The sequence below is a fragment of the Peromyscus leucopus genome, chromosome 7, assembly GCF_004664715.2.
Source record: "Peromyscus leucopus breed LL Stock chromosome 7, UCI_PerLeu_2.1, whole genome shotgun sequence".
NCBI lineage: Eukaryota > Metazoa > Chordata > Mammalia > Rodentia > Cricetidae > Peromyscus > Peromyscus leucopus.
The window spans coordinates 114,632,471-114,909,907 of record NC_051069.1 but is presented as its reverse complement, the minus strand read 5'-3'; the positions used below and the strand labels follow the sequence as shown (position 1 = coordinate 114,909,907).

The 277,437-nt window shown below is 47.5% G+C and overlaps 5 protein-coding genes, 1 long non-coding RNA gene and 1 other non-coding gene across 17 annotated transcripts; 4 read left to right on the top strand and 3 right to left on the bottom strand.

Moving 5' to 3' along the window:
- The first annotated feature begins 16,341 nt into the window (after positions 1-16,341).
- LOC114694120 lies at positions 16,342-16,445 on the top strand. Its single transcript, XR_003734651.1, has one exon. It is a non-coding gene; the product is annotated as a U6 spliceosomal RNA (small nuclear RNA).
- Positions 16,446-43,715: 27,270 nt separating this feature from the next.
- Positions 43,716-92,541, top strand: Ascc2 (activating signal cointegrator 1 complex subunit 2). 4 transcript variants are annotated; one of them, XM_028870647.2, is made up of 20 exons: positions 43,716-43,802; positions 46,846-46,943; positions 52,564-52,722; positions 53,055-53,225; positions 55,752-55,881; positions 63,655-63,722; positions 66,300-66,410; positions 67,468-67,580; positions 72,975-73,049; positions 74,741-74,848; positions 75,038-75,103; positions 75,260-75,334; positions 76,578-76,764; positions 78,336-78,550; positions 79,496-79,615; positions 85,809-85,902; positions 85,989-86,110; positions 86,526-86,625; positions 87,784-87,863; positions 89,781-92,541. In XM_028870647.2, exons 2-20 carry the CDS (start codon positions 46,863-46,865, stop codon positions 89,950-89,952), a joined length of 2,247 nt encoding a protein of 748 aa, XP_028726480.1. In that variant the 5' UTR covers positions 43,716-43,802; positions 46,846-46,862; the 3' UTR covers positions 89,953-92,541. The 4 variants fall into 4 exon arrangements, with proteins under 4 accessions (XP_028726480.1, XP_028726479.1, XP_028726481.1 ...); XM_028870646.2 differs by having other exon boundaries at positions 75,035-75,103; XM_028870648.2 differs by lacking the exon at positions 52,564-52,722 and having other exon boundaries at positions 75,035-75,103.
- A 19,968-nt stretch (positions 92,542-112,509) lies between these two features.
- LOC114694100 (cytochrome b-c1 complex subunit 9) lies at positions 112,510-114,013 on the bottom strand. Its single transcript, XM_028870866.2, has 2 exons — positions 113,802-114,013; positions 112,510-112,763 (listed from the first exon to the last, which is right to left on the bottom strand). The coding sequence occupies exons 1-2, from the start codon at positions 113,946-113,948 to the stop codon at positions 112,719-112,721; spliced, it is 192 nt and encodes a 63-aa protein (XP_028726699.1). The 5' UTR covers positions 113,949-114,013; the 3' UTR covers positions 112,510-112,718.
- A 250-nt stretch (positions 114,014-114,263) lies between these two features.
- Positions 114,264-144,287, top strand: Zmat5 (zinc finger matrin-type 5). Of its 2 annotated transcripts, XM_028870644.2 has the most exons (6): positions 114,264-114,368; positions 128,998-129,151; positions 135,452-135,514; positions 137,057-137,137; positions 138,653-138,764; positions 143,946-144,287. In XM_028870644.2, exons 2-6 carry the CDS (start codon positions 129,025-129,027, stop codon positions 144,073-144,075), a joined length of 513 nt encoding a protein of 170 aa, XP_028726477.1. In that variant the 5' UTR covers positions 114,264-114,368; positions 128,998-129,024; the 3' UTR covers positions 144,076-144,287. The 2 variants fall into 2 exon arrangements, with proteins under 2 accessions (XP_028726477.1, XP_028726478.1); XM_028870645.2 differs by lacking the exon at positions 114,264-114,368 and having other exon boundaries at positions 128,998-129,129.
- A 115-nt stretch (positions 144,288-144,402) lies between these two features.
- On the bottom strand, positions 144,403-154,015 carry Cabp7 (calcium binding protein 7). The gene is given in 6 exon segments (XM_028870643.2): positions 144,403-145,559; positions 145,762-145,915; positions 146,183-146,295; positions 147,060-147,203; positions 153,580-153,600; positions 153,603-154,015. Coding segments are annotated over 6 exon segments (822 nt in total). The 5' UTR covers positions 153,865-154,015; the 3' UTR covers positions 144,403-145,431.
- A 171-nt stretch (positions 154,016-154,186) lies between these two features.
- Positions 154,187-168,880, top strand: LOC114694006. The gene is made up of 3 exons (XR_003734637.2): positions 154,187-154,742; positions 157,743-158,042; positions 166,767-168,880. It is a non-coding gene; the product is annotated as an uncharacterized LOC114694006 (long non-coding RNA).
- A 5,398-nt stretch (positions 168,881-174,278) lies between these two features.
- Nf2 (neurofibromin 2) lies at positions 174,279-260,039 on the bottom strand. 7 transcript variants are annotated; one of them, XM_028870640.2, is made up of 17 exons: positions 259,365-260,039; positions 227,454-227,579; positions 225,326-225,448; positions 223,195-223,278; positions 215,416-215,484; positions 213,500-213,582; positions 210,681-210,756; positions 206,397-206,531; positions 203,275-203,349; positions 202,013-202,126; positions 198,640-198,762; positions 197,285-197,502; positions 194,746-194,851; positions 192,506-192,633; positions 190,126-190,291; positions 188,555-188,614; positions 174,279-176,614 (listed from the first exon to the last, which is right to left on the bottom strand). In XM_028870640.2, exons 1-16 carry the CDS (start codon positions 259,476-259,478, stop codon positions 188,579-188,581), a joined length of 1,776 nt encoding a protein of 591 aa, XP_028726473.1. In that variant the 5' UTR covers positions 259,479-260,039; the 3' UTR covers positions 174,279-176,614; positions 188,555-188,578. The 7 variants fall into 7 exon arrangements, with proteins under 7 accessions (XP_028726473.1, XP_028726472.1, XP_028726471.1 ...); XM_028870639.2 differs by having other exon boundaries at positions 188,570-188,614; XM_028870638.2 differs by lacking the exon at positions 188,555-188,614 and having other exon boundaries at positions 259,365-259,925.
- Between the last annotated feature and the right edge of the window lie 17,398 nt (positions 260,040-277,437).

Here is a 277,437-nt window from a genome sequence, read left to right as displayed (position 1 = left end):
GGCCCTGGGTAGACAACTTAACCAGTAGGAAGTTGATAGCCACTCCATCAGTCCCACGGTCCCCACATGGAAAGAGCAAATGGGTTGATATGTCACTTTCATCTCTTTTTATCAAGAATAACAATTATAACAATTTGCTTTTGATCCGGTGTGAGGAAGGGAATCCTTGACTGGATCCTCAACCAGTATTTAAAACATTTGAAGGGATTTTCCTGTACCCGTGAATTCCCAGTATGCATTGAATCTTTCAGTGTGCATTAAACTATGTGAGCATTTTCTGTGTAAATCTAACACCAGATTCACCTCAACCTTATGACGTACCTGAGATATGACGGCTAGGGTTTGAACACAAGTAATCTGACTCTGAGGGACATCTGTGAACATCATGCTATGCTTCATTACCACTACTGCTATAACCTATAACTAACCTATAAGATGGATGTTGGTAACTTGTCTCTAAATACAAGAGTGCAAACGGCTGCATGGCCTTGAAAACTCACTTCACGGGGTTTGGGGATGTCAAGTGTGCACTCGGCATGCACCAGGCCCTAGAGTCAATTTCTCTCACCACAAAGCTAATTTCAAGGACAAGGGCCTATAAAAGACAAACCAAAGAGAGCTAGGCTGAGTGCAATGATTTAAATTTGATCCATTCTTCAGTTGACGGGCATCTAGGTTGTTTCCAGGTTCTGGCTATTACATATAGTGCTGCTCTGAACATAGCTGAGCATGTATCTTTGTGGTATGATTGAGCATTCCTTGGGTATATGCCCAAGAGTAGTATGGTTAGGTCTTGAGGTAGTTCAATTCCTAATTTTCTGAGAAACCGCCATACTGATTTCCACAGTGGTACAAGCTTGCATTCCCACCAACAGTGGAGGAGTGTTCCCTTTGCTCTACATCCTCTCCAACATTGACTGTCATTTGTGTTTTTGATCATAGCCATTCTGACAGGTGTAAGGTGGTATCTCAGAGTCATTTTGATTTGCATTTCTCTGATGATTAAGGATGTTGAGCATTTCCTTAAATGTCTTTCAGACATTTGTGATTCTTGTTTTGAGAATTCTCTGTTTAGCTCTTTAGCCCATTTTCTAATTGGATTGTTCAGTATTTTGATGTCTAGTTTCTTGAGTTCTTTATATACTGTGGAGATCAATCCTCTGTCAGATGTGGGGTTGGTGAAGGTCTTTTCCCATCCTGTAGGCTGTCTTTTTGTCTTATTGACTATGTCTTTTGTCCTGCAAAAGCTTCTCAGTTTCAAGAGGTCCCATTTATTAATCGTTGTGCTCAGTGTCTGTGCTGCTGGTGTTATATTTAGGAAGTGGTCTCCGGTGCCAATGCATTCAAGAGTGCTTCCTACTTTCTTTTCTATTAAGTTTAGTGTAACTGGATTTATGTTCAGGTCTTTGATCCACTTGGACTTGAGTTTTGTGCATGGTGACAGATATGGATCTATTTGTAATCTTTTACATATTGACATCCAGTTATGCCAGCACCATTTGTTGAAGATACTTTCTTTTTTCCATTGTATAGTTTTGGCTTCTTTGTCAAAAATCAGGTGTTCATATGTGCATGGATTAATGTCAATGATTTAAATTGGAATCCTGGTACTTCCATACACTTGTTTCTCATTTCCTTTTCCTGTGCTCCAGTTTCTTTGACAGCCATGAGGTCATTGTCATTACTGTGTTTATCAAACAGAGGTGTGTAACTGTTCTCTGATATAATGGTTTTTTAGATTTATTTATTTTACGTGTATGAATGTTTGCCTGTATGTAAATCTGTGCACCATGTATGTCTGGTGCCCATGGAAGTCAGATAGTGCAACAGATCCCCTGGAAATGGAGTTACAAACGCTTGTAAGACACTGTGTAGATACTGGGAACCAAACCCAGGTCCTCTGCAAGAGTAGCCAGTGCTCTTAACCACTGAGCCCTCTCTCTAGTCCCAAGATTAGAGGACATTTTATATCTTACAAACAAACTAAACCAGTAGATAAGGTCCCTGCAAGCAAAGACAAAACCCTCGGGAGAGAGTCACAGGAAAGGAGGAAAAACAAGCCAGCTCCGGAGGACTCTTCTCACTGCCCTGTTTTTCACATAAGGGGCTTCTTCTCCCCACCGGGCCTTCCTCTCCCCCTTCCTGCTATTCTCTTCAGTCTCCCCTGCTATATTCAAAGATGAAAAATGTTCTCCCAGCTTCTTAAAGACTCTTTGAAATAGTCCAAGATGGAAAGGCTGACTGAAGGAGAGTGGATGCTTCCCAGAGTCTCAAAGTGTCCCTGGACGTCCTTCAACCCCTAAAGATGTAGATTTCCCAACATTAGGTCCTTCTGCTTAATGATAAAATCTATTCATTTCTGTGAAGCTTTCCGTGGCTTAGCCTCCAGTCCTCGCAAACTTCAGGAGCATCCTCTTTACCTGCCAATCCGGCTCACCAACACAGTAATTAAGCTTGCAGCTGCTGAAAAACAGCTTGTCCAAAGCAGGCAGAAATTGAAATGAAGTCATGTTTCCTGATTCAAAATCTTTCAGATGTGAATTCAGGACAGACAGCAAAGTTTTAGGGCTCCTATCATAGCCAACTAATTTTACATAGCCCCCAGTCCAAGTTATGTGGTCACTCTTATCATAGTGCCATCGAAAGAGCTTAACAGTGCATTGAAATATCATTTATGATGGTTTGTTCCCAAGCCTTTAAGGTTTTTTTTTTTGAGATTATATATAGTTACATCATTTCTCCCTTCCCTTTTCTCCCTCTGAACCCTCCCAAATACCACCATTCTCCCTTTCAAATTCATGGTTTTCTTTTTCTTTAATTGTTGTGAGATAGATAGATAGATAGATAGATAGATAGATAGATAGATAGGTAGATAGATAGATAGATCAGGGCCTATTTTTAGCAAGCAAGAAAGGAACCTTTCTATATTCGAGAAAAGATTACAATGACATTAATGAGAATATAATTACTTTAACCAAAATCATGAAAGTGGTAACTTTTTAAAATAATATGAAGTATATGCCATTATTAGAATTGTTACTTTTATTCTGTATTTTATCCAGTGGTATGAATCTAAAACAAGGCAAGCAGAGCACTGTGTTTGAGCATAAATTAAAATTTCTAGTAAGTATAAAATGTCTCCCAGGATTTTTCAGACAGCACATGGTACCCCTACTGATTGAAGTGGATCAGTCCTAATTCATTGTAGAACAATGGGTTTCAAAATGTGGTCCACAGGTTCTTCAGGTAACCAGAAATTCTCAAGGGTGTATATGGGTTAAAACTCCTTTCAAGCCGGGCGGTGGTGGCGCATGCCTTTAATCCCAGCACTTGGGAAGCAGAGGCAGGCGGATCTCTGTGAGTTTGAGGCCAGCCTGGGCTACAGAGTGAGTTCCAGGAAAGGCGCAAAGCTACACAGAGAAACCCTGTCTCGAAAAACCAAAAAAAAAAAAAAAACTCCTTTCAAAATAGCACTACTTAATTACTTGTCTTTTTACCATGTTGATATATTTTTCTATGTTAATATTTATACCAATGGCACAAGAGGACTCCAGTTTAATTGCTGGTGCTTTGCCACCATCAAAGCAATGGTACACTGTGTTCTGTGTTCTAACAGGCATTGTATTTGTCTCAAAACGGGCTGGTGTTAAACAATATGTCAGTTTCACTTAAGAATGTCCTTTATGAAGCAGTTTAAAAAAAAAAAAAAGGTTAATGTCATTGGCTCGAGGCCTCTGATGACAAGCCTTTTGCTCTTCTGTATGATGAAATGGAAATTTCGTATAAAGCACTTTTTTCAAAGTTTATTGAGCTGAAATTCACAGAACAGTTAATTAATCATGCTAAAGCAAACAAATCACTGGCATTTAATACCATCAGTGTTATGCAACAACAGCCTTTATCCCATCCCAAAGCATTTCATCACTCTAAAATAAAATCCTATGTCCTATAAGTGGTTGCTCCCTGCATTATCTCAAGGAAAATCCTTCTGCCATTATCTGAGTTGCAGGTGAACTGGTTTCTCATATTAAACACTATTTTTACATAAAAGAATGGTTAACAGCCGGGCAGTGGTGGCGCATACCTTTAATCCCAGCGCTCGGGAGGCAGAGACAGGCGGATCTTTGTGAGTTCGAGGCCAGCCTGGTCTACACATCGAGATCCAGGAAAGGCACAAAGCTACACAGAGAAACCCTGTCTCGGGGAGAAAAAAAAAAAAAGGTTAACATGCAACCTCCAGTTTGTCATAGTTGGTTATTTGACTTAATTGTCTCAAAACATCTATGAAGTTTGTGACTTCATGTAAAACAGTTTAGTGTATTTGTTACAATAATAAAATTAATTGCTGGTGCTTTGTTACAAAAATAAAACAATAAATGATAAAGACTATGATTTTAGAAAACTTGAATCTCCTACGATAAGTCTGACTTTTCTCAAAAAAGACATAGAGTCTTTTCTACTGAAGGTCAGGCATTGTGGTGCACGCCTTTAATGTCAGCACTTGGGAGGCAGAGGCAGGCAGATTTCTAAATTCAAGGTCAGCTTGGTCTACAGAGCAAAATCCAGGAATCAGAGAAACCCTGTCTCAAAACAAAACAAAAGAATCTTCTCTACTAAGATGGGTGGTAATACCAGCAAAAGTGAACCTTTGATTACACACAATGAAATGGGCCAACAGAGCTCCTTAACCCAGTGAACTAATATTTTCCACAGGATCAACTCAGTATGTTACCAAATTGTACACATTCCAAGTGAAAGATAAATCCATGAATTTTAGTGCAGCAAAGTCCTAAAAGTTCATTGGTATAAATTACCCAACCAAACTTTAGACTCCGGCAAGTTTTAGTATATCAAGAAAAAAAATACACACAAGTATCTTATTTGTACGAGACAAGATTTTCTTCAGTACTTTCACCAGAGAAAATGGCCACAAATCAAATGCAAAGGCAAATGTAATGGTGCAGTTTCGCGTACAGACAAGCAGGTGTACACACATACACATAAACAAAAATAAGTTTAATTTTTTAATTTAATTTTTTTTAAGAAAGAGGAAGAAAGGAAGTTGGGAGAAGGATGTGTAGTGGGATTCAGGAGAAGCTGGAGGGGAAAATAGGGGTGAATAGTGATCATATTCCATTGCGTACAAGTATGAATTTTTCAAATAATAAAAAAGGAAAACAAAGAAATAAATCTAAAAGAAAACAAGCAACAACAACAAACACCACCAGAGAAACAAAACCATCGTAGCATTGATCTAAGCAGTGGATTTTTTTTTTATTGTATTTTATTTTATCTCTCTCTACAGAGCCCTGGCTGTCCTGGAACTCACTCTGTAGACCAGCTGGCCTCGAACTCAGAGATTCTCCTGCCTCTGCCTTCCAAGTTGTGAGATCAAAGACATTCATCACCACAGCCAGCCTGATTTTTTTTAAAATATGGCCCCCAAGCCAGGCTGTGGTGGTGCATATCTTTGATTCCCCACAGAGACAGGCAGATCTCTGGGTTCAAGGCCAGCCTGGTCTCTAGGATAGCCAGGGCTACACAAAGAAAGTCTGTTTTGGGAAAACAAAACAAAACCCAACTGAGAAATGAAGGTGTGGCCAGACTTTGGGTGCTCACCTCTAATCCCAGCACTTAAGAGGCAGAAGCAGACAGATCTCTATGTGTTCTAGGCTAGGCAAGATTACATAATGAAACACTGTCTCAAAACAAACAAAAAAAGACATACGTAAAAATGGCCAGCAGGTATATGAAAAAATCCAACTTTATTAATCATCCAGGAAATGAATATTAAAACAAAAGTGTACAGTCTGAGGAGACGGCTCGGCAGATAGAGTGCTCACCGCACAAGCATGAGGAACTGAAATTTGGACCCTAATAGCAATATAAAAAGCCAGACACGGCGGAGAATGACAGAGGCGGGAGGATCCCAGGGACCCCACCACGCAGTCTAGCCAATCAGTGTGCTCCAGGTTCAGTAAGAAACCCTGTCTCAAAAACTAAGGTGGTGCACAATAAAGACATCAAACATAGACCTCTGGCCTCCACATATACACACACACACACACACACACACACACACACACACACACACACACACACAGAGAGAGAGAGAGAGAGAGAGAGAGAGAGAGAGAGAGAGAGAGAGAGAGAGAGAAGAACCTACACAAAGAAGGGTTAAGGTGTAATGCTCAATGGTAAATGTATATTTGTATGCTTAACATGAGCAAGGCCCTAAATCAAACACCCAGCACCACTGCATGCCCAAAATAAACACACATTCGGAAAGAATACAAAGTCTTTTAGAATGACTATTATAAAAAAGACAGGCAAACAAATGCTGGTGAAAACAGAAAAAAGGGAACTTCACTGTTGGCTGGAGTGTCAATCAGTAAAGCCATTATGAAAGACAAATGAAAATACTTCAAAAAATAAATAAATAAATAAATAAATAAATAAAAGTAGGGCTGTGCTGCAGCCCAGTTATCAGAGTGCTGCCTGGCATACCTGAAACCCTGGGTATGACCCCCCACCCCATGACGACATAAACCTGGAGCAGTGGCACATGCCTGTAATTCCAGCACTTGGGAAGTGGAGAGAGCAAGATCAGAAGGTCAAGCTCATCCTCGGCTACAAAGTGAGTTTGAAGCCAGCCTGGTCAATGCAAGACCATGTCCAAAAAAACTAAAAATAGAAGCAGAATAAGACCTGCAGTCTGACTCCTGGGTACATAGCCAAAGGAAATGATGTCGTAGGTAGAGCAATTATCTACCATCTTGTATTCCTTGCGGCATCACTCACGGTAGCCAAGCAATGGAAGGAATCCAAGTGCCGATTCCAACAGCTGGTGAATGGATGAAGAAAATGTGGTCTATATGAGTTAGTGCACGTACAGAACCACAAGTGACTTCTACTGTCGTCTCAGGAGAGCTACCCGCATCCTAGCATCAGAGTAGACAGACAACCGTGGGAGGTGGAAAGCCTGGGTTACTGACTCAGCTGAGCCACTGACTCACTGACTGACCCAACCTCACCAGCAGAGCCTCAGTTTTCCCATCCAGAAAATGACAGGGTAGACTGTCGGGTCCTGTAGAACCTGCCAGGCCTTCCCACCATCCTCTGATTAAAGGATCTGCCTTACTTTGTAAGATGACTGCATCGGAGAATCACAGATCTGTGCCTGGAGAGGCCTCAAGAGCAAGATGTCTTCCTGGCACCCACATCCTACTACACAAATTAGTAAACTGAGGCATAGAGAAGTTTAAAAAAAATTGTTTAGCCATGTTACCAGGAGTGGGGATAAATTGGCAGGCCATTACTAGGACCCAGTGGGGAAATGGGAGGGTATCTTCTGTTCTTTGAGAAACGTCTCTGAGGTTGCAGTTTAGCTACCATATGCTTTCACAAACACTCTGCAGTTCCAACGGGGATACAAATCTCTCTTGAGCTGGAGAAAATCAATACTGTAGGGCCTCCACTAGGTTAACAAGCCTAATGGATGCTTCACGTTACTAACTAAACCCACCTTTAAAAGGCCAGGTGCCCCCTCTAAATTCTCCCAGGAAAGGTAGAGGAAATGAAATTGGCAAGAAGTTAGAAATGGGGGGAGGGGACTGATGGGGCGGGCTTCTCCCTCTCCTCCTCTCCCGCTTGTAACAAAACACACCCCTCTCAGCGTCCAGTTTACTCTGCCCGCAAGCTTCCCTGCAGCCTGGGCCAGCTCATCAGCTACAAATAGAACCAGAACCCACTGAAAATAGCTCCTGTTCCCTCCTGCCCAGGACTTGCAAGTGCTCATTAGGACTGCCCCACTGTGAAGGCCACAAGCCAGGAACTCAGATAGAGGGGCACCAAGTCCCCCAGGGTAATGGACCACCATCCCAGGAGCAGGAGCCCCAGAAATAGCTGACTCTTTAGGGCTGGCTCAGAGCCAGCATTATATTCTCCTCCTGGCTATAGTTCCCAGGAAGCCAAGAAGAAGGTCCCTAGCTGGGCATTGGTGGAACATACTTTTAATTCCAGCACTCTAAAGGCAGGGGCAGGAGGATTTCTGTGAGTTCAAGGCCAGCCTGGTCTACAAAGTGAGTTCCAGGATAGCCAGAGCTGTTACACAGAGAAACCCTTTCATAAAAAACCAAGGAAAAAAGAAAGAAGGAAGGAAGGAAGGAAAGAGGGAGAGAAAGAAAGAAAGAAAGAAAGAAAGAAAGAAAGAAAGAAAGAAAGAAAGAAAGGAAGGAAGGAAGGAAGGAAGGAAGGAAGGAAGGAAGGAAGGAAGGAAGGAAGGAATAAATCCAGGCTATTGGCTTGACTCAACAGTGCACTTGAAGCTCAGAGAGATGAGGAGCTTCCCCTAAAACCACACAACCAACAGGAGGTAGAGATGGAGTCTGAATCCTCTCCTTCGAATAAGTGAACCACTGTAATATATTCATCTCCTTGCAAGGCCAACTAGCTCCAGATCCTTGAGGCTGAAAATGTTATCATAATTAGTGTCAGGACCTGTGCCAGGCTAGACCACTCATCCTTGATAAGCAAATTTGAAATACCAAATCAATAATAAAAAGACTTATTCACTATGACCCCATTGGAAAGAGACAAAGAGATTCTGTGACCTCCAATCCAAGTTCATCTTCAGGGTCCTAACATGAGAGTCAGGTTAAGCTAAGGGCAAAATATATGAATATTTGACAGGCGGTGGTGGCGCACGCCTTTAATCCCCCAGTACTCGAGAGGCAGAGGCAGGTGGATCTCTGAGAGTTCGAGGCCAGTCTGGTCTACAGACTGAGTTCCAGGACAGAGGTACATCAGAGAACCCTGTCTCAAAAAACAAAACAAAACAAAAAAGAATATTTAAGTAGTCCTAGTCAAGGGGTGGCCCCACCCCTTCATTGTCCCAGGCTCCAAGTCTCCTGCAAGAAAGGTGTTCTGAAGTTGTGAGCACTTTAAGTCCCCCTTCTGGCTGGTACCAGGTTCAGCACCTTCCTTCTCCCAGAAGAAGGAAGGGAGAATTTCAATCCCTTAGGGTGTCTTGTTTCAATAGTCCAGATAGCCAGAGTGCCAGACACAGCACCAATTTAAGACACATTCCGGACATGACAGTTAGAAAGGGAGCTCAAACCATCCAGGCCAACCTTTGACAGCTGGAGAAACTGAGGCACACAGCAAGAGAAGACTCCTCTCAAAGCAGGCACTTAGTAAATCAAACACCCAGGTTTCTTGGTTCAGAGGCCAATTGTTTTCGCAGAGCTGAGGCGAACAGAATCTCCCTTGTTCCCTGTATGTGGAAACCCCGTGGGTATTTTTTTTTTTTTTCTAACTTTTGGGCCTCAACAGAGCAAAGAACTCAGAGCTCATACCGGCTTCCTCAGGCTCCCAGACACCAAGTCTGGCAGCCAGGCATCCTGAGATCACCTCTTCTTCCTGCTCTGCTCAGGGTGTTTAATGATCTAGGCAAAGAGAGCAAACAGCAGGACATAAATCACGGGGTAACACAGGCTGGCTTTCTCCTTTGCTGAATGTGAAGCAGACGGGACCCAGCAAGGGGAGAGAATCTGCAGGAATTTGCTGGCTCATTTAAATCCAAGGTCCAACTGCACACATTTCTCCTACTCCTGAGAGCTAGATATGTTTTTCTCTGCCCCGGGATCCCATCTGTTATAAAATAATTCTCTAAACAGTCTTATCCTCGGCAGTGATGAAAAGAGAGGAGAGAATGAGGCCAAGGGGGTTCTGCTGGGGAGGAATTAAGTTATTTAAGAAATGCTTTAGAGGTATGAAACAATTTTACAACTAGCGTGTCAGAGTCTCAACTGCATTTCCAGCCCAGCTATGCCTCTCTGGAGTCCGCCAGGCAGGCTGTTTCCCAGGACTTGGATTGAACTAAGGAGCCAGGTGAGACACACACGCTCCCTCAGTCTTCTCTTCCTTCCTTCCTTCTGTATTCCTCTTTGAAAATCGGTATTATTCTTGACAGGGGATTGACAGGTAATCTCAGTTGGCCTAGAGTCTACTACTCTGTTGACCAAGCTGGCTTTGCATTTGCCTTGAGTGTGTCTAATTTCCCGCCTTGAGGGAAATTAAAGGCATTAACAACCACAGCTGGTTCTCTCTCTCTCTTTCTCTCTTTGTTTTGCTTTTCCTATTTTTAGATGCAGTCTCATACAATCCAGGCTGGTCTCAAACCTGCTGCGCAATGAAGGATAACTTTGAACTTCTGATCCTTCTTATTCCACCTCCGAAGTGCTGGGATTACAGGCATGTGTCACGATACCCAATTTATGTGGCATTAGAGATCTAACCTAGGGTTTTGTCCTTGTAAGACAGGTACTCTGCTAACTGAGCTACATCCTCAAACTCCGTCTTTCTCTCCCCATTCCCTCGTCTCCAATGACGAGAGTTGAGCTTAGAGCTTCACGCTTGTTTGACTATACATCCAGCCTGCAGTCAATCTCTTTGGTTGAACATTCCCTTGACTGAGCATGGGGACAAGTTCTCCTCATGCAACAATGAAGAATACAAGCCCAGCCCCTGCTCTCCTGAGACTCACAGGAGAAAGCAAAGTCAGGAAAACAAAGAAACCCAGGTTAGTGCTCAGATGGAGAAACTGAGGATTCATGGCCGGGAAGATGTGGAAGAAGCCACCCTAGATGGGGCAAGGCCCAGATGACATTGATTTAGAGACTGAAAGGGGGACTAAACATTCACGACCAGTGAGGAATGGTGGTTTACATCTGCCACAGCAGGAGGATCAGGAGCTCAAGGTCATTCTCTGTTACACAGGAAGTCTGAGGACATTCTGGACTACATGAGATCCTGCCTCAAAATGAACAAAATCAAGCAAACAAAACAAATGTGCATTGGATAAAACTTGAGGGGAGAGAAAATGGTCACAGCACAAACAAAGATCCAGAGGCAAAGGATGGCTGATCTATTCATTGACCCACTGAAGCAATAAATTGAAATAGGTATTGCTTTATTTAAGCAACTTACTGTGGTCCTAAGAGGAGAATGATGCTGAAATTCTGTGATTTAATGTGGTGTTAGTCATAAAGTGCAGGCTGGCTTCCATAGAGCTACATTCTTTCACTATGACAAATGCTTCATCAGCACCTCTAGGAAGAGCCCTGTCCCAGCAAATCTTTGGATGATGATGGGTCCTTTTATTGTAATTTGTCCATCTGTCTTCCTATGTCCCACATTCCCAACATTTTAAAGTTGAGTTTCTGTAAATTGATGTACCCTGTCCTCACTTGTCAGGGTACATACAGCACAAAAGGGCAACTACTGTGATATGAACGCCTCTGGCTCTCCAGAAAAATCTCAGAATTACATTCAGCCAGAGTCATTTTTCACTCTCAGCCCAAAGACCTGGGAAATTGCCCATGAACACATCTATAGGAAATTAGGCTTTAAAGGCCCAAATCAGGAGATCCAACATGTATCTAGAAATTAGTCTCTCGTTTCCATCAAAGACTCAGAGAAACTGACTGACTCTGTCTTAGGCAAAGAGGTAGCCAATCCAGCCTTGTGACTTAGGAATTTCCCATGTTTGTGAGGCATGTTATACAGTTAGTCTTAAAACTAAAGAGAACGAGAAGCTATCATGGTGGCCACCATTTGCAGGACTTAGGAAGCAGAGGAAGCTAAATTTCTGTGAGTTTGAGGCCAACCTGGTCTACATAGTGAGTTCCAGGGCAGCCAGGGCTACATAATAAGACCTTGGAGAAAGAGGGGAGAAGGGAGAGAGAGAGAGAGAGAACAAGAAATGAGTTTCCCAGCCAAATGGTGACAGTGCATGCCTTTAATCCCAGTACTTGGGAGGCAGAAGCAGGCCGTTCTCTGTGAGTGTGAGGCCAGCCTGATCTACAGAGTGAGTTCCAGGACAGTTCCAGGCTCCAAAGCTACACAGAGAAACCCTGTCTCGAGAAAAAAAAAAAAAGGAAGAAAGAAAAAAGAAAAGAAAGAGAGAAAAGCAAAAGAGAGGAAGAAGTGAGTTTCTCAGCTGAGTAAGTTGAGACACTGCCTTTATCAGAATTGTTGCAGAACTTCTCAGAACCTTGATACACTAATGCATATCATGATCTCACAAAAGAAAGTTACAGCCGGGCATGGTGGCACAGTCCTGTAATCCCAGCACTTGTGCAATTAAGGCAAAAAGAGTGCCGCAAGTTTGATGCCAGACCTCATAGTGAGTTACATGGTGAGTTCTAGGCCAACCGGGGCTACAGAGTGAAAGCCCCTGTCTCAAACGACAAGAAAAAGGAAACTGTGGAGTTTGCAGAACAAATTCCTGGAACTTATAACCCACTTTGGAAATGTTGCATACTGTCCTCGTGATTTGGAAGCATATGTTCTTATGTACAGAGTGAGCTCAATCTGCGTTTTAGGTGAGTGAATGGGTGTCTATATCCTTATTGTGTGGCCTCCAGCCAGATAGCATTCTCCCCTTCTGTCTGTTAGGTTGGTTGGTGGGTCAGTCTGTTTTGACACAGGGTCTCACTATGTAGCCCTGACTGGCTTGGAGCTTGCAATGTAGTCCAGGCTGGCCTCAAACTCAGATCCATCTGCCTCTGCCTCCCCAGTGCTGGAACTAAAGAAATACGCCACCATACTTAGCTAGCTTCTGCTTTTGGAGCTTTGTGTTTATCTTCTACAACAAGGTACAGCAAACTATTTCTCTAAAGGACCAGACAATAAGTATTTTAGCCTCTGTAAGCCATCTACAGCTCTACAGCATGTCCTCCCCTCCCTTCCTTCCTTCCTTCCTTCCTTCCAACATTTCTTCCTTCCCTCCCTCTTCTCTCTGAAGCATAAAAACTATTCTTAGCTCTTAGGTCAAGAACACAGGCTAGTGTGGTAAGGGCAGAGCAGGATTTTGGCCTGAGCTATGGCTTGCTGACTCATGTTCAACCATGCTCACTACATCCATGAATGGTGTGCAGAAATTTACCAGGTTTTCTGCATTTTGTTTGCTGTTGGTCCTTTTAAACCACCCTAGATGGTGGCCACTAAGCTACTTCCCTTCCCTTCCCTTCCCTTCCCTTCCCTTCCCTTCCCTTCCCTTCCCTTCCCTTCCCTTCCCTTCCCTTCCCTTCCCTTCCCTTCCCTTCCCTTCCCTTCCCTTCCCTTCCCTTCCCTTCCCTTCCCTTCCCTTCCCTTCCCTTCCCTTCCCTTCCTTCCTTCCTTCCTTCCTTCCTTCCTTCCTTTCTTTCTTTTTTTCAAGACAGGGTTTCTCTGTGTAGCCCTGGCTGTCCTGGAACTCTCTTTGTAGACCAGGCTGGCCTTGAACTCAAAGAGAAACACCTGCTTCTACCTCCTGAGTGCTGGGATTAAAGACATGTGCCACTGCTGCCACCACCACCCGGCACTACTTCCCTTTTCTAAGAATACTTGATGTCCAATGAAAGACAAAGATGAATCTCATTTGCAGGGTCACTTAGTATCAAGAGAAAGCTGAAGTAGAGATTTTTAAAACACCAGGCTTGCAGAGAACTCACTAGACCTTAATACTTAGGCGAGAAGACACTGAACTACACTGTATAATTATAGCATCTCCGTTATTTCTATGAAACAAGGGGTCAAAGCAGTGGCTTTTGGGCTAACTCCATGGTAGAGCACCTGCTTAATAAATAAGGCCCCTCGTTCAATCCCCAGTTCTCCTACACACACAAGCACTGCCTTGTTGAAAGAATAACATACCCACTTGCAGATGCTCAAGAGGATGCTAACAGAGAATATGGGATAAAACTTCCAAATTGTCGGGTGGTATGGTGCATGCCTTTAATCTGCCATGCTGTGGCTACTATAGACACACTTAGTGTCAGGAGCTGGAACAATGGCTCAGTGGTTAAGAGCACTGGCTGTTCTTCCAGAGGACCTGGGTTAAGTTTCCAACACCCACAAGGTAGCTCACAAACACCTGTAACTCCTGTTCCAGGGAATTCAATGCCCTCCTCTGTCGTCCTTGGGCACTAGGCACACAGGTGATGCACAGGTATGGCTTCAAGAAAAACACCCATACACATTAAATAACTAGATATTAAAAAAAAACCAAAACACTTAATGTCAACCACTTTGTAGGTTCCCATATCACTGGGTCTCAAACTAATTCTATGAGGCAAGTTAATGTGATCTCCACTGATGCTCCAAGAGGCTAGTGAATGTGTTTACCTGCTCAGAGTCAGGTAATAAGTGCAGGACTCACGGCACAAAAGTGGGTCTCCCTGGCTGCAGTCAGAAACTGTTTCAGTATCTCCTGCTGATTTGAACCACTTCCCTGAGCTCATGATCAGGGTACTCACAGTCAATTTCTTACACTGTCATATTTAATTACATAGAACATTAGCTTGTTTGATAAATGTTTCTCATGTTAGCCTTCATTCAGTCTCTATACAGATTGATTTCTTGCATTCTGTCAACCCAAGTTCAATATTTGAGTTAAAATTCCATTGGGTTCTTGGCTCAGAAATAGATTTGTATAAATATACTCAATTGGTTTTTGACAGATGCCAAAGTAATCCAATAGAGGAAAAACATAGCTTTTTCAAAAATGGTATCTAAGTCATTGACTGTCCACAGGCAGATAAATAAACTTGGATCACATAAAAAATTGGATTTAGGGCTTAAATGTAAAATACATAACTATACAACTTTTAGGAAGAAAAGTAAGGGAGAACCTTTGAAACCTAGGACTAGGCAAAAAGTCTTTAGATCCAACACCAAAAATACAACTCACAAAAGGAAAAATGAGTAAGTTTATCAAACATCACAATGAAATACTCTATTGACATATCAAAATTAAAAATCGTATTGATAACTCTATAAAGGAGATGAAAAGGTTACAGACTGGAAGAAAATATCTGTAAACTACATACCCAGCAGAGAATTAATAAAACTCAAGAGTTAAAACTCAGTCATGCAAATATGGTGGCCCGTGCTTGTAACCCCACTCAGGAGCCTGAGCCAGGATTGTCAGTTCAAGGCCAGTTTCCAGTGTGTAGTAAGTTCTAGACCAGCCTGGGTTATATTGTGAGACCTTGTCTAAAAAAAAAAAAACAAAAAAAAAAAAAACCCAGCCAGGTGGTGGTAGTGTACACCTTTAATGCCAGAACTCAGGGAGGCAGAAGCAGGAGGGTCTCTATGAGTTTGAGGCCACCCTGGTCTACAGAGTGAGTTCCAGAACAGCCAGGGTGGTTACACAGAGAAATCCTGTCTTGAAAAAAACAAAAAATTAATTAATTAAAAATTAAAAAAAAACCACAAACACCAAACCAATTGGCAAAAGACATGAATAGACACTTTACTAAAAGTGATGCCCAAATGGTGAATAAACATGAAAGGCTACACAGCATTGCTGGCCGTTAGGGCAATGCAAAGTAGAACCAAAGGAAGACATCATCCATCAGAACTGCTCAAGTAAAAAGGAATGGCAGTGCTATGGCTGGCCAGGATGCAGAGCAACCAGATTGTCCATGCTTAGGCATGGTCAGTGTGGCCGCCACAAGCAAAGTCACCAGTGTTTTACACAACTCAACACTTAACCAATACTCAGGAATATGCCCTTGGGCATTTATCCTAGAGAAATAAACTCACTAATCAGACAAAAATTCCGCATGCTTGTTCATAGAGGCTTAATTTAAAATAGCCCCAAGTGGGAAAACGCCTCTCCTAGATGTCCTTTAGTGGATGTGTTTTAAGCACATTAGTAAATCTATACTATGGAATACTATTCAGCAGTAAAAAAGAGCTTTTACTACTTGTAGCATCTTTGTTGGTTTTCAAGAAAATCATATTGAACAGGAGAAGAGATCCAGGCTGGAGAGATGGCTCTGCAGGTGAATGCACTTGCTGTCAGCCTGACAATTTGAGTTTGATTCTTGGGACACATATCACGGAAGGAAGGAGCCATCTGTGAAAGCTATCCTCTGACCTCAACATGCAGGCACACACATACACACAAATATCACACACACACACACATACTACCACACACTCATACACCACTACTACCACATACACCCCACACACACACATACACACACACACACCATACATACACACAAAAAAATAAACTAATAAACAAACAAATGGCTGGAGAGATGGCTCAGAGGTTAAGAGCTCTTGATATTATTATTCCAAAGGACCTGAGTGCAGTTCCCAGCACCCACATTGGATGACTTGCTGTAACTCTGGCTCCAGATCTGATACCTTCCTCTAGCCTCCTCCGGCATTAGTGCACATGTGGCATGCATACACACAGACAGACAAACAGACAGACAGATAGACACACACACACACACATTTAAAAACTAAAAAAAAAAAATCTTTTTTAAGAATGAAAGTATGCTCACACCGACAGCAAATACACTAAAATTGGACCAATCCAGAGAAGATTGGCATAGACCCTGTGTAAGGATGCCACAATTCATGAAACATTCCATATTTAAATAATGATGAGCCGGGAGGTGGTGGCACACGCCTTTAATCCCAGCACTGAGGAGGCAGAGGAAGGCAGATCTCCGAGAATTTGAGGCCAGCCTGGTCTACAGAGTGAGTTCCAGGACAGCCAAGGTTACACAGAGAAACCCTGTCTTGAAAAAATCAATATTAATGAAACCAAAATATAAAAAATAAAAATAAAAGTACTATCTCAAAAACAAACATACCGTGTGGTTAATCTTGATTTTCAACTTTATAAGATCTCAAATCATCTAGTTTTTTGTTGTTGTTGTTGTTGTTTGTTTTTGTTTTTGTTTTTCAGGACAGGATTTCTCTATATAGCCCTGGCTGTCCTGGAACTCACTCTGTAGACCAGGCTGGCCTCGAACTCACAGAAATCCACCTGCTTCTGCCTCCCTAGTGCTGGGATTAAAGGTGTGCGATCACCGCCCAGCAGTGAGAGAGTTTCTGGGTTGAGTTAATGGAGGTGTGAAGACCTACCTACATGTAGACAACACCGTTTTATAGACTGGGGTACCGGGCTGAATTAACTGGGAATGAACTGAGACCAACATTCATTCACCTTTCTTGCTGACTGGCTACCGACTCATGGCCAGCTGCCTCATTCCCCTGCCACCACGATAAACTGTGTCCCGGAACTGGGGGCCAAAGTAAACCCATCCATCTCTGATTTGCTCTTGTCAGATATTTTGTTTGCAGCACTGAGAAAATAACCAACACACTGATTCTATTTATAAAACATTCTTTATGTGAGAAAACTGTAGAGGGGTAAATAGACTGGTGCCTATTAGTAAGCAGGGAGAAAAGAATGCTGTGGCTGTACAAGGGATGCACAAGGCATCCTCTCAGTGGAAATGTTCTGTAATCCAACTGTGGTGGGAGCCAAACAATTTTACATGTGTGAAAAATTGAATAGAAATAAGCATACAGATGCACAAAGATAAACACATAAGTGAATGCTGTAAACCTGCTAAAACCTGAAGAAGATGGATAAATTGTGTTACATGTTCTGTATTCATCCATCCATCCATCCATCCATTCATTCATTCTTTTTTGTTTTTCATTCATCTTTAAATTTTTATTTCTTTTTATGTGTTTGAGTGTTTTGCCTGCATGCCTGGGCTGGTGCCCATGGAAGTCAGAAATGGAAGGTGGTGTCAGGTCCCCTGGAACTGGAGTTAAGGATGCCTATATGTGGTGGTATTCTAATTGTACTGAAATGTGATTTTGATTGTATGTTAATAAATAAAGTTGCCCAAGGGTCAGAGCTATTAGAGCCATAGACAGAGTGTGGTGGTGGTGGCAGCGGCGGCGGCGGCGGCGGCGGCGGCGGCGGCGGCACACGCCTTTAACCCCATAGATCTCTGTGTGTTCAGGGATACAGCCAGCATTGGAGACATATGCCTTTAAGACCTGGGGGGCTGTACATACAGACAGTGACGAGGCAGTCACATGTTTGGGTTTACAACCAATGAGCAGGCAGAATGACTATGAAATGACTTACACACAGGGAAATAGCTCTCTTTCTGGAAGCTGGGACCACCACAGGAGGAAGGGTGAGATTTTAGCTCTGAGCTCTGACCTCTCGGCTTTCTCTTTTACATTGTTTCTTATTTAATAAGGCAGTTGGTTACATCTATACCTATGAGTCACCATGTGAGTGCTGGGAATCAAACTTGGTCCTCTGCAAGAGCAACAAGTGTTCTTAACCATGGAGCCATATATCCAGCTCTCTCATTCATTTTTTGAGACAGATATTTGCTACATAACCCTGGCTAGACTAGTACTTGTTATTTAGCCCAGTATGTACTCAAAATCACAAGCAACCTCCCAACAGCTTCCCAAACTCTGGGGTTACGGATGTGAGCCACCACACCTGGATGATAGGCCATAAAATTGTCAAGTTCCTAGTTGTGATAGTTACACACGGTATTACCATAAATGGGCATGGTGGTAATAATCCCTGTATTCCCGTGGTGCCTATAATCCCAATATTCTGGAGGCTGTGCAGGAGGATTATGGGTTTGAGGCCACCCTGGGATAAAAAGTGTGCTGGGTAGCTGTTTGTCAACTTGATACAAGCTAGGGTCATGTGGGAAGAGGGAACTTAATTGAAAAAAATACCTCCACCAGATTGGCCTGTAGACACAGCTGTAGGGCATCTTCTTGAATAATAGTTGATGTGAGAAGAGCCAGTTTACTGTGGGCAGTGCCACTCCTGGTCAAGTGGTCCTGAGTTCTAGAAGAAAACAGGCGGAGCAAGCCATGGGGAGCAAGCCAGTAAGCAGCATCCTCCATGGCCTTTACTTCTGTTCCTGTCTCCAGGGTCCTGCCTTGAGTTCCTGCCCTGGCTTTCCTCCATGATCGACTATAAACTATAAACTAGAATAAACCTTTTCCTCCATGATGGACTATAAACTCTAAGCTAAAATAAACCCTTTCCTCCCAAGTGGCTTTTGTTTATGATGTTTGTCACAGCATTAAGAAGCAAACGAACACACATAGCAAGACCCTATGCTTAAATTAATAAATGCTGATAAAGGTATTACCTATGTGGGAGTGAAAGGCTTAGGGGTCTCTTGGGGGGATTTCTTCCTTCTTTCCATCCTTCCTTCCTTCCTTCCTTCCTTCTTAACTTAAGGGTTTGTTTTGACTTATAGTTCAAAAAGAATAAGAGTCCACCGTGGTGAGTAGGGATGGCAGCAAGTGACAGGCAGAAGGAACAAGCTGAAAGATCACTTCCTCAGAGTGATTTCCTTTTTTTTTTTTTTTCTTCTCTGTGTAGTTTTGGTGCTTGTCCTGGATCTTGCTCTGTAGACCAGGCTGGCCTTGAACTCACAGAGATCTGCCTGGCTCTGCCTCCCGAGCGCTGGGATTAAAGGCATGCGCCCCCACCGCCTGGCCTTGGAATGATTTCTTATAACTGCATTGAAACCTATAGTTATCTCCGAAGGGTTTTGTTGTTCTTGACTTCCGGGATGCTTGCTTCGTGGCTCAAGGTGAGTTTGCCGTTTAGTCTGTCACTCAGCTTCTCCTCTAATAACCTGTGCCCTGCATCCATCATCTCTTTAACAGAGCCTGGGAAGATGTCTCCGCTGAAGAGAGGAGGGGTGGAAGCCCAGCATGTGAAGTCCTGCTCTAGTCCGCGCAGAGATAAAGAGTCAGGAGCAAAGAGGAGCCTCCACACCCACAACCTTGACACCACACCTCCTCTCTGTCAGAGGCCACGTCTTAGGTCTTTGGTGAAAGACTAGCCAGGGCTTTCCTTCCCTATACTCATTGAGATTCCCTTAGATCCTTCCTTCCCGCTCCCAAGACTCAGTGTCAATCCTTTGAGCATCACTCACTGTGTGTTGCCTCAGAGAGGTCACTTCTCTTTCAGCTTCAGTCAGAGCTTGAAATTCCAGCACTGTCAGTGGATCGGATGAAGTAATGCATTTCAAAGGGCTCGAGGCACACCAAAGGGGGCAGTTATTATTAATAACAGGGCACAATGAAGTAAAGTCTAAATATAGGCCACTCAGTCCTCTTTATCCTCTGGTTTGATGGGGAATGCTTTGAGGCTGAGTTTTTTAGACCTTTATTTTATCTTAATGCCTTCTAAATGTTCCCTAGAGAGGCAGGTTCCCAGAAGGTCTATGTTAACTACAATTCTGATAGAAATGTGATCAGAAAGTATAAAGAAAAGTAGAGTATTGATGATAAAATAAAATAAAAAGCCCTGTGCCTAATCAAATGTTTCTCGTAAACTGTGAAGAAGACAGAGAATGGTCTTAGCCAGAAATTGGCCCCTGGACTTCCTGTCTCATAACCCCAGGTAACTTCTTGTTTTCAATTTTGCAAGTGTGGGCTCTGTCTTTTCAGAAGTACACAAAAATGTGGAATTTGCAAAGTACTTTTAGGTACAACATGCCCTTACTATTTATACCACGCAGGACCCGTGGCTGGTTTCAGAACGAAGTTTTTCCACATAAAATCAACTCTTTTTGTGCTTTCCCAGCCATGACAGACAACCTGCAAATTCACAAACAAATTCCTCAGCTTTATTACCAGTGCCAGTAACATGGGCTTTTAAAAGAACCTTTCATCTCCACATCTTAAGCAACATTGCAAACAGTAATTAAAGCTCCCTGATGAGGGAGGAGGTACATATTATCCAACACATTTCCAAACAGGTGAACCCAGACTTACAAATTAAAGGCCTGGCCATAGGTCACTAGGGGTTGGAGCAGGGAGGAGAGTAGAAATAATTCTAGACTTAGAAGCCAGGCGTGGTGGCTCACGCCTGTAATTCCAACACTTGGAAAGTGGAGGCAGAAGGATTAGAGGTTCGCGCTCAGCTACCCATGAGGCCAGCCTGAGCTACATAAAACTCTGCCAAAAAAAATAAATAAATAAATAAATAAAATAAAAAATAAAAAAATTCTAGACTTCCCAGCTCTTGGATTCACCAAGGTGTTGGGTAGGAAAAGTCAAAGAAGCAAAATGGAAATGTTCCCTCAGAGCTGGCAGAGCATCCACAGTGATTACAGGGGCTGGAGAGAAGAAGGAGCCTCATACAATAGTACAAGATAAGGAAGGCAGGAAGAAAAGGAGGAAGGGGATGGGCATATGAGGAAAACGCAAGCCCCACCCACGCGCAAGCCCCACCCATGACCAAGCTCCACCCATGACCAAGCCCCACCCACGCACAAGTTCCACCCAGACAAACACACCCCCGCAACAGAGGAAGGCCAGGTGATCTCAACTCCAGCTGAAGAGCTATTAGCATTGGATAGCTGCTGGGAGAGGGAAGGTCATGGCTTGTAGCCCGACCATACACTGGAGCAGACCTGAATCCCAAGACTATCTGGGTAACACAAACTGGACTCAACAGGGAAAGAAAAAAAATAATCTCAAAGATGGGTGGGAAGAAATGGAAGGGTTGAGAGAGTAAAGGGAAGGAGTTGAGGGGTCTGAATTATGTTCAAAATGTATTGTATGAAACTCTCAAGGAATTAATAAGAACATATTTTCCTTTGATTGAACGTAGAAGGAGCTAAAAGAGTGCTATGTTTAGACCACCTGATTTTAAAATGTATACTAGGGAGTTTATTTCTAAGTTTTGAATTACGGACTCACAAGAAACTGCAAAAGAGAGAGAGAGAGAGAGAGAAAGGCTATGTATACCCATTACTCAAGGTGTGGTTCTCCCCTCCCCCATAGCAACTCCTCACACACCTCTATCGCATAATCAAGACCAGGAAGCTGCCAGAATATAATTAATAAGACTGTAGACGGTAATCAGATTGTACCAGTCTGGGAAGCATAAAATCTGTTCAAAACTTATTTCTTACACGAAGTGTACAGGTTTTGAACAACCTGCTGGAGTTTAGGGGCTAAATGTCCCCAAAAGCCCCACGTATAAAGGCTTACTGCCCAGAATGGTACTATTGAGAAACCATGGTATTTTTTTTTTAATTATTTATAAAATTATACTTACTGGGGCTGAAGAGATAGCTCAGCAGGTGAGAGCACTTCTTGCTCTTGCAGAGGAACCAAGTTCAGTCCCCGCACCCACATGGCTTCCCACAGCTATCTGTGACTCGAGTTCCATGGGATCCAACACTCTCTTCTGGCCTCCAAGGGCACTACACACACGGTGCACAGACTTACATGCAGACAAAGCACCCATACACATAAAATAAAGATAAATAAATAAAATTTTAAACTACATTTATTCATTCACTATTTGAGGGAAGGGCACACGGGGAGTGTGCGGAAGTCCAAAGACAACTTGCAGACGTCAGTTCTCTCCTTCTACCAAGTGAGTCCAAGGAATCTAACCCAGGTGGTCAGGCTTGGTGGCAAGGACCTTTACCTGCTGAGCCATCCCCTTGGCCTGGTGGTGACATAGTTAAGAGGTAGTGCCCCCTAGAAGGTGCCTAAGTCTTAATGAATATGCCGTTGAAGGAGACGATGGGACCCCATCTCTTTCCTTTTTCTCTCCCTTGCTTTCTGGCAGTGAGGCAAACAGTTTTGATCTGCCACGTGTTCCTGCCATGATATGCTACCTCACTGGACACCAAAACAGTGGAGCCAGGGTATCATGGATTGACACTTCCAAAATGTGAGCCAAAATCAACCCTTCCTCTTTATGAGTGAATGTGAGGTGTGTCTATATGCATAATCTATATACGTATCTACATACAAATGTATCTATACTATTTTCCTTTGTTTCAAATGCATCTTTCTATTTTAAAAAATTGTGTATGTTTTTGTTGGTCATTTGTTTTGTAGTGCAGGGGATGGAAGCCAGAGCCTTGCATATTTCAGAAAAATATTTTACCACTGAGCTATACTCCCAGCCCTAAAAGCAATAAAATAAAAAATAAAAATTAAGTGTTGTTTTTTACCAGGGGTGGTGGCACATTACTTCACTTCCAGATCTCTGGAGGCAAAGGAGGCTGATCTCTGTGAGTTCAAGGCCAGCTTAGTCTACAGAGTGAGTTCCAACCCGGGGATGGGCCACAGTGCGACTCTGTTTCCAGGTCCCTCATCCCCTCTTTTTTTTTTTTTTTGTTTTTTTTGAGACAGGGTTTCTCTGCGTAGTTTTGCGCCTTTCCTGGAGCTCACTTGGTAGCCCAGGCTGGCCTCGAACTCACAGATATCCGCCTGCCTCTGCCTCCCGAGTGCTGGGATTAAAGGCGTGCGCCACCACCGCCCGGCCCCTCATCCCCTCTTTAAGTGGGCATTCCCTCCTACAAGCACATTCTCTTTTGTTTTCATTTTGGTTGTCTAGTTGCAGGGGTTGGAACACAGGGGCTTGTGCATGCAGGGTGAACCCTCTGCCACTGGGCTGCAATGCCAGCTGACCAGTACTCTTCTATTGTTATCCTTGGCTCTATCTTGAACATTAAATAAATCAAGCCGTGTTCTTTCCTATACCTGGCTTCTTTTAGTCAACCGTGTGTTCATGGACCTGTGACTTGGCATGTAGCAGTGATTCATTGGTTTTCCTTGTGGTGCAGTATTTTTTAAATTAACCTTTAAAAAATTCTTTATTTCATTTTTTATGTGTTTTGTTTTGTTCTTCCTAGACAGGGTAGCTCTCTCTGTGTAGCTTAGTGCCTTTCCTGGAACTCGCTTTGTAGACCAGGCTGGCCTCGAACTCCTAGAGATCCGCCTGCCTCTGCCTCCCGAGTGCTGGGATTAAAGGCGTGTGCCACCACCGCCCGGCTTCATTTTTTATGTGTTATGGTGTGTTACCTGCATGTATGTATGTATATCACATGTGTGCCTGGTACCCCAGGAGGTTAGGAGAGAAGGTTGGATCCCCTGAAACTAGAATTACTAGTGATTGTGAGGCACCATGCGGGTGCCGGAAAGCAAACCTGGATCCTCTGGAAGAGCAGCCGGTTCTCTAAACTGCTCAGCCAGCTCTCCAGCCCCATGTAGCTGTTTATTGTTTTTTTATGAATAAACCAGAATTAGTTATAGATTTGCTGAGGGTGGATGCAGGGGTTGTATCCAATTTCTGGCACTATGAATGAGAAAGTTGTGAGTACTCGTGTACACATGTGATGTTTGCTCAACCTATGGACTCATCTCTTTTCCATTCATTTATGGAGAGTGACAGAGAGGCCATGTGGGGGAAGATGACCATTTGCATAAGTCAGTTTCCTCCTTCTACTATATGGACTCCAGGGGCTGAACCAGAGATTATAGATTCTAGGACAGATTTTTCTTTTTTAATTTTTCATCTTATTTTTTAACAAAGATTTATTTATTTATTACACATACAGTGTTCTGTCTACATGCCAGAAAAGGGCACCAGATCTCATTATAGATGGTTGTGAGCCACCATGTGGTTGCTGGGAATTGAACTCAGGACCTCTGGAAGAACAGTCAGTGTTCTTAACCTCTGAGCCACCTCTCCAGCCCTCAGCTTATTTTTATTTCATTCACATTGGTGTTTTGCTTGCATGTGTGTCTGTGTGAGGCTGTCGGAGCCTCTGGAACTGAAGTTACAGACAGTTGTGAGCTATCATGTGGGTGCTGGGAATTGAGCCAGGGCCTCTAGAAAGGAAGCCAGTGCTCTTAACTAGCCATCTCTCCAGTCCTAGAACAGATTTATTGTTGTTGTTTGTTGTTTGACACAGGGTTTCTCTGTGTAGCCCTGCCTGTCCTGGAACTTACTTTGTAGACCAGGCTGGCCTTGAACTTACACAGATCTACCTGCCTCTGCCTCCCAAGTGCTGGGATTAATGGCATGTGCCACCACCGCCCAGCTTCTAGAACAGTTTTTATTTTCCAAAGTAGTCATACTAATTTACCTCCTAGCCAGCAGTGTGTGGGACATCCATGGAACTATACAATTTTGCATCATTAAACTCTAATAAATGATTACACACAAGTCAAATTTTAATTGTTTTTGGTCTCAGAATCCTTGTTTCCAATTTCTTATTCAGAACCAGTAATTGAAAAAGCACCAAAGAGATCTCAAATGCTATGGGGCAGGAAGGTGACGCCATGGGTCAGAAAGTTAAGAAACTAGAGTTGTCGTTTCTATTGGGAGATTTGGGACCAGTCTCTGTATTAAACCTCAGTTTTTCTTATCTCTGACAATAAAACAGACAGATGTACCATTTCTAAAGCTCCTTTTCCAGAGGTCATCATTCCACTATGAAAAAATGTTGATGTTGTAATGCTAAGTGAAAGGATAGTAAAAGCATGTGCTGCTACTTAGAAAAATACCATTGCCCAAAGGCAAGGGCTAGCGAGAAACACACACTGCTTGTGTTTTCTGTTGCTGTGTGTTTATTTTCTGTCCACATTTAATAATAGGGTTTAATTTGTGCTTGTGTCACTTTTAAGATATTTGACCATGCAAGTATGTATTTAATATATTAACATAACTTGATAATACTAATATGCCATATTAACATCTGAATTATTTTCATTTTTAAAAATTATATGAGACCTGAAATTTCATTTCCTCTGAGTATACCCTCAACTAGACTTCTCAGATTTTTTTAAATTGTTTGTTTGTTTATTTGTTTATTTATTTATTTATGCAACAGGGTCTCACTATAGTATTGGCTGACCTGGAACTCATTATGCATATCAGACACTCACGTAGATCTTCATGCTGAAATTAAAGGTGTGTGCCACCACACCTGGTGTGTATATGCATAAATAGACATGTGTATATGCAAATTCACACATGGCACACACATACAGATGCCATAACACACATGTAATTTTTAAAATTTATATTTATTTATTTATTTATTTAAATCTATGGGGGGGTACACAGTTAGTATGTAGAGGTCAAAGGGCAACTTGCAGAAGTTGGTTCTTTCCTTCCACCATGTGGGGTCCAGAAATCAGACTCAGGTCATCAGATGGCAGGTGACTTCACCCCATTAATTCACCCTGACAGCTGAAATTCTTTGGGGCTAGTGGAGTGTGGGGGCAGCGCTAAGGGTTGAACCCAGGGTTTCACACATGCTAGGCAATTGCGCTATAACTGAGTTCCATTTACTCAACAAATATCTACCAAGTACCATCTCTACATGGCCCTGAGGGCCTGATGAATGAACTCAGAATGAGACCTGAACGTCTAGGAATTTATCACCTACTGCAGGAGACAGACACATAAGCAGATGGGCACAAGCAATGTGCTAGGGTTTATTTTAGGCAACCTGAGAACTTAGAGAAGGAACATTGCTCAGTTGGAGATGGCAAAGACTTCCTGGAGTACATAGCAATTAGCCGGGACCTGAAAGATGACTCAAAGCATGCCAGGAGAGCAGAAGTGGAAAGAACATCCTGCAGAGAGGCACCAGGCTGGTTTGATGGTGGGTGGGTGTTGGACAAGACAAGATATAGCTGAAGAACTTACACATGAGCCCTTAAACTGCCATGGGGAGCCCCTGGAAAACATCAACCTGGGATAATCAGGACCATTCAGCCTGGCCTCCATCACAAGCGGAAACTCCGTTAGATGCGTATAAAGTGGGCACTTGGATGGCTTGTAGACACTGCTGTGGTTTTCTGTGATGGAGAAAGGTAAGAAGCCTCTTTGGCTATCAGCGAGGAACAAGGAGAATTGTTATTCAGGCAAGTGGCCGGCAACCTTATCCCAAAGGAGGCACAGTAGATGGTGGGGAAAGGGCCAGACAGTTGGGAGAGTGGAGCATTTCTTCGAATAGTGTCAAGGATTATCAGCAGGTATCAGAAAAGGAACCAGAGTCCAGGGCAGCAAGAAGCAGAAATGCATTATAATATGTCTGTGGTCAGTGGAGAAGAGGATCTTGAAGACTAGGTGACAACCCATGCTTCAGTCCCACCTCAGGATCCCCACAAAGGATGTCTTCTGTCTTGTTTTGTTTTGAGACAGGGTTTCTCTGTGTAGCTTTGGAGCCTGTCCTGGAACTCACTCTGTAGCCCAGGCTAGCCTCAAACTCACAGAGATCTGCTTGCCTCTGCCTCCCGAGTGCTGGGATTAAAAAAGGTGTGTGCCACATTGCCTGGCCTATTTTCTGTCTTTGCTGGAAAGCTACCCTAGCGAGCACATCATGCTCAGGGACATGGTGGTGTCCTCAACATCTGAGTCATAGAAACTCAGCCGGAGGCGGAGCAACCTTCCCTGTTTGGCTAGTGACATCTTGATAAAGCCTTCAAGGCCAGAAGTTAGTCCTTGACAACTTATCTGGACAGCAGTTCTTTTGGGACACTTCTGTCACTTGTCTGATCTCCCAGATACAAGAGCTGGCAGGGTGCTGCCTCCTTCCAGGAAAGGCTGGGCCTCACTAGGATTCCAAACTTGACCTTCACATCAAAAGGCAGACACTGATTGAAGGTACAAAACCTACTTTTTATGTGTGTGCTAGGGATTGAATCAAGGATCTTAAGCATAATAGGTAGTCTCTCTACCATTTACCTACATCCTCAGACCCCCAAACATATTTATTTTATGTATGTTATCTATACATTTAAAGACAGTCCAGCCAGATGGTTGAGCAGGTAAAAATGTTTGCCACCAAGTCTAATTACCCATATTCGATCTTCAGAGGAAGAGAACCAAATCCCCGTAAGTTATTTTCTGATCGCCCGCCACATGTGTGCTGTAGCACATGCATGCAGGTACACACACACACACACACACACACACACACACACACAGACACACACACACTCAGAATACATAAATCTCAGAAAATCACACACACTCAGAATACATAAATCTCAGAAAATCTGAGTCCTGACTGTCATGGTTCCCCAGAATGTAGCTCTGATCTGAGGTTTCCCCGAGTGGACAGTTGTTATTAGGAAGTGACCCTACGGAGCAGAAGGACAGATTGCCAAAGAATAAAAGCAGGAGTAAGGAACTGGGTGCAGTAGCGCACACCTTTGATCCAGAACTCTGGAGGCAGAGGCAGGAGAATCTCTGTGAATTCTGCCAGCCTGGTCTATAAAGTGAGTTCCAGGACAGCCAGAACTACATAGTAAGACTCTGTCTCGAAACAAAAGAAAGCGAAACAAAAGGACAAGTATGGGAACAAGGAATGTGATTCAGTTGGTAGAGTGCTTGCCTAGTGGACACAAAGCCTGGGTTCAGTCTCTAGCACCACATTAACCAGCATAGTGGCACTTACCTATGATCCCAGCTCAGGGAGGTGGAGGGTGGAGGCAGGAGGATCTCTGTGAGTCAGAGGCCAGCCTGATCTACATGGTAAGTTCCAGGTCAGCCAAGGCTGAGACCCTATCTCAGCAAACAACAACAACAAAAATTTTAAAAAAAAAGGAAAGAAAAGAAAAAAGTTTAAGATCATTGTCAGACTGCATTGTAAATTTGAGGGAAATCTGTGATACATGAGACCCTGTATAAAATGAAATAAAATAATCCAGGGGGTTAAGGTGATAGTTCAGTCTATAAAGTGCTTGCTTTGCAAATGTGAGAACCCAAATTCTATCTGCAGCACCCAGGTAAAAAGCCAGGGCTGGGGCACACTTATAATCCCAGCTCTGGGAAGGCAGAAACGAGCCAATCCCTGGGGCCCCCTGCCAGCCAATCCAGCCTAATTGGTGAGCTTCGGGTCAGTGAGCAATCCTGTCTCAGAGGAGATGGGTGACATTCCTGAAGATGAAACTGGAGGCTGTCCCCTGGACACACACACACACACACACACACACACACACACACACATTCTTTTTTTTTTTTTTTAAGCTAGGATAAACAATGGTCCTAATATGGTAACTAATGGCTCAATCCTTGGAGACCTTCTGAACTGCCTCAGGAAACACATCTTGGAAACATTCCCTCTGAGTAATAAAGGGCAGCACATTTATTCATCAGTTCCTATCCTTGTTGAGCAAGGGTTGCTTCCCAGGGCACTAATTGACTATTGTCTAATCCTTCCTAGTTACATATGGATGAGCATTTAGCTTGTCGGGTGCTACACACACACACACACACACACACACACACACACACACACACACACACACGGCATAGGGTGAGAGAGGTGAGGTACTGTCAAATTGCACCTGAGAGCACCAGTTTCTGATCGGAATAAAGGACAGGGTAGAGTGGTATGCCCGAGGTACCCGATTCCTTCTATAGATAGCTTAGCCCCCGTCCTCAATGCCTTGCTCAGCCTCATGCACTGGACATCTACCCTTCATTCCGGCATATCCAGCATTCATTTCTCTGTTTTTGACAGCATCTCTATTTTAGGATAGGAAATCTGGCTCTTCCTAACTTCCAGTCCCTGCAGCTGGGTGAGGCAGGCTGACCTCCTAATTTTTGCATGCCCCAAACCCCAAGGTTAAGTCCCAAGTCCAGCCAATCAACATAGTCTGTTCCTCCCACTCCAGACATGATTGGTTTGGAAACAGTCAGTGGGCCCTGTTGGTGCTTAGACCTTCATTTGAGTATCTACAAAGCCATATGCATATAAGATACAATTTCATCCTAAATTCCAGGGGTGGAGCATGATGGAGTTAAACCAGTCTGCACATCCATTTTACTGAACATTCACACCAATTGTGAAATAGGCATGTGACCTATGTGGCTGACCCAGTGTGATGCTCAGGACTCTGACTTGGAATCTGAGAAAAAAAAATGTGTTCCTTCTGCCACTGAAGAGAGGAGGAAAGGCAACAGTTTCATCAGTACTAGAAGGCATTCTAAGATCCAAAGAGAACCAGTCATACCCCACACTGTCTGGGCCAGAGCAAAGAGGCAGAACTGGTCTTTGAGGATGAGTGACTTGTTGTATCAATCAAACCTGAAGCTCGACATAACTGCTTCTGGACCTCCAGCTAAGGGAAGCAACCAAGTCCCTTTCACTGTCCCAGGAATGTAAGGCAGAGATGCTTCTTCTTCTTCTTCTTCTTATTATTATTATTATTATTATTATTATTTGTTTGTTTTTGTTTTGTTTTCGAGACAGAGTTTCTCTGTGTAGTTTTGGTGCCTGTCCTGGATTTCGCTCTGTAGACCAGGCTGGCCTCAAACTCACGGAGATCCACCTGCCTTTGCCTCCCGAGTGCTGGGATCAAAGGCGTGCTTCACCACCACCTGTCTCAGGTGGATCTTCTTAACCAAAACCTAAAGTTAAACACTAAAAAGAACCATTACTTCATGCATTAAAAAAAAAAAAAATCCCAGGTATGATGGTACATGCCTGCAATCCCAACATATGGGCAGCTGAAATAGGAGGGTTGAAAGTTCAAGGCCAGCCTCTGCTTACAGGAGAACTGTTTGTTTGCTTTTGTGGAGGTGAAGGGTCCAAGACAGGGTCTGACTATGTAGCTCTGCATGCCCTGGAATTCACTCTGTAGACCAGGCTGGCCTCAAACTCACAGATCCTCCTGCTTCTGCCTCCTGAGTGCTGGGATTAAAGGCATGCACCACCACATCCGACTTTGCTTTTTATTAAAAAAAAAAAAAAAAAAAAAAAGGTGGGGGCGGAATGTTGGGAGATTGGCTCAGAGCTCTTCCTGAAGGCACAAGTTCAGTTCCCAGCAGCCACATCAGACATTTCACAACTTTCTATAACTCCAGCTCTAGGGAATCCAATGCATCAGGCAGCTACCCTCATACACACTCAAATCACACTCAAAATACATGCTTTTAAAAATCAGGAAAGCCGGCTGGGTGGTGGTGCATGCCTTTAATCCCAGCACTTGGGAGGCAGAGGCAGGTAGATCTCTGTGAGTTCAAGGCCAACCTGGTCTACAAAGTGAGATCCAGGACAGGCTCTAAAGCTACATAGAGAAACCCTGTCTCGAAAAAACAAACAAACAAACAAAATCAGGAAAAACAGGTGGGCATGATAGTACATGCCTTTAATTTCAGCACTTGGGAGACAGAGGCAGGCAGATCTCTGAGTTCGAGGCCAGCTTGGTCTACATAGTGAGTTTCAGGACACCCAGGGCTGTTATACAGAGAAAACTTGTCTCAAACAAACAAACAAATTATAAAAAGAAATTCAAGGGGCTGAATGTCAAGTCACTCTTTTATAATCCCAGGATTTAAGCAACAAGATCTTAAATCTGAGGTCACTTTGGGCCACATAGTGAGAGAGACCTTGTTTCAAAAAGGCCTGGGGAGATGGCTCAGTGGAGGAACACCTACTTACTGTTCCTCTAGAGGATTGGGTTTATTTCCCACAGGTGACTCACAGCTGCCGATAACCCCAGTTCCAGGAGATCTGACACCCTCTTCTGGTCCCAAGTGAGTGGGCACCTATGTAGTGTACAGATATGCATCAGGGAAAACACACTTGTACATAAAATAAAAATTAACTTAAAAAATTAAAAAAAAAATGACAGGTGGCAGTGGCACACACCTTTAATTCCAGCACTCGGGAGGCGGAGGCAGGCGGATCTCTGTGAGTTTGAGGCCAGCCTGGTCTACGGAGCAAAATCCAGGACACCCAGGGCTACACAGAGAAACTCTGTCTCAAAAAAAAAAAAAAAAAATTAAAGAAACAAAGAAAAAAAGATCAAACAAATGAAGGTGTTTACCCATTCTCAAAAGAAACCAATGTTCCCCCGCAGGAGACCAGAAACACTTGAGAATGTCTAGAGATATTTCTGATGGTTATAACTGGGGCAGGGAGTAGAGGGCTGTGCTCCCAGCATGCAGCAGGCAGAAGTCAGCCATGCTACTAACGACCAGCCGTGCACAAACCAGTGGCCAAGGAAGAGGAATGCGGGACTGAAGGACGGAACAGGTGCTCAGCAGGTAAGAGCACCGGCTGCTCTTCCAGAGGACCCGAGTTGGATTCCCAGAACCCATGTGGTAGCTCTCAACCATCTGTGACTCCAGTTCCAGGGCATCCAATGCCTTCTTCTGGCCTTCACAGACACCAAACACAATTGGCGAGGGAGACACACACGTGTAAACAAAACACCTACCCACATAAAATGGTAAAAATAAAATAATTTTAAAGTGGTTCCTATTAAAAAAGCTGAAGCTGCCGAAGCTGCTTGAGTAAGTCAGGGTCACCTAAGTCAGGTCTCTAATTTGAACCCTAAAGCGCTCCGACCTCTGCTGCTTGAGCCCAAGGAAGTGTGGTGCCTACCAGGGGCTTTGACTAAGACGCGGGAGAGGATGAGGCCTGAAAGACAGCAGACAATGGCGCTCGGCCGCCTCAGGAACACCCAAACCTTATGCCAACTTCATCCTCAGACGAGTGCATTCCAGGGTGCGCCCCTTGTAGATTCCTGAATAATTTTTTGGCACTGGTAGCCTGTGCTTCAGGGAACCCTGGGAGGTCTGTGGCTCCGAGCCCAGGGGCTCAGACTCCATTTCTACCTGTTGGCCTGGCATTTGCTGTACGAAATTGAAAATTAATAATTTATCTTGCAGGATGAATAATTCAACAGAGGGGACAAAGAGCTGCGGGTGACAGTTGATGTCACAAAACCAGCTCATTCCCCTCCCTACAATCCCGGCTCCCCGATCCAGGCAGAGAAAAAAAGAAGAAACTCAACCGCCAGGCTAATGAGAACGAGTCCAGTACTGACTGCTGTAAGCAGGCTCTCCTTTCAGGCAGCAGGATAGTCCATGAGGATAACAGGGCTGCTAGATACAGTCCTCCTACCACATCTGCGCTAAGCTCTGGGACGCTACCATCCATTGCAACCCAGCTTCGTGGCACCCTTTTCAGGATGTGCTTCTCCTGCGGCAGCTGAAAATGGATGTCTAATTCATGCCATGTGTGTTAGACCTTTGCCTCTCCCAACCTGTCTCAGGCCGAGCTGTCCGCCAGTAGAGATTCTCGGGGTTTTCGGCTTTTCTAGCTGAAAGGGAAGCGGACTTTCAGCAAAGTGCTATGAGCGTTTTTGTTTTGTTTTGTTTTGTTTTGTTTTTTTAGCATTGAGGGGGAACACTCTTCTTTCTTTTAGATTGGTTATCACTATGTAGCCCAGCCTGGTCTCCAACTCTCAAGCTTCCTTCCTCAGCCCCTAAGAACTAGGACTTTAGGGAGCATTCCTTTCAGGACCGGGTAAGAGTCTTGCAACCTTTCTACTAAAATGTGCTCCCCAGCACATTTATGTACAATTCATTAATATACATAGATCTCAGCTCTTTTTGTGAACCCAGGTTTAGAACCCCTGCTTCCTGAGGGGGGAGTCTTGCTGAGAAGGTGGACTACAGGCCACTGTGATTGTTGGTTTTAAATGCAGCAAGTGTTACCTTTCGAGAAAGGTCACAGGGCACAACAAAACCCGGTATCAGAACTTTGTTAGGAGAGGGGGTGGGGAGGGCAGAAGAGAGTGACCAGGCCTGTGAAAGACACGTGCAAGGAGAGAGAGAAGAGGTAGGAGGAGAGAGCAGAAGAGAAAGGAGAAGCGGCTGTGACCGGCTTTTAAGGATTCTTCTGCACATGTGCATGGGCTTAGGGAGCTATGCCACGCATGCGCAGATCGTGTGATCACGCAGCGCACTGATGACATAAGACCCCTTGCTTAGCTACTGAACTGCGCATGTGCTGTCATATAGCTGGAGGAGTGGCAGAGTCCTAAGAGTGATGGTTCAGAAGCAAGCGGATCTCTGAGTTCTAGGCCAGCCTGGTCTACAGAGTGAGTTCCAGGACAGCCAGAGCTACCCAGAGAGACCCTGCCTGGGAGGAAACAGCAACAACAACAGAACACCACAGAATGTCTGAGGCTCCACCCTCATGAATGGACTTTGATGGCCATAGAAAAGGGCTTAATGAAGGATTCCAGCCCTCCTGCCCTTCTGCCTCTTGCCAGGTGAGGACACAGATGAAGACACAACTCTTGGCTTCTGCAGAAGGTGTAGCACCAATGTATCATCTCAGAAGCAGGAAGAAGCCCTTACAAGACAAGCAAACCTGTCAGTGCCTTGGACTTTACAGATACTTGAGAATGGTGAAGGGAGCTGGGCAGATAATTCAGTCAATAAAGTACTTGCCATGCAAGCATCAGGAGCTGACTTCAGATCCCAGCATCTACCTAAAAGCCAGATGTAATAGCATGCATCGGTAATTCCAGTCCTGCGGCGGACAGAGACAAGTGGGACCCTGGAGCTTACTAGCCTAGCTCAGTCAGTGGGCTCAAGATTTAAGGTGAGGCACTGCCTCAAAAAAGGATGGAGGGCAGCTGAGGAAGCCATTGGAGGTCAACTTCTGATGTCTACATGCATATGCACATATATGAACATGTATACATACATATACACACATTCCCCACACCCTCCATACACAGTGAATAACAGTGAAAAGTAAATCTGTTCTTTATAAATTACCCACTCTCAGAAATTCTGTTCAATCTGCACCAATGGACTAAGACAGCTTCATCTCTGGGCCTTTTACAGTCCTTGACACGGCCTTGTCTCGGTTGGTGTATTTGAAGGACGTGACTAGCAAGGAGCTGTTAGATGCAGTTGTATGGCCCTGGGCAAGTTGCCCATCTCTGGGCCACGGTTTCTTGGTTTGGAATTGGGAAGTTTGGTATAAAAGATTATGCTGGTATTTTGCAGATTCACTCCTCCCGCCTGACCTCCAGACAAACAGCAGATGCCATGGCTCCTGTACTCCTGATTTGGTGTGCCTTTCCCCAAGCTCCTGGAACATCACTGCTGCAACCTGCCTTCTCAGCTCCCTCGAGGAACAGACGCCTGAGATCTCCCACTATCATGAGTGACTCCCGGCTTCCCCCTCCCCACTTCGCCCCTTGTCAGCAGGAAGCAGTCTTGAGAATGCAGCCCCCTTGTTCCCCCACTTGCTATCCATAACTCACCTTTTTATAAAAATCAAAATGGTCAGAATGTTACTATTCTGACCTGCTCCTTGGAAACATGTCTCTTGGAGACCTGCTCCTTGAGACCTGCCTTGTGTCCTGATGTAAAAGCCTGATTTAACAAAAACCCCTCCCTTTCCTCTCTCTCTCCTTCCATTCCCACGAGGTGCACACACCTCTGTTTCCTTCCCTTCTCTTTCTTCCTGTCTCCCTCCTTCCTATCTTTCTCTTCATCTCTCTATTATAATAAACTCTCTCTACATGGAAAAAAAAAAGATTATGCTGGGGTTGGGGATTTAGGCCAGTGGCAGATCACTTGTCTAGCAAGCACAAGTCCCTGGGTTTGGTTGTTGACTCTGAGAGAACAAATGAACAAACCAAACACAAGGAAATTTACTCATTCATCAAAGTTACTGGCCCTGGCAACACGTGGAGCGACTTGAGGAAGGCAGAATGCTGCAAGTTCAAGGCCAGTCTGGATTGCAGAGAAAGATCCTGACTCAAAAAGCCCAATTTCAAAAAGGGTTTACTTCTTTATTTACTTCTTACTTCTTCATTGCCACATGGGGATCAAACCCAAGGCCTTGTACAACCTGGACAAATGGTCTACCACTGAGCCACACCCCCAGTCCTCACTCAGCAAGCATCACTTGTGAAGTTTTAGGCGCCAGGTACCAAGGTAAGAACTGAAGATAAGGTTGGTGAATTAAGCAGATGAAGTCCTTGAGTGTCTGAACACATAACTAAAAAGGAGGCAGGGATGGAATCAGGACATCGTCAGTACAGAAGGATGAACCGCCCAGTGCCACACAGGAAGTGCAGAAAGTAGGAATGGGGACATCAGGGAGATGGTTGTGACCTGGATAAAATGAGGGGTCGAAGATGGGGTTTGGTGGTTCTTGCCTATGGTATTTGAGGTCCTGAGTGTGTAATCCAAGCAGTCCTCCAGGAAAAGGGGAGGACTGGACAGGAGAGTCCCACAGAGTTTGAGAGGCAGGTAGACTGATATACACATGGGAGAACAGCCAAGAGATCATGTCCCAAACAAGCAGAAGGCAAGGACCAACACCTGAAACTGTCTCTGAAGGCGCGCGCGCGCGCGCGCGCACACACACACACACACACACACACACACACACACACACGCACACGGAAAACATGAACACACAGACTATCAAGTTTCCCAACATCCTGTCTGTTGGAGATACCTTGAAAATCCTTCCTCTCAGCTCCTATGTAAAAAGTATAAGATGAAACCAATTTTAAAAAAGAGTTTAAATGTTTATCTTGATGTCTTCACATGGCTCTCCCTGCCCCAGGACCCTCTGTGCTTTAGCTGTCCAGCCCCGGAGGAACTGTTTCCACGTCTTGCTTCTGTGGCTCTGTCGTGCCACACTTGTGACTACAGCGAGAGCAGGATACATCAATTGCCACTCGGATGGGTGGTCTGAATAGAGCATGGAGCAGACCAGGAGCCCTGGCAGAGCTTTAGGCTGGAGCCTGTAGGAAGACTTCAGTGCTGGTGCCACTCAGCTGCCAGGCAACCCCGAGCAGGTCCCATCCTCTCCCTGGAGTTCAGTTCCCTCATCCATAAAGGAAAGGCTTGGATCTAACATTTATTAAAATTCCTCATTGCCTTGCACTGTGGCCCTCCGTTTTCTACAACAATGTGTTAACTCGACTGTCTGGATTTAACCTTGCTGTTGTTCACAGACTGGCGACAGGAGGCAAGACAAGGGCTATTTGTGGATTATAATGAGAGGATAACCAGCTGCCTTCAGATCAAACCTTCCACCGTCAAAGCCAGGAGGCCTGTCCTTCGTTATCATTGAACTCAGTTTTCTCACTAAAGCCAGGGGTCGGGAGAGCAGGGGAGAATGCGGAGTGGCTGCTTTGCTGTTGGAGGCCCAGTGCGCATTCTCTGGATTCTTCCAGAATCAGCAAAAGCTTTGATGGACTCAGCAGAGGGGAGGGGGGTGGGGTGGGGATGCTGAGCAGAGGCCTATTGAAAGGAAGCCTGGCTTCATGGAAAACGGCCGGGGACAACAGTTGCTGACGGGGGACAGAGAGGATTATGAAACCCTATATTTATGTAACACTTTGCAAAGACATTTTAACTGCTATCAGTTATTTCTCATGAGAGTGCTTCTTCACACATTGTCGGCTCTTCCACGAATCCTTCTCATTCAGTAGTCTCCCTGGCTTTGGTAGATTGCAAATGAAAACAGCCACCAAGCATCTATATAGAGAAAAAGAGATTGTACGAGGAAGAAGGGCTAATTCCTCTCTCCCTTGACTCGCAACTGGCCTTATGATGCTTGGGAAATAGCTTCATCAATATAGTGCTTGCTGTGAGGTCCTGGTATGAGAGGACCTGAGTTCGATCCTTAGTTCTCCTGTAAAAAGCTGGATGTGGGGCCAGTGAGATGGCTGGGAGGGTAACTGTATCTGCTCCCAAGCCTGAGAACCTGCATTCAATCCCTGGAACCCACATAATCAAAGAAAAGTTCTGTTTTGACCTGCATGAATGCCCGTATACACTACACACACACACACACACACACACACACACACACACACACACACACGTATATGTACATATATATGGGGGGAGGTGTGCAATAAATTGAAGGAAAACAAAAAGCCAAGCATGATGGTGTATACCTCTCAACCTGGTGCTAGATGACACCTGAGAATGACCTCGGGGCTCTACACATGAACACACACACACAAAACTGGCTTTATAACATATATGTATAAACATATATATGTAAAATGTTGTTCATAGACTAGTGAACAGGAAACAAGACAACTACTATTTGTAGAATACATACACACATATGTATTTATGTATGTATGTATTTTGAGACAAGGTCTTACTATTTAGCTCTAGCTGGTCTAGAACTTGCTATGTGAACCAGGTTTGTCTTGAACTTATGGCAATCCTCCTACATTCTGCCTCCCAGGTGCTGTGGCTACAGGCATGTACCATCACACCCTGCTTTAACTTGCTTCAATCTAAACCAAGGAAGAAGTGACACTGTGAGTTTCAGAGCCTACAGTTTGAAAAGTCTGGAAGCTCCCACTCTTACCCTTTTGGGGTCTCGTGGTTTGAATAGAAAAGCTCCCCACAGGCTCAAGTGTGGAATGCTTTGTCCCCGGCTGGTGAAGCTATTTGGGGATGTGATGGAAACTTTCATTGTTTTATATAAGATCTTGCTCTAATCAAGCCTTCTTGATGGCTAACCATTATGGTCAACTTAATACAATCTAGAGTTACTTGGCAAATCTCTGGGGTTTTTTTGTTTGTTTGTTTTGTTTTGTTTGATTTTTCGAGACAGGGTTTCTCTGTATAGCTTTGCTCCTTTCCTGGGACTTACTTGGTAGCCCAGGCTGGCCTCGAACTCACAGAGCTCCGCCTGCCTCTGCCTCTCGAGTGCTGGGATTAAAGGCGTGTGCCACCACCGCCCGGCTTGGCAAATCTCTTGAACTGAAGGCTCAATCAGATTGGCCTATGGCCATGTCTATGACTGATTGTCTTTATTAATGATTGGTGTGGAAGGGCCCAACCCACTGTAGATGGCACCATCCCTAGGCGAGTAGGCCTGGGTTGTATAAGAAAGGTAGACAAGCATGAGCCAGAGAGAAAGCCAGCAAGCAGCCTTCCTCCGTGGTTTCTGCTTCAGTTCCTGCTTGAATTCCTGACCTGACTTCACTCAGTGATAGCTTGTGACCTGGAAGTGCAAGCCAAATGAACTCTTTCCTCTCCAAGTTGTTTCTGGTCAGAGCGTTTTATCACAGCAACATAAATCAAATGAGGACAGCTTCAGATGACTGCATTCCCAGATGTCACCTGATGGCATCTTCCTGAAAGACCCTGAGCCAGAACCGTCTAACTACATCACCCTGGAACCCACTGATACCGTGTAAAATAACAAGTTATTGTTAGTGGTCAATGCCCTGTGTTTTATAATGACTTCTTTCCAGCACTAGATAACTAATACAATTCAAATACTTAAACTTGAAGTGTGATAGGTTTCCATTACGACGCAAAGTACAAATCTACTTATTAAGAGAAAGGGTTTGTTTCAACCCATAGTTTTGGGCCACAGCCAATTTACCCCTTGGCTTTGGGCCTGTGGTAACATATCTTGGCAGACGTGTGTGCAGAGCAAAAGGTCCTTATGGCTGTGAATCAAAGGAGGAGGGAGAGACCATGGCTCCATAATCCCCTTCAAAGATTCATTCTAAATGATCTCAAAGCCTCTTAGTAGACTTTTCCTCTTAGAGGTTCACCATCTCTTAATAGTGGCATAGGCTGGGCACAAAACCTGTAATGCTTGGCGGGGGTGGTGGGGTGGGGGAGGGGGGGCTTCCAGATCCAAAGGTCAGCACTGAGTAAGGAATCGAGTGGGGAGCTGGAGGGGTTATTCCATAGAGTAACCAAACTGGGACTATGGGAAGCGCTAAGAAAAGGAGTGGGCCCATCAACAGTGCTCCATGCAGACCTTCTGGAAGAATAAAGAACAAAGAAAAGCAAAACTGATTCACTGTGGTGACCCAGTCATCCAAGCCAGGCCGGATTCAGGCCCAGACACTGTGTCCTGCACTGATTTTCTCACTCCAGCTTGACAGCTCGCTCCCTAGTTACCCTTACCCTTGGTTGGCAGTAAGCATCATGGATGCTCCTCTCCTTTGCCAATCGAAATATTTACCCTTTAAGTTACGTTAGCTGCTGTTCTCATCTGGAAGAAAATACAGGCCAAGAAATTCCTCTGTGTTTGGGTGTAACTGGTGCCTGGTTTGAGACTTCATCTGTTTTGTTGTTGTTATTGTTTGTTTGCTTGTCTTATTTTTATTTATTTTGGTTTCTTATTTTTTGAGACAGGGTTTTTCTGTGTAGCCCCCAGGTGTCCTGGAATTCTCTCTATAGACCAAGCTGGCCTCGAACTTACAGAGTTTGGCCTGCCTTTGCCTCCAGGTGCTGGAATCAAAGGTGTGCACTACTACCACCGGGCCAGAGACTTCACCGGTTTAATTGGCTTTTTAATTTAATTTTAGTTGGATATGTGCTATCTCAGACGAAGATGCCTCCTTTGGAATCTCACGTTCTTTATTGTTCTGTTTTGGGACGGGAGAAAGATGAAAGGAACGTAAGGATAAGCACCCCAACAATAGTCTCACCACCCCTGCTTTCTTCCTTCCCGTCTCCCTCGTTCCCCTGCAGCCTTCCTTTCTCCTGCCCTCTCTTCCTCCCCCTTCCCCTTTCCTTCTTTTCCTTCTGTCTTTCACTACTTCCTTCCTCTCTGTTAAAATTTCCTGAGCGCCAGTGTGTTGGTCAAGTTTTCAGTCACCCTGACACGATGTCTGAGAATATCAGCTTACCATGTTCACTGGGTTCCATCGTTTCTGGGCCTGTGTTGAGCCTAAACTCAAAATGGGGTGCAGCTGGGGAACAGAGATAGTCACCTCATGGCAGCCAGGAGGGAGGGATGAAAGGAGGAAGAGAGAGAGAGAGAGAGAGAGGAGGGAGAGGGAGAGGGGGTAGGGGAGAGAGAGAGTGAGAGAGAGAGAGAGGAGGGGGAGGGAGAGGGAGAGGGGGTAGGGGAGAGAGAGAGAGAGAGAGAGAGAGAGAGAGAGAGAGAGAGAGAGAGAGAGAGAGAGAGAGAGAGAGAGAGAGAGAGAGAGAGAGAGAGAGAGAACAGAAGAGAGGAGGTCAAAGGGGAAAGAAGCCTTACCACTGGAAGCAAGATACATTCCTCCAGGACACACCCCAGTGACCTACTTCTGCCCACTAGGCCTCATGTCCTAAGCTTTCCACCACCTCCTACTGCGTCATCAGCTGGCATCCATACATTTAGCACATGGCCTTTGAGGGGGGTCATTTCAGATCCAAACCATAGCAACCTGGTATGTGTTGACATTTTCTATATTATCTTATGTAAGTCTTGTGGTGGTATTGTGTTCCCCAAAATATTGTGTACTCTAATAAATTTATCTGGGGTCAGAGAACAGACAGCCACTAGATACAGAGGCTAGAAAATGGTGGCACTCACACCTTTAATCCTAGCATTCCAGAGATAGAAATCCCTCTGGATCTCTGTGAGTTCAAGGCTACATTGGAAATAGCCAAGCATGGTGACACACGCCTTTAATCCCAGAAAGCCAGCCTTTAATCCCAGGGAGTGGTGGTAGAAAGCAGAAAGATATATAAGGCGTGAGGGCCAGAAACTAGAAGATTTTGGCTGGTTAAGCATTCAGGCTTTTGAGCAGTAATTCAGCTGAGACCCATTCCGAGTGAGGACTCAGAGGCCTCCAGTCTGAGGAGACAAGACCAGCTGAGGATCCGGCGAGGTGAGATAGCTGTGGCTTGTTCTGTCTCTCTGATCTACCAGCATTGACCCCAATACCTGGCTCCGGGTTTGATTTTATTAATAAGAACTTTTAAGATTCCTGCTACAAAGTCTTATAATGATGAGGTGAGAATTAGGGGACTTTGGGATCCTTTTTATTTTATTTTATTTTATTTTTTTCCGGAGCTGAGGACCGAACCCAGGGCCATACGCTGGCCAGGCAAGCACTCTACCACTGAGCTAAATTCCAAACCTCTCCTTTTTATTTTTATTTAAAATTTACTTAACATTTCTTGAGTGTGTGCATGCACACAACCCCACAACATGTGGTGTGGACAACTTGTTGGAGTCAGTTCTCTGGTTCGACCACTTGGGTTCTGGGGTTATCCCCTCCTACCAGGTGGGCTTGATATAAAGTGATTTTACCCACTGAGCTACCTCACAGGTCCCATAGTGATCCTTTTTAAAGATAGGCCATTTGCTACAGAAACAAGAGGGACCCTGCTTCAACAAGGTGAAAGGAGAGAACTGACTTTTAAAAGTTGTCTTCTGACCTCAGCACGCACACTGTAGCATTTCCCCTCCCCCCACCTCGCACACAGCAACAAACAAAATAAAAATAGTTTTTTAAAAAACACAGAAAGAAGCCGGGCGTGGTGGCGCACGCCTTTAATCCCAGCACTCGGGAGGCAGAGCCAGGCGGATCTTTGTGAGTTCGAGGCCAGCCTGGGCTACCAAGTGAGCTTCAGGAAAGGCGCAAAGCTACACAGAGAAACCCTGTCTCGAAAAAACCAAAAAAAAAAAAAAAAAAAAAAAAAAAAAAAACACAGAAAGAGTCAGGTGGTGGTGGTGCATGCCTTTAATCCCAGCACTTGGGAGGCAAAGGAAGGTGGATCTCTGAGTTCGAGGCCAGCCTGGTCTACAGATCAAGTTCCAGGACAGCCAGGACTGCACAAAGAAACCCTGTCTCAAAAAACCAAAACAAAAAACAAACAAACAGACAAAAAACAAAACAAAACAAAAAAGCACAGAAAGAAATCTGTTGGGTCATATACAGTGATCAAGCCTGTAATCCTAACATTTACTTGGCAGGAGGATTATGAATTCAAGTCCAGCCTAAACTGCATAAAAAGCATAATAAGACCCCCATCAAAAGAAAGAAAAGAAAGCCAGGTGGTGGTAGCACTCTGGAGGCAGAGGCAGGTGGATCTCTGAGTTTGAGACCAGCATGGTCTACAGAGTGAGTTCCATGACAGCTGGGGATATACAGAGAAACTCTGCAGAAAAGGAGGAGGAGGAGGAGGAGGAGGAGGAGGAGGAGGAGGAGGAGGAGGAGGAGAAGGAGGAGAAATGAAACTGAGCTATGTTTGGAGAAATTATTTCACCCCTGATTTTTGTTGTTGTGCTGGGACCTAGACCTTGAACTCCACCACTGAACCATACCTACAGTCCCAAGTTGGGTGTTTAATTGGATGTATTTGTCTGTCTTTCATTGTAGTATGTAGTTCCAAGACTTCAGTGATTTGAGCATCTTTGTACTCATAGGAAAAGATGAAAACAGCACATTAATTTCCCCCAGAAGTCCTAACTTAAATGTTCCTTGTACCAAAGGCTGCTACACATGATTCCTCCTAACCAATCACCAAAATACAGACCGGATTTCCTTTGTGCCAAACACGTTTGTTGACAAAGAAAAACAAGACAGTCCTTTCCATGACAATAGAAGATTAGAATGACTTAACAGGACAATGGTAAGGGAAGTACACATTATACTGACACAGTCTGTGGCACTTGGCCACAGTGTTTTTTACTAGACGTGAGATTCCTCTAAACTTAGCTCTTGAGCCTTAGGAAGGTTACAGGCCGCGCCACCAGCAGCAGCAGATGAGTATTATCAACTAGTTTTCTGTGATGATTCTTATCCAGGCTTGTAAGCTTTGGATCATCTGAGACATTTCCATGGAAAAATTGCATCCTGCTCTTTCCTGCCTTTCCGATTTAAACAACTCGTGGTGCTGATGGTAGACACGTGTAATTCCAGCACCTGGGAGGCTGAGGCAGGAGGATAACCACCAGTTCCAAGCTACACTGAGTTCCACAGTAAATTCTGTGTCAACCTGCCTACGGTGCACCCGTCTAAATAATTTTGTATTGCGTACATATAGAAAAGTGGAAAAATCTTCAGTTTACAATTTGCTAAGTTTTCCTAAGTAAATCCATGTGTCTATAGCCACCACCAAGATGAAGACCTCCATCTTCATTTGTGGGACCTTCTTCAACAACCTGAGAAATAACCACCATCAAAATCCTCTACCATTTGCTACCCTACTCTAGCTCGTCTACCTTCCTCCGCTCTTAAAAGCACGTTTGTGATTCTGACTCATTAAAACTTCTCTGGATTAAATTTGTAAAATGGTAACTGAGAAAGTGGGAGCCTGGGATTCTGAGAGCTTCCCAAACTGGAAAGAATGCCTTAACCCAAGGGTAGCCACGGAGAAGGAAGGAGGAAGAGTCAAGCCCGGGTACCTCCAGGGGGCGGGGTCGTATCGTAGGGGCGTGGCCCGGCATCCTCCGGGAATGTTGGCTCCGGGGGAGGGGCCGGGCAGAGGAGGGCAGGGCTTCCTGTCTGCGCCGGCGGTATCGCCGTTTGACCCCGGAAGTGTTGGTTCCGTGGAAGCTGTCACCGTGTACGGCGGCTGCACGTCGCGGGTGTGGAGCCGGGAGGTGAGTGCGTGCCCGGTCCCCACCGGTGGAGCTCGGCAGGAGCCAGGGCCGTGCTTCGGGCACCCTGGGCACCCCCAGCCCACGGGCTTCACGGCGGGGTCAGGCTTATATTGCCCCAGGGGCCGTGAGTCGCCGCCACGAGGCCAGGAGAGTCCGCACCTGGAGTCCCAGTTCGGTTTAAGGCTTGGTCCCAGAGTGGCCTGGGACCAACCCCAGTCCCCACCTCCTCCTCCCAAGCTTTAGTTTCCTCGGCATTCATTCGTTCAGCATGTGTTTGTTGACCGACTCCCGTGTGCCTGGTACAGAACTAGGCGCCGGGGGTACAAACAGCAGGACAGACAAGGCTCGTGTGCTGTGGAACTTACAGTCTAGAGGAAGGAGACGTCAACAAGTAAATGCATAAAGCAATTAAAGATATGACAGTGAGTAACAAGGAGAGAGAGAGTTCTTCAGGGAGGATCTGGAAAGGTTTCTAAGTAGAGTGATGTTGAACCAAGACCAGCAAAGTAATGGATGACAGTCAGAGAAACTGAGGCAATAGTAGCCCTGGAGATGCTCACTGGCCATATAACAGTTGTTAATTGTATCAAGCCCTGTCCCTTGAAAACACTTTAACTCTTGGCCTTTGCTGCCCTGCCCAGAAGAGGAGGTATAGTGGTGCACAGCTGTCCTGATTTTTTACAACTCAAAGTCTCGTCTTTGCTTTATTTTCTACCCATGCCTTAAGTGAAAACTGAACTCCTCTGTGATGCTCGCTCCTGTAGGTCATTTCTCTTGGTTAAATGCTTCTCGAAACTTGCATATTCGGCAAACATGGCACTGATCATTTTTTGTTTGGCAATTGGCTTTGTATCTGTTGTTCTCATGAAGACTAAGCTTTGTGAATGGCCCCAACAGGTCAGTTCTTTGTCCATGTTGGTATTTTCTGAACATCATTATCTGCCACATAGTAGGGGCCGAAGTATCTCGAGCCAGGTGTGGTAATCCCAGCACTCAGGAGGCTGAGACAGGAGAATTGGTTCAAAACCAGCTTAAACTATGTGAGACCCTATCTGCCCTGTCTCAAAATTTAAAAAAAATAAGATACCATAAAAAGAAAAGAGTGAACCAGAACAAATGTTTCATGTTGTGTATACCGGTACTCAGGAGACTGAAGCAGGAGATTGCTGGAGTTAAGAACCAGCCTATATCGCAAGACTTTGTCTCATAAATATTTTAGAAGGTAGATTAAAGTGCCAAGAAAAGCTCTTAGAAGAGCACTCCTTATCTAACAGGCATGTTGCTAGTGTCTTGTCAGTATGTCTCATCACCAGGGCTGGGCCAGATATCTGACGTATGGGGCACCAGGTAACAAATGGCTGATTATATCCTCAATTTTTATTTGTGAGGACGTGGTGATGTCCTTCTAGTCTTGATTTGTTTTCATGTTGTCGTTGGGACCTTTTACTGGCATGTCTTTTGAAAGGCTTAATTGACCTCCATTCCATGATTCAACCAATACATGGGTCCTTCCTGAGAATAAGGTCAAGTGGTGTTATAAAAAGGAAACACAGAAGATCTGGTCTGCTAATTTGGCTTAGTGAACTATGTTCACATATATGTGGGTACAAATGTATATATGTGGAGGTCAAAGAGCAACCTCAGGAGTTGGAATTGTTCCTCAGAAGTCATCTACTTTTTTTTTTTGAGACAGGGTCTCTCATTGGCCTGGAGTGTGCCTAATGGACTATGTGACTGCCAAGGAGGCTTTCACCTTCCGCTTTCTCAATGCTGAGATTAGAAGCATGTATCATCACATCCCACTTTTTTTTTTTTTTTTTTTGGTTTTTCGAGACAGGGTTTCTCTGTGTAGCTTTGCGCCTTTCCTGGGACTCACTTGGTAGCCGAGGCTGGCCTCGAACTCACAGAGATCCGCCTGGCTCTGCCTCCCGAGTGCTGGGATTAAAGGCGTGCGCCACCACCGCCCGGCTACATCCCACTTTTTTTTAACGTGGTTTTGGGAATTGAACTCAGATTCTCTTGCTTATACAGACAGTCTGAACAACAATGACTGAGCTATCTCCAAGTCCACTTTGTGACCATTTTATCATTTTTTTTTTGTTTGTTTTTTGTTTTGTTTTGTTCTGTTTTCCGACACAGGGTTTCTCTGTGTAGCTTTGTAGCCTGTTCTGGATCTCACTCTGTAACCCAGGCTGACCTCAAACTCACAGAGATCCGCCTGCCTCTGCCTCCCTGGGATTAAAGGCGTGCGCCACCACCGCCCAGCTGTTAGCATTTTATTTTTGTTTGAGATTGAGCCCAGGGGTTTGCATGTGATAAGCACATATTCTATCACTGAGCTGTGTGCAGCTGACCAACTCCTGGCTTTGAATCCAGCTTGGCCCCTCAGTGGAAGGATCATGTGTTGGCAGATTTCTGTGGATTTTCTCTTCTTTCCTCTGAAGCCTGGAGAAGTTGTTAAGTCTTAACATACTCTACAAATGAGGAAATGTCCACTGTTCCAACCTCTAAGAGATCTAAGAACACATAAGAATTGAGAAGAGTATTTTTGTTCTGAAGAATAGAGCTCAGAAGCAGAGTTAGCCTATCATTCATGACGGGTTCTAGCCCCATCACAGCAAAGAAAATCTCTCTTCATACTCATTCACCAAACATTTGGTGAGGCCTGTGCTGGCTATAAGAAAGACAGCAAGAAAAAGAACTGTGGGTAGTGTCTTCCCAGTGCTTACAGGCTGCTTGAGGTCCTGGGTTCCACCCCAGCACTATAAAAACAAAATATGAAAGACAGTCTGGGTACTTTAGCTAGGACTTCCTTCTTATAGTGGGTAGGGGTTATCTGGAAGGTATTTCCTTCAGAGGTGAGAACTAGTTTAAGCAAAAATCATCATTTTAGGTCAGCAGATGCATACCAGGTCTTGAAAGCCCACATTAGGATTTCACTGTGGCCAGGGGTTGATGCTGGTGCTGGGATCAGTCCCAGAGTAGGTCCTGCCCCTAGGGGTCTGTGTGTCTGCTCTCTTCTTCCTATCCATATTCCTTTCAGGAGGGTCACGCAGCACAATGCCAGCTCTGCCTTTGGATCAACTCCAGATCACCCACAAAGACCCGAAGACAGGAAAGCCGAGGACTTCACCAGCGCTGGTGAGCCCATGTTTTGATGATGTTTAGCCTGATGGGAATCAATATTGCAATTTCAGGAGCAAAAAGTAAAGTCCTTCCTTTTCTGTCCCAAGAATGACCCTAGGGCCAGTGGCTACTGTTGAGTAGTTGAGACACTGCTAGGCCCTTGCAAGCCTAGTATAGAACTTTGCTTCTAAGCAGCAGTGCAAATTTGAATAGTCAAGTCCCCTCCCCAAAGCATTTAATTTCCAGCCAATCTGAAGGCAGTTCTGAGCTGGACTGCAAATGGTTCCAAGTCCTGGTTTGGTGATTTGTGGGGGACTTAAGGTTTGATGTGTGTGTGTGTGTGTGTGTGTGTGTGTGTGTGTGTGTGTGTGTGTTTAAATCTGAACTGCTGCTCATACTTGGATCAATGATTTTCAGACATTGGGCCGGACTCTCTTATCTGGGACAAGAAATGAGACATTCAGAGACTCTGACAGGACCTGTGAGACCGAAAACTAAGGAGGCTGTGAACCTGCCAGTTCCCAGCATCAGAGAGAGATTAGAGCCATGGAGAGGTGCCAGACTGCTAAAGAAAGAGACAGGAGTGGGGATTTGAGTCCTTGTACCCTCTTGTAGATTTCCCAAGAATATGAGCTTACTTGTACAAGGTGGGAAGAAGTAGTTTCTGGAGGCCTGAGTAAAGTTGTGGGAAATGGGAGCTAAGTGTTTTATTTCCTGCAATTTGGTTGTCTTTTATTATTTCCTATTCATTCTCTAATAATAGAACTTGACAAGTACAGGGTACCTCATGTGGGCCAAGCCATTCTGAACAAGTCACCCAGATTAACTTTTCTTCTTCCTTTCCCCCCCTCATTTTAAACTAATTCTTTGAGAATTGTGTACAGATTCCTTGCCCAGCTAACTTTGTGTTCTCTTGTTTTGTGAAGCCTATCAAGTCTAGTTGGTGCTACCTGTATGCTTTTGGATGTGTGGCCTTTCTTGAAAGGTGCTCAACCCACCAGCGCCTGTGCCCTTAGAGAGAACTGACTTTACCTTCCCTCAGCTATCAGTTACCAGCAGTTCCATAGCTAGGGATGGGACTTGGTGCCCACCTCCCCAGGTTGTCTTATTTCAGCTGCATCACAGCCCTAGGAGTGGATGCTTTGACTGTCACTATTTTACAGAGTTCAAGGTCACAAAACCAGGAAACCTGGAGAGCCAGGCTAGTCCCAGAATATCCCAGTCTTAACCTTTCTGCTGCAAAGCTGCTTGCTTTCCTGTTCATATTTGTCAGGAAAGTAGAACTGTGCTGTGAAGTGCAGTAGCCATCTCTTAGGTAGCGTGTAACAGTTGTTATGTCTAGAGCTTGAAATGTAGACTCTGGAACGGGATTTTTTTTTTTTTTTTCTTTTTAGAGGGAAGGTTTCTCTGTGTAACCCTGGCTGTCCTGGAACTTGCTCTGTAGCCCAGGCTGACCTCGAACTGCCTCTGTCTCCCAAGGCTGGAACTGAAGGCATGCACCATTACTCCTGACTTGGAACAGGCATTTTAACTAATCAGAGTAAATGAGATGCCATCTGTGACGTGCCTGCAGTTGTTCAGGCAGATGACGCAGTCCCGCTGTCACAGACAGTTCTGTTGGAGTGCTGGTGGGGACCTGAGTGCTTAAGTCTGCTTTTCAACCTCAGTCCTTTCCCACGTGCTGAATGAACACCCGGATGGTCAGTTGTGGGGACTGGGAGCGCAGAGATCTGCTCCCTTTCTTTCCTGACTGGCTTCTCAGTGACAAGCACACAGTACACTCTCTGGAAACATTCCTTAAGTCAGAAAGCGCAGTCAGATCTAGCACTTGAAGTTAGAGCTACAAAGAGAAAATGTGTAGTCCTGTCCTTGTGGGGTCCACAGCATAAGCCCAGTAGCTTTAGCAGTGTGGTGACATGAAGGAGGAAGGCTAGGTTCTGACATGATTACAGAGTTGATTCAGAGCAGAGGCTTGGAGTGCAGAGACGGAAATAGGCAGGATATGCTCTAGCTAGACAAAGCAGGAGGAGAAGGAAGGCCCTGGTTGGAGAACTCGGGAATGCTTGAGGGAGCCTGACTCTGAGATCAAGCACAGATCCATCCCTGAGGGGGCACTATAGCAGAGCTAGTGAACACAGGCTTTGTACATATTGAGCAAGTTATTTAAGTCTCAGGATCCACAAAAGATGACAATGGGCCAGACGTGGTGGGGTGGCTGTGAGAATTAAATGAAACATCTGTGAATTAGTACTCTGCCTGGAACAGCAGGCACGCAATAGATTGCAGTTAGGATGGTGATGACAAGGGGCAGCTGGGAATTGAATAGGGCTAGGGTGGGGAGCGAGATTAGCTAGAGACAGTTGCCTAGTTGAAGACAGTCTTGTTGGTCATACTGAGGAGCATTAAGCTCCTGAAACACTGCCCTGAGATAAGTATAGGGTTTTGTTTTTGGAGTCTCAGCTTGGGACAAAAAGATCTCTGCCCTAGGAGCAGTCATTACAGTGCCTCTGCACAGTGATAGGTGGAGCTTATTGATGTTTACTGAGTCGTTACTATTCAAGGAGCATGCACTTGAAAACCTATAAGAGATAGGGTTGGACCCGTAGGCCATTCCTTGAAGGACAGTAAGAAAACCAGTTCCTCTCAAGATACATAGAGGCCGGAAGGGCAGTGAGTGTTTTCCTAGTTTTCCAGAGCAGGTAGGCCCTAAGCTAGTCTTATAGAAAGGTGGGATTAAATTTGGTAGGATAGACACACCTGGAGCCTGCCTCTCTCCTGCTCTGAAACCATCCATGGTTACTCATTATGGAGTAGAGTTCCCTCTTACAAAGCTTGCCATTTTAAGCCCTTCAGAGGCAGGATCTGGCCCTTCATTCCTTTGTCCAGCTAATGAATGTGTGGAGTGTCCTCTCAATTTCAAGCACTGTGGAAGTAGCATTGAAAGACAGTAAACTGCATATTTAAAGTCAACAATCTGATTGGGTTTTTTTATACTTTTTTATTTTATTTTTTTATACTTTTTTTATTTTTTCTGATTGTCTTTGACACCAGTAATACACCAATGAAACTATCACCAATGGTCAAGACAGTGGACATTTTTACCTTCCCTGAAAGTCCCCTGTGTCCTTCTATAATCCATTCCTTTTTTTCTCCTTGGTTTTTTTCTCCTTGTACCCAACAACTGATCCAAAAGTGACTTTGATGCAGTTTAGCAAGTGTGAGAGTCAGGTAAGCTCAATGCAGGTACCGGGCAGAGCTGTGGAAAACCCCTAGTCCAGGAGGCAGGAAGGTCAAAGGACAAGCACTGAGATCAAGGTAGCACATGTGTGCCGTAGGTCAGTTGGTCTACATCATAAGCTTTGCTTCAAATCCTGCCTCAGCACCTATTTAACCTCAAGGCCTGTAGGAAAGTTCCTGGACCTTACCGAGTCTTTGTTTTCTTCTCTGACAGCTAAATGTAGATGACAAAAAGAAATAGGGGGTTGACATACCTGCTCCGCAGCTGGCGCAGGGTGGATCCTCAGTAAGTGATAGATTTCTCGTCATCATTCTGCTACCCTCTGAACGCATTCCCCAGTGCCCAGTTCTGTCTGCACTTTGTGTGACTGCTTTTATGACTCTATAAGACCAACTTCTTCCACCAATTGTGGCACACAATTCAGTCCCAGAGGCAGGCACATCTTTATTAAGTCTGAGCCCAGCCTAGTCTAGTTCATAGCACATTCCTGGTCTGCCAGGGCTATATAGTAAGAACATGTGAGAAAGAAAGGGAGGGAGGGCAAGGTAACTTTCCCCCACCTAAAAATTCTTTTCCCCCTGGGCTCAGTTTAGGTATGGCCTCACTGGAGAAGCATCCCTTTTCCAGGAGCTGCTAAAATTGTCACTTCATCTGTTTAGGGCTCCCTTGGTGGCTTAGATGTACATCTTCTCCTGTGGAACATGAACCTTGTGACTTGGAGAAAATTTGAGACTGAGCTGAGACGTGCAGTACACAGATGCTTTTATTCATGTGCCCCAGCACCCAGCACAGTAGGGACCCTGTGAAGAGTGTCAGCAGGGCAAGGAGGAAGGAAGCTTGGAATGCAGGGAGATGAACTCTTTTCAACAGATTAGTGGCTGGAATGCTGCCACTAAATAAATGGGATTTAAATGGGAGAGGGTCCCACAGACCTACATGCTAAATGACTGTAGTGAATCATTATGGATCCTGTGTACTCCTGCAAAGGCCCACAAGGTTCTTAAGGAGCCTGATCCTTCAGTCTTGATTGTTCTAGAGCCGGCTCTGGAAGTGGGAGACTGTGCTTGATAACAGCTGAGGCCTGGCCCTCCTCCTATTACAGCTGGCCCCTGAGAAACCACTCTCACGTAGACTGGGGTGAAAACTGAGCCCCTGAGCCCATCAGCTCTTCATTATGGTGAACAAAGTGGGGTTTGTTCAGGGCTGGAAGAGAGAACTTGTGACTCTAAGCTGAGATCTGCAGCTACTTGATTAGAATCTTTAAAAAAAATTAGTAGAGGTTTTTTGTTTTGTTTTATTTTTTTCTGGTTATATAAAGGAAAGTAGTGATGTATAGAGAGTGATGCTGCTTATATCAGAAAGGAAAAACATACTCAAACAAATCCTTGATGTGCATACACTACATTCTAAAGTAAATACCTAGAGAGGTAGCCAGGAGAGCATATGGTCAGTGGTTTCCCCTGGGAGGTCATGGAGGCTAGGAATGTGCTTCCCTCTCCCTTCTCTCTCTCCTTTCCCTCCTTCTCACCTTTTCTTTTCTCCCTTCTCCCTTTTCTGCTCCCACCATGCTGAGGGCCTCGTTTATATTCTGCCACTGAGCCCACATAGTAAAAAGAGATGCTTGTGAGTTACTTGGATAATTAAATATTAACTTAAAAAATACATGTTCACTGTTTTAAAATGGGAAATAGGTCAAACATGGTAGTTATACCTTTATCCCAGCATTTGGGAGGTGGAGGCAGGCAGATCTCTAAGTTTGATGCCTGCTGGTTACAGAGTGAGCCCTTGTCTCAAGAAAAAATACTGAAAATATATTGAAATCATAATTCCCTAGCCCCAAGATAACCAGTGTAAATTTTAGGGCTTTAGGGATTGTCTCCTTTTTTTTTCCCCCATTGGTGTTTTGCTTGCATGTATGTCTGTGTGAAGATGCCAGATCCCCTGGAACTAGAGTTACAGACAGTTGTGAGCTGTCATGTGGTGCTGGGAATTGAACCCGGATCCTCTGGAAGAACAGCCAGTGCTCTTAACTGCTGAGCCATCTCTTGTCTCACCCCTCCCCCATACTTCTTTTTTAAAAATCTGTACCAATATGTGAATACATAGACTTTAAAAAACATTCCAAACCTGGTTGTATTAAAGTTTTGTGTCCTTTCTCTTCCCTTAATCTGTCCCCACACCACTAAAAATTCTCCAAAAACATGTTTTTTAACAACCACCTGTGTTCCCTGCGAACAACCATAACACCTCTGTTACATACACTGGGTTCTTTATACTTACAAGCTCCTTGGAGGGTCTCTGGTTGGAACAGTCAAGTACTGTCATTGCTGTGGGTTGGCAAATGGGCCCTTGCTGACTAACCTCTGCCACGTTAACACGTGGTTTTTGGATCCGTAGCACCCTGAGCAGAAGGCAGACCGGTATTTTGTGTTATACAAACCGCCCCCTAAAGACAACATTCCCGCCCTAGTGGAGGAGTACCTGGAACGCGCCACCTTCGTAGCCAATGACCTCGACTGGCTCCTGGCCTTGCCTCACGATAAATTCTGGTGCCAGGTAATATTCTATCAAAATTAACACTAAGAGAAAGCACATGACATGCCTTTGGTTGGTTGCTGTTTTTCTCTCCCCTAAGAGTTGCTTTTTTGTCTACTTTCCTTGGATCCTTAGCAGCAAATAGTGGTTTGGATTGCTGTCTCATATTGCAACCTTCCTAATGTTTACACACTGCCTGTCATCTTGAGAAACTTGTATTTAGCCCTGGGCTCATTCATACCTCCTTGGTCCCTTGGGTTGGAGTGTTTGCATTAAGTCAGGACTGATGGGCCGTGTGCACCTGTGTAGCCTACCTCAGGAATCCATCCTTGATCTCCTCTCTCCTGGCCTAGGTTGTTTTTGATGAGACCCTGCAGAAGTGCCTGGACTCCTACCTGCGCTATGTGCCCCGAAAGTTCGATGAGTGGGTGGCCCCGACCCCTGAGGTGGCCGACATGCAGAAGCACCTACACCGGAGCATTTTCCTCACCTTCCTCCGAATGTCCACTCACAAGGAGTCCAAAGTGAGCCCCGTCCTGTGACAAGTCTCCACTTGACACCCAGCACCTCTGCCAGGCTCTGCCCCGGGAGAGTGTCAGCTCTCCTCTTTGTCTCCCTCTTCATTCCCATCTTTGGGGAAAACCTGTGCCACTTACTTTCTTCATCCTCTAACGCACCAGTCTGACCACAGTACCCAGTGTTTTCCTCAGCAGGAGCCTGGGTCCTTGGCACAGTTGACAGTGCCCTATTCATGTGACAGAGGGTAAAGACATTGAGTCTGACTTTTCAAAGAACTCACAGTGTCCTTTTTTTTTTTTTTTTTAAAGATTTATTTATCTGGGTAGTGGTGCTGCAGGCCTTTATCCCAGCACAGAAGCAGTGGCAGGCAGAGCTCTGAGTTTGAGGCCAGCCTGGTCTACAGAGCAGGTTCCAGGACAGCCAGGACTGTTATCTAGAGAAACCTTGTCTCAGAAAAAAAAAAAGATTTATTTATTCATGTATTTTATGTATATGAGTGTCTTGTCTTCATTCGTACTAGAAGAAGAAATCAGATCCCATTACAGATGGTTGTGAGCCACCATGTGGTCACTGGGAATTGAACTCAGGACCTCTGGAAGAGCAGTTGAGTGCTCTTAACCACTGAGCCATCTCTCCAGCCCTCATATGTTTACGTTTAAAAATATTTATTTTATTTATATTATATTATATTTATTTTTAATTAATGTGTGTATTTCTCCATATACATATATGAACATGTATGTGGGTGCCAGGAAGGGCATAAGATTTCTTGGAGCTGTAGTTACAGGTAGTTGTGAGCCACCCATGTAGGTGCCGGGAACTCTAGGACTCTGTAAGAGCCATAATCACGCTTAACCACTGAATCATCTCTCTAGCCCCTCACTTAAAAAAAATCATTACTTGGGCTGGGAGATTGGCATAGTGGTAGAGCCTGGCATGATGGAAGATTCATCTCCAATACTGAAAAAACATCGTCAATGCTATCTTTAATCATCCAATGTTATAGAAATATTAGAAAGATAATGAGTGCCACTCACAAAAATCTCCTGTCTTAAAGTTATTACTGTTTTGTTTTTAATTTATTTCCTTACTTATTTGTGTATGTGTGTGTAGGGGCATTTGTCAGGGGACAGCTTGCAGGAATTGGTTCTCTGTTTTTACCGTGTGGGTCCAGAGGGTAGAATCCAGGTCATCAGATGTGGCTGCACGTGCCTTCTTCGCCCACTGAGACACCTTGTCAGCACTCAGTATCGCTATTGTTTGTACATGTTCCTTCAGGGACTTTTTGTCCATTGAGTGTATGTGCACAAGTGTGGAGGTCAGGGGACAAACTTGTGGGAGTGACTTCTACTTCTACCCTGTAGGTCCTGGGAATTGAACTCAGGTCATCAGACTTGTTGGCAGGTCCCTTTACATACTGAGCCATCACACCAGCCTTCGAAGTCACTACTGTCCCCCCCATCTCCCCCATCTCCCCCCACCCCCACCCCACCCCACCCCCCGCCCCAGACAGGGTTTCTCTGTGTAGCTTTGCGCCTTTCCTGGAGCTCACTTGGTAGACCAGACTGGAGTTGAACTCACAGAGATCTGCCTGCCTCTGCCTCCCACAGTGCTGGGATTAAAGGCATGCGCCACCACCACCCGGCTGAAGTCACTACTGTTAAGGTGCATGTTCCTTTGTGGAATCTAAAAATTTTTTAAATATTTGTTTTGTGAGGAATAATGGCAAACACCTTTAATCCCAGTAACTTAGGAAGCAGAGGCAGGCAGATTTCTGTGAGTTTAAGTCCAGCCTGGTCTACTTAGTGAAACTCTGTTTTAAAAAAAGATATATTTTTATTATTGTAACTATTATTATTTTGGTTTTTCGAGACTGGACTTCTCTATGTAGCCCTGGCTGTCCTTTTACTTACTCTGTAAACCAGGCTGGCCTCAAACTCACAGAGATCCTCCTGCCTCCGCCTCCCTAGTGCTGGGATTAAAGGCCTGCGTTATCATGCCAGGCTCTGAATACTGATTTTTATAGGCATTCACCAACAAACCCAATGGATCTTGATTTTTAAATCATATTTTCATTATAATTAAATTTCAAATATATGCATATACTTGAGTGAAAGTTTTGTGTCTATAGAACAATGAATCCCATGTTCCCTCCCACCACTTGTGTACTTACCAATTTTTGTTAGTCTTGTTTAATCTCTCTTGAGTTTGCTTATTTGTTGATATATAACCCAACACACTGCTGATTTACCCATAAATACTTAAAAACAAACCCCAGCTGACTGTTTCATGGTGTTTCTGTTTTTGTTTACATGAAAATGCAGAATCACTGTAATTCTGGGCCTTTTCATAAAGCGCGCGCGCGCGCGCGCGCGCACACACACACACACACACACACACACACACAGAGTGTAGGCATGCTGCCATCGGTTAGCCTGACCCCAGCTGATGTGCATCAAGGTGGTTTCTTAGGAATTTGCTATTGCAGTGTCTGCGCCCTCAGCCTCCATCCTCTCTGTACTTTCCCTTAGGATCACTTCATTTCTCCGTCTGCATTTGGAGAAATCCTCTACAATAACTTCCTCTTTGACATCCCAAAGATCCTGGACCTCTGTGTGCTCTTTGGAAAAGGCAACTCACCACTGCTCCAGAAAATGATAGGTACGTAGGATGTAGGACTCGGGGGTGCACAAAGATGGCCCCCATATGCCAAACCAGAGGTCACAAATGCTTGTGCTTCCATAGCACAGGAGTATTAGAGGTAGGTGATGCTGGGAAATTATTTCACAGATGTAATATATACATATGTACATAATACACCCATAGATGCGTCAACTCTGAAATAAATGCCTGGGGAATTGAAACAAAACCAAAACAGTGTGCCAGGCAGTGCCTCAAGAATCTGCAGGTCTTGCTGGGTGGTTCATAACCACCAGCACTCAGGAGGTTGTGAGTTTGAGGCCAGCTTGGGCTGCATGCCTCACTGGCTATTAAATTGGAACCTTGTCTTAAAACAACAGCCAAAACAAATTGTCTGGATTTCTTAGTGTTAGGACAGGTGTCAGTCAGTGGCAGGAATGAGAAATTTGCTTTGGCAATGAAAGTCAGATTGCAGTGATGTTAGCCTTCATTGGAATGTGGCCTGGACTCTGTCATGACATGCATGTCCTATTTGTTATCTCTACTGGATGCACATAGCTGTCTGAGATCAGTACTGTCATTGTCCCCATTTATAGATAAAAAGACTGAGGTTGAACTGAAAGCCTGTAGTATTCAAGTAGCCACACTGGAGTTATAGATAAGTGACCCTGGAACCCTTGCTCTGTTTGCTCCCTGCTTCAGGGTAATGGTGCCTCCAAAATGTGCAGCATTGCTGAGGGCAGATGAGGTCATAGTTTGGAGACTGTCTGTGATTGTGAAAAGAGCAAGCACTAAGTTGGATTCCTAACACAGAATTGGGCAGTAGGTTCACTTGAAGTGGAAGTGGTGGGGTTGCTGCAGAAGGTGTGTCTCAGTTGATCCCTTCTTGAATTGAAGTTCATAGTGTATTGGGCCTGGAACAGGGCAATGTTCATGGGAGCACTCCTGCCAGCCTTCCTCATCTTCAGACTGTCTTCTAAATATCTGATTGCAAAACTGGGTAGCACTTGGGGAGCCTGAAGTAAGAGCCTCATGAGTTCAAGTCCATACATACATATACATGTAGATAGTTATATATATATATAGCTACAAACTTTATATATAATTTTGTAAGTATATAAAGCAAATACAAATAGTTGTATATATATAAAGTTATATGTGAAAATCTGAATTTTACATATAACTATATAAATATGTAACTGTTTTTGTAGATATTTACAATAGTCTACTACTTATTTTCTTCATGTCATTTCTCTGTATATGGTTTTTTTTTTTAAGCTTCTGGAGGACCTGGGTCAATACCCAATGACTCAGAACTTTATTCAAAAGGACTTTTTATTTATTTATTTATATGCCGAATGCCGTTTATTGAAGAAGGGAGGAGGTCTTAAAAAGAGGCTTACAGCACAATGGGAGAACCCCAGAGGGCAGAAGTTCACTACGATGTTTTACAATCTTGCATCTAAGCTGTTAACGCCCATTATGCAGGATACACAGGCAAGGAACTTCCCTTAAGCATTCAGGAGGTTACCCGTCATGGAGATGCCTGCCTAGGCCACACAGGTGCTCTGTCTTAGGTTGGTGAGCGCCCCCCAGGTATTACCTGTCTCTGAATACTCATTATCATACAGGCTCAATCGAGTGTGAGCTAGAGTTAACTGCTGCCAAAGATTTCAAAGTGGCACTGGGCTTGCAATCTGTGTGTTCGACACACAGATTACTTATTTACTTCATGTCATTTCTCTGTATATAGTTTTTTTTAATAATTTTATTTAACTTTATTTTATGTGCATTGGTGTGAAGGTGTCAGATCTCCTAGAACTGAAGTAGCAGACAGTTGTGAGCTGCCATGTGGATGCTGGGACTTGAACCTGGTCCTCTGGAAGAGCAGCCAGTGCTCTTATCTGCTGAGCCATCTCTCCAGCCCCTGTGTATGTTTTTAATATATTAGATCATAATATATGTGAAATTTTACACCTGTCATTTTCATTGAAACACTCTCTGGTTTTTTGTTCGAGTCTAGTTATTACCTGAGTATGGGTTAATCTTGTTTATTTTCCAAGAGGGACACCCTTCCTAAATTCACTGTAGACTTAGAGGATGGGGTGAGTAAGCAACAGAAAGCAGAGTGAGTTAGGGAAATAGTTTCAGGCCAGTTTGGTTAGAGTGGAAGGATACGAGGAGCTTGGGAAAGGCACTGGAAGGGCTCTGTTCTGCTTTCTGAGGAGTGATGCTGCCCAGTGGTGGAGATAACAGGTCCTCCCCTGAACACCCCATCTCACATCCAGCTCTCTTTTTGGGTCTATCAGCTTCACCAAGTCAGTGAGCCTTTCTGAGTCTCAAGTGTAGAGGAAGGAAAGGCTGATGATCTGCCTTCTTTGAGTTGGTGTGGGATTGGATCGGAAAAAGTGAACAACACACATAACCCTGGGCCTGGCAGGACACATGCACTTGGCAAATGTAAGCTCTTCCTGTGATGAGGCTGTGGAGCCTCCAGGAGCTTGGAGCAGGAGGTTAATCTATTAAGGCAGCGTGCATGCGGGGACGGTGGAAACAGTGGGCAATTGGAAAGCTGGTACATCATCTGGCAATGAAGATGATTCCTGGTTGGCTACTGGAACAGAAGGGGACATTTGAGAGGCAGAGTAGAACCCAGAGAAATCTTAACAGTTCTGGGGAAAATGGGGAGAGAGAATGGTATGGAAAAAACAGGCTTCAGGACCTAGTGGTGTGGGTTGTTAGAAGCAAGGACATCTTTGAGTGTGTTGGTACAAGATTGCTGTGAGGAGTTGCTAGGAGAGGAAGTGGTAAGGACAGACCAAGAAAGCTCTGCCTGCTGCCCTAGGCTTTAATCATTTGAGCCACCGACTCCTTTAAGAATCATAGATTTTGAGAGTTGTTTCTTTTTTGTTTGAACTTTTAAATTACATTTCAAATTTTTACTTTGTGTGGGAGTAGGTTCTCTCCATCCTGGAGATCAAACTTAAACTAAGGTCACTAAGCATGATGAAAGGTGCATATACTTGTTGAGCCGTCTTGCTGACTATCTTAGTTAGATTTCTGTTGCTGTGATAAACACCACGACCAGAAGTAAGCTGGGGAGAGAAGGGTTTATTCATCTTACAGTTCCATACACAGTGTATCATTGAAGAAGTCAGGGCAGGAACTCAAGGCAGAAATGGAAGCAGAAGCCATGAAGGAATGCTGCTTACTGCTGTCCATGGCTTGCTCAGTTTGTTTTCTTACACCATTCAGGACCACCTGCCTGGAGGTGGTACCACATGCAATTGCCTGAACCCTCTTACATCAGTCATCAGCTAAGAAAACGTCCCACAAGCTTGGCCACAGGCCAGTCTGGTGGTGGCCTTTTCTGAATTGAGGTTCTCCCCAAATTACTCTAGCTTGTGTCTAGTTGACATTAAACTAGCCAGCATGCCATGCTTTCATTTGTTTGTATTTTTAATACGTTTGTTTATTTGTTTATTTTGGTTTTTAGAAGTAGGGTTTCTCTGCGCATCCCTGTCTGTCCTGGAACTGGTTCTGTAGACCAGGCTGGCCTTGAACTCAGAGATTTGCCTGCTTCTGCCTTCGGAGTGGTGGGATTAAAGTTCAGTGACACCACCACAAGATTTTTTTCTTTGCTTTTCTTTTTTTTTTTTTTTTGAGACAGGGTTTCTCTGTGTAGTTTTGGTGCCTGTCCTGGATCTCGCTCTGTAGACCAGGCTGGCCTCGAACTCAAAAGAGATCCACCTGGCTCTGCCTCCCAAGTGCTTGGATTGAAGGTGTGTACCACCACCACCCGGCCCGCAAGATTTTTGTTTTTTATTACTAATGATATGAAGCCCAGGTTGGAACTACTAACCTCTGCCTTACAATTATTGAGATTACAGATGTAGGCCACCATGCCCAGCTTTTTTCCCCCTTTTGTTTTTTGGGGTTGTTTCTTACTATGTAGCCCAGATCAGCCTGGAAGTTGCTACATAGCCCAGGCTGGCCTTGAAGACAGGCTCCTCCTGACTCTGCTTCCCTAATGCTGGGGTGTTGTTAGGTGTACATTATTGTGCCTGGCTCCGTGTTCTTTTAAACCACGAGATTGAGGATTCTAAACTGACTTATTAAGGAGAGTCTCATTTTTGGCTTCTAGAAGGTGGTTGATTCAAAAAAGGTTCACACCAGGTATCTGGAGCCTGTGTGTGTGTGTGTGTCTGTGTGTGTCTGTGTGTGTGTGTCTGTATGTATGCATGTGCATTCGTGAGTGTGTGTGGTGGCAGATGTAGAGAAGGAGCCTACAGAGGCACCCCCCACCTCAGAGCAGCTCTCTTTTTAATCCTTAAGGAGAAGGCACAAGGGCAGCCTTCACTTTCAATACACAGGTCTCTTGGGCAAAGCAATTACTTGTAAGAAGACTGATGAGGAAGCAGAGCTGAGATAGGATGAGCTGCCCTGTGGGCACAAACACAGCCCTTACTCTAGCCTTTTTAATAACCTGGCAAGGTTGGCGTTGAGTATCAGCCATCAGCTTTTGAAAGCAGGGCTCATCGGTCGGTCTCTCTTGAGCTCCTTTGCACGTCAGGAGAAAATGAAGTCATTGCTCCCTCGTAGGCTGATGATCTGTGTGGCAGTGTCTGCTGCTCACCGTGGGCTTGTCTGGGAAGAGGGAGCTCAGAGGACGCCACTGCTTGTTTCTTGCCTTTTAGTATTTCTTTTTTTTAGTTTTCGAGAGAGGGTTTCTCTGTGCAGTTTCGGTGCTTGTCCAAGATCTTGCTCTGTAGACCAGGCTGGCCTCGAACTCACAAAGATCCGCCTGGCTCTACCTCCCAAGTGCTGGGATTAAAGGCGTGCGCCACCACTGCCCAGTAAATTGGTTTATCTTAATAATCATTTTTCAAATTTTATTTATTTTTTATATGTATGAGTGCTTTGCCTGCGTGTATGTGTGCTCACGTGCATACAATGTCTGCAAGGGCCAGAAGAGGGCATTAGATGCCCTAGCACTGGAGTTATAAGTGGTTGTTAGACACCATATGGGTCCTGAGAATCTAACCCAGGTCCTCTGGAAGAGCAGCCAATGCTCTTAACCAATAAACTATCTCTCCAGCCCCAAGATGTGTCTATTTTAATTTTATATGTATAGGTGTTTTGCCTCCACATATATTTGTGCACTATGTGTATGCCAGACAACCATGTAGGCTGGAAGAGGGCATCTGGTCTCCTAGAACAGAGTTACAGATGGTTGTGAGTCATACCATTTGAGTCCTGGGAACTGAACCTGAATCCTCTGCAAGAGCAGCAAGTGCTTTTAACTGTTGAGCCATCTCTCTGGGCCTGCTTTGGTTTTGGTTTGGGGGGACTTTGTGTTTTTTTGTGTTTTGTTGGTGGTGGGTTTTTTTGGTTTTGTTTTTTTTAATCAAAAGCAAAGGAAATCTTTGTTGTCCCCCAAGGATAGATTGTGAAATTTGAATTATCTTTCTAGGCTTAGTGTTACACGCCTTTGTTGTTGTTGTTGTTTTGGGGCAGGGTTTCTCTGTGTCATTTTGGTGCCTGTCCTGGATCTCGCTCTGTAGACCAGGCTGGCCTCGAACTCACAGAGATCCGCCTGGCTCTGCCTCCTGAGTGCTGGGATCAAAGGCGTGCACCACCTGGCCTGGTACATGCCTTTAATCCTAGCACTTGGTAGGCAGAGGCAGGCAGATCTCTGAGTTTGAGGCCAGTCTGGTCTACAAAGAGAATTCTAGGACATCCAGGGCTTTTACACAGAGAAACCTTGTCTTGAAAAAAACAAAGAAAAAATTGACAAAATTTGAGTTTTCTTGATGCGAGAAAAAAAAAAAAAGTTTTCTGGCAAGCAATGAAGAAATGTTCTGGGTGGTCAAGGTGGCAGCAAGAGGAATATGCTAGGGCGCTGGGAGTGCCTATGTCAGAGTACTACCTGAGGAGGAGACACATGTCTTACGGTGCGGTGAGCTCTGGAACGTCATTTTAGGCAGAAGGAAGAGACAGGAGTTGTTATCTGAGGTTAAGGATGGTTCAGGGAGGGCTCCATTGCAGGGACTGGAAACAGGGTGACCTAGGATGCCAGCAGGGACTAGATGTCTCTTTTGGAATCAGGAGTTTAGACTGGCCCTAGAGGATCAGGACAAGAGGAACAAAGGTTGGTGGAGGGGCTGGCTCAGACATTCCTTGCCTATGTGGAGGAGGAGGATGTAGATAGTCCAGGCACACCTTCATAGATTATAGGGTCAGCACCTATGGGAGCTAGCAGCCCTGAGCTAAGGAGGCCAGGCTAGAAAAAAACAAAACAAACAAACAAAAAAACAAACAAACAAAAAAAAAAAACTCAGCGTTTTGGAATCAAGGAGTAAATGCCATCCTGGATTGTACTGATGGAAAGCCCAGCTACTTGCTTATTCATCAGCCTCACCTGGCATCTGATTTCCTTCCCGTTTAGATACACTGGAATTAGAGTAGGACTACAGAATTATCCATATTGTATGCTCTGGCCATTCTATACAGTGCAGGAGAGAGACAGGGAGAGGCAGAAAGAAAAACTTCTTTCTCCCTAGATGGTTTCTTTGTGCTGCTCTTGACCATGACCCTGTGAATTCACCCTTTGCCCTTCTCAAACAGTAGTAAGTTCTAAGCATTGTCTGCACTTACGTAAAAACCAGACCTCCACAGAAGTAGCTGGGCTCAAAGCTGACTACCAGCCTGAGGAGCAAAATTATAGTTCGCTGATATATCTCAGACTCTTCAGGGCGGTGGCCTTCCTCATCGTCATGTCCCCATGTTCCCTGGTCTTCCTCTATTGCTATAATTAACAAGGCAATTCCATGTAGTTTATCTGGTGATTAAAAGAGGTTTATTTCAGGGGTAACTTAATGACCAATAAGGGGTCGATTACAGGATCCAGGAGAGATGATGTACAATCCAGTGTAGTTCTCTGGAGAACTCTGACTTGATCTGCAAATCTAGCCTCCAGGACCATGAAGAGCTAAGAGAGTGAACACGTACGCATCTCGGGTCTTAAGAGGTCTCCTCTTGGCCACACCCCCGGGGCAGGTCATAGGCAGTGTGGCAGTGTTTCAAGGTCAAAGCTGGAACAGCTGCCCACTACATCCCTCCCTCGACATTTAGATGGAGAAACACTGGGTTCTGTCCCAGCTACCATATGCTCTGAGCACGCACATGTTGCAGCAGGTAGAGTGTAGTAAACATCGGAAATGGCTTCCATCTGAACAGAACAACTGCAGATGTGTGCCAAGTCCATCTCCGTGCGTCACTCCTGCCTCCTGTTCGCAGGAGGCCGAATTGATATGGTAGCACGCTCAAAAGCAGCGACTTCCAGACGTTTCTCCCTGGCGTCTTCTCACACTTTCTAAGGTGTGGCTTGGCGAGCATCCTGAGTTATTGTAGGTTTATTGAATAAAGGGATTATAGTTCCCAGTTTTCCAGGATAATGCAACTCCCAGTACCACAGTGCTGTCGTGAGAGGCATGGTGCCCAAGTTTCTTTCTCTGGGGACATCAGTGACCAGGGCTGCTCCTTGTTTTATATAATTCAGAGGTACTTAAAAGTTAAATTGTACTGAATAACTTCCTTGCGCAGCCCTGGGGAGGGTTCTCAGTGAGGACAAAGCTCAGTGCCAGCTGGGCCTGAGACAAGACTCCTCCTCCAGTCTCTCCACAGATGGCTTAGGGAACAGGAGAGGGTCACAGAACATGCTGATAATCAATTAATGTGTCCTCTCTACCCCTCTTGACCTCCCCCATTTCTGCCCTTTCTCTTCTCTTTTAGGAAACATATTTATCCAGCAGCCAAGTTATTATAGTGACCTGGATGAAACCATTCCCACCATACTTCAGGTACCATCTCTTAGCCCTGCCCAGGGGAAAGTAAGCTGAGTGGGAGGAGACAAGTCTCTGGACTTTTCTTAAAGAATCTGGAGAAATGTTTGCTTTCCATTCCTTTTCCAGACACATCTTGAAGTGGCACAGTGGTAGAACACTTACTTACCTAACATGCCAAGCCCCAGATTCCATCCTCAGCAGGAGAGAGGGGGGAAGAGGAGGGGGCAGAAAGAGCTCATCTCTCAGATTTTCTCTTTGTCCGACTCTTTTTTTTTTTTTTTTGAGACAGTGTTTCTCTGTGAAGTTTTAGTGCCTGTCCTGGGTCTCGCTCTGTAGACCAGGCTGGCCTGGACCTCACAGAGATCCGCCTGGCTCTTCCTCCCAAGTGCTGGGATTAAAGGCGCGTGCCACTACTGCCCAGCCCTTTATCCTACTCTTGGCTACAAGCCTTATAATTCAACCTTTGCCTTCTTGGACAAGATGAAGTCTAAAGAGTATCTGGCACTCACACAGAAGGATTTGGTTTGCATTTTATGTTGTTTTCTGACAGCCCTATACCTCCAAAAGTTACTCCCTTTAGAGACCTGCATTTCTCAAATAGGAACTGTGAAGGTTTATGAAAGCATTTCATGAAAGAATAACGTGTATTGTAGAAAATATGAGGAATAGGGGCTGGAGAAGAGCACTGGCTGTTCTTCCGGAAGACCTGGGTTCAATTCCCAGCACCCACATGGCGTCTGTACCTATACATACACGCAGGTAAAACACCAATGTACATAACATAAAAATAAATAAATTATTTTTAAAAAAGAAAACATGAGGAATGTTAGAAAGCTGAAAGGAGCTAGGCATGGTGACTCATGTCTGTAATCCCAGCTCTGGCGGGGCAAAGGCAGGAAATTGTCTTGGGTTCAAAGCTTGTCTAAGCTTTATAGTAAGTAAAACCCTGTCTCAAAAAAAAAAATGCAAAAAGTAAACAATAATGTTATTATTCCTCCATAATTTCACTATAAAGAGATCCCTGAACGTACATCTGTTTCAAGTAACTTTTGGAAAAGTTATATGGTAGTCTATTTAATGATAACATGGTAGCACTCAGAAGGCAGAGGCAGGAGGATCCCTGTGAGTTGGAGGCCAACCTGGTCTACATATTAAGTTCTAGGACAGCCAAGGCTATCTATATAGCAAGAATTTGTCTCAAAAAAAACAAAAATTTAGCCAGGCGGTGGTGGCACATGCCTTTAATCCCAGCACTCAGAAGGCAGAGGTGGGCTGATCTCTGTGAGTTCAAGGCCTGCCTGGTCTACAAAGCAAGTTCCAGAACAGACCCCAAAGCTACACAGAGAAACACTGTCTCAATAAAAAAAAAAACAAAAAACTTTTTTTTAAATTATAAAAATAAAGATAGCTGGGCGGTGGCACATGCCTTTAATCCCAGCACTCGGGAGGCAGAGCCAGGCGAATCTTTGTGAGTTCAAGGCCAGCCTGGTCTACAGAGTGAGTTCCAGGACAGGCTACAAAGCTATAGAGAAACCCTGTCTCGGAAAGTAAATAAATAAAATAAAAATAAATTAATTAATTTAAAAAATAAAGATAATATGCCCTGACAAGATGGCTTAGTAGGTAAAGGTACGTGCCACCAAGCCTGAGGACCTGATTTTGATCCCCAGAACCTTCATAGTAGAAGGAAATAATGGGCTTCCACAGTTGTCCCCTGACTTTCTCTCTCACTCACACACACACACACACACACACACACACACACACACACACACACACGAAAGACAGAACTACCAACTCAGTCTTGCTTGATTTTATGACAGGTTCTGTTTTCAACTCTGTTAATTTGTCTTTTGTTTTAATAAAACTCTGATCATCACTGAGTGTGATGTTACACATCTGTAATCCCTGCACTTGGGAAGTAGAGACAGGAGGATTAGGGGTTCGAGGTCATCATCCTTATCTACATATTGAGATCAAAGGCATCCTGGCCTACATGAGACCCTATTCAAAACAACAAACAAAACATACATATACGCACATATATACCATCATCTTATAAGTAGTCATCTACAAAGGAGTCTAAACATTTCTTAAATGTTGCTGAAAGCATTTCAGGTGTTCCATATTGTTGAGTCTATCCAGTCAAGTCATGGGTACAGGATTCTTGGGACTTTATATTTATATGCATGCTATATGTGTGTTACTAAAGGTAGAACTCAGGGTCCTGTTTGTTTTTTGAAGCAGAGTCTCACTCTATAGCCTTAGCTGGCCTAGAACTGGCTATGTAGACCAGGCTGGCTTTGAAGAAATCCACCTACCTCTGCCTTCTGAGAGCTGGGATTAAAGGTATGGAATACCACACCTGGCCTGGAGCCCAGGGTCTTCCATGTACTTAGCCTGCACACTGTCACCGAGTGACAGTATCAGCCCTGCACAGTTTTCATTTAGTCCTAGTCACCATCCCATTGGATGGCCCGTCCCTAGGCTCCAAGGCAGTTCGTGGGTCACCTGTCACTAGTTGTAGGGTGGGGATTCTAGGTGCTCGCTCGTTCAGGATGTGGAAGAGAGCCCTCTTTTTCCCTGTCTTAGGTCTTCAGCAATATCCTCCAGCACTGTGGCTTGCAAGGGGATGGGACCAGCACCACACCCCAGAAACTCGGGGAGAAGGGTCGGTTGACCCCCAGTGACATGCCTCTCTTGGTAAGGTTGCCCCTCAGCCTGGCTCCTCTAGGACTGAGAAGATGGCCAGTGCCGCAGGGCACAGCGGTTTCTCCCTGCCATTGACCTCTTCCTCTGATTTCATCCAGTTCCCACCTGCCCTGTGGGTCAGGCTTTGCAGCAGGCTTTGTTCCTCCGGGCACCTTTGGGGCGTCCCAGAAAGGACAAGGCACTAGGGTTTGAGACTGGGTCTACTCCTCAGTTAGTTTTGTTTGCTCAGCAGGCCGCTCTCTGAGCCCTTCATTGATTCCATGAGTCTATGCTGAGGGACTGTGTGCCAGGTCCTGGGTGGAGCCTGGGGGATAAAGCAGCAAGCAGAAGCAGACATGGTGCCCATCTCATGGCACTTAGAACTTCAGTGAGGATGCATACAGAAAGTGAAGTTTAGGAGCCTGGGTGCTGTGCTAAGTAAGCACTCCAGACAGCTGGGGTGTGGCAGCAGTGAGCTACCTTCGTGGCATCTGCCATGTGGTGGGAAAATATCCATTGAGCAAGTGTTTCAGGAGAGTCATGCTCGGAGCAGCGGGAGCAAATCATCTTAGCACTCTGAGCCTCAGTTTCCTTATCTGGAACATGAAGAGCCACCCAGCCTGCTCCTTTGAGTTGTCGTGAGAATCAGCAGAGCAGATGAGCAAGCATCCTGTGTTCTGTGTACCATCTTCAGAATGTGAGCAGAGGGAGGGCTTGCTACTCCTCACCAGGCCGGGTGACCTCTCTCAACAGTGTTCACTTTCCTGCAGCATAGGAGACAGACTTTCTCAGAGTTACAGGTGCGAGACTTAGCTGTCCTTGAGTGTAGGCCACTAATGGTGAACTCGGAGAAGGATGGCTAAGTGGCGAGGTTGCCCTCCAAGAGAGAGAGAGACAGAGACAGAGACAGACCGAGACCGTTCAGGCTGTCTCTAGGGCCTCTACTTCCCTGTTCCTCTCAAGCAACTTACTGCCTTCTGGGGACTCTGGCTTTGTCAGTTATGATTCAGACCTCTGCAGAGCTGTCCGTGGGGCTTAAAAATAATGCTGTGTCTTCTCTTGACAACAGGAATTAAAGGACATTGTTCTCTACCTATGTGATACCTGCACCACACTCTGGGCCTTTCTGGATATCTTCCCTTTGGCCTGCCAAACCTTCCAGAAACATGACTTTTGTTACAGGTACATTGGGACTTCTGGCAGTTAAAGTAGGGGCTCTGGTCCACGTATCACTGAAACGCATATTGACTCGGTCCTTAGAAGATACCAGTCCAGGAGCATGATGACCGAGCACTAGCCCGAGTTCAATTCCCAGCACCCACATGACAGTTCACAGCTGTCTGTAATTCCAACTCTAGGGTTTCTGACATCCTTACACAAACATCCATGCAGGCAAAACACTAATGCACATGAAATGAAAATAAATAAATCATTAACAGAAAAAGAATATACCAGTCCATCTTCCAGCCTGGGGATACACAACAAGGAACACAGGTAAAACTAATGCTGGGAGGAGCCCTTCCAGTTCTGGCTGAGAGTAAGACGAGGGAGGGCAAAACCCACAGCAAGAGGATGCCTGTTTCAAGTCTGCCTTCTTTCTTGTGCCTTATCCAGGAGCACAGAGTGGCAGCCAGTAAGAACTGGCACGAGGAAACAGCAGAGGTATTCCTTCTTTGCTGCAGGGGTGTGCAGGAGAAAGACTCCTAAAAACAGCTTTGGGTACTCCTTTGCCAGGAGCTAGAAGCCTGGCACACTGGCTGTTCCTTCCATCCCAACTCTCAGGAGGCTAAGGCAAGAGGGTCACTAAAGCCCCAGGATTTGAGGCTAGCCTAGTCAATGTATCTATGAAGAAAAGGAATCAGAATGTTCTAGACAGAAAGGTTATGGTGACAGGAAGGGTGTTGAAGCAGGTGTGAAATGTACAAAAAGCCCAGACTAACTGCCAGATGTGGTGGTGCACGCCTTTAATCCCAGCACTCGGGAGGCAGAGGCAGGTGGATCTCTGTGAGTTCAAGGCCAGCCTGGACTACAGAGCAAGTTCCAGGACCTCCAGGGCTATATAAAGAGACCCTGTTTCAGAAAAAACAAAAACAAAAAATGGAACAACAGGAAAAGGAGTTGATAATGAAAACCGAGGAGTCCACTGCTTGGTGGCAGCGTGTGAAGAGTGGTGAAATAGTGGCCGGAGAGTGGCCTTGATCTGAGGGAGTGGAAACCACTGGAGAGGCCTTAGGAAGGTTGTGCTGAGGTGGAGAAGAGCTCGGAGGAACTTATGGCAAGGACGGAGACTTTGCCCGGTTAACGTCAGGAGAGCTTTCTGTGCAGTGAGAAGGTGGGAGGCATGGGCTTGGGCATTCCCAGGCTGGTGTGAAAGGACCAGCGGCCTGCCTAATGCCTGGCAACAAAAAGTACTGGCCCATTCCCAGTGGCCTCTAACTGTTGCTCTTTCCGGGCATCTCTCCTGGCCATTTGCAGCAGCTTCTGGGAGCTGCCCAAATCCATTTACCCACCCATCTATCTGTCCATTCTGTCATTTACTCACCCATTCAACAAAACATTTATCTAGCTCTGACATGTGCCAGAGATGGCAGCTGGTCCCTGACTCCTCTTTGGTCTTCCCTGCTTGTGAGAGTCAGATGTTAGGGTTGATCAGCTTCCCAGGGATCATTAGAATAAATTGCTGACCAGTATTCTCCAGAGAAGAAAGGGCTTGGGCTAGGACTGTAGCTGTCCACTTTAGGGAGGAAAGGTATTTCAGTGTGATAGAAGAGCATGTGGAGATGTAGAAAAGGTAGAAAGCCAGAAACTGAAATCACTCTTAGGATACGCTACTCTCGGCATTTCCTCCTCTGCCTGTTTTCATTCACTTTAAGCAGTTTTGTCCAAGTGTCTCCCCCAGTCAGCACAGATGGCTTCTGAGGGGGGAAGCTTTGGGAGAGCAGGTTTTTCCTGCACGAGACAGTGGAAACAGAGTCCCACCCATCTTGGAATATGGGAAGAAAGGGTTGCACTTTGGAAGTGACGCTCCCTGCCTTTGACTCACGTTCATCCTGCAGCTGGTCCAGCCTGTGCTGCAAGCTCGAAAATCCTTTGCTAGCTACACCCACATATACACACAACTCCAGCTGCCACAGCTCTGGGTTAGGGGTCACACTTACCCAAAGAGCTTTCACTTGGCCCTCTCAAAACAGCTTCCTCTGTTCTCCATCCCATCCACTTAGCAGTTTGCAGCTTCTGCTCTTGGGTCATGAGTCAGTAGTACTTTCACTTTTTTTTTTTTTTTTTTGTTTTTGTTTTTGTTTTTTTTGTTTTTCGAGACAGGGTTTCTCTGTGTAGCTTTGCGCCTTTCCTGGAACTCACTTGGTAGTCCAGGCTGGCCTCGAACTCACAGAGATCCGCCTGGCTCTGCCTCCCGAGTGCTGGGATTAAAGGCGTGCGCCACCACCGCCCGGCGTACTTTCACTTTTGACAGAAAGTATAAAACAGGGGCTGGAGAGACGGCTCAGTAAAGAGGGGGCTCTTTCTTCCAGAGGACAGAGCTCGTTTCCCAGCACCTGTGTCTGAGGCTCACAACTGCCTGTGACACCAGCTCCAGGTCGTCTGGCCTCTGGGGGCACCCTCACATGTGACACACACACACACACACACACACACACACACACACACACACACAGACAAACAAAACAACCTTTAAAAAATGTAAACGATATGGGGACCTCTCTCCCTCCCCCTTTGGTAGTTCTTTTCCTCACATGTCAATGCTGTCATAGTTGGGGGGATTTTCCAGAGATGTGCAGTAGAGGGAAGCGTACCCATCACACATTCCCTCCCTTTGCGTTTGCAGTGATGGGAATGGAACCCAGGGCTTTATAAATGCTCAGAGGAACTCTACCACTGAGCTATGCTCTCAACCCCACCCCCCTTTTTAAAAATTGAAAAGCTGGGGCTTGGGGAGATAGCTCAGTGTCTTAGAATGACTGGGCAGCACTGTGCATCTGGTGCACTGGACACCAGAGATAGATTTTTTTATTTTTATATTTTTCTTGTGGCTTTTTTAGTTATTTGCTATTTCAAAATAAATAAAACATCATACACACATCACTTTGTACCTTTGCAAGCATATTTGAGGATTAATTCCTAGAAGTAGAAATGCAGGGACAGATGGTGTGTGCATCTTTAATTCTCACATATCTCGCCAAGTCACCTTCCATGGGGGTTGTTGCAGTTTACCCAACAACAACACAGCCTGGCAAGTGTTGAATCAGCTTGGGCCAAACTGCCCTCTCCGGCCTCTGCTGAGGCTGTGTCTAGTAGGGCCTGTCCGTTCGGCTTAGCTCTGCTTTGCCACTAGCTTGCTGCAGTGAAATGGACAGTGCAGAGAGCCAGCCAGAGGATGGGTACGCGCTTATGATGGGCACGTGCTTGTGATGGGCACGTGCTTGCCGAGCACCTGCAAGCACTAGTCAGCACTACACAGGCACTGGAGTGCATCTCGACTCTGGGAAACAAGATGTTTGGAGGAGGAGCTACATCACAGAAGAGCAGCAGCTGCTCTGTCAGTTACCAGGGCAGCATGTTCTGGGTGCAGTGAATTTGGCCCCTGGAAGGAAGAGTCCTGCGGTTAAGGATAACCAGGAAGGACTCAGTGAGGAGGTAGGCTGCCCAGTTTGAGAAGGACGAGGAGAGGAGGAGATGCAGGAGGAAAAGGACAGCTGCCTCCCTGTGTTGCTCACCCATGCTAATCTCAAACTCCTGGCTCAAGCTGTCTTCCTGCCTCAGCCTCCCAGCTAGCTACAAGTATAGTCATATGTAACTGTGCTGGAACTCATAATGTATGTGTGTATAATTTTTTGGGAAAATTTTACATTTATTTAATTTATGTGTATGAGTGTTTTGCCTCATGCATGTGTATGCAACATGAGCTTGCCTAATGCCCATGGAGTTCAGAAGAGGGCATCAAATCCCCTGGACCTGGAGTTACAGACAGTGTGAGTCACCATGTGAGTGCTGGGAACCGACCCCAGGTTCTCTGAAAGAGCAACAAGTGTTCTTAACTACTGAGCCACCTCTCCAACCCTGTGTGTGTGTATAATTTTTAATTGTTTTGCTGTTGAGACAAGATCTCTCTGTATAGTTCAGTCTGGTTTCCAGCTTGCAATCTTCCTGCCTCAGCTTCCCAAATGCTAGAATTACAAGCATGGACCACCACATATAACTTATAACTTTTTATTAAGAGTTGTAGAAAACAGGCTGGAGTGTCTCAGTACTCATATCAGGTGGTTCACAACCATCTGTAACTCCAGCTACAAGGGATGGCACCTTCTTCTGACTTCTGTGAGCATCTGTACTCTTGCCCACACCAACTGACAGACACACACACACATAATTAAAATAAACCTTTTTAAAAAAGAGTTATAGTTAAGCTAACTGGCTTAGTTCATAAAACAAATATAGAGTGCATGATACATGTAAGTCCTGAGCACATTTAGCCTGTTCTGAATAAATACATTGTGTTGACATTGTCACATGTAAACAATATGTAGAGATTTCAAATCATGTAAAAAAAACAAAATTTCTTCATATCTTAGAACCAAAATGAGAAAGATTATTGGTAACTGCATTTCAGGGCTCTTAGAACTGGCAAATTTTGAGCAAGAAAAAAGATAATCTGTCTTTTTCATAAACCCAGAGAGTACTATGTAGCCCTCTGATCACTTTGTTTTTTTTTTTGTTGTTTTTGTTTTTTGATTTTTGGTTTTTCGAGACAGGGTTTCTCTGTGTAGCTTTGTGCCTTTCCTGGATCTCGCTCTATAGCCCAGGCTGGCCTCGAACTCACAAAGATCCTCCTGCTTCTGCCTCCCGAGTGCTGGGATTAAAGGTGTGCGCCACCACCGCCCGGCTCTGATCACTTTGTTAGACTAGACACAGCTGGGGCTGGAGAGATGGCTCAGTGGTTAAGAACATTGACTCTTCTTCCAGAGGACCTGGGTTCAATTCCCAGTACCCACATGGCTGCTTACTGTCTGTAACTCCAGTTGCAGGGGATCAAATACCCTCACACAGACCTACATGCAAGCACAACACCAATGCACATAAAATAAAATTTAAAAAAAAGAATAGACATAGCTATGGTCACTTTCCATGATGGGGCAGCACAGGACATCATTCTTGGGTAGGCTTGAGAAAGCCCCTGGCTACTCAGAAGCTAGGTTTAGGATGGGAAGGGGCAGGAGGTTGATTCAGTAAAGCAAAGGGAGGCCCTGAGTTTGATCTCTTCAGAACCCATGTAAAAATGTGGAGTGTGGTGTTACTCTGTGCGATACCAGTGCGGGAGAGGCAGAGGCAGGAAGACCCTGGCTCTGACCAGCCAGCCTATTCTGATTGGTGAGCATCAGGACTGCTTTCCTGAGACTAACACTGAAGTTAGCCGGTGGCTTCCCACACAAGAACACCCACATCGTGGATTTATGGGGGAAAGAAATGAACCTTTCTGCTCCTTTGGGTTGGCTTTTTTTTTCCATCAAAATGTGGTATTTGTGAATTAATCTGGCCTTTTACCTGTGTTTGCTTCTGTAGACTAGCTTCCTTTTATGAGATGGCAATTCCTGAAATGGAGACTGCAATTAAGAAGAGGAGGCTTGAAGACAGCAAGTGAGTGGGAAGGGGAGCCTGAGCACAGGCTGTGGCATCCTCACTATGAGGACAAAGGGGGACCAAGGACCGTGGTAGCTTGGGCTCCTAGTCCCGGACTTGGTGATCTTCTAGCCCTACTTTTTTTTTTAACTCCTGAAGTTTTAGTATAATTTTTTATTAAAAAAAATAAGGATTGAGGATTGAACCCTTGGCCTTGTGCATGCTGAGCACATGTTCTTTTTCCACAGACCTTAAAGAGTGTTGGGGTTTTTGTTTTTTGTTTTGGTGCGGGGAGTGGGAGGCTCAAGACAAAGTTTCTCTTAGTAGCCCTAGCTGTCCTGGAACTCACTTTGTAGCCCAGGCTGGCCTTGAACTCACAGAGATCCACCTGCCACTGCCTCCTGAGTGCTGGGATTAAAGGTGTGTGCCACCACTGCCATCCATCGAAGATTGTTTTTTTAATATATGCTTTGTGAGGACCTAATGAGAAATACTTTGGCAAGTAGAGATTTATTGTTTACTTACTTTATTTTTTTTAGTTTTTATTGAGCTCTTTGAGAACTTCATACAATTTATTTTGACCATATTCGTCCCTCCTCCAACTCCTCCCTGATTCTCCCCCGTCCTCTACCTACCCAGCTTTATCTTCTCTTTTTTCTTCCCTCTTTCTTTCTTTTCTTTCTTTTTTTTTTTTTTTTTTTTTTTTTTTTTTTTGGTTTTTCGAGACAGGGTTTCTCTGTGTAGCTTTGCGCCTTTCCTGGAACTCACTTGGTAGCCCAGGCTGGCCTCGAACTCACAGAGATCCGCCTGGCTCTGCCTCCCGAGTGCTGGGATTAAAGGCGTGCGCCACCACCGCCCGGCTTTCTTTCTTTTCTTAACATGACAAGTCAAATCTATGCTGTCCATGTACTCTTGGACATGTGGCCTTCCACTGTGGTGTGCTCACCCTAGCAGGGGCCACACCTTTAAAGAACACTGACTCTCTCTCTCCCAGTAGCTATCAGTTGCCAAAAGCTCCTCAGCTAGGGGTGGGACTTCATGCCCCCCCATACTGAGATTTGGTCTGGTTTGAGTTTGCGCATGTCTTGCTCATTTTTTCACAAGTGCTGTGAATTTATGTGTGCACTGTCCTGCTGTGTCCAGAAAACAGTCTCCTTGTAGCCGTCCACAGCTTCTGGCTCTAATGATCTCCCACCCCTTCTTCTGCAATGATCCCTGACCTGGGGAGAAGGGGGTTTGATAGAGATACCATTTAGGGCTTAGCATTCTGTAGTCTGTCATTCTCTGCACATTGACCAGTTAGTCTGCATTAGTCTCCATATACTGCACAAATAGAGACTTAAATATTAATTGGACACTGTCTTGCTACAGGCTACCTTGTGAGAATTGTCTGAGAGTCCTTCTTGTCCACCAAATCCATTAACTCAGTGTCCCCCAAATCCTGGCAGATAATGGCTGGTCCCTGCATGTAAGCTCAGCTGTGGCTTCAAGCTCTTGGCAACTGACCTTGCTCTTCCTGACTCTCTGTTTGACTGAGAAGTGGTCTGAAGCTGGCCACCCAGGATTTGTAGCTTTTTGCCGCCTGCCCCCATTACTGACCTTTAAGACCACCTCAGCTGGAACTGGGGAAGCAGCTGCAACTGCTAGGAAGAAGTTCCCATGTTCCTTTCTTCTCTTAAGTCTACTTCTCTTCTCTCTGGCCATCAAAGGCTGCTAGGTGACATGTGGCAGAGGCTCTCCCATTCCAAGAAGAAGCTAATAGAGGTGTTTCACATCATCCTGAACCAGATCTGCCTCCTTCCCATTCTAGAGAGCAGGTAAGCTCCAAGGAGCCTCTTCACATAGCAGGTGCGTCTCATCACCCCTCCACTCCTTCCTTCCTCTCTGCCAAAAAAGTCCTTTCTCCAGCTGGCCAGAGACTGCAGAGGGGTAGGTGAACATCCAAGGGACCTGCAGGTCATCTTACACTGCCTGAGCTCATCTTCCCTCATGTCCTGTCCTAGCAGTGACAACATTCAAGGCTTCATTGAAGAATTCCTTCAGATCTTCAGCTCCTTGCTGCAGGAAAAGAGGTGAGTGGGGCTGAGTGGGGACCAGCTACGGGACAGGCCCGTGTCCCTCTCTCCAGTCCCCTGAGGCCTTGCCCAGTGAAGCTTTGAATACACACTTACCTGGAACAGAGGTTCTGTTCCCAACCGTGACCCTCCTGTCTATGCTCTGCCCCACAGATTCCTCCGGGACTATGACTCATTCTTCCCCGTAGCCGAAGACATCAGCCTGCTCCAGCAGGCTTCATCAGCCTTGTATCCTACTATAGCTCACTGGGCCAAGGTCTGCCTAGGTCAGACATGGCATTCTGGGACCCAGGGGGGCAGAAGGTAACCCCCAGAACACTGACATCAAGAAGTCCACCAAGGCCCCAGCTCCTCTTTTCCTAGAAGTGACACCTGCTCTGATGTTGGGGCAAGGGAGAGCCTGCTCTCTCTAGATGTGTTGTGAGTCTGGGTCTGCGTGCTCAAGTTGTACTCTAGAAACCTTGAACCCCATTGTAGGAGATGAGGACAAGTTAATGGTCAGTTAGCGAGTGTCACATGAGAAGTAGGACTACATCCCACATAGCAGAGCTCAGGGTCAGCACCACAGGAAAATACCCAAGCCCAAAACAGAACAGAGAAGATGGCCTGCTCCAAGCTTAGGTTGAGGACAAGAGTGTCCCCAGGGATTGGAGGACAAAGAGAACCGGCTCTTCAAGGAGTCCTCCGATGTCGTGTGTGGCTGTGTGTATGTCAGTGGGCAGGAGTGTCTAGTGGGAATGTGCAAGTGAGCTGGAGTTGACCAACGTTCAGGCCCTTGGGTGATGCTCATGAAGAAGTTTGGGCTGTATGCTACAGCTGCGGGGAGCATGGGGGGCAGGAAGCAGAGTAGCAAGGGCTCTTTATACTCTGCAAAGGCTTTATTTGGCTCTGAGAGGAGAATGACTGACTTGGGACCACCAGAGGCTGAGATGGCTGTCACAGGCTTCCCTACTTGGGTTAGGAGGGTTTGGATAAGAGCAGAGCGAGGGTGTGGGGCAACTCAGATTTCTAGCCCAGTGCCCAGAGTGGCAGAGAAAAAGGAGGGCTAGGAAAGAGCTGGCCTTTGGGCCATTTCTGTTGCTGGGTCAGGTCCAGTCCTGCCTCAGGGACCCCCAGTGGGACCTCAGCCTTTTCACAATACCTTCAGCATGGTGGACAGGAAGTCCAGTGAAAGTGCTGCCGGCCCCCTTGAATAGCAGAGCAAAAGAGTAGCTGCTGGACCATCTCGTCTGGGACACTGATGGGAATCCCCAGCTCTGTCTGCCTAGCAGGTGCTCTGTCTGCCGAGCAGCAGGTGCTAGGGTTCCGTATGGCAGTATTCTGGCATGCTATTCCACATGGCACCCACTGGACAGGCGAGCAGGCCCTTGGAGAAAGCATGGTCAGATACTGGACAGGGACTGAGAAGTCATACTACCCAGAGCTGGGGAGATGGGTCCTGAGCAAGCGAGCCCTTAACACTGCCTCATAGGGATGAGACCCGGACTGCCTACATCCTACAGGCTGTGGAAGGTGCATGGGAAGGGGTGGACAGACAGAAAATCAAGGACATTAAAGACCCATCAGGGGCCAAGGATTCTAATAATGAAGTCACCATGACAGCGAAGCCAGTCAGTGAAATGCCGTCACAGCTGGAGAACTCAGAGGAAGATGAGGAGGTGTGTATCTGGGAGTTCCTGCCCCGATCCCTGATTCCTTAGCCTTCCTGGCCACCCTTTGAGAGATAGGCAAGTGGCCAAGCTCCCTTCCTTGTTTCTACTTCAGAGAAGAGTCTGTTGGGATTGGTAGCCTCAAGCACTGGGGCTGCTTCTAGTACCTGGGTACAGAAGAGAACACAGCCCTTAAGCCTTTGAACTTGCTCATTCTCTCTCTCTCTCTGTCTCTCTCTCTGTCTCTCTCTCTCTCTCTCATTTTGAAACAAGATTCTTACTCAGTGGTCCAGGCTAGCCTTGAACTCACAGCAATCCTCCTGTTTTTACCTCCAAGTGCTGGGATTACAGGCATGCACTACCATGCCCAGTCCTGTTTTCCTCTATAAAATGAGGTAAAGCTTTTGCTGGTGGACTCCTTCCCCAGCCCCTCTCCACACTGGGTAAGGTGGAACTCCATTGGTGGCAGCTGAGCGGGTGCCTGACCCACTCCCAGGAATCCCAGAACTCCACTGAACAAGGTGGGAAGTCCTGGACCTAGTGCTTCCTCTCCTGGCTTTTCCAAGGTCAGCCAAGTCTGTATGGAAGGGCCGCGGAGCCCAGGACTTCTTCTCCCTGTGTGGTAGGAGACCACATACTCTCGGCAGGCTGCTCAGTGGTCACCTAGCTACTGCTTGCCAGCTGTGTGTGGCATAGCTCTTGTGCTGAGTGTAGTTGCTCCTCTGGACGTAGAGATAGGTGCAGTGCCTGCTTCTATGAGGTTGTTGGGGTTCCTGGGGCTGCTGTGGAGCACGTTCATTCTAGTTGCTCCTCAATGCCCAGTTAGCAAATGCTACTGTTCTTCCTGTGAGATCCCTGATCCTTTCTTCCCTGTTCTGCAGCTTCTCTGAGCCATGGAGGTTTTTATCATCGTCATGATCATTGTGATGTTCTAGTGCTGGGACTGAACCCAGGCCCTGCTGGTGCTAGGCAAGCATTCTACCACCAAGCCCTATCTCCAGCCCTTTATTGTTTTCATTTCCCCATCTCCTTAAAAGGCATTCTAAAATGAAGCCACATTGGGCAGTATGTGAAATGAAGTCTCCTTACTGCAAAGACTTACTTAAGGGAGCATTTCCACAGGGCCACAGAGCATTTCACTGGTAGCTGCTATTGTCCTTCAAAGGCTGTCACCTTGGTAGAGTTGGGCAAGGACTTGATCACTAACACATAACTATCTGTGGAGACCCTCCTGCATACCAGATGCTCTTCTTTATGGGTAATGTGCATCTCTTCATTGAACCATTTGAAATAACCCCCATGAGATCAATGATATCTTGTCCATTTCATAAGGAGGGAACAGTTCAAAGAGGATGTACAGTGCTCCAAATCACACAGGCAGGGGTACCTCACCTAGGAAGTCATAGGCCCCTCTTTTCACAAATGAAAAAAATAGGGGCTCAGATTTAAGCCACTTGGAAAAGTCCTACAACGAGGAGGGGGCAAGGCCAGGGCTGATGACCAGTGCACTGCTGTTTGGAGACTGACCTGTTCACTTGGGCAGCCCAGCCTTTCCTCCAGCACTCTGGCTTTCATTGCAGTGCATGGGTGCAGCAGCTGCCCCGGGCCCAACCGTGTGTGGTGTGGAACTAGACTCCCTTATCTCCCAAGTGAAAGACCTGCTGCCAGACCTCGGGGAGGGCTTTATCCTGGCCTGCCTGGAACACTACAGCTATGATTCAGAGCAGGTGATCAACAACCTCCTGGAGGATCGGCTGGCCCCTGAACTCAGCCAGCTGGACCGCAGCCTAGAAAGGTGAGAGATGGATGGGAAGAGGTCCTCAAGGCAGGGGCCCCTTTCACTGCCTCTCACTCTCTTCCCCTAGACTGGAGGACACAATTTCCTACTTCGTCACAGCGGTGTTTCCAGCATTTGAACTAGTGCCCTCTTCAAAGAAGGCAAGCTGGGGGCCTGTGAGGTTCTCAGCATACAGCTGGCTGTCCCTGCAGGGCCTGATAGGAAGACTTACTAGAGACCAGCAGTGTGGCAAAGGGCACTGACACACCCCAGTGGCTCCAGATCGGCCTCATTGTTAGCTTATTCCCAGTTTCGAGATAAGCCAGCCAAAGCCACTCACTTTCTCTGCCCTGAACCACATGGTTTTGGCCACTGCTGTCCTGAGAGCCTCAGGAGCCAGCAAGAACAAGGGCACAAGTGGATGCTGCTTTCATGAACAAAAGATGCTCGCCAAATGAATGGATGAAGTTAGCTTTGTGTCTTTAGACACGTTCCTCTGTCCTGTTTGTGTCCCATTTTACAGATGGTAGTGCAGAGCCACAAGGAGGAGCTGAGGGTGCAGTTCAGTGGTAGAGCTTAGCTTGTGTGAGGTTATACATTACACTCCTAGTACCAAAAGCAAATGCAGCTGCCCTCCATCCCCCCCCCCCAAAAAAAAAGAGGTTGAGTGACCTTTCTCATTGTGCCATTGTGGGCATTTAAATACAGGGTAGAGCTTTGAAGAAATAGAAAACTGGTATGCATGGCACACAGAGAATGAGGGTGAGGTGTGGCTGTGAGCTCTTAAAGGGGCCAGGTTCAGTAAAGCCTAATTAAAGACTCCCCATTAAAGGACTTATGTCCTAGGCGTGGCTTTTGGAATGGAGTGAACAGTATGATGGGGAGAACACAGTGGGACTTGGGACATGAGTGGATGTCAGCCAATGAGGCTCTTTCAGTTGATTTCTGTACTGTGGCCCCCAGACAAGTGAAGCCGGACCCTACACCCCTGCTGACATCTCGTCACAACGTCTTCCAGAACGACGAGTTTGACGTGTTCAGCAGGGACTCGGTGGACCTGAGCAGAGTGCACAAGGGCAGGAGGTGAGCACCGCGGGACCCGGGGCTCTGCGTCAGTTCCGGGTGTGGAGAGGAAGCAAAGGCCTCTGAGAGAGCTGGCCCTGAGCTTTCCGCCTTTTCAGTTAGTTTTATTGACGTTTGTCTCCGTGTGTGTGTGTGTGTGTGTGTGTGTGTACTGTGTGCATCCTGGTAGCCATAGAGGTGACCAGAAAAGTGCCTGGGACTGGAATTACAGACAGCTGTGAGCTGCCATGTGGATGCTGGAAACCAACCCTGGGTCCTCTGTAAGAGCAGACTGGGCTCTTAACTGCTAAGCCATCTCTCCAGCCCCTCAGGGGCCCCTCTGAAGCCTGGCCTTATGCACTGGATGCCTACAAGGTCAGGTTCTTTAACAATGTGCTTTGTTAAAGTCCAGCTTTGTGTGGGGTGACTGTTAGTGATACCTCCTTGTAGGTGGGAAAAGCCAGAGGGCCAGATCTGTCCCCTTGTTTCTTCTGTTATGTCTTTTGATGTGTGGACTGTTGGCTCTGTGGGTGTAGAGCCAGACAGTACTTCCTAGAAGCCATTTTTGACCTGATCTGTCTCCAGGCTGCGACAAAACAAGAAAATCAAGTTGTGGAAGTTTCCAAAGATGAAAGAACTCTGTCTTAAGGTTTCTTGTAGCTTTAGTTTATCTCCTGCCTGCTTTTCAGCATTGTAATCCATTTCATGACCTGTCCTTCAGTTAGCTGTAAACAGTTGCCTGGTGCTCATTGTCCTGGGTCACTTCAGTGCTGGAGCTGTAGTGGGAAGGAAGGCAGACACTGCCTACATCCATGTGAAATTTGCATTGTTCAGCTCACCAAACAGTGGCGATATGGGCAGCCTCCCTGGCCCTTGCTAGGGCCGTCAGCCTAGACAGGAAGGCTCCCCTGAGAAAGTGACAGAGCTAAAGGATGTGGAGGGTGGCTCTGCAGAGCAGGGAGGAACCTTCCCAAGCTGAGTGAACAAAAGCAACAGTGACTTCCAGGCCAGTGGGAGTGCGGCCAAGGTCCCTTCAACTCGGGAGCTTTGTGTCATAAAAGTCACCCGAGGTGGGCATGCAGCTCCTGCCTGTAACTCACACACTCGGGCACCTGAGAGGAGTTTCACGATTGCATAGTGAGTGCCAATCTAACCTGAGACCCTGTCTCACAAATAAGTAAAAAGAAACTGCTGGGCTCTGAATGGCTTCCCCTGGAAGAAACTGAAGTCAGTGGTGACAGCAGGAAGCCTGACAGCCAGGGAAGGAGTGGAGTGGGGAGAGTTAATAATCCTGCTGCAGAGTTCTGTAAGCACATGATCCATAGAACCCGGAAATCCATGGGCTCTGTTCAAGTCGGTCTGTGCTGTCCCCATCAGAATAGTGAGGACAAGAGGGTCTAGAGAGAGAGGAGACTGCCCAGCCTGCGGCCTTGTTCTGGTAAGAGCCCCGAGCAGAAACAAGCGTTGCTGCTTCAGTCAGAGCCCAGGGCTGCTCCCCTCCCTGGGGCTGTGTGCTGCCAGAAGCTTGCCGCCTGAAGGCTCAGCAGGCACAGGGCAACTCGGAAGCCGTCTGGTTCACTGCACAGGAAGCTCTGGCACACTGCTTCATCAGTCACATTGTGACACCCCTGGATCCCGGGCAGAGCTGTTATTCCTATTGGTGGCTGCTGTGAGGTCCCCCAGGCCAGCAGAAGGCATGGGGAGTCCGACTGGTAGGTCCCTCCACAGAGCTTAGACTCGCTGGACACAGGCTTCCGCTTGCCATTCATCTGTAGATTCACCTAGGTCACTCCTCATCCTCACCCAGTTGGAGGTAACCTTTGAGCATTTGCCAGTGGGCTGCTCTCAGCTGTCAGGGTCATCAGAAGGGCTGAAGCAGCCAGGTGTCCCGAAGGCTGTGTCCCAATTCTGTGACACTCTGGCTGCCAGCAGAGACTGGGTGAACAGTGTTTACCAATCCTACTCTGCTGGGCAGCCCAGGGGCAAGGATTGTAAAGAGGTAAAGCCTTCATTCATGGTTCAGTATTTATCCACTCAGCAAATATTTATTAAGTCCTTTACTAGCACAAGATCCTGTGCGGGCACCAGGAAAACAAGGTGAGCAGGGTACTCTGGCTTTGCCCATAAAGTGCAGAGACCGTGGGAAAGACAGGGCGTCAAGTAAACAGGTGCATCAGGAGTTTACCAGGGACACCTGCCTAGTCAGGGCAAGGGCCCTGCCTTCAAGTAGCAGGTGGAGAATTAAGTAGCACAAAGCAAATCACACCTGTGTACATACTCATTGACTCTGAGCAATGTGAGGAACATGCTCGGCAGCTTTGGGAACAAGTAGGATCTGGTCTGTTCCCTTACACATGAAGAGCTGGGGGGGGGGGGTTGCGGGGCTTGTGGGGCTTGTGGGGCTTGGTTACCCTGTGATTTTTATTTGGTAACAAGCACAAGATGGGGCTTTTCTGTCTTCTGGGGCCTGGCTTAGGGGTACCTAGAGGGCTAGAGGGGATCTCAGCTATTTGAACTCTGGCTACTAGAAACAATAATGCCAGAGGGAGTCCAGACAAGGTATTACCTCGCTTTTATCTTTTGTTTATTTTTGGTTGTTGGTTTGTTTTGTTTTTTGATGATGCTAGGGACCAAACTGTAGCTTGAGTTTTTCTGCCTTGCCCACAGTCAGGACAAATCTTTGTCACCCGCCAATCCCACAGCCGCTCAGACCCAACCAAGTAAACACTGAGACTTATATTGCTTACAAACTGTATGGCCGTGGCAGGCTTCTTGCTAACTGTTCTTATAGCTTAAATTAATCCATTTCCATAAATCTATACCTTGCCACGTGGCTGGTGGCTTACCGGCATCTTCACATGCTGCTGGTCATGGCGGCGGCTGCAGTGTCTCTCTGCCTCCGCCTTCTGCTTCCCAGAATTCTCCTCTCTCCTTGTCCCACCTACTTCCTGCCTGGCCACTGGCCAACCAGTGTTTTATTTATTGACCAATCAGAGCAATTTGACATACAGACCGTCCCACAGCACCAAACCCAGGGCCTTGCCCATGCCAGGCAAGTGCTCTACCATTGTGCACTACCCTAGCCCCATCTCTTTTTTAGAGAATTGCAAAGTGTGCTCAGAAACTTCCCTATTTTTCTCATATGTCATCAACAGCACTGGGCCAGATTTGGGGGCTCTAACATGGAGTGCAGAAGTGGAGCCATATGAACCCGAATCTGAGCTAGGCCTGACTCACACAGCCCCAGCACATGGGAGGTTTTAGAGCTTGAGGCCAACCTGGGCTATATCAGGAGATCCTATCAAAATAAGAAAAAAAAATAATAAATGAAGTCTGTTAGGAGCGTATCCAGACTGGAGGATAGCTGTGGTTGAACACCAAGCACCTGGGTACAAAACACATGGTCCTTTGGGTACTCTAGAGGACCCTGGAAGATAACAAAGGTCCTGTGGCCAGATGTCTGTGTGTTTTGTCTGCCTCTTGGAGAATCACAGAGTACACTAGCATGTAAGACCAACAGAAGAAACAATTCATTTTGTTGCGCCCAGCAGGTGCTGGTCCGGGTCTGTATCTTTCTGTGTTCTTTTTCCTTTGGTTTTGTTATTGTTGTTTGTTTTGTTTTCTGTTTGAGACAGAGTCTAGTGTAACTCCAGCTAGCCTTAGACTCACTAAGCAGCCAAAGCTGACCCTGAACTCATAGTCTTCCTGTCCCTACATCCCAAGCCCTGGGATTACAGCCTTGCACAGTGCACCACTGTGCATCACAGTTGCACCACAGTGCATCACAGTGCATCATAGCATTCTCAGCTCATCCCTGAGAAGCGAATACTGTAAGCAGGAACTAAGGGGGCTTTTGTTTTGCTTTGAGATAGGGTCTCACTGTGTTGCTCTGGCTGGCCTGGAACTCACTGTGTAAACCAGGCTGACCTGAAACTCACAAAAATCCTCTTTGCCGCCTTAAAGCTGGCTTAACCCACCCTCCCGAATCACCTCTCCAGTCCCACTAGTGCTAGGTTTAAAGGCACGCACCCCCACACCATGCACGCCGCTGTGATTCAGTGAGGCTAGAGACTTGCCGTGATCACACAGCTTAGGAAGTGCAGCGCAAACCAAGTCAGGACCCGAACCTTTTTACAAGCTCTGTGACTCTGGGCAGGTTTCTCTGCCCTTCTTTGTCCCAGAACTTTCACCTGGAATGTTTATTGACTCTACAGGCCACTAGGGACCTGTTTGAATTGGGTCTTTATAGAACAGGGTTGAGTGGCTAAGAAGAGGAAAGGTGACCAGCTTCAGGAGAGCAGGCATGTTCCTGGCCTTGCTGCCACTTTGTAGGAGGCCAAGGTTCCAAAACACTCTGGGAAGCCTCTGTTGCCTGTTTCTAGAGGAGGCTGAAGGCCAGGCTTATGAATGCATCTTTCCCAGATGCTTGTGTGGGATCTTACTTCTCCAAATCCATCAAGGAAGCAAAGTGCAGTGCCCTAGACAGGCTGCCCGGGCCCCTGGCTCTGCTGCCTGGCCTCTTCCAAGGCCCAAGTGGGGTCCGTAAAGGGCGGCTTCTCCATCTGGCCCTGCAGAAAGCCTCATAACGAGACACTTTCCACCTTCATTGCCCAGAACCTGGGATGACAGAAACCAGGAGCCTCAGGGAGCTGCCAGACGATGATGACACCTCTCCCACTTCATGGGCCCCTGGCCCAGCACACAACCTGGCACCTCGGAAAGCACAGCTGAGTGCGTGAATGTGTTCTCACTAGTGGTACCAGCCACCTGGAGAGGCTTGGATCCCTTCCACTTTTCTACCTCTTTACCAACCTGGCAAAGAGAGCCAGGTGCAGCGCCAAGGCCACTGTCACAGATCCACAACCCAATCTTGGCGTCTGCGAAAGATTCCTGGATTGGTCTTCCTGTTTGTTTGTTTGTTTTAGTTGTTTTATTTAAGACAAAGGCTCTAAGTTGGCCTCTAGCTTACCGTGTAGCTGAGGCTGACCTTGAACCCCTCATCCTTCTGCTTCTTTCTCAAGTGCTAGGATCATATACTTTTGCTACCGTGCTCAGCTTTGTTTTTGTTTTTTTGAGGTAGGGGTCTCTGTAGCCCAGGCTGGCCTTTAACTCTTGGCAGTTCTCCTGCCCCAGCCTCTCAAATACTAGGACTATAGGCGTGAGTCACTGCAGCCAACCAGGATTCCTGTTCACCTAAGGCATCTCTCAAGTCTAAATCAAACGCAGCATCCTTTGTGTCCCACGAGGGCTCCTGGTGCAGTCAAATACCCTCCTGTCATGGATTTCCTCAGCCCTTCCTCCAGACCCATGCTGGCCCCTCCGTCCTGTCTGTCGGGTGGTAGCCCACCTCCATTCAGCATGGTCTGTGCCTCTCACCCCCAGCTCTACTGTGGGTCCAGATACATGTCTGACCGTCTCTGAATCTCCTTCCTGCTCAGCCTTAGAATATAGCCTGACATATAGGAAGCCCTTAATAAAGATTGTCCCAGGGCTTTCCAAAGCTTTCCTGACCATACTAAGGCTGCAGTCCCACCCTGTCCCAGGCTCCCAGACAACCCTGCAGACCCAGACGCCTGCCACCCACCCAGAGCCAGTCATTAGAAGATCTGCATAGAATCTGCATGGCTGTGTGTCTCACTTTTTTTTTTTTTTTTTTCCTCAGACCCCTTCCTTTTGATACATTCCAGAGATCAGATCTCATCATTAAGCTAGATTTCTTGCCTGGCATCTCTAATTGATTTTCCCCTGCAGGGCCAAAAAACCCACATTCCATGAGTCTGTGTTTGTGGCTGCCAAGCCAAGATTCTCTACAAGTTGGCAAAGCCATGGTCAAGAGACCTGAGGCCCTGCTGACACTGTGATGCTGTGCAGTGTGAGCCAGGGGTGTCCTCCCCCCTTCCCCCCAACTCCATCTGTCCTCACTTTGGACAACTGACATTGGCAGTTGTGCTACCAGACTTTCCTCCTCCCACGGTGCCCTCACGTGGAAGCTGGCACTGCAGAACAGGCCGGGAGCTGCTGTAGGGACCCCCTCCTGCCTCCCCCAAGAGTGCCTGGGCCTTTCCTGAGCTCAGGACAAAAACTGCATGTGGCCTCAGCAGGGTCTGCAGTATCAAGAAGTGAACCCAGCGTCTCTCTGGACCTTTTGCCCTCCCTCCGCAGTCTTCCAGACCTGATGGTGTCCTCCCTCTCTCCCTGCTGTCCCTGGCTCCAGGAAGGAGGAGAACGTGAGGAGCCTGGTGAACGACAAGCGGGCTGTGGAGGCACAGCGGCATCGCTACCAGCAGTACAGTGTGGTCGTGGAGGAGGTAGGCTGCCCGGCCCGGGCCTCTGCTGGGGTGGGAAGTCCAGCACCCCAGTCCTCTGACCCGTGCGCGTGCGTCTGCTGTTGCAGGTCCCCCTGCAGCCGGGAGAATACCAGGTCGATGACTACGAGGACGAGTATGATGACACGTATGACGGCAACCAGGTGGGCGCCAACGATGCAGACTCTGACGATGAGCTCATCAGCCGCAGGTGAGTTGTGGCCGACACACCAGTGTCAGGAAGCCAGGACCCCACCCTCACCCTCTGCTGCTGCTTCACCCAGCCCACACGAAATCATGAAGCTTTTTTTTTTTTTTTTTTGTCTTAGCAAGTCATGTTTTTTTCCTAAGTGCAGAACATTTTTCCAGCAGAATCTTGTAGGGACTCCCCTATGCAGATCAAAGCAGGGCTTCCCTGGTGAAGAAAAAGACTGGAGATCCCTAGGGCCCCAGCTCAGCTACCCCCTGCTCTCTCCACATCAGACCACGGGACCTTTAAAGGATCTGGGGACTAAAGCAAAGCCTGCTTGAAGACCCTGTGGGGTTGGTTCCCTGGCCTCCTGAGCAGTGTCCTCCCCAGCCTTCTCCAGTCAGCCTTTGATCTCACTCTGTCTTCCAACCCTCAGGCCCTTCACCATCCCTCAGGTGCTGAGAACCAGAGCGCCTGGAGAAGGACAGGAGGAAGAAGATGATGAAGTGGAGGAGGTTGAAGAGGAGGCCCCCAAGGTATGTCCTGGGCAGGTGCCAGATAAAAGAGATGCAGCTCTGAAGGGCCAGCTGGATGCCCCGTGCCTGACTTTCCTGCCGCTGACCCTCCTGGTTTGGGGAGGGTCCTTTCAAGCTCACACAGGCTGTTGGAGAGCTGCTGGCTTTGCTCTCTGCCCAGGGGACCCCCAGGGGACAAACTGGGTCTGGAACCAGCTGAGTCATTAAGTCTCAGGGTCTGGAAGAAGGAAGGGTGGCTGTAGGCTGCTGTGCCCAGCTGGCCTTCTTAAAATCAGAGAAGACTTGGAGCCCTGAGGCTCTGGAGGGTCAGCTAGACCTCCTAAGTCTGAAAATTCAGTTTTAGCAGCTAAACTTTTTCTTCAGCTGAAATCTTAACTTGAAACTCAACATAGAAAACAGATGAAAGGTGATTTTGCTCCATTTGAGGGCAGTAGCCAGGCTCTCTGCAGTCCCAAGCAGCCCCCCACAGGGACAGAGGCAGGTGTTCCTAAGGCTGGCTGCGTGGAGGGCCTGGCAGGAGTTAGCATCAAGGAATGGGAAGTACCTGCCCTGCCGCAGGGCTCTCAGCCGCTTGGCTCCATCCCTCTCTTCACCTAACCAGGGGCAAGTCCAGATTTGCATTGAAGTATACCATCTTCCCATGTCACTAACTCTACTCCTTTGGGTTGTTTTAAGCTACACTATGTGTCAGAGCCTGCTTGTTTCCCGAGGCTCCAGCTTTCCCCTGCCGAGGTCCACCACACACTCTGGGCATAGAAAGCTGTCCTCAAGAGCTCTTTCTTACACAGCCCTCTGCTGTGGCACCAGAGTGAGGCCTGACCTCCGTCTCAGGGCAAGCCTGCCGCCAGGACCTTCCTCGGTCAGCTTCCACGGCCTTTTGTGTCCTTTCTGTTGGCCATCTGGGCCAAACCCATGTACTTCCATTGATGTGCCTGCCGTGGTCTTTCACCCCACCAGCCGCCCCACGTCCCTTCAGCTCCCTCCCCTAAAGGAAGCTCCCGCTGGCGACCAGCCGGCTCAGTCCTGAAGATGGCCTACCCTGCATGCTGTAGCAGTCCCCACGAAGGTGCATCAGGATTCCTTCCAGCATGGCTCCACACAGCCCAGGGAAATGGAAAAGCACGTGGATGTGGATTTTCTCTTCTCTTCCTTCCACAGCTGGACCATTTCATCCAGGATCCTGCAGTGCTGAGAGAAAAGGCCGAAGCCAGGCGCATGACCTTCCTCGCCAGGAAGGGGTAAGCATTGGAGGGGTTAATTCACCTGAGGAGACCCATAGTGAGCCCAGCCGGCCATGCAGAAAACCCTGGGGCTTTTTTTTTTTTTCTTCCAAGACAGAGTTTCTCTGTGTAGCCCTGGCTATCCTGGAACTCACTCTGTAGACCAGGCGGCATCTGTAGAACAGGCTGGCCTCCAACTCAGAACTCTGAGCTTGGCCCTGAGACATTAAATAACTTAGTAAATGTCAGTCACATAAAGATTGAAGCCAATCAAAGTGTGTGCCTATAGTCTTAGGTATTTGGGAAGCTGAAGCAGGAGAATCATTTAAAACCAGGATTTCAAAACCAATCTGGGCAACATAGCAAAACCCTGTCACACATGAGAGACTCACCTCACAATGCGAGCCCAGTACTCGGGTGACACAGGCAGAGGGCGTGATCACACGGAGAGCTGTTTGCCCTGAATACCCGCCTTAGTGTGGCCTGCTTCCAGCCAGCCTTCCTTAACTAATTATCCCGACTACCTTGTCCGGGCTTTTAAAACTCTTTTCTGTTGTCATTCCTTCCTTCCTTCTTATTCTGTGTGTGGCTGCCCCCACCCCCCACCTCCCCACCTCCCTACCTCCCTACCTCCCTCTTCTCTTTTCTCCTCCTGTTTATTCTGTCTGCTAGCCACACCTATCCTGTCTCCTGCCCAGCAGTTGGCTGTTCAGCTCTTTATAGACCAATCAGGTGGTGTAGGCAGGCACAGGAACACAGCTTTGCAGAGTTGAATAAATGCAACATGAAAGAATGCAACACATCTTTACATTATTAATCAAATGTTCCACAGCGTAAGCAGCTATAACACATCTTCAGCTAATAGTCCACAGCAAGACGGCCTCTGGCTCTGAGGGTACATAGTGAGAGCCTGTCTCAGAAACAAGTAAATAAACAGGGGTGAGCCCAGATGGCTCAGCTTTGTGTTCCACACTCATCATCAGTGTAAATCTGTCACTCAGCGCGGGGGTGTGTTCAAGGCTCTCTGGCATCACTGGTATCGGCAGAATAAGCCCGGCAGAAGACACGTCCTTAGTGGCTTAGAGTCAGGATGGGGACACAGATGCACTTGAGCTAAGTAAGCCCTGAGGGTAGAAAAGGTGGGGAAGAGGTTTTTTGTTTTGTGTTTCCAGACAGGGTTTCTCTGTGTAGCCTTGGTGTCCCAGAACTTACTAGTCCAGGCTAGCCTCAAACGCAGAGATCCACCTGCCTCTGCCTCCCAGGTACTCAGGTTAAAGGCGTGTGCCACCACTGCCCAGCTGTGGAGGAGTTTTATTAGGGTGAAAAGTCCAGGAAACACAAGTCTATCAGAGAGAGCGTCTTAGCAAGGATCCCTGAGGCAACTGTCACATTCCTTCTTTTGCTAGTGAAGAAACTGGCCAAATGGGCCAAGAGCAGAAGCATAGGCCAGGGGTGGAAGTCTAGTCCCAACCTAGGCTATGGGGGTCGGTGATCTCACCGAGAGACATTGGATTTCTGAAGGCAATAGGGAGTCACAGGTTGTTGATCAGGAAGCAAAACTGTTGTGATTTTCTTCCATCCGGCTCCCTGAGGGAATGCTTTGAGTAGACTCCAGAGGCTGGTGACTGAAGGGACCAAGTTAGTGCCTGGTGAATAAAAGTAGAGCATTGTTCCATTTGTAGGGGGCCACGTGTGGCTGAGAAGGAGCCTGTCATCCAGCCCCCTAACAGTTGATGCTCACAGATAGGTGATGGGCCCATCTGCAGAGGCTAGGAGACAATCAGGCCCAGGGCTGGGGCTCCATTTCCCTTCCTATCCGGACCTGGGCCAGGGCGTGACTTCAGTGGTAGCCCCCAGGGTGGACTGTGGAGGTCTTCCCATCAGAGCCTCTTCCAACTGATGTCCCTCATCATGGGGTGGCTGTTGCTCCTTCAGGTACCGGCCTGAGAATTCTGCAGCAGTGACGGGCAGCCCCCGGGGCCATGGGCAAAGCCGAGAAACCACCCAGGAGCGCAGGAAGAAAGAAGCTAAGAAGGCAACCAGAGCCAACCACAGCCGTAGAACCATGGCTGACCGGAAGAGAAACAAAGGCATGATCCCGTCCTGAGGCCACAAAGCTGCCTGGGTGAGGGAGTCCCCTTAAGGCCACCACCATACCTCACCTTCCAGCCAGCGGTGAGCGCCTTCTTGTCGAACACAAAGTGCCTTATCCCTTGGTGCAGGAACCCAGTGCCATCAAGCAGGCTGTCTCCCAGCTGGGCTGGTGCAAAAGGATGGGGCTGCAAAAGGAAGGTGTCTTTATCTTGTGCAACAAGACACCATCTCACGGAGTCCTGGATGGCAGGAGACCTGTGTATTCAGAAGCAGCAACAAGCCCATGAATAAAGTCTCTGACCTTCCACGGTGTCCATGACAGGCTCCAGCCCTTTCCCTCCGTCATTCCTCAGCGACACCGCCACCCGAAAGACAAGAAGGCACAGTGCTCCCCCTTCGTTCTGTCTGTTGACTCCGTGCATCTCCTCAGTGCTCTTCCTTGCTGGTGTGGCCTTTTCTCTGTGCCTGTGGAAGGAAGTCACCAGTGGGAGACCTAAGGTCCCTTCTGCTGCTACCTCATGCACCTCCTCCCCAGGAGGTGGCGCTGTTTCCAGTTCACAGTACAGACTGGGGAGGTGAGCCGTGGAGGGCTGAGTGTGCTCCTAGGCCGCAGGCAGGCAGTGGCAGAGCAGGTCTTAGAAACTCCGTCCGATCCCTGGCTGTACAGGTTACAGATCCATGTAGATGATGTCAACCCCTGTGTCACAGCTGGAACAAGGACACTTAGCTGGTTACAGAGCCTCGTAGTTATAAACATACTGTTAGCCCCAACCCTCCCAAATCTAGAGATTGGAAGCTACTGAAAAGAAGTGAAGGTATTCTTTCTGCCAAGCCCTGCTGAATCCAGTGGGACTTGGCTGGTTTCCAGGGCCCTGTGCAGGTGCGGTCCACTCTGCAGTGGCTATCAGCTGACAGGCCCCCTGGGTGTTAACTGGTGTGCAGGGGAGCCACAGTGAGGTCTTTGCTGCGCTGACCCTGACCCAGCAGAGCCTGGAGTCTTTTTTAACACTAATAACATGAAAGAGCCACCCATGCACCCTTGCATCGATGTTGTGTACATGTTATTTGCACAAGGAAGGATCCTGGAGTCTTATCTGCAGACCTTTGGATGCCAGGGACATTGATTTGATTGCAGTTAGGACGAACGGGCAGACAGACACTTGATGAATTATTTTGTTAGGCCAGCCGGCACAAGTGAAAATCAATGGCAGTCCCTGTGCCTTGCTGACCTAGGGGGGAGCATTTGAGATGCAGAGTGGGTATGGGGTGGTGTCTTTCCCCAAGGGATGCTGAATTAGCTGAGATCTGGCAGAGTTAGCCATTCTGACAGACAGCAGGAAACAGTTTCCTCCTGGAAGCACTTACCAGTGGCCCAGCTCAGTGGCAGGGTCATTTCTCCCTGACTGAGCTCAGACCGAGCTGCCGTCAACAAGGCAAATGGGCTTTTGGAGCTTTGCCTGCTGCTGCTCCCTGCAGCCACCTAGAGCAGCGCCCAGGTTTCCTGGGAGCAGTTTGCCTGAAAGAACAGACCATCACCATCTTTCTGTTTCCCAGCATGGCAGGCCAGATCAAACAGTCCCCCAAGGAGCAGCATGTTGCTTGCACCTGCACGTCAGGACAGCCTTTCGTGGCACTTTGACACCAGTCTGGAGCACTCCTGTCCCCCTTCCCCTCGGCCTGAATGAGGGCACTGGACCAGATGAATGGCACTGTTTGATGCTGGTGTCCCCAGAGATGGAGACTGACTGTTGCTCAGTGGTGGAGCACTTACCTAACATGCACAAGGTTTTCCCCCTGTACTACATACACAAAAGAAGTCCCCAAGGGGAGAGATTCCAAGTTTAAGATTGGCAGCCCAAGAATGTTGGGTGGGTGTGGGTGGGCCTTTTGGTCCCTGTCCCCACCCCCGTCCCCGCTGCTCTCCTATTCGGGTATTTTCTAAGTGCCTTTCCTGTGCCCTACAGCGAGTGTGACCATCATAGATGTTTCTGTGACCACCAGAGATGTTTCTGGAGAAACTTAAAACCTTGAAAGGACACAAGACTCAAGTGTCTTTAATAGTCTGTGAATGGCTGTAAGAGCTTCTGTGCCCTGGGAGGCAAAAGCAGAGCTGGATTATAAGAGACCTAAGAGCGTGTGGAAAGGGGCAGAGCAAGGAATCTGCACATAGGGACTTAGTCGTGGCTGCATGTCCTTGCCAGCTTGCTTCAGCTGCAGCGTGGAGGAGAAAACAGTTGGCGCAAGTCTGCATGTCACTGCCCCTCCAGGAGCCCAGAGTCAATAATATGAACAGAAAAACAAACTCAGAATCAACCAGAGTTAGACATGGTGGCACACATTTATTTCTTGGGAGGTAGAGGCAGAGTTCAAGGTTAGCCCAAGCTACATGTGACTCTGTTCATAAATGGATAAAAACTAAATCTGAAGAACAAACTTAAAAGCAGACTCCGTGGACATAGTGTCAAGCATTGTTTGTGAGAATGTTAAAACTCCTTTTGCACACTGACCAAATGTGGACGGGAATGCTGGTGATGCTGGTAGCGGCCATGATTACTTCTATTGGGAATAAACACATTTCCTGAGCCTCACTCAGGCCAGAGTTTCTCCTCTGTCTTTTCCTGGAGTTGTCTTTTCCCTTGCTTAATCTTGCAACATTGGATCAGATGAGAAAATGGAGGTACAAGGAGACCCAAGGTCATCACACAGCAAGGGACCCTGGTTAGGGTCAGCCCAAGGAGTGTCTCCTGAAGCCTTACTCTTAGCTTCAAGCCAGATTGTTCCCTCTCAGGGAAGACACAGGCAAGTACTGAGAGCACTGGGTGCTTGGACATGCTAGGCTGCTGGGACTCCTAAGTACGTGGGATGCTGTCCCACAGAGCTGGGTTTCTTCTTTCTTTCTGTTTTCCACCTTCAAGAGGTTTGTCTAGTTTACTGTTCAGCCTACTGAATAATGCTTTGGTTTTGTGGGTGTGTTTTGTTTTTCAGACAGGGTTTGTCTGTGTAGCCCTGGCTGTTCTGGAACTCACTCTGTAGATAGACCAGGCTAGTCTCAAACTCACAGAGATCTACCTGTCTCTGCCTCTCAAATGCTGGAGCTAAAGTCCTATGCCACCACTGCCCAGCCATGTGTGTTTGTCTTTAAAGAAGCAACTGTTTTAAAGCTTTATTTTGTATTTGTGCGCTCTCATGTGCACGTTATGAGTTTATATTACGTGTGTGCAGGTAATCGCACAGACCAGAGGAAGTTGGATCCCCTGGACTAGAGTTAAGTGCATTTGCAAACCACCTGACATGGGTGCTGGCAGCTGGCCCTAGGTCATCCACAAGAGCAGTGCACACCCCGACCTCTGAACTGTCTCTCTGGTCCTTATATGGTTTTGTGAGACAGGCTCTTGATATGTAGCCCAGGCTGACCTCAGCCTCCAGTGTGGTGGAATTAGAGGCATGCGACCTTTCCTCAGGATAGAAGAGGGAAAGATGGTGGTGTTGAAAGACCCCCGCTCCATTATGAGGACATGGGGCGTTGGGCCGATGAAATGGCCCCCCCAATAACTTAGCCTAAGAAACGCCATTCTGAAGGAAACAGAAAGACAGAAGTTCACAGCTATAACTAACTAGCCATCCGGCCTTGGGAGGGAGAGATAACTGTGGCCAGCCATCTGGCTTAGGGAGGAGATAATTGTGGTCAGCGGCCTTGGGAGAAAGACAGTTGGGTTAAATAAAGATATTTTATGGCGGGCCCCTGGCCTTGAGGAATAAGCAGCTGGCCTGGGCAAGGCCAGATCAGCCACACACATACGACCCCAAGTTCACCCTGGCCTTCTTTGAAACAACCAATAGGGACCCTGTAACTATGCTTCTTGCTTCTGTAGCCGCGCCTCTGCCCTGGAATCCCATAAAAAGTCCCCTTTGCCCTAGGAAGGCGCGCAAGTCCTCCGAGAGACTTCGCCCCGGGTACCCGTGTATCTAATAAACCCTCTTGCTTTTGCATCTGATCGGTGGTTTCGGTGTGTTCCTTGGGTTTGGGGTCTCTCCTGAAGGAAGATCTCCTCTGGGGGTTCTTTCAGTGTCCTGGCCAGAGCCTGAATGGCACTGACACCCTGGAGAGTTCTGGCCAAGGCCAGCCTGTCCAGGGACCAGCCCCAAATAGCCAACATCCACATTTGCTGCCTGCCCTAATGGTCAGCCGGTTGGGAAGGCAAAGTGGAGGGCCAGGACCCCTATTTGGAGCGTGTGTTCCAAAGCCCTCCTGGGTATCAGCAGGTGTACATAAGGCCCACCTCTGCCCTCCTGGAAGTCAGTGTGAAGGGCATGTGGACATGACATGTTTCAGAAAAGCAGGCAGACTGAAGAAGCCAAGGCCAAGGGTGCTTATGCATTGGGCAGAAGCAGAGACTGTGGTCACCAGAGACTGTGGAGCTCAGCCTGGCTTGGCTAACGGGGCGGGGTGGGGACGGGGCGGTCAGAGGCTGCAGGAGAGCTGGCTCTGGGACTCAGCATTGCAGAAGAGGAAGAGGAGGCTCAAGGTAAACAAGGTAGGTTAGCACAACCCCACCTTTAACTTTCTAGAAGGAGCTGGAGCTCCAGGGACCCATTGGGAGGAAAGCTGGGCTGGAAGCCAGGCCAGGCTGCTAAGCCATCTCTGGCCTCTGCTCTGGGTATGGAGCAACCAGGGAGGAGCCTGGCAGAGGCCGAAGGTGGCCGTTGCGACTCTGCAGTCCTAACCAAGGTCGCTAAGTTGATTCTGAGGCTGGACCCTGGTTCAGTCCCCAGCACCCAGATGGCAGGGCTTGGTAACTCCAGTCTTGAGGAATCAGAAGCCCTTTCCGGTCTTGGGGGTCACTGCCTACATGGAGTGCCCAGGCATACATGCAGGCAAAGCACACACACACACACACACACACACACACACACACACACACACACACTAAAATTGAAAAGGTCACAGCCCTATGTGTGAACGGGGTGTGAGTGAGGGATGAGTCCTGAGAACAGCCATGAGATTTTGCCTTCATAGCACACAGAAGAATCTCTAGCACCAATTGATAAGAGGGCTTTACACAGGCGTCAACAGGCCCTTAGCACTATCGGCTTATTAAACCCGTGTCTTCCCCTGCGCCCCTAACACACTGTCCTGAGGATTTGTGAGTTCCTGTCAGTTTACTTGCTGTGGTCTAAATGATAAAGGTGACGGGCACTGAGTTCTAGTTTTCCAAAGATGACATTATGACACCAACTGTTTTTCCAGTTGCAAGACACTCACCGCCCACCACTGTGACATATCGCTTAAGTGTTCTGCCATCCCGAGGAGGTAATTATGACTCACACCCCTCCCAAAAAAAGTGGTGGAAGTGAAGCCACGAGAGTCTGTTGAAGGGTATCCAGGATTTATTAAGATATAAAATGGGGAGAAAATGCACTCATGGATCCAGAACAAAGTAAACAGCCGCCATGGTCCTCCATTCCACCCAGGGGTGAATGGAACCAGCAGTACAATCTGCAACCACCACAAGAGACAGCAAGCACGTGCCCTCTCCTCCGTTTTAAGCAGTCACATATCCAGAGGAAACCACGCCTCTATCAAGCCAGATACCCCAAGGTCATTGGTGGAGTGAATTCTCACAACAAAGTGGTTTTCACCCAAAAGCCAAGCTGAACCCCGATTCCTGTAACCTCCAGCATGCTCTTGCAAGTGTTTGGACACAGGCTGCAGGCTTGCTCAGCATTCTTTCACCCAGACTCTCAGGCCTGCCTATGCCTGTTCTTTTTATTGCTAATCCATCCATAGAGGAGGACCGGGGAGTCAGCAGAGCCCTGGCCCGCAGGCCCCAGCCAGGAGGTGGGAAGGGGCTCAGCTAGTACGTGTCTGCGGCCTAAGCATGAAGATCTGAGTTCTGATCCCCAGCATCCAAGTAGAAGCAGGTACAATAGGCCAGGAATAGTGGCTCGAACCTTTAATCCCAGCACTTGAGAGGCAGAGGCTGGTGGGTCTCTGAGTTCCAGGCCAGCCTGGTCTACAGAGCAAGTTCAAGCATCAGCCACTGCAGCAGCTCAGTTCTTTGCTTAAGGATGCAAATAGGCCACGTCTCTCTAGTTTGGTACTTGAGCTGAGGGGCAAGAGGGGGGGGGAGTGGGGTGGGTGGGTGGGGGTGTATTCCATGTGTGTTTGACTTAACATGGACCAGGGAGGGTCATCACCTCCTTGATTCTTGATTCTAAACATGGTACTTCTGCTGATGCAACTTATAATTCAAATTGTTCTGTTCTGTAAGGGCAGAGGAAGGGAAAGATAGGAAGCTGGGCAGAATACATTTTTATAATTTCCACTTCACCACAGCTTCTATGGGGGGCGGGGGAGTTCCCTACAAGGGCCCAGTTGGAAAGGCTTCATTAGGCAATCAGACATTGCGTGGAATTGCCGCCAGAGGCTGGTAGTGGCTCTCACTGCTGGAGGCCTGCACAAGAGAGAGACAGATCTGTGCAGACATCAAGGACAGGAAAGGGGAGGGGATTCAGTTCCACAGGGTAAGGTGTGGGGTGAGATAAAGGCTGCCCCAGGAGTGCACAAGGCTATGGGCTAAAAAGTGTTGGAGATGCGAGATTGTCAGGGACATGGGGGGCCATCAAGAGAACATGATCAGACCTCAGAGGGAACAGCAAGCAAGGGACACTTGGATGATTCAACTGCACAGTCATCCTCAAAACCCTCAGCCTGCACCGAGTGGATCCAATATGCTAGTTTATGCTGCTCCCTGAAGACTGAAGGAGGAGCCCCATTTGAATGTTTTAAATCTGTTTAGATTCATCTTACATGTATAACTGTTCTGCCTACATGTGTGTCTGTGCACCCCATGTATACCTGGTGCCCACAGAGGCCAAAAGAGGATGTTGGATCCCTTGGACCTGGAATTACAGGCGAGCCACCATGGATGCTGGGAATCAAACCTGAATCCTCTGCAAGAGCAACTAACTAGTGCTTTTAACACCTGAACCGTCTCTCCAGCCTGCGCCTGTTAATGTCTTTGTTATTGAGTTATAACAAAATCAGCCTGGTAGGCCTCGGCTAAGCATACAGTAAACACTGTGGCATAACTTCCTTACCACCGCCACCGCCACCCCCATCACCACCCCCACCCCCACCCCCATCACATCACCACCACCACCTCCACCACCTCCCCACTCCCCCACCCTCCACCCCACCCGGAACTACAATCCTTGTCATCCATTTCCCAGATGAGAGGAGACAGGCCTCAAAAGAAGAAGCAGCCTTCCAGGTATCCCAGATGGAGACTGGAAGGGCTCGGATTCTTTTATTTTTGAACACTTTGTGTGGGGGTGAGAGGGTTGGGTGTGTGTGTGCATGCGCATGTGAAGCTCAGAGGACAACTTTTAAGAGTTGTCCTTTCTGCCTTACTGAGGTGGCGTGTCTGTCCTTGGTTCTGCCTTGAGGTGTTCTCCAGGCTAGCTGGCTACGGACTCACTCTCCTGTCCCTACTTTCCATCTCACTGCAGGAGGGCTGATATCACGGATGTGCCTCACTCACATTGGTTGTTTTGTTTTTGTTTGTTTGTTTTTAGTTTTATGTGTGTGAATGTTTTGCCTGTATGTATGTCTATACAGCATATCCTTGCCTGGTTCCCAAAGAGACCAGAAAAGGACATTGGATTCCCTGGGACTGGAGGGATGGATGGACAGTTATGAACTGCCATCTGGGTGCTGGGACTTGAACTTGAGTCTTCTGGAAGAACAGCCAGTCTTTGAATGGCTGAGCCATCTCTCCAGTCCCTGTAGGAGGCCAGCTCCTACCTTTTTCAAGCATTCCTATGAGGAGAGAGGAATAAGAAACTTTTAGACAGGAAGATAGCAGAGAGGAGACAGACAGAAACACAAGATAGCTTTGGGAAGACCTGGATCAAAATCCACTGACTGCTTCTGTCTCGTCAAAGGGGACAAAAGCTCTCCCCTTTGCTAGATCAAAGCACTCCACACAGCCAAGTGCAGCCCCTTCCAAACACCTGGTAACCATGCCCATGGTCCAATCATCCCCTTATGCCCCCCTGATGGGTGAAGCAAGCTCAGATCTCACTAGAAAACCTCTATGGGTCTCCACAAATCCCCACATTCAGCTTTTTCCATGGGTTCTGGGGATTGAGTTTGAATCAACTGGCTCGTGTGGCTAGCGTACTTACCTGCTGAGCCAATGCTCTGGTTTAGAGGGACAGGATTTTAGTTCAGCCATTCTTTTTTTTTTCCCCCTATAACTCATGACTGGCACAGACTGCAGAGCAGAGGGAAGCTCAGCACGGATGCTAGTTGGCAGGTTCACGAGAGAGAGGTGTGAGGAAGCCTGGATCTGGAGAGCAGGCAGTCGGGAGCCTTAGAAGGTATTTGAGCGGGAGAGTTGACCTGGGAAAGGAAGGGGCCAGACAGGCTTCGAAGGCTCTTTGCAAGAGTTTGGGAACAGAGCCCAGAGGTGGTGCCACACACCTTTAATTCCAGCACTGTGGAGGTAGAGGCAGTCGGATCTCTGAGTTCGAGTCTACAGAGTGAGTTCCAGGACAGCCAGGGCTATACACAGAAGCCCTGTCTCAAAAACAAAACAAAAAAGTTTGGAAACAGCTAGGCCAGGAAGCCACAGGGAGGCTGTCAGCACAGACTACCGACTGAGTGGCTCCTAGCCAGCATTGTCTACACTCTGTCCTTGAGGCCAGCTGGCATCTGCCCTTAGCTTTCAGTCTCTATATAAATTCAAGGGTGTCAGGCCAAGGCCCTGATGAAAAAAGAAAAATGAGTTTTCCATGGCTTAAAATAGTAGATATGAAGCTGGATGTGGTGGTGCACGCCTTTAATTGGGAGGCAGAGGCAGGTGGATCTCTCTGAGTTCAAGGCCAGCCTGGTTTACAGAATGAGTTGGTGAGTTCCAGGACAGACAAGACTGCACAGATAAACCCTGTCTCCAATAAAGAAAGAAAGGAAGGGAGGGAGGGAGGGAGGGAGGGAGGGAGGGACAGAGAGAGAGAGAGAGAGAGAGAGAGAGAGAGAGAGAGAGAGAGAGAGAGAGAAAGAAAGAAAGAAAGAAAGAAAGAAAGAAAGAAAGAAAGAAAGAAAGAAAGAAAGAAAGAAAGAAAGAAAGAAATGAACTGCCCCTCTACAGCCAACTGTCCTGCCTGTCACTCTTACTGCCCATGTCACCCTGGCAAGACAACCTCCCTGAGCTTCATTTTCCACTTACAGTGAAGTAGAGAGCAGTGGATCTCTCCAAATGCGGATTTCCAGCAGGTGACCAAGAAGCCTGGCCATGGGGAGCCCAAAGAAGCCAGCAATTGTGTGCGTGTATGTGTGTGTGTGTGTGTCTGTGTGTTTGTCCGTGTGCGTGCGTGCGTGCGTGTGTGTCTGTGTCTGTGTCTGTGTCTGTGTGTTTGTCCGCGTGCATGCGTGCGTGCGTGTGTGTCTGTGTCTGTGTCTGTGTGTTTGTCCGCGTGCATGCGTGCGTGCGTGTGTGTCTGTGTCTGTGTGTTTGTCCGCGTGCATGCGTGCGTGCGTGTGTGTGTGTCTGTGTGTCTGTGTGTTTGTCCACGTGCGTGCGTGCGTGCGTGCGTGCGTGTGTGTGTGTGTGTGTGTGTGTGTACTGGTAGCTCACCCCATACAGCATGCTCATCCTCTGCTGTCACTCAAGCAGCTTCCTTCGACTTCGACTCACCCAAGGAATTTGTATTCCACCCCGACTTTGCCCATCGCTCAGACATTTACAATGCATTGATTTCTGCCCGTTCTCAGAAGACTTGAGGCTCATTTGGAGGGCAACCCCCGTTCCTTGTTTTGGGAAGGGCTGGCTGTGTGCCAGGGATGGACTCTATTCCTTTTAAATAACTTACATGGTTTTCCGCTCTTACTACAAGGCAATGACATGCTCGGTATGGTTCCCACAACTCGGCAAAGAACAAAACGATAATCCCCCGTGTGGAAAGAATTGTGGGCTCTGGACTTCTTGGAGCAGTTTTTAGGTTTCAAAAGAGAAATATATGCCTTCCTTGGTTTTCAGCAAAATAGGATCATGCTGAACACATTGTTAAGGCTGAGTATTCTGCTGTCTGTGGACACTTTTCCTTCTCACTTTGTGTTCAGTGGCCACTCACACCCCACCACAGGCTGCTTCAGTCTGGCTGCCCCCTACAGTGTACACTTGGGCTATTTCTAATAATATCCTCTTAAGAGATGATGAAGAGCCTCCTGCCTAAGTGTCTGCCTGCATTCGCGATAAATTTCTCAGGATACAGCTTCAAGAATAAAATAGTGGGGGTCACATTTTTATTTTATTTTATTATTTTAATTAATTAATTAGTTAGTTAATTAATGTATTTATTTTTGGGAATTGTGCCTAAGCATTCAGGGGGCTGAGACAGGAGGATTACCATGATTTCTAGGTCAGCCTGACTATATGTGGAAACTCTACCACCTTGACCCCCAAATTATTTTTCTTTAAAATTTCCTAAGCAAGTGCTATATCCTTGGTCTTGCCTTTTTAAAAACCGTTTTTATTTATTCATTTTATGTGTGAATAGTCTGCCTGCCTCTGTGTATATGCACCACGTGCACGCTTGGTGTCTATAGAAGTCAGATGAAGACAGGATCTCCTGGAACTGGAGTTACACATGGCTGTGACCCTCCATGTGTTGTTTTGGTTTTCAAGACAGGGTTTCTCTGTATAACAGCCCTGGCTGTCCTGGAACTTTCTCTGTAGACCAGGCTGGCCTCAAACTCACAGAGATTTCCTGCCTCTGCCTCTTGAGTGCTGGGACTAAAGGTGTGCGCCACCACCGCACAACAAGACCCTCCATATGTATGTTGGGAATTGAACCCAGGTCCTCTGTAAGTATAGCAAGTGTTCTTACTCACTGAGCTGTTTCTCCAGCCCCTAAGTTTTTTTTAAGACTTATTTTTATTTTTTTAAATTACGTCTATATTGGAGGTGTATGTGCATGTGAGTACAGGTGTCACAGGAAGTCAAAAGAGTGTTGGGTACTCTGGAGCTAGAGTTACAGGTAGCGGTGAGCCTCCTGGTGCGAGTGCTGGGAATCAAACTCAGGTCCTCTGCAAGAGCAGTTCTTAACCACTGAGCAATCTCTCCAGCCTTTATGTATTTATTTGTTTGTTTGTTTGTTTGTTTATTTACTTAATAGCGTTTCTCTGTGTAGCCCTGGCTGGCCTGGAACTCATAAAGATCTGCTTGCCTCTGCCTCCTGAGTGCTGGGATTAAAGTTGTGTGCTAACACCAGGAGCCCGGGGCTCCTACTTTCATTCCTTGAGACGGTCTTGCTAAATTGCCCAGGCCAGCCTTGAACTTACTTATATGTCAGGCTGGCCTCTCACCTGAGATCTTTGCCTTAACTCCTGAAGTAGCTAAGATCAAAAGTGTGTGCCCTCCGCCCTATCCCTCACAACCCCAACCCCCAGCCCAGCTCTTCATCTACACTGAAGATGTAGATGGCTTGTCTTTCTGTCTGTACTTCTTCCCCTCCATTACTGGGCTCCCATCCCAAGGATGCTGCTTAATGAATGTCCTGCACCAAGCTCCCAGCATGCAGTTCATTTCCTGAACCCTCCTGGACTCAGACAGTGAGTAGGGAGCATCCATGTGTCTGTCTTCCAGTAGTGAATTCAAGATGCACTCGGTGTGCAGGCCTAAAATGCTCTGAAGATTCCTGGGGAGCAGATTTCATCTGGTTGCCAAGGAAGATGGGCTATACAGAGCTACCCTGCCCAGATGGCCAGAAATAGCCAGGATCATTGGACAGTATCAGATACAGGAAGTGACTCAGAGAAGGTAAGCAACTGGCTGATGTTCACACAGCCGGGTGTCAGGTTTGGAGTCTAACTGAAGACCATCCATATTCTTTATGCCATTAGAGCTGTTCAGGGGACTGAAATCCATGCTTCTGAATTGTTCACATTAAACGCCAGTGACACTCTAAAGCAATCAAGTGAGTATCTGACTCAAAGGAAATGGTCCATAAAGAGTTCTTAAACAGAAAACCTCCAGGGCCAGCCAGGTGAGGTGGCTTCTGTGGAACGGAGGAAGCCCTGAGTGTGTGAAGTCCTGAGTATGTGAAGTCCTGAGTGTGTGAAGACTTGAGCACAGCCGTGTCAAAGACCCGAAAGCCTCAGACCCGTGGAGAAACAGCAGTCTTCCCAGGCTAGCCCCAGGGAGATGGCAAAGTCTTCCTGGTCCGAGTGGGGACATTGATGGTGTGTGCAGAAAACATCTACCAGAGCTTTCTCCCCAAGGGTGTTTACAGCCTGAAGACTGCTAACCCTGCCTCGCTGTTCAGCTGTATACCATAAACCCTGCCACTTAGTTTATCTGCATGTAATAACCACGCCCCCCCCATGTCTGTAATAACCCTCCTCTCTGTCAACACTATGTGCTAAACACGCGGCACTCCTGGGTGCTGTGCTTTCTCCAGCAGAGCCCAGACCATCCGGTCCTCTATCTCTTCCTGTGTCCTTCTGTCTGTTTTTCTTCATTCCCTCATTGCCCCAAATAGGTCTGTTCCTGGAGCTGTGCTGATCAAGGCCATGACTCACACCTGTAATCCAACATTTGGTAGGCTAAGGCAGGAGCATTGCCACAAGTAAGGCCCCTCTGGACAACAGGTGAGGTCGAGACCAGCCTGGGCTGGTACACAGTAAAACCCTGTTTCAAAAGAGAAAAGGTAAAAGGAAGAAGGGAAGAAGGAAGCAAAACCTTTCAGGCTTCCTTTCCTTCTCTCTTTCTCCACCCCCCCTCCCCTCCCCCCGCTCAAGACAGGGTCTCTCTGTGTAGCCCTGGCTGTCCTGGAACTCGCTCTGTAGCCCAGTCTGGCCTCGAACTCAGAGATTTGACTGCCCCTGCCTCCCAAGTGCTGGGATTAAAGGTGTGTAGCACCACACCCGCCTCCCTTTTCTTTTTAAAATGAATTCTAAACTCATTTCTTTGATGTGGATGGTATTAAGCTTGTGCCCACCTCAGGGTCTTACATGTGCTGTCCTTATTCCTGAAGTTCTGATGCTTTTGATTCCTCCCCAGCAAAGATTTCCATCTACGTCTCAGCTCTGATATCATTTCTATGAATTCCCTGACTTCCTGCCTCAGTGTGGCTTTCAAACCCATTGTCACCCCTAACAGCACTCAGTTTTAGTGCACTTTATTTAAGTATTTATTCCTTTGTTGAGACAGGGTCTTACTATGTAGACTATGCTGGCCTCCAACTCCCAGAGAGCCACCTCGCCTCTACCTCTTGAAAGCATGTGACAACACTGTGGCTCAGCTGTATTTTTTTTTCATACCTAGGGCTGGGCATGGTGACACACACCTTCAGTCCCAACACTTGGGAGACAGAGGCAGGTGGATCTCTGTGAGTTCGAGGCCAGCCTGGTCTACAGAGCAAGATCCAGGACAGGCTCCAAAACTACACATAGAAACCCTGTCTCGAAAAAACAAACAAACAACAACAACAACACACACACCAAAAAAAACCCCCAAAAAACAAAAAAAAAAAAAACCCTCTTACCTTATTCCTCTCTCTCCTATCTGTCTGTTGCCCTTATATCAGCTTCAAGAAATTGGGACCTGTCTTGTCTCTACCGCGTACCCACGATCTAGGATGGTGCCATACAGAAAAGGCATTCACTAAAGATGCCCTGGCCTTGGGAGATGGCTCACCAGGAAGTGTTTGATAAATATTTTTGAATCCCAGGGATTAGGTTTCTCTGCCAATGCAGTAAGCCAAATCAAGCCGAATTAAAAGTCCAGGTTTAATGAGCAAAGCTTGGTGGTGCACACCTCTAGTCTTGACTACCAGGGAGGGCTTTCCAAAAGGGCAGAGTTTGGGGGGGGTGGCTGAGGTAAAGCTTCCAACGGAAGAGTGTTTGCCGTGCATGCACAAGGACCCAAGGACCATGTCCAGATCCCCAGCACTCTGCAAAAATCAAGGCAAGACAGCGCATGCCTTTAGTCCCAGTACTCGGGAGGCAGAGGCAGGCAGGTCTCTGTAAGTTTGTGGCCAGTCTGGTCTACAGAGTGGATTCCAGGCCAGCCAGGGCTATACAAAGATTCTTTCTCAAAAAACAAGACAAACAAAAACTTTTAAGAATCAATTGTAGTGGGTAGCTATTTCCGCTTTGACCTTGAAGCACTGTTCCAGTGAGGCAGCCAGTAACTGCCTATGAACCCCCCCTGGGGCGTGGCTGAGACAGGAGCCCTTAAGATTCCAGCTCTCTTGGCTCCTTAGGATCCTGGATGCTGGACTGCATCCAGAGAACCCTGCTGGACTGCACCTCACCTCTCCCAGATCCTGTAACCAACTCCTTTACTGGCTGTAAGTTACCCCAAAATAAACTTCCTTTAACTACCAGATAAACTACGTGGAGTTGCCTTGTTAAATCCCTGCATTAATCAATTAAAAAAGAAAAGTAAAGAAAATTGAAAAAGACACCTGAGGCTGACTTCTGGCCTCCATGCACACATAAACACATGCATACACTCGTACATATGTACATGCATACACACACACATGACAACATGTTCTAGCTCAGGATAGCTGAATGGATGATGCTCATTATTTAAAAGTCTGTGGTGCTGGAACTGAATCCCAGGGTCTCATGCATGTTAGACAACTAACTGCTCCTCCATTGAGCTACATTTCCAGCTCCATCCAGATCTGTGAGTTTGCATTTGGCTTATTGGCTATTTAATGAGCTTTTTGTTTGTTTGTTTGTTTTGTGTTTGTTTTTTGAAATGGAATCTCTCTACTGCCCAGGCTGGCCTTGAACATCTGGACTCTACTGTCACAGCCTCCCTGGTAGCCAAGACTCCAGGTGTGCACCGCCAAGCCCCAGTGGAGAGACCTTTCTGAGTAGGAGAGAAACCAGGGGGCTGGGAGGAACTCAGCTCTTCTCAGTCCAGAGGACAGTCCTGCTTGCCTAAAGCTATATTCTAATATTATATCTAATAATATAATATAATATAATATAATATATAATTAATATAATAATCTAAAATTAATTCAAAGACCTTCTAGAATTTGATTTATGTAGCTTTGCTGGATTTAAGCAATCCTCCTGCCTCAGCTCAGCTTCCCAGATAGCATAGCGTTCTCTCTCTCTCTCTCTCTCTCTCTCTCTCTCTCTCTCTCTCTCTCTCTCTCTCTCCCTCTCTCTACCCCCCGGGTCTTACTATGTAGCCCAGTTTGAGTTGGAATGCTACTGCCTCAGCCTCCCCAGAAATGAAAACACAAGTATGCACCACTACACCCAGCTTCCTTTTCCCGTGTGTGTGTGTGTGTGTGTGTATGTGTGTGTGTGTGTGTGTGTGCAGGCCGGAAGCAGATGCAGGGTGTCTTCTTCAGTCATTCTTCACTTTATTTCTTGACACAGGGTCTGTCACTCTGGCTGGCCTGGGTGAGCAGCCAGCACCCGGGTCCTCCAGCCCTCGTCTCAGTGTTGGGATCACAGATGTCTGCTGATGCACTGAGCACCTCTCCACACAATGCCAAGCGGAATCTGACCCAGAGACCCAGACAGCAAAGGCGACAAGGAAATCTGAAGGCCAAGTTGCCAACTTCTATCCCATTTTAGCACCGGTCAGACACTGGTAGGCTCCGGTGAAGGGTAGGCATGTTAGTAAGGACAGCCTGCGAGCTTGTAGGAAGTAACCCAGACAACTGTATCACACACACATCAGAGGTGTGATCTGCAGAGAAGCCATTGGGCAGTTGATAATGTCCTGCTCGACTGGGTGACCTCCAAAATGAGTGATTTTGACGTCATCAACGAAGAACAAACGCTTGTGGTTTTGCTCTGGCAGGCTGCCTGGCATCTAGGTTTCTGGAGCTTACAGGGGGGTCTATTGATTGAGGCTTTTCTTTGGCAACAGCTCCCCCTGTCCTTGTCATGAGTGTAGCCTTCTCAACCCTGCTAGTTGTACCTGGGGTGTTCCTAAGGGGTTCAGGTGTGGAAACATTCCAGCCTTGGGGCTCACCTGAGGTTGATGACAAAGCTGTTGAAAGCGTGTGAAAGTCCTATTCAGTCCCAGCACTGAGAGCTAACCACTTGCGGGCATATCCCACAGCGCCATATCTGCTGGCATCAATGTATAGCTTTTTGCCCATAGGAGTCAAACTGAACTATTATAACTTGATTCCCCTCCCCCATTTAATCTTCCTTCATCACCATACACCTTGTGCTGGCTAGTCTTTATTGTCAGTGTGCTACAACCTAGAGTGACCTGGGAAGAAGGAACCTCAATTGAAGAATTGTCTCGATCATCTTGGCCTGTAGCCATGTCTGTGAGGAACTATCTTAATGGCCCACCGTGAGCAGCACCATTCCTATGCAGGCTGTATTAGACAGTTAGCTGAGCCAGGTGTGGTGGCACATGCCTTTAATCCCAGCACCAGGAGGTAGAGGTAGGTGGATTTCTGTGAATTGAAGGCTAGCCTGCTCTACATAGCAAGCTCCAGGCCAGCCAGGGCTATATAGAGAGACCTTGTTTCAAGAAAAAGAAAGTGAGCTGAGCCTGAGCTAGCCAGTAAGCTGTGTTCTTCCATGGTGTCTTCTTGAGCTCCTGCCCTGACCTCACCAACATGGACTGTGACTTGGAAGTATAAGCCAAATAGAGCAGTTCCTCTCCAAGCTGCTTTCGGGCAATGTTGATTTTTTTTTTTTTTTTAAGAGAGGGTTTCTGGCCAGGCGGTGGTGGTGCACGCCTTTAATCCCAGCACTCAGGAGGCAGAGCCAGGCGGATATCTGTGAGTTCGAGGCCAGCCTGGGCTACCAAGTGAGCTCCAGGAAAGGCGCAAAGCTATGCAGAGAAACCCTGTCTTGAAAAACCAAAAAAAAAAAAAAAAAAAAAAAAGAGGGTTTCTGTGTGTCTTGGTTGTCCTGGAACTTTCTTTGTAGACCGGACTGGCCTTGAACTCACTGAGATCCACAAGCCTCTGCCTCCCAAATGCTAGGATAAAAAGCATGCACCACCACCGCCTGGCATATTTAATTTTTTTCCGTATTTAATTAAAAATATATGTATTTATTTTATGTGTATTGGTGTGTCCCTGCATGTGTATCTGTGCACCATGTGTGTACAGTGCCCACAGAGGCCAGAAGAGGGCTCAGATCTCCTGGGACTGGAGTTACACAGTTATGATTCACCATGTGGGTGACAGAAATTGAACCAGGGACCTCTGAAAGAGCAGCCAGACCTCTTGACAGCTGAGCCATCTCTCCAGACTCTAAGAATGTTCTAATACAGCAACAGGAAACTAACTAGAACACACCAGATCCTTGTAATATCTACATAGGTCTAACGTCCTCATAGGTCCACACTGATTTCTCCAGTGTGACTTTTTTTCAGTGCTAAGAATGGAACATAGGACCTTGCACATGCTGGGCAGGAATTCTAAGGCAGACTACACCTGCATCCCTGAATCTGCTTCTTTGGTTGGCCATTTCCTACAGACCAGGGATGCCGTTCAGTGGTGGAGCCCTTGCTAGCAGATACTAGGCCTCAGTGGCGAAGGGAAGCAAGCAAATGAAAGGAAAGGCATAGTCAGTATCATTAGTCATTTGAGGGGTCTGCTTTTTCTCCTTTTAATCCAAAACAGTGTTCCAGTGGTGCGTGCGTGCGTGCGTGCGTGCGTGCGTGCGTGCGTGCGTGTGTGTGTGTGTGTGTGTGTGTGTGTGTAAGACAGAGAAAGAGATTTCTGGTGGCTATTACCCAGGGGCTGCATTCTCTTATTTAAACATTGAAATAAAGGCTCACAGAGGTTGCAAAGTAACAAGGGGACTTGATGCAAAAGCAAGGCCATAGTACATGGAGGGAGCTGCAGGATGACAGAAGCCACATGAGCAAGGGTGCTTAAAGGTTACTATTTGAGGCTTCCTTACGTGGGTTACAGAGAAGGAGGAGTCTGGTTGCTAAGGAGTGTATTGAGGGTGGTTCCCTGTTTCGATGATAGATTCTATAACAGTTTTCTATTATGTGTCTGATCTTAATCAGAGTATATCCAACTGTGCATAGGCATTAGATAGGGGATTCTCTCTAAACACTCACTTACAGAATACAGTGTGCCTCCTGCACTTGTATTTTGGTGTCCCATGTGAGGAATATCTCATGTGTTAAATAGAGGCCACAGTTTGCCTTACTGTACACATACTCCAAAGTATTAGGCCAGATCAACCCATTTCTGTTGTCATCTGTTTTTTATTAGCTACAGTGACTGCCCTTTAAGCAATGGCTATCCTAGTCAGAGATTGTAACTCCACCGCTACCAGCAGTGGTTTGGCCACAAGGGCCGCAGCCTGAGGGGATTCTGTTCTCTCAGGCACTGACTCTTTCAAAGCTTCTAAGGGAGAATTTATCTGAATCTAAAGAACTCACAACTCAGTGGTTTATGTGGAATTCTGCTCTCTCAGAGAGGCTGTATAAATAGCAAGTAGCTAACCTCCTCCCTTTGCTGGTGTCTTCCAGAAAACCCAGCGTCCTCACTTAAAAAAACCTTGCTACACACGTGGTTCCTCCTTACCACTTCCGGTCAACTACTTGCTGACCCAGCCTCCTGCTCACAGGTTAATTTTTAATCAAACACATCTTTGCATTGTTAACAAAAGCAGTAGGAAAAAAATGCAACACACTTTTTTTTTTTTTTTGGTTTTTCAAGACAGGGTTTCTCTGCGTAGTTTTGCGCCTTTCCTGGAGCTCACTTGGTAGCCCAGGCTGGCCTCGAACTCACAGAGGCTGCCTCTGCCTCCCGAGTGCTGGGATTAAAGGCGTGCGCCACCACCGCCCGGCTACACTTTTTAAAATAACATTCCCCAACCCATTTCCCTTGGTTTTAGAGTGTATTCCAGTATGTTCGACAGAAATTGGGCATCATCAAGGAGTGTCTAAGGGGAGTAACTTATTTCCAGTTTAATACCTAGAAATAATTATATGTACATCCTAATGAAGTTAGGGGCCCCAGCATGGCAAAATATTGCTAGGAGCATTATTTGGAGATGGGTATGTATATAGGCCAAGCCTAGTGGAGTACCAGGTTTCAAAGCTATTCAGTTTGCCTGCCTCAAAGTTTCTCATCTTTTTTCACCCTTGTCAGCCCAGTAGGCAAGAAATTAGATTTCCACTGGGCACGGTGATGCATGCCTATTATGTGAGCACTCAGGAGATAATACAGAACTACCACTATGAATTGGAGGGTGGCCTGGATTATATCATGTTTTACAAGAACAAATATCCAGGTGTAGTGGCAAACACCTGTAATTCCAGGGTGGCCTCAAACTTGTAATCCTCCTGTGGCTGGAAGTTTCTCTAGTCCTCCTGCGCTCCGTGGTCTGGATGAATCTTTTTCCATCCAAGGTCCCATAGCCACTTATAAAATAATTATTCAGAGGCTTAACGTTAATTGCAAACTGTATGGCCTATGGCAGGCTTCTTGCTAGCTAGCTCATATAACTTAACTCAGCCCGTTATTATTAATCTATGCATCGCCATGTGTTCCGTGGCTTTACCTGTGTCCCATTACATGTTGTTCCTTGGACAGCGGCTGGCATCATCTCCGACTTTGCCTTTCTTCTCTCTGTATCTCCGCTTGAATTTCCTGCCTGCCTCTAAGCTGCCTTGCCATAGGCCAAAGTCTTTATTTATTAGCCAATGGGAGCAACACTTATATTCACAGTGTACAGAAAGACATCCCACAGCATCTTCCTGCCTCAACTTCCACTTTGAAGAAATTATTCCTGAAAGTCTAATCCACCTCTGCTTCATTAATTCATGCATTGACAATACAGTTGGCAGAATGTAATTTCCTAGGCCCTGACTTTATAAGAATACACCACAAGTAGACAAACCAGGTGATTCCTAGGGTCTCTCTCACATCTGCAAGGCTTTCCTGATCTGAATCATCCACCAGAGAAGATTCTGGATTGTCTACCTGGCTAACTCAAGGCAGGTTCTAGGGGACTGACTGCAGGTAGGTGAGTGTTTTACCTTCCAGGCTGGGAACCTCCCCAGCTACAAAAGCCAGCTCAACACTTGTGCTTCCCAATGCTTCCTACTGCTGTCCCTGGCAGGCGGTCCTGTTTCCAGGGTGATCAGGTCTCCCTGCGGCATCCAGTGTTTTTCAGGAGTGCTTACTTCTAAGGGTAGCACTAACACTCTGAGGTTGATCTCCTTGTTCCACAAACATGACAAATTGAGGGCCTTGCAGTCCGCTTCCTTGGCTTTGTTTCCAAGGCCCAACCCAAATGGCTCAATTCTATCACCTCCAGGTCTCAGCTCTTTGAAGGTCTCCAACTTCCCTGTGGCTGTTTCCTCTCCTTGTACTGTTCCCTGGAGCTCTTGACCCATAAGTAATCACATCATGGTACCTGGTGTCTCCCCTTAAGAATTCAAGACCCACATGCAATTTCTTACCAATATGGCCTCCAAGCAGGGACCACCCAAATACTTTTTTTTTTTTTTAAATCCCTCTTCCTTACATTCTTACTGCTCCAGCCTTCCAGAATGCTCAGGTTGCTTCACCCCACCCCCACCGAGCCTGCTCATTGGCTATTTGAGCTGAGCCGCTATGTTCCACATCATGACTTGGCTTGCCACAGCCTGAAGGCAACAGAGCCATAGTGCCCTTTTGCTGGGTCCTCATCATCCATGCCTTTGTGCCTGCAGTGGCCTCCCTGTGACAGGATCTGCGATTTAAAGGAAGATTTATTTGTGTGTGCATGTGTGTCTGTGTCTGAGAATGACAGTGCCCATGGGGGCCAAAGCAGTGCGTGATCCTCTTTTTTTTCTTTATTAAGAAATTTTCAACTCACTCCTCATGCTATCCACAGACCCCCCGTCCTCCCTCCTCCCAGCCCTCTTTCCCAAGACACCCCGCATCCCCATGGGGAGTCAGCAGAGCCCAGCACACTGAGCCTAGGCAGGTCCAAGCCCCTTCCCACTGCACCAAGGCTGTGCAAGGTGTCACACCACAGGCACCAGGTTCTAGAAGCCTGCCCATAGACCAGGGACAGATTCCGATCCCCCTGCCTTGGTGCCCCCCAAACAGTTCGAGCCAAACAACTGTCTTCCGTGTCCAGAGGGCCTAGTCCAGTCCCATGGGGGTTCCACAGCCACCAGTCCACAGTTCATGGGCTTCCACTAGTGTGGCTGGTCATCTCTGCACATCCTCCCATCATGATCTCGACGTCCCTCATCTGCAGTATCTCTCCTCTCTCTCATGGATTGGTTTCCCGGAGCTCAGCCTGGTGCCTGGCCATAGATCTCTGTATCTGCCTCCATCTGTCACTGGACAAAGGTTCTATGATGACAGCTAGGTTATTTGCTAGGCTGGTCACCAGAGTAGACTGGTCCAGTTATAGTTGGAGTTCCAGGCAGTTGTGACCCACCCAAGATGGGTGCTTGGTTTCAAACCCCAATCCTCTGCAGGAACAGCAAGTGCTCTTAGTGCCTTTTCTCCAGCCTCCTAAATGCAGTTTTTAACATGTACAAAGCCCTCTGTGCAAATAGGTTCTATTAACCCCACCTTACAGGTAAGCAATCTCAAGTTCAGCAAGGTTGGGTGTTTTCCTTGGTACATACAGTTAAGAACTGTTAGGTTTAGGATTTAAATTCACCAATACTTTCATAAACTGACCCTGACAGGAACCCTGGCAGGAGGCTGTGGCCCAGAGAGACATGGAGACCACTGATAATCACTCATGAAGTTAAAAGGCAAAAGACAAGACTTCAGCCTGAGAAAGGGATTGGGACAAGACTCCCAGAGTAAGGTTTTTTCCTAGCCAAGACCACAGTGCTTCCCAATGGCCAAGAGAATAATCACTCTGTGATTTAAAACTGAAGGGGCCTGAAGAGATCCTCAACAATTTAGAGCACTGGCCGCTCTCCCAGATCTGGGTTCAATTCCCAGCACCCACACGGCAGCTCACAACCACTTGTAACTCCAGTTGCAGGGATGCAGTGCATCCTTGGGCACCACAACACCCATTCATATTAAATAAAACCAAAAACACTGTAACTAATGGTTTAAAGGTAACGTCTATCAGGCTTATGAGCTGAAACCAAAATTCTTTGGAGGTTAATGGTGGTCTCTTCAGGTGTTTGTATGAGGCTTGAACATGGTCTCAACTTAGGAAGTTAGTAGGTGCAAAAGCAGGACTGGAGAGATGGCTCTCTGTTTAGACCACTGCTCTTGGCTGCTCTTCCAAAGGACCTGGGTTCAAATCCCAGCACCCACCCTCACGCATACATGCAGGCAAAACCTCAAAGTACATTAAATAAATAAATCTTTTTTTTTTTTTTACAAATGTATATATTTTAATGAATCATTATACACATACCCATATTTGTTTCTGTTTAAAGTTATGTGTATGTTCATGTCAGTTTTTCTCATGAGAAATCTTTTAGGAACTCTTTTTATTTTATTTTTCTTTATTAAGAAATTTTCTACTCACTCCTCATGCTATCCACAGACCCCACCCCACCCCACCCCCCCAAATAAATAAATCTTAAAAAATTAAATAAAGTGCAAAAGTAGGTCTCATGAACAATTTACATTTATTTGCTGCTAACTGTCGTCAAATACACTTCCAACACAGCAGAAGCTGGAGTCTGTCTGCAGGGTGGTGGCACTGCTTGCCAATACACAGATGGTCCATGAAGAGTAACTTCAAACTCATCCTCAGGCTGAGGCCCCGCTCCAGGCAAACAGCTGATGGGTGGAACCGTTCCTTCCGGCTGTCAGGAGTTACTCCTTGTTCTCATACTTGTGCTTTATGTGTTTCCACAGCTTCTGTATTTAAAACACAACAACAGTTAGGTATAACCTCTGCCCTCACACTTTACAACTACTTTCGTTGTCCAAAACAAAGAACACTGAGAAATCGGTGTCAAACTCTGATTAAAAGTGCACCGTTGCCGGGCGGTGGTGGCGCACGCCTTTAATCCCAGCACTTGGGAGGCAGAGGCAGGCGGATCTCTGTGAGTTCAAGGCCAGCCTGGGCTACCAAGTGAGTTCCAGGAAAGGCGCAAAGCTACATAGAGAAACCCTGTCTCGAAAAAACAAAAAACAAAACAAAACAAAAAAAAAAGTGCACTGTTAGGCCGGGCGGTGGTGGCGTGGTGGCGCACGACTTTAATCCCAGCACTCAGGAGGCAGAGGCAGGCGGACCTATGAGTTCGAGGCCAGCCTAGTCTATAGAGTTCCAGGACAGCCGGGACTACACAGAGAAACCCTGTCTCGAAAAACAAACAAATAAAAAAGAAAACCAGTTGAGGAACAGGCAGGTCATCTGCACCAGGCCTTTCCCAGTACAGCCACAATCTCAGGACATAAAACATGCACAGAACCTGAAACCTTAAGTCAAAAAGGACCCGCCATTTCCTACTTTATGCCACTTTTATCCATCAGAACAAAGCTGCCTGCGTGGGAGGCCTTGGGAACTGAAACATCAATCTTACAAGGTCAGCCACATTGTCCACGGAGACGTACTTTAATGACTGGCCTGCTGCCCTTGAAACCAGCAAGGGAGGCAGTGGTCGGAGTTCTAACCCACTCGCCACCGATTTACGGGGTAGTTCGGACCGTTAAAGTCTCAGGCGTTAGCTTTTGCAAATGAACATGTGGAAATGCGTGGTAGGACATACCGATACTCCCAGCCCCTGCAATGGGGGTCAATGTGAGATTCAGGACTCACACCAGGTCACGCGAACTGAAGGTACAGGCTCAAGACAAGGGACGAACTGAGTTTCGTCCTCCTTCCCTCCCTCCCTCCCTCCCTCCCAGTCACCCCTCAGGCGGGCCCAAGGTCAGGACGGCCCAGGCCCTCACCCCCTCGTTGAGGTTCTCGTAGATCGCGTCTGCGCCCTGGTCGAAGGCGCGCTCGAAGAAAAGGGCGCCCACTACTATGGTGAGGGCGAAGGTTGCATTCCTGCGGAAAAGCAGGGAGTACAAACGCGAAGTGATCGCCGGCGCCATGTCGCCTCGCTACTGAATTTGCTCTACTGAGTCTGCGTAGAGGCCGACTTCTAATTCCAACCAAAAGTTTCGACGCGCACTGCCTTATGGGAATTGTAGTTCCTCCTCTGTATCTGAGCGTTGACATTTTGAGTCACACAGAAAGTCATAGTGTGCATAGGATAACAGATTCTTACTATGTTCATATCCACACAGCCAAAGTTTGGTAAAATTTATTACCCAGTCTTTCTCTTCAATTATTTCTTGCTGTTTGACTATTTTGAACTACAACTCCCAAAAACCCTTTGGTTTCCCATCTTGCCCCGCGCTGTCCCGCCTTAGCGTTCAGTCTTCGCGTATACTTTAGAAAGGACTACGAATCCCAGCGAGCAGAGCGCCACCGGAGAACGCAAGAGGAGGAGCTCGGAGCCGTCCAGCCAGGTATTTTTGGCCAGACGTCCTGGGCCGAGTTCTATACTACTTCTCTACCCAGAATAACGAGCTCTTCGTTCAAAATCCGTGCTGTCAGCATTTTCTGGCATAGGGAGTGGCTAGAGAGGCGAGGGGGACCCGGGCTTCCGTGCCTTCATCTCGCCCCTCTGCCTCCGTGCCTCTGTCTTCTGTGAACCTACTCCAGGTGTAGGCTTGGAGGTAGCAAAAGTCGGGTCCTAGAGGTCTAACCTTTCAGTCACGCCTCAGGAGAAAAAGGTGGCTTTGCCTTTTCTTCCTGTCCTCCAGCTCGCAGGCTTTGAAGCCGAGAACCCTGGCCTCGAAGGCAGGCGACCTGGTTGGAAAAGGCACCCTAGAAATGCTTTTCTGAGGATCCCCACTCGGTCTTGAGCTGGTCCCCAGCAGATGAAAGGTCCCAGCTCTGGTGGAGTGCTCGGACTATTGTTTGGGTAATGAAGAGGGCCAGCGCTTCTGGAAGCTAGGACTCTAGAAGAAAAAACTGAATGCTTGGACAGGTTGGTGGTGCTCTCTAAGCCCGGTAGCCACTCAACGGAGGACTGAATATGTAGCAGCAGGGAAACAGGATAATGTGGGTAAACTGGATAATGTTTGTGCAAAGTTTTAGAGGCAGTTGTAATGCTGGGGTGCTTCAGAAAATGTAGCATGGACTCTTAGTAGGTGGCCTGAGGTCATTTCTAGTCTGGCCTTGTACCTGTGATAAGGAGTCTATTTTTTTCCTAATTGCACGAGGGAGACACTGAATGGTTTTAAACTGTAATGTGACAAGATCTAACTTACAGTTTAATGCTATCTTTCTGGCTTCTTGGTAGAAAATAGACTGAAGAGGGGAAATTACAGAGGAAGGTGATTTAGAGAAGAGTGGATTAGAATAATCAGCAGATTTGAGATGCATTTTGGGAGGTAGGGTAGACGGAGCAAGCTAGCAGATTTGTGAAAAAAAGAGGAATCAGAAGCCGAGCGGTGGTGGTGCAAGCCTTTAATCCCAGCATTCGGGATGCAGAGGCAAGCGGATCTATGTGAGTTCGAGGCCAGCCTGGTCTACACAGTGAGTTTCAGGATTCCAGGACAGGCTCCAAAAGCTACACTGAGAAACCGTGTCTCGAAAAACCAAACCAAAACAAACCAAAACAAACAAAAAAACCACCCACAAACAAACAAACAAACAAAAACCCTGCGTTCAATTGTGCAGGCCTTTGGTACCAACACTCTGGAGAGACAGGTGAGTCTTTGAGTTCAAGGCCAGCCTGGTTTACAGATTCCAGAACACCCAGGGCTACATAGACAAGCCCTGTCCTAAACAATACAAAAACAAACAAAAAGAATTAATATATAGGGGTAAATCAAAGTTTGACCTCAAGGACTAAATTGTTTTTGTCTAATTGCTTATTCTGAGACCAGTTTTCACACTAGCTCTGGGGGGCCTGGAACCAACTACATAGACTAGCCTGACTCTGAACTCCTGGTGATCCTCCTGTCTCTGTCTCTGGAAGGGTGAAATTACAGGCATGCACCACTGTGCCTGGCCTGTAAATTGTATGTGTGTTTAAAGACTTGTTTTTTGTTATGACAGATTATGCATATTATAAGGTGGGTGGAGGGGTTGATATGTACTCCTGAATGGCAGTGCCCACAGAATCCAGGAAAGGGTATTGGATCCCCTGGAGCTGGAGTTAGAGGTGGTTTGTGAGCTATCCTATGTGGGTGCCAGGTACCAAACTTGGGCCCTCTGTTAGAGTAGTACATGCTTCTAACAGGCTCTCCAGCTCTGTAAATTGTGTTTCATGTGAGTTGTCCCTTAGCTATGAAGTGGAAACATCTAGAGCAAATGGGGCTATGATTCTGAAGTTCAGAGGGCTGGTCTGAGACTGGGATAAGACCTGAAGACTGGCGCAGGATTACAATCCCAGCACTTGGGAGGTGGAGGCAGGAGAAACAGAAGTTCAGAGCATTGGCAAGGTATTGTTTGAGCCCAGCCTGGACTACATTAGACTCTTTCTCTAAATAAATGAATTGATAGATTACACCGAGGACTGATCTCTAGTCATAACTCGCCGTCTGACATATGTGACCTGTAAAGAGCAGCAGTGAAGTCTGGTTAGGGACTAAAGGGGAAGTGGACAATACTGAGGATGGGCTCCTCTCAGCATGCCTGTTTACTACTTGCAAAGCATCCTGGTAACTTCTGGCAGGAAGTTGTGAGCCTGCAGGGAAAGAATACTTAGGTTTTGCTATCACCTGCAAGATACCTACAACAAATTTGGTTGACTGCAAGTTCAGAGGACAGGAAATCATTTTATGTGGGATGAGAAGGATGACTAAAGGGGGTTAAAGGTGTGGCTTATTTGATTTGATTTAATTTCTACTTTGTGTTATTTTTTTTTTTTTTTTTTTTGTTTTCCGAGACAGGGTTTCTCTGTGTAGCTTTGCGCCTTTCCTGGAGCTCACTTGGTAGCCCAGGCTGGCCTGGAACTCACAGAGATCCGCCTGGCTCTGCCTCCCGAGTGCTAGGATTAAAGGCGTGCGCCACCACCGCCCAGCTACTTTGTGTTATTTTTAAACATTTATTATTTTTATCTTATATGTGTGAGTGTTTTGCCTGAATGTATGTGTGTATGTGCACCACATTCGTGCTTTGGATCCCTTAGGACGGGAATTATGAATAGCTGTGAGCTGCATGTGGGCACTAGAGACTAAATCCAGGTCCTCCACAATCCACAAGAGTTCCAGGCAACCTGACATCCTCACTCAGATGTACATGCACTCAAAAAACACCAATGCACATAAAAGAAACTTTAAAAAAAAATAAAGAAAATAAAACATTAATTTTTTTCAGTTTTTTATTAAAATTTTTAAATGTTGGGCATGATGGCACATTCCTTTAATCCCAATAGTTGGGAGGTAGAGGAGGCAGATCTCTGTAAATTTAAGGCTAGCCTCAGCAACATAGTAAGTTGTAGACCAACCAGGACTACAGAGTAAGACCCAGTCTTTTTTTTTTTAAAAGCTGGGTGGTGATGGCACATTCCTTTAATCCAGTACTTTGGGAGGCAGAGGCAGGCAGATCTCTGAATGCAAGGCTAGCCTGGTCTACAGAGAAAGTCCCAGAAAAACCCTGTCTTGAAAAAAAAGAGGGGGGGGGCAGGTGGTGGTTGTGCAAGCCTTTAATCCCAGCACTTGGTGGGCAGAGCCAGGTAGATCTCTGTGAGTTTGAGGCTGTCCTGGTCTACGGAGGGAGATCTAGGACAGGCACCAACTCTACACAGAGAAACCCTGTCTTGAAAAACCAAAACTAATAAAGGTTTTTTGTTGTTGTTGTTTTTTTCAAGACAGTTTCTCTGTGTAGCCCTGGCTATCCTGGAACTCCCTTTGTAGACCAGGCTGGCCTTGAACTCACAGAGATCCTCCTGCCTCTGCCTCCCAAGTACTGGGATTAAAGGCGTGAACCATCACCATCCAGGAAAAAAAAAAGGCTTTTTTTTTTTTTGTAAAAATACAATTGTTGAGTCAGGCACAGTGGTGCTTCGCTGTGATCCCAGCACTCTGGGAGGCTAAGGCAGAAATATTGAAAGTCTGAGGCCAGCCCTAGGCTATGAAGTGAGACAGTCTCAGTGGGGGGAAAATCTTCAGTGTTCTACACAAAAATCTAGGGAAATGAGAAAAACAACCTTTACTTTTTTTTTGATTAATATTTGAACTCAAGTTGAACAAACTAAATTCCTCTAGACACTCAGCTCTACTTACAGTTTAATTGCATTCCCTCAAACATTTAACTCCATTTATAATTTTAATATATTTGATTTTCTTTTTAAGTACTTGGGATGCATAACCTAACAAGCTCAATTTCCCCAAGGATACTTAGTTACTAGCAAATTTAATTAATTAAGTTTATGCTGAATTTAAATTTCTTACAAACAATTCAATACTTTTTAAAATTGATTGTGTATAGGAGTGGAATTCATAGACACATTTCCATACAAATTTATTTTTGTACTTTGGCCCTCTTATTATTATTTCCAAACATTCCCACACATAGTTTTGCTTCTATTTCCGTATCTCATATGCATTTATGATTTTTATGTATCGGTATAGAATCTAGGATCTACAGATGGAATATGATAATTGTTTTTCTGAGTCTGACTCATTTCCCTTAATATGACGTTCTCCAGTTGCACCCGTTTCCCGTAAATGATATAATTTTGTTCTTTATGGTTAGGTAAAATTCCATTGTGTATATATGTCCCATTTTCTTAATCCATTTGTCTGTTGATGGACACCTACACTGACCCCGTAACGTGGCTGTTATGAACACATTCAGGTTCTGTGTTGTGCGGATCTGAGTCCTTCAGGTATTCCCCAGGAGTGGTTGGCTGAGTGTCTGCTAAATGTGTGTTGAGGAGCCATCAAACTGATTTCCACAGTGGCTGTACCAGTAAACACTCCCACCAGCAGTGTATGGGAAGGCTCTGTTTCCCCAAGTATCCTCCCCAGCATTTGTTTTCTTACTGATAGCTGTTCTGAAGGGGATGAAGTGGAGCCATGCAGTACTTTTGTTATTTTGAGAAATAACAAAAGTGTAGCCCTGGTTGTCCTGGAACTCACTATGTAAACCAAACTGGCCTTGAACTCACAGTGATCTGCCTTGCTCAGCCTCCTTAGTGCCGGGATTAAAAGCATGCACTACTACACCCAGTTTACTAATTTGTTTCCTTTTCTAATTTTTTGATAGAAAATTTTTTTCATATAATTTGTATATGTATATATGGTTTTTTTTTTTGTTGTTTTGTTTTTTTTGGATACAGGGTTGCTCTAGGTAGCCCTGGCTGGCCTGGAACTCACTATGTAGACCAGGATGGACTCAAACCATATAGTGTATATTGATCATGTTTTAACCCTCTCCTAGTTCCTCCCAGATCCTCCCCTATCTCCCTACCTACACAACTTTATGTTCTTTCTCTCTCTCTCTTTATAGTTCAGTACTTTTTAAAAACCCAGAACCGTGACAACAAATTACAGGCTCTGGGGTTGGGAGTTAACTCCGTTGGTGGAGTGCTTTACTTAATACAAACAAGGGCTTGGGTTTGGGCTTCAGCATGGTGTATCCCAGGAGTTAGTGAGGCAGGAGGATCAGAAGTTCAAGGTTCTCCTTAACTGTATGAAGAGGTTGAGGCCAGTTTGAGCTGCCTAGAACCCTGCCTTAGCTCAACACAACACACCCACTCACACACTAGACTTTATCCCTCACATGACATAAGGATATAGGGGAAGGGGGGGGGGACCCTAAAATGACATTTTTTAGCACCCTGGGTCATTCTAACACAGTCAGAGTTTCAATCACTCACTGATAATCTCTCAACCTAAAACCATAAATCTAATATTAATTGCTGATGTATGTCTTGTCAGTTACATGATATTTTCATCTTAGATCTTAAATCAGAATCCCAGTGATCATCTGTCAGATATTTAATATATCAAAATTATTTTTAATGTTAAGAATGCTTTTAAACTGGGCGGTGGTGGTGCACGCCTTTAATCCCTGCACTCAGGAGGCAGAGGCAGGCGGATCTCTGAGTTCCAAGCCAGCCTTGTATATAGATCAAGTCCTGGGACAGCCAGGGCTAAACAGAGAAGCCCTGTCTAAAACAAAATAAGAGCATGCTTTTTAAATACCAGTTACACAGGTTTGTGTGTGTTGTGTTTTGAGACGTGGTCTGACTGTCTGACTGTTTAGTCCAAGCTGGCCTGTGAGTTGAGACACTTCTACCTCAGCTACCTGAATGCTGTGGCGTGAAAAGACACATGTTCAGTAGGAATTTCCCCATTCTACAAAGCCTGCTCTGTATCAAGTCGGGGCTAACACTTCGGTGAGCTGAAGCGTTCATGTCAGTGTCTTTCTGACTGGAACTCAAGTCCAGCAGCCTCCGTTTAGTCAGAATGTCCCATCAAGGCTGCCTGTAGATGACGTTTATTCCTCTGGGTTCTGTCGTTCGGGGGCATCTAGTAACGCTGGTTCAAATACAGATCCCTAGGTCACTAAGTCAGAGTTTCTGAGACTTGGCCCAGGACAGGAGAGTAGTGGGTGTTGAACCCAGAGCCACACTCTCCTAGCTAAGTGCTTTGCTATTGCGCCCCACTCTGGCCCAGGAGACTATTGCTATTTCTTTCTGTCTTTGGTCCTTTTCGTGTGTGTGTGTGTGTGTGTGTGTGTGTGTGTGTGTGTGTGTGTGTGTGTGTGAGAGAGAGAGAGAGAGAGAGAGAGAGAGAGAGAGAGAGAGAGAGAGAGAGAGAGGTGGTGTGTGTATGAGCACTTGCCAAGGCGCAGCTATGGAGGCAGAGAACAGCTTTGTGGGATCCATTCTCTCTACCTGATCATGGAAGTCAGGTCATCAGGCTTTGATGAAATTACCTTTAGCCGGTGAACCATCTCACCAGCTCAAGATTTCATTTTCGACAAGGTTCTCATGTGGGAGCCACAGACATTTTGAGCAGGGCTGAGTTTAGGAAGGCTGTAGGATGCACAGTGCCGGCCAGGCAGCGGAGGGGCCTTGGCTACGAAGTGTGGTCTGGCTGGAGCAGCACAGCATTGGTGACAGGAAGGAGGAGGAGGCAGACATGGTTTGCAGTCTAGTATTTAGTTCAGGAGCCTCCTTCAGACTATTTTTGTCTCCTGACTGGGAACTCCAGCCTCCTGAGACCTGTAACCATGTGATGAGAAATTATCTTCTTCAGCGTGTGGTCTGGAGCCCAGAACCAGGTGCAGCCAACCCTCACTCGGGGTTGTTAGGCCAGGTCAGGTTAGAACCAGGGTTTCCTTGGTGCTCACCTAACGGGAGCTGAAGGAAATATTTATTCTGTCCTTTTCCACTTCCACCCAAGCTGATTTATCCGGGTGGACAAAGTCCCGGGAAACATCTATGGCAGCCTCCTAAGGGGAAAGAGTAAAACTTAGCCTTTCTTGTCTGATATCTAAACCCAGAGCCTCACGCGGGCCAGATACATGCTCTACTGCTGAGCCACATCTCAGTTCCTGCTTAAACGTTTTAAAAAGTGTGTGTGTGTGTGTGTGTGTGTGTGTGTGTGTGTGTGTGTGTGTGTGTGTGTACCACGTGCATGCCTGATGCCTGTGGAGGTCTAAAGAGGACATTGAATCCCCAGGATCTGGAGATAGGGATTGTTGTGTCTCTCATAACATGTGGGTGCTGGGAACTGAACACTGGTCCTCTGAAAGAGCAACAAGTACTCTAAACCACTGAGCCTTCTCTCCAGTCCCTTTTTGGGGCAAGGTCTCACTGTGTAGCCATGACTGGCCTAGAACTTGCAATGTAGACCAGTCTGGGCTCAAACTCACAAAGGTCTGTCTGTACCTCCAGTGTGCATGAGACACCACAGTCTGTTCAGTCCCCACTTTTCCAAGGGAATGCTTTTGGTTTTAACGGTTTTCAAACAATCTACACTAAATGTAGAACTTCTTATAAGAATAACAAAGTGAAAAAATAAAACACACATAATTCCTGAGCCAGGGATAACCATAGTAAATATTCTATGTCTGTTCTAGTCTGTATGTGTGCAGTGAAGGAGGAGATTCTTTTTTTTTTTTTTTTTCACTCAGGAGGCAGAGGCAGGGAGGATCTCTGTGAGTTCAAGGCCAGCCAGCCTGATCTACAGAGCAACTTTCAAGACAGCCAGAGCTCCATAGAAAAACCCTGTCTTGCCAGGTGACGCCTTTAATCCCAGCACTTGGGAGGCAGAGGCAGGTGGATCTCTGTGAGTTCGAGGCCAGCCTGGGCTACAGAGTGAGTTCCACGGAAGGTGCAAAGATACACAGAGAAACCCTGTCTCAAAAAAAAAAAAAAGAAAGAAAAGAATAGAAAAGAAAAGAAGGGGTTGGGGATTTAGCTCAGTGGTAGAGCACTTGCCTAGCAAGCGCAAGGCCCTGGGTTCGGTCCTCAGCTCGGAAAAAAATAAAAATTAAAAAATAAATAAATAAAGAAGAAGAAAGGAAAAGAAAAGAAAAACGCTGTCTCAAAAAACAAACAAACAAAAGATTTATTTTTATGTGTATTGGTGTGTTGCCTGTATGTATGTCTGTGTGTGTGACAGTGTCAGATACCCTGGAATGACAGACAGTTGTGAAACTGACATGCGGGTGCTGGGAATTGAACCTGAGTCCTCCAGAAGAACAAGCAGTGCTCTTAACCGCTGAGCCCTCTCTCCAGCCTAGAGGAAGAGTCTTTTGCCTTGAGAAATGCTATCCTTGTTGGATGAGAGCTGTGCAGCATCACCTGCAGGTGCTCCTACATACAGGGCCTGTCTGCGTTTCCTTCAGAGCAGGGTCCTGAGCAGGCCACCTTGGACCATCCCCACAGACCAGCTCTGACCCCATCAGCTCCTGACAGCAGGCATGGCACTGGGGTGCTGTGGTGCTGTGAGGGCTTGCGATAAAGCCATGCTTTACTCTTTACCTGGGCTCCCATGGTGCCATGATTAGAAGAAACGGCAGGGGAGCTTGAGGGCAGCATGCAGTGAGCGCAAGTCAGGATAATTACAGTGTACATTCCAGCCCCTGGCCAAGGCCACGCTGGTGGCTTACTTTAGCCCTGTGCATGGCAGGGAAGGGCCACAGATGAGGCGTGGGGCTCTCAGTACTACCAGTTCAGAGCCTTCAGGATGAGATGTTGTTATTGCTAGCAGTAATTGTTGCCATTATTGTCAGCCCGGCCAGCTGTGAGCAGATGACAAGTGCCGAGAAGCTGGTCCTCATGGGCAGAACAGGCCTCACCTCAAGAAGGCCCTCTGTGAAGGCGAAGTCAGAATGGAACTGAGGGTTGCAGATCTGTAGCTCAGTGTCGGGCACCAGCCGAGTGTGTAAAGGCTCTGTGTTGAGTCTCCGAAACCCTTTGGGTGCTGGAGAGATGGCTCAGCCGTTAAGAGCACTAACTGCTCCTCCAGAGGACCCAGGTTCAGTTCCTAGCATCCAAATGGCGGCTCAAAGCCACCTGTAACTCCAGTTCCAGGGGATTCAACACCTCCTTCTGGCCTCTGTGGGCACTGCACATGTGATGTGTGTGTGTGTGTGTGTGTGTGTGTGTGTGTGTGTGTGTGTGTGTATGCAGACAAAGCCCTCACACACATAAAAATAAGAAAGTTCTTAAAGAATGAAAGTGAGACACCAGCATGCATGAATCAAATCTGAAGATGTTTCCCTTCACCCCACTCCCCCCACCCCTCCCCATCTCTTCCTCCCCCTGTGGGTAGAGGTTGGTCATTGAGCCTGGAGGATTGTCAGGTGCAGTGAGTTAGCCAGGACGGGTTAAGTTCTGTGGGCAGCTTCAAGAGTCAGGTATCCAGTGTGGCAGGAGCTGGTGCAGTGAGAGACATACCTGCTTGGCTTTTCCAAAAAGGGCCTGGGAGCTAATGGCGTGGAGCAAGGTGGAGGGAGGGAGGGCTTGGCTCTGCAAGCCCCTCGTTTATTATGCAGGCAGTGTGTTCTTGGCAATTGGGAGCAATGGTGGCCTAGACCGAGTTCTTTGCCCTTGAGCCTGTGTTCTAGAGGGGAAGGAGGCCTACAAGAGAATAAGCCTGCATGAAAAGTGAGATATCAGGGTCCTGTCTGACTGCAGTTTTCAAAAAGGAGCCTGAATGGTGGTACAGACCTTTAATCTCACTGCTTAGGAGGCAGAGGCAGGTGGATCTCTGAGTTCGAGGCTAACCTGGTCTACAGAACAGCCAGGGCTACACAGAGAAACCGTGTCTCAAAACAAAAAGTACTGAATATTTATAGATATTTTTGTCATTATTCCCTAAACAATACAATAAAACAACTGTTTCCATAACATTTATATTTACTGGGTATTATAAATGCTCTAGAGATGATTTAAAATATACAAGAGGCTGTATGTGGGTTAGATGCAAATTCTGTGACATTTTATATAAAGGATGAGCTGGGGGAGGTGCTATCCATGAGGGTCCTGGAACCCATTCCTTGTGGATGCTGAAGAGCCATGTGCTATCAGCTGTGAGACCCTGGTTTTATAGCTAAGGGCACACTCAGTACTTGAAATCACTTTGCAGAGGGCATTGGCATTAGAATCTGCCGTGTGGTCCCAGAGGACTTAAGTCTCACCAGCTTAAGTATTGTCCCTTGGCCATGAATAGCCAGCCCTGGCATCTGGTGAAGCTCTGGGGAACCAGCAGATAGTGTTGTAGCCATGGACCTGGTCCCTAGGAGTGGGTCGGTGGTACCACCTGTGTTCTTGGTGAGGCGTGGGGCTGGATCATTCTGTGTTCCGGACAGAGCCTAGCTCCCACTGCTGAAGATGGGGATGAATCATGGTGGAGAAGGCCAGCTTAGTCAGCACCGCATGCTGCTGTCTGGGCCCCATGCATAGACACTCCAGCTGTCTCCCTTCTGCCAACTCAGGGCCAAGGAGCACAGTGGTGCAGGGTGTGCTTTGTGCAAAGACACCTGGCTGTGGCACGAATGGTTCTGTTTACAGTGTGGCAAGGTGCTGTACCTGGCTAGGAAGTTCTGCAGGCTGCCCCTTAATATGTGCCCAAGCCCTTACTGGGAGGCATTTGGATCGGGTGCCTGGAACTTCTTGTCTGGAGAGGTCACCTTGCTAAAGGCCAGCTCCTGCCAAGGCATGGCTTTGAGCCCCTGGCTGTGGGGACAAGCCTGGGGAGAGGTGAAAGCACTGAGCCTCGGCTGTTATCCCTGGGCACTGGAGGCTGTGGAGCCATCATGCAATGGGGAGTCTGGTCTGTGGTGCTGGGGGTCCAGGCCCACCTCTCCTTTGGTGCTGTGGACTTTGGTCGCTCCGTGGTCCTCTCTGAGACTCACTTGCCTTATCTGCAATGTAAACTGGGTAATTTCAGGGGCCGTTTGAACTCTGACATCCAGTTTCAACAGGCCTCTAATACTGATGGTATCGAAAGCTAGGGTTTCATGAGGGCCTATATGGGCCTGGTGCTGTGGTAGTGCAAACACGAATGCCCTGATGCTCACAGCCACCCTCGGGCCGCTCTTAACATCCCTGCTGTCATGGGAAACAGTGGAGTCAAAGGACTGGTAAGACTAGAGTTGGAAAGCAGTAGCCCGGGGCTGGAGAGATGGCTCAGAGGTTAAGAGCACTGGCTGTTCTTCTAGAGGTCCTGAGTTCAATTCCCAGCAACCATATGGCGGCTCACAACCACCTGTAATGAGATCTGGTGCCCTCTTCTGGCCTGCAGGAAAACATGCAGGCAGGTCACTGTATACATAATAAATAAATAAATCTTAAGAAAAAAAAATCTTTTAAATTTAGGCTTGAACTCGAGAGCCCAGTTCTTGCCCCTTACCCCACATGACCTCCCTAGAAACCAGAGCAGGTGATAACAGGGGCTGGGACTCAGTGCCATCCGAACAGTGACAGTTGAATGAAGGGACTGTTGTGGTCACCTTCCTTTTTTTTGGTTTTTTGAGACAGGGTTTCTCTGTGTAACAACCCTGGCTGACCTGGAACTCACTTTGTAGACCAGGCTGGCCTCAAACTCACAGAGATCCTCCTGCCTCTGCCTCCCTAGTGCTGGGATTAAAGACATGTGCCACTACTGCCTGGCCTTGTGGTCACCTTCTGTGGTCACCAACAGACACTAGACCTACAGGGGTCCTTAGAGATCTCCTGGTTTGACCCTCCTCCGGCCACTGTACAATGAGGCCCCTAGAGGGCAAGTGATAGCCCCGGCTTCTCCTGACAGATCTGTGGACTTGTCTGGGGTAGCCAGAGGAGGTTATGGGTGGGCAGCTGTGGCTCTTAGCTGAGGTTCATAAAGGAGGTTTGCCACCATGTATGTGTGCACGGGGGAGGAGCTCGTTTGGTTTCTGGTGTGACCGAGCAGATGGACAGAGAGGCGTGTGGCCTTGATTTCCTAGTGGGCTAGTGTTTCCAATGGTGTGACTAGAGGCTTCCCTTATTCTGAAACCTGTTCTGTGACCAAGGCACTTCATAGTATCTCTCTGATCCTCATCTTTCCCATTCATAAGTAGGTTTTAATGCATACATTTTGGGTTTCAAAGGGACCAGCATGGTAGTGGGGTGAATGAATAGTAAGTGTCCATATGATTTGTTGGAGACTTGTGGTTAGTGTAGTGCCGACATCCTACCTGGGTTCTAAGCCCAGTTCAGCTGCCTGCTAGTGTGTGGCCTTGACTGAGTTTCTTTGCCTCTTGGGGTCTCAGTGCTCTTACCCTGAAGTCTCATGGGCATCCCTTGCAGGTCATGATGAGGCTTGTGTGGGATGATGCATGCAAAGCCAGTGTCTGATAGATGCTCAGAACCACGACTCCAATAATGTTTCCTGAGCACTTGATGCTGAACATGAGTTAGTCTCAGTTCCTAGTCTTTTTTATTTGTGGTGCTAGAGATTGGACCCATCGCCACATGCCTGCTGGGCAAGTGCACTGCCACTGACCTGTAGCCTCGCCTAAATCTGTAACTTTGTATTAGCATATTTGTCTGTATTACTCCTGAAACGATAGCTGATCATTCAGATCCACTGTCTCGGATTCACACAGTAAAATCTAGGTGCGAGGAAGGGACAGTGACCTGCATAAGGTCACACAGCTGGTTTCTGTGCTCTGGGTGGTTTTGTCCACCTCCGTCTGTTGCAGAGCCACTGCTCCACTTCCTGTCAGTCTCCAGAGGGACACCTTCCTCCGCCCCTCCTTTTCCCATTACTCTCCGGAGCCGGCAGCTCCGTCCGTGGAGATTCAAGCTTCGTGAATGGCTTGGTTAAGCACTCGGCCGTTAAGCGTTCATCTCTTACAATTTCAATCCAATTCCTATAAGTTTATTGGCAAGACGGGGTGCATTAGAGCTGCCAAATTTAATAGATCAAGTCCTCGTGTCTGGGATGCAGTTTCTGGGAAGTAATGGGAGAAGAGAGGTTTTATACGTTTTCATTTGGAATGTCTAGCTGTTCCTGATCCCATTACAGCCCTTGACTTAATGGCTGCCACCCCTGTCTGCTGCAAGAGCAACTTCCTCCATCAGCCTGCTTGGCTGCCTCAACCAGCCCGGGCAACTGTTTGTCTCCTCCTCCCTTCCAGTCCCAGCTTCCCGAGGTGTGCTCCCCCATCTGTTTGCTCTGTGGGTTCAGTCCCAGAGTCAACCCGGTGTGCCAGGTGTGTGGCACTTCAGATAGCTACCCTGTAACCTCAGGGAAGTCGTTTCCATCTTCCTCTGGGCCTCCCTCAGGAGCCTGCTCTTGTCGTGGGAGGGGCTGCTCTGGCCTTAGTCTTCGTTGTCCCTCGGGATAGCTCCCAGTGGGCTGCAAGACCCGGGACGTGGCCATGAGAGTGATTCAATCACTGTTCGCCTTGCCATGGGACGTGGTGGCTGAGGGAGCTGTTGCTGAAGGTCCTGGAGACACTGCAGTGTCTCCATCTGATGCTGCCTGGGAACCTCCTCCCCCAAGACGCAGCCGGCTCCTCAGGAAGCTGTCAGCACCTGCTGTGGCGCTCTCTGGCTTCCCTGAGCACTGAGCGAGCTGTAGGAGGGGGAACACTTGGCAGCAGAATTTTAGGGGACCTGTATTTGCTTTCTGCTTACCAGCTGTGTGACATTAGGCAAATGGCTTCCTCCCTCTGAACCCCAGTTGTCCCAAAGGGAGCGTGGTGATTCATTAATTTATTCTGCAAATGCCTGGTTGCCTACCTGCTCTGTTCCAAGTACCACTTAGGGGCTGGAGCCCCTAAGAAACAGCAAAATATACTTGCCTTCACGGATTTATATTCTTGTTGGAAAAGAAAGACAGTAACATAACAAGTAATTTATTACTTTAAAGAAGGTAAGTGCTCTGAGGAAAAATAAAGCAAAAGTGCTGAGAACTAAAGAGGATCCTGTGTGTTCAGGTCGAGTGGTCGAGTTCAGATCCACTGATCGTGGGAGCATTGGAGCAAAGGACTGAGTGAGCGAGTGTGACAGGTGTCTGAGAGACAGTCTCCAGCCCAGGCTCAGCAAGGACAAACCCAAGACGGCAGCCACATGCCTGGCATGTGTGAGGAGCAGGGGGAGGCCTGGACGGAGAGAACACGGAGGTTGGAGGCCCACCAGGGACGAAGGGCGAGCCAGAGGGTTTAAGGTGGTGGTCCTCCAACCTGTCCACCTTAGAATTACCTAGAAGTTTAAAAAATAAATCTCCAGCAGGGCGGTGGTGGTGCACGCCTTTAATTCCAGCACTCGGGAGGCAGAGGCAGGAGGATCTCTGTGAGTTCAAGGCCAGCCTGGTCTACAGAGCGAGATCCAGGACAGTCAGGGGGTTACACAGAGAGACTATCTGGAAAAACCAGAATCAATAGATAAATCTCTCCAGACTTGGACCTCGTACCCTGAAGGTCTAGCTGGGCCAGCCAGTGTTGAACTGTGTAGCAGAAGAGTGAGGTCCTCTGGGAGGACTGTCAGCTAACTGTCAGCTCTGCAAAGTCCAGAGGCAGCGGGCCTGCGAGCAAAGCCTTGGCCCGAGCCTGGCTCTCCGTGCTCGGATGAGGACCCTGTGTGTGCCCAGAGCTTTGGCGCAGGATCGTCTCTTCAGTGGTCTGACCAAATGCTTTGTGACTTTGCAGGGGCCCTCGCATTTGGTGGAGGTGGCCATGGGGAAGCGATACTTCTGTGATTACTGTGACCGCTCCTTCCAGGACAACCTGCACAACCGAAAGAAGCACCTCAATGGGCTGCAGCACCTCAAGGCCAAGAAGGTGTGGTACGACATGTTCCGAGGTGGGTGCTGGTGGGCTCGGGGCCGGCTCCTGGGGACCACACTCTGACTTAACTTCCCACCAGACAAGGACACTTTAGGGATGGAAGATTACTACTTCTACTACTACTACTTCCTCTTCCTCCTCCTCCTCCTCCTTCTCCTTTCAAGGCAGGGTTTCTCTGTGTAGTCTTGGCTGTCCTGGAACTCTCTTTGTAGACCAGGCTGGCCTCGAACTCACAGAGATCCGCCTGTCTCTGCCTCCCAAGTGCTAGGATTAAAGGCGTGCGCCACCTGGCTGACTTTTTTTTAACATTTGTTTTTATTGTATGTATGTATTTGCCTGCACATACGTAAGTACATGTATGCTTGGTGTGCAGGGCAGAAGAAGACATGCAACTGGAGCTGTGGATGATTGTGAACCACCATGTAGGTTCTGTAAACTGAACCCAGGTCTTCTTCAATTGCATGTGGGCAAATGCATGCACACATTTGCCCAGAGTCAGTGTATGTGGAGGTCAGAGAACAACTTGTGGGGATGAACACCTTATTTCAAGCACTCAGGAGGCAGAGGCAGGTGAATCTCTAGGAGTCTGAGACAAGGCTAGCCTGGTCTACATAGTGAGTTCCAGGCTAGCCAGGCACCGTGTTAAAAAAACCTAACAAAGCCAAGGGCTGAGGCTATAACTCAGGGATGGATTGTTTGCCTAGCATGCAGAAAGACCTTGTGTTTGATTCCCAGTGCTGCAAAGTAGGAAGACAAAAACAACATCAACAAAAAGAGTAGAGAGAGGGGTAGGCCCGAGTGGAGCCTCCTTTTCCAGACACCTTGACCAAGGCCTCTGGGTTTACCTACCATGGACTACCTAAGGGACACTGTGAGTTGGAAGAGCCCGCTTTGAGGAGTTAGTCTTTGAGCTGCTGGCTGGAATATGGACTTCAGACATACTTCTGGGAGCAGGGGGAGAGGGATGCAGCCTGTAAGAGAAGCATGGAGGAGCAGAAGCTGACTGTGGGCAGGGCTGGATCTTCCAGGGCAACCTTATGAAGAATACTGCTGGTTGGCAATAGGGTGTGGGAAATGGCTGTTCAGTGATGGGCACAGAGGGTGCTGTCCATCTGCCAGAGAAGGGTGGGCCCTTTAGAAAAGGCTTCTCAGCCCTAGATAACCTGATGATGGGCTGCAGTGGGAAGCACCCAGCACAGGGCCTGTCTTGATAGGTAGGAGCTCCACCGAGCCAGCCGAAAGGCACAGGAGATTGGCATTGTGGCTGCAATGGCCCCGGAGTTCCTGGACTGAGATGGGGTCGTGTTGGTACACCACAGGCTCAAAGCAGGTGAAGGACAGAACCAGATCTGGGAAGCCAAAAACTGAGTCTTAGCAGCCAAGAAGACAGGAGAAGGGCAGCCATTTCTTTCTCTGAGTGACTCTGTCGGATAGTGGCCCTCAGCCCTGGCTATGTGTTAGGATTGCCTCGGAACCTTTAAGGAAAATGCTAGCTAAGCTTAGTAGCTGGTGGTGTTACTTGGGAAGCTGAGGCAAGATCACTTGAGGCCAGCAGTTTGTTCTTGTTTTTAAAACAGGATCTTACTCTAGCACAAGGTGACCTGGAACTCATTATGTAGCCCAGGCTGGCCTTGACCTTGCAGCAATTCTCCTGCCTCAGCCTCCACAGGCATGAGTCACCAAGCCATTCATGTCCAGTTTGAAGCCAGCCTAGGTATACCGCAAGACCTCATCTCAATCGAAATGAAACCTTGATCCCTTGACACCATCTCCAGATTCGGGGTGCGGGCTGAGGGGTTGGGACCAGCCATGGTTTTGTTTGTTTGTTTAAAGATGGAGTCTCACTATGCAGCCTGGTTGTCCTGGAACTCACTGTGTAGACCAGGATGGCCTTGAGATCCTCCTGCCTCTGCCTCCCAAGTGCTGGAATTAAAGGCATGTGCTTCCGCCTGGCTAGCTGTGGTATTTTTAAAGCTTCCCCATTTCAGGAGAGGAAAGCGAGGCTCGGAGACTTGACAGAGGGATCGTGGCCCACCAGCGTGGTGGTGGTGGTGGTGGTGGTGGTGGTGGTGAGAGGGACAGTGGCTGAGAGAGAATAGGGGTAGGTTGGGAATTCAGAAACAGTGGGGCTCCTCAGAAACCTGGCATCAGGCAAGGCCTCCTGTCCCCCAAATCCAGTGGAGACTGTGATCTGGCATCAGCTGGGCCAAGATCATCTCCTAGTGCCAGGTCTTGGGTTCAGGGCTGAGCAGCAGACTCTTTGTATTACAGAAAGGTGAAAAGGTGGATGCCGTGAGGCCCTCTCCTCAGGACTCCTCACATCTTCAGCCACATCCAGGCTTTTGAACAGCTCTGTGAGGAAGGCTGGTGGCCAGGAGTCCCTACTTAGAGATGATAGCTTTAAATACAGAGCACCTGGGGATCTAGCTTTGGTGGCTGAGTTGGCACGTGAGCTCTTTCCACTTCTTCAGGAGGCTTCCCGAGATCAGCCTCCCCTTGGCTTACCCCAAGCAACTCTGCAGACCCTGAGAGGCACTCGTGTGTGTGTGTGTGTGTGTGTGTGTGTGTGTGTGTGTGTGTGTGTGTGTGTATATGTATGTGTGTGTGTGTGTATATATGTATATGTGTGTGTGTCAGTATGTGTGTGTGTGTGTGTGACCTGGAGCTTCAGTCAGTACTGCTTTGTCCCTCCAGACAAGTCCATGAGCCCTCAGCAACTGGTGTTCCACAGGCCATGGTCAGAACAAGCGCCGACCCTGAAGACTAGCTGCCTGTCAGTCCCTACAGTGTGACCCTAACTTCGTTGTATGTAAAACAGATGTAACAATAGGGAACGGGCTCGGTGGTCCCATGGTAACTAGACAAAGGGTATATGATGTCTCAGTGTCCTCCAAGGATTGACCTCAGGCCCTTTGTCTCTTGGGCTCATTTATCCAGCCATTGCTCGGTGAGTACTTAGCAGTACTTAGCTCACAGCCAGCCTCTGAAGAGTCAAAGGTGGATAAAGTAGGGCCCTTCTTTTACATAGGTTTGCACAGGTTATTTATTATATGTATTTATTTGGGGCATGTGTGTGTGTGTGTGTGTGTGTGTGTGTGTGTGTGTGTGTGTGTGTGTAATGGCTTGCATGTGAAAGTCAGAGGAGAGCTTATGAAGATCAGTTTGTCTGCCATGGGGGTTCTCTAGGCATAGAACTCAAATCGTCAGACTGGGCAGCAAGCACCGGTATCTGCTGAGCCATCTCCAGGGCCTGCAGTCACTTATGCAAGGTGCTTTGGGCAAAGTCCCAGGCTTGTGCTGGCTTCTGTGTTCTGCCGGCCTTTCACTCCTGGCCCTGGCCACACTCCCTCATACCCTCTCTGTGGACATGCCCTTCCCGCTGCCCTCCTCCATGAGGACAGTCCCCGACTCTCAGAACTCAAGTCAGACAGCGAACCCTCCCGAATGCCTCCCCACCCGCAGGGCCAGGCCGGGTCATCCGGCGACAGGTTCAGCACCTACTGCCTCGCCGTCCACGTAGACTAGAGCGGCTGTAGGGCTGGGAGGAAGGACAGGGTCTCACTTGCTCTGTACTTACACAAACTGGCACAGTGCCTGGTCCACAGGGAGGATGCGCGTAGCGAGTGGTTGAGAGATGAAGGGCTCAATTGAGCAAACCAGCGCGGGCTCGGGGGCAGCAGGGTACTGGGGAAGGAAGGAGGAGCTTGAGGGATTGGTACTTCAGGTCACAGAGAGCACTACATGTCATGTAGGGGAGGGAGCAAGGTCCCTCCGAGCAGAGCCTGGGCAGAAGGTTCTCAGCAGCGTCCTTCAGGGGCACCAAGGAATCTTAGCAATTATAATGACGCGCTCTCTCTCTCAGAGGAATTAAAGCAGAGCCTGGAAAAAGTGCATACCTATAATCCTACCACTCAGGAAACTGAGGCAGGAGGAGGAAGAGCTTGAGATGTCCAGGGCAACACAGTGAGTTCTAGGCCAGCCAGGGCTACATAGTGAGATCCTGTCCAAAGGGGGAAAATGCAAGTGGAACCTGAGAACCACCCCTGGTGATGCAGGCCTGTAATCCCAGTCTGAAGCAGGAGGATCCTAAGTTCAAGACCTATCTGGACTTCTGGGAATCTGAGAGGAGTGGATTGCTTGTCCATAGCTGCCCCATGCTTCTAAAGTGAGTTGGGTGGAGAGATACCAGCCAGAGGCTAGGTAGTATGGAGTTCTCCCACACTCGGCCATTCACTCAGGGCCCCTCGTCTGGGATCCAGGCTCAGCCCTCCTGCCAGCTGCAGCGGTACTAGGCCCAGAAGAATCCTGAGAAGGTAGGCCATTAGTGTCTGTAGTCCCAGCTGGGCCTGACAGATGGGTGCTTCTCCAGCCCAGGAGCCTCCTCACTGGAATGAATTCTCTGACAGCCAGTTCCAATCCCAGAGGACTAGCTGCTCTGCAAGGAAGCGTCCCCGCGGCAATGGCCACTTACTCAGCCACCTGAAAGCGGAGCAGGGCTCTCCACTCACCACAGTGCAGGCTAGGTGCTGCTCCTTCCCTGTCTCAGGCTCAGTCCCTACCCCTAAGGATGGAGCCGTTAGCGCTGTCCAGCAGGCTTGTCAGGAGGGAATAACTGTGGCTGCTTGGTAGTGCTGTCGGGGGCTGGGAAGAGGATGCTGAGGCTGCCCAAGGCCTGTGACTCTAAGGTACCAGCAGGATTGAGACCACGTCTCAAGGACTCCCCATTTCTTGTTCTATTAACACTTTCACAGCAGCCCCGCCAAGGGGGAGCTTTTCTCCCCATGTAACGGGGAGAGACAACCCTGGAAAGACAGCAGCTTCCTGTGGCCATGTGCTGCTGGGGTTGAGCTAGGTCTTCTGGACTCAAGAGCCCGTGGCCTTTGGAAAGGTGTAGGCAAATGTCCAGCCCTACCTCTCTTCTTGTCTAGGGATCACCTTCTCTACCTTACTCAGGCTTTTGTTTATTTGGAAACAGGATCTAGCTATCTGGCCTAAGCTGGCCTTGAACTCTTTTTTTTTTATTTTTTATTCTTTTCCTTTTTTTATTTTATTTTTTTGAGACAAGGTTTTTCTGTGTAGCCCTGGCTGTCCTTGGAACTCGCTCTGTGATCCGCCTGCCCCTGCCTTCCAAGTGCCGAGATCAAAGGCGTGCACCAGCACTGCCCTGCCTGGCCTTGAACTTATGCTCAAACAATCCTCCTGTGTCACCTTCCATGTAGTGAGGACTGTAGGTACACATCCCCATGCCTGGTTTACTCACCCAGTTTTGACTGATACCTTTCCTGCTGAGAAACACACCAATTTAAAATTTAAAACCAAAACTGGGGGCTGGAGAGATGGCTCTGACATTAAGAGCACTGGCTGCTCTTCCAGAGGTCCTGAGTTCAACTCTCAGCATCCACATGGCGGCTCACAACCATCTAGAATGAGATCTGGTGCCCTCTTTAGCCTGCAGGCACACATGCAGGCAGAACACTGTATACATAATAAATAAATCTTAAAAAAAAAAAAAAAAAGAATAGAGTCTGACATAGAGATAACGTCAGCCTAACAACAATAGCGCCAGTATTTGGGAACTTTAAGAAAAGAAATGAAACCATAACGGTATGGTGAGAATAAAGAGAGGAGAAATGGGAAGCCAGGGTTAAAACGTGCATCCAGAATGATCACCGGGATGTCCTGTAGTGGCTGCTGTGGCTCTGAGTCCCCACCACTGGTGCCAGGAAAGATGAAAAGCGTGCTCATCATAGTCTTGCACTGGGAGCCTTCCCTGGTCCCTGGTGGGGGTAGAAGGGAGCACAGTCCTGTACATCAAGACTTTCTGGAAAGTTTTTATGTTGAAATATCATGTGCCACTTAATAACAGGGAGACATTGTTGTGTGGCTATCACAGACTAAAACAACCATGACATCACTAGGCAGAAGATCACCATTGAACATGTGGCCTGCCATGGAGCAGAACATCTGTGTGTAGTCTGTGATTGTCTCAGGACAGACTTACAGGGAGTTAGGAAGGTAGTTCACAGAGGTCCCATGGAGCTAGAGTTTTAAAATAACCTCCCCCATCCAAACCCATTGGCAGACAACTTGGAGAGCCTCTAGCCTCACACCGCCTCATCGTTTAGTCCTGAGGGGGTGTGCGGAGTGGAGGTCCCCTTAGTGTGGCTCCCTGTATCCACCATCTCTACCCACTGTGGCCAACTTCCACCCCTCCGTGGATGGAGAGCGCTCTTCTGATGACTATTTCATACCTCTGACGCATGCCCTGAAGGCTCCTCCCTCGGTGGAGTCATCTGAATCCAAACTTCCCTTGCAGATGCAGCTGCCATCCTGCTAGATGAACAGAACAAGAGACCCTGCAGGAAATTCCTGCTGACAGGTGAGTACTCTGTTCAGCTCCGTCCTTACAGAAAAGCCACATCTTGTCTGGCCTGCATGGCACCCTGCAGTGTCTTCTCTGGTCCCTGCCACCATCCTGGACCTCTATGTAGTCTTGGCTTTAGCTGACCAGTCAGTTGAGGCATCTCCAGGAACTTGTTCTTACCTAGAGACCTTCAGGCATAGGCTGTGGTTTTATTGGCCCATTTAGAAAAAGAAGTGCTGGGGAATGTGAGCCAGAGAACACTACTGAAGTCATAGACCCGCTGGTTAGGTTAGCCAGGGGGCCTGATCTCTTGCATCCTCCTTCCCAGCAAGGGGAGGCAGAGACTGGGATGGATCTAGTAATCCCAAGTTCAGAGTAAGAACCTCAGGTGCTAGGTGTTCCTTTGAGTACTTAATCCTCAGCTCATAAAAGTGAGTATAGGACAGTGTAGTGGTACCTGCCCCTTATCCTAGCACTGGGGAGGTGAAGGCATACCCAGCCAAGACTATGTAGCAAGCCTTGCCTTTAGAAAAAAATAATACACACATACATGCACACACACACACACACACACACACACACACACACACGCACGCACGCACGCACGCACGCACGCATGCACGCACACACGCACACACGCACACACACATGCATGCACACACAATGAAGATAGCAGTAAGGAAGGAAGGAAAGACAGTTAAGGCTGGGAAGTCAGGTGATCCAGGAATCACTAGTTTCCATGCCTGTCCTTGAGGGCCTGTGTACTCTTCTAAGGGTTTAGCCCTGAGCTTCCTGACAGTCAAAGCAAGGCTGAAATCCGCAGGATTCCCATAGTTTAGACAGGAGCTTAGCTCTGGAGAGGGCACTGCTGCTGGACCAGGGGAGCTGGGTAAATGGCCAGACTCCCCTCAGGAGACAGTGCCGCCTGACGAGTGGCCGCCAGGCCTGCAGGTCAGGGGTCCCCCACAGACTCGGCCTTGGCGTGGGTAGCTCTGGTAGGTTGTGCTAGCTGAGGACGCCACTGATCTATAATTTTGAAAGCCATACTTCAGATTCCTTGATTGATAATGGGAAAGCCATCCAGACATTGACTTCTCCTTGGCAAAGTTGCCCCGGGCTCTCTGAGGAGCAGTCCAGTTGCTTGTTCAGGCTAACTGAGCAGGCAGAGCACCAGGTAGGGCCACAGCATGTGCAGTGAGCTGGTCTAGAGAGGAAGGATGAGCCTCTCAGGAATCCACATGGAGCTCGTTGAGCCCCATGGCATGGGCTGGTGAGAAGGATGGCCTGCTCAGGCCTGTGTGGGCCAACACTGACAGGCTTCGGGGAATACTCATGGAGGCTCCCAGCAGAGCATCAGGAATAGGGCATGATGGGCCAGGGTGGCACCTCAGGCTGGTGAGGGCGAGCAGTGCCAGAGTCCTGTTTTTTCTTCCAGACTGGGGCTGCTACTCTAGATCCTAAAATCCTGCCCCCAACACTAGGAGACCTATCTGTCAGAGTGCTTTCAGCTGTGGTAGAACCCTTCCTGAGCAGAGAGTAACCGTCTTCCCATTGCAGGCCAGTGCGACTTTGGCTCCAACTGCAGATTTTCCCACATGTCAGAACGAGATCTGCAGGAACTGAGCATCCAGGTGGAGGGTATGTAGGGGTGAAGCAGAATTGGGGGTGGAAATGGGAGAGGCTGTAATACCAGGAAACTGCTTTATGCCACCCCACTTTCTCCCTTACTGGCGTGTACTATGTGAATAAGCCTAGGACTGTCCAGGCTGGGGGGGAATCCCTGAGCTGTTCCATTGGGTGGGTGTCAGGAACAGGGCTGTGTTCCTTGGGAATGAAGCACATGTAGCTGCTTCCCAGGACCCTGAGGCTACGCCCTCATCACCTTCTGCTAGTCTCTGTTGATGCTTTCCTCCCCCTCTTCCTCCCCTCCTTCCTGTAGTCAGGAAACACAAGCGTCCCCTTTCAGCACCAGCAAATGCCCTGCAACCTCTGAGGACAAGTCTGCAGAAAACACTTCCCTCCTGGGCTTGCTGACACACCTGTAATCTCAGCCTTGAAAGGCGGGAGCAGGAGGATCAAGAGTTTAATTAAGGTTGTCTTCCTGGACTTGAACTACATACCTAGTTCAAGCCTCAATACATGAGACCTGTTGAAAAGTGTGTTCAGGTCCCTCACAGCCTGGTGACTGTGGCTTCCATGAAAGCCGGCATGTCTGCCTTTGGGATTCTCTGCTCGTCCCATTACACATCCAGGAAGTGCCACCTGGGTGATTGTCCCCATCTCCGTAGCGAGCCAGCACTCAGGCAGAAGGACCTGCAGGCTGGCACCACGCAGGGTTTCTGGGAGCTTCCGCAGGGCAGAAGTGAGGCCTCCTGGGGCTCTTCATTGGACACGTGCCGTCAGGGAATGGTTGGCTCACGGTGGGAGGAACACAGTGTTTAGTGGAAAGAAAGCTAGGATAAGCCAGTTGAAATGGCACTGGCTCTGTCAGCGCCCTGTGACCGTGGCCCGGGGACGGGTTCTTGGAGGCAGTAGCGGTTGTGAGGGTGAGTGAGATGACATGGACTCGGTGACAGTGTAGAGCCTGGTCCTGAGCGAGTGTGGACCCTAGCACAAGGGCCCATCCCGCAGAACCGAGAGCCTCCCTCCCTAGCTCTCACCAGCTTGTTTGAATTCCTTCCACTCACTGGTTGTCTTCTAGTATAGTGAGCACCATTTTTATGGGGCACTGGATGAGGGAAAAAACCAGGGAACTGAGGCGTATGACCTTGCCTAGGGTAGGAGACCTGGCAGGTGCCCGAGCTGCGATTCCACCCCGTTCTACAGGCCACGGTGCCTCCTGCATCCCACATTCAGACCCCTCTTGAGAATTAAGCTCTGCATTCATTGTCCTGCTTCTAGCTCCCCAAGGCTTGGAGACAGCCAGCATGTCTCTGTTTGACAGAGAGCAGAGCAAGGCCTACATCACTGAGTCATTGTGGGAGCCAGTGGAATGGAGGGACACACCTGATCCTGACCTACTGGCCCACTTCCCCCTGACAGACCAGTCCGTCATCCCCAAGTTTGCCCAGTGCTTGCTGCTTTGTGGAAGAAGGAGATTCAGGCCAGCGGGGTTGTGTCCCTTACCCTTCCTTGTCATTCTGTCCCCCACAGAGGAGAGGCGGGCCAGAGAATGGCCACTGGAGACTGCTGATCTTCCTGAGGGCCACCTGGAGGACTGGCTGGAGAAGAGAGCTAAGAGGCTGAGCTCAGCCCCAAGTAGCAGGTACAGGCCCCAGGACTATCCCTCTTTCTTTCTGGGAGCTGCCTGAGCCAGCCTGACCTTTGGGGAAGCTGAGGCATCCCTATGAACTGCCCAGGCCCACGGACCAAGCATGAACCCCCACAACAGCCTCCTGGAGCTGGGGCCCACCGGAAGGTCTTGGGTTCTCAAACCCCAGCTAGAGGGAGTTGTATTGGAGAAATTGCCTGGTCCTTGGTCCCTTCCTTTACTACTCACCCCATAGGGCTGAAGGGGAGGCTAGTGGCCAGACAGATGTGACTCCACACCTGGCATTGTAAAAGATCAGGGCCAAACCTATGGCAGCTAAGCTCCCTATGTGCCTGGGGCTCACTGTCCCATGTAGGGCCCTGTAGAAGGGGAAGCTGGAACTCACAAACACCGGTGGAGGAAGCAGAGCAAGGGGATGCCAACAAGGTCATTGTCCCACTGCATCCCTGAGGACCCAGGATGCTCTGAAGTGGACATAGGAACTGTGCTGAGCCAGGCACTGTTAGAGTATGGCTGTGCGCTCCTCTCTCTAGAGGGTCAGGATGCAGCCCACACTTCCCTGAGCAGTCAACTGTACAAGCGGTGTGGCAGCAGCTTCTGTAGCCACATGATGTCACAGCCCAAGGCAAGGCCAGGGCTCCCGGGCCCTCCAGGTGTTAAAGGTGGAGCAGGGGGAAGAGCTAAAGCTGAGAGCTGGGTGTGGCTTTGTACAGATGTCTCTGTGCTGTGGCCTCAAGGGACAGTGGCTTGGCTGTGTTAAGGATGTCTGTCAGACATTCTGTGGAGTGAAAACTCTCCTCCAGGCTCTGCCACAGGGTAAAGATTGAGCTTCTTGTCCCAGTGGAAAGGGATTAATATTGTATTTAAAGCGGTGTTTTTACATTTATTTGGGAGGAGGTGTGCACATGCGCACACACGTGCCATGGCATGCAGGTGGGAGTCACGCCGACTTAGAGGAGTCGGTCCTCTCCAGCATGTGGGTTCCAGGCCAGCAGCGCCTGCACCTGCCGAGCCCTGCACCTCCAGCCCCTGCTGTGGCATTTAAAAATCACCTCTGTGGTTTACCTTTTCAAAACACAGTGCTTTAATTTGTGTGAGTATGGATGTTTGGTCTGCACATTTATCTGTGCACCATGTGTGTGCAGAGCCCGTGGAGGCCAGAGGAGGACACTGGATCCCCTGGAACTGGAGTTATAAGATGGTTGTGGTGGGTGCTGGAAATCAAAGCTGAGTCCTCTGCAAGAGCAGCCAGTGCTCTCGACTGCTGAACCTCCTCTACAGCCTCATTTTACTTTTAGTTTAAACCTCTACCCCCACTTTAAAGATATATAGTACAGGTACAGCCTAAACAGAGGGCTGTACACCAAAGAAAGGGACACCCCTTTCTTCTGGACCCATGTGAAAGGATGTAATTTTGGACATGGTCCAGGAGTCTAGGCTCCGTCAGCTGTGCCAGAGAGCCGCAGGGTACTCATTCTGAGCCCACCACGAGGGTTCCCAGAGCTCTCCACTTGTTAACTGTGATGTATCGGCTGCTTCCTCCACTGTTCTGCCTCAGCAGTCTCCTTCCGTGGGAGTGAGTGACAGCCTGGGCACACGGGGCAGTGAGAGGGTTCAGCAAGACCCTGTTTCTGGACTTGAGTGGCCAGTAAGTAGAGATAGCATACCCAAAGTCCCTGCCTGAGTGCAGACAGACATGCCCGGGGTGAGTAGGGGAGCTAGGGGCTGATATGGGGAAGCAGGATGGGTGAGTAGCCCAAGTCACCGCTGGAGTAGGGACCACACCATGGCTTGGTATTCAGGGTGTGTCCTGTACGTGGTCCCGGGCATCCAGGGAGCCTGGCACACTGCTGTGCACCTCTGGAGTTGGCTCTTCCTGGTCAGGTAACCGAGGCTCTGCTGCTTCGGCCGCCGGCTCCTCTGTTACTGTGTTCAGTGCTGCCCAGGGGCCCAGCAGCCCACATCCGAAGTGACAGTGGCAGCGACCGGGTCAGGAAGATGCCTGCATCTGGGCCACCCTAGGTTCTTAGAAGTTCGAATCCTGATTCCCGGGCCGCTCTCCTTCTGGCCACTTCCGGGGAATTGCTTTTCTCTGTAGCTACCTGTCGTCTGTCTCTGCCCAGTCACTCTCCTCCTGAGGGCTCCAGGCAAGATGGCTTCTTTTCTGGGCAGAGCAAACTGGTGTAGCCTTGACAGGAGTTGCCAGGAGAGAGGTGATGGTTTACTCTGACATGCGTCCCCATTCCGTCCCAATCTCTCCAGGTTGGGGTTCTGCCTCTGCATCTTTGGATTCACTGTGGGTTTCCCTGTTCTGTCCCGCATCCCTGAGAGGATCCTGTGGGAGCAGTGTCTGTCTTCTTTGCCCCGGCTTCCTCTGCAGCCTTGCAGGCCCTCCCCACATTGCGGCCCCTCCCTCCCCACATTGCAGGCCCTCCCCACATTGCAGCTCCTCCCCACATTGCAGCCCCTCCCCACATTGCAGGCCCTCCCCACATTGCAGGCCCTCCCCACATTGCAGCCCCTCCCTCCCCACATTGCAGCCCCTCCCACTACTTTGGAAAGGTACCTTGGCCCCAGGCCATCCCTCCTGAGACCTCCAGATGTCCGTTATGGTGTCTTCTTAGGAAGACTCAGGCTCCAAGCTTAGTCCCCAGGGACAGGGCCCGGGGACAGCACCGACTGCCCATCTCTTAACCTTGCTTGGGTCACACTGGATCCTGCCTCCTTATCTCTCTCTTCTCCTGGAAAAACCCTATTCAGCCTGCAAACTTTAGTAGAAACGGTGGCCAGGACATGGTGACTATCAAGACACATTTGGGGGATCAGGGACCCTAGCCTGAATGACATCACTGAGGACGCCGTGTGGGGACTCCTCTTTTCAGGATGTATGCTCTCTCCCCTGGGACACAGATGCCACCTGGCTCACCAAGTACCCCCCAGACCTGTGGGCTCCAGCATCCATAAGCCGAGAACCCCCGGGAAGCCAGGCTGACTCTCCTTCTTAGTGGGGGACACAGGCTCCCCAAAGGCATAGACAGTCGGTGTCTGCTCATCTCCTCAGCCCTGACCCTGAGGGACCAGCCAAGAGCAGACAGCAGCCGCAGAAGGGAAGGACTGGCCTCAGACCTGGGACGGACGCACAGGCTAATCCCTGGCTGGCCAGGCGGCGCTATCCAGGCTTCCTATTGTTGGCTCTTCTGATTGTCCCTTTATCCTTCTTAATCTCCCACGTGCACCCCTCTCTGGGCCAGCGCTCTGTCCTGCACATTCACCCCTGTAAGACTAGTTCCTTTTGATAAGGACCAGAGCTGGGCACATGCCAGGCTCCTGATGTGCCCTTGTACACAGAGCCAGCCGGCCATGAAGAGCACTGCACACCTGTGACCCTGGGCTCTGCAGGAGTGGGCTCCGAGGCCGGGTCCCGGCAAGGTGTCAGTGTCCACGAGTGGACATGAGTGATGCCCTTCTCCTGGGGGGGGCCTCAGCAGGCAGGCCACTGGCTGAGCCACTTGTTAAAGGAAAGGTCTGAAGCTTGGGGGCAGGGACTCCCCAAGACCACCCCTCCCTGGGGGAGCCCCACCATTGCCGTAGCCCCACAGGAATCTCCAGGTTGGCCGACATCTGGGGCACTCCCTCAGCAACTGTGGAGTCTCTCCTACAGCATCTTCACTGTGGTTGGTGGAGCTTATAGAATGCCCCAGCACCATCAATCATGTCAGGGCTGCTTTCTGCGCTTCCAGCAGGCAGCAGGTCGCTGTGCAGGGGTGCCCCTGTCCTCCGCCTTTCAGCAGGCAGCAGGCCACCAGGCAGGGGATCTCCCTGTCCTCTCAGTGGGAGTTTGGGAGCTGCATTCAGGGCTCTCAGCAAGACTGCCACTCTAGGCACTGCTGCTGTGGGTCTGGCCCTAAGGGCAGGCTGGATGGATGTGGCCAAGCAAATTGAGGCGGTCCCCCGAAGCACCTCTCAGTCCTGAGTCGTGTCCAGACACCTCACAGAGGCTCAGGTCCCTCTCTTTCTGCAGAGGGCTAGTTGCTAGGTACCCAAGAAGGTCAGGAGCTGCCAGGGCCTCTCCTTTCGGAAAGTTGAGGCAGAAGGAACTGAAGGGTCAGGGAACGGGCGAACTGCTGCACCCACCCCTGTGACAAAGGCTTGTGTGCTTGTAAAGCCTTGGTCAGCATGTGGCTGACCCCTTCATTGTTCTTCAGCTGCCTTACCTGAAAAAGGGGTTTCCATGAGACTTCCAGAACTTGTCTGGGCCATGGTGTCTCTTCTCACAAGAGCTCGTAGTCTGGCATAACTGTGTCATTGGATGGCCTTCTAGTGCCAGGCCCAGGGTACAGATGCCATCCCTACCACTAGTCTCCACCCGAGACATCAGGTAGGTGGGCCTAGGTGTGCAGGGTCTGGGTGTGGGACAGGGGCAGGCTGCCTGCATGCTTCTCCCTGCATGCTTCTTTGGGCCTGGATACTGCAGGTTGCACCCAAGGATCCTTCCTAAGGATCACTTCAGATGGGCCCTGACTTTAGGGAGGTGAATAGGGAGGAGAGTGAAGAGCCTAAGAGATAAGGCTCCCCCCGCCCATTTTAAATTAGATTTTTTTTCTGGTTTCAAAGGCTTATGTGCTTGTAAAACTTTTGAGAAGTTTAAAGAGGTTAAAAAAAAAACCCAAAACAAAAACCTCCACCGATCCATAACTACACCACTCAGAACCACCGTTAACATTTTCCGTGACTTCCAAGATTGTTTTTATGCATTTATATATGTTATATATTTTTAAACAAAAATAGTATCATGCTATATACATTATTTTATAAGCTTTTTCTCATTACTCACATAGTACGTCTCTCCTCATCAGTGCATATAGGCCTTGATTTACACAGGCTGCATAGCATCTCTGCTGTTGGCGTGCATATATGTTTAACCGCTCCCCACAGGTGGACACTAAGAATACTTCCATATTGCCCAGGGCCATTCCTGTTGTTCAGTCTCTGCTTAGAGCCCCACATGGACTCAGTTCCGAGAAGGGGTGGCGGCTCTGAGGGTCTGCCTGTTATCAAGGCTCTGCTTCCAGAAGGGTCATGCAGGTGACCACCGTTCCCACAGCCAGTGTGGTGGGAGAGCAAGGTGGATCCGGGAGGCGCCCCGTTCTGACCCTCTGCCCTTCTTCTCTCTAGGACGGAACCCATCAGAACCACTGTCTTCCAGTACCCCGTGGGCTGGCCGCCAGTGCAGGAGCTGCCCCCCTCCCTGCGGGCACCCCCTCCTGGAGGATGGTCCCTACAGTCCAGAGTCCAGTGGGGCTGAACTCTTCCCCTGATTTCTCCGCTTGACTTCTCCGGGTCACCAGTCATAGTAAAGACAGTTGCTCGACCTAGGAAGTGGAGCTGCCTGCCCACTGTCCCCTGGAGCCTCTAAGACTATGAGCTTGGCCTCTCCACCCACCCACCATCCCTCAGGGCATATCTTGAGAAGATGGGTGAGAAACATCCAAATGTTTATAAAGAAAGTCTATCCTCGGTGGTTTTGCTGGCACTCATGTTCTTGGCTGTGTCCTTCTGTCTCTGTCAGGGGACAGGTGGGCTGGATGAGACAAACTCCCCTCCAGGGTGTCCTCTGCTTACAGCTCTTCTTGCTGGGGGATCAGTAGAGGCTCAGCCAGGCCGGGCACGGAGCATGCCAGTGTGGCTGTGGCCCAGATAGGAAGTGGCCCCAGGCTAGGGAAGGGAGCCCAAGGACTCTGCCAACCGTCTCAGCCCCTGAAGAGCTACAGCCCTGCATCTGCCCGGGCTGTGCCGGTGCCAAGAAATGGCATGGCACACGTGGAACAGGGATGAGAGCTGGATCTCCGGCCCCGAGGGTACAGAGCCTGGACCTGGAAGAGTGGTCCTCAGGGGAACCAGATCCCTCAGAAGCGGCCCAGGCCTTCCAAGGTTGCACCTGGCCAGTGGGGACGTCGCGCAGGCCCCAGGAGCTCTGCTTTCCTCCTCAGTTGGGTTTCTAGGGTCTGTGCTGGGGGACGACTTGGCCCTTAGTCTCTAGGACTTTGGTGGAAGGCTCAGAAATTCATGGGCCTTAGAGCTCCCTCTGATGCCCACCTTGTGTGAGCATCAGCCTTTCCTGAAAAGCCGTGTGGAAGAAGAATCTGAAACCAGATCTTAGCCCCTCAAGCCTCAGGCTCCTCAGCTGTGAAATGGGCAGACACAGGTGGATGGGAAGACTAGCTTTGGGTCTAAGGAGGGTCAGAGGAAGGGACCCAGGACCCCAGCCTTGTGCCCACCTCCACCCCACCCACAGCTCTGGACATGAGTTTCTCGCCTGCCTAAAAGATCACAGCACTAACTGGATCCCAGGGACTCCTGTGAAGGCCCTCCTTTCCCAGGAGCTCCTGGGTGGCGGGAAGTTAACACTACGTACAGGCCAGGTGAGGGCACAGGCAGGGTATAGGGACTAGCGCTGTCCTCAGAGCTACCACCAGGTCCTCCACAGCCGGGCCATGGCTCCATGCAAGGCCTATGGGGTGAGGATGGGGGTGGTCAGTGTCCAGGCTTGAAGTGCCCGTGGGCAGTGGCCCAAGGGGTAAGCTGGGGGAAGGGCTGCAGGCAGCAGTAAGTGTGGAGTGAGCCTGGGCACTGCATGTGCCAGGCGGGCACTCGGTGGTGCCTATTTCATGCCACTGCGCAGCACCTGGTTGGCCGCGATGAGCATGACGCTGATGATGAAGGCGATGGCGAAGGCGCAGATCAGGCTCTTGCGCACGCACGTCTGGCGGATCTGCTGGTTGGAACAGGCTGCAGCCGCCCACCGGGAACAGCAGGGAGAGACAAGGGGACAGCGAAGGGATGGAATCAGGTCTGCACTTGGGCACATGGACTTGACTTGGGGCAAACAAGGACGCAAGGCTGGGGACCAGGAGCTCCCGTGCAAACCCCTGGTGTGTCCCTCCGCCGAGCACGGGGACCCACCCACAGAGTCCCAAGGCAGGCCACTCACTCTCCACGTCCACAGGACACTCCTCGGCAGTGCCCAGGTGGCTCTCCTCTTCTGTCATGATGATGTTCTCTATGTCCTTCATGGACAGGTGCTCGCAGAAGGTGTCATAGAGGAGTCGCTTCAGCTCGTCCACCGTCAGCTTCTGCATGTCACACTTGGGTGGCAAAAGGGACAAGTGCTCTGGCCTCTACCCGCCGCAGTCCCCACCCAGCACCCCGTAGGTACACACGCCCAAAAGCAGGCCTCCAGATCCCATAAGACTAGAACCGCCTAGTCCATTCCCCCAAGGAGCCCAGGCCTCCAGGAGCAGGCCACCAAGTGGACAGTGGTCACCCCCCACTCATCACAGTGTGGGTCTAACACTCAGGCCCCTCCACACCTCCACGCTTACATCGCAGAGTCCCCGCCAGCCAGGGCATACCTTCCAGAAGACAGTGTCAAAGTCCGTGCCGTGGAACTTCTCTGGGATCCCCGAGGTGGAAAGCTTGGGTCCCAGGAGTGTTACAAACTCCTCAAAGTCCACTTGGCCATCACCTAGAGTGGGCACAGGGCTAATGAATGGGTCAGACTGAAAGCAGGATCAGGCATCCCAGAGTTCAAAAGACATGAACTGGAGTATTGGCCTGCCTCAGACCTTCCATGGCACCTCAGCCCCTTCCCTGAGCCTTAGTCGGTTTCAGGGATGCCTAATATGCCAGGCTCTGAGATGATGTTGAGGCTACCAAATGTGATGGGGTTCTACTGGAGGCTGGGGGAGGCGAGCAGCAGATGGTCCCCAGATGTGGGAGACTCTCTTAGTACACTCAGAACTAACTCTCCATGGCTCCTCAGCACAGTGCTGGTCACCCTTTCCGCCATCCCCATGGGAAATGAGGCTCAGCATGAAGCTGGCTGCCCTGACTAGTGCCTGCTCCCTGGAGGGAGAGAAACGGGGAAGAGGTAACAGGTGGACTGAAGCAGGGGCACTGGCATTGCTAATCATTCTTAGGAGTTTTTCTTAATAAAATACCAGATGGCAAATACAGCCACCATTTGTTGGGGTGGTGGGAGCTCAGATATTTATTCCACCCTCCTTTTCCATGTTTAATCTTTCTCAGACCACAGAGTGGGTGGGGCAGTCTTGGACCCTGTGTGTGGCTGGTACTGTCACACCTCCTCTGGCCTCTACTTTCTAAGCTAGAAGAGCTAGTAGATCATGACCACCCAGGAAGCAGGAGTCCAGAGTGCACTCAGCCTCCGTGGTTCAGACCCAGGGCCTGGGTGATGGTGGGCAAGGAAATCAAGGCAGGGCGTCTCACCATCCATGTCCAGCCGCTGGATGATAACCTCCAGCTCCACCTCGTTGGGCATGTAACCCAGGGAGCGCATGGCCGTTCCCAGCTCCTGCTTAGAGATGAAGCCGTTGCCATCACGATCAAACACCTTGAAGGCTTCTCGGATCTCTGTGGAGGAGCAGAAGGCCGAAACCTCAGTCCTGTCCCCAACAGCCCCTTTCCCAGATTTCTGGGATCTGACAGTCCCACTCAGAACCTAGAGCTCTGTTGAGAACCAGTCACAAGGTGTCCAGGACACACTCTTGGGGTCTCTGAGCCAGTGGCCACCGTGGGTCCGACAGCCTTCCTGGTATGCTCAGGACTACACCATGTGGTGGGCGCAGGGAGAACACCAGATTGACCAGCCAGGTTAGCCGCTGAAGGCTCCTTCCTCACTTGGCATTATCTTGCCTCATCTCCCAGTTCAGACTCTTGCCATCAGGTAGCACATGCTGGGATGGCCACATGACTCTAGCTAGTGAGTGATGGCTAGAATTCACGGGCCTCCTGGTTTAGACAAAATAGATATGAAGGCTGATCCCACCAGGCCCAGGCATGTTTTCTGAGATTCATGCTGTCCATAGTACAGTAGGGAAGACTGAGGCCTGAGGGATTCTGGGAGGAACAATACATTTGACTGGAACCTTGGGACCAAGCAACTCAACATATGCTCTCAGGCCAGCCTTAGTCTCATCCACAGCAAATGGGTGCAATATGTGAGCATCATTGAAACAAAACCAGCAGGGAACGTGGGGGCCCTAACCTCTCACCTTTGCCCCACCCCCACCCCCATGTCTCTCTGCTGCTGTCCCTTGATTATCGCACCCAGCAGGGTCCTAAAGAACATTTCCCCAGAGGAACAGACTTCAATCCATGAGGCCCAGCTCCCGGAGGGCTCCTTGTTCACTTGGCAGCCTCCTGGCCCCTTTGTCTGAGTTGTTCCCCTGGGTAGAATTTTACTCGGCAGGCAAAGTCAAGTCGTGTGTGTGTGTGTGTGTGTGTGTGTGTGTGTGTGTGTGTGTGTGTGTGTGTGTGTGTATGTGAATAAAGACACTGCAGACCTAGAAGGATTTATGGAGGCCAGGAGGTCAGCCTAGCTCAGTGTGGATTCAAGGATACTACACTATCCTGCTAGTTACACTGTCACAGGCCTGACGACTCCATAAGCCCTGAAATGGCTTGTAAGAGCTCATACTTTCCCTGGCCTTAGAACAGGGAGTGCAGGCCAGTCTGTTGGCCCCAACACAGAGCAGAAATCATGGCCCACAGAAAGGTGGCTTGGCCTCAGGTCCCGGTCCTCATCTGGCTTCCATGTGGGATCACATGAAATCTAGAGGTCAGAGTCCCACAGGCAGGCTGAGGTAAACATTGTCCCCCCTCCTCCCACACACACCTTAGGCAAGTCTTGGGGGCTGGTTTCTGCATCAAGAGCTTTAGAGCCAAGAAAGTGGCTGGGCTGGTAGATCTGAGCCAGGGTACTGAAAACCCTGGACCCTAGCAACTCCAGGCCAAGTACCACCAACATTTTCCTGTGCCGGCCCTGAAGGAGGCAATGTGCCCCTTGTGGTCAGAGACGACCTGGCAGCAGCCAGGACTGCTGCAGATGGCTGCTGCGGAGAGTCCAGTTGCCTGGCAGTGTCTGGATAGTGGAGTGTCTGGATAGTGGAGTGTCTGGATAGTGGAGTGTCTGGATAGCTTGCGTTTCCCCCCCCCCCCATTTCTAACCATACTGTCACCTTTCTGGACTGGTGTCCTGGACACAGTCCCTGGGGAGCCCCTCAAGCCTGGGGACACCAAGACTGCTTTGAACCTGCAGCATTTTTCTATTCCCATATCAAACTCAGATGTAGCCTAGATGCCAGCTAGCATGATTCAGTCTCTCTGCCCCAAGCTGGCCTGGCCTTTTCTCTGATTGCCCACCCCTCCACACATCTGTTCTTTCCCTAAACTGGATTGTTCTGGGACAGGTGGGTCTTGTCCACAGTGTCCCCATTACCTGGAACAGGGCCTGTCACTGAAGCATAGACATGCTGGATGATGAAACCGACGTGGGAGCCCGTCTCCTAGAGCACTTGGAGAGAGACTCAAGTAGAGGTTTACGCACCTCAGTACACGGTCTCTGGGCCACCCACAGAAGAGAGAAATAAAGCTGAAGGTGAGGGAACCAGCCACGGGTTGGTTTGCGGAACCTCAAAGTCAGAAATTGTACCCCTTGGAGAATGATGCCCATTAGGGAGCTCAAGGAAGCATGCCGAAGTTCTAGATCCAGTGGGGGCTGCTGTGGAAGCCACCCTCTGCTGTGAGCTGAGGTCTGAGCTATACTTCCCACCTTTGCAGGGTTCAAGGTGACTCCTCAATTGCAGGGATGCCTCAGTGCCCTTTTCTGAGGCCCCCCGAGGAAAATGCACCAGACAGGAGAGACAATAACGATCAAGTGACTCTCTGGGCATATGCTCAGGGGACAGGCTCTGAGACAACCGTGTGGGTACCAAAGACATCTCGGCAGGGCTGACCTCCCAAGGCTACTGGGTAATCTCGCAGCTATCCACTCTCCATCTGTGCCTCACCCCCCCACCCCCACCGCCCCCACAGCACACCTAGCTCACACTAATGTTTTAGAGCACCAAGCCAGCCCAGTCCACCTCCATCTGCCTACAGAGGCCCAGTTCAGGCATCATCTTCTCAGTCAGAGAGTATTCCGATGTCACAGACCCAGGTTTGAATCCCAGCCCTGGCCCATCGTTGCTGTTTACCGGTTCCATGGGACTTTCTGCAATGATGAAACAAGAGAAATCGTACGTGCAAGTGTTTGGCCAAACCTGGCTTTGAGGTGGCCATTGTAAAGCAGATCATCCCAGATGGCAGTGTGGGAAGGGAAAGGTCTGGGTGAACCTGGGATGCCAGGCTGGCCTGCCTGCTGCCTGGGACCAACACCCAAAGCCTGAGTTTGAAATCTAGTCCTGCTTAGCAGCCAAGACCTGGACAAGGCACTTATTTCCCTCTGAGTCTCAGATGCCTCCTCCACTGTGAGACGGGGAGGTTCTTGTCCCATGGCTGGGGCCTGGCCTCTGCAAAGGGCTCCCTCAAGGGGTGGGTGTCGGGGTGCCTGTCACTGCATTCCCCGAAAGCCTTGCTCCTTCCCTGCGCTGTGAGGCCAGGCAAAACTCATTGTACTCCATCTTGGCATGGGGATGTCTGGCCCGGAAACGGGCTGGCAGGACCTCTAGGTTTCCAGGCTGATAGTGTCTCCTCCTTGCCATTTTGAACCTGACATCTCAGACCCTTCCCAACCTGTAGAGCTGCACAGGGCCCCGAGACTCCAGCAAACCCAAAAGGGAGCCAGCACTCTGCCGGAGCGTTTGAGTCTAGATAGCTAGGGAACACTGGCAGGGGCCGTAGTCATCCTCAGTGGTGGCTGCCGCTCTCCGCGGCGTTGGCCCTGCGCCCCAACTCTCCATCCTCCCTGAATTGTTGGCCTGTGCAGAGGCAGCTGATGAGCTTGGCTTCAGGAGGCAAGGGCAGAAAGGGGGGTGACCCTACACCAGTGCCCCCAATTGGCCACCCTCAACACAGGCTCAACAGTCAAGTGCCCACCTCAGAACCCAGCTGCGTGGCCGCTTGCCTCTCTCCTCTTTCTGGCCAGTCACTCCCGTGCCTGCCCTTCAATGCTGGACCCCACTGTCTCAGTGACCAGTCTGTCTTGGTGTTCCTGAAGGTCCCTGCTTGGATGCATTTCAGAACAGGGGTATGTTCCAACCATGGTGGGGTATTCAGGACAAATGTGAGAGCACACTTGCCTCTCTCACTGGGGCTGGGTGGGCCCCCAAGTTAACTCTGTCCATTCCTTTCCTCCTCTTGCCATAGCCATGCTCAGCTCCCAGGGCCACAAGCCCCCCGTCCTTGCCCCCAGCTTGCCCTCTTGGCCCAATGCTCATGCCCCTTGCCTCGTGGGCACAACATACCCCAAGCTCGGAAGGTGCTCTTCCTCAGCCTCCTCTGTTGTTACATTTGGGTCCTCAGCCCCCACTGCCAGGCCCTGTGCGGAGTACTCCCACGGCATTCTCTGCCACCATCCCTCCTGGAAATGCCAATGCCAACCCCCTTTTATAGATGGGGAAACCAGGACTCAGAGGCAAATGATTGTCCAAGTTCACTCCATGAACCAAGAGTGTGGAGACTCGAACCTAGTGCCGCCTGGCTGTTCTCATTTCACTCCCACATTCCCCTCCTCCCTTCCTGCTCCGGGTCCTCCTCCCCACGCAGACTGACTGCCCCCCTGGATTTCTGCGGCAGGCAGGCAGGCGCAAGGTGTCTGCAGCATTTCACCCCAGGCCACCGACTCCCCTACCTAGTCCGTGTGACTCCCTCACTGATTCCTTTTAACGATGGGCCTGGGTCTTACCCCGGACTGCTCTGGGTCAGAAATGCTCGTGTGTCCTGGAGAGGAGGAGGGGACAAAAGTAGCATCTGTACGAAGGACAGCCACTCTGCACCCAGCCCTGGCATTCAAGCCCGCTGCAAGGAGCCCAGGGCCTGGAGAGGGCCTTCAGGCTTTCAGCAGCCAAGAAGAATCATGGAGAACTTTCTGTCTTCATGTGTAGATTCCCACAGGCGTCTGCTGGCTCGGTGCCCTCCACCTGCCAGCCACGGGGATGGCCCTGTCCTTCAGGTGCCCCTGCACCAGGGCCCCTCTGCTAGCTCTGAAGGGGATCAGACAGAAGCAGGGAGTGTGTTTGGTGCGTTGGTGACTAATGCCACTGGGCTCCTGCCAGCATGCCTGCTGGATGGCTCGGACGGATTGAGCCTCCCTGCCCTTGCGCTGCCCACCATTGCCCTGCTCACCCCTGCATGCCAGTCTCTCTCAGCTTCTCCCTATCCTGAGTGTGCACTCTAGGACCAAGGGATCAGGAGTGGAGGAACCTAGTGAGAGCTGGAACTGTGGAGTCAGGGGCAGGGTGGGGGTGCTGGAATCAAACCTGCCCGGGGTCTGGGAAGACATGTTGCCTCTGTCCCAGGGATGAGGAGGAAGGGATGGATGGATGAAGGCTTCTGTGTGGCCCAGAATAAAAGGCAATAAAGTAAAGGAAAACTGGCCTGTGCCCTGTGCCCCTCCTGGCCCCTGCCACCTCCCCCCTTTCCCTCGACCGACCTGAAGGAGGCTCTGCTTTGGTCCAGACAGGACAGGACCTGGGTTTCACAAGGTGAGTGCTAAGGTCAGGTCAGGGACAGCATCCATCCATCTGTCGTGCCTGTGTTGAGGCTGAGACCCCCCCTCTACGGCTTTTCCTGTACCTGAGTTCGTGGGGGCTGGCTGTGGGAAGCAGGTGTCTGGTGGCCTGTGGTGCAGTGAGCATGGTAGTTGCTTTCTCTTTCCACAGTCTACTCGCCCCGAATTTGCCCCAGACCAGGCCTGGGCTGAGGAAGGACTTTCCAGATGCCCCCTGCCCCCGCCCCGGCTCTCACTATTGTCTTTTAAAGTGTCGCTTCCTCCAACGCACTCCTATGGGCTCAGATGAGACCCCAGAGCTGAAACCCCTCGACTCCAGAGATCGAGACAGGTCCATTCTCTGGGTATTTTCAGCCCCTCCCCCAGCAGCCGACAAACATCCTAAGGGACCAAGATTCCCATCAGCTCAGAGTCCCCGACTCCACTCCAGATGGGGCCTCAAGAGGCCCGGGGGAGGGGAATCATGAGCATACCCCCGCCCCCAATCTCAGCAGAGAAAGAGCTAGGGAGGCCCTAGGGGTCTCACTGCGCCCCAGGACACTCAGTCCCGGAACCCCTGTCCCTGCTAGCTGCGCCGATCTTCAGCAGCCAACTGCCTGCGGTCCCTGTTCCCGAAAGGCAAAGGACTAGGGTCGGGGGACTAGGCTTGGGCTCCGGCCTCTGCCTTTCCCTTCCAGGCTTCGCTATCGAGACTGAGCCTCCCAATCCGGCCACTTGTTGTCGCCACCGCCTCCCGGCCGCTTCGGCAGCGCACGGGTGGGGGGTCCCTCGCAGGGCCGCAGAAGGGGATGAGGGCAACCCCGCACGCGGCAAGAGCGGGCCAGTCGCCCTCTCCCCTTCTCCCGCTGCCGGAGCAGATTGGATTCTGAACGCGACACGAGCGGAATGTCAATAGGAGCGCAGAGCCACGGGCGGGCGCCGTGGAAGGGATCAGGATGCGGGCGCTCCGGCGGCGGGCGCGGGGGGCAGAGCTCGGACTCCCCACTTCAGCCCCCGCCGCCTTGCCGCACCGTCACCGCGGGCCACGCGGCCCAGTGACCCCGCTGCGGGGCCCCGCAAGTTTCCGCAGCGCCGGGGGCCACGCGGGCAGGGGCCGCGCTGTCCCCGCGCCGCGGCGACCCCTACCGCGGAGCCCGGAGCTACCGGGCCGTCCCGCCTCCCGCGCAGCCGCTCAGCCGAGTCGCGCAGCAGGGTCCCCGGCGCCCCCCGGCCAGCCAGCGCGGCCCCTGGGCGCACAGGTAGGAGGGCGCGTGGCGGGGGTCCCGGCGGGGCACTCACCCTCCAGCTCGTCCTCGGGATATCCACCGGGCGCTGCTCTGACAGCAGGTTGGGCACGGTGTAGATGCCCCGGTACATCAACGCCGCCGTCACCGGGTGGAACGGCATCTTGGAGGCTCCGCGCCCGCCCGCCCGCCGCAAACTTTGAGGCCGGGGCTCATGGGCCGCCGGCGGCCCCGGGGCGGCTGGAGCGGGCGGGGCGCGCGGGCGGCGCGCGGTGGCGGCGGCGAGGTACGGGACACCCGCCCGGGACCTAGCGCCCCCGCGCCCCGGGCCGCCGGCCATGCCGCCAGCTCCCTCGTCGGGCTCCCGGCTGGGGCCTCGCAGGGACAGCGGGGCGGCGTCGCTCCGGCCTCTCGGCTCCGACCGCCCCGCGCTGCGCTCCCTCCGCTCTGCTGCCCCGCGCGCTCCGCGCTGCTCGCCGCCCGCTCGTCCGCTTGCTGGTGCGGCCGCCCGGCCCGCCGCTCCGGCTCCCGCCGCCGCCGCCGCCGCCGCCTGCACTCTCGCTCGCTCGCTCGCTCGCTCTGTGCGGCGCTCGCCGCGCTCCCTCCTCCCCCGCCCGCCCGCCCCTCCCGCCCCCGCCCCTTCCCGCCGCCGGCCCCTGAGCGGCCGCCCCGAGCCTGCCCCGGCGCCTTCTCTCCGGTTCGCCCCGATTCTGCTTTCCCCCCCAGTCTGCTTCGGATTGCTGTCTCCCGCACCCCACGTTCTCAGCCAGAGGGACCAGGGTGGTGTGGACTGGGGGTGGAGCCGTTCCTTGTACCCACTGTCCCACCTGCCCCCTCTAACCCTCCCCCAGCAAGCGCCGAGAGATGAGAACTAACGGCTAGAGACCCAGAAAGGTGAGGTTGCCCCAGGCGCGGGGTCCTCAAAACCAGTAATCCTCATGTTGGTGCCGGGAGAGGCTCGAAGGTAGGGAAACTGAGGCTTAGAAAAGGACGTTGGCCAAGGTCACCAGGCAGGGCCAAGCACAGATCTGCAGGAGACTCCACCGGCCTGTGGCTGACACCAGCAGTTGACTGGATCCCACACGGGGCTCTAGTCCTGGATCCTTTCTGAGCCCTTGCCACTCGGCTTGCAGAGCAGAAGCCAAGGTCTATCTCATGTCCCCAGGGGCAGTGAGGAGGAGACCGACGACCCAGAGCCTGTTGGTCACATGGCTGCAGGTTAGACCATCCTCGGGACTTGAGCATGTGTGCTACGGGGGTGGGAGCAGGTGTCTGAGGGTAGCATGTGCATGTGTTTATCTTCATCCTTCGTCCAGGACACTGTGTACATGCATTTTCCAATCCACATGCAGATGAGTGTCTGAAGTATGCATGACCACCTACATGTGCCAGGACAGTGAGCTGTCAGGGAAGGGCATAGGCCTGGAGGCAGGTGTGTGCAGGTGTGAAGGCCCTTGAGCTGGGAGTGGCATGTATACATGAGCAGAGATGCATGTGGACATGTACAGTTATGGGAGACGGTGACCCTCTGGCCTGGGTGGGCCTCAGCTGGCCTCAGTCTCATTCTTGGAAGCCCCGTCTGAACGATCTCCCTGCCCCCTTGGGTCCAATCAGCCAAAGGCCCCAGCAGGGGAGCTGATTGCCACCGCCCTGCCCGGCCATGCCCTTCTCAAGCTGATTACATTTTTCTGCTTGTTTCTGCTTTTGTTGATGATTAATCATAGCCTTGTCTTGGGCCCGGAGAGAGGGGGTTCAGTGAGAGACACCAGGCCCAGCCACCCTAGGCCAAGGCAAGCTTGAGCCTTTCAGCACTTGGACACGCTCTGAATCTCTCAAGGCATATGAAACCTGTAGAGAAGCCAGGCAAACCCCAGCTGGCATCTGAGTGCCCGCCCCAGGCCTCTGGACCAGCTTGCTGCCTGCTCAGACCTGGTGTTGGAGTTGTAAGCACGCCCAGAAAAGCCCCCCCCCCGCCCCTTCTTGTCCACTTGCCCACCCACCAGTCAGCTGAATCCTCCAGACCCTTTAGGATTTCTAACGGAGCAGAGCCGTGACGCAGGAAGTACCAGTCACCGACTCAGCAGACGCTGCTGGGCTCCTACATCTAACACCTTCTTTCTGTCGGATTTCAGTCATGTCCCTTAACCTCCCAGGGCCTCAGTTTCCCCACATGTGAGGTAAACATGGCAAGGCTACCTCTCAGGCAAGGGTAAAACTGAAATGATTTAATGTGAATCATTTTTGACGATGTTCCCCAAATCTCTTGAAGGTTTCCCATTAGCACAAAAATCACCCCCCCCCATGGGAACACGAACTAATAATCATAGTGTGAAGTATTGATTGAGGGGTGATCTGTAAGCGCCTCACTTGCTAAGCCTTCCCAGTTTGCTGTTGGGCTAAGGGAGAGGGCTGGAGCCTGCTGACAGACTAGCAGGAAACATACCTCTTGGTGCTTTCTTGGGAGACTGCCACAGTGGCACAAGGCAGCTCCCTCCAGTTCCCTGAAGCCCCTGGCCTCACTGCCCAGTCAGGGAAATCTCAAAAGAGGCAGAGAGGAATCAAGAAAAAAATCAAGTGGACATCCTCCATACAGCCAGGCCTGCAAGTCTGTGCTGAAGGTGCAGGTGGCCATGGGTACAGGGGCTGACCCCCAGACGTTGACCTTGGTCTGCATCCAAGGGGTCAAGCTGTCCAGTCATGTGACCAGGGTACTCCCCAGAACAAGCATCCTCCCTGTCTACGTGGCAGGCACTCTGAGATGATAGCTTTAGCATCATAGTGTACCACACTCTCTTGGCAATCTTTGATATTTCAGTCCCCTGGTGACTCAAGCTGGTCCCTCCAACTCTGCCCTGATGCAAAGCAGGACACTCTAGCTGCTGACTCAGTGGGCTGCCCATTAGCACTGCACTTGCTGGACTAGTAGCTGTACCTGCTCCCCTTTGCCTGCTGCCTGGGGACATAGGACATGCCTGGGCTATGCATGCAAACTGCCTGGTCCCTCTCCTCAATCCCTTGCTCCCGATCATAGGCAGGGACGGGCCTGCTGAGGGAGCTATAGAGACCAAATCCAGCCGTAGAGCCATTTGAGGCAGAGGCAGGGGCTCCCAAAGCCAGGCTCTGGGATGTGCTGGCCTCCCTGCTCTTCTAGACTCTGGGAACCAGGTTGCTCCTGGGAACTATTGTCAACCTCCTCCACCCTCCAGTTCTGTGTATGACATTCAATAGACAGACCCCCATGTGCCCAGACCCTGCATTCGATGCCAGTATGATGGCAAGGAACTGTTTGTGTCAAGGGCCCACGGAGCAAGGGCCATGGGCTGCTGGGTGCAACCGAGGCTGAAGCCTGCTGTCTGATGTAGGTGGGTGAAGCTTTTACAGAGGGACATGGAAGCAAGACTTCAAAAATCTCAGGGCATGGGGGCAGGAGAAGGATGTGTTGAACAGTCAGAATTCTAGGAGGCAGCGCTCACCAGCAGGGGTCCTCCTTGAGCCTCAGCTTCCTCATCTATTAAATGGGAGCACATCTAAGTGTAGAACAGCAAGAACATTCTGGTTTCATCAAGCCAGGAGAAGTCTGGTGTGGAGTAAGGAGGTTAGAGGTGTGAGGTTACTCTTAGCTTTCGAAGGCAGGCTCTGGGGGCTGGAGAGACGGCTCAGCGGTTGAGAGCACTGGCTGTTCTTCCAGAGGATCTGGGTTCAATTCTCAGCACCCACATGGCAGCTCACACCTGTCTGTAACTCCAGTTCCAGGGGATCTGACACCCTCACAGACACACATGCAGGCAAAACACCAATGCACATAAAATAAAAATAAAAAGGCAGGTTCTGAGTCTGCATCCCTCAGGTTCCCCGAGTGTGGGCTGGGGCTGGGCTGGACTCGGGCAGAGGAACGTGAACACCTGTGAAGTGAATAAGAGAGTGAATGAATGAATGAATGACAGTCACCCAGCTGCCCTGTCCTCTCTGCACATCAAGGAGCAGACGGTGCGGTGCGATCACAGGGTGTGAATTATGTCTGTCGCTCCCCAGCTGGGGGAAGGAGCTACCGCCATCACACTGCGCTCTCTCGGGGCCCACTGGGAGATGCATGGGCCCCAGGCCTGCCCAAGGGGATCTCATGGACCTCAGAGCTTAGCCTCCACCAAAAAGGCTGGGGAGTGAGGAAAGGTGATTCACTCCCTGAAAGCTGAAACCGACCGTTTGTTTCCTCAACAGCCCTCCAGCGAGAGAAGTCCGGACGCTGACCCCTTCCTCCCAAGAGCAGCAGAGTTCCTGCCCTGCCTAAGACAGGGCCCTTCCTTCTGGGCACTGGAGGCCTCTCTTTTCAAGATAACAGCTCGCTGGCTGGACCTGCACTCTGCCGCCCGCTGCCGCTTGCCACCCACGTTCAGCACCAGGGAGAGCGCCCAGCAGGGCTCTGGCAGGCCCTGAGCTGAGAGGAAATGGTGTAGGACCCAGGAGAGCCTGCCAAGACAACCTGAACCAGTGACCAGAGGAAGCCAAACTTGAAGGAAGGTAAGCGCCAAGGTCATGTCTGCACCACTGGCCACACTGTCGCCAGAGCCAAAGGGCCTGACTGGAGAGAAGCTGAGGGGTAGAGAGGCACAGGTTGGGGAGAGGGGGTGTCTGGGGACAGCCGAGGCTCTGGCCTCTGCTCCTTGGCTGGAGAACAACGTTGTTCCAAGAACCCAGTGGGGACAGTGTCTGGAGGTGAATAAAATATTCATTGTCCAGGCACTCACTTGATGAATAATGGAATTTATAAGCTTGCAGACTCAGGCTGGGCCAGGAGAGGGTGCAGTCCGGAACCTGCGGGGCCCGTTTGCTCTGATCCCTGTCCTGTACGGAACACCCCCTCTGAGCCTTCAGTCCAGCTCCTGAAGGTGATAGGACCAAACATGACGGCATGAGGGACACCAGAGAGGGCAGTCCTTAAATCTGTTGCTCTTCCAGAAGCAACTTGAGGATGGAAAAGCACCTAGAGGTGAGGGATTCAGGGTGACTGTGATGAACCCTGATTGCAGGCTGTCACTGGCTTTGTGTCCTGATGATGGCAACTGTCTTGGCCTCAGTTTCCTGTCCTGTGAAATGGGCTCATACTGCTAGCACACAGAGTAATGAAGGTGAGGGTAGCTGATGCCACTGTCCCTGGCTCTAGACTTCATGAGCCTATTCTCTGGCTCCCACGATCCTCTGGGCCTAGGAGTGGCCTCACCTAGCTTGTACTGAAACAAGCTAAATGACAGAAGAAGAGATGTGATCACAGATGGAGAGACACTGAGGACCCTCAGGGCAAGGTCGGCCCTCAGTAACCATAGAAACCTAGCCCACCAGACACACGTTCAGGCATTCAGCCCCTTGGCCTGAGAAATGCGGCTTGCACTGGGCGAACTTTAAAGGCTCCGTGGAGCCTCCAGGGGAATGGAAAGAAGACTGGAGGGGGAAGGGGGAAATGATTACAGGTGGAAGAGTTTGGGGCATCTTGCCCAGAAAACAACAGGGACCCCAGGCCTCGGTCTTCCCCTCAGGAAAGTGGGAGCCTCTGGTTGGGGACTGGTAGAGCTACAGGCTCTGAGGCAGCATGGGAACCAGGACTTTGGAAGGAGGGGAGGCAGCCGTGGTGTCACCAGATGGGCCTTTGCTCTGAGTTCCCTTCCAAAGAGAAGGCTGTATCTAGGGGAGATGAGGCACAGGGTGGGTGCTAACAGCTCTGGGCCTCCCAGACTCCTGTCTCAGTCTGTTGCTTATAAGTGCAACCAACTGTCTGAGGTACCCGATGGGTCCATCTCAGGCCAACCTGGTGCCACAGCTGCGCCCGGGTGACATGCCAGTGGAAGTCACCTCTTCTGGACAGTCCTCCTCTCCTCTCCCGGTTTTCACGTGACATTCAGGCTTATCTGGGTGCTGAGGTGTGCAGACCTAGGAGGTGAGGGTCTGCACCCTGGAGCTGCAGAGTTTGGCCTCATCCTCTGGGGGCATCTATAGAGCAAATCATTGGGTCTCTAAGGGTCTGGGTACCTCCCCTGGGAAAAAGGGGGAGCCCAGAAAAAAATAAGATATGAAGGGTCCAGGACAGCATAAACATTTCCATGGCAGTCCTCGGTGTCAGGGACCTCAGGTAGACCTGCCTACCGTGCCTGGCTGCAGCCTGTGTGCTTACCTCCAGGGACAGGGACAAGGCTTTCTGCCCAGAGGAAGTGGCCAGCGTGTGCGGATTCCTGGACCCTGCCTTTGTATGCAAAGACCTCTCCTGTTTCCACACAAAGCACCGAGGGCCCTAAAGGAACACCTGTGTGTCCCCTGGGATAGGCACAGAGCTAAAGTGTGAACGCCCATCAGAGTGGCGTTCTCTCCTCATGCGGGCCTGTGGGCAGAGGAAGAAGTCAAAAGGGGTCAGAGCAGACGCAGCGAGGCCAGAGTGGAGATGAGTTCCCTGTCCCTCATTCCATGGCTCCGTTACTGAGATTAGCCTGGCATCCACCCAGGGCACAGAAGAGAGATGCTTTGTTCACAGGGAGTGTGTGAGAGGTGAAGACGAGACATTGCCTCTGGAGGAGCTGGGCTCGGGGAAGTGTCCCTCAGCTCCTGCCACCACCAGATCTGCCAGACACTAGGTTACAGTCCTGTGGAGTTCCCAGGGTTAGGGAACTGGGTTAGCTGGAGGCGTTGGGGATGGTAGGTGGAGAAACTTCTTCCAGGGCCAAGCTAGGTCTCTGTCCCTCACGGCCCACAGCACCTCATCATGTTGAGCCTAAGTGATGATAAACCAGCTGCAGTTTAACTGGTAATTAATCCTGGACAGGGCAGCAATGGCGTTACTAATTGGATCGTTAGAGATTTGTGCTTTATGGCTGCGTAATTAGAGAAGCTGTAGGGGGCCAGGGTGAACTGGAGGGGGGCATGTGGGGTTGGGGGCAGGGCACAGCAGACAGCACCCCTTACCAGGCCATAGCTAGCTCACCGCAGGGCCTCTGGTCTGCTCACCTTCCACGGCGGGGCTCTAGGTGTCTGAGTAGGGGGGCTGGCAATAGCCCCACACGCCACCTCTCTGAAGTCTCGATTCCATCACGTTGGCAGGCAAAGATTTTTGCAAAGTGCAACTTGAGAGGAACTCCCTAATCTCATAGCCCAGTTCTGTAGGGGCAGAGGGACACTTCTTTATATCCTCCAGGCTCACAGGGCTAGCTACAAACCGTCCTCATCTGATTGCTTATTGTTACTTTTTGTAATGGAGCCCAGGGCCTCTCACACACTGGACATGCTATCTACCACACATGCCCAGCCCCAGAGGGAGATTTTAGGATAGGGAGGGCTCTTGTGTCCACTCTCGTGGTCAGTCCTCAGCAGAAGACATCCTTACGTGTGCTCTATGATTAATGTCTCGTACACACGTGACACATGCCGACCAGCCCTGGATACCACCATGTGGTCAGTTTTCATACACACATGTGAACCAGGTGTGGGGACCCTGGCTCCTGGCCCAGACTCATGGGATAGACACTGTAAAATGCATTGTGGGAAATAGGAAAGGGGCATTCCTTAGGTTGAACTCATAAAAAAAATCTAAAACAGTACCTGGCACTCAACAAATATTTGCTGGATTAGCTGATGAAAAAAAGGAGAAAGCCGGGCGGTGGTGGCGCACGCCTTTAATCCCAGCACTCGGGAGGCAGAGCCAGGCGGATCTCTGCGAGTTCGAGGCCAGCCTGGGCTACCAAGTGAGTTCCAGGAGAGGTGCAAAGCTACACAGAGAAACCCTGTCTCGAAAAACCAAAAAAAAAAAAAAAAAAAAAAAAAAAAGGAGAAAGAAGGGCAGCCTAGAAGACAGACCATTGGGCCCCTGTCCTCCAGGCCCCGCCCACTGGGCCCCTGTCCCCCAGGCCCCGCCCCTTGGGTCCCTGTCCCCCAGGCCCCGCCCACTGGGCTCCTGTCCTCCAGGCCCCGCCCACTGGGCTCCTGTCCCCCAGGCCCCGCCCACTGGGCCCCTGTCCTCCAGGCCCCGCCCACTGGGCCCCTGTCCTCCAGGCCCCGCCCACTGGGCCCCTGTCCTCCAGGCCCCGCCCACTGGGCCCCTGTCCCCCAGGCCCCGCCCACTGGGCCCCTGTCCTCCAGGCCCCGCCCATTGGGCCCCTACCCTACAGTGCTCCTTCAAACTCCCACCTGTCCAAGTTGAAGTGCTCACAAGGCCGGCAGCGCCTCTTTCCTCACCCTCATCCTCTCACTCGCTGTACTCTAGCAGACTCCCGACCCTTGACCCTTACCTGTTCATGACAGAATGCCAGGTACTCTCCTGCCTCAGGGCCTTTGCAACGTATTCGGTCATCTGCCGGAAATGCTCTCTCTTGGGACCCTTTATGGCTCACTCTTTCAGGTCTTAGCTCAAAAGTCAAGGTTCGTCCTTCCTTCCTTCCTTCCTTCCTTCCTTCCTTCCTTCCTTCCTTCCTTCCTTCCTTCCTTCCTTCCTTCCTCTCCTCCTCTTCTTTTTCTTTAAAGATTTTAAAAATTTTGTATTTATGTGTGTGTTGGAGTATTGCGTCACATGTGCGCAGTGCCTGCAGAGGTCAGAAGAGCGCATCAGATTTCACGGAGCTGGAGTTACAGGTGGCTGTGAGGTGCACAGTGTAGTGTGGGTACTGGGAACCAGACTCCGTCCTCTGAGGAGCAGGAAGTGATCTTAACCGCTGAGCCATCTCTCCAGGCCCCAAAGTCACCTTTCAGATGGTCCTTCTCTTTAAACTAACCAAGCAACCAAACAGACAAGTGACGCTTGTCCTCTTCCTGATCAGAGCACATCTATCAGTGTGACCCACAGCAGACAAAGGGACCTTTCTTGTCTGGTCTGGATTTTGCTCACTGCTCTAATGATTGTTGAACACAATGAAGGACTTGAGGATGCTTACAGAAGTGTCCCGGGGAGGTGAAGTCATATTGTGGGGACTTGAGGGCTGAGCAAGGGCTAGAGTCTGACATGGGACAGGGCGGTTAGAAGGATGCCCCTGCCTGAGGTCTGTACCCACTCCTCAACCCCCGACAGCACCGTGGCAGGAGGCAGTGACCCAGCACCCCATGTCAGCAAATCACTTGGGAGAAAGGGTTTGGGAGATAAAAATCCTGCCCTGCCAAATAGGGCAGCTGCCATCTTCAGCCCATGGGTTCCACTTGACTTTATTATTATTTTTTTTTTCCTGAGACAAGGTTTCTCTATATAATAATCCTGGCTGGCTGTCCTGCAACTCACTCTGTAGACCAGGCCCCCTCGGAACTCACAGAGATCCACCTGCCTCTGCCTCCCGAGTGCTGCACCCCCCTCCACCTGACTCTTTTACCTCCCCCCATAAACAGCTGCATCTGGATTAGGCCTTGGGGCCCCAGGATGGCCCCTCCTTGGCAGACACGAGACCTTAGGCTGCAGGGAGGAACCATAGTGGCTGAATACCCTCCTGAACACAGGTGAGTAGTGCTGAGCCCAGCAACACGCTGCCCACCTGCCTGGTCTGGCCGCCTCAGCATGGCCAGGTGATGTACGACCCACTGCCCTGCCAGGAAGCCACAGCAGATGAATGGGCCGTGCTGGGGAGCAGGCTCAGAGCCAGGTGCTGTGAGCAGCAGGAGGCAGGCGCCTGGCTCGGGAGAAACCATTCCGGGAACGTCACCTCCCTGACCCAGGGCAGGATGGGAGGCAGGGACTGTCTTGGGCATGGTGCCCATACACTGGTCTTTAATGTGGGGCAGTGCACGGAGTGAGTGTTCCAGGGGGATCTTGGCCCCAATTTCCTCGTCTATGAAATGGCCAACAAGGAACCATGAGGAGACATGGACTGTCCACTGAGAGACAGCCCCCAGACTCAGGTCTGCTGCAACCCAACACTCCTGGCCCCTAAAAAACACTGCTTCTTCCTCTCTGCGCCTCCAAATCTGAATCCCTCCCTGGGCTTATGGAGAATCAGGCCCAGATATTCCCTAACCCCCTCCCTCCCATCTTTCAAATGGGAAACCTGAGAGGAGGACTTGGCAAGGTCAGGGCCAGACCTTAGGAGACTCCTCGAGGTGGGTTTTGAAAGGAGCCCTCTCCACACTGTGGTCCCTGGGTGCTAAGTGCCAGCTGCCTATGCTGCCCAGCAGGGATAAGGAACAATCAGGGCATCACTGGGTACAGGGAAGGGGGCTGGGGGCCAGTGCAGCTGCTGTGACCGAGTTGGGATGCGCCAGACGCCTCTGTGAGCTCTGTCTGCATCCAAGGAGACCAGGACATCCAGCGGACGGTGTGTCCTTGCAGGCAGGGCCTGGAAAGGGATGAGGAGGGGGGTCATTCTGGGGACCCAGGCTGCTTGTGGGGCCAGGCAGTGTCTCCTGCCATCTGTCCCTTACCCTGCTCCCCAGAGGATTCTGGACACTATGGGGCCTCCAGTGACTGTGGACATGTGACACAGGTGTACACAGATGGGCCTAGGTGGTACAGACACAACTTGGTGGCTGGGATTGCCCACAAACAGGCAGCCACTGGACATTTGGTGGGGGTGTATGCATGAACAGTCTGGCATCTGGATCCCAAGAACCAAGGTGCTGGCAGAACAGGTGTGGATGTGTGCACCAGGGTGAGTGTGCATGCTCCATTCACACCAGGATGGGTCATGTTTGTGGCACACATATGTGTGAGTACACACTCAATATGCACTCAAGTGCTGCTGAAACAGCCCCAGGCGAGATGAAGAAGGCCAGTCCCCATTGTCAGATAGGGAAACCGAGGGCAGAGGCCCGGCTCAGGTTGCTGGGATTCTGCGTAGGTGTCTAGGTCAGTGAGCCCTGCTCTGGCCTTTGCACAGGTGGCAGTCAGGCTAAAAAGTGTCCCTCCCATGAGGGCTGGGGAGATGACTCATCGCTAAAGAGCACTGGCTGCTTTTCCAGAGGACCCAGGTTCAATGCCCCGAACCCACACGGTGGCTCACAACCATCTGTAACTCCAGTTCCAGGGGATCTGACATCCTCTTCTGGCTTCCATGGGTACCAGGCAGACATGTGGTGCACACACATACATGTAGGCACCAGGGTAGGAAGACAGGTCCTACAGGAAGGTTTAGGCATTAGAGTTGGGCAGGGTTACTTGAGTCCCCTGCCCGAGACCACCTTTGGAGAGGGGACAGACACCTCCCTCGGTCTCTTCATTCGTGGAACGGAGTCCCCATCCCTCCCAGCCTCTTGATGGACAGAATTGGTGAGGTCTTAAATACCACATCCTTCCGTGAGTCAGGGCTGGGGACCGAAGGTCACCTTAGGGACAAGGCGATGGTCCGGAGCTGCATCCTGGGCTGCACCCTGCACAGGCTCTCCTGCTGGACTGACATCTGGGAGAGGAGAGGAACTTGAGGCGGGAGATGAGGGCGCCCAAGGGAGGTGAGGCTGGGCGGCAGGCCTTCTGGTTCAGTTAGTGAGAGGATTTGTCATCTTAATGATGTGATATTTCTTGCCTGGCTCCTGTCAGTGGTAGCAAGAGGGGGGACAGCTGCCTCTACAAGTGAGAAGGTGCTGGACTGGTGGGGGCAGGCTGGATACCCACGTCTGCCCAGGCGGAGGTGGATGAGGCCGGAACTTTGGGGATGGAGGGACCAAGAGCTTTTACTTCCAGCCCAACTCTGCATGTTGCTGTGCGACCTTGGGCCAGTCCTTCTCCATCTCCAAGCCTGCTTCATCTCTAGGCCGGGACTGGTACCCCGGCTCCTGGCACAACCACTGTTGATTCCAGGCAGAGCCCTCCTCTCCTGCTCCATCCCACTACCATGGTCTGGCATTCGTCATGTCCTTCCTCATTTCTAGGACTTTGTAAGAGCTGCTCACCTCCCTGGTCTCCTGTCAGATCCGAGGAGGTGTTCAGTCAGCCTGTCTCCTGGTCACTTGGTGACTGCTGATGTCCTACTCTGTTGGGCTTAGCACTGTGTTCCAGCACACAGTAGGGCCTGGATACGTATGTTTCTTGAATGATTGAGCAGCCCCAGACCTGCCCTCCTGATCCGCTAGTGCGGCTTCATGAATGCAGGTGGCAGAGAGGGTGGCCTGGTGGGCGGCCTATCCATCAGCCTGGCAGTGTGCCTGACCAGATGGAGCTGAGCCCCTGGGGGGAGGGAGAGGAGAGGATTCATCACCCACAGTAGGTGGCAGGCGTGTGGGCGTGCCTATCCAGCCTCTTGTGGGATCCCCATCCATCATGCTGTACCAGGGGCTCTCTGTGGAGGTGAACAGGCTATGTCCTCAAAGAAGGCTTCTTAGGGTGGGTCCTCCAGCGGATTTCAGCTCTGTGGTACAAGGGGAAACTGAGACCTAGAAGGTAACAGAACTTCACAACAGAGGCTCTAGGGTGAGACCAATAAACATGTGAGTGACATCTCCAAGACTCATTTGTTTGACCCTTGGGGAGTTTCTGAGAGCTGCCCCCCCCCCTCTGTGGGAAGCAGTTTTATGGAGAAAAACGTAGCGCCTGGCACACAGTGTTCAGGCCAGGTCATGCCCCTGGGCTAGAGGTGGAAGCGGTAGGTGACTTCAGTGGCAGGGCCAGTGGATCCAGGCAGGGCCACCACCAAGGGGAAGGAGACTTTGATGAATGCTCTTCCTGCCAGTGAGGCTGGGGGAGGGTCAGCTAGTGATGACCAGGTCCTCAGTGACCACAGCTCAGCTGGCTGACCAGCTGGCCTGGAGGCCGCCATGCTACAGCCTCGCCCAGCCCCCATGCCCATTTTCTGGGAACTCACTGTCTCCTCCTCAGCCTTTCTGAGGCACTGTTTCCCTGTGCTGCTCAATGACCCTCCAGCCTGAGATCCTCATTCCGCCAGCCAGGACTCACCAGCCAACAGGTACCAGACGCCCCCATGTGCGGGACTCCGTGCTGGGCGAGGGAGCTCAATAAGGAAGCGGGCCTGGGCCGCTTGCTTGCCCTGAGCACTGGGGAGGTTACAGGTGGGTCTGAGCTGTGCATCAAGCATAGGCCCGACAGATTGAGGAGAGTGTTAGGGGACATTAGCCCTTTGGTGAGACAAGCTCCCTGGCAGTTATGGGCATTGCTCAACACCAGGCGCCATGCATGCACTTTGTGGGCATTATTTCATTTACTCATCCATGACAGACTTTGATGGTTCTGGTTTCCAGCTGAGCAAACCCAACTTCAAAGAGATAACATGACTTTTGGGGGACCCTGCAGCTGGAGGGGAGCAACATTTGAGCTTACACCTTGTGTTCTTTTCTTCCTACCAGGGCGTACCGAGACCATCCTCCTCTTCAGTGCCCCTGCTGCTGGGAGCAGGGCAGGCCTGGGACTGTCCCTCCAGAATCTGATGCTCCCTGGACAGTGCAGGTCGTCCTGGGCCTGTCCCCTGCTGCTGAGTCCCCAAGAGGATTGCTGTCCACATCTGGGTAACTCAGAGAAAGGACTCCTGTCCTGTGGGGGATAGAGTGGTTTTCCTCTGAGGCTAAGTGCAGGATGAACCCAGGCATGGGAGGTAATGGGGCTCAAAACAGCTGTGAGCAGTCACATGGGCCCTGAGCCTCTTCCCTCCCATCATATAAATGAGCAGAGCACACAGGACCCTTCGGGGCCTCCCATGATGCCTCAGAGGACCGAAGCAGGTGCTGCTGCAGCCTTTGGGCTGCGGTGTACACAGTGTCCAGGCCTCTCCTGGGACTGCCACAAGGATTAAAGCTTGATGAAGATTGCAAAGGCTGCTGGACGCAGCGGTGCGTGCCTGTAACCCGAGTATTGAGATCAATCCATGTGAGTCTATTTAATAGGTAATAGGCATTTATTAAGACATAAATTGAGGAAATACACTCACGAATACAGAACGGAGTAGACAGCTCCCATACAATGGCGGGAAGCACCACCTCCCATATAGCCCAAGATCATGGGCAGAGCAAATACCACTACACTTTAGCACTAGGGAGGCAGAGGCAGGCAGATCTCTGCATGTTCGAGGCCAGCCTGGTCTACATAGTGAGTTCCAGGACAGCAGGGCTGCCTAGTGAGACCTTGTCTTAGTGCAGAGGCTGGCCAGCAAGGTAACTCAGTGGGCAAAAAACGCTTGCCATGCATGCTTAATGACAGGAGTTTGATTCCTAGAACCCACATAAAAATAGAACCAACTCCACAAAGCATACTGTGGTATGTATGGGCAGCCCCCTCAGCCACACACACACTAATGATAATAATAGTAATAATTAATAATGACAAATTAAAATATTATAATACAGAGTCTAGGTATGTGTGGTGCACACCTATAATCTGAACACTTGGGAGGGCATTTGAGTCTGAGGCAGTCTAGGCTACATACTGAGTTTTGGGCCAGCTGGGGCTACATGGGGACACCCTGTCTCAAACAAGCAAGCAAGCAAACCGTATTATGCTGAATGAATGATATGAATCTGTAATCCCAGCGCTGTGGAGGCAAAGACAAGAGATCAGGAGTCTGAGGTCATCCTTTCCACTGCAAGTTTGAGGCCAGCCTGGGATATATGAGATACTCCCTAAAAATAAAAATTTTAAAAATGCCAAGGGCAACATAGGCTACTATTGTCATTAATTACTCTTACATTTCTCAGGCCTGACCAGAGCAGGTGTTCAGGAGACAACGGTCTTGATCGCATGAACACAGGGTCTGTGCTAGGACGGGGAGGAGGCTCGGGTGGTGTCTGGACGGGCTGTGAGGAGCTGGGGGAGCCTGGGGAGGGACTTTGCTGTCCGGCTAGTGGAGCAGGGAGACTCTAATGAAGTGAGTTAGCTCCGGGCCACACTGATTTCACGTCTCGATGGCCACTTCTCAGCTGGTAAATGTCACTGGAGAGCAGCAGACAGTCCTGGCAATGGCCCAGCTGCAGATGGGGGTGGGCTGGCTGCCAGAGGGGCTGAGGATGCCCTGGGAATGCTGATGCAGGACCAGGGTCCCCATCCCTGTGGCTTCCAGGACGGCTGCACCCTCCAGGCTGTAGTTCTGTCACCAACTGGGGGACGCTTGTAACTGCCGGTCCTGATTCTGACCCTCCACCACGCGATCTCCAGGCTGCTTCTTGGCTGGCCGGATTTACCCCTTTCTTTGCCTTGCAGAGGTTCCAAAAGGGGGGCCCAGCTGCCCTGGGCTTCTGAGTGGGAAGTAGAACCATGCAGAGCTCTCTGGGCCCATGCTCCGTCTTCAGCTGTCACCCTCGATGACTGATCCAGGACACGCACACAGTACACACAGCTATAACCACACAGCAGCCAGCTTCACTTAATGCACTCTCTCGCTGCAGCAGGCCTTGGCTCAGAACCAAGGCTCCCTGATCTAATGTGGCCCCAGGAAGAGCCTGTAGTGGGCTCAGAAGTGACTCCTGTTGGAAAGGGATGTAGCTGAGAGTCCAAACAGCAAATTGGGCCAGAGCATCCTCACATGGTCCTTGTGGGCCCCAGCCTTCCATCCAGCCCCTTCTCGGTATATCTCAAAGCGGCCTCCTGAGGTGGGCGTTTGCTCTGGAAGTCGGGTTGTTTCTTCATGGCTCATTGGCCTACCCTGGATAGGAAAGCTGCAGGGGAAAATGGGGTTCCCTGAAGATTTGGAGGCACAAGACCACCCATCTCAGATAAAAGCAGAGGGGAGGCAGTCACTGGTACCTGTACCCCTTTTTCTCTTCTTCCGGAAACCCAGTCTTCAGGTCTCAAATCTGCAAAGTTCAGCCCAACTCATACCTGTCCCAGACCCAACATTTCCTATGCGCATGCCTGGGTTTCTCCCAAAGGAGCCAGGAGCATTGGCCTTGGGACTGACATGCGGCAGCCAGCCAGGTCCCCCAAGAAAGCTGTGATTTCCACATGGAGCCACTGAGCACCCTCCCTGAGTTAGTGGTAGGCAGTTCCTACCTCCTGGTATCCCCCATCCCAACTCTCTTCCTTTCCCTTCTAAATTTGGTCCTTAAGGGGCTGGGCCCCAACTATGCGTGAACCGGCCACAGCAAGGCCCACTGAAGGTTGCTGGTAAAGTTGCACCAAGATCCCAAAGAGACAGCAGCATGCATGTTTTCCCCAGGAAAACACAGTTCCATTGGGAGCTGCTCCGGGCCCCTGGTTCTTGGCATCCCCACGTGGAGAGGGGAGCCCTGGAATCCCCTGCCACTCTTCCCCTTCCTTGGGAAAAGAAGAGGGAGGAGAGAAAAGCCGTATTAATAAAAGAATAGAATGCTGCAACTAACTCCTCGCTGGTGTGTGCAGCCCAGAATAGCAATGGGCTTTCTCAAGGCAAACAGAACTCCCCAGGTGTTAATGCAAATTCACTCGCTTAAGATGAAAGAGGGTTGTTTCCTCCTTCGCTGGTTAATATGAAGGACTTAATAGATTCAGCCTAGGGAACTGGGGAGCTCAGCCTGGGAGCTGAAGGCAGGGAGGAGGGAGGGAGGGGAGGGATCGGGCGTGGTCCCCCGTGGATTTCAAAGCAGGGCAACTGTCATAGCAGGGCAGGCTGAGGACTCGTCGCCTGCCACCCCATCCCCCATCCTGACTGACGGGAAGGACCTGTCAGGGACTCCAGAGGCAGAGCACTGGGAAAGTCTGCAGTGGCCATGCCAACCTTCTGTCTCCATTAATCTGGGGGCCTCTAAGGCCCCTTCCCAAGCTGTGCCAAGAGAGTGTAGGGCTAGGAGAGAAAACGGGGTGAGGTGAGTATTCTTAACACAGGCCAGGCTGGCTGGGTCTAGTCCATCTCCATCCTTCTTTTATTTCCCCCAATGGTGACACTCTTTTGACAGAGCTGAGGAAAACCAGGCTGTGAAACTGAAACTTAGGGGATCCCAGAGTTCTTGTGCAAACATGACCTTGTACAGCCAAGGCTCGGGAGCCCAGACAGGAGACAGGACTTCCTTCCTCAAGTCTACACAGCTAAAGCAGCGAGCTGGAGGGATCAGAGCCCTGCCCACAGCAGCTCCCTGGGGCGTTCTCTGTCAATCTCTCCTCCCAGCCTGGAGACCCTCAGGCCTGGACTAAGCCACACAGCCCAGAGCATTCAAGCTTTTCCTGCGGGCTTCCCAGGGCGCCTCTCTCCACGAAAACTAGAGAGAAAACTCACTCACTCAGGACCTCCAGAGAGGAAAGAGTGGAGATGTGGCGCCGAGCGATGCTAGGCTCCCATAGGTGAGGGCCAGGAGCTCTAGAGGGTGCCACTTGGACTCCACTGGGGATACAGAGAAACTTGGAGCCCGACTGGGCTGACCCAGTGTTGGTTAGAACCTAACTCTGGTCTGGGGTAAATGGCACAGCAGGTACCTGTCACAAGACACCACCGCCCGCTCTTGCTTTTGTTTACTGACTTAATTCCTTCAGATCAAAGGCTGCCCCTTCCTCCTCAATGGGGGTGGGGGGGGGTGGAGGTGGCGAATTACATTATTTATATTGGAAATGGGCAAGGCTCTGCGGGGACTACTCCCTAATGCCTGATAAGAGAAAACTAGGTCACTGCCACCGCTCTCTAGTGTCTGCTGCAAGAGTCTTTCCACCTAGGTGCCTTGGAGAGGGTCGAGATCCATATGCAGAGGCGATTGTGGTCCATCCAGAGCCTCAGGTCCATCCTGAACCTCCAGTAAATTATTGACCCAAGTGGAGAGTATTAATGTGGCACAGTAACGTCCTTCCCGGGCAGCTCAAGCCAGGCTATCTATCATTCCGTGGGCTCTGCAGCTGGCACTGGGCAAACACTGAGGACAAATAGGCCAGATGCAAGTCATTAAGCTCCAGGTGCAGGGGGTGGGGTGGGGCCCACACGGGGCAGTGGGTAGGCCCGGGGCCTCTGGGCTGTGACTTCCTCTGGGTCACCCTGGTCCTTTTCTCTGCTTCCTCCTGCCTCAGCCCTCCAGAAGGCACTATTCAGAGAAAGCCAGCACCCTGGAGTGACCGACCACGTGTCTGGGTCCTAGGCTTAGGGCCTTCTAGGCATCATTAATCTCTATAAAGCCCTTGAAAGTCCCATTGACAGCACCAAAAAGTGAAACCACTTGCCGAGGTTGGAATGGCTGGTGAGTGGCTGAGCAGGTGAGGGACCCGGGCTTATTGGGCCAAGTCACGAAGGGCCTTAAGTCCCTCAGCTAGGACAAGACTGTCCCCAGTGCCCCAAGGCTGGTGATAAAGAAGATTCCAGATGCCAATGATGGCACGCACCTGCTCTCAGCACTTGGGAGGTGAGGTGGGAGGATTTTCTTGAGTTCAAGGCCACCCTGGAATAGAGGAAGAGCCCGTCTAAAAACAAAAACATTGTTTCTTCATGCCGTTCCTGATGTTACATGCCCATACCACATTTTTCTGAGAAACTGGAATACCTTATTTATTTAGGTTTTTCAACACTCTGTAGACCAGGTTGGCCCCAAACTCACAGAGATCTGCCTGCCTGAGTGCTGGGATTAAAGGCGCGCGCCACCACTGCCTGGCATTTAAATTTTTATTAGTGTCTTGGGATATTTAAATTTTTTATTACACACGTTTACTGGGGGGTGGCATGCACGTGCTGTGGTGCTGGGGTAGAGGTCAGAGAACAACTTGGGGGAGTCAATACCTCGTGGGTCCTGGGATTGGATTTAACAGCAAGTGTCTACCCACCAAGCCCTCTCGTGGCTGCGGAGTACTTTTTGTTTCCGATTTTCATCTGCCCCAGGCCCCTAGAGGTATCCCGTCAATCACTTTTACAGAAGTGACAGACAACCCTGCCCAGGGGTGAGGGCAATGCTATGGCTAGGCAGAGCTGATAAGTGAAGGCTGGGGTTTCCTCCGGGTTCTGTGGCTCCCACCTCAGGGTTCGCAGGCGGCCCTGAAGTCTCCCTGGCAGCAGCAGGCAAGGTGCTATTCTGGGGTCACCACTCCAGTGAGAAACCTGCATCCAGTGAGAACAGGAGAGCAACCAGCGGGGTTCCTCTCTGAGCCAAATAAGAGACCTTGCTGTGCTGATAAACGGTCCCATAATTTGCTAGCACGGCCCTGCCACCACGCTGATGGCTGAAGGAGCTTTCTCCCTACAGGGCTGGAACTGCAGCCTCGGGATCCTGCCATAATGCAGTAATGACAGGCTGCCAGGGAGCCCCGCACGGCAGGCAGGGAGGGAGGGGGGGGGAGAGCCCTCTTGCTGGAGAAGATGTCTGGGCCGTCTGCAGGGAGACACAGAGGTGAAGGCGGTGACTTTATCTTCTCCAGACTGCGAGGGATTGGACCAGACAAGGTTGCAGCAATATTCTGTCAGAACCTTCTGCCCTTCTCGACCTGGGCTCCCAGCTCTTCAGTACACGTGGGAAACTCCTCATCTGATCCTCCCCATGAAGGCTTCTGGGACACACAGCCCTGGGGGGCAGCTGCCAGGCACTCCCCACTCAAGAAGCATAAGGCAGAGGAGGAAGTGCTGGCAGGGAGGCCACAATGAAGCACCAGGGTCCATGCTACCTGAAGACACCAGAACTCAGGCAGTCTGTTCACACTCCGATGCCAGACAGAGCCTGGCATCCCAGCACTCGGTGAGTGAGGCAGGACAGGGAGATGGGGACCAGCCTGGACTACATAATGTTTCAAAACAACGAAACTATCAGCCAATACTGTCAGTTCCAGCTCCGCCTGATGGAGATGTTAGGCTGTCACTTTGGGCTATTGGGGTGTCTTTAAAAAGTCAGGTAAAAATACTGCTTAAAATGACCAGTATATACAGAGCAATATCTCTGCTTTGACTGTCTAGGAAGTCAGGCTCCTCCAGTGATTAGGACTAACAGTCTACACGTAGAAGCTTGTATTTAAGTTGATCCAATACAAAATAGCATGCCTGGAGCCCTAGGTATGACCCCAGCAGCACATGAATCAGGAGTGGTGTTTTGTGACTGCAGCCCCAGCAAGGGGCTGGGGGGTGGAGACGGGGAAACAGGAGTTCAAGGTCATCTTCAGCTGTGTAGTGAGACAGAGTAGCTTGGGCTACATGAGACAATATCTCAAAAAAAAAAAAAAAAATGTTTTGCCAGGCATAGTGGCAAAATCCCAGCATTAATCCCAGCATTCAGGAAGCAGAGGCAGGTGGATCTCTGTGAGTTTGAGGCCAGCCAGGGCTACACAGAGAAACCCTGTCTTGAAAAGCCAAAATAGCATGATTTAATCAGTAATGGACTCTATATTCAAAGCTAACAAAACATTGCCAAAACTTTTATAAGCGTTATAACATCATTCCAAAATATATAAAACAGTATTTATCTCAGACCCTGGGAAATATGTATCCAACTATGCACACTCAGTGATGGGGGCAGATTCTGAAATACACTGTTATGTTATTTCCTTGTCTCACAAATGCCATAGCGTACTCACACAGACAGCCAGTCACCATGCTGTGCGGCCTACAGAACCACTGCATAGAACGGCAGCATCACGAGGGAGCGTAACTTACTTAGTTTATATTTTTGGAGACAGGCTGGCCTCAAACTCAAAATCCTCTTGCCTCTGCCTCCTGAGATCTATATAGGTGTGTGCCATGGAATATTTTAATTTATTTGTGTATGAGTGTCCTGCCTGCATGCATATGGCTCAGAAGTTAAGAGCATTTGTTGTTCCAGAGGACCCAGGTTCAGTTCCCAGCAACCATATAGTGACACACAACGATCCCTAACTCCAGTTCCAGGGGTTCCGATGTCTTCTGACCTCCGTGAGCATCAGACATACATGTGGTACACATATTTACACGCAGGCAAAATATACAGTAAAGAAAAATAAATCTAAAAAAAGTTAAGACACTAATGACAGACTCTAGCAGCTTAGAATTTTTATTAAAACAATCACTTAAATTACAATCACCCCCACCCCAAATAGAAAACAGCTTTATGTTCTGGGCCCGACAGGAGTGACGTGGGCCTCACAGGAAGAGCTGTTTAATAAGAGAACAGAGGAATGGAAGCCCACGGGCGCTGGCTTGGCCTCAGGCACCTGGGGGAGGCTGGATCCCCCCAACACACACACACACACACCATGAAGGCTGCTTGCACCGGGGCTTTGAGATTCTGGCCCTGTTGGCAAAGACAGTTCGTCACTGCTGCTGGCTGTCAGCCTCTGGACTTTTTTGAAAGTGAGGGAACAAGAGAAACCTGTCTACAAGATGATAAAACAGTAACTCAAGTAGTGTTATATACATCCATGGGTGTTATTTAGCAAGGCCTGGCAAGTAAACCAATAACTGAGCAGTGACCTCGGGTCAGAGTGCTGCTGTGGCCGAGGTATGACCTCAGGCAGGATGTATGACCGGCCCCAGGCCAACAGCAAGGCCTCAGTGTCCTGCACTGAGCAGTGACTGTTGAGTGTCACGGTACCTCGGCACAAGAGCTGCTGAAGCTGGAAAGGCACTCAGTCGCCAGGGCTGGAGCCCACTTCCCTTGGACTTCAGAAATGTCTCTCCCACAAAGAACTCAGTCCTCCTTCTCCTGGGGCTGAAGACACCCTGGGGACCTCAGCCTCTCTCTTCAGAGGAGCTGATGTACTCCTGACTGAGTGGGTTTTGGCCCCACCTACCAGGCAATGGTCACACCTGCCACTGCTTAAATACCAGGGCTCCCACGTGGTTATGTAGCTTGGCATTCCCCAAACTTGAGATACAAACAGTAGTTAAATTAAAAAACAAGGCCTGACATAATTTTTAGAAACCAGCTTCATGCTCCTGTGCCCCACAGCCATTGTCGAAGATTAAATTTACAGAGAGGAAGAAAGTCAATCCTGGAAGAAATTCAGGCCCAAGAAGACAGCTCAACATCAGAGCCAGGGCAGGCTTGGCAAACGCCAGTGTGTCAATCTGGAGGACTTTCCCGCAGCCTTAGGTTCCAGCCTGGAGTCCTAACCTAGGTGCCCAAGGAGGCCGGGTGACACTCAGGGGTGGCTAACGATGGCAAAGTGGCCAAATGGGTAGCCAGCCAGTGGGAACAAGGTAGAGTACCACCTCCGTTTCTCAAAACCAAACTGTACTGTGGAGTGTACCTTTGTTCCCAGGCCCTCAACTCAGCTCTCTTCAGTTAATATACTTCTTTTCATGGATCAAGGCATATCACCTGTTCTGCTAGGACCTGAAGGGTCCTGATTGGTCACAGTAGTGACACCCAATACAAAGAAGGTAGACCCAACCATGGAGTGTGTGAGCCGCACGGTATGCATCTGCTGCCCTGCACAGAGACAAACCCATGGGGTTAACCTGTGAGACCCCCGACTGTGAGTGGCCACCTGTCAGGCTCAGGAACGGGGGAACAAGAGGGACACTGCTGGGCCCTGAGGGGAGACAAGGGCAACGAGGCCTAGGTATGAGACAGAGCTGGGGAGAGGATGATGGGATGGGCAGCAGGGCTCTGGAGTTCCATGTGCCGAATGGGATGATGGAGGGAGGCCCTGGTCACAGCTGGGGCCCAGGCACTGATGGGACTGTGACCAGGAAACCCCTGACATGCCACAGGCAAGTGACTGAGCCTGAAGGGAGTCATGTGCACACTATACTATCAGATCCCCGCATGGGCTCCTTCAGCCGGCCACCAGCCTCTCATCACAACTTCTATCGTAAGCCCGCTTCCTGCCATCAGACAGCTACAACACTGTCCCAGAGGAGCCTGGCCATGCTTCTGCACTGTGTCAGGTTCTCACTGTGGAGGCAAGGCACAGCTCAGAACCCCAGTGGGGAGCGGGTAGCACCAGCATGGCAGCCTCCACACTGGACTCCTAAAGTCACTTCCCGAACCAGGTTCTGGAGTCAGCAGCAGGCACTGGGACACTTATACCACAGTGCCTAGAACGTAGGAAGGATGGCATCCATGCACAACAAATACTTCTCAAAGGAAAAAGAAAAAAGAAAAGAAAGAGCAGGCCAGGAGAACTAGAACACCTTGAGAGATCTCTCTGCAAGGCCAGAGTTCAAAACCAACTGCACACGAAGGGGATTGGGCCCTCTACTCAGAGTTCCCAAATAAGCCAGCCCCCTACTGATGGTTCCCATGGGGTCAGGCCCATCCTGTCGCTGTCAGGAACAGAAGTAGCAGATCCTGAGGTGGCCGGGTCACTGCTAGAGTTCTTCAAAGAAGGCCACTCGAGACTTGGCACTCTGCAGAGTGAGCTGTAAGAGAGGAGAGAGAAGCTGAAAGGGGCTCTGGGTTCACTGCAGGGCCCATCGTGCTGCAGGGAACGACCTCACAGATATCAGAGCAAGAGAGCATGTCCAAATAGATGTTCAAGACACTGGTGGTCAAGCCCAGATGAGGGTCCAGATATACCCCAGGATTCAAATGTAGAATGACAAATGCATGCCAGAAAGGATGGTTTGTGGGCAGACGCATCACAGCAGGTACATGTCTATCATATAACCTTTTCCCAGAGGAGAGCCTAGTTTGTGACTCTCGTGTTTCTTCTGGCTCCGGAACACCAGCTCTCATCCTGTGCTATCCGTAGCACACCAGCCTCTCTGGGCTGAGGCCCAGGTTGGCACTACAAGCCTTTCTTTCACCTAGGGCAAGGCGCATGGCTTCGGGCGAAGAGGGCTTATGTCAGATCAAAGAGTGCTCTCTCTGCTCCCTGTTTGGGGTGACTTCAAAGCACACTTGCCCATGGCCTGGAAGCCAAGGGGCAACAGATCCTCCTTCTCTGCAGGACAGGTGTACTAGGCAGTGCCTCAGCAGTCACCCCAATACCTCCCAGAAAGATAGCACCCAAGAAAACGGAGAAGAGGAGCAGGGGCAGACATGCCTCCCCAACTCCGACTCTGGGGCTGCCTCCCAGCCTCTCTGTAGACACAAGCATCTGCCATGGCACCTATTTCAAGCTATTTCTGAAATGGAGCCCTGGGGGGCTAGATTATATGCTCTGGGTGCAGCCCTGGGTTTCCCAGAAAGGAGTGTGTCAGCAACTTCACACTGTCTTTATCCCCCAAAATATCTACCTTAGAACTTGGCTCCAAGTGGGAGAATAGATTGTTTATTGAGTGGATGGAATGGGAGATGGGCTACAGTTGTAACTAAATGGGAGACACAAGGCTGACTGTTTCCATTCCAGCTCACTGTGTGGCCTTAGTAAACACCCTTGACAACTCTGAACCTCACTCCTCTGGAGGTAAGCCATGGGGCAGGCTAGATGGTCTGGTCCTTCCCTGGGCCTTGGGTAGTCTCTGAGTCTGAAGACTCTGTAGGACTCCCCAAAGCTCTACAAAGGGCAGGAGAGGGAGACTGTGACCCACCTCACCATCAAAAGACAGGCAGCATTAGTGTGCTCAAAACGAGACAGCTTGAGAGCCGTCTCTTTAAATCCTGCCAAATCTTTTGGCCTTGAAGTTCCCGACTAACAAGCTGAATGCAAGGAGGCATCCGAGCTGTTTTCTGAGCGGAACCAATCCCAGAAGCTCTATGGAAGCCCAGTCTGCCAGGAATGGAGAGGGCTTTTCTTTGCTGAGGCAAACACCCTCCAGACGGGAACTGCATTTGGCTGGGTTTCTCTCACAGCACCAGCAGAGAGGGGACAGTGTGTGTGTGCCCTGTGATAATGGGGACCAGGGTGGTAAAGAAGCCGATGGTGCCAGAGATCTAGGACAAAAATCCTCCCCGGGGAGGGTTTAAATCAAAAGGTGTCCCCACACTTCTGGGGCAACCTCAGGAGGTTTCTTGGGAATGAGGAGCCTGCAGGCAGGGACAGGACAAACCCACAACCACTTCCAGTGAAATCTAAGCACAGTGAGACCCAAGAATCTGTCCGTGCAGTAAGCAGGTCCCAAACCCACTGGCCTCAGTTCCCCACAGTGGCACAGAGTAAGGCGGCCCCTTCTCAGGGTGGGACCCACCTGGTTCACACTAAGAACTCATCCGTTGTCATTTCTAGTTGTAGCGTCAAACCCTTCTAGGTTAGCAGAGCCCTGGTTAGATGAGCTGCAGGCAGAAGGGCCACAAACTGTGCCAGCCTCTGAGCCAGGACAGACACTGCCCTGAGAGGCCTGGCTACTTCCCCAGGCAGGACGCCCAGGCTGTGGGGGCCTCTCAAAGTCTCTTGCCTGTTTCCACAATGTTGGCTCCAAGAATTCCTGGATCCACTATCCAAGTATGCTGGCTGTCCCCTCAAGGTGCTTGGGGAGGGTTCTGGCAGCATCCGATTCCAGGTACTCAAGCATGCACTCGTTAGGATGCAAAGCTCTCTTTTCGGGAAGCTGTTCCTACCAGAATCCCACCCGTGCTGCACTGCAGGGTAAAATGACCTCTTCCCTCGCCAGGAGGGTCTGTCCTTAGTACACGGGAAAGTACAGGCTGAGAGCACAGTCAACACCGCAATGGCATGCAGATGGTGGCCTTTCAGGAGCCCTAGGCTGATAAGTCCACTGTAAGGGTAGCTGAGAGCCTCCTGTGGTCACCGCCCAGTTCAAAGGGAGGCCTGACTGTACTGCCCCACCCTCTACCCTTACCCTACAGTTCCTGGCACTTGTAATTCCATCAGGAAACCCAAAGTCTGATGAATTTACAGTGTGTGCTCACTCCCGCTGCTGGAATGCTTCCAGTGGCCACCTCTGCCTGCTTCTCCCTCAGCAGTATCCTTTATCTTAAGACATCAAATGCCCTCCTCCTGGCAGGACCGGAGGGCAGAGCTCATGCAGGAAGGAGGCAGTGGTTCAAGGGTATTCAGAGAGAAGCCTTGAGCTTCTTTCTTTAGTCTGCACTCAAGGGACCCATGAAGGAGCCATTCCAGAGCCCAAGAAGCCCTTGTTTTGGGGGGACTGCCACCTGTTTCTGCCGACTGTGCTCCTGGTTAGGCACTCTGCAGGCAAGCTACCCCGGGGGATCTACTGTTAGCTGCTCTCTCTGACACAGGCAGCGCTCACCTTAGAAAGCTGGTCACCACACTACAAGCAGGAGGTCCTCATGAAAGGAAATGCTCAGGCTCAGAGGAACTGGAACATGGTTTGAGTCCTTCATAATACCAGCCAACAAATTTCCTGGGGTTCTTGTGAGACTTTCTTCACATCCCAAAGTCCATGAACCCACAGCAACACTTGGGCTGTCTTGTCGCTCAGTGATAGGATTGGATCCCTATGCACAGCACAGCAACATTTCTGCTTGTAAGGTCCAGGGAATGCCCACTAAGATTCCAGCCTCAGCAGGGCATGGTGGCGCAGAGGCAGGTGGATCTCTGAGTCCCAGGCTGCCCTGGATTACAGAGACAATTCCAGGACAGCAAGGGCCACACAGAGAAACCCTGTCTTGAAAAAAACACCAAAGATTCCAGCCTTACTTCCTTTCACAAGAGCCTGATATCATGTCACACTGAGCTGAGAACTGAACCCACCCAAGTCCCAGCCACAATGTTCATATCCACACTTTGGCTATGGAGGTGGGGTGCAGAATCCCAGCTATAGAGTTTAATATGTACCCTTTGGCTGTGGAGGCAGACCCCTTGAATTTGGGGTACAGGCTCTGCTTGGACCACTAAGATACCTGGGAGACTGGGCACAGAGAGTTCTCTATTTCATCAGGCAGTGAAGCTAAGATGCTCAAGACATGGATATGCTACCAGGTCCAATGCTCCAGGCTGGGACCTGCCTTCTGTGAACAAGCTAGCTGAGCTTGTCCTGACCAGTGACCATTCTGCTATGCACAGTCCTTCAAAACTCACACTGGATGCAGACAAGGTCAACCACAGGCATCTGGACAATCAGACCTTGCTCCTCTGGGAAGGCTGGAAACCACGAGGAACCAGCTCCCTGAAGATGACTAAAGACATGCAGCCTCCTCACCAGGCACTAGGCTGACCTGCTGCTCTTTAGCTGTCTTCACATCTGATTGGAATCAGCCCTGTGAATAACACAGGAGGAATTACGTTCTCTCTGATGGAACCGGTTAGTCTGTCACTAATCCAATTCCAATCTGAAGAGACCAACTTCCTTTTCCTTCTCTGTGTCAGATCTATGTGGCTTTGTTTTTATCATATGGGTCCCTGGTCTTCCTTCCTACCTCAGTACACACAGACAGGCCTTGGAAGAAGCGGTTTTCCTCCTGCCCACCAAATGGCCAGGCTGTGGAAAAGGAGAAGAGGGAGCCACTTGGCAAAGCAAGGTCTCTTTGTGTTACGTGACAAAAATGGACATATCTTCAACTCTAAACAAGTCTGGATTTGGGAGATACATTTGTCTCTTTAAAAAGACAGGAGTGTCCAGCACAGTGTGCCCGCCTGTGATCCCAGCACTTGGAAGGCAGAGACAGGAGTATTATAGCAGGTTTGAGGCCAGACCAGCCAGAACTACACAGCAAACAAATGAACAAAAGACAAGAAGCACACTGGCACATGCCTGTAATTCCAGGATTCAGGAGGTTGAGACAAGAGCACTCTAAATAATAAGTTCAAGGCTAGCCTGCACAACAAAGACCCTGTCCTGGGGGGAAAAAAGAAAACTGGCCAGATATGCTGGTGTTAACCTTTAAATATCAGCACTAGAGAGGCAGAGGGAGGAGAACCTCTGAGTTTGAGGCCACCCTGGATTACAGAGTGAGTTCCAGACCAGCCAAGGCTACAGAGAGACCCTACCTAAAAAAAAAAACAACAACAAAAGAAGACTGGCTTTTCCCACCTTCAAAAATGACCTGCTCCCCAGCTGGTCTCCTCTGATCCATGCATGGGTCTGCAGACACAGCTGTCTCCTGCTCACTGTATGTGTGACATGGACTCCATCAAGATGCTCTGGAGAAACAGCTCTGCTCCAGGGCTGGCAGACACCAAGTCTGGAGGTACCTGTAGCCAGTGTTGCCCTGCTGAGGAGGGAGGAGTCTAACTAACGTTCTTCTAACATTGACCCCAAGAGCGCCCCCTGCTGGAAACCCACTGTGAGAAGGCAGACTGCCAACTCTGCCCATCTCTCCTCTAAAAGTCCTTTTGGGGGACCATTTCCCAGAGTGACAGGGGGGTAACTGAATGTATTCCAGCATGAAACCCGCAGCAGCAAGGCTGCATGATTAAGAATGAATTACACTTTCATCAGCACAGAAAGAAAATTGATTCACAAGGCTGCATTGTGGCAATCTTGTCCTAATACAAAAGGGAGCAGAGAGGCAGACAGGACAGAGGCACTTTGGCTATCAGTGGGTGGAAAGGAAGCTCCACAATTAAGCGGAAAGAACAAAACTAATCAGGGCACCAGGATTCCTTAAACTAGTCTCTGGGGGCCTTGCCTCAATCCACTTACCCCCAGGGAGAAGAGGAAGGTGGGAGGGGGCTGTCTAATTCATTTTAAATAATAAGACCCACTGTGCTGAACTCATTTTAGATACTAACCTAATAACTCCCAGTGCTGAGACTCAGCTCGTCCCATAAAAATGCAAGCCCTAAAATCATGTTAGACTTCCTCTCCACCACTACATATTGAAAATGAAGGAGCGGGGGAGGGCGGAGATAGAAAAGGACATGCAGATTCTCTGGCATGAGGATGCACAGGGAACAAGCAGACTCGAGCAGAAAGGTGACAGTCAGAGCCAGCTCCAGCAGATTCAACATGATCTTCGTTTGGGTAAGATGAACATTCCCTTTTCTAAAGTGGAGCCAAGGTGGGAGGGGGCACTGCTATAAACTGGGTACACTAAACTCTTCTGCAGTCTTGCTCGTGACAGCTCACACTCAAATGCTTTCTTCACCATGTCTTCATGGAGAGAGCTGTCCACATTAAAGAGGTGGAATGAGAGGCCACATCCATCCCGATAAACAAATCCAATTCCTTTACAGAGAAATCTGCCCAGGAAATCCCTGGGGAATCTGCTCTGTACTAATCCGTAGGGACATAAAGCAGCAGCAACGTCTGGAAATGCCTGTGTCTCTGCTGCCCTGTGATGCTGGAAGGGCTTTTGCTACTCTGTTCTTCCACCTAACAAATGAACTCATCGGCCTGATTCACCTCACTGGGCAGGTGGAGGCTAAATGCGCTCTACCAAGCACCCTGGGCAAAAACCTTAGGAAAGAGGTCCAGATATACTGATGTCACTTTTAAATTGCCAATCTCCAAAGAGAAATCATGGCAAGGCTCATAAGAACAGAACCCCGAGCCTGCAGAATGAGTTTGCATCCCGGTTTTTCCTCCCACTGTTGCAGCAACAAATCAGGTGCCCTGGGAGCGCTGTGCTGAAACGAAACATGTCTTCAGAGCCAAGGGGCCAAATGGAATGTTTTACTGCATCAAATAAGGCCCAATAATGGCCACAGGCACTTTCAAATAGTCATAAAACATTCTAGGCCACAAGGCAGGGTTTGTAGGCTCAACGCTTCCCGAAGCAAACTCCGTTACAGGGTAAAGCTTCCCAACCAAAACCAGGATCAGGCTATATAGCCTTAGACAGAGGCTGACTCTTCTATCCGGACCTACCAGAAACAAACAAGAAAACCACAGCCCTCAGCAGCCACAGGACTCTTGGAAGCTGTGTGTTAGGAGTGGCTTTCAGGTGTGAGCCCACAGGGTGACAACCAAGAAGAGCACGCTTTTTAAAAATCTTATTTTATATGTATGAGTGTCTATCCTGTATGTGTGTCTGTACTTGGGGCCCAAGAAGTTCAGAAGAGGATGTCAGATCCTTGAGCTCGAGTTACAGATGGTTGTGAGCTTGGGGTGCTGGGAACCTGACCTGGGTCCTCTGTAACTAACAGCCGTCAGTACTCTTAAATGCTGAGCCATCACTACAGCCCCAGGAAGAGCTCTTTTAAGACCAGCCCTCAAGCCAGGATGGGTGATGTATGCCTTTAATTCCAGCACTCTGGAAATAAGAGGCAGGCAGATCTCTTTGAGTTTGAAGCCAGCCTAGTCTATATAGTGAGTTCCAGGACAGCCAGGCTATGCAGGAAGAGCCTGTCTCAAACAAAAAAACAAAAAGAAGACCACCGGCTCTTAAGGCCTTCTGTGTGCAGGTTCTTCTGGGTCTTCTGGGCTCACATTTAGCCTTGCTGCTGCTCCCACGCCACTTTTCTTTCCCTTCTTCCATGAATACAAAAATAAAGAAAGATTCTGGAGCCTAAGGAGCCAGTATGCTGGCTTTATGTCATGACTGAGGATGTTCTACTAGACAATGCCCCATTTCTAAAACAATTAGGGTCACTCAGCCCACAGGTTTACAATGAAGGATAAACATATGAACCATGCATTAAACTTCTCAGCAGCAATCTTTGAGAATATCCATGTATACCAGAGGTAACCAGGGAGGCCCTGGTTGCTTGTTTTAATTGTGGGAGATGCCTTTCACGCATATTCAATTTCTCCCTGTGATTTATCACTTCTCCAGGTGCCTCAAGTGTTCTACTTCATTTCGCAAGCCCTGCATCTCCAAGGAGACTTTGCAGAAATTGAAGATGACATTGGACTTTTCTGTCTTCCTGATCCAGGAGAGGCAGCTGGGCTTCCCACAAATGTCAAAGCTCTGCTTTTCCTGCTCCTCCACAGTGGGAAATGCAGTTCGACACCGACAATATAACCATCTACAAATAAAGTAAGCTTTCCCAGCTCCACGAACCCCCTAATTCCTCATCTGTTGACTTCCTTTGAAACCCTCTGCTCTGTCGGAGGTTATGGGCATGAACGATGATTTGTTTGCTGGCTCTTGGATCAACTCCAGAGCAGAAGACTGAAATAAGAGTCTTGAGAGAATGACAGGATGGCCCCAAAGGGTACCTGCTTCAAGATGTTTTCACCTCCAGAGTATGGTGGCTGAGCTAACCCACAACTGGCTCCACTGTCATCAGCACTGGAGTTCTGAAGCCCAAACACTCAGGCCTAGGGTGGCCTGTGCACCCACTCAGCTGGACTGCTAGGTTCACTCTAACTCAGGGCTCAGATGCCAGGAACATGTGTCTCTCCCTCTGAGAGTGAAATGAATCCTGGTTCCGCAGGGCAGCTTGCTGACTCAGATGCAAATGCCACACCAGTTGCATTGATATCAATCGAGAAAAGTGGAAAATGTAGGAACATAAGATTCGGAGGAGGAGAAAAACCTGTAACCTTGCAGACCCAAAGCAAACTGGACAAGGAACCAGAAAAGCCAATTCTGGCTCTAGGAGTTTTTCATCTTCATCACCTGTCAGTTAACACACCTAGTGCTCACCACCAGTGTGGGTGTAAATGTGGTAGTACAACCCAAGGCTCCTCCTTCCTCCGGCATCGCTGGTCCGCAAGCAGACGCTCCTTTTCATGCTGTTAAACCCTCAACTGTGCACTAAGTACCTCATGTGACTTCTCTCATTTAACTTCAAAACGATCCTGGGGATGGGGGAGGAGGAGGAGGAGGATGTTTTGAGGCAGGGTCTCACTGTGGAGTCCTGCTTGGCTCTCACTTACTATGAAACTTACTATGTAGACCAGCTAGCCTTAAACTGAGATCTGCCTGCCTGGGATGTAAGGTGTTTTAGACCTGGCAGATTGTTTTTAAGATCTCTCAGCTACTGGGATCTAAACAGGGCCTCCCGCATGCTAGCAAGTGCTCTTCCATTGGCTTTTTTCTTTGAGACAGTGTCTTCTTTGTTACTGACTGAAGCTGTCCTTGAACTCATGATTCTCCTGCTTCAGTCTCCTGAGAAGCTGGTTTATAGGTGTGAACCACTGCCAGGCTTCATTTGTCTTTTACAGATAAGGATTCTATCTCTTAAAAAAGCAAATGTGGGCCGGGCGGGCGGTGGTGGCACACGCCTTTAATCCCAGCACTCGGGAGGCAGAGCCAGGTGGATCATTGTGAGTTTGAGGCCAGCCTGGACTACCAAGTGAGTTCCAGGAAAGGCGCAAAGCTACACAGAGAAACCCTGTCTTGGAAAAAAAACAAAAGCAAATGTGGGGGCTGGAGAGATGGCTCAGTGATTAAGAGCACTGGCTGCTCTTCCAGAGGACTAGGATTCAATTCCCAGCATCCACATGGTGGCTCACAACCACCTGCAACTCCAGTTCCAGAGAATCTGAATGCCCTCTTCTGGCCTCCGTCGACACCAGGCTTGCACATACTATACAAACATACATGCAGGCAAAATATACACATAGAAAATTTTAAAAAGAGTGCAAAAGTTACTGAGAAAGGATGAGAGCCCATTTCTTGATATTCTAATGGCTAACTGTGGTGACTATTAGCACATCAAAGCACAAGCTGGCCTACAGGAACGCTCAGTACCTGTGGCTCTTCTCAGCTTTTCTCATCTACCTCCCTACCCTAAACCTCTCCAGCTCATGGGCTTCCCTTCCCCCAACTTCTGGTTCCTAGAGACCCCTGACATTTCAGCCATGTGCTCTCTTGGCTCCTCTCTCTTGGTCTCCTCTGCCCACACTCTCTCCCTTCCTCTCTTGCTCTCCCCCCACCTCCTCTCATGGCCCAGTCTAGTCTGCTGGCCATGTTCAGTCTCCTGCTTTCTTTCCCTGCTCTGGACCCTTCCAGATGCCCTGGCTGCACTCTCCCTCACGTCTACAATACAAATCTCCTCAACTATACCTTGGAGTGGTCATGTCCTCACTGTATACAATGAGAATCCAAGCCCTTGAGTCAGCTTTGGCCTTTCACAGCCACTATGGAACTGCTGAGACCATGTCCACACAGCTTCTTGGTGAAGCAGAACAGTGAAAGCAAGAACAATACCCCTAGATTCCAGTGAGAGACCTATTCCTTGAAGAAACCTATAACCAAACCTCATGAAAACAGAACAAAAGCCAGTGTTGACTAGTTTGGACACAGGCTAATAGGGCTCTCCAAGTCACCATCAGCCTTTATATCTCTGCGGTGATTTGAATGGGAATAGCTTCCATAGGCTCATATACTTGGATGCTTGGTCATTTGAAAGTGGCACTACTTGACAGGGATTAGGAGGTGTGGCCTTGTTGGAGGAAGTGTGGCCTTGTTGGAGGAAGTGTGGCCTTGTTGAAGGAAGTATGTCACTGAGGGTGAGCTTTGGGGTTTCAAATGCTCAAGCAGAGCCGGTTTCTCTCTTCCTACTGCCTGTCAAGATGTAGAACTCTCAGCTACCTGTCCAGCACCATGTCTGCCTATATGCTACCATGCTTCTGCTGTGATAATGGACTGAACGAAACCTCTAAAGGTAAAAGTCAGCTCCAATCAAATGCTTTCTACGAGTTGCCATGGTCACGGCATCTCTTCACAGCAACAGAAATCCTCACTACAACAGTCTCTCACCCCCAGTGTCAAAACAGAGCCCTTCCCTTGACATGTCGGTACTCACACGTCCAAAGCAAGAAGGCTCACTTTTCTGCTAGGCTAGCGTTGGTTCAGACACTGATGGGAATGACTTGTGAGTCACCACTACACAAGGTGACCATCATGAGCCCTGACCACTAGCCACAGGGACTGCCAATACCCAGTAAATGAAACATTCCTCAGACTTCCTGTACAGTGCAACCCACCAGCATTTAGTCTAGAATTACTGAAAGAACTTACATCATATTGGAAGCCAAGTTCTTGCTTTTAGTAGCCCCTGGTTAATCAGAATTCTCAATTAAAGAGAGCCTAGCGAACTATTTTGAAAACAACTTCACATTAAGACATTCATGTGAATGAATGAATGAATGAACGTTCCCATATACAGTTGCTTGCTGCTTGATGACTGGGTCATACTGTGAGAAATGTGCCATCAGATGATCTTATCACTAAGGGAAAATCATAGAATGTGCTTTTTACACAGTCCAAAACGGATGCAATGCCACTGGGTAAAACAAACTTACAGAATCACCACTGTGTACTTGGTCTGTCATTGGCCAAATGTCATTTTGGGGCCATGGCTATATGTTTAAAATGAATACAAAGCTGACTAAAAAGGAAATTTCCTTTGTCTCTAACAACTCAGTGAGAACTGATGAACAAAATTAGGACCCTGAAGAATGTAAATATTCTGTATCACACACAAAAAGATGACCCCACATTTACAGGAAACTGTCTAATTATATGCAGGGGAAAATCAGGATTTTCTGCTCACCCTGTGTTAACCAGAGTTCATGAACCACCACAGATCCACTTGGGTACCTGGTGCCATGGGGTCACCACTTGGGCAGAGATCCACCTGCCGGCCTGCTCTGATGGCCTGCTCAAAGCACACACTGTGGAGTCAGGGTAACACCACCAAAGTGGCTGAAAAAATCCGAGTCCATTCACTGTCAGGCTCCAGAGTTTCCTCCACTTGACGACAGTGAGGATGCTAAGGGACACGGCCTCTACTCCTGTCAGAAAGTGTCAGAGGTACAGTGGCAAAGGTGTGAGCGGGATGACTGGGGATTAGGCGATAACAGAGGTAGGATGGCATTTTAATACTGGGCAAAATAATTTCCTTCTATTGCCTGGGCATGTTGAAAGGATAATCTGCCATGCTTTAATTAATTGACTCGTCTCCTGGGCATCTGCAATGGGACTGCTGCAGATGAGACTGTCCATGCACAGCTCCCTCCCTCCATGCTGTAGGAGCGGAAACCAAAGTGGCCTTTAGAGTGGCCATGGGACAGCCAGCCACTGCAGCTGGGCTCAGAGATGCACCAGTGCTCTGGGTTTGCTGCCCTAGAGAAGAAAAGGGGTGTGCAGAGGATGGGGAGCTTGAGAGGAAGATGAGAAGGAGTGACCCACACCCAGAAGCCACCAGCTGTGATAAGTCTGCAGAGTGCACCACCACAGGGTAGGAGCCATCTTGTACAGACATCAGTCTTAAAAGCATCAGAACTGACCCCATTTCCATGCTAGAGGTATCTGTCAAAGGAGTACACCACCAAGAAGACAAAGGACTTGGAGACAGATCTGACCAGACAGGAAGCCATGACCTTCCGCAGCCCAACAGTGACATGAGATAGACACAGCAACCAGTCCTGCAGCCCCGTGACATGCTCTTCAGAATGAGGCAGCCTTCTGGGCCCTGGAGGCGGGTCTGGGCCCCCCAGGGTGGATACCTGCTCTCACCCTTAAAGCATGCTGTGGCCAGGCCCCAGGCTTCACCTGCCCTCGGGAGGACTCCATGTGGCCCGAGGACAGAGACAGGCAAGCTCATGCATGGGTTAGTATCACAGACGGCAGGACCATCACCACAGACAGAATACCTGGGAATAACCTACTTTGAGGACTCAAATGCAGATAGGTCTTCTGCCTTGGGCTTGAGGCTAAACCAGCAAAATAAAATGAAAAAACAAAGACATACCCTGTGAAATCAAAATGCCACATGTGCTATTTACAAACCTCAGAAATTGAGACAAGTGACTTCATGTACTCTCACGGCTTGAACACTGGCCTCTCCCATCTTCAGCACTCCAGGCTTTTGTGGCTCAGAGCCCAGTTCACCACTGAGCAGCAGCATAGGCTCAGGGTGTCCAGATGACAAGGAGGCAGGATGAGGGGTCTGAAGTTGCTCCCTCTGGGCTGTTTTGGCTTAAGGGTAGAGACCCCCTTGATCCCCCTCCCTTTATGGGACAGGGTCTTATATAGCACAAGCTGGATATGAATTTTCTATGTAGCCAAAAATGACCTTCAATCTTCCTGCCTCCATCTCCGGGGTTCTGTGGGCCACCATGCCTGGTTTTAACTCCTCCCCTTTGACGTTTAATAATCTTGTTTGAAAGGAGAAAACAACAGGAGCTGGAGAAAAGGTGTGGAGCATGGCGATGCCTCCCCTGGTAGGTTATGCTATTAGGAGTAGTTCTCTACTTGGTGTCCACTGTAACATGTTAAGAAGAAGCAGTGCTCCCGACTGTAGATACATATACACCCCAGGGACGGTGGAGAGACATAGGTTTCTCTGGACTTTCAGTGACAACTTAATCATTGAAAACAGAGACAATCCTTAAACTGGAGACTACTTTACTGACTGAAATAAAGAATAAAACTTAGCCACATCAGTTATCATCCAAACTCAAGGATAAGGAGACAGGGTCTTATTCTGTAGCCCAGGCTGGCCTTGAACTTACAGTTCTCCTGTCTCTCCTTCCTAAATACTAGGGCTACAATTGTGTGTTTTACAGGGGCAAACAGGTCAAAGCAGAGTATTAACTTCCCAGAGAACCTTTCTGCTTTGCCTAAATAAGAGATCTGTACACTTTTGGGCTGATAGCGAGGACTGAGTAACTTCTAAATCCCTAAAATGATGAGCACTCTGAATATCAGGAGAAACAGACGGGACTCTGTGAGTCTCATAAGTGAAGTCTCAACCTCTTAAACATTAAGGCTCTCCTATACATTTCCTTTTAAGTATGAAAAAAGTTGGAGATTCAGAACATGGCCTTACACAAAGACTAGGGGGACTCCATTCAACAGCCTTTAATTCATTGTGCTTTCTCATTAAGTAAGGCAGCTCCTTGGGCATAAGTCCCACTGGCTTTAAAGACAGAATCACTTTAGTGCTCAGTGACAGATCAAAACCCATCCTCAAACAGGGACTCATCTCATCAGAGCTTTTAACACAAGCTCTACTTCCATCAAGCCAATGGGTTCATGGTCATTGGCAGATTAAATTCTCTTTCTGTCAGGAGCTGAAAAATTCCCTCAACTAAGTACATGTTTAAAAAAAAAGAAAGAAAGAAAGAAAAGAAAAAAGGCAACAGTCTAATGACTGGGCTCCTGAGGAAACTAGATGCCAACTTCTCATTTCATTAATAAGTAACCCAGGAGACTCCGGTACCTTCTTAATGGTATTGTGCTTGCTACTGGTGCCGCCCCTGTCTGAGCTCTCGTTGTGTAGGATGTCCAAGGCTGTCTCCCGCTCTTTGAGTTTCAAGGCCTCGATTTCCGTCTTGAGTTCATTGAGCTGCTCTTGCAGATGCTTGCTCTTCTCCATGTACTCCACTCTGTGGCAGGAGGAAACCAAGCATCAGAACTGGGGAGACACTGAGGCATGGAAGAGGTGCGCCATGACGTGCAAGCTGTTCAGTATGGCAGCCAGGAGCAGCCTGGGGTTCACATCTGAACCCGGTCACTCAGCAGCCAAGGGAGCTTGGGCTCCCCACTTAGCTGCTGTGAATCTCCTTCCCATCAGTGCAGTTGGGGTACTAATCACAGGGCCTCTGGTCAGGAAGAAACAAAGTGTAGGAAGAAAGCCCTGCATAAACATTCAGAGTGCTCTTCAAATAACCCCTGCCACAAACAGTTTTCGGTTCTGTGAGCACTCACATCAAACAAGCCTCCGGAACCCCAAACCCTCTTCAGCTTCTGCCCTTCCTAAAGCAGTCAGCCAAGCGACCTTGTCCAGTAGGCCACATCTACTCTCCCACTCATCCTCAGACCTTTAGAAAAGATGGCAGACATTCACTCAGCCAACACCGAGAAGAAATAAGTCTCCACTTTCGTTAAAGTGTTTAAGTACAAGAGCATGAACAGAAATCTATGTCACACAAACATAAGGAAACATTCTGAATGGATTACTGCAGCCAGTCAATGGGCTCTGCCAGCCTGGGTAGGAAATGAGTGCTATGGGCTGAATGTAGTGCTGTTCTATTCATATGCTGTGGCCAACTCACCAATGTGTTAGGAGGTGGGGCCCTGGGAAGTGATTAGTTCATCAGCCTCATGATGGGATTTATGTCCTTAAAAAAAAAAAAAAAAAAAGACCCTATAGAGATCCTGACACATATGAGCACACAGTAAGCTACCATCTAGGAACCAGGAAGACTCTCATTAAACTCTGATCCGACAACGCCTTCATCTTGGATTTCTAAGCTTCCAGAACTATGAGAAGTAAATTTCTGTTGTTTATATGCTTTCTAGCCTCTGGTATTTTGTTATAACAGCCAAACACACTAAGACGGTAAGAAAATACAAACTATAAAAAACCAAGGCACAGGACAGGATGTGGCCTTATGCTGATCACAACTACATAAACACGTACATCTGGACAATAAGAAAGGGACTCAGTCTGATGCTGACAGCAGCAGCTCTGGATCATAGCTCCTTAGCTGTTCTCAGTAGAGGGATCAAGGGAGGATAGCCTGGTTCATGATGGTTCATGCTGGACTGCAGAGTGCTCCTCTGAGAACATCACAGTGAGGAAGGGGTTTCAGTTCTTGTCCTGTTCCTCATCAGCTATGTGATGCTGGGTGACTCATTAAACTAATTCTATTCTCTTTTATACAACTGGAACACTAAAACTGTTTTTTGGAGATAGGGTCTCATGTAGCCCAGACCAGACTTGAATTTGCTATGCAGCCAAAGACAGTCTTGCAGTTCTGACCCTCCTATCTCTACTTCCTGAGTACTAAGATTACTGGTGTGGGCCACCATGCCTGACTTGTACTGTGTTAGAGACTGAACTCAGGTCTTTGGGTGTGTGAGGCGAGCACTCCACCAACTAAACTATACACCCAGTCCCTAAATCCTGCCTTTGACGCCAGTGGGATGTTTGTTAATTAGTGTGAATTAAATGAGACAAACACTAAAAAGCCCAGACTCACAGGTGCTCAATCCATAGGGCCTCCGTGATTGTCCTCTGCCAGCTGTGGCACTATTAACCAATTAACTTCTGGCTCAAGGACTTCGAGGAATCTTACTTAGATTTTGTCTACACTGGGACTCCTCTCCATCTCTGCTCCACTTCCACTGACCACAAAGAGGAGGTGGAGGACACCTGACAGAAGTGGCCGTGATCTGGTGGGCTGCCAGCAGAGGGGTACTAGTTCCACCTGGGCCCAGGCTTTGCTCAGCCTAGAAACCCGTTTTGTTTTCTTCACCTTTGTTCCAGGCATAGGGCCTCCGCTGAAGAACATGACTGGTAGAAAACTAGTTTAGTACTATGTGAACAACAGTATGATGCAGGACTCACCATGGCCCAGTCCTAGTCTTCAGTCAAGGTTTGAACCACTATAATTCCAGGCCCCCTGTCAAGTGTCATTTTATCCTGGTACACTGACTGCTGTCCTGATCTGCTATCTTTAATTTCTAATTAGGAAATTCCTTCTCTAATGGGTGCAGGGGGAATGACTGGCTGCGGTGGTGACCGCTGTGTCCCCAGGCCAAATCTACTCTCTCATGTTGGTGACTGCCCCAAGCAGGCCACAGAGGGTACATACTTTTCTTTCTCTATCTCCATGGAGAGTCGCTTCATGTCAGTGTCCTTGAAGTCAAATGACAGGCTGTCACCAATGATGTTGAAGCTTGGTATGTCAGGAGGCAGTGGTGCTGGGACTGGGTTCATGGGCTGCCGGAAAGAAAGGCAGATTAGGAGTTTAAATCTCACAGGATAAAGCCCTCTACACTCAGTACTGCCAGGTAAGTGGTCCTAAAGAACCCACATCTCAGCTTCTCTCTTCTCAAACCTCATCATTTCCATGATTACTTGAATCAAATACAAACTTACACTCAGCTTGTCGTGTAGGAAACTCCCAGGGATGGGGCTACGAGCTGGACACAGAGAAGACAGGCTCCCTGGCTCTAAGCACATGAAAGTCTTGTTCAGGAAGCAGATGTCTGCAAATCCTCACAGTTTAGTAAGGTGAACACTAGCCAGGGCAGGAACAGAGGCTTAGGAGGCTGGAGGGAGTCGCTAGGGTACTGCTTCCATGGGGATCAGTGAATAAGCCAAAGAAAGGTACCAGGCAAGAGGCAGAGCGGTAGGTGGAGTGGGTCCAGCAAGAGCACTGGGCATCTGTAGTGCCCTGTGGGGAGGCTGGTAAGAGACTGGCTTTGGACCAGAAAGGCTTTGCTTGGATGTTAGGGGCTTAGATTCAGAAGACAGAGCCAGAAGAGGGCTTGAAATAAAGTAAGGAGAAGTCATTAGACTTGCTTTCAGGCCCTTTTCATCCCAGAACAAAAGGTCACCTATCATACAGCCCCTATCTACCTCTCCAGTGTCCCCCATTATTGTCCTGCTAAATCATAAAGAGTACAGCTTATTGTCCCTGAGGCCATGGCAATCTCCCATTTGTGTACTTCTGCGTGTGTCCTCCTTTCTTTCCCTGCCTGCCTCCTCTCTTCCTCTTTCCCTGTCATTTTCCGTGGTCCTAGGGACGTGTGTGTTAGGTAAACACTCTACACTAAGCTACAGCCCCGGCCCTTTTGTTGTTGTTTCTGAGATAGGACCTCACCACATAGGCCAAGCTGGTCTCAAACTGGTGGGCCTTCCATCCCAGCCTCCTGAGCACCAGGCTTACAGGTGTATGTCATCATGTCTAGCAAGTTCTCCATTCCTCGTTCAAGGCTCTCAACTCCTTCAGTCTCTCACCAAAGCCCTTCGAGACCTGTCTTGGCAAAATGGCTGCTCTTTCCCTTTGCTTTTCTTTAGTGTGGTGTGTACAGTGCCGCAACAGGTCTGTCCCTCAATCCCATACTGCAAAGTTCCCTCATGGTTATGTCTTTTTCTTTCTATGTCTACAAACTTCCTGAAGGCACTCTGCCTTTTTCATCCTTGGATCTTTTACCAGGTCTGGAACAGTGTTTGGGAAGGAACAGAATCTCAGAACTTTCATTTATGGTGATGAGGTCTAAGGTAGGACATGTGGAGGGTGTCAAATGTCACTCTGAGCAGGGACATCTGGGCCCTACATATACTTGTGTTTGTCATGTACAAGACTGTGCAGTGTGTGTTGTTGTGTATGTGTGAATGGGTTATATGTTTGTGCTGTGAATACACTGTGTCCTTGCCTAGAACATCCCATCGCCTCTTCCCTGCTCAGCAGGGAATCTGGCTCCTCTGCTAAACGCAGCCACACTAAGCCCTTCCTGTCTCCAGAGCTGAGTTGTGATCTGGGCACCAGTGCATATCTGTCAGGATAGAGATTTCCAATCGATGATGTTCCATGGGTAGAGAACAAAACCTGTGCAGAGTGGAATGAGCAGAGGAAGGAAGGGAAGTGATGTTTACTTATCTTGTGACCCCATTTAGGACAAGTCAGTTTCCCAGTCCCCAAACTGAGGTTGGCGGCTGGTTCTGGCACAGCAGTGTTTCATTCTGAGGTACAGAGTTAGTCCCTTCACAGAACTGTATTATGGCACATAGCATATACTGACAGCTGAAGATTACATTTAGCTTGGCATTAGGGATCTAGACAGCAAGTTCTCTTGAGCGTAGAGACTATAATAGTCATAAACACTGCAGAGCTGGAAACAGCTCTATGGTCTGTTATCTAAGAACAAGAGAAGTAACGGACTAGCCAGTCCAAGGCTAAATGACAGACTAGGAGGGTCCCATCCAGGCTATCTGCTTTGCTCGATCACCCTGAAGGCACTGTGAGGTGAACTAAGGGGCTGGGAGGCTTAGGGAAGTTGCTAGACCCAAAGCAGCCAAAGGCTGCTAGACCGAGCCCAGGCTCACTGGATATGTGGGCTTGGTGGCGATTTCCAAGAGCTTCTGCTTGGCTCTTCGCTCTGCTTCTCGGGCTTCCTGAAGGTCTTGCTTTAGCTGATCAGCCTCTTTGGCCCTGCAAAGACAGACAGAGATGTCAGCTCCACAGAAGGGGACAGAGAGAGTGAGTAGACACTTACCTTACCTCCAGAGCAATGATCTGAATTAACCCTGTACGTGGCACCTAACAAAGCAAACAAGGACAACGTGACAGGGACATTTACAGGAAGCCAGCACTTGTAAAGTAAGAACAGTATTCCTGGGTACCGTTCATCTCAAGGGTAAAGTCAGACTGGAATATGGGGTAGCTGGTGGGAAACAACTAAAGCAGCAGCTCTGCACGTCAGCAAAATGCCGTGGTTTGTGCCTGTGGTGCCAGCTACCCCAGAGGCTGAGGTAGGGGAATCACATAAGTCCAGGAGCTGGAGGCCAGCCTGGGCAACACAGGCAGATGCATTCTCAAAATAAGAAAAATATCTAGTGTGGCAGCCCATGCTTTAAACTCCAGCACTATGAGGCAGAGGCATGCAGACCTCTGAGTTTGAGGCTAGCCTAGTCTACATAGTGAGTTCCAGAACAGCCAGGGCTACATAGTGACACCCTGTCTCAGAGAAACAAACAAACAACAGTAGCCACCCCACCTCTGAAGCAGGTTGAGAGGAGGGAGGGTAGGGAGGGCGCAGAGACACTCTGCTTTTTCTGGGTGAAGAGTGGGCTGGGCCAAGGAGAGCATCACAAGCCTTACACTGGGCCACAGAGGGCAGAACATGGAAGAACTGTTTCTTCATGTCCCCGTAAAACACTTGTAGATCAACTGTCCACTTTTCTTGGGCAGGAAGAAGTCCCACCACTGAAGGCATTTGTGTCTTGGTGCAGAACTCTGCTGAGTTAGGTATAGCATGGAAGGCTTGTACAGGAGTCCAGCCCCAGAGATAGGATCCATACACAGAAAGGGGCCGGGGTGAACAGGCATCAAGGAACCATACTCTCAGAATGACATGCAAAAAGTGGTGAAAGGGACTGGAGAGATGGATCAGTGGTTAAGAGCACTGGCTGCTCTTCCAGAGGTCCTGAGTTCAATTCCTAGCAACCACATGGCAGCTCACAACTCTAACTCCAAGATGATACCCTCACACAGACATACATGTGGGCAAAACACCAATGCACATTTTTTTTTTTTTTTTTTTTGGTTTTTCGAGACAGGGTTTCTCTGTGTAGCTTTGCGCCTCTCCTGGAGCTCACTTGGTAGCCCAGGCTGGCCTCGAACTCACAGAGATCCGCCTGCCTCTGCCTCCCGAGTGCTGGGATTAAAGGCGTGCGCCACCAACGCCCGGCTACCAATGCACATTTTAAAAAAAGAAAAAGTGATGAGAAAAAACTGTAGTGAATGTACCTTAGTAGCAAAAAGCCAAATTCAAGTGCTCTAAATCGATAGAGCCAGATGCTGTGGGGAATGTGCTAGTGTTTATTTATCTGAAGGCTACAGGACTAGAACGATCCAGAGCCTAGAATAGTCTAAAGAGTACAGACAACAGCTCTATTCTTTAACCTGGCCACAGACACACAGCTGCACTGCCTCCTAACTACCTGAAACCCTTCTGAAGTAAATAACTGCCATCGATCTGCATCAAAAGGGAAAGAAGCAGGGTGATTTCGTGGGTGTGCGTGGGTGAGCAGGCGCAGAGGTCAATGTGGGGTATAATCCTCTATTGCTCTCCACCTTAGTGGAGGGCCTCTCACTAAATGAGTAGCTCATAAATTCAACTAGACTGGCGGCCAGTGAGTTCCATGGACTTGCTTTCACCCCCAACTCCTGAGTGAAGGCTATAATACACGCCACTGTGCTTAGGCTTTACATGGGTGCCAGGGATATAAACCCAGGCCTCCTCATGTTTGTGCAGCAGGCACTTTACTGATCAGGCCATCTCCCTGGTCCTACTTCCCCTTTTAAAAAGTTAGTTTATTATATATATATGGGTGTTCTGCCTGCATGTATGTTTCTGTGCCATGTGCATGCCTGGTGCCTATGGAGGCCGCAGAGGGGGTTGCATCCCCTGGAACAGGAATTATAAGTGGTTTTAAGTCACCATGTGGGTGTTGGCTGGGAATCAAACCCGGGTTCTCTGGAGAGTAGCCAGTGTTCTTAACCTGTGAGCCACCTCTCCAGCACACTGCTTCCCCTCTCTTAGATGCAAAAAGACCTCTTCTCCTTTCTTTGGCTAAAAGCAGTCTATGGATACCCTTAAGTGTTCTTCTCCTGCAAACTTCACTGTTAGAAGGATGGGATGTGCTGTGGAGGAGGCATGACAGAAAGGTTCCCTGGGCAAGAGAACTAAGTTCTATGCCTTCCCTGTACCTCCCATCCCATCAGCCTGTCAAGGAAGGAGGACTCTGACAGTCCTGTTCCCACAACAGAGAAGAAGTCTGAGGATGCTGCAACCAGCTCTGGAAGGGTTGGAACAAACAAGCCACCCGCTACCAGGCTCCAGGGCCCAGGACAGCCACTCACCTCCTCTCTGACTCCTCAGCCATCTTCAGTGCCAGCACTTCAGCCTCCAGCACCTTCTGCTCCATCAGGCGCTTCTCCTCCTCTGTCCGAATGGCTGTGGCCTTGATTCGCTGCATCTCTTGCTCAGCCTCTGCAGCCTTTTGTGCCAGAAGCTTGGCCTCCTCCTCCGTGATCTGTGCCTTTTCAGCCAGCAGGTCAGCTGTTTCCTCAGACCGCATCTGGGATGGAAAGAACCCCCGATAGTGCTCGTGCCTATCTCCCCACATCTGGCCTCCCCAACATGGCAATAAGAACCAGTCTTTTTTTTTAACTATGTGTATAGGTGTTTTGCCTGCATCTGTGCACCTGTACATGTGCCTTCAGAAGCCAGAAGCGGGCATTGGATTCTCTGGGGCTAGAGTTACAGAAGGTTGTGAGCTGCCATGTGGGTACTGGGAATCAAACCCGGGTCCTCTGGAAGAGCAGCCAGTGCTGCTAACCACTGAGCCATCTCTCCAGCCTCCAGGCCAGTCTTAATCTCTCTGTGCCTTCCCACTGAGAGACTCCCAGTCTGTGTGACAACAGATGACATGCTACAACACTAACTATTCAGCCCTGCAGATGCCACCATAGGAAAAAGAAAAAAGCATTTTATATAGAGAATGCATTTCAGCAGAAGCTTATGTTTGTGGGTGAATAAGCAATTTAAACTCTGTTCTGTCCCTTTGAGTCAGAGATTCAAAAGCAGGAGTCATGCCCACTGCCCACTCCTGTGCAAATGTCTAGAGACTATTTTCCTGCAGTGCTGGAGAATCAAATGCAAGGTAGGCTGGGTATGATGGGTATGCCTCTCCTCCAATCAGGATCAAGAGTACACAGTTTTCCTTGGCTAGATAATAAATTCAAAGTCCAGTCCAGGACACCTGAAACCTGTCTTCCTACTCACCACGCCCCCAAACTGAATACATAAAAATGAATAAAAACACAGAGCCTTGGGCATGCTAGAAAAGAGCTCTGTCCCTGAGCCACATCCCAGTCCTAGGATATTTTTGAGGTTGGAGTAACATTACTGGCAGCTAGCAGATAGAGGTAAGGACGTTACAAGCATCCTTCAGTGCAGAGAACTACTCCCTTAGTAGTACCAGACTATGGCGTGTACTACTCCCCAAGAGTTGGTAGGGCCAAGGCCAGGAACCCCTGATTCAAAGACAACTCAGTTATGAAAGTGGAGTTTGGCTTCAAATGAATTGAACCTAAATTTTCCAAAAAGAAAAGGTACTGGTGTTTCAAAGAGTGAAAAAGGTTCATGGGCCACAGGAGGCCTAACTCCACAAGTCCCCACGTCACCTCCAAGAGCCCTAACCCAAAGAAATCACCAGCGCTTCGTTGGCCATCGTTGCTTCTTCTTTCATCTGCAGGAGCCTCCTCTCTAACTCGTCCCTCGTGCGCTCAGCCTCCTCCCGCATCTGCTTCTCTCGGGCCAGCCGCTGACGCTCCATCTGGGAGTAAAAGAACAGCTCTAGTCACAGGGCCGCAGAAACCAAACGGCCAGCTTCTGGAGCCTCGCTCTCCTCAGGGGTCTTTCTAGTGTCTTCCCTTCTTGTCTGCTGCACTGTCCTAAACTAACTGCAGAATGAAAAGCTGTACTCCTTGAAACAAATTCCAGTCGGGTATACAAATTACAAAACCAAATTCAGTCTCCACGTGCAGAGAAAAGAACATTCTTGCACACAATGTGATCTGACCGTACAAATCTCTGTTATTTGGGAAACCTCACATGCCTCTGCTCTGTGACTGGCAGTTCTCCACATAGGTTCCTCCTCTCCAAAACAGTGCCCCAGAAAAAAACAGCTCTCTTATCTGTTCAGATGAGCCACCTTGACATTTTCAGTCCCTACGGCCCCTTCACACAATTTCATCCACGATCGCACCTCTTCTCCCTCTGCTTACAGAGAATGATAGTTCCCACTCAGAATTTCACAGCAGGAAGCTGCAATGGCTTTGCACAGTCTTGTACAGCCCCATGTGGAGGCAACTCCGAGCCAGGCAGGAACACAGACCTCACCCTTACAGAAACAGTACAAAGCCTCTACTGCCACCCCCTAGCCTTCTGGATCACAGTGTTAATTGGGCCACCTGCCAAGCTTAATAAGGGGACCTAGACTAAAGACAGCACAGTTCTCTATGACTCCAAGGCACTGAGTTCAGAAAGCAGAGGCCAAAAGTGACCAATGTACTATTTTCTCCTTAGATAACAAAATCATGTTTAATTACTCCTTCCGGCTTCAACCTCACCCAAACTCTAGTGCTACAAGGCCATCCTTTCTAAACACGAAGTCCCCTAAGCACCCTGTAATTGAAAGAATCATGCAAACAGATAAGCAATAGAGTAAGTTCTTTGATTCTCCTCTTGACCTCAGTGAACAGCTGGCAATCTGTTCTTCAATTTCCACTAAAACACAATTTCTATTTCCATTATTCTCCTTTTGGAAAGAAAAAAAAGGACCAGGCTGTCCCCAGTTCCCAGCCCTTGTACTTTTAATGAGACCTTCACCCTAAATAAAAAAGGACTTCTTGTTTTCAAAGCAGGTCATGTCAGGTTCAATCTGAAACAGGCATCACCAACTCCCACTTGACAGATGAGAAAACTGAGCCACATAGACAAGATTTGGCTGCAAGGCTGCCATGTTCCATTGGGCGGCATTCCCACTATTCCCTTCCAGGGCCCAGGGGCCTTCACTCTCCTAGATGCCTTCAGATCTCTAACTTCTAAACTTCCCTTTGCTGAAAGTGAGGTCAAAGAGTGTGCTTCTTAAAGTCGTCACTACACCTCCACGCAAGCTTAGTAGCACTTTTTTGTTCAATAGAACCTATACCATCATCCCTAAAACATCCAAAAGAAGACACTGATGGTCCACTGTACCAGGAGCAAACAGAGGGCAAGCTCACAGCTCACTGGCTCAAATTGGGCATTTCTCTCTAAAGCCTGGGGCCAGGAGCCAGCCTCTCTGGGCTTCCCAAATCAGAGAACACCACACAGACTAATTATTACACCTCTGAGCTTGCAAGGCCTGAGGGGAGCCAACTGCAGCTGTAGCTACTCTATCAAACAGTTCATCCCAAACCACAATTGATATTCTCAGCAGCAAGGCTCAAATTAGCTGTGGATTTCAGTGAGCAGAGAAGGTCTGTGAGTAGAAAACATCGATGCAGCTAGTCCAGTCTGCTGATAGGTACTGCCAGGACCTCCTGCAGAGGGCTAGCCCTGTGTGCCCAGGCTGACCTGCAATGAGCAAGTGCAGCAGGAGCCTAATTAACATTCCACAAGAGGCACTGAAACGCCGTCTTGTATTCTATCACCATCTAATTAGAAAGGGCACTGACCTGGCAGAGGAGACAGACATAAAGGACAGCTAGATAGACAGAGAGACAAAACCATTCCTGGCTACCTTGTCCCAAGTCTGTGATAAGGATAAAAATGACTAAAGATCTTGGTGTGTGTGTGTGTGTGTGTGTGTGTGTGTGTGTGTGTGTGTGTGTGTGTTTTAAAGATATGCTATTAGAACTTAGTATGCATTTCCTTTAAAATTTTTATGTTTATTTATTTGTGTATGTAATGTACATGTGGCAGTTAGAGGACAACTTGTAGAAGTCAGTTTTCTCCTTCTATCATGTGACTCCTGGGTATCAAACTCAGGTTGTCAGGTTTACCCACTGAGTCATCTTGCCAGCCCAAGTGCTTATTTCTATAGCTGACACCCCATTATCTGGGCATTAGCTAAAAAAGATCCAACAGGAAGAAAGGAAGAGCAGGTACGTCTATAACCAGACGGGTAACAGCCATCCCGTATCTTGTAGGCCAAGAATGACCAAAAGCAGTATCATCAATTACAACAAGGTCTTTAAGCCAAGTGTGGTGGCACACGCCTTTAATCTCAGCTCTCAGGAGGCAGAGGCAGGTGGACCTCTGTGAGTTTGAGGCCAGCCTGGGCTACAGAGCAAGTTCTGGACAGCCAGGGCTGTTATACAGAGAAACCCTGTCTGGAAAAAAAAAAAAAAAAAAAAACCTAAACCCAACCCAAACAACCCAAGATCTTTAATTATTACTACTCACTATTGTGTGTATGAGTGAGTGCAGGACATGTGTGGCTGTCAGAGGACAACTCTGTGGAGTCCGTTCTCTTTCCATCTTTCCATGGGTTTCAGGTATCACATGAACAATGGCAGGCTTGCACAGCAAGAGCCTTCCCCTGATGAGCCACCTTGCTAGCCCTAAAACCACGTCTTAGCTGGGCATGGTGGTACACATCTGTGATCCCAGGATCAGGGAGGCCGAGGCAGGAAAACTGTTTTGAGTTTGAGGCCTGACTCGGCTCCACAGAGTGTGCCAGGCCAGGTAGGGCTACATAGTAAGAGTGTTCCTCAAACAAACAAACTAGGGACGGAGGGATAACTCGGTTAATAAAGGGCTGGCTATGCAAACACAAGTACCCGAGTTTGATCCTAGCACCCACAAAAAATGCTGGGCATGGTAGCATACTAGGGAGGTGGAGACAGCCAGAGCCCAAGGGCTTGCTGGTTTAGCTTTATCAGTGAGTCCCTGGCCACTGAGATTCCCTGCCTCAAAAGATAAAGTAGATGTCCTTGAGGAATGATACCCAAGGTTGACCTGTGGCCTCCAAAATCAAGTGCACAAAGACATATATACACAAACCAAATGCAAGGAACAAAACCTGAAGTCTTACTCACCTGCTTTCTAGCCTTCTCCTCCCTGGCCTGGGCCTTCATCTGCTGAACTTCTAAAGAGTCAGCCTTCCTTCTCCTCATAAATAGGTCATGGTTCCCAATACAGAGCTGGAGAATCTGTGGCCACACAAACAGAAAACATGTTAAGTGTATAAATTTACTTTGCTGCCTACCAGCCTGCCTCTTGGGCTCTGTGGGCAGCAGTAAACCTGAGGAAGGAGTGGAATAAAACACAAAAGCCTTGCTAAGGTCTTCTAATGTTCTCAGTTCTAGAAACATGTACAAGGAAGGTACCTCAGATAATCCAGGAGATAAAAATCACAAGTGAACAGAGGACACTCCATTAGTCACCCAAATGTACCAGTCTCCTAAATCAAGATGTGGCAAGACAGACAGGGGGACAAAAAGACCAACCAGGAAGTTGGGCTGGGTCAAAGGTTATTCATGTGGAAAGAAAGAAGCTGGCTCTCTCCCTCATACCAAAAAGCTGATTCCAGTTTCAAAGGTAACTTTTATTTGAAAATAGAGTCTGTTTTAAATTAGGAAAGGAGAGCTGTCAAGTAAGGAAACACAGAAGAACAAATGATCGGGGACTTTTTTTGGGGGGGAGGGGGGGTCTGAGACAGGGTTTCTCTGTGTAGCCCTGGCTGTCCTGGAACTTGCTCTGTAGCCCAGGCTGACCTCAAACTCTGAGAGATCCACCTGCCTCTGCCTCCCAAGTGCTGAGACTAAAGGCGTGTGCCACCACTGTCCACCCCGGCTATGACTAAGAATTTATTGTGTTGACATGAAAGGTGAAGATTTTTATTTGTCACAGCATCACAAGAAGGAAAATGAGCCTTAGGAGGAGGATAATAATTAATAAAGAAAACAAACAATCCAAGAGGAAAGTGGCCAAAAGACATGAAACAAGAATTTAACTGAACAGGAAATTAGATTTGGTCAACAAATATAAAGATATAAGTTCATTAGTAATTATAAAGTGCAAATCAACATGGCAAGCTGAGATATACCTCAGATAGAGTGTTTTCTGACATGCACAAAGCCCTAGATCTTATCTCCACTCCCCACCCCACCCCCCTCAAAAAGGTTAATTGTATAGGTTAAACTAAAGAGAAAAGTATCTACCAAATCAAATATTATTTTATACCTCTTAGCAAGAGAAACTAGGGCTAGATTCCTGGCAGAGAAGCTAATATATATAAAATCATTCAATTCCTCAGAAACGTTAGTTCTCTATCATGAAAAGCAGGGTCTCAACTTACCAGCTTATTAACACGAAGCTTTGAGGAGTTAAATTTGAAGACATCAATTTTCTTATCCAGTGGCTTAATAGTAAACTGAAAGAAAGGAGCACAGTTTCATGACACTAACTGGGAATCCACTGAAGCAGCAACCACACTGCCCCTCGTCCTGTCCTCCCAGTGCCCAGGAATAAAGCCTTGCTGAGTTGGAGGCATACAGGGATCAAGACTGGGGCTGTAGAAGTTCATGACCCTAACCATCTGTGAGGAACTGACAGTGGCAGTCTGAAGTTGGAACCCATGATGGGCCAGCTCCAGAGGTCACACTGGCATAGCTCTTTGCCTTCATAAAGCCCAGTCCAGTAGGACTTGGTCCAACAACAGCCAAATACTCAAAAGGTAACACCATATATCAGTGTAGGGAGGACATGTCACAGATATCCTAGAGGTTTAGAGCAGATCTAGCACAAGTGGGAGGTATTATAGCTGGTCTTCGAAATATATGACAGAATAGCTAAAAGTTGGGGGAGGGGCATTCCAGACAAGTAATAAGAATAAATTCAATATCCAGCACCAAAAATTAAGAGGAAGAGGAGGAGATGGTGACTAGGGATATTAACCATATTAGCCCCTTAGTAATTGCAATGATACAGTAGGCTTAGACAGATAGGAAGGCTGATGGGTGGTGAAGAATAAAGAGTCAGAGGGGGTGATTGTTGGGGACTATTATTTTAACTAGGCAAAGACATGTGACACTAGTTTATGCTGTGGAGTATTACTTTAACTGTAAAGACGTGTGACACTTGTTTATGCTGTGGAGTATTACTTTAACTGTAAAGGTGTGTGACACTTGTTTATGCTGTGGAGTATTACTTTGACTGTAAAGGTGTGTGACACTTGTTTATGCTGTGGAGTATTACTTTGACTGTAAAGGTGTGTGACACTTGTTTATGCTGTGGAGTATTACTTTAACTGTAAAGGTGTGTGACACTTGTTTATGTTGCTGTTTCATGTTGCCTGCCTAAGACATCTGATTGGTCTAACAAAAAGCTGAATGGCCAATAGCTAGGCAAGAGAGGGATAGATGAGGCTGGCAGGCAGAGAGAATAAAAAGGAGAAATCTAGGTTGAGAAGAAGAGAAGAGGAGAGAATGAGGGAGAAAGAGCGGGAGACACCAGCCAGCAGACACAGAGTAGAACATACATAAAGGTAAAAATCTGTGAGACAAAAGGTAGATAAACAGGTTAATGTAACAGCAAGCATGGTTGAGTAATTTAAACCACAGATTGGAAACAAGGGCCTAGTATTCCTTTACTTGAGTTGCTTAAAAAAAAAAAAAGAAAGAAAACAGGAAATTTGCTCCAAGACCTGCAGACAACATAAGCTAGCACTGTTACTCACTGCCTGCCTACTCTGCCTCGGATGTGCACGGGTCCAGCCTCTGGACCTCCCTGATAAGCAGAGAGCACTCTAGCTCCTAGTCCTGGCCACTCTACTCATCAGACATCAGGTCTCAATGTATCTGTTTTCTGGTGACATGGACACCAAACATGTCCCTGCCTTTACAGTAAGTTTCTTCTGAGGACTCAGCCAGCCAGGGCTCATGCACAACAAAAAGAATGAACACATAAATCACGGGATTGCTGCGTTTGGAGAAAGCCGTCACCTTACATAGAAATACATGAATCAACTCTGGGCATAGTGGCTCATGCCTGTAATCTCTGAATTTAGGAGGCTGAGGCAGGAGCACCGCTGTCAGTGCAAGCCATCTTGGGCTACAGAGAAATGTTTGAACCCAATGAACGTTATCTAAGTTCCTCAAACTATATCCTCTAAATATGGCAGCCTGCTACCTTCATTCATGTCACTGCTGAGAGAAATGACATGACACCCACTGATGGCTAATCTTGGCTGTCATTTTGAGACTGCACCTGGAATCAATCAATTAAAACTCAAGCTGCCAGACACTCCTGTGAGGGATTTTCTTTCTTTCTCCCCCCCCCCCACAGGGTTTCTCTCTGTAACAGTTCTAACTGTCCTAAAACTCACTTGGTAGACCAGGCTGGCCTCAAACTCATAGAGATCTGCCTGCCTCTGCCTCCCGAGTGCTGGATTAAACGTGTAAGGGGTTTTCTTAATCAGATTGTGAAGCAGGAAGACCCACCCTAAATCTGGGCCATGTTTTCTGGTGGCAGCCCACATAAAAGGGCTCTTGCTAGCATGTCCTGTTGTGGTAGCACTCCTTTACCAGCATGAGAACTGACTTCCCTGGGGTTACAACACAGACTGAAGAGCAGAAGCTCTTTAGGAATCCCCAGGCCTTCAACACAGATCGAGACTGCAGAGACATCCAGCCTTGTGGAAGGAACAACTACTTGACTCTCGGTCTTTCCAGTGGGAGACAGCCACTGTTGGACTACTTGGACTGTGTGCTATAAGCCAATCCAATGAATGTCCTTTTAATAGACATATTCATCCTATCAGTTCTGTTTCTTTAGAGAATCTTGACTAATACACCTCCTACAGACTATGTAACTATCAACCTGGCATGGTGGTTCATACCTTTAATCCCAACATTCCGGAAACAAAGGCAGATCTCTGAGAGTTAAAGGAGGCCTGGTCTACATAGCAAATTCAAGGTCAGCCAAGACTACACAGTGAGACCTTGTTAAAAAATGACAAGGTTGGACTGCTAGAAGGGGGGAAAAAAGCACCCCCTGAAAAAAGTCACACACACACACACACACACACACACACTTTTCCATTACACGTACCAAACACAGTACATAAGGGGAAGCATAACATAGATCACACTTAAAATACAAAGAAACAGAAAGCTAAGTAATCAGAAACGTTCCTTTTTCCTTCTGTTCTTTGGGGTTTAGTCCTGACAGGCTAAGCTGTTCACTCTCCTGTTAGTCAATAGTAGGTTTTAGCCATGCCCTGTGAAGAAAGGATGCCAAAACTGTTCCGTAAGTACTTTAAAAATCAACAACCAAAGTTCTAAAGCCTGGGAATTAAAGGACTTTCACCGACAAAGAGATGGTCTGGCTTGGAAGCTTTGGCAAAGAGGAGAAATGGGAAAGGACCTTTGGCAGGACCACCGCACCACAAGTGGCACCTCCAGGACAGACACGTCCTACCTCCTTGTCGCTGTAAGAGATGTTTCGGATTTCATTCCATGGGAAGGAGATCTTGGGGGTCAGCCTGTTCTCAGGGTCATAGATATGAAGTCCCAGAGCATCCACTCCAAGCAGCAACTCTGTGCCCTTTTTATTCTGCAGAGCCAATAAAGAGCAGCCGTTGTCAGCTTCCGGCTGGGGATTGTGTCTAACGTTCTAAAGAATCTGGCACACACTGTTACATCTGACAAGTTTCAACAAGTCTCAACAGAAATCACAGTTCTCTTGTAACCCAGGAGGCTTCCAGCTTCTGGATTTAGGGAAGCAGAGGCAAAACACTACTATTTTTGTGATTGGTGTGTTCTCTGGGTCACTGTGGACTCAGACTCCTGTCACTGGCTTGGTAGCTAAAGAGACAGTAATTTAAATGTTGTGAGTACTAGTTAGCTAACCAGATGATCAGAGGGATCAAATGTTCCCTGCGTTTGAACATTTCTCCCGTCACAGGAAATGGCGGCTTCAGAGGTCACTGTTGCTCTGTGGTAGCGTTCTCTTCGGCACGCACAAGGCCCTAGATCTGATCTTCATCTCACACACACATACAAGTTGTTGGACTGCTAGAAGGAAAACTTTAAGTCTAGGAGCTAGATGATCTTACTTTAGGTTAAATGCAGTCTCAATGTAGTTTTACTATACCATACCCATATGGTATAGTAAAACATATGGTAAAATGTTATTTGTATTTTAGGGGTAGCTAGGTGGTTGGTATATATGGCATTCATCAAAAACTTAATTTTCCTATATTTCAAATGCTTGATAATTAAATGTTGGAAGAAATATATACAAATTATACTTCAATGAAGCTGTTTAAAATACCAGTTAACTATATGAATGTTATACTCATTCCCTAACTGCTGTCCTGGTCAGCAGTTAGTACAACCAGAGGCCTAGGGCCCTGTGCCCCAAGTTACTGACCCAGCTGTGAAGCCACTGGCTCCAACCTCATAGGCAGACCAATTTGCCAGTGCTATAGCCTTTGCTGTGGAAAGAAACTCCCCCTCCCCCACCCCTTCCCACACGAGGACACTACAGCTCCTGACCCCTTGCTGACAACAAGGAAATTGAGCCAAGACTCAAGGGTAGGCCAGCAGATCTGCACACTGAGAAGGTGCTTGGGCTGTGACGACAAGTACCAATCTAACAGCAGGTGTTAGATGTGTGCTCTAAGACGATCTCTCTACTCTTTCTAACACCTGAAACCAGGCGCTGCCACCCAGGCGTAAGAGTGTTGTCCTTGTCTGAAAGCTTTTAAAAAGGATGTGCTGACAGAAGTGAGGCTTGTGTTATTACATCTGTACCCCATCTTGGAAAATAAGGTATTTCCTTGTGTTTCTGATGATTTAAATAAAAAAGGATTCTACCCTCTGCTATCATTATGACTATGACACTTCTAGAGACCAGAGAGGGTAGCACAAATAATGCCTCTGAAACTGTTTTAACCACCTAGTACCCCATTAATACATGCAAGTATATATTTATCAGTTAAAATCAAATGTTTTAAGCATTTACCTTCCCTAGTTAATGACAGAATTTAAGATCTCTAACATAAAATTACTCAAATGTCTTTAACTTTGTCCATTGCTCAACATAAAAACATACAAGAAGTAGTTCATGTTCATCTGATTCATGTAGAAATATTCCTATGAAGAAGAAGAGAAGGAGGAAGAAGAAGAGGAGGAGGAGGAGGAGGCGGCTGGGTTTTGGGACTGATGAGTAACTCAGTGAGTCAAAATGCCTACTGTCACACCTGATGACTGAGTTTGACCTCAGGACCCACATGGTAGAAGGGAACTCGAGCATATTGTCCTCTGCAAACCACCAGGAATAAATAAACAAATAAATGTAACAATAAATGTATTATATATACATAATTTTTCACTTCTAAGTAAAACAAATTTATAAGAACACTAGTGGTGGTTTTTTTTTGTTTTTTTTTCTTGAGACAGTGTTTCTCTGTGTAGCCCTGGCTGTCCTGGAACTCACTCTGTAGACCAGGCTGGCCTCAAACTAAGGAGATCTACCTGTTTCTGCCTCCCGAATGCTGGGATTAAAGGTGTTCACTACCACCATCCAGGCTAAAAGTTTTTTGTTTGTTTGTTTATTTTTAAGATTTATTTATTTATTATGTATACAATGTTCTGTCTGCATGTATGCTTGCAGGCTAGAAGAAGACACATTACATATGGTTGTAAGCTACCATGTGGTTGCTGGGAATTGAACTCAGGACCTCTGGAAGAACAGCCAGTACTCTTAACCACTGAGCCATCTCTCCAGCCCCCTAACAGGTTTTTTTTGGTTGTTGTTGTTTTCTGTTTTTTTGAGATAGGGTTTCTCTGTGTAGTTTTGGTGCCTGTCCTGGATCTCGCTTTGTAGACCAGCCTGGACTTGAACTCCTAGAGATCCATCTGGCTCTACTTCCCGAGTGCTGGGATTAAAGGCGTGCACCACCTGCACCACCACCACCACCACCACCACCACCACCACCACCACCACCACCACCACCACCACCACCGCCTAGCCCCTAACAGGATTTTTTTTTTTTTTTTTTTTTTTTTTTTTTTTTTGGTTTTTCGAGACAGGGTTTCTCTGTGTAGCTTTGCGCCTTTCCTGGAACTCACTTGGTAGCCCAGGCTGGCCTTGAACTCACAGAGATCCGCCTGCCTCTGCCTCCCGAGTGCTGGGATTAAAGGCGTGCACCACCACCGCCCGGCCCTAACAGGATTTTTAAGGATTGCAAAATGCTTTCTTTCTTTTTCTTTTTTTTATTTAATACAATTAATGTTGGTGGTGGGCAAGAGAAGTCAGTTGGGTTGACAAAACCACAGAAGCTCACTAAATTGGTTTAACCTCAAAGAAATGGACGCTAGATACAAATTAATGAAACTTTTAATTATTTAATATTTACTTATTTACTTATGTGTGTTGTGTCTGTGCATGCATGTTTATGCCACAGTACACATGTGAAGGTCATAGGACAATGTGTGGGAATCAGCTCTCTGCTTTCACCATGTGGATTTCATGGACTGAACTCAGGATGTCATCAGGCCAGGCAGCAAGTGCCTCATCTACTATTCCATCTCACCAGTCCTCATGAAACATTAGAAACAACCTTCTGCATTTTTCTGCATTTTGTTTTTATTATTATTTATTATTATTTCATTATTATTATTATTGTTATTATTATTTTTAGTTACATATACCCTTGGAGGCCAGAGGCATCAGATCCCTCTGGAGCTCAAGTTTCAGGCAGTATGAGCCTCCCAAGCTGGGAGCTGGTAACTGAACTCAGGTCCTATTGCAAAAGTATGTGCTCTCAACTGTTGAGCTGTCGTTCCAGCCCCTACAACTTTCTGCATTCCTATAAAATACATTTTGAGGCACCTGCTTATTATAGCTGAACATTTCAGTGTGCCCTGTTTTTTATGCAAAGAAATCCACAAAAACCTGTATTTAGAAAACAAATTAAGCAGAAAGCTATCCTAGAATACTGGAGATGTACTTAATTCAATTTACTCAAAGTTAACACAAAGATGTAGAAACCTACAGGAAGGCAGAGAGTAACTGGAATCACAAAGGTAGATGACTGCAGCTGATCTACTCATGTGTGGCCAAGCATCCTAACAACCCCTCATCTACCAGTGAAGAAAAGCATGGGTACATCACATGGACTCCTTTGGAAGAAGCCATGGACAGACACACTGCAAACAGCAGCCAAATCCCCAACAGGAGAAATGAACGCTCTAGGGCCAGACCTGAGCAGAACACAAATGCCTTTCTCTGCAGAAGCCCTGGTTCCCAGAGGCCTGGGGACCATTAATGGTCTGAATAGAAAACTAATTAGCCTCACAGTGAGAATAAGAGTTCTACCCAAACAAATTAGGAATCTATAAGAGCAGCCTTACTTTCAGTGGGCCCCAGGGAAAGACACTATTTCCAGGTGCTCCCTGGATCTCACAAGAGGCCAGAATAATCAAACATCACATGGCCAGCATTCCAACAGGTTTCTGCTGAGAAGAGAACCAGGCCTACATCCCTGAAGGTACCACTGACACTTAATTACCTCTGATCTAGTTTGAAGTCCCCAAATAAAAGACCAGGCTCTAGATTCCTATCTTCCTCTTTTCTTCTTTACCACCAAACCATAAAAGACTCTAACTACCCTGGGATAAGGAAGTAACTCATCTGGCTGTGTGGTCCTAGTCAGTCTATCTGGTAGCCAGGGAACTTGGGGAGTCGTCAACACACCCGGATTGCAAAGTAGTTCACACCATACATCTCCAGGTCCTGAGCTATCTTCAAATATTCCATTTCAGCTTCATCCCTGTAAGGAGAATGGAAGAACACCGTCACTGGGGCTAAGTGACAAGGGTGGAGGACAGACACTTGCCAAGCTAAGTATTCTGAGCATGCCTATCTTATGGACTTCTAACACCTGCAGCAGATAGCAGACAGACCAGACACCAGCAAAGCTTCTCCCAATCCAGAGTCTATTAAACACAAGCAGAATTGCCCATCCCCGTGAAAATAAGAAAACAGATTCATTACACTGTCTCTTGGCTTCAATTTCACACTCTGCCCTTGGTAAATAGTGACATCTGTCTCAAGTGATTAAAAAAAAAGAATGTGGGGGCTGGGAGTGTAGCTTAGTGGTACAGCACTCACTTAGCACGTGCAAAGCTCTGGGTCCCATCCCTAGCAATAGCAAAAAGAAAAGCCAAAACCATATTGTGTTATTTTCAACCTCAGATGAATTATTTAAGTTGTTGCCTTATTTCTGTGCACTTTCTTAACCTAGAGGCTTTAGTAGTGAACAAGCTTTTCTACACACTATGACAGCATCTACTTTCCTGATTTTTGTCTCTTGGGGCACTGCTGAAGGTTAAGGCAAGAACTATCTGAGCCATAAAACCCAGGCCAGTGGGTGAATATTTGTGTGTTGTAACTCAAACTTAAAGCAAGCTCTGGAAGCAGCAGTGACTTGCAGAAAACTCCCCAATAGGTAAATGTATTGAAGTAATTCAACTCAAGCTTCCCTATGACCTTGTCCTTGTCCTCTCTCTCATCTCAAAACACTCTCAGATGGATTTTAAAAATTCACCCTGAGAGAATGCCAAGTGTTGGCAAGCAGGTGGAAGAACCAGAAATCACACATACTGCTGATGTAAATGGATTCAATTACTTTGGGAAACTGTTCAACATTACCTATAACAGCAAAAACCAAGAAACAACCCAACAACCCAAGAGTCCTTCAATGGTAGAATGGATAATAATAATCTGCTATACTAATATACTGGAATTCTGCTTAGCCATGAAAATGAGAAAATTATTGCTACATGCCATGTACTCAAATCTGACAAATGATCTTCAGAAAAAGAAAGCACTGAATATAGAATTTAGTTGTATTTATCTAAAGTTTAAAATGGGTGATAGTGGGCTAGGGATGTAGTTCAGTGATATAATAGTTGCCTAGCATATGAGAAACCTTGTATTTGATCCTCAGCACTACAAACTAGTAATATAACAATAGTAAATAAAAATCAGTGGGCAACACTAGCCTATGGGAACACAATTAAAAGTTGGGAAACTGGATTGGGTAGGATGGCATAAGCCTTTAATCCTAATACTGAGCAGAGGCAAGCAGGTTTCTATGAGCATAGGCCAGCTTGGAATACATAGGAAGTTCCAGGACTCTAGGAGCTACATCGTGAGACTTTGATCCAAAAAATAAAAAGAAAGAAACTGGAAAACTAGTTATCTTTGGGAAAAAGGAAGCTGAGAAGTCATGAGCTTATCTTTTTGTGGTAAATGATCAAGCAGTATACTTATGATCTGTCCATTTTGTGGGTATAAACAAAAAAGAAAAAAGATACAGAAGCTGGAGAAATGTCTCAGTGGTTAAGAGCATTGATGCTCTTCCAGGGTATCCGGGTTTAACTCCTAGTACCACACAGTGCCCCACAACCATCTGTAACTCTGGTTCTGGTGCCTTCTTCTATGTCCTCAGGCACCAGACAAGCACATGGTACACGGACACACATATAGGAAAAGCATCCACATACATAAAACAAACAACAAAGATATAGGAGGAAGCTGATATGAAGGAGTAGGGTGGGGGGCCCAGTTCAAAGATGATCAACATCTAAAGCTACCAAGGGAATACTTACAACAAACTATAAATTTTTGTGTTTTAATTTTAATTTAGTAAAATTGTAGATTGATTAAAAACAAATGTTGAAAGAAACCTAGGGTGGTAGGAACATTCTACTAACACTGGTGATGGACATGTGCCAAAAGGTACAGATTTATTTATTTATTTATTTATTTATTTACTTATTTACTTATTTATTTATTTAATGATTTTGTTGTTTGTTTTTTGAGACAGGGTCTCTCCGTTATAATAGCACCACTGGTCATCCTGGAACTAGCTCTGTAGACCAGGCTGGCTGGACTCAGAGATCCACCTGCCTCTGCCTTCAGAGTGCTGGGATTAAAGGTGTGTGCACCACCACCGCCTGGCTACAAATTATTTCAGAGAGCAATTTAGTTTCACTTGTCAAAATACAAAATGTTCACGTCCTTTGACCACTAACTCTCTTCCAAGAATCTACCCTCTAGTCTTGTGCAACTATGTAACACGAAATCCTATGCTGCAGAGCTTTCTGTAAAAGTGAAAAGCATTCAGATATTCTAGATGCCATCAATATAGGCCTGAATGTAAAAACAAAGGGCCTTCAGACAGAATGTTAAACTGCCACCAGGTTTGTGTATCTTGATAGGCAGAATACAAGACCACTTTTAATTAATTAATTTATGAATTTGGTTTTCAACCCAGAATCTTACATTCTAGGCGAGCGCTGTACCACTGAGCTACGTGCTCCTTTTATAGCAACACACTACAATAAGGATGCACATGAAACTGAAGACCAACATTATTCCCAGTTCTCACTTTTCCTTTTATATACTTCAGGACTGCAGTTTGTCCTACAAGCATGCCCTAGTTTTATAGTTCTTTAAGGGCGGGGGAGGGATGTAAAGAAATGTAAACAAGGATGGAGCAGCCTCACCTGGCTCTGCCCCGGTGCTCCGCGTACCAAGCAGTAATTCTCTCCTCCCACATTTCCGGAGTCATCTGATAGAGATTTATCACCTACCAAAAAGACAGCAAAAGAAAATCCACATGCAAAACAAGTCTGGGTATTGTTTCCCATTTTTATAATTATGGTTCATTTTTACAAAACAGCAAAGCTATTTTTATAAAGCTGCATGCAGGGAGAGTCACACACAAAGGTGGGTGTGTAAACAAGCCCCATTCCACTAGAGGATCGACCTGCAAGCTGCAGCATTCCTCAATCCTAACTACACTCCTGGGCTGGGAAGATCCACCTCTGCTGCTAGGGCTGCTCATCTCAGGGACCACTTGACAGAAAAGTGGTGCTTGCTTACTCGAAGCCATCAAAGCACAGGTAAAGGCAGGGAAGGGTTGAGGAAAGCCTTTATTACCCAGTGACAGATGATAAGTGGGGCTATAAGAAGGGAAACAGCCAAGGCTGCTTCTGTGTCTAATGAGTAAGATGAACAAGAGTGAGGACTAAAAACCTCCCCCACCTCATCCTCTCCACCCCAAACAGCTCAATTCTGCACAGTGACACAAGATCTCATGGCTCCCTTAAGTCAATGCCACTCAACCATCTTTAGAGATTGCCATACCAGAAAAATATCTATAGGCCACACCCTTCCTAGCAATTCGACATCAATTCCACAAAAATCTTACAGTTTGTTGTTTTGAGACCAAATCCCCCTCTGTAGCCCAGGCTAGCCTTCACCTCATGATCCTCTTGCCTCTGCCTCTTGACTACTGGGAGTTCAGACACAACCACTATGTGCAGCAGCATCTTCGCTATTCAGGTGCTTGACCAAGAAAACTGGGTGCAGTGGTACACACCTGTAGTTCCAGTACTCGGGAGACTGAGGCAAGAGGATAGGGAGTTCAAGGCCAGCCTAGACCGCAGAGCAAGAGCCTGTCTCAAAAATTAACAATAGGCGCTGGAAAGAAAGCTCGGTAGGTAAAAGCACTTGCTCCACAAACATGAGGACTTGAGTTTGAATCCCCGGAATGCCAGGATGAGAAGATGTTAGGAACTGATAGCTCTTGGGAGAAGGAGAATGGATTTCCTTCAAATGGAATGACCACAGCGTATGTCAAGTACACCCCAGGCGGCACACTCAGGAGCAGTTGGCCAACACAAATTGGATCCATTACTTTGGTGATTTTTGTTGTTGTTTAAGAGAGAGAAAGAACATAAAGCTGGGTGGATAGTGAGGTAGAGGGGGTGGGTCTGGGAGGAGGTGGGGAAGGGGAAAGAACATGATCAAAATATATTGCATAAAATGTTCAAGAAATAAACTGGGGGGGGGGTGCACGCCTTTAGTCCCAGCACTGGGGAGCCAGAGGTAGGCATATCTCTGTGAGTTCAAGGCCAGCCTGATCTACAGAGTAAGTTCCAGGACAGCCAGGGACTACTACACAGAGAAACCTTGTCTTGAAACAAACAAACACCCTCAAAGAATAAATAAAAACATAAAAATAAGGCAAGCATGACTGTACATACATGCTTGTAACCACAGCATTGACGGGTACAGAAAGGCAGATCTGGAGTGCTCACTGACTAGCCAGCCTAGCCTAAATGGAAGCTTCCAGCTGAGAGACCCTGTCTCATGGCATAAGGAAGAGAGAATACAGGAAGACACCTGAAGTCCTGCTCTGGTCTCTGCATGTGTGAAAGGGCACACATACCTGCACACTCACAGGCACACACAACACAACACACACAGTACTAGTAAGTAAATATGCTTAACCAAGATTCCATACTCTTCTCAAAGTTATGAACTATGCAAATGTGCCTGCTCTGTACTTCTATCAGTCAGTGGCTTTCCTTCAGCCATACTACTGTTTTCCCAAATAGAGAATTTGATTTCTTACCCTTTTTGGAAGCAATTCTTCTTGGGCTAAAAATCCCCGCTTATGCACAGAGGGGTCATAGTCACCATACTGGAAGAAAAAGAAAAGAGATCGGGTGATTCAGATTCTAAAGACTACTGTCATTTCTGAACAAGGCTCAACTCAGTTGGCCCCTCCTCCCAGTTCCAGCAATTCAATTCTGATGACAAGATTTCAACCTTGCCAGTTTGTTATCCTTGAATGAAAATACAAAGCTGATTACATCTATGAGCAGAGTTGCAAAATCCCATAAGGGATGGATGGGTGATGTGCTAATAAGAATGTGACATGTGTATGGAAATGTAGTCTGTTTCCTAACCCTCAAAGAAAGCAGTCATTTCCAAACATTAGCTTTGGAATGGAAACAACAAAACACAACTGTGAAAGTTGTGATTAGCAAAGTGTGATAAGAGCCTTACCTACAAATGCCTCTAAGTGGCTGGTAATTGGAGCCAATTGCTAGGTGGGACCAGGGAATAATGCAGGCAATATTTTTAGTACCTTTTGCTCAAGGCTCTGAAAATTGCTTTTGGAAGATCTGATATCAATACTCTGTCATTCCTACTGCACAAAGAAACAAATAAAAGGTTAACGGATAGAGCCGGAGCTGTAGAGCCGCGCTCTAGTGGGGCCTGCAACCTAAGTTACTCCTCCAGGGGCAACAACTCGGATATTTATTCTCTTATTCTGAAAAACAATACCCCTTTCTTTCCTAGAAAACTTAGGTCAGACCAGAGAATTACCCCACATCAAAGAACGGGGCAGATGATGCTCGGTGGCACAGAACTTGCCTAGCGTACATAAAGCCCTAGGTTCACGCCTCAGCCCTAGGTATAAAAAGAGACTGTGGGCTAAGCATGGTGGTGCATACCTTTAGTCCCAGAGGCAGCTATGAGTTTGAGGTCAGTCAGAATTACATAGTGAGACCTTGTCTCAAAGTAAAATAAAAATAGGTGAGAGAGACAGAAAACAGAATGTAAGCACAAAACCTATCTCTTGGCAGTAAGCAGTCAATGGTTTTTCTCTCTTTTTACATGTACTTATTTGGGGGGAGGGGTGCAATGCCACAGTGCTTATGTGGACTCAGTTCTTTCCTTCTATCATGTGGGTTCCAGGGATCCAGCTTAGGTTGTCAGGTTTGGCAGCAAGTGCCTTTACCCACTGAGCCGTCTCAGCAGCCCAGGAGTTTATCTCTCCCTTTTCTTTAATTGAAAGTTTTATTTCATTTTTATGTATATGAGTGTTTCACCTGCATGTTGTATGTCTATGTCCCATGTGTGTGCCTGCTGCCCTTGGAGGCCAGAAGAATCAGATCCCTGGGAACTGGAGTTACAGATGATTGTGAGCCACAACATGGGTGCTGAGACTCAAGCCTGGTCCATCTGTAACTACAGTTCCATGCAAGCCAGCTCTCTATTCTGGCCACAGTGGGCAACAGGCATGCACAAAATGCACACACATACACAAGGTAAAACATTCATACACATAAAATAAGATCAAATGATTTTTTAAAAATTTAAGAGAAGATTAAATCTCTCCAAGTTTAAGTTCTCTTAAATGAGAGCACTGGCCCTAGAGGATGCTGAAGGGACCTCTAGAGTGCTGCTGTGGAGGTCTTTAAATAAGGTACCCTCTCTTAAGCCACAGTGTCCTCACCTGTAAAGCAAGGAACAAACTGTAAAGAAATCCAGGCAAGCATTTTGGGGTGGTGCTGGTTAAAGTCAAGCATGAGCATTACGGTGTCCTTTGCATTACTGAAGACCTCATAGGATATGACAGAAAGCCATATTAGTTGCATTTGCAAGCCTTTCAACACTTGCCAACCAAATTTTAATGCAAAAGTAAGCAGATATGCAAAGTTAAAGTTGTAAATTCAGGTCTCAAAAGCTTGCAAGATTAACGACCCCCATTATTAAATTATACCGAGCTCCCAGCTCCTACACTGATCAAATATATTACATCTAAGCAATGCAGAAGTGGTGAAGATTCTGCTGAAAGAGCTTCTTCACTGAACTAACTCCACTCAACATTAAAGCTACCTTGATGTCTATTTAAATGTCTATTAAAAACAAAGGGGAAAAAGCTGGTGTTGTGGCAGTAAATAAAAAGAAAGTCATACCACACTATAGATGGAAATGACTAGTCCTCATCTCTTTATATAACAGAAGCATTCAGAGAAGATCAAGGTGAATTTACTGTGAAGGTAAGAAAGCTGGAATCTCAAAGTTCTGCAGTTTTGTGGGCCTGTGCTTAATCTTATAGTCATCATTTGGTATTCCTGTATTAAAGAAAAACCTGTAAATTGCCTAAATTTCAGAGCCCACAAGACCTGATCTTATACTGCCCTACAAACATCTTGAATTTAAATTCAAGAAGGGGAAGACCGAGGATGCAGACCAGTGATGTAGCTTAGCATGCAAGAGATCCATGTGCAATTTTTAGAATTAAAACCAAGTAAATATCATTATCACTTTGAGGAACTGACAATTAATATAAAATTCTTGGGGTGGTGGGGTAGGCTGGAGACATGGCTTAGCAGTTAAGAGCACTTGCTAGGAGCCCCCATGGTACTGCACTAGGCCCTCTGGATAAGTGAGACAGTTCCTTAGCTTGAACTGTTTAGGGGGCCCCCAGGTAGTGGGATGGGGACCTGTCCTTAGTACATGAGCTGGCTTTTTGGATCCTAGTGCCTATGCTGAGATACTTTGCACAGCCTCTGTGCAGGGAGGAGGGGCTTGGACCTGCCTCAACTGAATGTACCAGGCTCTGCTGACTCCCCAGGGGAGACCTTGCCTTGGAGGAGGGAGGACAGGGGAATCTGTGGTTGATATGTAAAATGAATAGAAAAATCTCTTAATATAAAATAAAATACAAGGAAAAAAAGCACTTGCTGTTCTTACAGAAGACCTGGGTTTGATTCCTAGCACCCACATGACAGATCACAATCATCTGTAACTCCAGTTCCAGGATAGCTGATGCCCTCTTCTGGTCTCCTTGGACATTGCATGCACATGGTACACAGGCATACATGCAAGTAAAGCACCGATACACATAAAAATAATTAAAAAAAAAATTTTTTCCTTGGGCTTGTGATACAGCTCAGCAGTTAAAGGTCCTTGCTGCCAAGTCTAATGACCTGAGTTCTATCCCAGGAATTCATGATGGAAGGAGAGAACTAACTCATGGAAGTTGTCCTCTGACCTCTACATCTGTGAGATGCCTCAGCAGGTAAACGTGCCTGTTGTTAAGTCTGATGATCTGAGTTCAATCCCCAGGACTCACGTGGCCCAGGGGAGAGAACTGAGTCCTTTAAGTAGTCCTCTGACCGCCACATGCGTGCTATGGCAGGCACACACAGAATATAAATAAATATGTAATTAATTTTTTTAAAGATCAACTTCTGCCAGGCAGTAGTTAGCACACACCTTTAATCCCAGGACTCAGGAGGCAGGGGCAGGCGGAATTCTGAGTTTAAGGCCAGCCCAGTCTACAGAGCAAGTTCCAAAGCAGTAAGGGCTACACAGAGAAACTGTGTCTCAAAAAACAACAACAACAACAAAAAAAAAAAAAAAAAAAAAAAAAAATTGCTCTTTGCTGCTCTTGGACTGGGGATAGAGCTCAGTGGCAGAGTGCTTATGGACCTGAGTCTGACCTCCATTACTACAAAGTCAAAAGCTCAGCATTTATTTATACAACTCTGTCTTTCTGTCTGTCTGTCTTCCTATTTTCAGGAGGACAGATGTGTGGGTATCTCCTATGTTGCCCAGGCTAGTCTCAAACTCCTGGGCTTGAGCAATTCTCCTGTCTCAGACTCCCAAGGAGCAAGGCCTAGCCACTTGAAATTCGTAAGCTAAAAAGGAGTCTCTTTCCGGGAATTAAGTCCCTCTCTATATATGTAATGGAAAAATCAGACCTAATGTTCTAAATGAGTTCTAACAAACCAAAGTTTGTCTGTCTATCTTTCCTTTTCTTTTCTTTTTTGGTTTTTTGAGACATGGTTCCTCTGTGTAGCCCTGACTGACCTGGAACTCACTCTGTGGACCAGGCTGACCTCAAACTCACAGAGATTCACCTACCTCTGCCTCCCGAGTGCTGGGATTAAGGGTATGCACCACCACCACCTGGCTGATCTATTCTCTACATAGCCACCAAAAATTCTGTGCAAAACATAAAAACTTCACTGGTTCAGCAGCACCCGTAGACTAATGGAAAGACCTTTCACGACCTGCTCCCCTAAAGGGCTTTCACCTTCAGCTCTTGCCACTGTGCTTGTTTAATATGTACTCAATTTCTTACTGAATTACATTTAGCCAGTGTCCCTGACACTTTAGAGTACTAAGAAACACTAAGCTTCTCCCACTCTTTTTGTGTTTGTTTTGTTTTTGAGACAAGGTCTCTGTATGTAGTCCTGGCTGTCCTGAAACTAGGCAAGTGGACCAGGCTGGCCTTAACACTCAGATCCTCCTGCCTCTGCTTCCCAAGTGCTGGGATTAAAGGCATGCACCATAAAGTCTGGACAGACTCATTTGTTTTTTAATTTCTGTGTATATATGTGAGCCTTTGTGAGTGAGTATATGTGTAGCACATGTGTGCAGGAGCCCTCAAAGACCAGAAGAGGGCACTGAATCTCTCAGAACTGGAATGACAGGCAGTTGTAAGCTGCCATGTAGGTGCCCAGATTCAAGAACAGTAAACACTCTCCGTGGTTGACCATCTCTCCAGCTCCATCTTCCACTATCCTTTTCTTCCTTCTGAAAGATCCTACTGGCAGCACCAAGATTCATGAATGACATCCTATTCTCTCCTAGTAATTTTCAGTACAAACACATTTAAGAAAGAAAGAAAAACACATTTGAAACACCAAATTGTCCATATAAAATCCAACAGGTGGCTTAAAAATTGCAAGATGGTTTCGTTTGCCATGTGACTGATCTGTTCTTTTGATTCTAGCATAATTCAAACAAGAACCAAGAAATATGGTTCATGTTGACTGAACCATGTGATTAATATTTGTATTTATACTTTGAAGTTAATTGTTTCTTTATGCTTTGGAATTAAGTGTGTCTGTATCATTCCAACAGCTGAAATACTGTAATGAATACATTTGCACATAATTATGTTCCATGTGTTAATGAGCTCGATTCCACTTCCCCTCCATGTTTTTACAGTTCCTTTCTGTTTTAGAAAGGCTAGGATGAAAACAAACTGCACATAATGGAAGGAGCCAGTATGGCTTACTGAAAAGTTCAGGTTGTCTTTATTTGTTTATTTATACTTTATGTGCACTGGTACTTTGCCTTCATACATGTCTGCAGTAAGGTGTAAGACCCCGGAGCTGGAGCTACAGACAGTAGTGAGCTGTATGCAGTTGTGGAAATTGAACCTGGGTCCTCTGGAAGAGCAGTCAGTGCTTTTTAACCACTGAGCCATCTCTCCAGCCCGAGGTTGTTTCATCTTGTAAATGAAACTACAATTTAGTGAAAATTAATGCCTGACCTCCACACACCTCACTAGACAGTATGGGGCAGGAACAAGGTACTGGGTCAGGTGGCCCAGACAGCGGGGTCTCCAGTCTGGCTCCACCCTCCCTCCACTGCTTCAATCCTCATGAAGAGGCAGGTAACGAACTATATGGTAGAGTACTTGCCTCACATGTTCAGGGCTTTGGGTTCCAACCCTGATACCATGAAAACAAAACACAACAAAACAAGTAGCTTGGACATTTCACAAGTACAGAAATAACATATAAGTATGGTGATTTTGAACAAACTTTTAACTTTTTTTTTTTTTTTTTTTTTTGAGAAGGGTTTCTCTGTGTAGGCCTGGCTGTCCTGGAACTCACTCTGTAGACCAGGCTGGCCTTGAACTCACAGAGATCCGCCTGCTTCCACCTCCCAAGTGGTGGGATTAAAGGCGTGCACCACTACGCCCAGCTCATTCATCTTCTCTAACCTTTTATTTTGTCATCAGGAAAACAAGCACAAGCCTTGGCTTCCAAACTATACTACATGAACTATCTTGTGAACAGTCTGTTGAGCACTTTGCAAACTTCATGGATATAGCTCGTCCTAAATATCTTCTCACTAATAACCAGTAGTTATTAAACTGGTAACATTGTTAGAGTAGGCCCTGTTTTCCTGAATGCAAACAGGGCCTCACTTTACAACCCCTTGCTGGCCTGGAACTCACAGGGATCTGACTGCCCTGCCTAGTATTAAAGGTGTGCACTATCATGCCCAGTCTGAATACAGACTTTAAAAGCTAGAGATTACCTACCTTTATTTGTAAGATTCCTAAATTTAACACCAGAAAAAATAGTTAAGAGCACCCACCCCCATATGAACCACATATGTTGTCTGTGAATCACTTTCATCTCCAAATTGGCAGAAGCCAAATAAGCAGGGCTTTCCTGCAGTGGAATCTGTTCAAGCAAACATCTGCTGGTTCCTTGAAAAATGACCCCTACCCTCTGCCCCCCACAGGTAGCCTGTGAATCTGTGACCCCAAACCCATAGCCTCTGAGACTGAGATAACATCCTTGAGTGCTTGGGTCTCAGACAGAAGAAAGCACGCACGAAGGAACTCATCTGAGCCCAAAGTGCATGGGCTCAATGAGAGTAATGATGACGGCTTTGTCCTGTTAGGACGGAAGGATACATCTTCCCGTTACTAATATTCTTCATCAAAGCATCAAAGGAGCATATGCTGCTTTACGTGAACCACAGCCCATTTTCTGTTTTCTCAATTACTCCTTTTTCAAGGAAGGCATAAAATACAATTCTAAAGCCATAGATTCTGTCTCTAGCTTTACCCACGAAGGTACCAATGACCTGGGAGAATCACTGAGGGCAGAACTTGCTCTAGTGCCTGCATCTGACAGTTAACAAGCCTCACGTCCCATGCCTTGTGACTACTCAGCAGACATTGAGTCATCACATGATTAAACTGACTCTGTGCTTCTACTAGCCTGACCAGCATACATACTTCGAAGTCCTTTTCCCAACTCAAATGGCAAACAAGTCATTCCTGACTTTGACCTGAAGTTGTATTAAAAATGTGATTGAGGTGGGAAATCCAAGGGTCATGAAACACTCTAGATGGCCTTATACGATGGGACAAAAACCTAATACTCAAAGATGTTCCTCTCCCACCACTCCTGGTCTGCTGTCTAAACAAGAGTGAATGACTTTAGGCTAATGAGATAGCACTAATGGATGAAGCAGGCTGAAAAGACCCAGCTCCTAGCCACACGCACAAAGTGTGCCCACTGGGACCTCACCAGGCGTGCAGCTTCTAAGCATGTGGCCTCTGGAAAGATAAGTTTGGCTGGAGAATCTGGGTCTTACTGACCTAAAGGCCTCATTTGATCATAATTAGAGACCATAAACGTACTTTTCCTGACTAATAAAACAAAGCTGATGTGATGAATGTAATGAACCACATGTGCATAATGAGATTACACAGAAAATTCATCTTTTTGAATAAATTCACTTAGAATGAATTGTAAGTCATTAGAATGATATGCTTGTCACTTGTATACACAACACATACACACACACACACACACACACACACACACACACACACACACAAAATACACAGAAGCTGAGGCAGCAAAGGTAGATGCCCAACTCTCATGACATCTCATTTTTGGGGGCAAGTTGTTCTGAAGTCCTCAAAATCCAAAGAAATGGAAGACTGGAGGCAGGCTGTAATAAGTTAATGTTGAGGAAGAATACATTTTTCTTTCTTTGCACCCACCTTGGCCTGGACAGCGTAGGAAGCCAAGAGCACTGAAGCCTCAGGAGGGCAGTAGATCTTTTCATCCAAAATCTGTTTCTTCACCTGAAAGGGCAATGAGTGAGAGAGATGAGATGGCACGTGTGGAAGACAGCAGTGGTGCCTGTCACGGCAGACGGCTGCAGGGAACTCCAAACGAGGGCTGCCAGAGCAGCCTGTTAATGATTTTCTGACAAAGGGGACTTCTTAAAAAAAAGTGTTGCAGACCAGTGGAGAGTTCAGCCACTGAGAAGTTATCAGTAAGATAGCTGCACAAAAGCCCTCATCTCTTGTCCTCAGAGTCAAGGCTGAAGAGTAAATAGGATCTGCTTGATTACAGCAGACACTGACGGGGCGATGACTAAGGGTAGCTGCACTCTGTCCCAGTCGTGGCCCCTGTGGAGCACTCACAGTACTAGAGGAGATGGAGTCTACTTTCAAATCTTCATACAAGACAAAAGTCATCAAGGCCACTGAATTATGACTGTAGAAAAAGTCATTACTTCCAATGTGCTGCTCTAAGGAAAAAGGAAGTAATAAAATTTGATCGATTCAACTTTTAAGTACACATGAGGTTCAGGAAATACAATTCCTAAGCTATAATGTTGAATTAACATATCTCATTGCACCTAATTCCATACAGTGGTGCAGTGTATGATGTTCCAGACACAAGGACAAGAGAACCACATGAAGTGGGGGTACATTAAGCAAATCTAACTCTTTTCACAGATTCCTATTAGTAAATGTTGCCCTGCTTACTCACAAAAACAATCTAACATCACAATATGAAGGAAGATCAAGCAAAAGTCACAGGGAACAGGTGCTGCCTGGGATACTCACAGGAAAGCCATTTCTATAGTACTAAGGTATTCTGGCCTCATGTAGCTTGAGGTGGTCTTGAACTCTCTACATAACTAAAGATGACTCTGAACTTCTGATCCTCCTGTGGATTACAAAAGTACACTATGCTCTGTTTACACAGCACTGGGGTTGGAACCCAAGGCTTCATAAATACAAGGCAAGCATTCTATAGACAGCTGCATCCCCAAGCCCCAAAGACTCTTCATGTGGCTTCATTCACACATACACTATCCCCACCCCCACCCCCGGCCCCCAGGTTTTAAAACTAAGAGAAAATGAAAGCTGAGATGTTCTGAAACAGTGAAACCTTCGAGTCTCCTAGTTTCTTTACAAAGAGAAAAGAAGCCATAACACAAAAAATCTGAAAGGGCTACCTTTTGACCTAAAACACACACACATGCACACACGCACACATGTGTGGAACTCCTTTGTAAAATAAACTATTTAGCCAGGTATGGGACACACATCCCAGCATTCCAGAGGCTGAAGCAAAAAGATCTCAAGTTCAAGGCCAGCCTTATCTATGGAGTGAGAACCTCTTAACAACACAACACAACACAGCATTATATGGAGTGTAATATCTTATTTCACGTACTATATCATGAACACAATACACAGAGGCTTCATATTACAAGGATTGTGTAAAAAATCACAGATGTACTTCTGGAATGCCTAACTTCTTCAGTTTGGTTAAGAATGACTTAAGAACACCAACTGCATATTCAACGAGACTGTCTCTAAGGAGCTTGCACTCCAGGGAAGGAGGAAATGACAATATACACCCAGAGTAGTGCAGAACGGGATGTCTGAAATACCTTCGGCATGGGTCAGACCAAGAGTCACTGCCATTCCAAAGAACTGCCTTGATGATGGCAGATCTTGAACTTGAAAGAAACTTCCTGCTAAGCCTCTGAAGCTTTTCTTTATAACCTCAGAGAACTTTCAAGTCAGCTAGAGGAACCTGGGATGTATGTTCACAGAGGTTTATATATTGGGTAACTGCCTCTACTATTCTTCATCATCACACCTCTGCAACTTCATCTGACATCAATTCTCACCACATGGGCAAAGTTCTATTCTCAGGATTTTTTTCCCCATTCCTGAACTCAAAGGACTGACTATTTGGAGGCAAAACATTTTCTGCAGTGTAGAAGCATTTGTTGCCAACTCTAAGGGTTCATCTGAGCTACTTTTGCAACCATACTCAAATTGGTCCTCTTAGAACTGGGGGAGATAACATGGGCCGGTGTACCTGTAAGAAAAATAAGTGTTGCGTGATCTCTTGAACTAGCTCCTCCTCAGCATTCTCAGGATAAAATTTGGCCAGGAAGTGAAAGGTAACTGGTTCTTCCTTCGAAACATCATGATCCAACACCTGCAGAATTTCAGAGCAAAAGACATGCTGTGCTGGTTCCTCTTCATGGACTACCATCAAAGCACGCTGTGCAGGGAAGGTATAAATCCCTTCCCCGGTTGCATTCATCCCATTTCCCAAAGGCTGTGTTTCTACAATTGGAAGCATTCACAAAGCCATCCATAGCAGGAGATAATATCCACTTCGCACAGGGGGTTCTGAACTAAACCAATCAATAAACCCTAAGGGTGAGCAGAGCTACGGTGACAGCATCAGTGTTCTCAAAGCCACGGAAAATAGTAACAAACCAGAATGTATAACTCAAAGATCTTGGGCGTTATCCTTTATGGAAGACTGAAGATTTAAAAGGTTGTTGTTTTTTTTCTGAAATAGTAACATCTTCCTTTATTCTTTTTTCTTACTGCCCACTCTAATAGGTTCCACTGGAAAATAGCTTAAACTAGATTTTTGTGACATCATTTATATGTTATGAATACTAGAAGTGAAACATGGCCATCATGGCAATGCTTTGTTCCTGGAATCTTTCCGAGATGGCCACAAAATGCTTGCAGTGCAGTAAGTAAACCACTGTCTTTAATCTTCTAACAATCCCACCCACCCCCTGAAAAGCTTGGACATCTGCTCTCCAGAGTGAATTTCATTTCAGGACATAAACATACTACCAGGCTCCATTAACATGTGTCATAATTTATTTCCCTTGAGCAGCAGGTTCTATGACTCCTGATGCCCCCAATCTAATATCCATTTGGCTAACATTCAGGTATGATTTAAAACTCACTTTGCTGAGAATCATAAAAAGATACAGAAAGCTTTGCTGTGTCTGCTATATAACTCTCCATATGCTTGCCCAAATTCCAGTAGCAGTCCCCAAGGGACTCAAAATAAGTCTAATCTAGTTGCCTTCCTCGGCACTGGCTCTTTGTGGCATTTAGAGTTTCTAGTAATTGGGAATGACCATTGAAACAGACAACCAAAGGAGTTCTAAGCACAAAAGAGATCACCATATACATGTTGCGAACACAATTTGAACATCTCACTTAACATTAGTAAGAGGAGACTCTTGTTGGTTGCCATGTTAGGCAGTAGATAACTTCAGGGGCAATTGACAGGAGCACCATTTAGGGTCAGAATTAGACATGGGCCGGGCAGTAGTGGTGCACACCTTTAATCCCAGCACTCGGGAGGCAGATCCAGGTGAATCTTTGTGAGTTCGAGGCCAGCCTGATCTACAAAGTGAGATTCAAGACAGGCTCCAAAGCTACACAGAGAAACCCTGTCTCGAAAGAATTATACTTTGGGACTCGGGTCTTTTGGCCCTGTTCTCCAGCTGTCTTCACTGTGATAGATAGGCATATCTTTGCGTGAATATATGAACCCATAAATGGGCAGCTTCCCTAAGCCATAGCCATTTCCCAAGCCACCTCAAATTACTAGAAACCTAGATTTCACATGATTAAGAAACCCCAGAGAATCCTGAGGAGGAAACGGGCATTGCTCTTTCATCTCAGGCTCTTTATTCCTTAGGTTTCATTAATGATTAAGTCTTGGTGTTCTCAAAGACTTATTAAAAAATAAAAAAAGAACACGAGCCCCAGGAGAATCTCTCAAAGACATAAATTGTTGAGGTTATTGTTTTTTGAAGCACACAGAGATAATAGTAATGCCATCCCTAAAACTTGACTATTGGTTCAATAAACTAAACCCAAAAAGCAAACAGGGAAGTAACAACGGGCAGAAAAGCTGGTCAAGGTTTAGGCCTGGTGAATCCTGCTTGTCTGGGAGTCTGTGGAGAGCAGAAATGCCTGTAGGACCTGTTTCCTACATACATGACTTAATATTAAAAAGTGCCCCCTTCTTTACCATATCCTTGTGATTCTCCAACAATGAGCAAATAAGCTAAGTGCAGGCTTAGGGGGAAAAAAAAAAAAAAAAAAAAACCAGAAACTAAAACCAAAACCAGAAAGCATAAGCCTCCCCCGCTGGTTTCATGGAGATCGAGCCCAACCTTCTTGTCCATTTTGAGCCAAGCCACGGTGTCCTTGATTGTGTACTGCAGTCCAAAAAACCAGGTTTCCCGAAGCCCCAGCGTCCGACACACCAAATCAAACAGGTCTTTCCCTTTCCATTTCATCTGCAATATAACAAACCAACAGGGAAGGATGATGTGAGCAAAAATCATAATCAGCTCACACACAAAACTGTTGTCAGCACTCTCTACTATCACCAAAATGTCTGATGAGCACCACTGAATTCCTAAATAATCTTAAAGCTTCCCACACAAAACCATGAGTGGGAAAATACCAATTAGAGCTTAATGGCTCAGTCGCTGCGGAGCACACACAATACCTCCTTGGACAGTTCCGTACAGAGCTCAGGATCCCCGAAGCTGCTAATTTAGGAAACCTGGTAAATAGGCAGCCTCATTTAGGAAAGTCAAGCCTCCTAAATTAGCCCAGGAAGATGGCTAGTTTGTGAGACACTAACTCCCTTGAGATGTTCTGGGTTTTTTGTTTGTTGTTGTTTTTAAGTCATGACTGCCTTTTGATAAAAGGTAAGTATTCTCTTTTTAACTTAAAGACTACTTTTACTAGGAAAAATATTAAATATATGGTTGTAAGCCACAAATTGCAGAGCAGAACAAGAAAAGACCAAATAGGCCAGTTGCAGGTCTCTATCAGGATGCCTGGTTGGGCCCAAACAGAAGCAACTTGTCCACAGGCACAACAAGCAATTCTAAATGCTCAGTGTCCAAACCCAAGCAACGAATATACAAATTAACTATGGCATGTTTATTCATAGCCTCACTTTCCAAAGCACCTGAATCACGGCTAACTCTTTCTTTTTCTCTGCTATTCAATGGTGTAGCTGGAAAGAGCCGGGCGGTGGTGGCGCACGCCTTTAATCCCAGCATTCGGAAGGCAGAGGCAGGCGGATCTCTGTGAGTTCGAGGCCAGCCTGGTCCACAGAACGAGATCCAGGAAAGGCGCAAAGCTACACAGAGAAACCCTGTCTCAAAAAAAAAAAAAAATCAATGGTGTGGCTGGAAAAAGCAAGCTCAAACATCTTCATAGGGAAAGAGGATGCAAGGCAGCTGAGTAAATGTTGCCATCTAGTGGCTTTCAGTCAACTAGGTTTTTCCTGTATTAACCTCTTAGCTACTGTTTGCCAGAAAACCACCCCAGCTACTCCATATATCAAATAAAAATTCAAATAAACACTTGAATACAGTTTTCATCATATGAAACATATGCTTGAGTGATCCTGAGATGCAAATGTAAGGGAAATATAAGGCCACCTGATTACAGAAGTATCTGCTCTTCTCCCGCCCCCCCATTAGGAAACCTCCACTCTCCAGGGAGACAGCTCAGTAAAGTGTTTGTTTACACTTAAGCCTGAGAACCTGAGTTTGAACCCAGCACTCATGTAAAAAGTTGGTTGTGAGCCCGGCAGCTGTGGCACACACCTTTAATTCTGGCACTCAGGAAGCAGATCTCTGTGAGTTTGAGGCCAGCCTAGTCTACAGAATGAGTTCCAAGAGAATGAGTTCACTACACAGTGAAACCTTCTTGAAACAGCCCCCCCACACACACACAAAAAGAAGTTGGTTGTGGTGGCCCATACTTGTAATCCCAGCACTGGAAGGGTGCGGGGTGCCAACCAGCCTAGCTTAATAAAGGAACCCAGGTCCCAGTGAGCATCTACTTTAAAAAAAAAAAAAAAAAAAAAAAAAGCCAGAAGCAGAGGCAGGAAGATCTCCAAGTTTGAGGCCAGCCTGATCTACAGAGCAAGTTCCAGGACAGTCAGGGGTACACAGAAAAACCCTGTCTCCCTCTAACCACACACCATTGCATTCACACTACACACACACCTCCAATAAATAAATAAAATTAAAAACATGAACAAGGTGAATGGATCCTGAGGAACCAGAGGTTGATCTCAATGTTTGTGTTGGGTGTGTGCCATGAATATGTGGAGCTCAGAGGACAATGTGGTGAAGTTGGTTCTCTCCTTAGACCTTTATATGGCTCTGGGGATCACTCTTGTAGACAGGCTTGTACAGTTAGTGCCTTTACCCACTAGCCATCTTGCCCACCCCTTTACCTCTTCCCCCACCCCAAGTATTAGGGATCAAACTGGGGTCTTGCACTTCTTAGGCAAGTATTCCACCATTGAACTATACTCCTAGCTTCAATAGATGTGAATGAACAGAGTCCTCTTCAGGTACTCAACAGGAGAGCCATCTCTCTCTGTGTTTGCAGCCAGAGCCAGCAACCCAAACGGTAGGACACCAAGATCACAGCACACAAGTGGCATATTGGCTTTGGTCCTTTGCCAAGCAAGGCATTTCTCCTATCTGTCCTGCAACCTTGGCCCCACACCCTCTGACTATAGTCAGGTCCCTGGAATACGGCAAAGATAGAAATCTTTAGAGATTTTTGAGTAGGAAAAACTGAGGTTTATTTTAAAAATATAGTTGCTTTCTCCCTTTTATAAGGCTAGATAATAAGCACACCCATTTGACAACTGGAGACAGGGTTTTTTAATTCTTTGAAGGTCTTAATTCCTACAGGCAGACTTAACTGAAGAAATGTGATTTTGAAGAACTGGAAGCTTCAGGATGCCGATTCTCCTCTTGTCTCTATTTTAAGCAGCACACAGTATATAAATTATAAATGCCTACCTTGCCACAAGATAATGTGCCACTAAAGAACAGGCATTAACTTGGAGAAGTTAAACATCTGAGGGCCAAGAGGATCAGGACATCACTCCCAATCCACCATAACTCACAGCCACAGTCAGGTCAGGCCTTGGCACAAAGGGCTGTCAGCAAGCAGGGTGAGTAGACCTGGAAGGAAAGCTCCCAAGGGACAATGAGTGAGCTTCACACTGGGGAGCTGAAAACCTCAACATAATACTGTGTTATCGCAGCTTTCCTGGACCCTTCTATTTCTTCGTTTTTAAAATGCAAGCCTACTTTTTGTTAACTGCAAAAGACAATGTCACTGTCCCATGGAGCTTGCAATAAAGTGAAGAAACAATTCTCAGAACAATCCAGAATGCCCTACTTACATTATTTTCCCTACTTATACCTAACATTGGTGCAAAGAATCATTGACTATTGGAGCTGGAAATGAGCCTCAGTGAATCCATGCTCTTTTTGTAAAACTAAGTAAACTGAGTCACCAATTATTTGGCAGTCTATCAAAATAAACATTGGTCTGTTTTTTCATGGTGATCCAAGGCAGGCAAACCCCTTGTCTCACAAACACCCTTTTCCAGTTCTGTGATCATCAGATCTTTTTACCTTGGCCAGTAAGTGACCAATACTGAAACAGAACCCTCTGAGAAGAGTCAGACACAGCTCATTCACAGCTCTCTGTGGACAGAGCCCGTTTTCCAACAAGTACTGTAGAGCATACCAAGTGTCACACACTGAAGCTATACAATGGCGAAAGCAGGGTGTCTGTGGGAGAAAAAGACAAGAACTCAGGTCAGAGGAGACTTGAAGAACAAGTAAAGGTTCAGTGATGGAGGGAAGGAACACTATCTTAGAAACAAAAACAAAACACCATGATCACTCCAGGGACCTGCAAGTCTATGTGCTGTGACCGGCACTGACAGCCAACCTCTGGAGTGGGGTGGTGGGACGACACTGGAGGCTGGAGCAGGCGGCTCGCTTCAGCAGACAGCCTTAGCCTTTGAGGACTTCTGCCACCAGGGTGGAGAATAAGTTTCAGGGAAAGAACAGTTGCAGGACAGACAAGAGCACAGAGCAGATGACCCCCTCCTGTCATCAAGATGGCGAGGGAGAGAGAGGCTGGGAAGCGGAAGGAGGCAGGCCCAGAAGCAGCACTTGAACAGGCTAGAGGGAGAAAAGCTCAAGGACACCGACCTGCGTTTCCAGCTTGAGCACCTGGTATCCCACTAAAAAGAGAAGAAATACAGAAAAAGCAGCAGGTTTGGCGAAAACAGATGAGCAATTAAGTTTTAGACAAGATTAGTTAAACCAAAGAAAGCAAGTGGCCTGGTGGCGCACGCCTTTAATCTCAGCACTCAGGAGGCAGAGGCAGGCAGATCTCTGTGAGTTCAAGACTAGCCTGGTCTAGATAGATAGTAAGTTCCAGGTCAACCAAGTCTACCCTGTCTCAATTTAAAAAAAAAAAAAAAAGAGGAGGAGGAGGGAAGGAAGGAAGCAAAGTAGAGATGGCCTAAATATATTTAAGCTTCCAGCCCTCTGAGCTGGAGAGCTGGCTCGGCTGCATATGCCACAAAGAAGTCTAGGAACCCAAGTTCACTCTCTGGGACCCACGTGGTAGGAGAGAGCTGACCCCCACAACAGGTCATCCTCTGACCTTCATATATGTGCCCCCCACAGACACAAAGTAAATAAATGTAAGTATTTTTTAAAAGACCTAAAGACCTTCACTTATAAAATACAACATTCTAAGGTGAGACAGGAAGATTGGTTCGCCTAGGAGTCCATGATAACCCTACATAATACAGTGGGACCTCATTCCAAAACAAAAGAAAACATTTGTCTCTGTCTTTAAGCAATTAATAAGTTTTTTGACCAAACATGTTGGCCTTATACCTGGAATCCTAGCACTTGCGAGGTTGAGGCAGGGGGCCAGCTTTGTCTATACAGAGAGATTCAAAAACCAACCAACCAAACAAGCAAGCAAAAAAACCAACAATCAGGGCTGGAGAAATGGCTCAGAGGTTAAGAGCACTATCTACTCTTCCAGAGGACCCGGGTTCAATTCCCAGCACCCACATGGCAGCTCACAACTGTAACTCCAGTTCTAGGGGATCTGACACCTAAAATAAATGCACATAAAATAAAGTTAAATAAATTATTAAAAAAAAAACAATCAAAGAAACAAAAAATCAGAAGCTTTCTGTTGGGTTAAATTTAATCTCCACGTGTTACCTATAAAAAGTTATGCTTTCCAACATGTTCTTCCTCAAATGCATGAGGCTTTCTTTGTCTTCCTTATTTGAGTTTCTGCTTCTATATAAACAAGAACTGTTGGCCATGGGTGCTCTAGAGAGTTCTCAAGTTCCTGTGGAAGGGAGGCTGGGCTTTCTTGGTACAAGATGGCTTGCCTGACCACGATTGTTCTATGTTAATTTGATGCTTTGAAGTGACTCATTGTCATCCGAAGGTCTTTCTAGACTGTAGGCACTTCTAACTAGAACCAGCATTAGTCATCATCCCCAGTGACCAATGGAGAGTATACAGAGTACACAAGACACACTCAGCAGCTATCTAATCTCACTGACTAGATGACTTTAAAACCCAAGGCAGTGGTGGCGCATGCCTTTAGTCCCAGCACTTGGGAAGCAGAGGCAGGCTGATCTCTGAGTTCAAGGTCAGCCTGGTCTACAGAGCTAGTTCCAGGACATAGAGCTGTTACACAGAGAAATCCTGTCTTGAAAAACCAACAAAACAAACAAAAACCCCAAAAATTCATATTGTATGAAAAAAAAAAATTCAGTAAAACCCAAGGCTCAGAGGCTTAGAGCACAGTTAGTGAATACACACTGTGTTCAAGTACAGACCAAGGCACAGGGGGCTCACTGGGGGACAAGGGACAAGTCTTCACTTTTATAGGTTTTGAATAGAAGTCAGCCAAGAACAGATGATCATCACAGGTGAGGGTTTCAGCATGGAAACACTTGTGTTACGACAAGGATACCCAGGAACTGTGGGAACTCCTAAGAAAGCAAGCCCCCTTCTCACAGAAATGACATCTAAATTGTCTCCTGGTGGAAAAGAGAAGCCAAGTGAAGATTGGGTTTGGAGGAGACTGTAGGAGAGGTGTTGCAGGCAGAGAGAATACTGTATGCAAAGGTCTAGGGGAATTGAAATATTTTAGTTTGATTGGGAAATATGTCTGAATTTACAAAGGAACCAAACTGAGCCTGTGACATGGTTTAAAGGTAAAGGCACCCTGCCACCAAGACTGACTACCTGAGTTTGATCCTCAGGACCCATCGGTGGAAAAGAAATCTCCCATTTTCTCAGCACACGTGAGCCTAGGAGACCTGGGGAAAGGGACTACAGTGAGGAGACATTGGCTGAGCTGGGTCTTGTGGAGAAGGCTGACAAAAGGAAAGTCATGACAGCCTGAAGGAACAGCATGTCTGCACTTGGGTCCAAGCAGTTATAAAAGAAATGTTCTTTGCACTTTTCTAAATTTCTCTGATCTACACAGCTACACATGAGCTCACACAAGTGCGCTCTCTCTCTCTCTCTCTCTCTCTCTCTCTCTCTCTCTCACAGCTACACATGAGCTCACACAAGTGCACTCTCTCTCTCTCTCTCTCTCTCTCTCTCTCTCTCTCTCACACACACACACACACACACACACACACACACATGAAAAAACTCGAGAACCAAATTATGGCCACACATGGTGGCACACACCTGTAATCCTAACATGAAGCAGGATGAATGAGAAGTTCAATGTCAGCCTGAGTTATATAGTAAGACTCTCTCAAAAAACAAAACAAGGGACAGTGTGGTGATCTATTGTGTCCCCCAATATATTGTGCACCCTAATAAACTTATCTGGGATCAGAGAACAGAACAGCCACTGTATTAAACATAGAAGTCAAGCAATGGTAGCACACTCCTTTAATCCTAGCATTACGGAGGCAGAGATCCATTTGGATCTCTGTGAGTTCAAGGCCACACAGGAAACAGAGCCATGCATGGTGGCACACACCTTTAATTCCAGCATTTGAGATCTCATGTCTTTGCTTGGGAAGGACACACGCCTTTAATCCCAGGAAGTGATGGCAGGAAGCAGAAAGGTATATAAGGTGTGAGGACCAGGAACTAGAGGCTTTTAAACAGTTCAGTGGAGATCCAATCCATTCAGGTGAGGACTCCGAGGCTTTCAGTCTGAGGAAACAAGACCAGCTGAGGAGTAGACAAGGTGAGGTTGGTTGTGGCTTGTTCTGCTTCTCTGATCTTTTAGAATTTACGCCAATATCTGGCTCTGGGTTTTCTATTAATAAGACCTTTGAAGATTCGTGTTACAGGACAGGCACTGGGTGAGCAGCCCACAACTTTAATCCCAGCATTCGGGAGGCAGAGGCAGATGGATCCCTGTGAGTTTGAGGCCAGCCTGGTCTACATAGTTAATTCCAGTCCAGCCAAGACTACATAATGAGACCCTGTCTCAAAAACCAACAGAACAACAATAAAATCTCCAGCATCTAAACACATAGTTTTGTCAGCTGTCTAATTCTACTTCTGGCATCCAAACACAGAACCCAGAAAATAATCTAGTGACTATTTTCTCCAGGCTCCTAAGAATGGAACAAAAGTGGTTCCATTCTAGACACACAGAAGGCAAGTTTAATCATTACACAAAATGGACACCTCAAGATATCGGGGCTTCTTTCCAGGAACCATCCCAAAAGGCATAGGTACTGACCTATGACAGTGAGTTATCTGCCGCCAGTATATCTCAGTACTGTTACTGTGTGACCTTGGGCAAGTTATAGAACTTCCTCATGCTTTAACAAGGATAATGAACAGAACCTGTCTCAACAGATTGATCTAAGGATTAAGTGAATTAAAACACTAAAAAAGGCTAAGACAGTGCTGGGCCCAGAACAAACAAGGGGTAGTTATTGTTAATTCCCACTCTGCCTCCCTGCCTTGGTTCTCAAGTGGTGCTGCTTAAACCCTCCCAGCCCCACTTCGTACCACGATGATGGATGACAGATGGGAAAGGGCACCATCAATTCTCATCGAGCTAACCATCCTATCAGTCATTTGACACACATTTATTGAGCACCCACTATGTCCTAGTCTTTGTGCTCAGCACAGGAGATAAATGATGAATTTGGGACAACACGTGGCCCCTGTGCGTGTCTGACAGGGAAGACAGGTAAATGGATAAGGAAAAACAAACCACTAAGTTGCTAATGGAACAGGCTGTTGTTCTCCTGACTTTAGTGAAAGGCGCTACACTGAGGAGACACTGGCTGAGCTGGGTCTTGTGGGGAGAAGGCTGACAAGAGGAAGGTCATGCCAGCCTGAAGGAACAGCATGTTTGCACTTGGGTCCAAGCTGTTGCGAAGTAAAGGAATGTTCTCTGCACTTTTCTAGGATCTGACAAACAGTATGATTTTCAATCTGCAGTACTGAATGTTCAATACAGGACTGAATATGTAGCTTTGGCCTGGTACATGTGACAATTCTCATTCTGCACAATAGGTCTGAGATCAGGCTGTGTAAGGCACTGGATCAAAGCAGAGATGCACCCTACAATAGTATCTGTAGGAACAGAAGCCAGAATGAATGGGATGGGTCTGTTTATTTTCCTATTAAAACGTTCCTAGCCAGGCCTTGATGGCACAAGCCTCTAATTGAGGCACTTTGAAGAATGGACACAAATTCTGAGCTACCCTGAACTGTGGAGCAAGATCTTGCCTAAGGAAAAAAAAGTGTTTCTGACACTTAGGTTTCAGACCTACATTTACACTATGATACACCTTTAACATTTTTGTTCTATTTTTATTTGAGTATATGTGTGTGTGAATGCATGTGGTCAGAGGACAATTTGTGAAAGTTATTTCTCTCCTTCTACCATGTGAGTGAGTCACAGAGCTTTTGAATTGAAGTCATCATGCTTGGTGGCAACTGCCAAATCATCTTGATGGCACAAGATGGCCCTACAGACCTTTAAAATAATCTTTAAAATTACATTTATTGGTGGGGAGGGGGCGGGGTGTGCGCACACAAATGAGGGAGTTGGTTCTCTCCTTCTACCTTGTGGATCCTGCAGATCAAATTCAGGTCATCAGGGGACTTGCTGCTTTCGCAGAGCATATAGGTTCTGTTATCAGCAATCACATGTCAGTTCGCAACTGTCCTTAACTCCAAGTCCAAGAGATCCTGACACCCTTTTCTGGCTCTGTGGACACCATACACACATTCAGTGCACATACAACACATGCAAGCAAAACATGCATACACACACAATAAAAATTAATAAATCTTTAAAAAAATTTCAGGTTATCAAGCACCTCTACCCACTGAATCATCTGGCTAGCACTGTATGTGGGGAGCCAAGGAAGCCTGAATTGAGTGAATATGTAAATAGTGGCTGAAGTCCTGAGTGAGTATATATTGTTGACATGTCCATGCCCATGTCGAGGACCAATGCCTCAGACCCACTGGAGTTTAGCAAAGTCTTCCCACTGTGGTGAGGCTTAGAATTGCAAAGCCTTCATCTAGTCCACAGCCAGTGCTTACAAATGATTGAGCAGCATGTGCAAGCCTAGCAACTGCAGTTTCCTCCTGGATACTGACAGCCTGAGACTTCTTGTCTCCAGGCACCTCCTCCCAAGAGTAGTCAGCAACCCTGTGTTGCACACAGTAAACATGCAGAGTTTGCTGCACTTAGTGCAGCTCCATCAGAGCACACACAGCCCATCCAACCGCAGCTTTTCTATGTATGTTGGTTGTTTCTTTAGAGCCTGTCCATTCCTCATCCCTACTGCCCCAAGTCAAGTCAAGGAGACAGCTGTGTAGTACATGGTATCTGTAGGCTTTTTCTGGTTAGGTTTATAGTCTTTTCTGAACAATTTGTCAAAGACAGAACTGTCTCTGTTTTTGATGAAGTGAGCATTTAAACCCATCTCTTTCCATCTGGCCAAAGTATTCAAATGTTCTACTTCCTTCTGCAGCCCTCTTCCCTGGTCTTAGCTTGGAGAAGAGGAGAGAGGCTAAGAGGCAGGTGTTCATTTTGCAGAAGGGAAGAGGGTGATTTGCAGAAAGAAGAAAGGTATGGAGGAGTGGGAATCCAGCCTCCATTAGGTGGAAGCATCCCTCTGCAGGCCCCCTGTCCTCCAAGTGCCCTTCAGGCAGAGAAGGGGCTGGAGGGCAGACCTCTGGAAGCTGCTCGGTTCTGTGGCTGTGCTTGCTTTCCTGTTACTTTAACAGGCTGCAGTGTGATGTCATGGATCTATATTGTGCCTGTATCAAAGACAGATGCGTATGAACTTTACAAACAGGACTAAGTGCTGTCAGCTTGTTATTTTTTTATAGCGGCTAGATTTACAAGCTTTACCCAGAGTGAAGTACTTGTCATTTATCAACTTTAGAATGTTTTAAGTAAATAGCACTGAACACTTACCCTCCACCGCAGGAACAGCTAGAATGCAGCACTTTGTTATAGGAAGCAAATGCCACCAATAACCTGTGGGGTTGACTGGAGTCTATTAGCTTGGACAGCCATCTTACCAGTTGGCCAGGGTTACATGAAGTCCTGAAAATGCCAGTTGTTTTTTGACTTTGCCCATCTTCACAATACATTTTTTTTTTTTGGTAGCACCATGCAGTCTCTCACAATCAAACTCCTTGTACATGCTGACAGTACATTGCTGGGTGAGAGAAAACTGGCCACAGGCTGGGGAAAGGCCACAGCAAGACAAGGTTCACTCTCTTGAAGAAAATAAGCCCAACTCTAATGCTAGATGTAAAATGCCTAAGAAGTAGAGCCCACAGAAAAACTTCGGCTTTACACACAACTCACTACTGAAAAGAGCCAAGACAGAGGCTTCTCTCAGAGATGGAGGTAGGCCCTCAACCAGCGGCTCCCCAGTAGTGGTGGCTGACTGTTGATTCCAAAAAGGAAGAGAAGGAGGACCAGAGAACCCCTTTGCTTATCAGAGCCTTCTAATTACCTCACAAGCTGCTCCGGCATTTGCCATCAAAACTGTAGAGAGGTCAGATTCCTTGCAGACAGAGGGACAGAAGGACTGTGCTTCCCTGGCTCAGGGCCTGTGCCCCATGAGTACTATTATTCAAAAATTCAAGATGACTGAGATTTCCCTGCTCAACGTTTATCCACAACTGATATTTGTAGTCATAGCTGGTCTATGAGAACAAATTTACAGAAGACTTGTGAATTTAAGATGTTTGTATAAAAGATTCAAACCTAAATACAACTTTTATTTATTGACATGTTTTGAAAAAGGAGATATTGACAGGCATGTTGGCACACAACTTTAATCTCAGTATATGGAGGCAGAAAGCCAGGCAGATCTTTGTGAGCTTGAGGCCAGCCTGGTCTACATAGTGTTTCAGGCCAGAACACAAACACACACACACACACACACACACACACACACACACACACACTCTTACTCACTCACTCACTCACTCACTCACTCACTCACAGGGGGTGGGTGGGCAGGGAGAGAGAGATCAAATATTTCCCTGTAATTCTTGTGAGGTAGAGGCAGAAAGATTACCAAAAATTCAAAGCCTATTTGTTCTACATAGCAGGTTATAGGTTGACCAAAACTACTGTCTCAAAAAATCAAATGCCAAAACAAACAAAAAACACAATGGAAAGAGTTATTAGGGGCTGGGAATGCAACTCAGTGGCATAACATTTCCCTAGTATATTCAATCTCCAGCAACCTGCTCCCAAACATTTATATACATAACTTTGCTGTGCAGTAAGTGAATAATGAACTCCATTAAAATCTGACTAATCAAAGAAAATTTAAAAAGCAAGGAGTAAGACTATACCAGCAAAGCAGGCTTTTCTATCTCTTGAACTTAAACTGCAAAATCAGCCAGCCTTTTGGTCTTGCAATTAAGGGATACACCCCTTCCTTGCATGTGGGCATTACTGCTCAGCATAGCTCAGCATAGGGAAAAGGGATTCTCTAAATAGAAACAAGAACATAGCAGAAAATTCTATTCGTCTCATCACAAGCTGAAGCTTCTTCTTTACAGAAAAAAAATAATTTAAAAAATCCTCCAATCTCCTGCCTGTCAGTTTCTGCCATAATCAACTACAGCAATTAATTTTCCCCTGCCAGTCCTCCAATCATCTCTGTTATTGTGCCCAATCTATATAAATTATTAGTTTCAAGGCTTTCCACCAATTGCTTCTTCTCTCCTTCAACCAATTACCCGACCTTATTACCACTCAGCCTACACACTCAGCAGAGGTACGTGCTTCTAGACCTTTCTAAGAACTATTCCTTCAACACCTCACTATTCACCCAATATCATGCAAGAATCAGTATGTACTTCACGTCTATGGAAAACTGAGTTTATCTTCCCCAAGATTCCTGTCTTTTCTCCAATGCTACAGATCACCATTCCTTGAAGCTAAGGATGGACGGGGACACGGACACATACACACGGACACACACACACACACACACACACACACACACACACACACACACAAAGTCTCTCGGAATACAGGCAAGTGCTGCACAATCTGTGGCCACTCCACTAAGTGCTTGTGGTTGGCTGGGGATGCTGATGATAATGATGATGATAACTAGACGAGGCTTCTGAGTAGAACACTCCTAAGTAATGATTGCAATGAAGCAAGAATTTATGACACTCCTTATTAAAATTCTAATTGCATAACTAGGCCTTAAGATACATATTTCCCCCTTTGGTGACACATACTGATTCTAAAAATATCTTGGCAAAGAAATCTAAACCTCAAAGAACCAAAGAAGAAAATTTTCCACAGAACAAAAGACACTAGGAAGAAAGAAATCCCAGCACTTTGGGAAGCCACCAAATGGAGGTTTCAAACTCTGGTTGAGCCTTTCAAAGCAAAATAAGCTGCTGTTTTTTAGAGAGCAAACATCCCGATGATTGCAGCTTCTGGCATCTTCCTTACTGAAGTGGAGAGTGACTATGGGACCAACAGTGAATCCAGAGAAGAGATCAATGTTGCAGACCCTCCGTCAAGCACCAGGAACAAGCCTGAGACTTCAGAGAACCACAGGTCAGGCAAGCCCCAGTGTTTTCATCCTTATTTCCCCCATGTCCTGTGTAACCTCCAGATTTGTGCTAGAGCAAAGAGGATGTACTTGTTTCAAAGTCAGCTGATAGATGACAAAGCAAAAAAGAAACAATTACAGTATTAGAAAAGCAAGATAGAGTCTGTCCTCCAAAAGCCAAGAAGACCTAGCTATCTGCGGAATTTAGCTCACAACATGAGAGCAATCACAGCTCTGTCAAAGAGCCATAAGCACCTCAACCTGCTGTGCTGGGTAAGTCACTTAACCTCCTCGGGGCTCTTCTGCGTCATCAAGTGGTCACCTTCGGAGTCCATGAGCTTGAGCTGGTTTGTATAAATCATACAGTACTTTTTTTCATTGCTGTAGCAATTTTCTGTCCATCCTTTAACAACCCATTCTGTTATCTTAAAATCATTTCTAGGAATATAACTAATACTTAATCCTTTATTTATGTGTACTTTGTACAATGTTTTCCCTTATTCTGGGTTCTGCTAGTATGGTCCTTATGCCTCACAATCATAAGTGGACTATGCAGCCAGAATAGTGTTGTACACCTGTAATCCCAGCACTTGGGAAGTACAGACAATCGGATCAAGAGTTCAAACCAACCTTTGCTACATTATGAGATCAAGGCCAGCCTGGGATACATGAGACATGTTCTTAAAAGAAAAAAGTTGATTGCATAGATGTATTATGAACTCTCTAATGCAAAAAAAAAAATGGTAATTATAAATACTGCTGAAAAGTAAGATTTTAGCAAATAGCATGCTGTGGATAATATGCAATTAGCAATTATTACAATACTTGACATACCAAAACTAACAATTCTCCGAAACAATAGTAAGGATTGTTTGGTAGGGATAAGACATGAGGCTAAGTCAGAAGTGGTGGCTGATGCCTTTATCCCAGTACTCAGTAGCCTGAGGTAAGAGGATAGCTGAATTTGAAGCCAGCCTGAGCTATTCACAGATTGTCTCAAAAAATAAACAGAAAAAAAGGCAACAAAGCTGAATTTTTTACATTAAATTTAATTTTAAAAAAGTTTGGAAGGCAGGGGCAGGCAAATTTCTGAGTTTGGGGCCAGCCTGGTCTACAGAGAGAGTTCCAAGACAGCTAAGAGCTGTTACACACAGAAACCCTGTCTCGAAAAAACAAAATAAAAGCAAAACAAAAATTATGTGTATTGTTCAAGCTCTCCCCTGAAGATGAAAAAAGAAAAGAAAAGACAGGCAGTGGTGGTGTGCACCTTTAATCCCAGCACTGGGGAGGCAAGTCAGGCAGATCTCTGTGAGTTTGAAGCCGGACTGGTCTACAAATCAAGTTCCAGGATAGACAGAGCTGTTATACAGAGAAACTTTGTCTGAGGGGAGGGAGGGGGAGGGAGGGGGAGGGAGGGGGAGAAAAGATGTTTTGCCTGCATGCAATCCTGGTGCACCAGATCCCTGGGAACTGGAGTTAGAGATGGTTGAAAACCGCCATGTGGCTGCTGGGAATTAAATCAGAGTCCTCTGGAAGGGTAGCCAGCACTCCTAACCACAGAAACATCTCTCCAGATCCAAGAACACTAAATTTCAAGCCTCAAAATTAGGCAAAACTAGCAGCAGATTATCAAATACAACCCACGGCAGAATATTATTTAAATGATTATTTATGTCTTGGATTTTTTTTTTTAAAGCTCCTAAACCAGACCCAGTAACAAAGGCTTACGATTCCATATATTCTGGGAGTCTGAGGCAGGAAGATTATAAGTTTAAGGCTATCTTGGACAACCTATTGACACCTTTGTCTCCCAATAAAAAGTAAAATAAATAAATAATGGACTAGAGATACAGCTCAGTGGTAGAGCACTTACCTAGCACACCCAAGGTCCTGGGTTCAATCTCTAGTGCCTAAACAAACCAACCTCTCAGCGGTCCTGGGGACAAACTCAGTAGTAAAGCACAAGCTAGGTAGGCATGGGTCCAATCCCAGCATTCCCTCCTCAGAAACCTCCAGAAAATATAAACATTCTGCCGGGCAGTGGTGACGCACACCTTTGATCCCAGCACTCGGGAGGCAGAGCCAGGTGGATCTACAGAGTGAGATCCAGGACAGGCACCAAAACTACACAGAGAAACCCTGTCTCAAAAAGTAGATAGATAGATAGATAGATAGATAGATAGATAGATAGATAGATAGATAGATAAAATAAACATTCTGTTTAAGATTTAACACTGACTTTGTCAACACTGAAGAAACAGGAAGTTACAGGAGTGGGTAGAATTAGTAAAAAGTTCTGTGGATGGATAAGAACTACTGAGGTCAGAAGACTTTTTAAAAAGCATATTTATGAGCCGGGCGGTGGTGGCGCACGCCTTTAATCCCAGCACTCGGGAGGCAGAGCCAGGCGGATCTCTGTGAGTTCGAGGCCAGCCTGGGCTACCAAGTGAGCTCCAGGAAAGGCGCAAAGCTACACAGAGAAACCCTGTCTCGAAAAACCAAAAAAAAAAAAAAAAGCATATTTATGAGACTGACTTAATCTGAGAATCAACAAGAGTAAGAGAGTAGATAAAGGCACTGCTGAGGAATTTAAAACCATAGATCAGTCCAGATAAATTCTGCAATTACTCTAGATTCAGTTTTATCTGAAAGTCAAACGAACAAACTACTGAAACCAGATGACCATAAGCAACAAAATGAACAAAGACTTTCTGTGAATTTCCCAAATCTAAGCCCAAATTTGGCAAAGGAGAAAAATGGGAATTGGAGTTAAAGAGCCAGAGGAAAAAAGCCCAGTGACTTAGAAAATACTGTGCTCTGTCGCCACCTAGTGGTGCCCGTGAACAGGCCGCTTTAAGACCTGGAGATGTCCCTCAGTGAAAGAGGGCTTGCCTATGGCCATAGATTCCATCTCCAACACAATAAAAACAGATTTAGACTCTAAATTAGCCAAAGCACACACAGGATAGAATGTATCGTTTTGTAACAAACCAGTGAAGCCTTGTCACCAGCTAGCTAGAGCTTTCAGTAGCTCTGAGAAAATGCAGTTCCGGGTTTTCTAAGTCTCAAATGCTTTAAATTCTCAAATTTACGCCGGGCGGTGGTGGCGCACGCCTTTAATCCCAGCAATTAGGAGGCAGAGGCAGGTGGATCCCTGTGAGTTTGAGGCCAGCCTGGGCTACAGAGCTAATTCTAGGACAGCCAAGGCTACACAAAGAAACCCTGGCTCAGAAACAAAACAAAACAGATCCAGGTGGATCTCTGTGAGTTCGAGGCCAGCCTGGACTACCAAGTGAGTCCCAGGAGAGGCGCAAAGCTACACAGAGAAACCCTGTCTCGAAAAACCAAAAAAAAAAAAATCTCAAATTAAAACTAACAAAGTGCCAAAAATGTTCTCAGACTAGCACAAATCACTGGGGAAGTCATCAAAACCAAGACAAAAGCTGGGGAGGGTGACTGTATGCCTGTAATTCCAGCACACAGAAAAGAGTCTGAGGTAGAAGGATCCAGAAAGAAGCCGGCTGAGACTATACATTGAGGCCCTGTCTCACAAAAATGGAAGGTGGGAATCGGTCTCCTAAGGCAGATGCTTGAAGCTGAAGACCGTGAAATGTGACTTCTTCCCTTCATTGTACAAATGAACAACTAGGAAAAGGTGTTTAACATGCCCCAAAGAGCTCAGCCTAGAAACCAGATGTTCAGAGGCCAGCTTGGGCTCTCAGTGATTGTATACAAGTGGCAGGGAACCACATACAGAGAAGGTGTGTAGACCAGAGCCCAGCTCTAGCCAAGCCTGTCCAGTGAACTCTCTCCCACTCAGCAGGCCTTGGTACTCACCCTTAACCTTGAGAACTGTTCAATCTGGTAGGAAGACCCTTGCTCTTACATTCACTAGGCCCTTACATCTGCCCAGTTTTCTCCCAGCACCCTCTGCTATACATGTTTCTAAGAAAGTTTGGCTTTGGTTTTGTTTTGTTTTGTTTCCGAGTCAGGGTTTCTTTGTGTAGCCTTAGCTGTCCTAGAATTAGCTCTGTAGACCAGGCTGGCCTCAAACTCACAGGGATCCACCTGCCTCTGCCTCCTAATTGCTGGGATCAAAGGTGTGCACCACCGCCGCCACCACCTGGCTTTGCTTGGTTTTTTGTTGGTGGTGGCGTTTTGGTTGTTGTTGCTTTGTTTTTGTTTTTGTTTTTTTTTTCAAGGGACAAAATCTCATTATGTTGCTCAGGATGGTCCTAAACAGGATGGGCTCAAGTAACTCTCCCACCTCAGCCTCCTAAGTATCTGAGACTACAGGCACACGTGCCACAATGCATGGCTTCTCTCCCAGTTTCAACAGGATTCCAAGCTCAAATGTTTGAGGTGTGTGTGTGTGTGTGTGTGTATATATATATATATACACATATGTGTGTGTGTGCGCGCGTGCGCATGATACGTATACATCCATTTTTTACAATATCTTTTCATATATGTTTTGCATCTCCAACTAGAACATGAACACTTTGGAAAGTTAGTAGCTTTCCTTGGTTCCCCCCATCCCGCACTCCTACACACACCCCCATAGGAGTTACTTTGAAACTCAAAAAAGAGCCATGCATTTACAAAATGCCTGTAGTCCCTTTCCTCTTACTGTACAGAAACTGTACTCTGATGATCTTAATTTGGGCTCCTCTAAAACTGAGCTATAGAGACACTTGAGGGAAGGAAGAGGTGAACTTCTAAAAAGTTAAAGAAAATTAAAACAAAGCCAGGGATTAGCTCCTTGAGGGAGCTTGTCTGGCATGCTCCAAGCACACAGAGAAAAAGAAACAAGGTAACCAGCTGATATCTTTGTGGGCACACCAAATGTATGTCTTGGAAGGACGCAGGCTGAATACAGAGGAAGATCCACTTGGACCCTAAGGAATGTGAAACATGCAACTAGAAAATACTTAACTCTTGTGAAAAAAGCTTTACTTTAGGCCAAAAGCTTGAATTCTAAGCTGATCATGGGCAGCTGAAAAAGATTCACTTATAAAACTGTTCAGGATCCAAAGGACAAACTGAACATCAAGGAAATACAGCAGGGACTGTTAGTCATGTCATTACCCAGCAAAATCTAAACCCACTGGCAAGTTCACAAAATGGTTTTGAGATAGAATCTTACACCAAGTGCAATAAATAAAACAATGAAAAAGACAAATAAGTTGTCACAGTAGAAAGTTCTTTAGTTGGGTGGTGGCACACGCCTTTAATCCCAGGCAGAGGGAGGGGATCTCTGAGTTTGAGGCCAGCCCGGTCTACAGCGTTCCAGGACGGCTAGCAGGGCTACTCAAAGAAATCTTGTCTTGAAAAACAAACAAACAAAACAACAAAAAAAGAAAGTTCATTTCCACTTTTTCCTATTTACCAAATATTTAAACTCTCAGGGGGTCGGGGAGTATCAAAATTTCCTTCTTTCTGTGTGGAAATTCCTACTGAGTATCATACCCAGTGGAGAGAGGGCTGGCCTGGAAGACTAAATCCCAGGCTCACCATTTAGCAGCAGTATGACACCCAGCACAAAAAGCAAGCTTGGACAGCATCTAAGTTAATAACATTTAGAATTAGTTTTAGAATTGGTAATATCTCTGTGCCAGGCAACAAGTGAGGGAGGCATTCCAGGCACTGGGTTGGCCTATACACAGGCTCTGTGACCAGAGGCTGGGGAAGTAAATGGGACAATCAGCTCAAGCCAAGAGTGTGTGACAAAGCCTGGAGAAGCTAAAGGAACGGGGAAATGGTAAGGGCTCAGGACACACTTCCATTTATGCAAAAGCCCTGATACAGTCTTACTCTGGGCCAGGTGGGTCAGTTCCTCAGAGGCAGCAGTAGGGACCAAGCCCCCTAAGTCTATGACTCAAGGTCCTCCTCTGCTACATAGCAAGTTCAAGGCTAGCTTCGGACATCTGAGTTCCATCCCCAGGACCCATATAAAGGTGGAAGGAAAGAGCTGAGTCCACAAAAGTAGTCCTCTGGCCTCCACACATGAGCTGTGGCATGCGCATGCCCTTTCACCCTGTAATGTTTTTTTTGTTGTTGTTGTTGTTTGGGGGTTTGTTTTTTGTTTTTGTTTTTGTTTTTTTAAGTTTAATTAAAATAAAAAATTATCCAGGCAGTGGTGGTGCACACCTTTAAGCCCAGCACTTGGGAGCAGAGGCAAGTGGATCTCTGAGTTCGAGGCCAACCTGTGCTACAAAGTGAGGACAACCAAGGCTACACAGGGAAACCCTGTCTCAAAAATATAAAACAAAACAAAAAATTAAAATAAAATCAAACTAAACAAAAAATGCTAGGTGATAGGAATTTTCCAGCTGTGTTATAAGCTATGGGATACCACATGGCTGGTGATTTTAATGATGTGCCCATTCTTCTCGAATGGACAGTGGCTCCACTGAGACATCAAGTAAGCTATTTACTCTTGAATCCCTTTCCCTTTCCCCCTGGAAACAAAGGAAGCAACACTCCCTCCTGTCACTATCTGGTGACACCAGCTGCCTCACGCACGTGGGAACTCAGCATCTCCTGCACCAGTCCAGGAAGCCCTGCTGTACCGACTGGAGCCCTGCATTTAGCACTGACACAGCACACGACACAGTCACAGCTGTCCCGTGCCCTTCATCCCACAAAGAGCAAGCATGGGGTCCGGAACAACAGCACTACCCAGCAGCTCCCTGCCTCTCCACCAGCTCATCCTTCACCCTGGCCTGTCCACATCACAGACCACAGAGCATTCAAAGTCACTGCCTACATCCACAGAACACAGGTGGTAAAGAGGATGACAGCCTTTCTTTAACACACACATACAGTCCTAACATCCTATACAGCCTATAAAATAGTCACAACCGTAATTTCCAGGTGTTGTTTGCCTACACTGTGGGAAGTATAGGAATAAAGATCCTAAATACCAGAATTATTCCTTCTGCCCTCCCCTGAAAGGTTCTGTTATGGAAAAACTACATCTACTAGCTATACGGTGTAATGACCTGTAATGTTGGCATTCAATTGATCATAACCCCATTTGGTTGTGATGAAAACATTTAAAATGCCAACTAACATGAGAAGGCTTTGTTTTCTGTGTAATACAGTATTAGAATCTTCCAAACTCAATCTTTAGAAATTTTTCATATTTGGCTATTTTACTGATAGATTGAATTATCAGAGCAAAATTCCAGCCTAGATAAGAAATGATATAACCGTTTAGCCTCCTGGCAAATTCTATTCAGCACCCACTTTCTCAAGATGACAAGTATCAAATCTCTCAAGTGGAAAAATCTTCTAGCGCATCAAGCCAATTGTGCAATGCAGCAAACAGGGCAAGAGGGAGAGGCCCCCCCACCTCTGCAGCAAAACCTGAACGTACTGCCGTAAGGCAACTGACTCACGCCAGCTCCCACTGGCTCTGAAATCGAGTCCTTCTTGGAAGGCCACTACCATCTGACCTTAAAGCCAAGAGTTCCACAAGTACTGGCTTTCATTTTTCACTGAAGGCATCTGCCATTTCCTTGCATAAGCCTGGCTCAAAAACATGGCAGAGAGTGAGACTATTTGCTTCTCTAAGCTCTCTCTACCACCATAAAACAAACTATTATTACCTTTAATGAATATTCAATCATCATTTATAGACAGTGTTTCCATTATAATTTGGAGTCTAGGGAGATGCAATGACTTAACAAAAACCACAAGAGGACGGTACCCAAGGTGATTCAAGACTCCTATTTAGGCCAGTGATAGCCCTTTCTGCTCCTCTTTCTGAGGCACTCAGTATCACATAGCCTTATAACAAGTGTGCAGGGCCAGCACTATTGGTCCCACTTTCCTGGTGTGGAAACTGAGGTCCACAGCGCGTAAGTATCACATCCCAAGCAGAAGTAGACAGGAAAGAGCAGAGCTTTAAGCCTCAGTCTGCCTATTTCACAGTCCATGTGCTTTCCCCTCTGCTCTGCTACTCAAACTGTGGTCACTGGGCCAGCAGCATTGGCATCACCTGACAGCTAATTAGAAACAGATTTCTCAGTTCCACTGAACTCCTAGATCAGAATTCATCCAGGCTTTACTAAGATCTCCACGCCATTGTGTGCTCAGTCAAGTTTAGAAACTGTCCTATACCACTGTGCCTCTCTGACTGACACTACTACTATCCCTGTCTATGGATTTGCACTGGGTTCTCAATGTCACAACTGGAGACAGATAGATGAATACTGCTAAGATCAGAGACTGGGGCTGGAGAGATGGCTCAGAGGTTAAGAACACTGGCTGTTCTTCCAAAGGTCCTGAGTTCAATTTCCAGTACCCATATGGTGGCTCACAACCATCTGTAATGAGATCTGGCTCCCTCTTCTGGCCTGCAGGGACATGCAAACAGAACACTATACATAAAAAAAAAAAAAAAAAAAAAAAAAAAAAAAAAAAGATCAGAGACTGGACGACTTGATAAACACCCTATAATGAATGCCTCTAAGCCTGGTAGCCCAAGCCTATAATCTACACATGGAGTAAGATCATTACAAGTTTGAGGCTACAAGTTTGTAGTCTAGACTACATAGTAAGTTCCAGGGTAGCCAGATCTACGTAGAAACTCTTTCAAAAAACAAAACAACAAAAAATCCTACCATGCACAAGACTACTACCCACACAAAAAAAATTACCCAGCCCAAACATCAGCAGTACCAAAGCTGAGAAACTACATCCTAGTTGATAATAAAATCCATTATTTTTGGATCTACAGATCATTTTTTAAAGATTTATTTTTACTATTTTTGCTGTTGTTTTGTTTTTCAAGACAGGGTTTCTCTGTAGCTTTGGTGCCTGTACTGGATCTCGCTCTGTAGACCAGGCTGGCCTCGAACTCACAGAGATCCACCTGCCTCTGCCTCCCGAGTGCTGGGATTAAAGGTGTGTGCCACCACCGCCTGGCTTATTTTTACTATTTTTAATTATGTGTATGTGTAGGAGTCTGTGTATAAGTTATGTGCATGTATGTGAACCAAGTGCACATTGAAGCGAGAGGTATAAGATCTCTCTGGAGCTGGAGTTACAGATGATCCTGAGCTACCTAACATGGATGCTAGGAACCAAACTCAGGGCTTCTGCAAGTTGCAGTAGCATATGCTCTGTTTTTGCTTGTTTTTTTTTTTTTGTTGTTGTTATTTTTTGTTTTTGCTTTTTCTTTCAAGACAGGGTCTCAATATGTAGCTCTGGATGTCCTGGAACTTACCATGTAGACCAGGCTGTTTCTCAAACTCACAGAGATGCACTCTGCCTCCTGAGTGCTCGGGTTAAAAGTGTGTGCCACTGTGCCCAGCCATGGTCTTAACCACTGAGCCATCTCTCCAGCTGGGCATGAAGACACATGTCTATAATCCAAGCACTTGAGAAACAAAGGCAGGAAATCGGTAATTCAGGGTCATTCACAGTTACATACCCAAGTTCAAGGCCAACCTGGGCTATAAAAAACCTTGGCCTGCTTCCCTCCCCTTAAAGAAAGACCAGTTCAGTGGTATAGCACTTGCCTGCTAGGCATGAAGTTCAATCCTCAGTACCACACACCCTAAAAAGAAGTTTTTCCTGTCAAAATTATAGCTGAATAAATGTCAAACAAACTTCTTTTCCCTGCTGGCTAGTCAATCAGACTCTCATAACATTCAGCAAGAACTTGTTAGAGGTCATCAAACTATGGTCCACAGGACAGATCAAACTCTCCTTATTCTATGTAGAGCTAAGATTTTTTTTTTTATTTTATAAAGCTTTTTTAAAGATTTATTATATTTTATGAGTATTCTGCCTGCATGTATGTCTGAACACCATGGGCATGCCTATTGCCCTCAGAGGTCAGAAGAGGGCATTAAATCTCCTAGATTTAACTGAAGTTATTGGCATGGGTGCTGGGAATCAAACCCAGGTCCTCTGCAAGAATAAGTGCTCTTGACTGCTGAGCCATCTCTCCAGCCCAAAAAATTATATTTTAATTTTTATCATTCATGAAATTCAAATTTCTGTATGCATAAAGTTTTATGAATAACAACAGTAATAGCCACTGCTTAGATTTGGTGTAAGGTGGCTTTTTTTTTTCCTAGAGCTGAGGACAGAACCCAGGGCCTTGCGCTTGCTAGGCAAGCGCTCTACCACTATCCCCAACCCCATAAGGTGGCTTTTATAAAAGTTTTTTTTTTTTAATGTAATTCACAAACTTTTATACCTTTTTTCCCCCCGAGACAGGGTTTTTCTCTGTGTAGCTTTGGAGCCCCTCCTGGAACTCACTCTGTAGCCCAAGCTGGCCTCCAACTCAACAGAGATCCGCCTGCCTCTGCCCCCTGAGTGCTGGGATTAAAGGCGTGCGCCACCACCGACAGACTATACCTTTTTTTGTAATTCACATACTTTTAGAATCCATCGATCTAAATTGTATAGTTCAATCTTTTTAGCATATTCATAAAGTTGTATAGCCATCGTGTAAGGCCCTTGAGCCACATGAGTGGCCAGGCCCCTCCCCTGAGGCGGTCTATCAGGTTCCACCCACAGAATACTCTGCCGTAACTGCTGGACCCTGCCTCCAACCTACAGAGTAAAAAAAAAAAAAACATCTCTGGATGTGAAATCCCACCAATCTCCAACCTGGAAAGCTCCACCCTGAAAAGTTCCAACCCCTTCCCAAGAAACTATATAAGCCCGGAATCCTGTTCAGTTTGCTGCTGTTTCTCACCCAAGCAGAGGCAATCTGTTGTGGAATATTATTTTAAGATGTGTTACATTGGTTTATGCTGTGGAACATTTGTTTTAAAGATGCAAAAGATGTGTTGCATTCCTTTATGTTGCCTTTGTTTAACTCTGTAAAGCTGTGTTACTGTGCCTGTCTAAAACACCTGATTGGTCTAATAAAGAGCTGAACGGCCAATAGCTAGTCAGGAGAAAGGATAGGCGGGCCTGTCGGGAAGAGAGAATAAACAGAAGGAGAAAAAGAAAGAAGGGACAAGAAAAGGAGAGTACGACTACAGGGGCCAGCCACCCAACTACTCAGCCAGACATTGAATAAGAAGTAAAGAAAAGATATATAGAAATAGAGAAAGATAAAAGCCCAGAGGCAAAAGGTAGACGGACTAATTTAAGAAAAGCAGGCTAAAAACAAGTCATGCTAAGGTCTGGCATTTATAAAAAAGAATAAGCCTCTGTGTGTATTTATTTGGGAGTTGGGGGGCAGGCCCCCCAAAAGAGTAAAAACAACCAACAACAGCAGCCACCCTCCTCGTTTTTTCCCTCCCAATAAATCTCATGTGTGAGGTTTGTTGTGTGGTGTGACTTTGTAGTATTCCTTGGCTCCCGGCTGCCAGGATACCTTTCCATACGAGCTATAATGCTTACACATCACCCATAGTAATTTTGAAATCTTGTTGTTTTTCAGCACTGGGTATGGAATCCAGGGTCTCACACATGCTGAGTACACACCTTAACCTTCAGCTCAAAGAACATTTTCATCACTTCAAAAAGAAACTCGTATCCTAAAGCTAAAATACTCTTAAACTCCCATTCACTTTCTGAGCCCTGAGCAACCACTAATCTACAGTCTGTCTCGGTTAACATCATATTCTGGATTTTCCATGGATGGAATTGTATGTTCTTCTGTGACTCCTGTTTTAAAGGTCTGTTGAATCATCTATTGATACTTTATTCTACTTCATTGCCAAATCATATCCCACAGAATGCATATGCCATCTGTTAGTGGACAGCAGAGCTGTTTTCGTTTCTTGGATATTGTGAATAATTTGGCTGCATGAGGTTCTCTGTAAACACATTATTTCTGTCTGATGGGTGTCTCTGAGTAGAAATGATAGGTTATATAGAAACTATGCTTAGAGTGAGGAACTGCCACATAATTGTTCACAGTGGCTTTCTCTACATTCAGTGACACTACATAACTTTTTCATTCCAGGAATCTTACTGGCTGCCTTTCTTTGTAGTAAAGTCCTCATTATGCTTTTGATTTACACTTTCTTGATGATTAATGACACTGAGTATCTCTTCTTGTGTTTATTGGCTATATATCTTCATTAGAAAATATCTATTCAGATCTTATGTCCATTTATTAAATGGGCTGTCTTTTGATTATTGAATTATAAGAATTATTTATGAGGCTAGAGAGATGACTCAGTGGTTAAGAGAACTGCCTGTTCTTTCAGAGGACTGGGGATCAATTCCCAGCACCCACATGGCAGCTCACAACTGTCTGTAACTCTAGTTCCAGGAGTTCCAACACTTTCACACAGATACACATGCAGGCAAAACACCAATGCATATAAAATAAAAAAAAAAAAGAAGTATGTGCTGGGTAGTGGTGGTGGCGGTAGCAGCGCATGCCTTTAATCTCAGCACTCGGGAAGCAGAGGCAGGCAGATCTCTGTGAGTTCGAGGCCAGCCTGGGCTACAGAGTGAGTTCCAGGAAAGGCTCCAAAGCTACATAGAGAAACCCTGTCTCAAAAAAAGTATGTTTTAGATGTAAGTCTGAATTAATTTTCTTGTTGCTGTGATAAAAAGCAACTCAGGGAGTTTATTCTGACCCACAGTTTGAGAGGATAGTCTACTATGGCAGGGAAGGCATGGTGGCAAGAACATTAACAGGCAGCTGCTCACATTATATACACAGTCAGGAAGCAAAGAGACTAATCCTTATATTCAGCTTGCTTTATGCTTTTATTCAGCCTGACCTAGCCTAGGGGATGATACCACTCACATTCACAGTGTGTCTTCCCTCCCTAATTAAAATGTTCTAGAAACATGCTCAGGCATATCAGATATTTCAGAGGGAGGAGCTGAGGGAGTGTTAGACAGGGTCTCAATATGTAACTCTGGCTGTCCTGTAGGTCAGACTGGGCTTGAACTCACAGAGAGCCATCGGCCTCTGTGACTGCTGGGATTAAAGGCTCTTCAGGTATGTTTCTATGGTGATTCTAAATCCAATCTTTGACACTGATGAAGAATCATCACAAAGTCCCTTATCAGCTACATCATCTGTTACTTTTTCTCTTCATTTAACTCTGCCCTATGAAGCACAGAAGTTTGAAATTTCAATTGTTTACTTTTTAATGTGGAGGAGTATGTGCACTGACCTGTGTGTGTACATGCAAAGGTCAAACTGTCTTCTTCTATTAGGCTTCACCTTATTTTTTGAGACAGAATCTCTCATTGAACCTGGAGCTCACAGATGGGCTGGCCACAAAGCTCCAAGATCTACATGTCTCTACCATCTTCTGACCTCCAAGGACACTGTTCACATGTGGTGCACATATACACCCACATGAAAAACCCCCAGCCCTTTAATTTTCTTACCATTTACTTTTGGGTGTGTATGCACGTTGGCGTATGTGTAGATCTGTGTGGAGGCTACAGGATAACTTGGTATGACTCATTCTCTCCTTACACTATGTGAGTTCCAGGATCAAACTCGGGCTTTCAGGCTTGGCAGCCAAGCCTGCTGAGCCATCTCATCTGCCCGTTGATCTTACCTTAAGCAAAAAATTTTAATGAAACATTTAATTTTTTAATGATGCCAGATGTATTGTGGCACATGCCTTTAATTCTAGTACTAGGGAGACACAGGAAGGCAGATTTCTATGAGTCCAAGGCCAGTCATGTCTACATGGCTACATAGTGAGATCTTGTCTAAAAAAAAAAAAAAAAAAAAAAAAAAAAAATTAGGCCGGGCGGTGGTGGCGCACGCCTTTAATCCCAGCACTCGGGAGGCAGAGGCAGGCGGATTTCTGTGAGTTCAAGGCCAGCCTGGGCTACCAAATGAGTTCCAGGAAAGGTGCAAAGCTACACAGAGAAACCCTGTCTCAAAAAACAAAAAAACAAAACAAAAAAAAAAAAAAATTAAATAAAAAATTAAAAATAGGTATGGTGTCGCATGCATTCTGGAGTCATAGGTGGATCTCTAAGTTCAAGGCCAGCTCCACTGTAGAGCAGCTCCAGGACAGCCAGGGCTACACAGAGAAACCTTGTCTCAAGAAAAATCAAAACCAAAAAAAAAAAAAAACCAAACCAAATAAATAAATAAAATTTTAATAACCTTTTTTTCTCTTTTTTAAAGAAAGATCCATTTTTTGTGTATGAGTATACTGTCTGCATGTAAGAGTGCCACATGAACGCAATGCCCATGGAGGTCAGAAGAGGCCATCAGATGCCCTGGAACTGGGGTTACAGATGGTTATGAGCTGACTTGTGGGTGTTGGAACCAGCCCTGTGTCCTCTGCAAGAGCAACAAGTGATCTTAACTACTAAGCCATCTCTCTAACTCCTGTTTTCATATTTTTAGATCTTTACAGTAGCTGCTCTGGAACTTACCATATAATCTTGACTTATCAAAACCAACTTCAGGTTTATATTAGTTTCCTTTAAATGATCCAGCAATGTTCTGCTGTGGTATTAGTATATATATCTATCAAATTTACACTCATAGTAACTCACTGTTATAGCTATTCTTTTATCATCTATAGTCATTTCCTTAGTCCACTATGGCTTTGTTTCAACGCGTCTCTTCTGTTATTGTTACCAAATGTGTTATACGTACAATATATATTATATGTCCAAAATTACAAGCACTTAGACAATTTTTTAATCAGTTAAGGAGAAAACTAAACATTTACAGCATCTATATAATCACATAATTACCTTTACTATTCTCATTGAGGTCTCTTGCTTTCAGCCTGAAGGACCTCTTACCAGTTTTTTGTAAGGCAGGTCTTTGAGCGATAAATCCTCCCAGTTCTTGGTATCTGTTGTCTTCATTTCACTACTCTGAAATGACTACTTAATCTATAATCAACTTTACTGGACCTTAATTCTTTTTTTTTTTTTTTTTTGGTTTTTCAAGACAGGGTTTCTCTGCGTAGCTTTGCGCCTTTCCTGGAGCTCACTTGGTAGCCCAGGCTGGCCTCGAACTCACAGAGATCCACCTGGCTCTGCCTCCCGAGTGCTGGGATTAAAGGCGTGTGCCACCACCACCCGGCTAGACCTTAATTCTTAGTGGACTTCCTTCTTTCTTCTGATAGTTCAGATTTGTAACTGGGGTTCCTCTACTGAGTATTTTATTCCAGCTATTAGACTTTTCAACTCTAGAGCTTTCATTTGGTTCTCTTTTATAACTCCTCTCTTTCGTGAGCTCCACTTGATTTAGCAGTATCTTGTGCCTTCCTTTACTACTTTGTGTGTCCCTTAAGTTCTGGGAATATATTTATAATGGCTAATGTGTGTGTGTGTGTGTGTGTGTGTATGCGCGCGCACGCACACGCACTCGAGTTTGTGCATGTATGTGTACTTGTGTGGTGCACAGATGCACGTGGACATGTGGAAGCCAGTAGACAGTGTCAAGTGTCCTCTATTACTCTCTGCCGTACTCTGAATGACAAGGGCTGTCACTGACCCTGGAGCTCAGTGGTTCACTCAGCCTGGCTGGCCAGCGAGCTCCGGAGACCTTCCTGCCTCTATCCTGCATCACAGCTTTTACACGGTGCTCAGGATCAAAGTGCAGACCCTCATACTTGCACGGCAAGCAGTGCACTGACTGAACAACTCCCGACAGCCTTTTTCGTTAACTCTGACCCCTGTTCACTCACAGGGACTTCTGTAGCTAGCTTTCCCATACCCACCTCTTCTTCCTTCCTTGTACAGGTCATATTTTCCCATTGGTTTTTTTTTTTTCATATCTCATAGTTTTTGATGTTTTGGACATTTCAGATAATATATTTTAGTGACTCTGGGTACTGGTGCCCCTATCCAGGGCTTCTATTTTGTGAGAGACGGGCAGCACTCTCTGTCCTTGTATTTTTGAGGCAGAGCTTGCCATGTAACCGGTTGGAGGATTTAACAAAATCTACTTATCCCACAGTGTGAAGGCCTATGACATTTCCCCACAGGGAGATGTTGATTTGGGTAGTTAACCTTGAATGACATGGCTTTGGTCTTTCCTTTCCATGACCATCTAGCTGTTAAACTCTAATTGTGGCTTGTTTTTCTAATATTTGTAACAACGCCCTAGGGCACAACTTGTATACAAACTAGCCTACTGAATTACGGGTTACTCTGAGGGAACTGCTGCTGAGGTAAATGTTTGATCTTTAGTCTTCCCTAAGGAGAGTTCCCTAAAACTTTCTTGAAAACTGGAAAACATTCAGTCTAGGCTGTATCTTCATAAAATCCAATCTTCTCTTGCTAAAACCTAGTATTCTCAAGACTACCTTCAGGCATGAACTTTCCTGCTGTGTTTCAGGTGAAGTTATTTCCTTTGGGGTAAGATCAGGACAGTCTGGGTTTTGTTTGTTTGGGGGGTTTGGTGCTAGGGGTTGAATCTTGGGTCACCTGCAGGCACATGCTTTATCAGAGCTATACCCCTAGTCAACAACTCTGTTTTAAGTCCTGATCCTCTCCATTCCTCAGGCAAAAATCTCTGAGCCAGGATTCTAGAAATGGGCAATGGTGAAAATGGTAAGCTTTTCTCTGAGATGTCCCCTTCCCCAATTCCAGGACGGAGTCTTTGGTGGAAAAACACACAGTAGGTTGAGGTTTCAACTTGCCTTTCCTGAGGTCAATAACCGCCTCACAAGTCAAACTTGGGGCAAAAGCGGTCAGGTCCTAAATCATCTCAGTACGCCACACCCTGATCCACAGGTAGGAACTGAGTAGAAAAAGGAGGCCCCACCTTCCTAGAACGCAGCCTCAGCAACAAGGAGTGGAATGTGTCTAACTCATCCGACGGGGGAAAGAAGCATTGACAGTCTTGATTCAAACTACTGCTTCTCACCTTATTCAATTTTCTTTTTTTTTTTTTTTTTTTTTTTGGTTTTTCGAGACAGGGTTTCTCTGTGTAGCTTTGCGCCTTTCCTGGGACTCACTTGGTAGACCAGGCTGGCCTCGAACTCACAGAGATCCACCTGGCTCTGCCTCCCGAGTGCTGGGATTAAAGGCGTGCGCCACCACTGCCCGGCTTCAATTTTCATTGATATCTTGTTGTAACACTTGCTGTTCACCCTTACAACTATTACCAAAGCTTGTTTTCAAAAGCATCTTCACCAGCTTTGGAGTGGACTATGTCAGGGGAGCACCTGATACTGTCATGCTTAAGTCAATCCTATCTAAAAGCAAAGCTGAAGAGCTGAGTAGTCGGTGCCGACAGGGTCCCGAGGACCTGTAACGCTGAAATGATGAACTATACAGTTCTGAGTAGAAACAATCTGGTAACCCCTGATCTACTGTCACGCTCGCCAATGCTGCTGGCAACACTTTGGGTAGCAAACAATAAATTGCTTAAAGTATCATCCTGGCTAAAAGCTTAGTCGGAAGTTCAAAATCTTGAGGCACTTTTCATATGTAAGAAGGAAAAATTAAAGGTTTTTTCTACCTTTTTTTTTTCTAGTCTTGGTTTTTTGAGCCAGGGTTTCTCTGTGTAGCCCTGGCTTTTCTGCACTTGCTTTGTAGATCAGGCTGGCCTCAAACTCACAGAGACCCTCCTGCTGCTGCCTCCCAAGGCATCACCACCACCCCCTTATAGAGGCTTTTGCCACATTCAGTAGCCCAGGCTGACCTTGAACTCTCACAATTCTCTGGCTCAGGCTCCTAAGCACTGGGTTTACAGGTGTCAGCTGGGTTTACAGGTGTGTGCTGACAAAAATCTTTCACCAAGATGTTGGCAACATCAACCAATCAAACAATTCTTTCTTCCATCAGATACCAGTTGAGTATCCTTTAATTCAATTCAATTCTGACACACTCTTCTTGGAATGTTAAATCTCATAGGTATTTTTTTTTCAATTTATTTATTTATTATGTACACAGAAGAGGGCGCCAGACCTCATTAACAGATGGTTATGAGCCACCGTGTGGGTGCTGGGAATTGAACTCGGGACCTCGGGAAGAGCAGTCAGTGCTCTTATCCTATGAGCCATCTCTCCAGCCCCACAAGATCTTTTTAAATGCCTAAGGTAAGGCGTGTGGGAAAGGGTCCTGAGCTTGTATGCCCACTCCTATCGAACATGTTCAGCTGGAAGCTCTCTAAAGCCCATCCTTTTGGGAGTTTATGGAGGCTTAATTATATAGGCATTATTGATTAAATCATTGGCCTTTAGTGATCAATATAACCATCAGTCCCAGCTTGAGAGAAGAATTGAGAAGTCCCAACCTAAAGATGCCTTTCTGGCAACCAAGCTGAATCCTAAAAACTGAAGCCTGGCAACAACAGCTAACTCATTAGCACACAAGAAGACACTTACTACTTTGGAGATTTTAGACACAATAGGCCAGGAAACCAGATCAAATACATTGCAGTAACACGGGTACCTACCCGACTAGTTTTTGGTTGTTGTTTTGTTTTTCGAGAGTTAAATGTATAAATGTCTGACACTTGGAAAGTGCTCAGGGCTGTGGATATAATAACCCAGTGATGGAGTGCTTGCACAGCATGCACACGCGCGCGCGCCCACACACACACACACACACACACACACACACACACACACACACGTTTTCAACAAATGATAGCTATTATCACCATGTTAGAAACTATGGAAAGTAAATATAAGTTACTCTTTCCAAAAAGAGTTTTCCCTAGAAACTTTAAAGTTTGGAACTGGGAAAAGTACAAACTTTCAACAACACTAGATGTAAATTTTTAGACCTAACGTACATAATAATACCTAATGAAAAACCTCCTGGAATTTTAAGCACAAGCCCTACACACCGTAAACCAGTTCGTTACTACTACAGGAGATTCCAGTTTTTTCCAAAAACAAATGAATGAAAATAACCTTCAAGAAGGCCAAAACCAAGAGACCCACGTTTTTGGTGTTTTTTTAAAAAAAAAAAAAAAACAAACAAACAACAACAACAACAAAACCCGGCAACAACAACCAGCTTTAACTTGTGATCTGGGCCTAGATAGTCCTTTCCGGTTCTTGACCATCTCCACCCTTGCCCAGAGAAGGGCAGATACAGAATCCCTCAAGCTTCCACCTCGCCTGTCACCGCAGCGAGGCCGCCCCGTGGGTGGGGACGCGCGCCCGGGACGGACAGCCAGGGATTCCGTGGCTCTCCGCTCTTAGTCCGTCGGGACTGGGCGGCCGGTTACCTCGCAGTTGAACTCCATCTCGGCGTCCATGGTGACGATCCGCACCGTGAATGTCTTGGGCTGCTTCCTCTTGAGCGAGCTGAAGCTCATGCGGGAGGCGATGGCTCCAGCCATGGCGGGGGGTTCTGGCCTGGGACCCTCTCACCCCTCGGCCCGCGTTCTGGGTCTATTAGCCCCCCTGGAGGAGCTGCACAGGCCTCAGGGCCACCATGGTGGCCGGCCGGCCGGCCCGAGACGGACTTAGGCTGCGTGGGTCCCCAGCGGCCACCATGGGCCGCGAGGACCCGGCCCTCGGTGCGGAAAGCCGAGTTAGGGGACAGTCTCGGAGAGCAAGCAGCGCGGACGGGACGCGGGGCAGGAGCGGGCGCGGCCCGGCGCTCGGAGACTCGGGCCGGGGACGCCGGGGACGCCCCTGGACTGGAAGCCTGGACGGCTGCGGCGCGGACGCCGCGCGCCTCTCAGCGGCCCGACGGGGGTCGCGGGGCCGCGCAGGAGTCGGGAGCGCACGCGCGCGGCGCGTGCGTGTCTGTCACCCGCTCGGCTCCGCGCGCCCTCGGGAAGCGGCCTCCACCAACCCCCTCCTCAGCGACCCGCCGGGCCCCCGCCCCGCCCTCAGGCCGCTCAGAACGCTACACACGGACGCAACCTAACCGGTCCTCTCCCCGACACTGTGATTGGCTAGAACGCCAAAGGAAGCGGGACTTCCTCTCCGCCCCGCCTCCTCTAGGACCACTCCACCAATTGGAAGTTGCACTGAGCCAGGGGCGCGGGTCTGTACTCGGCGTTGAGTGGCTATGGAGGCGGTCACTCCGAACGCTTTTGTTCGTAAAGAATACGCCTACTCTAGCAAGACTGGTTGAGAAGGCGCCTTTCCCGGGAAACCTGTGGAGGCCCCGGCGGCCCCGCACGCGGTCCCTCGCGGTCAGAGACGCCTTTCCAGAAGTGCGTTGGCCCGGAGCTTAAGCCGTATTTGGGACACCGGCCGCAATTCCTTTTTGGCACCTAATTACATGTATTGACCTGTATTTCTCAAACTTTAAAAACACGCAGAGAGGCTTCTTAAAGTGGCTCCCACTTTCCTGCCTGATCCCCCAGCTTCTCTTTAGGAGAGTTACAATTACCAAATGGATGGTGACTGCCCTTCCTTACTACCTGAAGCTTGTTTAACACATACAGAAAGCCTTCGAAAGGTGTCTGACTAGGTTGAATCCTATGAAAATGAGCTGCATCAAAAAGGATGGGAAAATTAAAAGCATTTTCATTTTGTCCTCTGCATTTTATTTATTTTCCAAACTACATATGTTGTGCCTAGGTCGCAAGACCCCCAAGCAAGACCACCACAGGACCATTAGCCGATGCAAGCCCACAGAGGTTTTTAATAACAAAACCAGCAAGCTTGGTCAGTCATCCAACATCCGACACCTGTGGAGGAGAACAGCCCCGAGCACTCACTTGAAGGGGTTTATATAGGAAAGGTTTACGTGTGCAGCTTGGGATTGGACGAGGGGGCTAGGGGTGAGGTAGTTCTTTTTTTGTTTGTTTGTTTGTTTTAAGACAGGGTTTCTCTGTGTAGCTTTGGAGCCTGTCTTGGATTTCGCTCTGTAACCCAGGCTGGCTTCAAACTCAGAGATCCGCCTGCCTCTGCCTCCCGAGTGCTCCACCACCGCCCGGCTGTGAGGTAGTTCTTTGAAGTTACTGGCTGAACTATAAGCATGAGGTTACTGATGGCTAACAGGATTCAGGGTATCTACAGAGAATTTTTTTTACACCCTGTCTCCTGCTTTTGTTGAACCCAGGATATATACATTCAGATTTATTGTTCCAGTCCTACTCTCCTCTAAAGTCAACTTCTGGTCAATTGAGCCCATTACTCCCCATATCTTGTTTAGCCAAGTCCAGGATACATAGATTTATTGTCCCAGCCTTATAAGTTCAACTTCTGATCACCTCTAAAACTGCTGATCAGCAAATACCTTTGGAGGAGAGGAGGGGGAAGCGCCTCTCAAGATGGCTACTGATTTTTCCTTCACATACATGTAGTACTTGTACCTTAATGTCATCAAGTGTTATATAGGAGAATTTCTGCTTTCTAGGGGAGTTGTAGAGTTTTATTTTAAAGATATATGTCCCAGTCACTGTCCTTTTGCTGTGAAGAGACACCATAACCAAGACAACTCTTGCTTGTTTGTTTGTGTTTTTCGAGACAGGATTTCTTTGTGTAGCTTTGGTGCCTATACTGGATCTCGCTCTGTAGACCAGGCTGCCCTCGAACTCACAGAGATCCACCTGCCTCTGCCTCCGGAGTGCTGGTATTAAAGGCGTGCGCCACCACTGCCCGGCTAAGACAACTATTATAAAAGAAAGCATTTAATTGGGGGCTTGCTTACAGTTTCAGAGGTTTAATCCATTATGGTGGGGATCATGGTGGTATGCATGGTGCTAGAGCAGTAGCTGAGAGTTATATCCTGATCCGTAGGCTCAGGAAAAAACTGAGGCGATAGAGTCTCCTGCTTGACTCAGATCTAGAGAGACAAGGCTAAATAGAAATGGGACCTCGGTCTGCTCTTACCAGTGTGCTACAGAGGCTTCTAATGTCTCATTGCTAAAGCTTCAAAAAATGAGACTAACAGGAACAAAATTTAAGGATTTATATGTATGACAATGTCATGATGAAACCCATTTTTGTATGCACAGAAAGTTTAAAAAGCATTACATGAATAACATGATTGGAATTCTGTAGTATTCAGCAGACATTGCTGCTGTATATAGAACTATACTTGTATGGTGACCCTAGGGAGCACCAGTCGGGACAGGAACTGCTGCCTGGACCCACCAGAGAGGATGCCACCAAAGTGATCCTTCAGGGTACTGTGAGCTTGGTGTGGGATTCTTTTCATTTTTATTGCTTCAGTTCTTCTCTGCTGGTGGGAAAACCAGGTTGGATTCTTCCCTGGGCTTCCCACAGAGACAACAAATAACCCAGGACCAAAGATACTGCCAGCAAATGAGTGATATGGGGAAGCCACTGAGGAGAAGCAAAAGGAAGTAGATCACACAGCAGGAGCTAAAATATAACGTTGATGATCAGTAATAGTTCATTTTTATAGAAGACTTGCTAGGTACTAGGCTCAGGGCTAATCTGCAAAATACTCTATTTAAAGTTCCTGGGAAGATGTCCAGGTAAGATAGGTTGTTCTGAATCTCAAAAGAGAGAGCCAGAAATGAAAATAGATATGATAGGGGTTGGAGATAGCTCAGTGATTAAGAGCATTTAGTGTTATTACACAGGCCCTGAGTTCAATCCCTAGCACCCAAGTGGGAGAGCTCACAATAGCCTGTAAATCCAGCTACAGGGGATCTGATGCCGTCTTGCTGGGCTCCTCAGGTACCTGCACTCACGTGCAGGTTCCAACACACACAATTAAAAAAATAAAATGAGTGAGGTGGCTGAAGAGATGGCTATGTGGTTAAGAACACTAGCTCCTCTTCCAGAGGACCTGGGTTCGATTCCTGACACATATTGTAGCTCCTAACCATCTGTAACTCCAGTTCCAGGGCATCTAAATGTGGTGCATAGATAAACATGCAGTCAAAACACCCACACACGTAAAATAAAATAAAAAATAGTAATTTTGAGGAGCTGAAGAGATGGCTCAGAGATGAAGAGCACTGACTTCTCTTTCAGAGGTCATGAGTCAATTCCTAGTAACCACATGGTGGCTCACAATCATCTATAATAAGATCTGATTCCCTCTTCTGGAGTACAGGCAAACTTGAAGAAAGAACACTGTTTATATAATAAATAAAATAAATATTTTATTTATTAATTTATTCAAATGAATTAATTTATTTTTCTATTATCAGCTTGATACAGTATAAATTCTTATCTTAATAGTGAAATGTTTCACTGAGGCTTGCTCAGTAATTGAGTAAAACCAAAACTTATTATAAGCCACGGTCATCCTAGGGTCCCCCCTGCTATGTAGCCTCCCTGGATCTGTGGGTTGCAGTCTGATTGTTCTTTGCTTTATATCTAGAATCCACTTATGAGTGAGTACATACCATGTTTGTCCTGGGTTTGGGTTACTTCACTCAGGATGATTTTTTGTAGATCCATCCATTTGCCTGCAAATTTCATGCTGTCTTTGTTTTTCTCTGCTGAGTAGTACTCCATTGTGTATATGTACCACATTTTCTTAATCCATTCTTCAGTTGACAGGCATCTAGGTTGTTTCCAGGTTCTAGTTATTACAAATAGTGCTGCTGTGAACATAGTTGAGCATATATCTTTGTGGTATGATTGAGCCTTCCTTGGGTGTATGCCCAAGAGTGGTACGGCTGGGTGATTCCTAATTTTCTGAGGAACCTCCATACTGATTTCCACAGTGGTTGTACAAGTTTACATTTCCACCAACAGTGGAGGAGTGTTCCCTTTGTTCTGCATCCTCTCCAACATTGATTGTCATTGGTGTTTTTGATCGTACCCATTCTGACAGGTGTAAGGTGGTATCTCAGAGTCGTTTTGATTTGCATTTCTCTGATGATTAAGGATGTTGAGCATTTCTTTAAATGTCTTTCAGCCAATAAAATAAATCTTTAAAAAAAAATAGTAATCTTTGCCAGGTGGTGGTAGCACACGCCTTTAATCCCAGTACTTGGGAGGCAGAGGCAGGCAGATCTCTGTGAGTTCAAGGCCCACCCCAGCTAGAGAGTGAGTTCCAGGAAATGTGCAAAAAAGCTACACAGAGAAACCCTGTCTCGAAAAAACAAAAAACAAAAAACAAAAAACAAAAAAAAAAAGTAATTTTGGGCTGGGGAGATGGCTCAGCGGTTAAAAGCACTGGCTTTTTTTCCAGAAGTCCTGAGTTCAATTCCCAGTGATCACATGGTGGCTCATCAACCATCTGTGGTGAGATCTGGTGCCCTCTTCTGACTTGCAGACATACATTCAAGCAGAACACTGTATATATAAAATAAATAAAGTTTTTTTTAAAGTAATTTTTTTTTAAATAGCATAGGAGCTGGAGAGATACACAGAAAGTTAAGAGCACTGACTGTACCAAGTATGATAGTGCACACCTTTAATCCCAGCATTGAGAAGAGGAGACAGGAGGATCTGTAAGTGTGAGGCCAGGCCAGCTAGACTGTAAGTTCCAGACAGCCAGGGATACATAGTGAGGCCCTGTCTCAAACAAACAAACAAACAAACAAACAACAGTAACAACATCCCAAAAGCACTGGCTGCTCTTCCAGAGTACCTAGGCTTGCTTTCCAGCACCCATATGGTGGCTCACAACTGTCTGTACCTGGATCCAGTGCCCTCTTCTCACTCACTCAGGCCCAGGCACGCAAACAGTGCAAATAAAAAACCACACACATTTAAAAAAATTTAATTGGGTCTGGAGAGATGGCTCAGAGGTTAAGAGCACCGACTGCTCTTCCAGAGGTCCTGAGTTCAATTCCCAGCAACCACATGGTGGCTCACAACCATCTGTAATGAGATCTGGTGCCCTCTTCTGGCCTGCAGCCATACATGCAGACAGAACACTGTATACATAATAAATAAATAAATCTTTTTAAAAAAGTATTTTAAAAATTTTATTATAAAATGTCTTTAAGGGAGAGACGGCTCAGCGGTTACTGCTCCTCCAGAGGACCCAGGTTCAATTCCCAGCACCCACATGGCGGCTCACAACTGTCTGTAACTCCAAGATCTGACACCCTCACACAGATATACATGCAGGCAAAACACCAATGCACATAAAATTAAAAAAAAATACATTAATTTAAAAAAATCTTTTAAAAAATAGATTATGGTCATTTGTTGTGGATTATTTTAACTATGTAAAGATATGTTACATTTGTTTATGTGCAGAATATTACTTTAACTGGGTAAAGGTATGTTACATTTGTTTATGCTGCATTTGTTTAATGAGGTAAGGATGTGCATTTAATTATGTAAAGATATGTTGTATCTGTTTCACCTTGTCTGCCTAAGGCACCTGATTGGTCTAATAAAAAGCTGAACAACCAATAGCTAGGCAGAGAAACGATAGGTGGGGCTGGCAGGCAGAGAGAATAAATAGGAGGAGGAATCTTGGCTCAGAAAGAAACAGAAAAGAAAAAGAGGAGAGAAGGGCGGAGGAGGAGAGACTGAGTGACACACCCAGGACAAGAAGCCAGGCAGCCACCAGACAGACAGACAGACACAGGAAGCAGTGAAAGTAAGACTCACAGAAGGAAAGAAAAGTAAAAAGCCCCCAGGCAAAATCTAGATAAAGAGAAACAGGTTACTTTAAGTTAAAAGAGCCAGCCAGAACGAGCCTAGCAGAGGCTAGGCCGAGCAGAGCATGTAGAACTAGTAAGAATTCTCGCCGGGCAGTGGTGGGAGGCAGAGCCAGGCAAATCTCTATGAGTTCGAGGCCAGCCTGATCTACAAAGTGAGTTCCAGGAAAGCCTCCAAGCCTCCAAAGCTACACAGAGAAACCCTGTCTTGAAAAAAGGATTCTCAGTGTCATGGTTTTGGAGCTGGTTGGTGGCCTAAAGAAAAAGCCTGGTACAGCCACACACACACACAAAAGCACACCACACACCCCTGCCCCACCCCAACCCCATGACACACGTCTTAATTCCAGTACTCCAGAGGCAGAGAGGCAGGTGTATCTTAAGAGTTCCAGGCCAGTCAAGGCTGCATGATGAAAGAGACCGAGCTAACAAAGGTTCACACAGAATCCTTCCAGTGGAAACTCATAAAAGAAATATTTTTTGTGAGGCTGTGATGTAGCTCAGTTAATCCTGTGCTTGCCTGGCATGCACAAAGCCCTGGGCCCATTGTGGTACAACCCTATGATCCTAGCACTCGAAGTGGAAACAGGAGGTTCACAAGTTCAGGGTCATCCTCAACCATGTGGGGAATTTGATGCATTCCAGTAGTTGTATTTCTAATGACCAGTTTGCTTTTTTTTTTTTTTTTTTTTTTTTTTTTGGTTTTTTTGAGACAGGGTTCAGGGTTTCTCTGTGTAGTTTTGGTGCCTGTCCTAGATCTCGCTCTGTAGACCAGGCTGGCCTGGAACTCACAGAGATCTGCCCGGCTGTGCCTCCTGAGTGCTGGGATTAAAGGCATGCATCATGGGGTGGGGGTGGGGGTGGTGGTGGTGGTGTGTGTGTGTGTGTGTGTGTGTCTGTACCAGGCTTTTTCTTTAGGCCACTAACCAGCTCCAAAATCATGACACTGAGATTTTTTTTTTTTTAAATGACATGTTGTGGTTTACACCTTTTTGAAAGTAATCTTTATAGTCTTTTAAAAACTGAAGCCAGGTTTGGTGGTCCACACGTGTAGTTCTATCTGTTCTATCACTCAAAAGGCTGAGACACTAAAGATGGTAGGAGCTTTGAGGCCATCCTATACTACATAGCAAGAAATTGTCTCCAAAAAGGGAGTGGAAAGGGAATGTATTGGGGAAGTCTGGGGAGAGGAGTGAGGAGTTGGGCCTGGATATGGTCAAATACATTGTTTACATGTTTGAAACTGTCAAAGAATAAATGTAAAAAGAGGGCTGGAGAGATGGCTCAGAGGTTAAGAGCACTGCTTGTTCTTCCAAAGATCCTGAGTTCAATTCCCAGCAATCACAAGGTGGTTCACAACCATCTGTAGTGAGATCTGATGCCCTCTTCTGGCCTGCAGGGGTGTGTGAAGACAGAACACTGTATACATAATAAATAAAGAAATCTTTAAAAAAAAAAAAAAAAAAAAGAATAAATGTAAAAAGAATCTTTAGAAAGATCCCACTTTTGGAGGCAGAGGCAGGTGGACCGCTGAGTTCCAGGCCAGTCTGATCTATGCGGTGAGACCCTTTCTTTAAAAAATGAACAGGAGCTGAGGCTGTGGCTCAGTTAGTAGAGTGTTGCCTTGCATGCACAACAACATGGGTTCAATCCCCAGCACCAAATAAACCTGTGTCAGGAATTCAAGAATTCCTGGCCAGGCAGTGGTGGCACACGCCTTTAATCCCAGCACTCAAGAGGCAGAGCCAGGTGGATCTCTGAGTTCGAGGCCAGCCTGGGCTACAGAGCGAGATCCAGGACAGGCACCAAAGTTACACAGAGAAACCCTGTCTAAAAAAAAAAAAAAAAAAAAAAAAAAAAAAAAAAAAAAAAAGACTTTATTGATATCTCAACAATTTTTCTATTACTGTTCCTGGATCCAATGTAGGTTCCAATGTAGCATTTAGTTATTTCTCCTTCCTCTCCTATATCCCATGATACTTCCACAGTCTTTCCTTGCATCTTATGACCTTGACATTTTTTTTTGAGAGTCAACTAAATATTTGCAAATGTCTCTCAGTGTGCCTTTGTCTTCTATTTTCTTTTCTTTTTCTTTTCTTTTTTTTTTTTTTTTTTTTTTGATTTTTCGAGACAGGGTTTCTCTGTGCAGTTTTGCACCGTTCCTGGAACTCTCTTTGGAGACCAGGCTGGCCTCGAACTCACAGAGATCCGCCTGGCTCTGCCTCCCGAGTGCTGGGACTAAAGGCGTGCGCCACCACCGCCCAGCTTCTGTTTTCTAATGTTCAGGGATTTGGCTTTGGTTTTGGAAACAAGAGTCTAAACAAATAGCTCATCCTGGGCTGGAATTCAGTATCCGACCCCTCAGCCTCCCAAGAACACACACTCAGTTCTGGGTGCGTCTGTGAGCCGAGTCACTTTCCTTTATGATAGCATGAAGAGAGAAGCCACATAAGGAGGTTCTTGCTTACTAGCAATCCGGGAGGTGACCTGACCCATTATCATACCGGGCCCTGGTGATCTTTCCGTGGTGGGGATGCTTTTCCTAAGAGCCATTCTGAGGCACTGAGTTGGTTTTTGTTTTGTTTGAAATAGAATCTCACTGTGTAACCCTGCCTGGCCTCCATCTGCCTGCCTCTGTCTCAAGAGTGCTGGGATTGGGTAAAGGCTTGCACCCCCATCACTGAGGCACTGAGTTTGATGGGAGCAAGCAAGCTGCAGATAATAACTTCCATGTGAGAGAGCAGTAGTAGGCATCCATTGTTAGAAATCTAGCTGTCCCTTGCTCAACTGGGATGAGAAAACGTTACATTTCAGACAGGAAAATCCGTATGTATTCCCTTGCATGCTGTTGAATACTGGGAGGAATCTTGCCCTGTCCTGTCCTTTCCTGTACTACTCTGACTACCTGGAAGGTGAATCATCCCTTGGTTCCATTTATCCTGTTCTGGCTCTGGGCCCACAGTCTTGTAAAGATAGCATACTACTGGAGGAAAAGGCCCTTGTCTATGGAAGTCGCTGTTTAATCCACAATTTACTGCTGTTCCTTTGTTCCATATATTGATACTTTGGGTTTTTTGTTTGTTTATTTGTTTTTTGTTTTTTGTTTTTTTTCCTTCGAGACAGGGTTTCTCTGTGTAGTTTTGGTGCCTGTCCTGGCACCTCTGTAGATCAGGCTGGCCTCGAACTCACAGAGATCCACCTGCCTCTGCCTTCTGAGTGCTGGGATTAAAGGCATGCGCCACCACCGCCCAGCTGTTTGTTTTTAAGGCAGGGTCTCACTATTTGAAACAAGCTGACCTTGAATTTGAGATCTTCCTGCCTCAGGCTCCTGGGTGCTGAGATTATAGGCATTCACACTGAAGAGGCCTGACTTAACATTAGTGCAGCCATGACAGGCTGCAAACTAACAATACTAGAAGTAGACCTCACCCTTACAATAAGCAGGAAAAGCCACAAACTGTACCCTGCAGGGGACCAATCAGAACTGAGACAAGTACTAGATGCTCCAGAACATTAAGGATTTCCTTGCAGCAACGCCAGTACCAGTCCCTGCTTGACAAGACTTCTGCTGCCCCGTTCCTGCCCAATCAGGAGTTCAAACCCCCATCTGAATCCGGAATTCCCCTACCGCCCCCCATCCTTCACTCCTTAAAAACCCAGCCTCAGCTGAGCTTGATACTCTCCCTGATTCACCCCACCCGCTGTGTCAGGACAGACAGAGAGCCCAAGCTTGAGCTTGCAACAAAGGCGTTTTGCTTTTGTATAAGAACTCAGACTCCTGGTGGTCTCTGGGGGGCTCACGATGCAGGCATAACGACACCAGGCTGATACTTTTTGAGTCTTAAGCTGATACTCTATTAGTTTTCTAGGGCCACTTTTACCAAAGCACCCTAAAATGGATCACCTAGAAAAACGGAAGTTTCAAGCAGGGGAAATGGTCCGGTGGGTAACACACTTGCCCTACAGCATATTGACCTGAGTTTGAATCCCGCCGCTGCCGCCGCCGCCCGCCGCCCATGTAAGAGTCAGGCCACAGCACTCCACAGATCTGTGATCCCAGTGCTCCTGTAGAGACACGGGGACAAAGAGGAGAATCCCTGGAGGTCTGAGAGCCTCGAGAAATACTTGGTGTCGGAAACACCAAACAGCAAAGAGACACTGCCTCAAACAAGGTAGAAGGCAAGGGCTGACACCGGGGGTCGCCTCTGACCTCCACTATGCTGTGATTCGCATGCATTCGCATACAAACACAAGAGAAAGGAAGGAGGGAGGGAGGGATTGTCTGACTCACTCTGAGACAGAGGAGTCAATCAAGACTGCGCTTCCTCGGATGCCTACAAGAGGAAGGACCCGTCCTCATCTTTCCAGCGTCTGGTAGCTCCAGATGCGGCTTGGTTTGGAGCAGCGTATCTCCAGTCCTTGCCAAGCTTCTTCTCAGATTTCCTCACACCATTTTCCCTTAGCACTTGTCTGCCTCTGGTCAAATTCTCCCACTTTATTACAACACCTACTACTGTGACGAAACACCGTGAGCAAGCCAATTTATTTATTTATTTATTTTCCCTATTATCAGCTTGATACAGTACAAATTCTTATCCTAATAGTGAAATGTTTCAGTGAAGCTTGCTCAGTGATTGAGTAAAACTAAAACTTATTCTAAGCCACAGTCATCCTAGGGTCCCTTCTGCTATGTAGCCTCCCTGGATCTGTGGGTTGCAGTCTGATTGTCCTTTGCTTTATATCTAGTATCCACTTATGAGTGAGTACACACCATGTTTGTCCCTCTGGGTTTGGGTTACTTCACTCAGGATGATATTTTCTAGTTCCATCCACTTGCCTGCAAATTTCATGCTTTCATTGTTTTTCTCTGCTGAGTAGTACTCCATTGTGTATATGTACCACATTTTCTTAATCCATTCTTCAGTTGAGGGGCATCTAGGTTGTTTCCAGGTTCTGGCTATTACAAATAGTGCTGCTGTGAACATAGTTGAGCATGTATCTTTATGGTATGAATCAGCATTCTTTGGGTATATGCCCAAGAGTGGTATGGCTGGGTCTTGAGGTAGATTGATTCCCAATTTTCTGAGATACCACCATACTGATTTCCACAGTGGTTGTACAAGTTTACATTCCCACCAACAGTGGAGGGGTGTTCCCTTTGCTCCACATCCTCTCCAACATTGACTGTCATAGCCATTCTGACAGGTGTAAGGTGGTATCTCAGAGTCGTTTTGATTGAGCAAGCCAATTTATAAGAAAGAAAGCATTTAATTGGCCTAGGGTTTCAGAGGGTTAGGGTCCATGATGGCCGAGCACAGTGGCAGGAATGGCTGAGAGCTCACACCTTAATCCACAATCGGGAGATAAGGAGAGACACCCTGGGAATGCTCAAGTCTTTCAAAACCTCAAAGCCCACCCCCAGTGGCATCCTTCCACCATCAAGACCACAGCTCCTAATCCTTCCTGAACAGTTCCACCAAGTGGGGACCAAATAGTCAAACATGTGATCCCATGGGGGGCATCCTCATTCAAGCCCCCACACGGCCCATTCTGATGACTTCATTTTAACTTGATTACCTTAAAAAAAAAAAACCTATGTCTGTGCAAGTAAGTGTGGGTACCCGTGGAAGCCAGTGGCATCAGAGCTCATGGAGTTACAGCCAGTGAAAGAGCAGTACGAACTCTTAACTGTTGAGCCATCTCTCTAGCCGCCCATCCTTTTCTTTTTTAGAGACAGGGTTTTACTCTGTAGCCGAGGCTGCTCTGGAACTCACCATGTAACCTAGGCAGGCTGGCCTCAAACTTGGGTCAAATGCCCTGGACCAGCTTCCCAATCATTTGATTACCTCTAGCCAGGCATGATGGTATATGCCTATAGAGTACTCAGGAAGCTGAGGCAGGAGCATCATAAGTTTGAGGCCAGTCAAGGCTACATGGCAAGACTATGTCTTAAGAAAATCCAAACCAAGTCTGGTTGTGGTGGTGGTGGTGGTGGTGGTGGTGGTGGTGGTGGTGGTGGCACACGCCTTTAATTCCAGCACTCAGGAGACAGAGGCAGGATAATCTATGAGTTCAAGTCCAGCCTGGTCTACAGAGAAAGTTTCAGGATAGCCAGGGCTACACACAGAAACATTGTCTCGAAAAACAAACCATTAAAAATAAGAAAATCCAGATGAAAATAAACAACAAAGCCCCAACAAGCAAACAGACAGGCTAGGGAGATGGCTCAGCAGACAAAAGCCCAGGACACAAAAACCTGACAACCTGAGCTTGATCCCCAGAACCCATGGTAGAAGGAGAAAACTGACCCCCTGAAAGTTGTCATCTGACCCCCAAATGCATGCCAAGGCACATCCATGTCCACATGACATCCATGTTACACACACACACACACACACACACACACACACACACACACACACACACTAAACATTTTAAAAAACAACCCTGCCGAGTGTTGGTAACACATACCTTTAATCACAGCACACGGGAGTCAGAGGCAGGCAGATCTCCGTGAGTTCGAGGCCAACTTGTTTTACAGAGTGAATTCCAGGACATTCAGAACTGTTACACAGAGAAACCCCGTTTACAGAGTGAATTCCAGGACATTCAGAACTGTTACACAGAGAAACCCCGTCTTCAAAAAACTAAAACAAAACAAAAAACAACCCCCAAAGAAATATTATTTCCAAATAAGGCCACATTTCATGGTACCAGGGTTAAAAGATCCAGATCTCTTCTGTAGGAACATAACTCTGCTGGTATGACTGAGCCTCTCTAGAATAGGCTTCAGAAACGTTTTTGTTTTTTTTGGTTTTTCAAGACTAGGTTTCACTGTGCAGCCTTGGCTGTCCTGGAACTCACCCTGTAGACCAAGCTGGCTTCGAACTCACAGAGATCTGCCTTCTTCTGACTCACAAGTGCTGAGATTAAAGGCATGCACCACCACCACCTGGCTTCAGCAGCCATTTTTATGCTAGGGTAGCTGGGGAGGCCTGGGAAAATCATATTTAACAAGGATGCTTCCTGTAAACCTCACAATTAATAACTTTGCATTCCAAGACCTGTTTTCCCTCTATAGAAAAGAATATAAAGGCAAAGTAAGTTGGTCTCACATCACTCTCAAATCTATACAACCACCTTACCACAGTTTTGCCTGTGATGGTGCTGTGTGCCTTTGCAGTAATATTTCCGTCCATGGACACACTCTAGATAAATAGTACCACGTGTCACATGGGTGGCTCAGTCCTCATCTCAGATTCCTTCTTTCTTTCTTCCTTTCTTTCTTTCTTTCTTTTTTTTTTTTTTTTGAGACAGGGTCTCTGCATAGCTCTGGCTGTCCTGGAACTGGCTCTGTAGCCCAGGCTGGCCTCGAACTCACAGAGATCCACCTGCCCCTGTCTCCCGAGTGCTGGGATTCAAGGCGTACACTACCACTCCCTGGCTTCATCTTAGTGTCTTTATCACATCCAATACCTACTCTGCTTGTGCTCATATGATGCTGCTATCCCTCTTCAGTTTATACTAAGTCAATGGCCAGAAGACAGCTCCAATCGTCACAAAAAAGCAGTTGCTACAGTCCAAACAAACTATGGCAATAGTCAGATTCACTCAGCAGGGCCCATCTTCGAGCTTGAATTTCCAGGCTAAGGTGGTGCCATCTTGTGGCGATAGTTTGTGCACACACTTTATAATTCATTCCATGCCGGCCGCTCTGAAATTGTTCGATAGCTGAGATAAGTTTGGGGGAGCACTGGTACTATTTATCACTTACACACAGACTGGATTTTATTAATATGCCTATGCGGTACTATGTCAAAGTCGCATCATTCATATCTGCATAGACCCAAGGGCTGGGACTTAGTCTTGTGGCTCATGCCCCAGCAGAGGCATGAACGCTTTCTAGTCTCTAGCTCTCCTATTTGGGGTCCCATAGGAGCTGGCGGATTCAGTTCTCCGGGAGCCGTTGGGCCTGAGCATAAAAGCCCATCAATAAGGAGCAGGTGACAGCGCCACAGCTGGGTAATTTGTCTCTTTGCTCTTCTGCAGCCTATTCGCTGATGATCTATTTGTCCCAGGGAATAGATGGTGGCAGGTTTGTCCATATTTCACACTTGTGAACCTGCCTGCTCCTCTCGGCCCAATGCTGCTCATCTGTCAATGTCCCTGGCTCCTCTCATTTCATTCCACGAGTGGACAGCAGGCCTTGGCAAAGAGCTCTGAAGGTGGATTCTAAGAGGGTGGGTTGGGAGGGGAATGAAGAGAGGGGGGGGGGAGGGAGGGAAGCCGAGAGCAGGGGCCTGTTCCCTGCAGAGGGGGAAGGGATGATTGGGAGACACACTCAGGAGAGAGAGAGAGAGATGCCCCAGACTTAGAGTGGACTGGAGGGGGATCTAAGAGCAAGGGGATGGATGGGAAGGTAGAGGAAGGGGTATGAGACAGGAGGACTTGGGGATGCTGGGGATGCTTGCTTGTGGAAGGCAGGTTGAAAGGACTAGGGGTAAAATTCCTGCTTAGCATTCTTATTACTCTGGGTTCTGCCTCCAGGCCTGAAAAAGGAGGATATGCTGAGCTTGAGGACTGAGTCTGATTCAAACCATGAAGTCGGACCTCCTGCAAAACCTAAAGGTAGTAACTAGCTTCCAATATGCCCTTGATATTCTTGGATGTTAGTGTTCACACACTCGGTACAAGGAAATGAACCTAGGGCCTTTGTATCCTAGGCAAGTGTTCCACTGATGAACTAGATCCTCAGCCTTCTTTTAACATTTTAGTTTGAGATATGGTCTCACTAAATTGTATAAGCCGGCCTTGAACTCACTCTGTAGCCCAGACATCCTATGCACTTGGGATCCTCCCGACACAGCCTCCTCGTAGCTGGGATTAGAGGCCCAGCTGGTATTCACAGATGGGATTAGAGGCCCAGCTGGTATTCACAGCTGGGATTAGAGGCCCATACTCTTGTATGGCCCACTCCCACACTGATCAGGCTTCAATGTGTAACCAATGGGATGGTAGAAATGACAGAGTGCAACCTACTTCTAAGTCCTTGAAGGTATCCACTTACTCCCTTTGATCTATTAGTCTGGAGGAAGCCAGTTTCCATGACAGAATACCCAAACAGCCTCCTGGAGAAAGAACTGAGCCCTCCTGCTAGCATTAAATTATATGATTCACCACAATTGGTATTCTCCAGCCTCAGTGAGGTCTTCAGGTGACCATAGCTTAAGCCAACACCCTGACTGCACCCTTTAAAGCATCCCTAAGCTGGCATCACCCTCACTAACCCCTTGCTCTGGAATTTTGCTTCCACAGGGCCCTGAGAAATAATCAGTGTTTCCTGTTTGAGGCTAGGGTTTGGGATAATCTATTCCACCATCATTGGGAATGGTCTGAATTTTTATTTGTGGATTTTTTTGTCCCACTGTTTTGCTGGTCTGAATGCACTGTCCTTGGGCAAGACCAGGTTCACAGTAGATGTTCCTCCAGCAGCACTGCATATAATAGAGCAGCTCAGCAAGCTGGGTGTGAAGCAAGGAGGAGATTCTGGAATGGGGTTATGCATCCTGGACAGTAAATCCATAACCGGGATAACTTCACCTTCTGGTTTCTTAGACTGAGTGGATTCCTGGGACAAGGGACTTTCTGTGCAAAAACAGAGACATTCCAGTATAAACTGGATTATTTTGGTCATTCTAACTAGGGTAGAGGAATGGGCATCTCTAGTTAGCTGCCATGTATCATGGCTCATCTGAATCTGTTGTCCATTGCTATAATAAAATAATTGAAGATAAGTAATTTAAAAAGCAAAGAAATTTATTTATTATAGTTCTGAAGACTGGGAAGTTCAAGGGTGAGGGGCTGCATCTGGAGAGGTCCTTCTTGCTAGCCAGGACTCTACAGAGTCAAGAGATGGCATAGAATATATAATAGCAAGAGAAAGCCAAGACAGCCAAACTTGTTTTATATTTATATTTTATCTGGGGACAGAATCCAGGCTTCATACATGATGTAACACTGGGCTACACCTTAGTCTTACAATACATCCACTCTCATGACCTGCTTCCTCAATAACCTACTGATCCATTAATTCATGAATTGATTAACCATTCATGAGGTCAGCATCCTTACGACCCCATCACCTTCCAAAAGTTCCATTTCCAATTGCCATTAATGTATAACTTTAAGGACCAGGTTTTTAACACATGAAATCTGGGGGACAAATACTCAAAATGTTTCACACAAAATAGGGAGTAAAACCTGTCTTCCCTCTCTCCTAGTCAACAGTGGAATGTTCCAGAGCCAAACTATTTCATCTTCCTGACCATCCCCAGCTTAGGTTGAGGGAGGAGGGAAAAATCCTTCTTAGAAATGGAGTGGTCTGATTGATCGTGTCCTTTGCCTTACAGAAGCTTCTCAGTTTCAGGAGGTCTCATTTATTAATTGTCAGTCTCAGTGTCTGGGCTACTGGTGTTATATTCAGGAAGTGATCTCCTGTGCCAATGCATTCAAGGCTACTTCCCACTTTCTCTTCTATCAGGTTCAGTGTAACTGGATTTATGTTTAGGTCTTTGACCTATTTGGACTTGAATTGTGTGCATGTCGATAGATATGAATCTATTTGCATTCTTCTACATGTTGATATCAAATTATGCCAGCACCATTTCTTGAAGATGCTTTCTTTTTTCCACTGTATAGTTTTGGCTTCTTTGTCCAAAACCAGGTACTCATAAATGTGTAGATTTATGTCAGGGTCTTTGATTCAAATTCATTGATCCACGTGTCTGTTTTTATGCCGATACCAAGCTGTTTTTATTACCATAGCTCTACAGTAAAGCTTGAAGTTAGGGATGGTGGTGCTTCTGGAAGTTCCTTTATTGTACAGGGTTGTTTTAGCTATCCTGGGCTTTTTGTTTTTCCATATGAAGTTGAGTGTTATTCTTTCAAGGTCTGTGAAGAATTGTATTGAGGTTTTGATGGGGATTACCTTGAATCTGTAGATTGCTTTTGGTAAACTTGTTATTTTTTACTATGTTAATCCTACCTATCCAAGAGCATGGAAGCCTACAGAATGGAAAAAATTATCACCAACCCCACATTTGACAGAGGGCTGATCTCCAAAACATATAAAGAACTCAAGAAACTAGACATCAAAATACCAAATAATCCAATTAAAATGGGGTACAGATCTAAACAGAGAATTCTCAACAGAAGAATCTCAAATGGCTGAAAGACATTTAAGGAATTGCTCAACATCCTTAGTCATCAGGGAAATGCAAATCAAAATGACTCTAGATACCATCTTACACCTGTCAGAATGGCTAAGATCAAAAACAGTAATGACAACCTATGTTGGAGAGGATGTGGAGTAAGGGAACACTCCTCCACTGTTGGTGGGAATGCAAACTTGTACAACCACTGTGGAAATCAGTATGGCAGTTTCTCAGAAAATTGGGAATCAAGCTACCTCAAGACCCAGCAGTATCACTCTTGGGCAAATACCCAAAGGATGCTCAATCATACCACAAGGACACTTGCTCAACTATGTTCATAGCAGCATTATTCATAATAGCCAGAACCTGGAAACAGCCTAGATGCCCCTCAATTGAAGAATGGATAAGGAAAATGTGGTACATCTACACAATGGAATATTACTCAGAGGTTAAAAAAAAAAAACAATGAAACTTGCAGGCAAATGGATGGAACTAGAAAAAATCTTCCTGAGTGAGGTAACCCAGACCCAGAAAGACAAACATGGTATGTACTCACTCATAAGTGGATATTAGAT

Coding starts and splice junctions, on each gene's coding strand:
- Ascc2 (XM_028870646.2), top strand. CDS start 46,863: ATGCCAGCTCTGCCTTTGGATCAACTCCAGATCACCCACAAAGACCCG. Junction 75,104..75,259: donor TCCTTGCTGCAGGAAAAGAG/GTGAGTGGGGCT, acceptor TCTGCCCCACAG/ATTCCTCCGGGACTATGACT. Junction 75,335..76,577: donor CAGCAGGCTTCATCAGCCTT/GTATCCTACTAT, acceptor ACTGCCTCATAG/GGATGAGACCCGGACTGCCT.
- LOC114694100 (XM_028870866.2), bottom strand. CDS start 113,948: ATGGCGCCGGCGATCACTTCGCGTTTGTACTCCCTGCTTTTCCGCAGG. Junction 112,764..113,801: donor ACGAGAACCTCAACGAGGGG/GTGAGGGCCTGG, acceptor TTTTAAATACAG/AAGCTGTGGAAACACATAAA.
- Zmat5 (XM_028870644.2), top strand. CDS start 129,025: ATGGGGAAGCGATACTTCTGTGATTACTGTGACCGCTCCTTCCAGGAC. Junction 135,515..137,056: donor CAGGAAATTCCTGCTGACAG/GTGAGTACTCTG, acceptor TTCCCATTGCAG/GCCAGTGCGACTTTGGCTCC. Junction 137,138..138,652: donor ACTGAGCATCCAGGTGGAGG/GTATGTAGGGGT, acceptor TGTCCCCCACAG/AGGAGAGGCGGGCCAGAGAA.
- Nf2 (XM_028870642.2), bottom strand. CDS start 259,478: ATGGCTGGAGCCATCGCCTCCCGCATGAGCTTCAGCTCGCTCAAGAGG. Junction 203,350..206,396: donor TCTCTTACAGCGACAAGGAG/GTAGGACGTGTC, acceptor CCTTTCTTTCAG/TTTACTATTAAGCCACTGGA. Junction 197,503..198,639: donor CGATGGCCAACGAAGCGCTG/GTGATTTCTTTG, acceptor TTTCCATCCCAG/ATGCGGTCTGAGGAAACAGC.